Below are 285,000 nucleotides of genomic sequence, written 5' to 3'. Positions count from 1 at the left end.
GGTTCCACAGGGCTCTATTTTATCCCCCATGCTGTTTAACATCTACATGAAACCGCTGGGGGAGGTTATCCGGAGGTGTGGGCTGAGGTGCCATCAATATGCGGATGACACCCAGCTCTGCCTCTCTTTCTCATCAAAACCAGGTGAGGCAGTGGCTGTTCTGAATCAGTGCCTGGGCACGGTAATGGACTGGATGAGGGCTAATAAACTGAAACTCAATCCAGACAAGACGGAGGTACTGTTAGTGGGTGGTTCGTCTGCCCGGCTAGGTGATATTCAACCTGTTCTGGAGGGGGTTGCACTCCCCCTAAAGGATCAGGTTCGTAGTTTGGGGGTGCTCTTGGATCCAGAACTGTCACTTCAGGCACAGGTGAACTCAATGGCACAGAGCACTTTTTATCAGCTTAGGCTAGTATACCAGCTACGCCCTTATCTGGACAGAGAGAGCCTAGCTACAGTTATCCACACTCTGATAACTTCTCATCTGGATTACTGCAATGCATTATACGTGGGGCTGCCTTTGAAAATGGTCCAGAAACTTCAACTGGTCCAAAATAGGGCAGCAAGATTGTTAACAGGGACTGGCCTGCGAGCTCATATTACACCAGTACTTTTCCAGCTGCACTGGCTGCCAGTCCATTTCCGGGCCCGATTCAAAGTGCTGGTGTCAACATTTAAAGCCCTTAACGGCTTGGGGCCAGGTTACCTGAAGGATCGCCTCCTCCCATATGTGCCTGCCCGGACCTTAAGATCATCATCAGCGGCCCTTCTCCGTGAGCCCCTGCCAAAGGAAGTGAGGCGGGTGGCTACTAGGAAGAGGGCTTTTTCTGTTGTGGCACCCTGGCTCTGGAATGAGCTCCCTAGTGAGGTTCGCCTGGCGGCTACATTGTACTCCTTTCGGCGTCAGGTGAAGACCTTTTTATTTTCCCACGCATTTTAGCATTTTAGCTTTCTAAATTTTTATCATTGTTGTTTTAAATCTGTATTTTAAACTCCTGTACTGCTGCTAGGTTTTATTGTGGTTGTATTGTTATATTGTGGTTTTAATGTTCTATATATTTTAAATTGTTTTATTGTGTGTTGTTTGGTTTTAATTTTTGTGAACCGCCCAGAGAGCTTCGGCTATTGGGTGGTATAGAAATGAAATAAATAAATAAATAAATAAATACTCAGTGACGCCATAAGCTATGCCGTGCAGGGCCACCCAAGACGGACAGGTTATGGCAGAGAGTTCTGACAAAATGTGGTCCACTGGAGAAGGAAATGGCAACCCACTCCAGGATTCTTGCCAAGAAAACCCCATGGAACATATCACAAGGCTAAAAGAGATGATGCCGGAAGATGAGCCCCTCAGGTCGGAAGGTGTCCAATATACAACTGGGGAAGAGCAGAGGGTATTTCCAAGTAGCGCCAGAAAGAGTGAAGTGGCTGGGCCAAAGCCGAAAGGACACTCAGCTGTGGATGTGTCTGGTGGTGAAAAGAAAATCCGATGCTGTAAAGAACAATATTGCTTAGGAACCTGGAGTGTCAGATCAATGAATCAAAGTAAGCTGGAGGTGGTCAATGAGATGGCAAGATTGAACATCGACATCTTGGGAATCAGCGAACTAAAATGGACAGGCATGGGCGAATTTAATTCAGATGACCATCATATCTACTACTGTGGGCAAGAATCCCTTAGAAGAAATGGAGTAGCACTCATAGTCAACAAAAGGGAGGGAAAAACAGTACTGGGGTACAATCTCAAAAACGATAGAATGATCTCAGTACGAATCCAAGGCAAACCATTCAACGTCACAGTAATTCAAGTCTATGCCCCAACCACTGATGCCGAAGAAGCCGAGGTTGATCGGTTCTATGAAGACCTACAACACCTTCTAGAACTAACACCAAAAAAAGATGTCCTCTTCATCATAGGGGATTGGAATGCTAAAGTAGGAAGTCAAGAAATCACTGGGTAACAGGCAGGCATGGCCTTGGTGTACAAAATGAAGCAGGACAAAAGCTAATAGAGTTTTGCCAAGAGAACATGCTGATCATAGCAAACACTCTTTTCCAACAGCACAAGAGGCGACTCTACACATGGACATCACCAGATGGTCAATATCGAAATCAGATTGATGATGTCCTTTGCAGCCAAAGATGGAGAAGCTCTATACAGTCAGTCAAAACAAGACCTGGAGCTGACTGTGGCTCAAATCATGAGCTTCTTGCTGCAAAATTTCGGCTTAAATTGAAGAATGTAGGGAAAACCACTAAACCATTCAGGTATGACCTAAATCATATCCCTTGTGAATATACAGTGGAGGTGAGGAATAGATTTCAGGGATTAGACCTGATAGACAGAGTGCCTGAGGAACTATGGACGCAGGTCCATAACATTGTTCAGGAGGCAGCAACTCAATCCATCCCAAAGAAAAAGAAATGCAAGAAAGCAAAGTGGTTGTCTGATGAGGCTTTACAAGTAGCTGAGGAAAGAAGGGAAGCGAAAAGCAAGGGAGAAAGGGGAAGATATATCCAACTGAATGCAGAGTTCCAGAGAATAGTAAGGAGAGACAAGAAGGCCTTCTTCAATGAACAATGCAAAGAAATGGAGGAAAACAACAGAATGGGAAAGACTAGAGATCTCTTCAAGAAAATCAGAGATCTCAAGGGAACGTTTTGTGCAAAGACAGGCATGATAAAGGACAAAGAAGGCAGGGACCTAACAGAAGCAGATGAGATTAAGAAGAGGTGGCAAGAATACACAGAAGAACTATACAGGAAAGATCTGAATGTCCCTGATAGCCATGATAGTGCGGTCACTGAACTTGAGCCGGACATCCTCGAGAGTGAAGTCGAATGGGCCTTAGGAAGCATTAGTAACAACAAAGCTAGCGGAGATGACAGTCTTCCAGCTGAGCTATTTAAAATCCTAAAAGGTGATGCTCTTAAAGTGCTGCATTCAATATGCCAACAAATTTGGAACACTCAACAATGGCCACAAGACTGGAAAAGGTCAGTTTACATTCCAATTCCAAAGAAGGGCAACGCCAAAGAGTGTTCAAACTACCGCACAATTGCGCTCATTTCACATGCCAGCAAGGTGATGCTTAAAAGTCTACAAGCTAGGCTTCAGCAGCATGTGAACCGAGAACTACTGGAAGTACAAGCTGGGTTTCAAAGAGGCAGAGGAACTAGAGATCAAATCGCCAACATTCGCTGCATCATGGAGAAAGCAAGAGAATTCCAGAAAAATGTCTATTTCTGCTTCATTGACTACACTAAAGCCTTTGATTGTGTGGATCACAACAAACTGTGGCAAATTCTTAAAGTGATGGGAGTACCAGACCACCTTACCTGTCTCCTGAGAAACCTGTACGAGGGTCAAGAAGCAACAGTAAGAACCACACATGGAACAACCGAGTGGTTCAAAATTGGGCAAGGAGTACGACAAGGCTGCATATTGTCACCCTGCTTATTTAACTTATATGCAGAGTACATCATGAGAAACGCTGGGTTGGATGAATCACAGGTCGGAATTAAGATTGCTGGGAGAATTATCAACAACCTCCGATATGCAGACGATACCACCCTAATGGCAGAAAGCGAAGAGGATCTCAAGAGCCTCTTGTTGAGGGTGAAAGAGGAGAGTGCAAAAGCTGGTTTGAAACTCAACATTAAAAAAATGAAGATCATGGCATCTGGCCCTATCACTTCCTGGCATATAGAAGGGGAAGAAATGGAAGCAGTGACAGATTTTACTTTCTTGGGCTCCAAGATCACCGCAGACGGTGACTGTAGCCATGAAATTAAAAGACGCTTGCTCCTTGGGAGGAAAGCTATGGCCAACCTAGACAGCATAGTAAGAAGCAGAGACATCACCTTGCCGACCAAGGTCCGTCTAATCAAAGCTATGGTTTTCCCAGTAGTAATGTATGGCTGTGAGAGCTGGACTATAAGGAAGGCTGAGCGCCGAAGAATCGATGCCTTTGAACTGTGGTGCTGGAGAAGACTCTTACGAGTCCCCTGGACTGCAAGGAGGTCAAATCAGTCAATCCTAAAGGAAATCAACCCTGACTGCTCACTGGAAGGACAGTGTCAAGGGCTCCTTGGAGGCCTCTCTCAGTCTAACCCAGTAGCCAAGTCCAGACACAGACAAAGGGATTCCTTTCAAAGCTTTATTCTTCTTTTACAACTTAACAACTATACCGATTGCAACTAGATCTGAGCAGCACAGTACCTATGCCCTAAGTTGGAACAGTTGGTCCCCGTTTGAAAGGGAATTACTGGAAGACCCCTGAACTTAAGGACTAGGGAGAGTCCCTCCCCTTTTCCCTTGGATCCTCTGGGCACAGCCGTTGTTTGCGCGCCAACCGGGCACTACGCCTCCTTTCCGCGCCCTCCATCTGGCGCCGCTCTTTTCGTCGGCGTCCCGCATCCACCAAGTCTGCTATCTGCGCTCGGTCACTCCCTGGACTGCTTTCTAACCTAGGCATGCTGGTGGGAGGAATCTCCGTCAGCTGTTGGCCCTGGGAAAGAGGAGCGCGCTCCTCTCCCAGGAGCGACTGCTCTTCCTCAGAATCAGAACTACTCTGGGATTCCATGGGCTCAGTGTCCACCCTGACAGACAGATACTGAAGCTGAAGCTCAAATATTTTGGCCACCTAATGCGAAGAGAAAACTCTCTGGAAAAGACCCTGATGCTGGGAAAGACTGAAGGCAAAAGGAGAAGGGGACGGCAGAGGATGAGATGGCTAGATAGCATCACTGATGCAATGTATATGAACTTGAGCACACTCCGGGAGAGAGCGCAGGACAGGAAGGCCTGGCGTGCTATGGTCCATGGGGTCACGAAGGGTGGGACACAACTGAACGACTGAACAACAACAACAACAAATATATATATATATATATATATATATATATATATATATATATATAAATAAAAACCACCCCTACAATGCCCTCCAGTAGGGAGCCTCAGTACACTACATCCTGATAAACAACACTACTGAATTGCCCCATTACATAATACCACCCTGACCTCCCCCCACCTTCAATTGCCACATAACCCAATTCCCCCCAGTGGGGACCCCACAAATGCCACATTTTCACCAGTCCAATTTCCTCCATGTAACACCCCTAAATGCACCCTACACAAACACCGAACTGCACCCCATCAGTCCTGCACATATAACCCTTCCCCAGTCCCCTCCCCCGTCCCCCCATAACACCCCAACAGTGCCCCCAGCTGGAATGACAGCAAATTATTCTACACTCCCCCCATAATACCCCCCTCCAGTGGGGTGCCAACTGCACCCATTTCCCATATATAACATGCCACACAGCTTTGCTCCATATGTTTTCTGACATCCACAAATTGTCCCCCACTACGCATCCAAATGACACCAAATCGCTCTACACTAGTCCTTTTTAACATCTCTCACCCACAACACCAAATTCTTCCCTACCACATAATCCCAGTTCCCCCCATGTAACATCCCCTGAACACACATCACTTCCCACAATCCCCCACACAGCCCCACAATTTTCTCCCAGCAGAGCTCCCCATATACCTTCTACCCCCTGCCCCTCATAAACCCCCACCCTGAAAAATTGCGCCAAATACCTCACATAGGCCCCCTAATCCCCACCATGGCACCCCTATTTCCTGCCAGCCCCAGCTCCCCGATTTACACCACTCCCCAAAAGCATCCCACTTAAGTGACACCAAAGTTTTCCCCAAGCAAGCCCCTCTAAGTATTACCTTCCCCCCTCACCACTTTCCACCAGCCCCAACTCCCCCATACAACACCCACCACATGCACCCCACTCGAGGAACACCAAACCGCTCTCCACAGCACCCCACATATACACTCGCCATTTCCCCCCAGCCCCACATAACGCCCCCCCAACTCTCATGACAACCAAATTTTCCATTCCCACTTGTGGGGTCCCCTGCATATGCCGTTCCTGATCACGCCCCCTTAAAAACATCCCCCAGAATTTTAACCCCGCAGTACCATGACACCTCATGCTGTCTCTCGGCCCTCTCCCAACACACACACTCACGTAGACGGGCAGGGGCCAGGGGTAGACGGCCGGCTCGGCTCCCACGGGCGACTTCAGCCGAAGCTCCAATCTCTCGCCCATGCTGGCGGCGGAAGAACGCGAGAGAGAGCGGAGAGGCGGCGGGAAGAGGGAGAGAGGTCAGGTCGGGGTAGCCGAGGGGGGGCAGCGGTGGCCGACCCGCACCATGCTAGACCGGTGAGCGGGGGAGCTGGCGGCGGCTGTGGAGAGCGAACGAGCGAGCGGCCGCTCCTTCCCCTCACTCTCCCTCGCGTCTCTATTGTCGCTCGCGCCGGGCCAGGCCTCTCGTCAGCGGCTGCAGCGCCGCCATTTTGGGCCGCCCCCGCCGGCGTCAAAAAAAGGAGGAACCGTTCGTGCCGCCGCTGGTGACAGCAAGGGAAAAAAATAATAGGCGTGCGGGAGCGCGCAGAAAGGAGATGAAGCGTGGGGCGGGGCTTGTCCTCTTTCTCGTTCGTCATCGTTGGAACACCCCACCTGAAGCTTTCCCTATTGCTAATGCTAAGGCCTCGAGGGATTGCGAGCGAGAGCGCGCGCGGTGGAAGGGACTGGGCAGTGGATGGAAGAAAGAGCGCGATTCTCCTAATGGGAGAGAGGGACAGCGAGAATGTGAGCGAGCCTCTCGGAAGAGTGCGCGCCGCCTTGTCCTCAGTTGCCCTCAGAGAAGGAGCGGGCTGTGGCGGCATCCCAACCTCTACCCCTTCTCTCTCTGTCGCGTTCGCTCGCTCGCCTATCTCTTCACGAGGCTTCTCTCACGGCAGACACGCTTTGCGGGGGCGTTCGCACGAGGGAGTCAGCAGCCGCCCTGATGAAAAAAAAATCCCGAAGGTTCGGTGTGTGTTAAAAAATATATATATCTCTGAGTGATAAATAAAAACGCGCTGAAGCGTTGCCCAATCAAGTCAGCAACCATATATAAGCCATGTGGATTATATAAATATATATAATGTACCTCAGGCAAAACAACTTCCAAATTATATATACAGACATAACTCAAGGGATGGGGGTATCATCATTCTCTGTATATATATATATATGTGTGTGTGTGTGTGTGTGCACGCACACGTGTGTAAAGAGCGAGAGAGAATTTTGTTTTCAGGTAAGTAGGTATAGGATTGCAGCCTAACAGTAAGACCCACTGTGTTCTATGGGGCTTGCTCCCGGGAAAGTAGGTATCGGATCGCAGCCTTCATCTATCAGCCTTTAAGGTGGCACAAGGCTCTTTTGCCTACCGCTTTCCAGTTGTTGTTGTTGTTGTTGTTCAGTCGTTCAGTCGTGTCCGACTCTTCGTGACCCCATGGACCATAGCACGCCAGGCCTTCCTGTCCTGCGCTCTCTCCCGGAGCGTGCTCAAGTCCATATTCATTGCATCCGTGATGCTATCCAGCCATCTCATCCTCTGCCATCCCCTTCTCCTTTTGCCTTCAGTCTTTCCCAGCATCAGGGTCTTTTCCAGAGAGTCTTCTCTTCGCATTAGGTGGCCAAAATATTGGAGCTTCAGCTTCATTATCTGTCCTTCCAATGAGCACTCAGGGTTGATTTCCTTTAGGATGGACTGATTTGACCTCCTTGCAGTCCAGGGGACTCGTAAGAGTCTTCTCCAGCACCACAGTTCGAAAGCATCAATTCTTCGGCGCTCAGCCTTCCTTAAAGTCCAGCTCTCACAGCCATACATTACTACTGGGAAAACCATAGCTTTGATTAGACGGACCTTTGTCGGCAAGGTGATGTCTCTGCTTCTTACCATGCTGTCTAGGTTGGCCATAGCTTTCCTCCGAAGGAGCAAGCGTCTTTTAATTTCATGGCTACAGTCACCGTCTGCGGTGATCTTGGAGCCCAAGAAAGTAAAATCTGTCACTGCTTCCATTTCTTCCCCTTCCATATGCCAGGAAGTGATGGGGCCAGATGCCATGATCTTAGTTTTCTTAATGTTGGGTTTCAAACCAGCTTTTGCACTCTCCTCTTTAGCAGATGACATTAAGAAGAGGTGGCAAGAATACACAGAAGAACTATACAGGAAAGATCTGAATGTCCCTGATAGCCATGATAGTGCGGTCACTGAACTTGAGCCGGACATCCTCGAGAGTGAAGTCAAGTGGGCCTTAGGAAGCATTAGTAACAACAAAGCCAGCAGAGATGACAGTATTCCAGCCGAGCTATTTAAAATCCTAAAAGATGATGCTGTTAAAGTGCTGCACTTAATATGCCAACAAATTTGGAACACTCAACAATGGCCGCAAGACTGGAAAAGGTCAGTTTACATTCCAATTCCAAAGAAGGGCAACGCCAAAGAGTGTAAAAACTACCGCACAATTGCGCTCATTTCACATGCCAGCATGGTGATGCTCAAAATCCTACAAGCTAGGCTTCAGCAGGATGCGAACCGAGAACTACCGGAAGTACAAGCTGGGTTTCAAAGAGGCAGAGGAACTAGAGATCAAATCGCCAACATTCGCTGCATCATGGAGAAAGCAAGAGAATTCCAGAAAAAGTCTATTTCTGCTTCATTGACTACGCTAAAGCCTTTGATTGTGTGGATCACAACAAACTGTGGCAAATTCTTAAAGTGATGGGAGTACCAGACCACCTTACCTGTCTCCTGAGAAACCTGTACGAGGGTCAAGAAGCAACAGTAAGAACCAGACATGGAACAACCAAGTGGTTCAAAATTGGGCAAGGAGTACGACAAGGCTGCATATTGTCACCCTGCTTATTTAACTTATATGCAGAGTACATCATGAGAAATGCCGGGTTGGATGAATCAGAGGTCGGAATTAAGATTGCTGGGAGAATTATCAACCTCCGATATGCAGACGATACCACCCTAATGGCAGAAAGCGAAGAGGATCTCAAGAGCCTCTTGTTGAGGGTGAAAGAGGAGAGTGCAAAAGCTGGTTTGAAACTCAACATTAAAAAAACGAAGATCATGGCATCTGGCCCCATCACTTCCTGGCATATGGAAGGGGAAGAAATGGAAGCAGTGACAGATTGTACTTTCTTGGGCTCCAAGATCACCGCAGACGGTGACTGTAGCCATGAAATTAAAAGACGCTTGCTCCTTGGGAGGAAAGCTATGGCCGACCTAGACAGCATAGTAAGAAGCAGAGACATCACCTTGCCGACAAAGGTCCGTCTAATCAAAGCTATGGTTTTCCCAGTAGTAATGTATGGCTTGATTCATTGAATCAAGGTAAGCTGGATGTGGTCAAACATGAGATGGCAAGATTGAACATCGACATCTTGGGAATCAGTGAACTAAAATGGACAGGCATGGGCGAATTTAATTCAGGTGACCATCATATCTACTATTGTGGGCAAGAATCCCTTAGAAGAAATGGAGTAGCACTCATAGTCAACAAAAGGGTGGGAAAAGCAGTACTGGGGTACAATCTACTGTAAAAGCAGTACTGAAATCTACTGAAAAGCAGTACTGGGGTACAATTAACAGAGGACAAAGAAAAGGCAGAGGTGCTCAATTCCTACTTTGGCTCAGTCTTCTCCCAAAAGAGGGTCTATGACCCCCCTGGCAAAGGCGAAGTACAGGCTGAAGGGGCAGGATTGCAGCTTGAGATCGACAGGCATATGGTCAAGGAACACCTCATTACTTTGAATGAGTTCAAATCTCCAGGGCCAGATGAACTGCATCCTAGAGTCATAAAGGAACTGGCAGAAGAGCTCTCAGAACCGCTGTCTATTCTCTTTGAGAAATCATGGAGGACCGGGGAAGTGCCAGATGACTGGAGGAGGGCTAACGTTGTCCCTATCTTCAAAAAGGGTAAAAAGGAGGAACCTGGGAACTACAGACCAGTCAGTCTGACATCAATCCCTGGGAAAATTCTGGAGCAGATCATAAAGCAATCCATCTGGAAGCACCTTGACAACAATGCAGTGATTACTCGAAGCCAACATGGATTTGTCAAAAACAAGTCCTGCCAGACAAATCTGATCTCATTTTTTGATCAAGTCACCTCCCTTGTAGACCGTGGGAATGCTGTAGACATCATATACCTCGACTTCAGCAAAGCTTTCGACAAAGTGCCCCATGATATCCTGATGAGCAAACTAGCTCGAAGTGGGCTAGATGAAACAACGATCATGTGGATCCACAGTTGGCTACAGAATCGGACCCAAAGAGTGCTTATCAATGGGACCTTCTCAAGCTGGGGAGAGGTAACGAGTGGGGTACCGCAGGGCTCAGTCCTGGGCCCAGTGCTCTTCAATATTTTTATTAATGACTTGGAGGAGGAGGTGCAGGGAATGCTGATCAAATTTGCAGATGACACAAAATTGGGAGGGATAGCTAATACTTTGGAAGACAGAAACAAAATTCAAAGTGATCTGGATAGACTGGAGTGCTGGGCAGAAAACAACAGAATGGCATTTAATAGGGACAAATGCCAAGTTCTGCACCTAGGAAAAAGAAACCAAATGCACAGTTACAAGATGGGGGATACGTGGCTCAACCACACTACGAGCGAGAAGGATCTTGGAATTGTCGTCGATCACAAGCTGAATATGAGCCAACAATGTGATGTGGCTGCAAAAAAGGCAAATGCTATTTTGGGCTGCATTCATAGAAGCATCGCTTCCAAATCCCGGGAAGTACTAGTTCCCCTCTACTCAGCACTGGTTAGGCCTCATCTGGAGTACTGTGTCCAGTTCTGGGCACCACACTTTAAGAAGGATGCAGACAAGCTGGAGAGGGTTCAAAGGAGGGCAACAAAGATGATCAGGGGACTGGAAACAAAGCCCTATGAAGAGAGACTGAAAGAACTGGGCATGTTTAGCCTTGAGAAGAGAAGACTGAGGGGAGATATGATAGCGCTCTTCAAGTACTTGAAAGGTTGTCACAGAGAAGAAGGCCAGGATCTCTTCTCGATCATCCCAGAGTGCAGGACACGGAATAATGGGCTCAAGTTACAGGAAGCCAGATTCCGACTGAACATCAGGAAAAACTTCCTGAGTGTCAGAGCAATACGGCAATGGAACCAATTACCTGGGGAGGTGGTGGGCTCTCCCACACTGGAGGCCTTCAAGACGAGGCTGGACAGCCATTTGTCAGGGATGCTCTGACTTGGATTCCTGCATTGAGCAGGGGGTTGGACTCGATGGCCTTGTAGGCCCCTTCCAACCCTACTATTCTATGATTCTATGATTCTATGATTCTATCTCAAAAACGATAGAATGATCTCAGTACGAATCCAAGGCAAACCATTCAACATCACAGTAATTCAAGTCTATGCCCCAACCCCTGAGGCCGAAGAAGCTGAGGTTGATCGGTTCTATGAAGACCTACAACACCTTCTAGAACTAACACCAAAAAAAGATGTCCTCTTCATCATAGGGGATTGGAATGCTAAAGTAGGAAGTCAAGAAATCACCGGGATAACAGGCAGGCATGGCCTTGGTGTACAAAATGAAGCAGGACAAAAGCTAATAGAGTTTTGCCAAGAGAACATGCTGATCATAGCAAACACTCTTTTCCAACAACACAAGAGGCGACTCTACACATGGACGTCACCAGATGGTCAATATCGAAATCAGATTGATTATGTCCTTTGCAGCCAAAGATGGAGAAGCTCCATACAGTCAGTCAAAACAAGACCTGGAGCTGACTGTGGCTCAGATCATGAGCTGCTTCTTGCAAAATTTCGGCTGAAATTGAAGAACGTCGGGAAAACCACTAAACCTTTCAGGTATGACCTAAATCATATCCCTGATGAATATACAGTGGAGGTGAGGAATAGATTTCAGGGATTAGACCTGATAGACAGAGTGCCTGAGGAACTATGGACGGAGGTCCGTAACATTGTTCAGGAGGCAACAACGAAATCCGTCCCAAAGAAAAAGAAATGCAAGAAAGCAAAGTGGCTGTCTGATGAGGCTTTACAAGTAGCTCACGAAAGAAGGGAATCGAAAAGCAAGGGAGAAAGGGGAAGGTATACCCAACTGAATGCAGAGTTCCAGAGAATAGCAAGGAGAGACAAGAAGGCCTTCTTCAATGAACAATGCAAAGAAATCGAGGAAAACAATAGAATGGGAAAGACTAGAGATCTCTTCAAGAAAATCAGAGATCTCAAGGGAACGTTTTGTGCAAAGACGGGCATGATAAAGGACAAAGAAGGCAGGGACCTAACAGAAGCAGATGAGATTAAGAAGAGGTGGCAAGAATACACAGAAGACCTATACAGGAAAGATTTGAATGTCCCTGATAGCCATGATAGTGCGGTCACTGAACTTGAGCCGGACATCCTCGAGAGTGAAGTCAAGTGGGCCTTAGGAAGCATTAGTAACAACAAAGCTAGCGGAGATGACAGTATTCCAGCCGAGCTATTTAAAATCCTAAAAGATGATGCTGTTAAAGTGCTGCATTCAATATGCCAACAAATCTGGAACACTCAAGAGGATCTCAAGAGCCTCTTGTTGAGGGTGAAAGTGGAGAGTGCAAAAGCTGGTTTGAAACTCAACATTAAAAAAAACTAAGATCATGGCATCTGGCCCTATCACTTCCTGGCATATAGAAGGGGAAGAAATGGAAGCAGTGACAGATTTTACTTTCTTGGGCTCCAAGATCACCGCAGATGGTGACTGTAGCCATGAAATTAAAAGACGCTTGCTCCTTGGGAGGAAAGCTATGGCCAGCCTAGACAGCATAGTAAGAAGCAGAGACATCACCTTGCCGACAAAGGTCCGTCTAATCAAAGCTGTGGTTTTCCCAGTAGCAACGTATGGCTGTGAGAGCTGGACTATAAGGAAGGCTGAGCGCCGAAGAATTGATGCTTTCGAACTGTGGTGCTGGAGAAGACTCTTACGAGTCCCCTGGACTGCAAGGAGGTCAAATCAGTCCATCCTAAAGGAAATCAACCCTGAGTGCTCATTGGAAGGACAGATAATGAAGCTGAAGCTCCAATATTTTGGCCACCTAATGCGAAGAGAAAACTCCCTGGAAAAGACCCTGATGCTGGGAAAGACTGAAGGCAAAAGGAGAAGGGGACGGCAGAGGATGAGATGGCTAGATAGCATCACGGATGCAATGAATATGAACTTGAGCACGCTCCGGGAGAGAGCGCAGGACAGGAAGGCCTGGCGTGCTATGGTCCATGGGGTCACGAAGAGTCGGACACGACTGAACGACTGAACAACAACTTTCACCCTCAACAAGAGGCTCTTGAGATCCTCTTTGCTTTCTGCCATTAGGGTGGTATCGTCTGCATATCGGAGGTTGTTGATAATTCTCCCAGCAGTCTTAATTCCGACCTCTGATTCATCCAACCCGGCATTTCTCATGATGTACTCTGCATATAAGTTAAATAAGCAGGGTGACAATATGCAGCCTTGTCGTACTCCTTGCCCAATTTTGAACCACTCAGTTGTTCCATGTCTGGTTCTTACTGTTCCTTCTTGACCCTCGTATAGGTTTCTCAGGAGACAGGTAAGGTGGTCTGGTACTCCCATCACTTTAAGAATTTGCCACAGTTTGTTGTGATCCACACAATCAAAGGCTTTAGCGTAGTCAATGAAGCAGAAATAGACGTTTTTCTGGAATTCTCTTGCTTTCTCCGTGATCCAGCGAATGTTGGCGATTTGATCTCTAGTTCCTCTGCCTCTTCGAAACCCAGCTTGTACTTCCGGTAGTTCTCGGTTCGCATCCTGCTGAAGCCTAGCTTGTAGGATTTTGAGCATCATCTTGCTGGCATGTGAAATGAGCGCAATTGTGCGGTAGTTTGAACACTCTTTGGCGTTGCCCTTCTTTGGAATTGGAATGTAAACTGACCTTTTCCAGTCTTGCAGCCATTGTTGAGTGTTCCAAATTTGTTGGCATATTGAATGCAGCACTTTAACAGCATCATCTTTTAGGATTTTAAATAGCTCAGCTGGAAGACTGTCATCTCCGCTAGCTTTGTTGTTACTAATGCTTCCTAAGGCCCACTTGACTTCACTCTCGAGGATGTCTGGCTCAAGTTCAGTGACCGCACTATCATGGCTATCAGGGACTTTAAGATCTTTCCTGTATAGTTCTTCTGTGTATTCTTGCCACCCTTCTTCATCTCATCTGCTTCTGTTAGGTCCCTGCCTTCTTTGTCCTTTATCATGCCCGTCTTTGCACAAAACGTTCCCTTGAGATCTCCAATTTTCTTGAAGAGATCTCTAGTCTTTCCCATTCTGTTGTTTTCCTCGATTTCTTTGCATTGTTCATTGAAGAAGGCCTTCTTGTCTCTCCTTGCTATTCTCTGGAACTCTGCGTTCAGTTGGGTATATCTTCCCCTTTCTCCCTTGCTTTTCGCTTCCCTTCTTTCGTGAGCTACTTGTAAAGCCTCATCAGACAGCCACTTGGCTTTCTTGCATTTCTTTTTCTTTGGGATGGATTTCGTTGCTGCCTCCTGAACAATGTTACGGACCTCCGTCCATAGTTCCTCAGGCACTCTGTCTATCAGGTCTAATCCCTGAAATCTATTCCTCACCTCCACTGTATATTCATAAGGGATATGATTGAGGTCATACCTGAATGGTTTAGTGGTTTTCCCTACATTCTTCAATTTAAGCCGAAATTTTGCAAGAAGCAGCTCATGATCTGAGCCACAGTCAGCTCCAGGTCTTGTTTTGACTGACTGTATGGAGCTTCTCCATCTTTGGCTGCGAAGTACATAATCAATCTGATTTCGATATTGACGATCTGGTGATGTCCATGTGTAGAGTCGCCTCTTGTGCTGTTGGAAAAGAGTGTTTGCTATGATCAGCGTGTTCTCTTGGCAAAACTCTATTAGCTTTTGTCCTGCTTCATTTTGTACACCAAGGCCATGCCTGCCTGTTATCCCGGTGATTTCTTGATTTCCTACTTTAGCATTCCAATCCCCTATGATGAAGAGGACATCTTTTTTTGGTGTTAGTTCTAGAAGGTGTTGTAGGTCTTCATAGAACCGATCAACCTCAGCTTCTTCGGCCTCAGTGGTTGGGGCATAGACTTGAATTACTGTGATGTTGAATGGTTTGCCTTGGATTCGTACTGAGATCATTCTATCATTTTTAAGATTGTACCCCAGTACTGCTTTTCCCACCCTTTTGTTGACTATGAGTGCTACTCCATTTCTTCTAAGGGATTCTTGCCCACAATAGTAGATATGATGGTCACCTGAATTAAATTCGCCCATGCCTGTCCATTTGAGTTCGCTGATTCCCAAGATGTCGATGTTCAATCTTGCCATCTCATGTTTGACCACCTCCAGCTTACCTTGATTCATTGATCTGACATTCCAGGTTCCTAAACAATATTGTTCTTTACAGCATCGGATTTTCTTTTCACCACCAGACACATCCACAGCTGAGTGTCCTTTCGGGTTTGGCCCAGCCGCTTCACTCTTTCTGGCGCTACTTGGAAATACCCTCTGCTCTTCCCCAGTAGCATATTGGACACCTTCCGACCTGAGGGGCTCATCTTCCGGCGTCCTCTCTTTTAGCCTTGTGATACGTTCCATGGGGTTTTCTTGGCAAGAATCCTGGGGTGGGTTGCCATTTCCTTCTCCAGTGGACCACATTTTGTCAGAACTCTCTGCCATGACCTGTCCATCTTAGGTGGCCCTGCACGGCATAGCTTATGGCTTCACTGAGTTACGCAAGCCCCTTCGCCACAACAAGGCAGTGATCCATAAAGGGGGCTTTCCAGTTAGCAAATGTGAAATGTCATGGCACAGCCTCACAATCCGGAGTGCATATTGCAGGGGAGGAGAGAAAGGATGCTTGGAACGTGCAGACAGATGCTACTACAGAACATTGCAAGGGAGGCGTCACGGAGAAGCAGTTGAGATTGTGTTGTTGTTTCTATTCAAGAAGGGTGGAAAAATCTGGCAGGTGTCTTCTGTGAAAAGGCAGTTAAAAAAAAGTCCTTCCAGGGCATAATTTCAGATCAAGAAAGGAGCCATTTGTACATATGGAAAAAGTTATATATTAAAAAGACAATTGTTGTACATTTGTATTGGCCCCAGGAGCGTAGCCAAGTCATTTGTAGTGTTAGAGGGGCCTAGAGATCCATAGTGCTTGCTTAAGTTCATTATTGGTGCAATTCCCATGCTAGTAAGCCTCTGAGCATGTGCAGATGAGTCAAAGGGCCGATAACAGCCTTCTCAGTGCATTCCTTACTAATGAGTAGAAAGCCTTACCAAGCACTCTGCCTGGGAAGCAAAGTTTGTTTACAGGTGGCTGAGCTTGAGAACCAGGCCCTGCTGGCCTATTCTGGGAATAGATGCTAGGGGGAGCTTGCTGCTGTTATGCTGCTTCACTGCTTACATGTATGGTATAAAACCCATTTTACCCCATGGCTCGGGGTTCAGAGAAGCTGTCTGGTCCAACCATTGGGTAAGCCAGTAGTAAAGGAGGGGGGTTTGCATCAAACTAAACCATGCCCCATTTTCGAAGGTGACAGTTGCGCTGCCCCCCGTTGAGACGAGAAGCCCCGCCCTAGCCGGAAGCCCCACATATGTGATCAGCTGACCTGGTCATATGACCTTCAGGGTCACCTGATGGGGGTCATGTGACCCCTCTACGAACTCGCCATGCCGCCGTGGACCCATAGGAATTGGTTTTATTTATTTTTTATTTATTTATTTATTTAATTTCTATACCGCCCAATAGCCGAAGCTCTCTGGGCGGTTCACAAAAATTAAAACCAAACACACAATAAAACAATTTAAAATATATAGAATATTAAAACAACAATATAACAATACAACCACAATAAAATCTAGCAGCAGTGCAGGAGTTTAAAATACAGATTTAAAACAGCAAAGATAAACATTTAGAAAGCTAAAATGCCTGGGAAAATAAAAAGTTCTTCACCTGGCGCCGAAAGGAATACAATGTAGGCGCCAAGCGAAGCTCACTAGGGAGCTCATTCCAGAGCTGGGGTGCCACAGCAGAAAAAGCCCTCCTCCTAGTAGCCACCCGCCTAACTTCCTTTGGCAGGGGCTCACGGAGAAGGGCCGCTGATGATGATCTTAAGGTCCGGGCAGGCACATATGGGAGGAGGCGATCCTTCAGGTAACCTGGCCCCAAGCCATTAAGGGCTTTGAATGTTAACACCAGCACTTTGAATCGGGCCCGGAAATGGACTGGCAGCCAGTGCAGCTGGAAAAGTACTGGCGTAATATGAGCTCGCAGGCCAGTCCTTGTTAACAATCTTGCTGCCCTATTTTGGACCAGCTGAAGTTTCCGGACCATTTTCAAAGGCAGCCCCACGTATAACGCATTGCAGTAATCCAGACGAGAAGTTATCAGAGCATGGATAACTGTAGCTAGGCTATCTCTGTCCAGAGAAGGGCGTAGTTGGTATACCAGCCTAAGCTGATAAAAAGTGCTCCGTGCCACTGAGTTCACCTGTGCCTGAAGTGACAGTTCTGGATCCAAGAGCACCCCCAAACTACGAACCTGATCCTTTAGGGGGAGTGCAACCCCCTCCAGAACAGGTTGAATATCACCTAGCCGGGCAGACGAACCACCCACTAACAGTACCTCCGTCTTGTCTGGATTGAGTTTCAGTTTATTAGCCCTCATCCAGTCCGTTACCGTGCCCAGGCACTGATTCAGAACAGCCACTGCCTCCCCTGATTTTGATGAGAAAGAGAGGTAGAGCTGGGTGTCATCCGCATATTGATGGCACCTCAGCCCACACCTCCAGATAACCTCCCCCAGTGGTTTCATGTAGATGTTAAACAGCATGGGGGATAAAATAGAGCCCTGTGGAACCCCATGGCACAATTGCCATGGCACAGAGCAATAATCCCCCAGCACCACCTTCTGGAATCGGCCATCCAAGTAGGAGCGGAACCACTGTAGTGCAGTGCCTCCAAGTCCTAACCCAGACAACCTATCCAGAAGGATACCATGGTCGATGGTATTGAAAGCTGCTGAGAGGTCCAGGAGAATCAACAGGGTCGCACTCCCCCTGTCCCTCTCCCGGCAGAGGTCATCCCACAGGGCGACCAAGGCAGTTTCCTTTCCAAAACCAGGCCTGAAGCCCGATTGAAATGGATCTAGATAATCCGTTTCATTCAAGAGTGCCTGGAGCTGTCCTACAACCACCCGCTCAAGCACCTTGCCCAGGAAGGGGATGTTGGCCACTGGCCTATAATTGTTAACATCCTCTGGGTCCAGGTTAGGCTTTTTCAGGAGTGGTCTACTTACCACCTCTTTTAAAGCGGCAGGCACCACTCCCTCTCTCAAGGAGGAATTTACAACCTCCTGGACCCAGCCGGACAACCCCTCCTTGTTTGACTGTAGGCTTGTGTTTTTCCGGCCGCATGGATGGACTACATCCTCCATCCTGGGCTTTTCAGCCTAATCTGCTGTACAATATGCCCCTATTTAGTTAGTATTGGATGGCTGGATTGGTGGGGAACTACTTCTGCACTGCACTATATCTGCGATTGTAGGCTGTTCACATGATTTCAGCTTTGCCACATGCATTTATGTCTCCTTCTGCCCAGAGACATGAGCATGGAGAAAAGAGGAACCCGTGGTCAATCCAGCACTCAACAGAGGCGTGGACGCCTGGCGAGAACATACACCGCTGAGGTTGCATTTCAGTGGTATTTTAAGAATGAGATGGAAGCGGAGGAAGCCCAAGGTGTGACCAGCAGCGACAGCAGCCCCAGCCCCAGTCCACCCGCACCCGTAAGCAGCGCACACCACCAATTACTGCCACAGAAAGTGGCACAGGCACAGCTGGCCACAACTCCAGAGGAAGAGGAAGAAAGTTCATGGATGGTGAGCGGAAGGGCAGTGTCTCCAAAGCAGATGAAAATGTTCCCGAGGAGACTCTACAGCGGCGGAATGAAAGTCAAGAAGTCTACGTCATTCCAGAGGATGATTCTGGTAAGACTCTGTCATCACAGGTGCTTGTAAATATCTGGATACAAATAAATATCTTCGAATATTTGAATAGTCCCTACGTTAGCCTTCTGCAACCTGCAGCCTTCCAGATGTTTTGGGCTACAACTCCCAGCATTCTTGACCATTGGTCATGCCGGCTGGGCCTGATGGGAGCTGAAGTCCAAAACCTTTGGAGGGAACCATTTGGGGAAGGGATCTTCTTCTTCAACACGACAAAACATACACAACTGTTTTACATTCATTCATATTCATTGCTGTGAACATATTTCATATTATTTAAATGTTATATGGTACTCCAGTACTAAAGAAAACCCCACCTCTTTAAAAGAACTGCAATACTTTCTCAAACGATACACCTTTTCAGTGGGAAAACACTTCAGTGTTTTGTTCTTGCTTTGTTTCCAAAGCCATTCATCATAGTTTGCTGTCTTGTTTGGCCTTGATCTCTTTTAACTAGAGCTGCAATGTGAATTGATTAAGCAATTACATTTCTGATGATGGTTTTTAAAACAGGGCCTGACTAATCAGGCACTGCTCCTGGGGGACCACAAATGCACCCTGGAAAAAGGCGGTGGGAAGTATGTGCTCAGGACCAGCCCTATCATTAGGTAGCAGCGAGGTGTTGGGGCACAGAACTGTGGGCGCTCCTCGGACTGCCTTGTAGCTCCTCAGCCAGCTTGCTGTCCTCTGGTGTGGTGGAAGAGGCTCTCCCATTGTCACTGTTCAAGTAAGATTCAGCTATCACTCTATGTGGGATGGAGGGGCGCCATTTTATCCTTTGCCTCAGGAAGCAAAACGCTTTGGGCCAGCCCTGTAGGTGCTGAGTCTCACACGGTGGTATAATAGAGCTGATGCAAAGGAGTGGACCTTGCAAGGGAGCCAGATATCTCCTCCCCCATGCTGTTCAGACTTTCACCAGTGAGGACACGTTTAGATAACTCTGGTTGAGTTTCGAAGTCTGTACAGTACATTTTTTTTTGCACCTTGTGTCATGTGTTGTTTTCGCAGCACTAGCTAGTGCAGTAGTAGCTTACATCTGCACCTTGTGTCATGTTGATTGATCGCAATTCCAAGCTATGTTTCATAGATTTCTACAACTACACAGTTTTATTCTCTTGGCTATTACTCATGTGTAAAAGGTGCATTTCTCATGATACTCTGCTTCTATCTATTTTGAATCTTTACAGAGACGCCCACAACCGTCCTCCCTGCATCAGACAGCGGAAGTGGGACAGGTGAACCAGGTCCAGAGCTGCCTGCTGATAATCACCTCGTGGGCGGCGGCTCATGTGATTTGGAAAAAAAGGCCGGAGGACTTAGTGGTGTCATCAGTGATCCGGACAGTGAAGATGATGAGGAGCCCTTCTATATCAATGTCCCTGCTGAGACTGGGCCTGACTCTGTCTTCCACTTCCAGCCTTCTGGGTTCTTTGGGAGCAATCCCAAACCTCAGGAACAAACATCCCCTGCTAAGCACTGGTCAGCGCCGTCAGCAACACCAACAACAACACCATCCACAGATGAGCGGAAACGTGCAGCTCCCGATGCCACCTCATCTGGAACCGATACCCCCATTCCCCAAAGAAGAAATGGTGGTGGCAGGGTGAGATCCTGTGTGTGGCGCTTCTTCAAATATGCAGAGAACGGCCGCTATGTCGTGCTTTGCGATATTTGTAGAAGCCGTGTGCGGCTAGGAAAAGAAAGGGGCTGTGGACGAGTGGGCACGTCTGCCATGAGGCGACACATGGAGGTGCATCATGCGCTTCTTGTGACCAAAGATAGCAATGGGAAGCCACAACCATCCAAAAAGAACATTACCGCCTTCTTTGCCTCATCTTCCAAAGACCTCACGCAAAGTGGTCCGGTGAGAAGGGCACAGAAGGCAGCTTCGCTAAGAGGCAGGCGTCGATGGAGAAATGCCTCACGCTGACACAGAAATTCCCCTCTGACAGCGTCCAGGCACGAAGGTTGAATCAGGACCTGACAGTGGTCATTGCAGAACGTATGCTTCCCTTCTCCCTGGTGGAAGATGATGTCTTTGTGCGCTTCATGAAGAGTTTGTGCCCTCGGTGGGATGTCCCCTCTCGTCACTACATTAGTGGCGTTGCCATTCCAGCCCTGGCTTCTGAAATCAGAAGAGTACTCCAACAGGATTTGAAATGTGCAGTTGGAGGAAGTGTACATTTAACGAGTGACACATGGACAAGCGATCAAACAAAGTCTTATCTGTGTGTCACCGCGCAATGGGTATCCGTCAGTGCGAGCAGCCGACTGACTCGGAGAACAGCGACATTGTCCCTCACAATGCTCTCAGGGACACACACAGCAGAAAACATCAGCAGTAGCATCAGTGGTGTTGTTCAGTCCTGGTTGGCCCCCTTAAACCTAACAGTGGGCTGTGTAGCAACAGACAATGCCTCCAACTACCTAAAAGCAGCCCGCATCGCACAGCTAAACCACATTCAGTGCGTTGCGCACTGTTTGAACCTTGTGGTGCGTTCCGGATTGAGCAACGCATCTCCTGAAATAGGCAAGCTACTTAAGGTGGCCCGATCCATTTGCACCCACTTCAGGCAGTCCTGCTCAGCAACGGAGGCAATCGGCGCCATCCAACGTAGCCGTGGCCTTCCAGAACACAAATTCATTTTGGATGTGTGCACACGCTGGAACAGCACATTGCATATGCTGCAGAGACTCTGTGAGCAGAGATCAGCTATAAACGACTACATCACTGAGAAACAACACCACTCCAAATTTTTTGTCACACCACATCAGTGGCTCTGGATGCAAGAGCTGGTGGACATTTTAAACATATTCGATGAATGCACAACGCTACTGAGTGCAGACTATGCCACACTGGGCCAAGTTCTACCTGTGCTGAAGATCATAGAGGGGGTGCTGAGAAAACGCCATGCTGGGCTTTGTCAGCGCACCAGTGCTGTAGGCAGTCAAGTCCCCAGTCCTGCAGTTAGGCTTGCTGAATTCCTTCTGCAGGAGCTGGGCACCAACAAACACATCACTTCGATGAGGGGGGACCTGAAATATGTTGCTGCCGCATTCCTTCAACCACGGTTCCGGGATAGCACAACAAGGGCGGTGCTGCCAAACCAGAACCCTGACTTCCAAAGTGTAAAAACATATTTGACAGAGAAAGTCATGGAGTGCTGCCAGAGAGATGTGCTGGATGAGAAGGAGCTGGGGAAGAGTGAGGCTAGTAGGACTACTACCTCCCCTGAAGATAATATCTGCAGCAGTAGCACCATCACCAGCAGGAGGGGCGATGATGACGCCACAGCAGCTGCACCACCAACACGACATACAGACACAGGGGCATCTTCTCGAAAGTTCTACCTGTACTCCTCAATGGCAGTGGAGCTCAGTGTAAGCGGGAGCGGGCAGGGGGAATGTGCCAAAGCAGCCAGGAAAGGGTCAGCTTATGATGTGGCTATCCAGGAACTGGAAGCTTATGCCAGAGAGAGTTTCTCGGGGATGCAGAGCAGCCCAGAGAGTGATCCTCTCCTATACTGGGAGACAAAACTTGGCATTCGGCCAAATCTGAGCAAAGTCGCCATTTGGCATCTATCTTGCCCTCCCTCGAGTGTGTCCTCTGAAAGGCTTTTCGCCACCACCGGCAACATTGTTACCACCCGCCGAAGCAGACTCACACCGGAACATGTCTCCACCCTTGCCTTCATACGCTCCAACAGGGAATGGATTCCCAAGCAGCACCTCCCTCCACCACCACCAGCTGTCAGCAGAGTAGAGCAGTCATCAAGTGATGAGGAGGACCCCTGGGATGATGACACTGCTGCTAATGTGAGCCAGAGTTCTGAGGGACAATGAGGCAGAATGATATAATTGTGAGTGTGGTCACACTGAGGTGTCCCTCAGAACTTTGTCCAAACAAGCAGTCCCTGTCTGGCCTGGGCAGAGCCCAAAGCACTGGCAATATGTGGCGGAGCTTTATAATAACTCACATGCAGAGTCCAGTTGCGCTGCCTGACTGTGTGTGGCAGACTATGCAACAGCGTACACCCCTACTACACACACACAGAGTTTTCTATGCATCCCAGTGTACTTCGCTAGGGGTGGACGAAAGTCACCTGTCGTCGAAGCTTGTTTGCGGTGGGGGGGAGGCGCTTCGCTGCTCCCCCCGCGAAGTTCAGGCCGGGGGGGGAGGCTTCCCGCCTCGCCCCGGCCGAAATTCAGGCCGGGGAGGAGGCTTCCCGCCTCGCCTGGCCGCGAACTCGAAAGTTAAAAAAAAAAAACAACAACCCCGTGATAGGCTACGTGACGATTAACGTAGCCTATCACGGCTAGATCTGCAAAGTCAGCCGTGATAGGCTACGTAAATCGTCACGTAGCCTATCACGGGTGACTTAAAAAAAAAAAGCACGTACGCAAATGGCGGCCCCCATAGGGAGCCGCCATTCGTGTTCCTTATTTGGTCGCTGTAGTCTACGTAAATCTTTACGTAGACTACAGCGACCAAATAAGGAATGGGAATGGCGGCTCCCTATGGGGGCTGCCATTATCCGTACACGCTTTTTTTTTTTTTTAAGTCACCTGTGATAGGCTACGTGATGATTTACGTAGCCTATCACGGCTGACTTTGCAAATCTAGCCGTGATAGGCTACGTTAATCGTCACGTAGCCTATCACGGGGGCGTTTTTTTTTCTTCTTTTATTGCAACGGCGGCGGCGGCAGCCAGTCAAAAGACCGGCTGCCGCTCCCGCCCCGCACGAACACCCACCGAACCGCCGGCCGGACCCGCCGCCGGGAGGGACATTCAGCAGAGGTAAGTCCCATCCCGGGGGGGGTGCGGGGGGGGCGGAGGATTTCTCCCCGAAACTTGTTCGGGGAGAAATTCTATGCCATCCCTATACTTCGCTATCGACTGTATATGCGTATCTTTACCCCTCTGAATGTTAGTATGATTCTGATTCCCCAAATGTATGTATAGTGTCAAGGGCTCCTTGGAGGCCTCTCTCAGTCTAATCCAGTAGCCAAGTCCAGACACAGACAAAGGGATTCCTTTCAAAGCTTTATTCCTCTTTTACAACTTAACAACTCTACTGTTAGAAACTAGTTATGAGCAGCAGAGTACCTGTGCCCTAAGTTGGAACAGTTGGTCCCCGTTTGAAAGGGAATCACTGGCAGACCCTGAACTTATGGGCTAGGGAGAGTCCCTCCCCTTTTCCCTTGGATCCTCTGGGCGCAACCGTTGTTTGTGCGCCAACCGGGCACTACGCCTCCTTTCCGCGCCCTCCATTTGGCGCCGCTCTCTGCGTCGGCGTCGCGCATCCATCAAGTCTGCTTCCCGCGCTCTGTCACTCCCAGGACTGCTATCTAAGCTAGGAATGCTGGTGGGAGGAATCTCCGTCAGCTGTTGGCCCTGGGAAAGAGGAGCGCGCTCCTCTCCCAGGAGCAACTGCTCTTCCTCAGAATCAGAACTACTCTGGGATTCTATGGGCTCAGTGTCCACCCTGACATATAGTTCTAATTCTCTTGATGTGTGCTTTTAATTCATTTTAAATTCTTCTTTCATAAATCAAGGAATTGCTTTCAAAGACCTTGTTGTGGTCTCTCTCTGGACTCCCTCAGCTTTTGGGTTTTCCTAAGCACCAGGAGTTCTATGTGAAAAGAGCCCTCTGGTATGCGTCCAGTTTACATGTATGTGATATGCACCTCCACGTAAAACAAAGCATACTTCATAGAATCATAGGGTTGGAAGGGGCCTACAAGGCCATCGAGTCCAACCCCTTGCTCAATTTAGGAATCCAAGTCAGAGCATCCCCGACAGGTGGCTGTCCAGCCTCGTCTTGAATGCATTCATTCATAACATCAGGGATGCTGACTGACCATCTCCCTACGAGGGAAGCTTACAGCAGCTGGGCTTGTTTGGCTGGGAAAGCATTCTTGTTGCGGTTAACAGTAAGCAAACACAGAGATCACTGTGTACAATGATCTAGATTTAAAAAATTCTACCTGTGGACTTGAAGCAAGGAATTGTTAACTTTTTTTTAGAACTTTATATACACACAGAACAGATCAAAACAAAACACAGAAACAATTGCAACGTTGGGCTGGCTGGCTGCAGGCCTCAGTTCGGAGGAGGATGCAGTTCCCGCTCGATGGCCTCCACCCTTCTTTGAAGGTCGTCACCTGTGTGTAGAAAGAGAAGAATAAAGCACAATGGTAATATGCATCTTGCAGGCAGAGTTGTTAGCTCAGGTCAGGTGCCATTCTGTAGCACTACTTACAGGTCCTGCTGAGCCTCCGGACATCTGTCAAGAGACGCCTCAGGAGCACAAGAGGAGGGGCTTCATCTGTGGAAGAAGGGTGGCCTTCCTCCACAGATGCTGCTCCTCTTGCTGCTGGCTCTTCGATCTCCTCCTCCTCCTCCTCTTCCTCCTCCTCTTCTTCCTCTTCCTCCTCCTCCTCTCTGCGGCCCTCAGTGCCTCCTCCTCCAGCAAGGCACGATGCGCAGCTGTGGGATGTCACAGCAACAGAATGAATGCGTTCATATGTGTGGTGAGTGAACAAAACCACAGTCAGTGATTGATCTGTCTGTCACCATCCCCACTACCATAAGGACCACTGATTCTGTCCTCCCACCACAAGGTCTAATGATGAGGGGATAATTAGGGAGGCAGATCATACAGTACTGACAGTTTTGGTGTGATGGGGACTGTTGGACTTCTGTAAACATGCACAGGATTGCACTTCTAGTCACCCCACTTCTACATTTGCAATGCCATGGTATTTATTTATTCTGTTGCTGCGTTGCATAAATGCCACCTTTTTTCCTAGCGCAAGGAACCCAAGGCGGCCCACATTAGCCTCTTCCTCTCCATTTAACCCTCACAACAACAACACTCAGGTAGGCTGGGGCTTTCTGACTGGGCCAAAGTCACCCAGCGAGCTTCCATGGCTGAGCGGACTATACCCAGATCTCCAAGCTCCCAGTTCAACGCTTGCTCATCAGTTGACTTGAGTGCCAATGTCTTGGTAGAAAGGTGGGGTGCAAAAATCCAGCAATCACTACACGAAGAAGGATGACGTGCACACACCGAGAGGCTGGCCCTGTTGCTGCTGGGCTGGTGCCAGTCCCCCTGTGTGCACTGCAGAGACCAGCAGCAGCAGCATTTCCCTGGAAATGGACAGCGTGTCAGTGTGTAATATGAGTTGAAGTAGCCAGGCCCGCATAATCCTATGCATGTGGTTGTACAGGAAAAAGCCATGCAGTTCCCAGCATCCCTTCTTCAACCAGCCAAAGTGGCTGGAAGATGATGGGACCTTTTTCTGTCCAAGTTCAGCAAGCATAGGATTGCAGGCTAAATGTCAGGATTTGTTTGTTTCCGCATGAGACCACAAAGAGATAGCTTCATTTTTGGTACACATCCTTGTCTTCATATTTAGTTAAGCTTGATGATGGGATGGGATAACTATAACTTACCAGGCATATACCTCTGCGAAAATGGGGGCTGGCCTGCCTTGACCCACACTCTGTGGATGCGCCAGTAGTAGGCGGGGGGGGGTTGGACCGCGGTGCCCTCCTCTCGGCAGCAGCAATCCCCTCTCTGATGAAGGACTGCTTTAGTGCCTTCCATTTGGACCGCAATTGTCCCATCGTGCCATGGTGGCCCGCTCGCTCCATCCTCCTCTTTATCTGGACCCAATAAAGTTCATTGCGGCAGGAGGAGCTGCCAAACAGCACTGCCACCGCCTCGCTGCTCTTAATGTTGATGAGGAGGGCCTTGGTCTCCTCATGGTCCCACCTCCTGCCACGCACTGGTGCAGCCATTTTAGAGCAGCCACACTACTACACCCCCCCCAAGACAGCCACGCACAACCACCACTTAACTACACACACACAGACCAAACCAGACAAAAACACCACAATGCACAAACAACACTGATACAAGGAAATCCACTAAGCACCACCACTAACACACCACCACCACCACACAACAGAACTCCACCCACAAATCACCACGCAAACGCAGATGCAGACGACATTCAGGAAGTTAGCAGGAAGTTGACGACAGATTTTGCGGAAGCGGAGCTGCAGCCCCGTTTTTTTTTTATTTGTGAGGCGGTTTACAAGACCAGTAAACGTGAGGATCATCAAGCACAAATACACAGAAATTAATAAAATCACAGTCCCTGTCCGAGAAAACAAGACAGCGGGGGAGCGCACAGAGGGCGGGAAACATTTCAGGCAACATCGAAAAAAATATGTAAATAATTATGAAAATAGTGGGAAAGTTCGGGCCAAGGCAATCCCAACAATGGCGAGAGTGCGGCGGAAGCTACGGGGGGATTCCCCCCAAGGGAGAAAATACAAATACGTCAGCAATCCGGCCGACGGAAACTACGTTAATATTTGCGACGAATAGTCTTTTGTGGAATGGTGGAACGGGACGGGCGGCTGTTGGGCGTGGGGGATTTTTCAACGTTTGCTACGGATTTATTTACGTAACTTCCGAGGTGGAAAAAAACAACAACAGAGTATTTTGGGGGTTTGCGGACAGTGGAATGGGACAGAGGACACAAACTGCGGAAGTCAAGCGGGACGGTATGACCACAATTCCTACATCCCTAGTTAGGTCCAGTGGCTTTTGTGCTAGCCACAGGTACAATTTGCTTTTCCCAAGAAAAGCTGTCAAAGTAAAGAGCTATAATTTTTTTGTGCTCCCACATAAATCCATGGAATTTGGGGACCTAGCAGGCCCTATGGAGCTGACTGAGCCTGCCAAATTTCAGACAGTTAGGTCCCGTGGCTTTTGCGCTAGCCATGCGTAAAATGTCCTTTTCTCAAAGTCTAAAACAAAAAGTAAAAACTGTCAAGCCACCCAGGGGATTAGGGATCCTAATCAGAAGGTGTTTAAGGTGACCATTAGGAGGTCACTATCCCTAATCTCTGGTGTAGGGTTTTTTTGAGGTGCAAAAACCTCTCTCCCCCTGCTTTTCTTTTCTGCTCTTACATGCCCACTGTTGGGAGCTTGCCTGCAATGACATTCTGAAGAGGGAGAAGGAAGGGAAGAAAGAGCTCCATGTGAAATACTGGTATTTCACACAGCATCTGATTTTACTGCCCCAAGCTGGAACCTTTGGATTCTGCAGAGGTGTAGTCGCTTCAGTACAGCAAAGGATCCAGTCAGCCTCCATGAACTTCTTTCTCCCCCTCCACTTTAATTTCTGCTAATAGCTGTAGGACTCAAATAATCCCAAAGGGAGGGTTAGGACTATGTGGCGTCATGATCGAGAAACTGCTGGGGCTTTTAAATGGGTTCCACAGTGTTAAAAAGCTAGACAAGGCCTCAGCCACCTCACCTCACCTCATAAAGTTCATTTAAGTACGTGCAATCCTTGCAAACCCTGCACAGCCTCCTAAATTCCTCTGAAGTACCACCTCTCTGAAAGGAGCCACTTGGCTTAGGGAACGCTCTCTACCTCCCCCCCCCCGCTGCATTTCCAATCGCCATTCTTCTTTTCTTCTTCCTCCCCTATCCTGTTCTTTCTTTCCCTTCTTTATTCCACCCAGAGCCTATCTTGGGGAATTCTGAAAGCGAATTCTCTTTGGTGGGCAAGAGAGGCTCTGAACTGTACTTGACTTCATGCAAACAGCCAAGAGGGTTGGTTTGTCTCCTCCGCCTCACTCAAGCCTTTGAGAAGAGTGGGTTCACATGGTTGCAGAGAAACACATCTGGGGCGGTTTTGTTTGTCAGTCGCCATTATCCAGCAATGGAAGGGCTGTAGCTCAGCGGCAGAGCACACGCTTGGCATGCAGAAGGCCCCAGGTTCAACCCCCCGCAGCTCCAGGCAGGGCTAGGGAAGCATCCTGCCTGAAACCCTGGAGAGCCGCTGCTGCCAGTCAGAGTCCACAATACCGGGCTAGATGGACCCAGGGCCTGACTCGGTACAAGGCAGCTTCCTGTGTTCCTCTGAACAGAACGCTTTAATAACAAGAGGAGTTTGGGGTTTGTTTTTTAAGTGGAGGGGAGATAAATACTGCTCATTTATGCAATCCTATGTATGCCTACTCAGAAGCCCCATCACGTTTATAATGAGGCTTACCCTCAGGAAAGCGTGCATAGGATTCCAGCACGAGTTACTTCTGCAGGGAGGGTTGCACCCTGATGTTCTGCATGTTCACTCAGAAATAAGTCCTGAGTTGTGAGCATGGTACTGCAGGCTTACCACAGCTCTTTTTGCAGCTTGTGATGGGCAAAATGATAGAGCAGGAACCAGTGTTGATAATCACTTTCCAGGCTCAGTTGGTGATCGTGATGAAAAACCAGAAAGGGGAGGTGGTAGAAGGAGACCCCGTAAGTAAAAAATCCCAGTTGCAGAACCAGCGAGATACCAGGTGGGGCTCTGTTGCACGTAAGTGCGGGAACCTCCCCCTCTTTAAATGTTTCCTCCTTTATCTCTGTTCTATCATCTCCCCCCCACCCACCAACCTGAAATGAAGAATTGTAATTATGCCTGTCAGCTGTTGAAGAGTTTCTGATCCATTATATGGCATTAAATCCGTTAATTAAATTGGTTGACAGCCAGGCTGTTGCTTGATTTTTATTTTTGGTGGGCGTGGGGGGAGCTTTCTTTAATCCCTTAATTTATTTTATCTGTCTTTTCAAAAAACAGATTGAGGGACACAGCCCCACTCTTTCTGCATCTTCCTGTGGCAGGGAGTTCCACTGCCTGATGACATGCTTAACGTCCTGTTCTTTGTTTGCCTTCAATTTGCTACCTGTTCATTTCCTCCCTCACCCCTGTGCATGATGCTTAACTTTTCCCTCTTCCAAGAAAGAGCAAATCACTTTCCCCCACCTGCTTACCAGTCCTTGAAATCTTAAATCCTTCTGCCATATCCCCTCTCCCCTGAAACTGTCTTAAGCCAGAAATCCATGACTCTGTTATTAAACTTTCCTTTGTGATGATCCATGCTCTTTGTTTTGCAATCATTTTTTTTTACAGTTTTGCTGGATTCTTTCTGAAAGGGAAGTAATTCAGCACAGACATCCCATAAAGCATGCCCAAGATGCAGAGATGAAGTGAATACACCTGTCTGTGGGGGGTGGGGAGACTCTTGTGTTGTGTCTCTGTCTGAATCTGTGCTCTGGCTTTACCACCCTCCAAGAAGGAGAAGAGGAGCTGCTGAAGTCACTATTGACCAAATGCACCAGGGCTGGGTAATTCTTACACTTTGATGCTCCAAATTTGGTTCCTTAAAAACATTTGGTTAGCAAGAGTGAACTGCGCAGCGTCTCCCAGTTTTAAATTCAGTTCCTCAGTTTGACTGCATGTGCATCTAGCTCAGACACAAAGTTTGACACAAAGCTGATGACACAAAGTTTTGACCAACCAACGCGGCACTCTGTAGATGTGTTGACCGCGACTCCCATCAAAGCTTTGTTGAGGCAAAGCTGCCCTACAGTTAACCTGAATGACATAAACCCTTGTAAGCCTAGCTCCAAATTGGGTCAGAGTAGACCCATTGGAATTGATGAGTCATATGTCTAGAGCTAACCCACAATTTTTAATTCAGGGAAGGGTGTGCTGTACCACTGACTGGGGATGCGCTTGTTCCCGCCTCCGTCCCGCAAGCTGCTTAACCTTCTATAACACTTTACCAGTTTGAATTTCATTTAAGCTTCCTCTCCGGATGAGAGACTTTTGTGGCTGGCTTGCTGGAGTGCACTGGCACTCCAGCCCAGTGCCTCGCCACTTCCAGCAACCATGATCTGTTAAGCAAGAGCTCGTTAGCTCCAAATGAATTGTTAATTTGTCATCACGGAGACTGCCCCACGGCTAGAGCTGCAGCAGCTAATTGAGTCGCCCGTGCTGCGGGGCTGGACTGTTTAATGTGCTCTGCAAGGTGCCCTCTCGGGAGGGGGGATTAATCAGGCCAAGAGCTGCAACCCGACAGGAGGCGGGGCAGCTTCTCTGGCAAGCGTCCTGCTGCATCAGACCCAAGACCTTGCTAGTCCAGCATTCTGTTCCCACAGTGGCCAACCAGATGCCCCAATGGGAAGCCTGCAAGCAGGACATGAGCACAACAGCACCCCTCCTGCTCAGATTTCCCCAGTATACTGCCTCTGATACTGGAGGTAACGCATCACGGTCCTGACTAGAAGCCGTTGATAGCCTGCTCTTCCATCAATTGGTCCGATCTCTTTTTAAAGCCGTCCCAAGTTGGCTGCTGCTGCTGCTGCTGCTGCTGCATCTTTGTGGCAGAGAGTTCCATAGTTTGAATGATGCACGGTGTGAAGAAGTCCTTCTGCTTGTGGAGTCGTTAGGGTGTTTGTGAGCATTCCATATCATCACAGGAGCGCAACCAATGGGGTGGTGGGGAGGAAGTCTCCTTTAAGACCATCAGAAGAGCTGTACTGGAACAGACCAAAAGCGATGTATAGTCTAGCATTCTGTTCCCACAGTGGCCAACCAGATGCCTCTGGGAAGCCCATAAGCAAGACTTGAGTGCGAGTTTGTTTTTTAGATGCAGACAATTGCTTATTCATTTGTTTGTTTTTTAACCCAGAGCATGTGCAGAGGTGCTATTAAGTGAGTATTGCAGCCAGGTTGTTCTTTTCCTGGAGACAGCTCCTACAGGGTCATTGTCTCTGATCCTGCACCCTGTGAGTTTCTTTATAATGGGGGTAGAGAACCTCTGTCAGCTGGAGGGCCAATTTCCATTTCAGAGAAGCTCTCAGGGACTATACCTTCCAGTGGTGGGTGGGGCCAAAGGCAAAAGGGGAGGGGCCAAAATTACCAAAAAATGCTAGCATATTGTAGCTTAAAGCTCTTCCTGCTGTTTTGTTTTTTTGTATTTTTGGCCCTGCCCACCAGCGGAATGTGGCCCCCAAGATCAAATTCAGCCCTCAGTCTGAAAGGGTTGGTCCAGAGGGGTCATATGACCCCTCTACGAACTCATCATGCCACCATGGACCAATAGGCTGAGGTTTTAGAGCCCTAACAGGTACAGGTGTGGAAATGGCCCAAAGGGCCTTTCCCAAACCCTCCCTGGATACTACAAGCTTACCTGCAATCTGCCCCATCCCTCTGGACATATTTAGAAAGCTGTAAAGGTTTCCCTATTCAATATGAATATGAATATGAACTTGAGCACGCTCCGGGAGAGAGCGCAGGACAGGAAGGCCTGGCGTGCTATGGTCCATGGGGTCACAAAGAGTCGGACACGACTGAACGACTGAACAACAACAAAGGTTTCCCAAAACCTATGCTCACCCCTGTAAAGTGACTTTTGAGATGCAGAAGACACAGATAAGCAAAGGAATCCACAGAATATCAGGATCCAACCACAATGTTCCCCTCTGTTGTTAGACAGTTTTATGTTAGCCAGACACTCTAGACACATCTAAAATGCTGCTAGGGCTCTCCAAAAAAAGTATGCTCACCCTGTAAAGTGACTTTGTATCATTAATCCCCACATTGAGATGTAGAAGCCATCCCCACAGAGCATCAGGGTTATATTATTCAAAGTGTAGCAGACTTTTATTTTCCCTGTTGGGGAAATAAAAAGCAGAAAAACAAAAGTTGCAACATTTCAGATCTGAAGCAAAAGGATCCTTTTACAACAACTCAGTAAGGAAGACAAAATTAAGCATTTTGTAAAATCCATAAAAATAAAAGTCACAGGAGCTACAACCACCCCTCGAAAGTAGACATGCTGTAAACACCACTAAGGTTTAGGGGGCGCAGAATCAAGAGGTGCTGTTTAGCAAGAGTTGGGATAGGGAGACTATACTTTAAAATGGAAATAAATTCTCATTTTAAATGTGCTTTGCCTGTTTTCCTTGTAAACTAGCTGTTAGCAGTATGGTAAACTTAGTAATCCAAGCATCTGATCCTAGAGATTGTGGAGTTCCCTAATTCCTGAGAGAGAGAAGATTTTGCAATAGCTGTTATGTACATAGGAAACAAAAGTGAAATTTTAATTAAAAAATAGACACCGTGCAGCACATCTATTGCTACGTAGGAGAAAATTGTACTGTGTAGAACAATGCAACCAGTGCTTGGAGACTCTGATTAGCAAGTCAGGGATGGGTGGGGTTTGCAGGCATATGCTATATTCAGTAAACAAAGGTATCTCCAGTAGCTATGCCTTAAGCCTATCAACTGTATTCATGGGTGCCTGGGAGGTGGATATGGTGGTAAAGTTGAAGTGGGGAAGTAAGCATTTTTGTAAGAATCACGAGGGTTGCAACAACTCTGTAAGGTAAACAAAATTAAGCATTTTGTAAAAATCAGAAAATAAAGGTTACAAGGGTTACAACAACCCTCAAGGTAGACATGCTGTAAGTTTGCTGGGACCGACCTCACTCTCTGTATTCCAAAAGGAGGGCAATAAGCATAGAAATCACAAAGGTTGCCAAGTAAAGCCTATTACAAACATCCTGTGCTGTAATCCAATCACCACCCCCTGTGTATTCCAAAAGGTGGGGGTATATGCTGGTAGAGTTGAAGGGGGAAAACTAAACTTTTTCTTTCTTTCTTTTTTAAGAATCATTTTGAAAGAATCAACTTTTATCACTAATTCCCAAAATGGAACTAGATCCCAAAGGGTGATAGAGGTGAAGGGGAAAAGTAAGCTTTGTAAGGATAATTTTGAAAGAATCATCAAACATAGAAAACACAGGGGTTGCAAGTAAAACCTTCAAGGGTCTTTAAAAAGTAAATTATTCTTTAAGTGCCACTTAGATTTTATAAAAATCCTACATGCGGAGTCAGAAAACAGGGGCTGCCCTTTAGAAAAGAGTAGGGGTCAATGGTCTAGACTTCTAAATAGAAATAAAGTCTCACTTTTGCTACTGGCAGCTGCATAAAATGTATTAATCTAAGCACCTGAACTTGGAGAATGTGGGGTTCCCTAATTCTTGAGAGACAGAAGATTTTGCAGTAGCAGCCTTTTAAGCTGCTATGTACATAGGAAACAAAAGTGAAATTTTAGTTAAAAAATTAGACTGTTTGCAACCCATCTATTTATATGTAGGGGGAAATTGTACTGCTAGTTGTAGCTGTTAACAGCAGCCTTGTAAAGTAGGCCTGCAGTCTCCATCGGTACTTAAAGTGGGGCACCTTCTGTTTTTAACTCTAGAAGTAACCCCACAGATCACCAGGGTTATATTATTCAAAGTGTAGCAGCCTTTTATTTTCCCCACTGAGAAAAGAAGTAAGCATTTTGTAAAAAGCAGAAAAACAAAGGTTATGATGTTTCAGTTCTGAAGCAAAAGGAACCTTTTACAACAACTCTGTAAGGAAGGCAAAATTACACATTTTGTAAAAATCAGAAAGTAAAAGTTGCAAGGGTTACACCAGCCCCTCAGGGTAAACATGTTTTTAAACACCACTAAGATTTTGTAAAAATCCTTTGTCTGTTTTTCTTTGTAAACTAGCTGTTAGCAGTTGGTAAATGTATTGATCCAAACTCCCATTATTGGAGAGTGTGGGATTCCCTAATTCCTGAAAGACAGAAAATGTCACAGTAACAGCCTTTAAGTTGCTATGTACAGAAGTAACCATTACAGATATATGTAGAATATAGCTGTGAGCTCACCAGGTGCTTCTGAGAGCTCCAACTGAATTGGAGGGGTGCGGCCTGAGTCCTCCCAGCAGCTGACTGGGCGGGAAGCTTCAGTCTGTTTCCCGCCTCCCAGATGAGCAGAGCAGAGCAGAGCAGAGCAGAGCAGAGCAAGCTGCTCCAGCTGGTCCAGGGACTACAGAAGCAGGCAAGCTCCCAGAGAGCGAGCGGACAGAGCGAGCGGACAGGGGGAGCAAACAGGAGTTGGCCAGGGGAGTTCGGCAGGGGAGGTCAAGGGGGAGGCCCCTAACATTTTTTTAATTATTTTTATTTTTTATTTTAACTAACTTTTTTCCATTTATTTGTCTTGTAACACACACTTCCACACCAGTGGGACTCTGCTTTTAACTTCTACTGAGTAGAGGAGCAGGCACAGGCTAGTCTAGAACAATCACAAAGCTAGACACAAAAAGGGAAAAGAGGCTATGGAAGGACAAGACTCTCCAGTGGTGGTGACCTGCAAGGCCTGTGCCATGTTTGTTTTCTTGCCTGAGAACAACATGGCCTACACCTGCAACAAGTGCAAGTTGATCACGCTGCTGGAGGAAAAAGTAAGTGGACTGGAGCGGCGACTGTCGACCCTCCGGGGAATAAGAGAACACGAAGAGTTCTTGGACAGAATGGGGGAACTACAGCAGCAAAGGGCAGACCAGAAGCTTGAAGAGCAACAGCAAGCTGAGGCAGTGGGAAATGCTGAGGTGAAGAAAAATGGAGTAGAGGATACTCCTTGGAAAAGGGTGACAGTTAGGAGAAGAAGAACTAGACGCCACTCTGCACCAGTGGAAGCAGTGGAGCTGTGGAACCGATTCCAGGTACTTGCGGATGAGACTGGAGGACAGCCTGCAGAGGAAGAATCACAGGGGAACCTGCATGAGAGTGAGCAAGAGGCTGAAGGTCAGTCAAACAGAGGCGATGAAACCCAGGCCTACAAGAAGAAGAAGAGAAGAGTGGTAGTAGTGGGAGACTCCTTGCTGCGTGGGATCGAGACCCAAGTATGTCGTGAAGACCCATGGACTCGACAGGTATGTTGTCTCCCGGGAGGACAGATTAGAGACGTGACTGAAGGGTTGCCTGCACTCATAAAGCCCACTGACAGGTATCCCTTTCTTCTCATCCATGTGGGAACAAATGATACCGCCAAGCGGAGCTACGAAGAGATCACGTCAGACTTTGAAGCTTTGGGAAGGAAACTCAAGAACTTTGGGGCCCAGATAGTTTTCTCATCCATCCTTCCAGTAGTTAGAAGAGGGATAGAAAGGGAACGAAAAATACTCCGGGTGAATGACTGGCTACGAAGGTGGTGCCGACGAGAGAGATTTGGATTCTGGGACCACGGGCTATACTTCCTGGAAGATGGGCTGTTGGCTAGGGATGGGTTGCACCTCACAAAGGCTGGGAAGAATGTGTTTGGCCACAGCATGAAGAACTTCATCAGGAGGGCTTTGAACTGAATCCTACGGGGAAGGGAGATGTAATGTTGGGGGTAACAATGGACATAGGCGCATGCACTGCAATGGAGAGAACAGCTCTGATAGTGCCCAATAACAGTCTTCAGACACGTGTAGGAAGAAAGCCAGACTATGAAGCACATGGTCTTCGATGTCTATATACTAATGCCCAGAGTATGGGAAACAAACAGAACGAACTTGAACTCTTAATACAAGAGGGAAATTATGACCTGATAGGTATAACTGAGACTTGGTGGGATGACTCTCATGACTGGAATACAGCAATGGAAGGATATCACTTGTTCAAAAAGAACAGGAGGAACAGAAAGGGAGGTGGGGTTGCACTGTATGTGCAAAATACATATCTCTGCACAGAAATACAGGAGGAGGAGCTTGGTAGCCCCATCGAGAGCATCTGGGTTGAAATAAATGGAGCAAAGAATAAAAGGAACCTGGTGGTCGGAGTCTACTACCAGCCACCCAACCAAGGAGAAGATGAGGATGAAACTTTTGAAAAGCAAATAGCCAATGTTTTAAGGAAGCATGATGTAGTAGTAATGGGGGACTTCAATTTCCCCGATATTTGTTGGGAGACAAATCCTGCAAAACATGGCCCCTCCAGGAAATTCCTGACTTGTGTGACGGATAACTTCCTCCTACAGAAAGTAGAGGAAGGAACTAGAGGATCGGCTATCCTTGACTTGATCCTAACCAACAGAGATGACTTAGTGGATAAAGTAGCAGTTACAGGAACTCTGGGGGAAAGCGACCATGTTGTACTTGAGTTCTTGGTTCTAAGGGAAGCAAAAGCCGAGTGTACTCAAACGCGTACCCTGGATTTTAGGAAAGCTGATTTTCATAAACTCAGAACAATGATCAGTAAGGTCCCATGGCAAGCAATGCTAGCGAGAAAAGGAGTCCAAGATGGGTGGGAGCTTTTAAAAAAGGAAATTCTCAAGGCACAATCACAAGCAATTCCAACAAGAAGAAAAGGTGGAAGACAACAGAAGAAGCCAATGTGGCTTCACAAAAAGCTTAGGGATGACCTGAAAACAAAAAAGGACACATCTAGGAAGTGGAAAGAAGGCCAAGTAACAAAGGAAGAGTACAGGCAGGTAGCACAGAATTGCAGGGGTGGCGTCAGGAAGGCTAAAGCTGAGAACAAGCTGAGGTTAGCAAGAGATGCTAAAAACAACAAAAAGGCTTCCGTCAGCTACGTGCATAGTAAAAGACAGAGGAAAGAAATGGTGGTTCAGCTATTAAATAAGGATGGCAAAACGATAACAGATGACAAAGAAAAGGCAGAGGTGCTCAATTCCTACTTTGGCTCAGTCTTCTCCCAAAAGAGGGTCTATGACCCCCCTGGCAAAGGCGAAGTACAGGCTGGAGGGGCAGGATTGCAGCTTGAGATGGACAGGCATATGGTCAAGGAACACCTCATTACTTGGAATGAGTTCAAATCTCCAGGGCCAGATGAACTGCATCCTAGAGTCATAAAGGAACTGGCAGAAGAACTCTCAGAACCGCTGTCTATTCTCTTTGAGAAATCATGGAGGACGGGGGAAGTGCCAGATGACTGGAGGAGGGCTAACGTTGTCCCTCTCTTCAAAAAGGGTAAAAAGGAGGAACCTGGGAACTACAGACCACTCAGTCTGACATCAATCCCTGGGAAAATTCTGGAGCAGATCATAAAGCAATCCATCTGTAAGCACCTTGACAACAATGCCGTGATTACTCGAAGCCAACATGGATTTGTCAAAAACAAGTCCTGCCAGACAAATCTGATCTCATTTTTTGATCAAGTAGCCTCCCTTGTAGACCATGGGAATGCTGTAGACATCATATACCTCAACTTCAGCAAAGCTTTCGACAAAGTGCCCCATGATATCCTGATGAGCAAACTAGCTCAAAGTGGGCTAGATGAAACAACGATCCGGTGGATCCACAGCTGGCTACAGAATCGGACTCAAAGAGTGCTTCTCAATGGGACCTTCTCCAAGTGGGGAGAGGTAAAGAGTGGGGTACCGCAGGGCTCAGTCCTGGGCCCAGTGCTCTCCCACATTTTTATTAAGGACTTGGAGGAGGAGGTGCAGGGAATGCTGATCAGATTTGCAAATGACACAAAATTGGGAGGGATAGCTAATACTTTGGAAGACAGAAACAAAATTCAAAGTGATCTGGATAGACTGGAGCACTGGGCAGAAAACAACAGAATGACATTGAATAGGGATAAATGCCAAGTTCTGCACCTAGGAAAAAGAAACCAAATGCACAGTTACAAGATGGGGGATACGTGGCTCAACCACGCTACAAGCGAGAAGGATCTTGGAATTGTCATCGATCACAAGCTGAATATGAGCCAACAATGTGATGTGGCTGCAAAAAAGGCAAATGCTATTTTGGGCTGCATTCATAGAAGCATCGCTTCCAAATCCTGGGAAGAACTAGTTCCCCTCTACTCAGCACTGGTTAGGCCTCATCTGGAGTACTGTGTCCAGTTCTGGGCACCACACTTTAAGAAGGATGCAGACAAGCTGGAGAGGGTTCAGAGGAGGGCAACAAAGATGATCCGGGGACTGGAAACACAGCCCTATGAAGAGAGACTGAAAGAACTGGGCCTGTTTAGCCTTGAGAAGAGAAGACTGAGGGGAGACAGGATAGCGCTCTTCAAGGACTTGAAAGGTTGTCACAGAGAAGAAGGCCAGGATCTCTTCTCGATCATCCCAGAGTGCAGGACACGGAATCATGGGCCCCAGTGACAGGAAGCCAGATTCCGGCTGAACATCAGGAAAAACTTCCTGACTGTAAGAGCAATACGACAACGGAACCCATTACCTGGGGAGGTGGGGGGCTCTCCCACACTGGAGGCCTTCAAGGCGAGGCTGGACAGCCATCTGTCAGGGATGCTCTGACTTGGATTCCTGCACTGAGCAGGGGGTTGGACTCGATGGCCTTGTAGGCCCCTTCCAACCCTACTATTCTATGATTCTATGATTCTAGAAAGTGCTTCCAGCCCCCAACCTCCGGTATACGTAGGGGAAATATACTGTGAAAGAAAACTTTTCTTCTGTTTATTTCCAAGTGTTCACTCTTATCATTCAGCTGAACACAAGACAGACAGACATGTATGGAAGAGGATCTGTGGATCCACTTAATAAATATATAATTCTCAGGGTATTTATACCTGGATACAGACAAAGGCATGTTTGGCAACAGTGGACTGGATACAAAATCCAACATAAGGGCCGAGAAAATCATTCATTGGCTACACATCAGATTCAAGCTTGTCTCACACAATCTACATAATCACGTTGTAGTAAAAATGTAACCTAAAAGCCATTGTATGTGTCTTAAGCAGCACATAGTACTATAAGAGCTGCGCATGCCTGGAATGAGTGGACAGTAACCCTAAGATAAGGTTGCCAAGCAAACCGCTGGCAACCAATCAAAAGTGACACGCTGGCTGAGGAATGCAAGCTAAGTGATAAAACTGTAGCGCGGAGGTTGCCGGGGGTCGACTCTGCTTTGAGCATGAGCTCCTCTGTCGAACTGTTTGCAAACAGTAAAATCGAGTTGGACCCAGCCTGAAGTTGACTCTCCTCTTTGGGGCAGATTGGACTAGCCTCCAGGGGGCGAAACTAGCATTTTGTGCAACAAACTGGCGAGCTGGCAGGAGTCCCTTGGACCACCCTGGGGTCAAACGACAGAACCGGCAAAGGTGCCTGTGGGGCGCGCCGGACCGCCTTTGAGGTCTGCCACGGCACCAGAGAACGGGGGTCGGGACACCCAGGAGGTTAAAGGCGTGGACTCCATTGATTGAGCCAACCAGGCTGAACGGGTCTGAAGAGACGGCACTAGGGTGCTGGGCGGAGTAAGTACTTGATTTCCCTTCTGTCTTTCTGTTTGAGTTGCCTTCGGAGCGTCTGAGGTTTGTCAGACTCCGTGTACTAAGATGTCGAAAGGCAAGCTGGTTACACTCTGTCAATTGGAATGGCCAGCATTTGGAATTAGTTGGCCAGACATAGGATCCTTTGGTGTAAATCTTGTAAATGCTGTATATAAAAATGTGGTGAATAATGGGCAATGGGATCAATTCGCCTATATTGAAGGTTGGTTGAATTGGTGCGGAAAGAATCCCCCTTAGTTACAGAAGTGTAAATGTGCAAATGTGTTACTGGCAAAGGACCGCAGGGGCAAGAGACCCCGGGTGGTGTCTGAATCAAGTAGTGAGAGATAAATTTGCCTCAGGGAAGGTGAGGTTATCAGCATTTGGATGAGTGCCGACCAAAATCCACTGAAGGCGAGAAAAGGTTGAATATAAAGTTCAATATTGTAACGTCATGATGGTACGCTCCGAGGTGAAGCCCAAAGCCCCTGTTCCCCCCGATTCAAGCCCCACGGAAGGAGCTTGAAGACTGGGAGACCCTGCCCCAGGTGCCCTGAGCTCCCCCCGGTCTGATTCGGTCTGTTAGGTTGGGAGGAGAGGTTGTTGGGGGAGGGAGGGGGCCCTCCAGAGACAGTTTGTCTGCTACCGTATCCACGTTTGTTAGAAGAAGCAAAAGCAGTTAAAAAAGTTGCAACTTCTGAAGAAAGATATTTGTTTGATGACTTAAAGACTGTGGCAAAATCAAGAAACAAAGACAGAGCAAGTTCTTAAAATATCAGGGTCTGTGTGAGCTTATCTCTGTCAGCCTGCTCAGAGCAGAGCCAAGGGGGACTTGCCTAACCCCCCTTCGCCGCGGCTGGTTTAGCCTTAGCAAGCAGAGAGGCTGGAGGTGTCTGTGAGGACCTGACAAAAGAGTGAGATTTGCAAAAAAACAAACAAACAAGAAAAGCATCACAGCTGGAAAGCTGAGCAGCACTGCTCTGTTCTTACCTGTGGAGGAATCTAGAAGAGGTGTAAGGTTACACCTTCCCCATTCGAACTGATGAAGAGACACAGAGCTTTTGTTAAGAACATCCCTTCTTTATGGCCCAAAGCCTTCTTTGTTAGAGGCACTCTGCACATGGACTGGAACTTTGGACAGTTAAAGACTTGCCATAAAAAGTACTGTGGGGCTTGTCATAGCCTTAAACTCCCGTTGTTGTAGATTGTGTGTTTGTTTGTGATCAGCTCAGTGTACAGTTTGATTTGTGATTTCAACACTCAGATAAAAAGCTGCATTTGACTGAAAGAACTGGGTATATTTAGCCTTGAGAAGAGAAGACTGGGGGGAGATCTGATAGCACTCCTCAAGTACTTAAAAGGTTGTCCCAGAGAGGAAGGCCAGGATCTCTTCTCGATCATCCCAGAGTGCAGGACACGGAATAATGGGCTCAAGTGACAGGAAGCTGGATTCCAGCTGAACATCAGGAGAAACGTCCTAACTGTTAGAGCAATACGACAATGGAACCAATTACCTGGGGAGGTGGTGGGCTCTCCCACCCTGGAGGCATTCAAGACGAGGCTGGACAGCCATCTGTCAGGGATGCTCTGATTTAGATTCCTGCACTGGGCAAGGGGTTGGACTCGATGGCCTTGTAAGCCCCTTTGTTGTTGTTGTTGTTCAGTCGTTCAGTCATGTCCGACTCTTCGTGACCCCATGGACCATAGCACGCCAGGCCTTCCTGTCCTGCGCTCTCTCCCGGAGCGTGCTCAAGTTCATATTCATTGCATCCGTGATGCTATCTAGCCATCTCATCCTCTGCCGTCCCCTTCTCCTTTTGCCTTCAGTCTTTCCCAGCATCAGGGTCTTTTCCAGGGAGTTTTCTCTTCGCATTAGGTGGCCAAAATATTGGAGCTTCAGCTTCAGGATCTGTCCTTCCAATGAGCACTCAGGGTTGATTTCCTTTAGGATTGACTGATTTGACCTCCTTGCAGTCCAGGGGACTCGTAAGAGTCTTCTCCAGCACCACAGTTCGAAAGCATCAATTCTTCGGCGCTCAGCCTTCCTTATAGTCCAGCTCTCACAGCCATACATTACTACTGGGAAAACCATAGCTTTGATTAGACGGACCTTTGTCGGCAAGGTGATGTCTCTGCTTCTTACTATGCTGTCTAGGTTGGCCATAGCTTTCCTCCCCAGGAGCAAGCGTCTTTTAATTTCATGGCTACAGTCACCGTCTGCGGTGATCTTGGAGCCCAAGAAAGTAAAATCTGTCACTGCTTCCATTTCTTCCCCTTCTATATGCCAGGAAGTGATGGGGCCAGATGCCATGATCTTCGTTTTTTCAATGCCGAGTTTCAAACCAGCTTTTGCACTCTCCTCTTTCACCCTCAACAAGAGGCTCTTGAGATCCTCTTCGCTTTCTGCCATTAGGGTGGTATCGTCCACATATCGGAGGTTGTTGATAATTCTCCCAGCAATCTTAATTCCGACCTCCCAGCAATCTTAATTCCGACCTCTGATTCATCCAACCCGGCATTTCTCATGATGTACTCTGCATATAAGTTAAATAAGCAGGGTGACAATATGCAGCCTTGTCGTACTCCTTGCCCAATTTTGAACCAATCGGTTGTTCCATGTCTGGTTCTTACTGTTGCTTCTTGACCCTCGTACAGGTTTCTCAGGAGACAGGTAAGGTGGTCTGGTACTCCCATCTCTTTAAGAATTTGCCACAGTTTGTTGTGATCCACACAATCAAAGGCTTTAGTGTAGTCAATGAAGCAGAAATAGACGTTTTTCTGGAATTCTCTTGCTTTCTCCATGATGCAGCGAATGTTGGCGATTTGATCTCTAGTTCCTCTGCCTCTTCGAAACCCAGCTTTTACTTCCGGTAGTTCTCGGTTCACATACTGCTGAAGCCTAGCTTGTAGGATTTTGAGCATCACCTTGCTGGCATGTGAAATGAGCGCAATTGTGCGGTAGTTTGAACACTCTTTGGCGTTGCCCTTCTTTGGAATTGGAATGTAAACTGACCTTTTCCAGTCTTGTGGCCACTGTTGAGTGTTCCAGATTTGTTGACATATTGAATGCAGCACTTTAACAGCATCATCTTTTAGGATTTTAAATAGTTCGGCTGGAATACTGTCATCTCCGCTAGCTTTGTTGTTACTAATGCTTCCTAAGGCCCACTTGACTTCACTCTCGAGGATGTCCGGCTCAAGTTCAGTGACCGCACTATCATGGCTATCAGGGACATTCAAATCTTTCCTGTATAGTTCTTTTGTGTATTCTTGCCACCTCTTCTTAATCTCATCTGCTTCTGTTAGGTCCCTGCCTTCTTTGTCTTTTATCATGCCCGTCTTTGCACAAAACGTTCCCTTGAGATCTCCAATTTTCTTGAAGAGATCTCTAGTCTTTCCCATTCTGTTGTTTTCCTCGATTTCTTTGCATTGTTCATTGAAGAAGGCCTTCTTGTCTCTCCTTGCTATTCTCTGGAACTCTGCGTTCAGTTGGGTATATCTTCTCCTTTCTCCCTTGCTTTTCGCTTCCCTTCTTTCGTGAGCTACTTGTAAAGCCTCATCAGACAGCCACTTGGCTTTCTTGCATTTCTTTTTCTTGGGGATGGATTGAGTTGCTGCCTCCTGAACAATGTTACGGACCTCCGTCCATAGTTCCTCAGGCACTCTGTCTATCAGGTCTAATCCCTGAAATCTATTCCTCACCTCCACTGTATATTCATCAGGGATATGATTTAGGTCATACCTGAACGGTTTAGTGGTTTTCCCGACGTTCTTCAATTTAAGACGAAATTTTGCAAGAAGCAGCTCATGATCTGAGCCACAGTCAGCTCCAGGTCTTGTTTTTACTGACTGTATGGAGCTTCTCCATCTTTGGCTGCAAAGGACATAATCAATCTGATTTCGATATTGACCATCTGGTGACGTCCATGTGTAGAGTCGCCTCTTGTGCTGTTGGAAAAGAGTGTTTCCTATGATCAGCATGTTCTCTTGGCAAAACTCTATTAGCTTTTGTCCTGCTTCATTTTGTACACCAAGGCCATGCCTGCCTGTTATCCCGGTGATTTCTTGATTTCCTACTTTAGCATTCCAATCCCCTATGATGAAGAGGACGTCTTTTTTTGGTGTTAGTTCTAGAAGGTGTTGTAGGTCTTCATAGAACCGATCAACCTCAGCTTCTTCGGCCTCAGTGGTTGGGGCATAGACTTGAATTACTGTGATGTTGAATGGTTTGCCTTGGATTCGTACTGAGATCATTCTATCATTTTTAAGATTGTACCCCAGTACTGCTTTTCCCACCCTTTTGTTGACTATGAGTACTACTCCATTTCTTCTAAGGGATTCTTGCCCACAATAGTAGATATGATGGTCACCTGAATTAAATTCGCCCATGCCTGTCCATTTTAGTTCGCTGATTCCCAAGATGTCGATGTTCAATCTTGCCATCTCATGTTTGACCACCTCCAGCTTACCTTGATTCATTGATCTGACATTCCAGGTTCCTAAACAATATTGTTCTTTACAGCATCGGATTTTCTTTTCACCACCAGACACATCCACATCTGAGTGTCCTTTCGGGTTTGGCCCAGCCGCTTCACTCTTTCTGGCGCTACTTGGAAATACCCTCTGCTCTTCCCCAGTAGCATATTGGACACCTTCCGACCTGAGGGTCTCATCTTCCGGCGTCATATCTTTTAGCCTTGTGATACGTTCCATGGGGTTTTCTTGGCAAGAATACTGGAGTGGGTTGCCATTTCCTTCTCCAGTGGACCACATTTTGTCAGAACTCTCTGCCATGACCTGTCCGTCTTGGGTGGCCCTGCACGGCATAGCTTATGGCTTCACTGAGTTACGCAAGCCCCTTCGCCACAACAAGGCAGTGATCCATGAAGGGGTGTAAGCCCCTTCCAACCCTACTATTCTATGATTCTATGATTTCCAAGGCTTTGATTTCATTTACCCTAATGAAGCATACAGATACAAATTTCTAGAGATTCACAGACTACAAAGGAAACAGCCTTCAAAAAGTTCAAAGAGAAACTACGAAAGTTAGTTTCCCTTTAAAAAGGGGGGCAGCAAATTCTCTTAACTTAAGAGGTGAGAGAGAGAGAGTCCCCCACTCTCCTGTGATACTTCTAAGCCCAGCTGTGTTTCTGAAGCCTAAGAAAGTTCCTGCCCCATGTGTTCCAGCTCTTTCTCAAAATCTGAACTGTTGTGATGTTCCATTTGCTCAGAGGCAAACCTGACACTCTGCCAAAACTCATGCAGTGTGGAGTTGCCGATGCAAAAATGGTGGCTTGAAACTCTTTCCACATATGAGAACGCCCTTCCCTTGATTTTGATGGGCCCTGACCATGCAGTCAGAGGAGCAGTATAATGGTTAGATCTGCTCCACCATGCCCTACTAAAGAAAACAAATGTTTTCCAGTCATGGTGTTAGATTTTAATGATATGAAAAAGGTATAAAAGAAGGCAGAAGAAAGTAGCAGACAAAAAGGCTTAAAAAAGAAAGAAAGCTTATCCCAAATGTGTGTCGTTGAGATTAGTAAGAAGATCTAAGCAAGCGAGTCTCTGTCGAAGCAATGGCAAACAGCCTAACTTGCAGAGAAGACAAAGAGTTAAAACTGGTGCATGGCACAGAGAATTTGAAACATGATCTGCAGAACAGGCAAGCCAAAAGATAAGTGTGCCTGTTACAAGAGGGAGGCTATAGTAGCCATAAAAAGGGGTGAAGCCCCCGTATGAAGCTTTACCAAAATATTACCCACTAGAAGTGGACAATGAAAATAAAAAAGGCTTTTCTTAAATTGAAGCAAGCCTTAATATCACCGCCTGCTTTAGCCGTATCAGACCCCAGATCATGAAATTTTTAGAGCTATGGTGCACATGAGAGCACATAAAAAAGTGCCATTCCTGGAAAAAGGAAAAGGCAATGCTGGCAGCCACCATGGGCGGAGATATATACAGCAGCTTGAGAGCACAGAAGCGACCAGGGGGGGGGGGGGGCAGAAAAGGAAAGGGCCAACCGGGGCTCAATAAATGTGCGTATTGCCGAGAGAAGAGACATTGGAAGAAAGATTGTCCAGAGCTGAAAGAAAAGAGACTCACCCTGAAGGCTGCCAAATGCTGGCAGGGTCCTCCAGTGGGGGGGAGTCTAGCTGAAGGGCCACCACCCTACGAACAAACGCTCAGGAGAATCCCAAGATAAAAGTAAGGGTTGGTGGCGAGGACTGTAAAGCCCTAGTAGATACTGGAGCCACATTTTCTATGATTCCTGTGAAGCCCCCCAGCCAGAGAAAGTGGAAAACATGTAACTATAAAAGAAATTAAAGGGAAAAAAAACAAACTAAATTGCCCATGTGTAAGCCCCTCCTCACGAAGACTGGAAATAACATACTGGAACATGGCTTTGCTCACAGGGTTCATTGGAACACATATGTCCACTTACCACAACAAGGTGACGATCCAGCAAGTGAGATGTCCCTCCACCACCCCTACCCCTGGAGCTCACCTGTAATATTCCTGAACACAGTTAACCTTGTGGTGAATAAATTTTTAAAAATAATTTAAACAAAAACTATAAAGGTGAGATCAGTTACAATAAATATCATTCTATATTCCTGGCTTGAGAAACATCTTCTTTGTTTGCATCAGTATAGAAAACAAAAGGTAACCATTAGCCTTTCTAGACGAGGCTTTTATTATGGACATGAGTGTCCAATATGTGATTGGAACATACAGCGGAATTTAGTTGCAGTCTTATGGTGTGCGCTGTATGTAGGGTGGGATCCTGTCAACTCATAACCTTACAAGCATTTTCCTTAACGGGGGGCCACTGATAGAGAGAATGGGATATCTGCCTGACTTAAGTTGGTGGGAGACAGGTGTTTGTGGAATAAAGTCACAGAATATTAGAGTTGGAAGGTACCTTGGAGGTCATGTAGTCCTGCTCAGTGCAGACATCTTGCAACTAAAAACAAGTGAATATGACATGCAGAAGATGGTTTAGTAGTACATGGAGAATGTAGCAAGTGAATTAGAAGGTTTTTAAGTTTCCTCTAAGATTAGTATACAGAAAGTCAGAGAATAAGGAAAATAATTTATGTATTTATTTATTTATTTACAACATTTATCTACCACTCCACATCTAAACAGATTCCAGAGCGGTGAACAACAAGAGATAAAACGAACAAAAGATAAAAAGAAGAAACATTATATTAAGATCATCCTTTGCACAACAAAGTGCCAATAAAATTGAGGCTGGTTGACCAAGGAAGGTTTCCTGGAAAAGAGCTGTTTTCAGGAGGTGTTGAAAACAACCCAGTGTTGGCGCCTGCCTGACCTCCAGAGGCAGGGAGTTCCAGAGGACGGGAGCCACCACACAGAAGACTCTTCTCCGGGTGGATTCCAGTCGGGCCATAGGTCCATGTGGGACCACCAGGAGCATGCCCTCTGAAGACCTCAGTGACGGGTCAGGTTGGTAAGGGAGAAGGCACTCTCTCATGTTTCCTGGTCCCACGTTGTTTAGGGGCTGTCTGATGAGGCTTTACAAGTAGCTGAAGAAAGAAGGGAAGCGAAAGGCAAGGGAGAAAGGGGAAGATCTATCCAACTGAATGCAGAGTTCCAGAGAATAGCAAGGAGAGACAAGTAGGCCTTCTTCAATGAACAATGCAAAGAAATCGAGGAAAACAACAGAATGGGAAAGACTAGAGATCTCTTCAAGAAAATCGGAGATCTCAAGGGAACATTTTGTGCAACGACGGGCATGATAAAGGACGAAGAAGGCAGGGACCTAACAGAAGCAGATGAGATTAAGAAGAGGTGGCAAGAATACACAGAAGAACTATACAGGAAAGATCTGAATGTCCCTGATAGCCATGATAGTGCGGTCACTGAACTTGAGCCGGACATCCTCGAGAGTGAAGTCAAGTGGGCCTTAGGAAGCATTACTAACAACAAAGCCAGCAGAGATGACAGTCTTCCAGCTGAGCTATTTAAAATGCTAAAAGATGATGCTGTTAAAGTGCTGCATTCAATATGCCAACAAATTTGGAACACTCAACAATGGCCGCAAGACTGGAAAAGATCAGTTTACATTCCAATTCCAAAGAAGGGCAACGCCAAAGGGTGTTCAAATTACCGTACAATTGCGCTCACTTCACATGCCAGCAAGGTGATGCTCAAAATCCTACAAGCTAGGCTTCAGCAGGATGCGAACCGAGAACTACCGGAAGTACAAGCTGGGTTTTGAAGAGGGAGAGGAACTAGAGATCAAATCGCCAACTTTCGCTGCATCATGGAGAAAGCAAGAGAATTCCAGAAAAATGTCTATTTCTGCTTCATTGACTACGCTAAAGCCTTTGATTGTGTGGATCACAACAAACTGTGGCAAATTCTTAAAGTGATGGGAGTACCAGACCACCTTACCCATCTCCTGAGAAACCTGTACGAGGGTCAAGAAGGAACAGTAAGAACCAGACATGGAACAACCGATTGGTTCAAAATTGGGCAAGGAGTACGACAAGGCTGCATATTGTCACCCTGCTTATTTAACTTATATGCAGAGTACATCATGACAAATGCTGGGTTGGATGAATCAGAGGTCGGAATTAAGATTGCTGGGAGAATTATCAACAACCTCCGAGATGCAGACGATACCACCCTAATGGCAGAAAGCAAAGAGGATCTCAAGAGCCTCTTGTTGAGGGTGAAAGAGGAGAGTGCAAAAGCTGGTTTGAAACTCAACATTAAAAAAATGAAGATCATGGCATCTGGCCCTATCACTTCCTGGCATATAGAAGGGGAAGAAATGGAAGCAGTGGCAGATTTTACTTTCTTGGGCTCCAAGATCACCGCAGACGGTGACTGCAGCCATGAAATTAAGAGACGCTTGCTCCTTGGGAGGAAAGCTATGGCAAACCTAGACAGCACAGTCAGAAGCAGAGACATCACCTTGCTAACAAAGGTCCGTCTAATCAAAGCTATGGTTTTCCCAGTAGCAACGTATGGCTGTGAGAGCTGGACTATAAGGAAGGCTGAGCGCCCAAGAATTGATTCTTTCGAACTGTGGTGCTGGAGAAGACTCTTACGAGTCCCCTGGACTGCAAGGAGGTCAAATCAGTCCATCCTAAAGGAAATCAACCCCGACTGCTCATTGGAAGGACAGATACTGAAGCTGAAGCTCAACTATTTTGGCCACCTAATGTGAAGAGAAAACTCTCTGGAAAAGACCCTGATGCTGGGAAAGACTGAAGGCAAAAGGAGAAGGGGACGGCAGAGGATGAGATGGCTAGATAGCATCACGGATGCAATGAATATGAACTTGAGCATGCTCCGGAGAGAGCGCAGGACAGGAAGGCCTGGCGTGCTATGGTCCATGGGGTCACCAAGAGTCGGACACGACTAAATGACTGAACAACAACAACAACATACTAGAAGGGTAATTAAGCAGAGGCTTGAATTTCTTTTCTATGCTGGGGGCCCCAGTTCACGCTGGCAATTTAAATTATAACCCTTCTTTGTAAAGTTTGCTTGCATTTCCGATTAAATGCTAAAGGTTGCCTTTCAGATGGCTGAAGCACTTTGGCTTTACAAGTGGAACTGATGCAGTTCCGTGATGCGCCACGGAGTTCAAGGAACTTACTCCCAGAGTCCCAGGTCATCAAGCATAGAATTGCGATTGTGCCCCATGTGACAGAAATCTCTTAGCCTCTGTGCCTCCATTTTGTCTGTCATTTCATCTGATTGTGTCTTAATAATGAACTAAAAGCTGCTTAACCTTTTACACTTTCTTTAACTGTTGGAATGACTATAGGGAACTGGAACCAGGTAACCGCAATCGCAAGGTGTCTAAAATAAATCTTTGGCTAAGCATGTCTCTTCTAGCTGGAAAAACAAGTTCCCTATAAGTTCTATAAGTTCCCTTTTCATTGCAAGGTGAACGTAAGTTGACGGTTAGCACCCCCAAGGGGAAAGGCTAGCTGATGCTTCTGCGCACGCTTGACATGTTTTAAGCTTGAAGACCAATCATATTGAAGAGGAATGTCCTGTCCATGTATTTTTTTCATGTGTATAAAACTTTGTGTAAGCGATTGTTCAGGGTCCAGTCTTGAGCCATTCTTGACTGTACCACACCTTGGTGTTTGCTTTGAATAAAACATCCGCTCAAACTACTGTCTCTGGTCAGTGACTGAGAGGGAAGGAGCAGGTGGCTTAAAAATTCTCCAACACCTATAAATGTAATTGTGAGATTTTATTACTGGTTTTCTTGTTTGTTTTGGATGCCTGAGTTTTATGATGGAGATTTAGACCAGATGGGAGCTGTTAACTCAGCAAAGGTCTGGGGAACGACTGAGGATTTATATACTGGCTGCCCCACATTCACCAGTTGCAGAAGGGCCTGCTTCCTCAGTGGTTACAACTACATCAAGGGTAGGCAGGGTTGGGCACCTGCCAAGGGCCCACCCCCCAGCGGGGGCCCACTGACAAGAAGCCCCTGGAGTTGCTCCTCCTCTTCCCCATTGCAGCCTGCTTGTTCCTCTGCCTTGGGTAGTGGTGGTGAGGAGGAGTGGGAGAGGCCACAGCCAACTTACTCTCTGCCTGTCCATCAAGCAAGATGTAGCAATGATGAGAAAGAGGATGAGGAGCATCGCAGCTGGTGACAATGGCGGTGAGAAGGGAGACTCAGTGAGGGAGGGGGGCTATTCAGGGTGTTTTGCCCAAGGACCCTCCAAAACCTGGAGCTAGCACTGTACAGCTAGGTCTTCCTCCTCTCGTGTAGACCCTTGCTCCCAAGTAGACCCTTCTTCCTGCATAAATCTTGGCCAAAAGGGTCTACTGTCAGCTAGGCTGGTGCTCTGATGATGTCTCCGAGTGACCCACCCTCAGGGCCAGCCTTAGGGGTGGGCGAGCTGGGTGGTCACCTGGGGCGCTGAGCTGAGCTCAGTAGCTGTGTTTTTTAATGCACTGTGTGCAGTGAGCTCAGGTGGCAAAAAACAAGTGTCTTCCTTCAAGGTTCTACAGGTTGCTAACTACAAAAACGATCTCCCTTCAGTTCACTTTGACGTCTGTTTCTTTTTCAGTTTCCACTTTGATGTCATTTGCCGTACACAAGCCATACAACGTGGTAGCTCTGCAAAGGTGCGGTGCTGCCCAGAGGGGTGTGTGTGTGTGTGGGAGGGGGGAGGGACTGGGAAGGGAGGGGGGCTGCTTATTATAAGGGAGTCTAGACCCATCCCGGTCAGGGAAAGATCTTGCTTTGCGTCTGGGCAGCGAGGGAGATGAGGTTGGTCAGGCAGGCCAAGCAGCCCCGGTTGCAAAGTCTGTTGCGAGGAGAGAAGGGTCGGGGAAGGCTTCCAGGAGGGATTCTGTGGCAGAGCAGGAGGCCTGTTCTGGTCACAGGAAGAACTCCGAGGAAGAGTTCAAGGAACGAGTGACTGAATGAATGCTACCCAGGATTTCAAGGCAAGGAGCCACCAGAGAGTCATTTTTGGTGGCCGCTGCCACAGGGAAAGGCATAGGGGTGGCGTGAGGCCAGGCCGCGAGGGAGGAATCCTTCCTGAGGAGCGGAGCTCGCCGGCGGCAGGCCACAGCCAGCAGCCCCGCGAGACGCAGCCCCAGCAAGCCAAAAAGAGCTCTGCCAGAATTTGGAGGAGGAACTCAGGAGAAGCACAGCCCGATCCCAACCTCCTCGTCCCCATGGGGGGAAAAGGAAGCACGCCTCTCCTGCTGCTCGAGCCCAGGGCAAGGAGGAGCTGCAGGCGAGAAGGCTCCAACGTAGCCCGTGCGTACGAGAATTCTTGCATGCAGCCCTCAGCTTTGTGCACATATGCATGGGTCTATGTAGGGGGCTGCAGCATGGCCCCCAACATCACACCTGCACCAGGCCCCGTAAACCCTCAGGACGGCCCTGCAAAGCTGACCATGGGGGACCAAAGGCACTCCTTGCCCAGGGCGCCAGTTCTCCTAGGGCCTGTCCGTCACTGACAGTGCTCTGGTGAGCAGGAGAATCCGAAACTCCAGCTGGGCTTGGGATAGGGTCAGAGGGGGTCTTTGGGACCTCAGGCGAGGTGTTCCTGCAACAGGACTGCTTAGATCGCCTCATGTCTTCTGTGAGGCTGGACATTGCTGGGGAATCTCAGTCTTTCTCCTCTGAAGAGGCTTGAATGGGCCGGGGCCTCACAGGTTGCAGCTATGGTGGCTGTCGCAATGAGCTGCACTGCAACGTTTACCACAGCATCACTCTGGGAGCATGAAGTGCTCAGCTGTCCCCCACTGGAGGCTGGTGGCTCTGGTGTCAGTGGGGTGCTGAATCCACTCCAGGTTTCAGTCAGAACTCTGTAGGAGCTATCCAACATGCAGAGCACCTTGGATAGCTCCTGTAGAGTTCTGACTGGTTCTGACTGAAACCCGGAGCAGATTCACTGCCCCACCAACATCAGAGCCACCAGCCTCCACTGCTGTCCCCCGTACGGACTGGTGAATCCACCCTTCTATTTACACTCAGCCATTGTCACTCACAGCTTTTTTTTCATAATAGATTTACCAAGAGAAGAAAAGAAAAAGACAAAACAAGACACAGAGCTCATTATGGTTTTTTTCCATCCTGTAAAAACACTTTATTTCGCTTGACCCATACGTTCTTGTGCAGTATAAAGCTATCTATCTATAGAATATATTTTATCCCGAAGTCTTTGTTTTAAATACATTATATTACTTTTAAATTTTATGGGGGGAAATTCTCTCTCCCTCTTCCCACCCTATTTAAATAAACATTTGCCCATTTACTTCTTGTATGTTTTTAAGCAGATAGGTCCCTAATAGGAAGTTTAGGGCTTCTTCATTTTTGTTCTTTTTCTTTAAAAAAATAGAAATTTCAATTTTACACAACAGAAGCAGTTCATTATTCTAAGTCTAAAAATGCATTTCTTTCTGAGAATACCTGTCCATACCCTAATGTACGTGTGTGTGTGTGTGTGTGTGTGTGTGTGTGTGTAGTGTTTAACAAAAGTAGTGAAGGAGGGGGGTTCGCATCAAACTCTAAACCATGCCTTATTTTCAAAGGTGACAGTTACGCCACCCCCTGTTGAGACGGGAAGTCCCACCCTAGCCGGAAGTCCCACGTATGCGATCAGCTGACCCAGTCATATGTCCTTCAGGGTCACCTGATGGGGGTCATGTAACCCCTCTACGAACTCGTCATGCCGCCGTGGACCAATAGGAATTGGTTTTAGAGCCCTAGTGGGTACAGGTGTAGAAATGGCCCACAGGGGCATTTCCAAGCCGCACCCGGATTGGCCCAGTGGGGGTCGTGTGACCCCTCTACGAACTTGTCATGCCGCCGTGGACCAATAGGGATTGGTTTTAGAGCCCTAGCAGGTACGGGTGTGGAAATGACCCGCAGGGCCATTTCCAAGCTGCGCCCGGATTGGCCCGGCGGGGTCATGTGACCCCTCTACGAACTCATCATGCCACCGTGGACCAATAGGAAGATGTCTTAGAGCCTGATACTGTAAGGTCACGCCCCCCAACTCCACTGACCAATAGGGACAGCCTCACCCCCAGAAAAACAGCCTTTCCTACCAACCAGTCCAAAGCAGGGTCGGTCAGATTCCGCCCAGGCAGCCTTTTTTCTTGCCCAGACACGTTTTCTGCACAGAGAACATGGAATGGCTAAAGAACGTGCAGTGGCCAAGAGTGACTGAGCGACCTTCGGGTTTTACTCATCCCCCGGTACCCTTGAGCATTCAGCCCAGAAAGATGGAAACTGCACATATGACACCTGGATGCATAAACATTAAACCGGGGAAGGGAGCTGGTGTCACAGCGACTGTAACAGAGAGCTTACCTTTAGCTGTATTTCCCATGGGGCAAAGAACTTTTCCTGAAACCGAGTTACATGTCGATTGGAGTATGGATAGCACTGAGGTGAAGCCTGTTGAAGACATGGATGGCAGGGTGCTTATGAAAATAGCCACATCACCTTTAGAGAAAATGGAGCTGGGGGATCCTGACACAGCCTGGTCTACTTACCGCACAGCCCTTGAGGATCTGGAAGAGGAGATGGAAGTTGTGGCAGAGAAAGGAGGCACACCGGTAGGTGTTTATTTCTGAGATTTGTTCTTAATAGTATTTAGAGAGTAATTGCGGGGGCGGTACATGCTGCTGACTCTAAGCTTTTCATCGTGTTACACAGGAACATGGAATGTGTGGTGATATTGAGAACCTGAACATCAAGAGTTCACCGACAGTCAACATTTCCTGCCTGTCATGTATTTCCGCAGACACATGCATAGAAAGATAATGCTTTCTGTAGTGGTTAGAATCATAGAATCATAGAATAGTAGGGTTGGAAGGGGCCTACAAGGCCATCGAGTCCAACCCCCTGCTCAATGCAGGAATCCATGGTTGTTTCTTTTGCACCAATAAAAATGCTTTGTAGTAACCCTACGTGTCCATTCTTGTGTTAACCTACAAAATGTCAGAGCACAAAGAAAGCCTAAAGAAGATTTATTATACCCCCGGTGATGTTGGGAGTTTGGGTGGAGTGAACCCCTTATTTCAGGAGGCAAAGAAACAGAGCAAAATGCTGGTCAGAAGAGAGGTTACCAAGTGGCTCTCAGATCAGGAGGCTTACACACTGCATAAACCAGCCAGGATCCATTTTAAATGAAATAGGACCATTGTGTCTGAAGTGGATGCACAGTGGCAAGCCGATTTAGCCGACATGAAGCAATTTTCTCAATACAACAACGGTTACAAGTATATTTTAACGGTGATAGACATTCTGTCTAAATATGCCTGGGCTTGCTCTCTGAAAGGCAAAACAGGCAGGGAGGTGTCTGGAGCTTTTAAAGCGGTTTTCACACAAGATGGAAAACAGCCTATCAAAATACAGACGGACAAAGGAACGGAGTTCCTAAACAAGGATGTGGGTCGTCTATTCAAAAAACATGGGGTACACCATTTCGTTTCCAATAGTGAGGTCAAAGCTGGGGTTGTTGAGAGGTTCAACAGAACTTTAAAAACAAAAATGTGGATGTATTTCACAGCCAACAACACCTTCACTTATATAGACGTGCTACCACAATTCCTAAAAAGTTATAACCATAGCTTTCACAGAACCATCAAAGCTAGACCTGTGGATGTTAATCAGTCCAACTCCCTGGCCATTTGGAAAGTAGTCTATGGGAGCTCTGTAAAAAGGAAACAGGAGGCACCCCTGCTCAGAAAAGGGGATCATGTGCGGATTTCTAAAAGTAAGGGTGTCTTTGCCAAGGGTTACGAACAGAATTTCATCACAGACTTATTTATAGTGGATCAAGTCATCCAAAGAGCAAAGAGACCTGTCTACCAGTTAAAAGATTATGGAGACACCATAGTGGGGACCTTCTATCCTGAAGAATTGCAGGAGGTTAATGCCACAGAGGATAGGGTGTACAAGATCGAAGAAGTCCTGGCTACAAAAGGTAGGGGTAGGAGAAAGTATCACCTAGTGAAATGGTTAGGCTGGCCTAGCAAGTTCAACAGTTGGGTGCACGCTTCTGATCTTTGTGAACCTGTATAGAAGGGGAGAGAGCGCAGGACAGGAAGGCCTGGCATGCTATGGTCCATGGGGTCACGAAGAGTTGGACACGACTGAACAACAACAACAACAACATAGAAAGGCAGAACAGGATGGGTAACAGTGGGTTTTACATCACGCTGCCTAGCAATGCCTGTGCAGAGGTTTTCCCACAGAACACCAGCTTGGGATTTACTATACGCCTAGCAAGATCTCTGGACCTTCCAGGATCATGGGAAGTGGGTCTGGTTGAGATACAATACCTACGCAGCTGGTACACTCTAACGATGTAAAATTTGAAATTCATCAAGGGAAAAGTAAGTGGACCTTTTTTCTGCCCAGTGGCTATTATGCGAGCATTCCTGATTTGGTCGAAAACATAAACAGCCGTATACTAGATAACAAGGGTGCCCTAGAAGTGATTATGCTGTGCACTACGATACAGTGTCTGGAAAAGTTGTTGTTAAAGCCACAGAACTGTATAACTTACTAGCCAGTACAGAGTTGATCCACATATTGGGACCGTTAACTGGACATCCTGACATTACAGGAGGCTTTAACACCTTATACATCTACACAGACATTGTGGAGCACCAGATCGTTGGGGACTTTTATGTACCTTTACTGCGCTGTGTGCTGGTGTGTGGTCAGAACAAGGAATGTGTCAACATTGGTTATGACAAGCCTCACTACATCCCTGTGAGTAAGCATCACATTGACACCATCACTTTTGAAATAAAGACGGATCAGAACAAAAGGGTACAATTTCGTTTTGGTAAGGTGGTTGTGAAGCAGCACTTTCGCCCCCGGAGATCCCAGGTATTTTAAAGTTAAAATGGTCATCCTAAAAACATATGGGGACCCTACCCTGTATAGGGGATATTATAGGGCCCAGGCCAGAAATGCGCTGCCAGGATTCCACGGAGCCCCTGTTATGTATGGAGCAGGGATTGGTGGGATTTTCAGGACCCTTTTGCGAAAAACAGTTCCCCTTTTGAGAAGAGGCTTGGACATCATCAAACCCCACGCGAAGACTGCTGCGCGTAATATTGCTAAAGATGTGGCTGGCCACGTTACTCAAGCAGTTCTGAATAGAGTGAACAATCCACTTTCTCAAGAGGGGTCAGGCCTAATGTATAATCAAAGGAAAAGGAGCCGAAAAAGAAAAGCATCACGGGTGAGATTGATTGGACCACCCCACCCCTTAAAAGAAAAGCTGTGAGAGGAAAGAGATGTCAGAAGCGCCGTGTTGTAAGAAAGAAGAGATGTCCAGCTGCGTCAAAAAGAGATATATTTTAGACTCAACCATGGCTTTTATCCACTGCGGCTCTGAAGAATGCACTAAATCTGAATTGGATCTATTCAGCATTGGACCTACGCAGACCAGTATTGAGAGAAGTTTGTTTGTCCAAGTGCCCCCTTGTCAGCCCTGACAGAATCTGCACCCCTAGACTTCTTTCGCAGGAAATGGTGAAGATTATATGGATCTAAATAACACCTTGCTCTATGTGTGCTGCAAAATTGTCAATGAAGATGGAAGCAACATTGCTGCAAATGCGGCAGTAGGCCTGGTGACTTACCCCATAGCCTCCATCTTTAGTCAACTGGATGTAACAGTGGGGGATCGACTTATAAGTCAGAGTAATAATTCTTACCCTTATCGTGCTTTCATTGAATCTGTGCTGAACTATGGTGAGGATACTCTAGCAACACAATTCTCAGCAGGGCAATTTCACAAAGATACAGCCGGGAAACACGAATCTGCGGGTCTGGAAGGAAACAATCAAGTAGGGATGGCGGAGAATTTCTCCCCGAATCTTCAGGGGGCCGAGCACCAACGCATTCGGCCCCCCGAAATTGGCGGTGAAATTCTCTGCCCCCCGCCCCCCCCCCGCCCCCCCCAGGATGGGACTTACCTTTGGCGAATGTCCCTCCCGGCAGCGGGTCCCGGCGGCGGTTCGGCGGTGGTTCGGCGCGGTCGGGGGCGGCGGCCGGTCTCCCGACCGGCTGCCACCGCTGCCATTGCAAAAAAAAAAACTAAAGTAAAAAAAAACAACACACCCGTGATAGGCTACGTAACGATTTACGTAGGCTATCACGGCTAGATTTCCAAAGACAGCCGTGATAGGCTACGTAAATCGTCACGTAGCCTATCACGGGCGACTTTGGGAAAAAAAAAGCGCATATGCAAATGGCGGCGCCCATGGGCCGCCGCCATTTGCGTACACGTTTTTTTTTTCAAAGTCACCCGTGATAGGCTACGTGACGATTTACGTAGCCTATCACGGCTGACTTTGGAAATCTAGCCATGATAGGCTACGTAAATCGTCACGTAGCCTATCACGGGGTCTTTTTTTTTTTTTTACTTTTTGTTTCGTGGCCAGGGAGACGGGGCGCTTCTCCCCGGCCTGAATTTCGTCCGGGCGAGGCGGGAAGCCTCCCCTCCTTCGCCTGAACTTCGGGGGGGAAAGCGAAGCGCCTCCCCCCAACCGCGAAGCCAAGCTGCGAAAAGGTAAGTGACTTTTGTACATCCCTACAATCAAGGCTTCATTAAAAGAGCAAACCTAGCAGCTCAAAGCTGAAAAATAGAGCTGTTGGGACATCTTCAGGCCGATCTGTTTTTTCAGGAAAAACTGCTGTTAAATGGAGTTGATGTGAAAATTAAACTTACACACAGCAAAGATGCTTTCTGCTTAATGACAGAAAGCGCAGCAAGACATTACAGACTGCAAGTTTTGTCAGCCTCCCTTTTTGTGAAGAAGGTGAGGGTGGCCCCTGGCGTTCGCTTAGGCCATGCAGAGGCTCTGTTGACTGCCAACGCCAAATACCCCGTGGATCATGTGAGTATGAAAGTGTTTAGCATTCCAAGAGGAAGCTGCATTGCCCATCAGGAAAGCCTGTTTTGGGGGCAACTGCCTAAACAGGTCGTTATAGGCCTAGTGGATAATGATTCCTTCAGCGGAGCTTTCAATAAAAATCCATTTCATTTTCAGCATTATTATATTAATTTCGCAGCTCTTTACCTGGATGGAGAGCAAATCCCCACGAAGCCACTCCAACCCAATTTTGAAGATGGAAACTGTGTAAGGGAATACATGAGTCTGGTACAAACAGCTGGCAAACATATGAAAGATAGGGCCCTTTTAATGAACCATGAGGAGTATGCGAACAGTTACACACTTTTTGCATTCGACCTGACGCCAGACCAAGAATGCGGAGATCACTATTCTTTGATTAAAACTGGGAACCTGAGAGCAGAATTCCATTTTGCTAAAGCCCTGGACGCCACGGTCAACATGATTGTGTATGGTGTTTTTGACAATGTGATAGAAATAAATCACAGGAGAAATATCCTGTTTGACTATATGTAACATGGACAGCGTGCAGCTAACTCATGTGCTATCTTCAAGCCCCTACACCAGAAAGACTTTCTACAGCGTGTTTCCTTGCGACATGCTTCCCAGTGGGAGGTTACAACAAAGGCCTGTGGGGTTAGTAGTCAATACCCATCCCCACAACCTCCCTGGAGAGCACTGGTTGGCCATCTACTTGACAGAGGATAAAAGTGGAGAGTTTTTTTATTCCTATGGACACCCTCCTAACCAACGTCTCTTCCCTAAAACCATCATGAATTTTTAAAGAAAAAATGCCAGCAAGACTGTGTTTCAACCCAGGCAACTCCAAGCCGATGAGTCCGTGATTTGTGGCTACCATTGTGTATTTTTCCTGCAGCAGCGTTGTAACGGCCTAACATTTAAACAGATTCAAGAACTGTATTCTCACAATTTAGAAAGAAATTATCAAATGGTGGAACATTTTGTAGAAAACAAGAAGAACATGTCCAGGCATGACTTAGACATGTTCCAACCTTCCCAACGCTGTAGATCAAGCCGTGATTTTCATAGCCATATTCCCCAATAAAACAACCACTATTGGGTTTTGGGTTTTTTTTTAAAGAATTTCATGTCTGTGTATTTTCTATCCATTTACCCTTAAAGTAGACAGTCACAGTACAGATTACTTTAAGTAAGTTTTTTAAAAATAATAATTTATTTTTAGTCCTGATAAAACAAAAACCACAAAAGGTAACTTTATAAGCTGAGCCAGGTAGGAGCATCAGACCGCTTTTGTTTTTTAGCACTCGTAGCTGTGTGCACCCCTTCATGGATCACTGCCTTGTTGTGGCGAAGGGGCTTGCATAACTCAGTGAAGCCATAAGCTATGCCGTGCAGGGCCACGCAAGACGGACAGGTCATGGCGGAGAGTTCTGAAAAAAATGTGATCCACTGGAGAAGGAAATGGCAACCCACTCCAGTATTCTTGCCAAGAAAACCCCATGGAACGTATCCCAAGGCTAAAAGAGATGACACTGGAAGATGAGCCCCTCAGGTCAGAAGGTGTCCAATATACTACTGGAGAAGAGCAGAGGGAATTTCCAAATAGCGCCAGAAAGAGTGAAGCGGCTGGGCCAAAGCCGAAAGGACACTCAGCTGTGGATGTGTCTGGTGGTGAAAAGAAAGTCCGATGCTGTAAAGAACAATATTGTTTAGGAACCTGGAATGTCAGATCAATGAATCAAGGTAAGCTGGAGGTGGTCAAACATGAGATGGCAAGATTGAACATCGACATCTTGGGAATCAGCGAACTAAAATGGACAAGCATGGGCGAATTTAATTCAGGTGTCCATCATATCTACTACTGTGGGCAAGAATCCCTTAGAAGAAATGGAGTAGCACTCATAGTCAACAAAAGGGTGGGAAAAGCAGTACTGAGGTACAATCTCAAAAACAATAGAATGATCTCACTACGAATCCAAGGCAAACCATTCAACATCACAGTAATTCAAGTTTATGCCCCAACCACTGATGCTGAAGAAGCTGAGGTTGATCGGTTCTATGAAGACCTACAACACCTTCTAGAAGAATTAACACCAAAAAAAGATGTCCTCTTCATCATAGGGGATTGGAATGCTAAAGTAGGAAGTCAAGAAATCACCGGGATAACAGGCAGGCATGGCCTTGGTGTACAAAATGAAGCAGGACAAAGGCTAATAGAGTTTTGCCAAGAGAACACACGGATCATAGCAAACACTCTTTTCCAACAGCACAAGAGGTGACTCTGCACATGGACATCACCAGATGGTCAATATCAAAATCAGATTGATTATGTCCTTTGCAGCCAAAGATGGAGAAGCTCTATACAGTCAGTAAAAACAAGACCCAGAGCTGACTGTGGCTCAGATCATGAGCTGCTTCTTGCAAAATTTTGGCTTAAATTGAAGAACGTCGAGAAAACCACCAAACCATTCAGATATGACCTAAATCATATCCCTTATGAATATACAGTGGAGGTGAGGAATAGATTTCAGGGATTAGACCTGATAGACAGAGTGCCTGAGGAACTGTGGACACAGGTCCGTAACATTGTTCAGGAGGCAGCAACTCAATCCATCCTAAAGAAAAAGAAATGCAAGAAAGCAAAGTGGCTGTCTGATGAGGCTTTACAAGTAGCTGAGGAAAGAAGGGAAGCGAAAAGCAAGGGAGAAAGGGGAAGATATACCCAACTGAATGCAGAGATCCAGAGAATAGCAAGGAGAGACAAGAAGGTCTTCTTAAATGAACAGTGCAAAGAAATCGAAGAAAACAATAGAATGGGAAAGACTAGAGATCTCTTCAAGAAAATCGGAGACCTCAAGGGAATGTTTTGTGCAAAGAGGGGCATGATAAAGGACAAAGAAGGCAGGGACCTAACAGAAGCAGATGAGATTAAGAAGAGGTGGAAAAAATACACAGAATCACTATACAGGTAAGATCTTAATGTCCCTGATAGCCATGAGAGTGCGGTCACTGAACTTGAGCCGGACATCCTCGAGAGTGAAGTCAAGTGGGCCTTAGGAAGCATTACTAACAACAAAGCTAGCGGAGATGACAGCATTCCAGCTGAGCTATTTAAGATCCTAAAAGATGATGCTGTTAAAGTGCTGCATTCAATATGCCAACAAATTTGGAACACTCAACAATGGCCACAAGACTGGAAAAGGTCAGTTTACATTCCAATTCCAAAGAAGGGCAACGCCAAAGAGTGTTCAACCTACCGTACAATTGCGCTCATTTCACATGTCAGCAAGGTTATGCTCAAAATCCTACAAGCTAGGCTTCAGCAGTATGTGAACCGAGAACTACAGGAAGTACAAGCTGGGTTTCGAAGAGGAAAAGGAACTGGAGATCAAATCGCCAACATTCGCTGGATCATGGAGAAAGCAAGAGAATTCCAGAAAAACGTCTGTTTCTGCTTCATTGACTACACTAAAGCCTTTGATTGTGTGGATCACAACAAACTGTGGCAAATTCTTAAAGTGATGGGATTAACAGACCACCTTACCTGTCTCCTGAGAAACCTGTACGAGGGCCAAGAAGCAACAGTAAGAACCAGACATGGAACAACCGATTGGTTCAAAATTGGGAAAGGAGTACGACAAGGCTGCATATTGTCGCCCTGCTTATTTAATTTATATGCAGAGTACATCATGAGAAACGCCGGGTTGGATGAATCACAGGTCGGAATTAAGATTGCTGGGAGAATTATCAACAACCTCCGATATGCAGACGATACCACCCTAATGGCAGAAAGCGAAGAGGATCTAAAGAGCCTCTTGTTAAGGGTGAAAGAGGAGAGTGCAAAAGCTGGTTTGAAACTCAACATTAAAAAAACTAAGATAAGGCACCTGGCCCCATCACTTCCTAGCATATAGAAGGGGAAGAAATGGAAGCAGTGACAGATTTTATTTTCTTGGGCTCCAAGATCACCACAGACGGTGACTGTAGCCATGAAATTAAAAGACGCTTGGTCCTTGGGAGGAAAGCCATGGCACACCTAGACAGCATGGTAAGAAGCGGAGACATCACCTTGCCGACAAAGGTCCGTATAATCAAAGCTATGGTTTTCCCAGTAGCAAAATATGGCTGTGAGAGCTGGACTATAAGGACGGCTGAGCGCCGAAGAATGGATTCCTTCGAACTGTGGTGCTGGAGAAGACTCTTACGAGTCCCCTGGACTGCAAGGAGGTCAAATCAGTCAATCCTAAAGGAAATCAACCCTGAGTGCTCATTGGAAGGACAGATACTGAAGCTGAAGCTCAACTATTTTGGCCACCAAATGCGAAGAGAAAACTCCCTGGAAAAGACCCTGATGCTGGGAAAGATTGAAGGCAAAAGGAGAAGGGGACAGCAGAGGATGAGATGGCTGGATAGCATCACCGATGCAATGAATATGGACCTGAGCACGCTCCAGGAGAGAGCGCAGGACAGGAAGGCCTGGCGTGCTATGGTCCACGGAGTCACGAAGAGTCGGACACGACTGAACAACAACAACAACAACAACAGCTGTGTGCAACAACATTGGCGTCGTGCCTTTGGGGGTCTTTAGTTAGTCCAGGGCTTCTCTATTGGAAGGATTACCCACTACAGATGCTGGGACATTTAGTTCAGCCAGAGCACTCAGAAAAACATCCCAACTTTTAGGGGTACGCTTGTGTGACCCCCTTCACCAAATCCAGTATATTGGAACCAGGTATAGCCTCCCCCTTGTACACAAAGGCTCTTTTCTCATTCCACGAAGAAACATCTCTGTTTTGCTGCATTTTGTTCAATAGGAATGTTGCCTGGTTCTTGTATCTAGCAGGAAGACTGTCCAGCACTTCTTGGAAGATAATGTCAGAGATTACTGATGCTTCCACGGAGGCCTGTTGTGGCTGAGGTAGAAACAGGTTTTTGAAAGAATCATTAAACATAGAGACCACAAGGGCTGTAAGTAAAACCTTCAAGGGTCTTTAAAAAGGAAAACATTCTTTAAGTGCCACTTAGATTTTGTAAAAATCCTACATGGCCTGTCCTTTAGAAGAGAGCGGGGTGGGGTGGGCAATGGTCTAGGCTTCTCACATTTGCTGTTAACAGCATGGTAAAATGCATTAATATTTTCCCATCACTGAAATTTAGAAACGCCCTACTCAAAAAACACACAATGCGGTTTCAGGGCCCATGTAATCTACCCCCATCTGGAAACATGCAGCATTAGGCATTCCGGACCCAGCCCTCTGCCCTGTAATGGCAACTAGTGATAAAAAGTTGATTCCTAAAATTTGGCACCACCCTACTCAAAACACGTAATGGGGTTTCAGGACCCATCTCAAAAATGGGAATTAATGATACAAAGTCATTTACAGGGGTGAGCATAGTTTTTGAGAACCCCTAGCAGCATTTTAAATGTGTCTAGGGTGATGGGGCAGATTGCAGGTAAGCTTATAGTAGATTTTAAACATAAGACACAAGTGCTCTGCAGAAAGAACATAAAACTTTCTAACAACAGAGGGGAACGTTGTGGTTGGATCCTGATATTCTGTGGACTCCTTTGCTTGACCTGTGTCTCGTTCATCTCAAAAGTCACTTTACAGGGGTGCGCATAGTTTTTGGGAACCCCTAGCTAGGGCTTTTTTTACAAAATCTAAGTGGTGCTTAAAGAACTATTTACTTTTAAAGACCCTTGAAGGTTTTACTTGCAGCTACTGTGATTTCTATGTTTAATGATTCTTTCAAAATGATCCTTAAAAAAAAAAAAAAAAAGCTTACTTTTCCCCCTTCAACTCTACACCCTTTTTTGTATCTAGTTCCATTTTGGGAATTAGTGATAAAAGATGATTCTTTCAAAAATGTTTCTGACAAAACAAAACAAAAATGTAACAGTTTTCAAATGAGCCATTGTATTCAGAGTTTTGCTTTACAGAGGTAAGAAAATATTTATAGGACCTGTTTCTAATCACTTTCATTACATGATTTAAAAATACATGATCAGTATTTTTCAGGGTTTTATCCAGTAGTTTCAGGGCCTTGTGTGAACGACCAATTTTAGTAACCAATATCAACTCCTCATTAACAGACCCTTGCGTTAGAACAAGGCAGTTTAAACTATACCCAATTAGAGTAATAATATACAGTATACTTTCAAAACATATTTTCCCACATACAATTCTCAGCTTTCTAGAGATGACACTCTTCAGCCAAGATAAGCATTCATGTGAGGATTGTCCTGGCACCTGGATTATACACCCAATACATGTATCATGTAGATATTCAATTAAGCGGCGCTTCAGAATTCCAAAAACAGTGGTTCTGACAATGCATTGCATCACTCTGCGGCGCTTTCTGGGTGAGCTGAAGCTTGTTTCATCCACTTCCAGGCCTAGAATACTTTTCAGGATGACATGGCCTGGCTGCTCCATTGACAGATCAGCACAACCCTAAAAAGAAATTAAGAAAATACTTTCGTGTCTCCTAAACACACACAGCATGTCTTTCATACGTAGCTGTATTTGAAAGTTCCCTATTGAAGCCATCTTCCATAATGCCACCGGCGATGGCACCTCTGCTTTAATTTCAACAGTTTTTCCAGGGCCTTCTGTACCAACATGATTCACACAGGGGTCCTGGAAAATGGAACCATCTATTATGAAGCTGTATCCTGCCTGTAACCCTTTTGGTCTACGGTGGCATGACGAGTTCATAGAGGGGTCACATGACCCCTGTCAGGTGACCCTGAAAGTCATATTGTTTCTACTTACAAACAAGCACTTCCCATATCTTTTTTCATTCATCCAAAACATAAAGCATAAAACAGGCTGCAATTGTATAGATTTCTCTTTTGCACCAACATTCACAAAAATAAATATATTAACCAACTTTTCTTCTTTTTGTACACAGTGTGAGGATTCTAGAGGTGATAAATACACATCTAAGCTTCCTTTAAAAAATAGATATATAAGACTGTGTTTATATAGAACATCCCTTGGGAAAGAATGATCCCTCTTGCTTAGCCACCCACTCTGTTTTCTTTCTTTGCAGCATATTTTCAATCTATTCTTGTGAGCCATGGGGACTAGAAGCTTATGTTGTTTTTGTTTTCTAAAAACCCAGAGTCAGGACACGAAGTTCTGTAAAGCTACCAGTTTCCACATTTGTGGGCTGTGAATATATGGATGTGCTGAGTATTCTTCCCTTCCTCCCTCACTGTTTTATTGCTCAGAATTGGACTCCAGTTTTTCAATTATTGAAAACTCAAAGAGCATATCATAGAATCATAGAATAGTAGGGTTGGAAGGGGCCTACAAGGCCATCGAGTCCAACCCCCTGCTCAGTGCAGGAATATCCCTGAAAATGGCTGTCCAGCCTCATCTTGAAGGCCTCCAGTGTGGGAGAGCCCACCACCTCCCCAGGTAATTGGTTCCATTGTCGTATTGCTCTTACAGTCAGGAAGTTTTCCTGATGTTCAGCCGGAATCTGGCTTCCTGTCACTGGGGCCCATTATTCCGTGTCCTGCACTCTGGGATGATCGAGAAGAGATCCTGGCCTTCCTCTCTGCGACAACCTTTCAAGGACTTGAAGAGTGCTATCCTATCTCCCCTCAGTCTTCTCTTCTCAAGGCTCGACATGCCCAGTTCTTTCAGTCTCTCTTCACAGGGCTTTGTTTCCAGTCCCCTGATCATCTTTGTTGCCCTCCTCTGAACCCTCTCCAGCTTGTCTGCATCCTTCTTCAAGTGCGGTGCCCAGAACTGGACACAGGACTCCAGATGAGGCCTAACCAGTGCTGAGTAGAGGGGGCCTAGTACTTCCCGGGATTTGGAAGCTATGCTTCTATGAATGCAGCCCAAAAGAGCATTGGCCTTTTTGCAGCCACATCACATTGTTGGCTCATATTCAGCTTCTGATCGACAACAATTCCAAGATCCTTCTCGCTTGTAGTGTTGTTGAGCCACGTATCCCCCATCTTGTAACTGTGCATTTGGTTTCTTTTTCCTAGGTGCAGAACTTGGCATTTGTCCCTATTAAATGTCATTCTGTTGTTTTCTGCCCAGCGCTCCAGTCTATCCAGATCACTTTGAATTTTGTTTCTGTCTTCCAAAGTATTAGCTATCCCGCCCCATTTTGTGTCATCTGTAAATTTGATCAGCATTCCCTGCACCTTCTCCTCCAAGTCATTAATAAAGATGTTGAAGAGCACTGGGCACAGGACTGAGCCCTGCGGTACCCCACTCGTTCCCTCTCCCCAGTTTGAGAAGGTCCCATTGATAAGCACTCCTTGAGTCCGATCTTGTAGCCAACTGTGGATCCACCGGATCGTTGTTTCATCTAGCCCACTTTGAGCTAGTTTGCTCATCAGGACATCATGGGGCACTTTGTCGAAAGCTTTGCTGAAGTCGAGGTATATGATGTCTACAGCATTCCCACGGTCTACAAGGGAGGCTACTTGATCAAAAAATGAGATCAGATTTGTCTGGCAAGACTTGTTTTTGACAAATCCATGTTGGCTTTGAGTAATCACGGCATTGTTGACAAGGTGCTTCCAGTTGGATTGCTTTATGATCTGCTCCAGAATTTTCCCAGGGATTGATGTCAGACTGAGTGGTCTGTAGTTCCCAGGTTCCTCCTTTTTACCCTTTTGGAAGAGAGGGACAACGTTAGCCCTCCTCCAGTCATCTGGCACTTCCCCCGTCCTCCATGATTTCTCAAAGAGAATAGACAGCGGTTCTGAGAGTTCTTCTGCCAATTCCTTCATTACTCTAGGATGCAGTTCATCTGGCCCTGGAGACTAGAACTCATTCAAAGTAATTAGGTGTTCCTTGACCATATGCCTGTCCATCTCAAGCTGCAATCCTGCTCCTTCAGCCTGCACTTCGCCTTTGCCAGGGGGGTCATAGACATTCTCTCTTTTGGGAGAAGACTGAGCCAAAGTAGGAATTGAGCACCTCTGCCTTTTCTTTGACATCTGTTATCGTTTTGCCATCCTTATTTAATAGCTGAACCACCATTTCTTTCCTCTGCCTTTTACTATGCACGTAGCAGAAGAAAGCCTTTTTGTTGTTTTTAGCATCCCTCGCTAACCTCAGCCCGTTCTCAGCTTTAGCCTTCCTGACGCCATCCCTGCAATTCTGTGCTACCTGCCTGTACTCTTCCTTTGTTACTTGGCCTTCTTTCCACTTCCTATATGTGTCCTTCTTTGTTTTCAGGTCATCCCTAAGCTTTTTGTGAAGCCACATTGGCTTCTTCTGTTGTCTTCCACCTTTTCTTCTTGTTGGAATTGTTTGTGATTGTGCCTTGAGAATTTCCTTTTTTAGAAGCTCCCACCCATCTTGGAGTCCTTTTCTCGTTAGCGTCGCTTGCCATGGGACCTTACTGATCATTGTTCTGAGTTTATGAAAATCAGCTTTCCTAAAATCCAGGGTACGTGTTTGAGTACACTCGGCTTTTGCTTCCCTTAGAACCAAGAACTCAAGTACAACATGGTCGCTTTCCCCCAGAGTTCCTGTAACTGCTACTTTATCCACTAAGTCATCTCTGTTGGTTAGGATCAAGTCAAGGATAGCCGATCCTCTAGTTCCTTCCTCTACTTTCTGTAGGAGGAAGTTATCCGCCACACAAGTCAGGAATTTCCTGGAGGGGCCATGTTTTGCAGGATTTGTCTCCCAACAAATATCGGGGAAATTGAAGTCCCCCATTACTACTACATCATGCTTCCTTAAAACACTGGCTATTTGCTTTTCAAAAGTTTCATCCTTGTCTTCTCCTTGATTGGGTGGCCAGTAGTAGACTCCGACCACCAGGTTCCTTTTATTCTTTGCTCCATTTATTTCAACCCAGATGCTCTCGATGGGGCTACCAAGCTCCTCCTCCTGTATTTCTGTGCAGAGATATGTATTTTGCACATACAGTGCAACCCCACCTCCCTTTCTGTTCCTCCTGTTCTTTTTGAACAAGTGATATCCTTCAACTGCTGTATTCCAGTCATGAGAGTCATCCCACCAAGTCTCAGTTATACCTATCAGGTCATAATTTCCCTCTTGTATTAAGAGTTCAAGTTCGTTCTGTTGTTTCCCATACTCTGGGCATTAGTATATAGACATCGAAGACCATGTGCTTCATAGTCTGGCTTTCTTCCTACATGTGTCTGAAGACTGTTATTGGGCACTATCAGAGCTGTTCTCTCCGTTGCAGTGCATGCGCCTACGTCCATTGTTACCCCCAACATTACATCTCCCTCCCCCGTAGGATTCAGTTTAAAGCCCTCCTGATGAAGTTCTTCATGCAGTGGCCAAACACATTCTTCCCAGCCTTTGTGAGGTGCAACCCGTCCCTAGCCAACCGCCCATCTTCCAGGAAGTATAGCCCGTGGTCCCAGAATCCAAATCTCTCTCGTCGGCACCACCTTCGTAGCCAGTCATTCACCCGGAGTATTTTTCGTTCCCTTTCATATCCCTTTCTATACGTCTCTAATCTGTCCTCCCGGGAGACAACATACCTGGCAAGTCCACGGGTCTTCGCGACATACTTGGGTCTCGATTAGGGATGGCGGAGAATTTCTCCCCGAAACTTCGGGGGGTCGAGCGCCAACGTGTTCAGCCCCCCGAACAAGTTTCAGGGAGAAATCCTCCACACACACACGCCCCCCGCACCCCCCCCGGGACGGGACTTACCTTAGCCGAATGTCCCTCCCGGCGGCAGGTCCGGCCGGTGGTTCAGCGGGTGTTCGTGCGGGGCGGAAGCGGCAGCCGGTCTTTTGACTGGCTACTGCCGCCGCCATTCCAATAAAAGAAAAAAAAAAACGCCCCCGTGATAGGCTACGTGACGATTAACGTAGCCTATCACGGCTAGATTTGCAAAGTCAGCCATGATAGGCTACGTCAATCGTCACGTAGCCTATCACGGGTGACTTAAAAAAAAAATAAAAAAAGTGCGTACGCTAATGCCTGTATATGTGTATATACACATATACACATATATGTATATGTACATATATATGTACATGTATGTACATAATGTATGTATATGTATACATACATATGTATGTATATATGTATACATATATACATACATGTATATGTATGTATATATGTATACATATATACATACATATGTATATGTATACATACATATATGTATATGGCGGCCCCCTATGGGGGCCGCCATTCCCGTTCCTTATTTGGTCGCTGTAGTCTACGTAAATATTTACGTAGACTACAGCGACCAAATAAGGAACGCGAATGGTGGCTCCCTATGGGGGCCGCCATTAGCGTACGCGCTTTTTTTTTTTAAGTCACCCGTGATAGGCTACGTGACGATTAACGTAGGCTATCACGGCTGACTTTGCAGATCTAGCCGTGATAGGCTACGTTAATCATCACGTAGCCTATCACGGGGGCGTTTTTGTTTTGTTTTTTTAAACTTTCGAGTTCGCGGCCGGGCGAGGCGGGAAGCCTCCTCCCCAGCCTGAATTTCGGCCGGGACGAGGCGGGAAGCCTCCCCCCGGCCTGAATTTTGGCCAGGGTGAGGCGGGAAGCCTCCCCCCCCAGCCTGAACTTCGCGGGGGGAGCAGCGAAGGGCCTCCCCCCCACCGCGAACAAGCTTCGACGAAAGGTAAGTGACTTTCGTCCACCCCTAGTCTCGATCCCACGCAGCAAGGAGTCTCCCACTACTACCACTCTTCTCTTCTTCTTCTTGTAGGCCTGGGTTTCATCGCCTCTGTTTGACTGACCTTTAGCCTCTTGCTCACTCTCATGCAGGTTCCCCTGTGATTCTTCCTCTGCAGGCTGCCCTCCAGTCTCATCCGCAAGTACCTGGAATCGGTTCCACAGCTCCACTGCTTCCACTGGTGCACAGTGGCATCATGAACATAACTGTGCTGGCTAGGGGATTCTGGGAGTTGTAGTCCAACACATCTGGAGGGTGCCAGGGGTGGGGAAGGCTGAATGGTAGTGTTTGGCGAGGCTGCTGAGAACTGTCAAGTGGAGATCCATCCCTGAACCACAGTTCCTAGGACTGGCAGGGGTGAGGGCATGACTTAAGTCTGTTTAACCATCCTACGCCATTGGGGTCACCTGTAAAAACATGTCCCCAATAATCTGTTCCTTCTGCTTGTATTCTCTGACAAGAATTGGTATTTAGAGCCCACAGTCATCAGGCCATTGGGGTCAGTTGGACCAAATTATTGGGGGTCTGAAGGACCCCAACATAGTGGAACCTGGGGTGTGGAACCTCTTTCTGCCTGAGGGCTGAATTCATTTTCAGAGAAGCTCTCAAGGTTTGCCTTCTGGTGCTAGGTGGGGCTGAAGGCAAAACAGGGTGGGGCCAAAGGCAAAGGGGACAGCAAAGGGGAAAGAACCAACATACCAAAAATACCAGCCCATTTTAGCTTTTAGCTCTTACTGCCAGTAACTAGGGAGAGGCATTTCAACCTTTCTGAATGGGGGAAAACACACAAAAGCCAGGAAACAACAGAAGTATTGGCAGTTGGGGGGAGGGGTGTGGCCAGGAGAAAGGGGTGTGGCCATCTAGAGAACCCTGGAGGGGCAGAATGGAACCCCAGATGGGCCAGATTTCTGCACCCTTGGTGAAACGTCCCACTTACCACCACAACAGTAATGATAAACTAAGGAAGTATCAACTAGTCAATATTCTTTTTTTTTAATTCATACCTCTGGGAGGTTTTGAATACAAGAAAAAAGTGCACAAGTGAGGGTATCAGGGGTGTGGGGTCCCCATGGGAATTAACATGGGGGTCATTAGAGACCCCCAAATACCTTCCCTGTAAAGTTTGTGGCCTGTGTAAAATAAGCTATCCTTCTTAATACAAAATTCTGATTATTACTATTTTCTAGATTATTTTTTTTACATGAAGCTGGATTGTCAAATACAGCTCATGGGCGCTGTTTTGTTTTTTTAGATTTTTTAAAAATTAAAGCTAGGACTAAACTGGGGTCTCTTTGACCCCAAGAGCAGATTAGCAAAGTGCATTTTACAAGCATAGGAGAATTACGTCTGTAGTGTAGACAGGGCATAACTCAACAGGAAAGGAATCAGTTTCTGTGGTGACAGAAGGCGCTTCCCTGGCCCTCAAGGTGGATGGAATTGCAGGGGGCGGGGGGACATACAAACTCATCCACATTGTGTCTTGTTCAGGCGATAGCATTGGCCAGTTAACTTCATGGGGGGTAGGGAAGGGGGTGGGTGTATTATTTCTCCCCCCACCATGAACACTGCAGTGCACCCATCCCTATAGTGTTCAAGAATTAAATAATACACACCCGTTCTCGGACAGAGAGTCAACAAATTTCTCTTCAAGCAACCGTCGCTCCTCTACTTTGCGTCACCCCACATCCCCTCACCCTGGCGCATCAGGAAATAAAAGGGCTGGAAAAATTATGACAGGTCTTTTTAAAAGGCACAACCCTGCATCAATGAAAAAACGGCAATACTGACTGCTGAAAATGTCAGAGATTTGCGGTCAGGGAGGTTAGACATGGGCGGGGAACCTGTGGCTGTCCTGATGATGTTGGACTCCAATTCCCACCATGCCTGACTATTGGCAATGCTGACTGAAGCTGACAGCATCCATCAACAAATAGAGGACCAACAGTTCCCCATCCCTTGGTCAGGAGGAAGAGAATTGAAAAGCAAAAAAGAAAAGAGAAAGACTGTGATCCCCCCCGACCCCACGGCTAAAAATGAGCAACAAGAGGGATGGTGCAAATGAATGACCAATTGTCGATATTGGTAAACAAAAATAAAAAAATAAAGTAAATGCTAGCAAATTTGAAAATAACAAAGTTAGGAGTGTTTTTTGGAACAAGCAACAGGCCGCTTAACAAGATCAGCCTCGGATGGCCTTCTCTCTGTCCCATCAGCCAGGACAGCTAGACTGGTGGGGACGAGGGAGAGGGCCTTTTCTGTGGTGGCCCCCACTCTGTGGAACTCCCTCCCTAGGGAACTCCGTCATGCCCCCTCTTTAATGAGCTTCCGCCGTGCATTAAAAACGTGGTTGTTCAGGCAGGCATTTGGGGTGGGTTAGGGTATTTTAGAAAATGTTTTTATTGTAGAATTTTATTGTTTTAAACTGTTTTATTGTATGTTGTACATCGCCCAGAGTGGCTGGGTGACCAGCCAGATGGGCGATTAATAAATTTAATAATAATAATAATAATCTGGAAATGTCTCAGATGGCACCGCTTCTGTTTGTTTAATCCGAGAGCACAACATTTCAGAACCTTCTGGAACCTGGTAGGAGGTGTCGAGATCCACACACACACACTCTGATTGTGCAGTTATGCTCTTCCCTACCCATGTCAATTTAAGAGGGTTTGGGGGATAGCAGTTACATTCTGCTCCCCCGCAACTCTCGGGGCAGGGAGACATTGCCTACCATGATGGACTAGGTGTGCGGTTGAAGCCAGGATTTCCAAACTACTGATACCTGAGGTGTCTTTGAAACATGAAGGGAGGGGGCTTCCCTGTGTATTAATCCTGTGCTTAAAGGCCCACAGACACTTCAGGGGAGGAGGCCACTGTGCAGGTCTTTATTGCAGAAATGGTATTTCTTAATGATTCTATGGGGAATGCCCAGACAATGGGCCTGCAGGTATTTTGATGTTACCAAAGCACCCACAGGGCAAAACCACAGAAAGCAGCCTCCCACCCTTGGTGTTCCCTGAACATCTAATGGTCCTGCTTCCACTCCTGAATTAAAAATTGAAAGCATGGTCCCCTCTTCATACCCAAAAGGGCAGCCTTCCCCCAAACTGGTGTCTCCCAGATGTGTTGGACTACAACTCCCAGCATCCCTAGCCAGCGATGGCCACAAAAAGTTTTCCTCATAGAGTGCGTGAGAGCAAGTACAATCCACCCTGCCAGGTCACAATGCTAAATCTTTGCCTTGTAAGTGTTTGAATCATTCAGTTAGTGACCCAGACCAGGAGTGGAGAAGCTGTGACCCTCCAGGTGTTGTTGGACTACAACTCCCATCTGGCCCAGCCAGAGGATGGTGGGAGTTGTAGTCTGGCAACATCTGGAAGGCCATGGGTCCCCCCCACACACACTTTGAGTTACCTTGTTAGCAGCAGACCTTCTCTGAAACGAACCAATTGCAGATCCCGCTTTGCTTTCCACTCCTTCATTTCTGCTGGAGGGTTCAGCCCTCCTGGTGCGGATTGTCAGCTGCCCTATATACTTGTAAGAAGTTAAAGCGAAAGGCTACCCCCTGCCCCGGCCCCAAAGAAAATGCACTTGTCCGCTGCTCTGGTCTCTCTCCTACAGCCTGCATCGGATTCTCTCCCAAGTCTGTATTGCCCAGTTTTCATTCCATACGTCCAGCATTGTGTTGTTTAAACCAGGAAAAGGCAAAAACACACAGTGAAAGTCTGCAAACATGCTGAACGAGATGGGCATACATTGTGGTCCATGGGCAGGTGACAGTCAGCGGTAGGTCCTGTGAGTTTCTGTGGGCATGCTCATGTGGCGGTGGGCGGGGGGGGGAGAAAGAGCATGCTCCACTAGAACGTGCTTGTGACCAAAGGACAGGAGATGCGACGACAACACTACCTACCGGAGTATCTTCTCCACTGAATGGCATTTCACATTCATTTTGCCAGCACGGCAAAAGTCAGGGTTTCTGTGGATCCTTCAAAGGTGCGTTTACATTCAATAGCAATTGCAGTCCACAGCGAGGGAAAAGAATCCCAACCCTGCAAGTTCTTGCAGTTGGTCACTTGGGGGGAAGGGGTGGTATCTTTTTATCCCCCCCCCCCCTGCTAGTCTCAAAAGTTTTGGTCTGTCTCCAGATCTGTGCCGCAGTCCAAGCCTTAACTCTCCCGGGGGCCATCGTAGTGGAACTCAGAGCTGAAGACCTCTTTGTAAAGGGACGGGAAGTTTGTGGCAGTCTCCGGGTGGACAAGGTGGAAAAATTCCAACATATCCAAGTGAAGGCTGCAGATTGTCTTCATCAAGGGAAATTTGGAGATGATCTATGGGGAAAGAGGAGGCCAGTTTAGAGATCAGGGCAGAAGGCAGCCCCCAACCACTCAGAAGCCAAAATGAGGCTGAATTTATGCCATCACTGATGATAAGAAGAAACAAACAAACAAACAAACGAAAAGTCATCAAGTGGCAACTTTCCCTTCATTTTCCTATACTGACGCTTTCTTACGAATGTAGTGTCAAGGGCTCCTTGGAGGCCTCTCTCAGTCAAATCCAGTAGCCAAGTCCAGACACAGACAAAGGGATTCTTTTCAAAGCTTTATTCCTCTTTTGCAACTTAACAACTCTACTGTTAGCAACTAGATATGAGCAGCAGAGTACCTATGCCCCAAGTTGGAACAGTTGGTCCCCGTTTGAAGGAGAATCACTGGCAGACCCTGAACTTATGGGCTAGGGAGAGTCCCTCCCCTTTTCCCTTGGATCCTCTGGGCGCAACCGTTGTTTGCGCGCCAACCGGGCACTACGCTTCCTTTCCGCGCCCTCCATTTGGTGCTGCTCCCTGCGTTGGCGTCACGAATCCAGCAAGTCTGCTTCCCACACTCTCTCAGTCCCAGGACTGCTATCTGTGCTAGGAATGCCGGTGGGAGGAATCCCTGCCAGCTGTTGGCCCTGGGAAGGATGAGCGCGCTCCTCTCCCAGGAGCAGCTGCTCTTCCTCAGAATCAGAACTACTCTAGGATTCTATGGGCTCAGTGTCCACCCTGACATGTAGCCTCTTATAGTAAGGTGTGCATTTAACCATTTAACCTGAAGAACAATCTGAATTTGAATTTAACCTGAAGAACAAGAACATTTAACCTGAAGAACAATCAAAGAAAACCCTCCTTCCATATGTACCTGCCTGGACCCTAAGATCATCTTCAGGGTCATAGAATCATAGAAGAGTAGGGTTGGGAGGGACCTACAAGGCCATCGAGTCCAACCCCCTGCTCAGTGCAGGAATCCAAGTCAGAGCATCCCCAATAGGTGGCTGTCCAACCTCGTCTTGAACGCCTCCAGTGTGGGAGAGCCCACTGCCTCCCTAGGGAATGGGTTCCATTGTCGTATTGCTCTTACAGTCAGGACGTTTTTCCTGATGTTCAGCCGGAATCTGGCTTCCTGGAACTTGAGCCCATTGTTCCGTGTCCTGCACTCTGGGGTGATCGAGAAGAGATCCTGGCCTTCCTCTCTGGGACAACCTTTCAAGTCCTTGAAGAGCGCTATCCTGTCTCCCCTCAGTCTTCTCTTCTCAAGACTAAACATGCCCAGTTCTTGCAGTCTCTCCTCATAGGGCTTTGTTTCCAGTCCCCTGATCATCTTTGTTGCCCTCTCCTGAACCCTCTCCAGTTTGTCTGCATCCTTCTTAAAGTGCAGTGCCCAGAACTGGACACAGTACTCCAGATGAGGCCGCCTAACCAGTGCTGAGTAGAGGAGAACTAGTACTTCCTGGGATTTGGAAGCTATGCCAAATTAATGCAGCCCAAAAGAGCATTTGCCTTTTTTGCAGCCACATCACATTGTTGGCTCATATTCAGCTTGTGATCGACAACAATTCCAAGATCCTTCTCGCTTGTCGTGTTGTTGAGCCATGTATCCCCCATCTTGTAACTGTGCATTTGGTTTCTTCTTACTAGGTGCAGAACTTGGCATTTCTCCCTATTAAATTACATGCTGTTGTTTTCTGCCCAGCACTCCAGTCTATCAAGATCCCTTTGAATTCTGTTTCTGTCTTCCAGGGTATTAGCTATCCCACCCAATTTTGTGTCATCTGCAAATCTGACCAGCATTCCCTGCACATCCTCCTCCAAGTCATTAATAAAAACATCAAAGAGCACTGGGCCCAGGACTGAGCCCTGAGGTACCCCGCTCATTACCTCCCCAGTTTGAGAAGATCCCATCGATAAGCACTCTTTGAGTCCGATTCTGTAGCCAACTGTGGATCCACCGGATTGTTGTTTCATCTAGCCCACTTTGCACTAGTTTGCTCATCAGGCTTGTCTCACGTAATCTACATAATCATGCTTACTTGTCCGGAACTCTTGGCTACATGCAGTTTCACTCTTAGCTAATGGTGTTTCTTTCACACCAGAGACAAGGGCCTTGCTAGGCATTGTGACTCATGCGCAGTAAGTTAATGAGCCCCTGTCCATTGAATCACTACATCCTTTTGCCTACATGACTCTCAGCAACACATTCCCATGATAACTATGCAAGTGGTATTTTTCTACTTCATTCATAATCAGCATTGATTCCAATGTATTGTTTTTGTTTAAAGTGGAGCCTAGTCCACAACAGTTTATACCACTGTTACAAAAATTGTGTTCTTTTCCCTGGTAGACTTTCCAATTTGTTTACCAAGAACGAGAGGAGGCAGAGATCTGGTCCAACACGATTTTATTCTGCAGAATAAGGCAACCCTTGGGGCTAACGCTCCAACAAAGGTCACACTCAAGTATTGTGATCCAAAAGTTTATATAGGCAAGACCTTTGGGGGCTGTCTTATGCTTGCGCTGTACTAATCTCTTTGTCTAGCTGAGAGGGAAACAAGAAAACAGGCAGCACCTTTGACATATCTAGGCATGCGCAGAGAGGTAGCCTTGTAAACACATTCTTGGCATTCCTGAGTCTCTGATAAGGCGCTGTGTCTTTGTTTAGCATGGCAGTCTCACACTGAGGTAAAACAGACATAGCCTAGCTTATAAAATCATGGGATAACAGACATACTACAACTGAAATTTCTATAACACTCCCCACCAAGGCAAACCATTCAACATCACAGTAATTCAAGTCTATGCCCCAACCACTGAGGCCGAAGAAGCTGAGGTTGATCGGTTCTATGAAGACCTACAACTCCTTCTAGAACTAACACCAAAAAAAGATGTCCTCTTCATCATAGGGGATTGGAATGCTAAAGTAGGAAATCAAGAAATCACCGGGATAACAGGCAGGCATGGCCTTGGTGTACAAAATGAAGCAGGACAAAAGCTAATAGAGTTTTGCCAAGAGAACATGCTGATCATAGCAAACACTCTTTTCCAACAGCACAAGAGGCGACTGTACACATGGACGTCACCAGATGGTCAATATCGAAATCAGATTGATTATGTCCTTTGCAGCCAAAGATGGAGAAGCTCCATACAGTCAGTAAAAACAAGACCTGGAGCTGACTGTGGCTCAGATCATGAGCTGCTTCTTGCAAAATTTCGTCTTAAATTGAAGAACGTCGGGAAAACCACTAAACCGTTCAGGTATGACCTAAATCATATCCCTGATGAATATACAGTGGAGGTGAGGAATAGATTTCAGGGATTAGACCTGATAGACAGAGTGCCTGAGGAACTATGGACGGAGGTCCGTAACATTGTTCAGGAGGCAGCAACTCAATCCATCCCAAAGAAAAAGAAATGCAAGAAAGCCAAGTGGCTGTCTGATGAGGCTTTACAAGTAGCTCACGAAAGAAGGGAAGCGAAAAGCAAGGGAGAAAGGGGAAGATATACCCAACTGAACGCAGAGTTCCAGAGAATAGCAAGGAGAGACAAGAAGGCCTTCTTCAATGAACAATGCAAAGAAATCGAGGAAAACAACAGAATGGGAAAGACTAGAGATCTCTTCAAGAAAATTGGAGATCTCAAGGGAACGTTTTGTGCAAAGACGGGCATGATAAAGGACAAAGAAGGCAGGGACCTAACAGAAGCAGATGAGATTAAGAAGAGGTGGCAAGAATACACAGAAGAACTATACAGGAAAGATCTGAATGTCCCTGATAGCCATGATAGTGCGGTCACTGAACGTGAGCCGGACATCCTAGAGAGTGAAGTCAAGTGGGCCTTAGGAAGCATTAGTAACAACAAAGCTAGCGGAGATGACAGTATTCCAGCCGAACTATTTAAAATCCTAAAAGATGATGCTGTTAAAGTGCTGCATTCAATATGCCAACAAATCTGGAACACTCAACAGTGGCCACAAGACTGGAAAAGGTCAGTTTACATTCCAATTCCAAAGAAGGGCAACGCCAAAGAGTGTTCAAACCACCGCACAATTGCGCTCATTTCACATGCCAGCAAGGTGATGCTCAAAAACCTACAAGCTAGGCTTCAGCAGTATGCGAACCGAGAACTACCGGAAGTACAAGCTGGGTTTAGAAGAGGCAGAGGAACTAGAGATCAAATCGCCAACATTCGCTGCATCATGGAGAAAGCAAGAGAATTCCAGAAAAATGTCTATTTCTGCTTCATTGACTACGCTAAAGCCTTTGATTGTGTGGATCACAACAAACTGTGGCAAATTCTGAAAGTGATGGGAGTACCAGACCACCTTACCTGTCTCCTGAGAAACCTGTACGAGGGTCAAGAAGCAACAGTAAGAACCAGACATGGAACAACCGATTGGTTCAAAATTGGGAAAGGAGTACGACAAGGCTGCATATTGTCACCCTGCTTATTTAACTTATATGCAGAGTACATCATGAGAAATGCCGGGTTGGATGAATCAGAGGTCGGAATTAAGATTGCTGGGAGAATTATCAACAACCTCCGATATGCAGACGATACCACCCTAATGGCAGAAAGCGAAGAGGATCTCAAGAGCCTCTTGTTGAGGGTGAAAGAGGAGAGTGCAAAAGCTGGTTTGAAACTCAACATTAAAAAAACGAAGATCATGGCATCTGGCCCCATCACTTCCTGGCATATAGAAGGGGAAGAAATGGAAGCAGTGACAGATTTTACTTTCTTGGGCTCCAAGATCACCGCAGACGGTGACTGTAGCCATGAAATTAAAAGACGCTTGCTCCTTGGGAGGAAAGCTATGGCCAACCTAGACAGCATAGTAAGAAGCAGAGACATCACCTTGCCGACCAAGGTCCGTCTAATCAAAGCTATGGTTTTCCCAGTAGTAATGTATGGCTGTGAGAGCTGGACTATAAGGAAGGCTGAGCGCCACAGAATTGATGCTTTCGAACTGTGGTGCTGGAGAAGACTCTTACGAGTCCCCTGGACTGCAAGGAGGTCAAATCAGTCCATCCTAAAGGAAATCAACCCTGAGTGCTCATTGGAAGGACAGATACTGAAGCTGAAGCTGAAATATTTTGGCCACCTAATGCGAAGAGAAAACTCTCTGGAAAAGACCCTGATGCTGGGAAAGACTGAAGGCCAAAGGAGAAGGGGACGGCAGAGGATGAGATGGCTAGATAGCATCACGGATGCAATGAATATGAACTTGAGCACGCTCCGGGAGAGAGTGCAGGAAAGGAAGGCCTGGCGTGCTATGGTCCATGGGGTCACGAAGAGTCGGACACGACTGAACGACTGAACAACAACAATCATCTTAAAAAATTATATACCATTGAAGAAATGTAGGTGGGTGGTGGTGGGTTTGAACTGCAGCAGGCCTGGTGGGGTGTGTGTGTGGTTTGGGGTGGCCTAAAGCTTAGCTTGAATTGTGCTTGCATACCCTTAGTTGTGTATTTGCTCAAATGCACACTAGCTATTATTAGCGTGGGTTCAGCATGCTTGATGGTATCTGGAGCAAAAGCTAAGCCCTGGGTCAGATATGGTGCAAGGGTGTCTTGTAGGGGGCAGCCTGCTAATGGTGTGGTTGCATTGGTTGCCTCAAAGCTGTTTTTTGAGTGAAAAATCCTGTAGCATCTTATTTGTAGGTGCAGCATGGGGTCTTTGCATGATAAGAGTGTGTCATGCGAATGTAACTCCTTTCATTTGTGTGAATGCTGCTGCATTTGGAAGACTCCAATCTCCCTGTTGTGGAGCTATATGATAAGTTTATGTTGCTGTTCTGCCATGCATTGTGGTTTTCTGTGAAATATTTGGAGGTGTTATTGCCACATCCTGTTTGGGCACAAAGTATGGAAGAGCAACTGAGGGTGCAATCCTATAGTGGCTAGACGGCCATAGGATTGTTCAGTTTTCTCTCTCTGACCTCGGCGCCTGCCTTGTAGGTGTGGATCATCCCCAAGCTCCACACTCGGAAGAGCAGAGCAAGACAACAGCGAGCATTCCCGGGGCGACGAGTGTGGAAGTGCCAGTATAATACTTCCTATGTGTTGTCCGCCCCTGCCCCCCTCCAAAGTCCCATGGCTAGACACCCTAAATCAGCCATCTAGATGCGAATGCAGGGCGGCCAAAGCATTGAGGAGCGGAGGGATTATGTAGGAGGTGGCAGTCCCCTCAATGTTCTGGTCTCAAAAAGTTGGTTAAAGTTATTAAATACTTCCATTGTCATAACGACTAGAAACATATTTACTTCAATGTTTTTCTCCTGCTTCTGTATGACAAAGCATGATATTTTGTGAACTTCCTGGAGAGCTTTGCCTATTGGATGGTATAGAAATGCCTGGTGTGGAAGCCGCTTGGTGGGAGATTCAGGACAGATAAAAGGAATACTTCACACAGCACATAGTTAAACTATGGAACTCGCTGCCACAGGATGTAGTAATGGCTGCCCATTTGGATGGCTTTAAAAGGGGGTTGGACAAATTCCTGGAGGAGAAGGCTATCCATGGCTATCAGTCTTGATGGCTATGCGCTACCTCCAGTACCAGAGGCAGTGAGTCTGTGTACACCAGTTGCTGGAGAACATGGGCGGGAGGGTGCTGTTGTCCTGCTCGTAGTTTCCTGGTCAACAGCTGATCGTCCACTGTGTGAACAGAATGCTGGACTGGATGGACCCTTAGTCTGATCCAGCAGGGCTCTTCTGTTATGTTCTTAATCAATGAAACCATACCTAAGAGGTGGCTTACAAAATTGAAAAATATACCTTTAGTGTTGTCCTACCTATCTTAAATAAAACTGTAGCTGGCTTTCTTAAAAATGCTGGGTTCTGTGCTCTGGAAGGCCAAAACTCCCACACTTTCATGGAAGCGTGGAATTCCTTCCCTTCTGATTCTCTTCTTGTTTGTGATGCAAGGCTGTGGCCCTTGACCCTATTCTAACCACTGTCTGTTGCTACTCCTGCTTCTTGGCAAACTTGGGTGCTGCTGAGAGCAGACACCTCTTTTTGTTCCCTTGATCATCTTTTTTTTAACTTATTTCCTTGAACTGGCACAAGGGGGTCTTCTGTCCATGTGCTGAAAGGGAGGGGAGGTGGTGGCTGTTTTTGGGGTGCAAGGCTTAAAATATGCAGATTATGTGACCTAATTGGGAGGATGGACTGTCTAAAGCGAGGGCTGGGTAACTGAAGCCAAATGTTCAAACTGACCCCAGCATAGCTCTACTTATTAAGCATCCCCCTACAAAAAAATCCTTGCTCCTTTATTATACAGCTCATCTGCCTTCTCCTGCACAAGCTTAGACACAGGCAAAAAGTCTTTTATTTTCGCATCCTTTTTCACAGCATTGTCATTCTATCACCCTCGATACCTAAGTCTGGAAAGACAGTTCTCTGCCCTAAAGAGGCTACCATCTATACATCAGTGAGGGTTAGGGGAATGACAGAGGCAAAGAGCATTGTGGGAATAGGTGCAAACTTGCAGTTCATCTGTTATTTAGTGTGTTTGTATCTCTCCTTTCCTCCGAGGAGCTTAGGAAGGGGACATGCATCTTTCTCGCTGCTCCAGTGTTTATCTTCACATCAACCCTGTGAGGTAGATTACGCTGAAAGAATTTGACTTGCCCAAGGCCTCTTAGTGAGTTTCATGGACCTGAACCGAGGTCTCCTCAGTCCTAGTCCAGCATGCTAAATTGGGGGGGGGGGGGAATACATGACTCACAGGCTATGTTAGGCCCCCATCATTTTTGTGACCCCTACCATCCCGAAATTGGCAAAAGGGCACATTTTCCATGCGGAGTGTACTGCTGTTGTGTGCCCCATGGTGGGTTCTGGAGGCAGGCTAGTAGTATCTGCCCTCAGACTTTCAGAAGTTGCCCATCCCTGCTCTGCCCCATCCCTCTCAGGCCTGGTGCTCTCCAGATGTTTTGGGCAAACCAGTTTTGTGGGATCAGTTCCAGCTTCTTCCTTCTGATGAAGTGGGCAAGGTGTTTTCATCTGTAAGGCCGACCACCTGCTTACTTGATCCTTGCCCATCTTGGCTCATTATGGGCTGCAGAGAGAGGCTGGGCGAGGGGATCAGGGCGGTGGCGAACGCCTCCCTTGAGGAGGGAGTGATGCCACCAGCCCTCAAGGAGGCAGTGATAAGACCACTCTTAAAGAAGCCCTCCTTGGATCCCCAAATTCTGAACAACTTTTGCCCATTTCTTGAATCTGCCATCTTTGGGCAAGGTGATTGAGCAGGTGGTGGCGATGCAGTTGAGGGCACACTTGGAAGAAGCTGATTATCTAGATCCTGGGCATGGGACAGAATATCTGGGCATATCTGGGCATGGGACAGAAACGGCCTTGGTCGCCTTAGTGGATGATATGAGGAGGGCTCTGGATAGGGGCGGATGCTCCTTCCTTGTTCTCCTTGACCTCTCAGCGGCTTTTGATACGGTTAACCACGGTATCCTCCTGGACTGCCTGGAGGGGCTGGGCATTGGAGACACTGTATTGCGGTGGGTCCAGTCCTTCCTCTCTGGCAGGTACCAGAGGGTAGCACTGGGACAGGAGGTGTCAGACCCGTGGCCGCTCACATATGGGGTGCCACAGGGTTCCATCCTCTCCCCAATGCTATATAACATCTATGTGAAGCTGCTGGGGGCTATCATCAGGAGGTCTGGGGTGCGGTGTCTTCCGTAAGCAGATGAGACGCAGCTCTGCCTCTCGTTCAAATCTTCACCAGGGTTGGCCGTGGAATCCCTGTCCAAATGTCTGGAGACAGTGAGTGGCTGGATGGGGAGGAATAAGCTGAACCCTGACAAGACCAAGGTACTTCTGGTGGGAGACAAGAGGAGGTTGGGGGATGCTGACCTGGTGTTGAATGGGGTACGGCTACCCTTGAAAGGCCAGGTCGGCAGCCTGGGTGCCATTTTAGACTCCCAGCTGTCCGTGGAGGCTCAGGTGTCAGCCGTGAGCTGGACAGCGCTGTACCAACTCCATCTGATACGGCGGCTGCACCCCTTCCTTCCCGACCATCTGCTCCCATCAGTAGTACATGCCCTGGTCTCCTCTCGTCTAGACTACTGCAATGCGCTCTATGTGGAGTTACCCTTGAAGAGGGTTCAGAAGCTGCAGCTGGTACAGAACGCGGTGGCTTGCCTGATTACAGGCAGCCACCACTAGCATGATCACATCACTCTGGTGCTGAAGGAGTTGCACTGGCTACCAGTTGTTTTCCGGGCCCAATTCATGGTGTTGGCATTGACCTTTAAAACCCTATATGGTTCTGGCCCAGCCTATCTCAAGGAGCGCCTCCAGCAATACCAGACAGGTCGCTCAACGAGATCAGCCTCGGATGGCCTTCTCTCTGTCCCATCAGCCAGGACAGCTAGACTAGTGGGGACGAGGGAGAGGGCCTTCTCTGTGGTGGACCCCACTCTGTGGAACTCTCTCCCTAGGGAACTCCGCCATGCCCCCTCTTTGATGAGCTTCCGCCATGCCCTGAAAACGTGGTTATTCAGGCAGGCATTTGGGGTGGGTTAGGGTATTTTAAAATGTTTTAATGTATAATTTTACTGTTTTAAATTGTACCATTGTTCATCGCCCAGAGTGTCCAGGTGACTGGCCCGATGGGTGTTTAAGAAATTAATTAAATACATACATACATACTTACATACATTGGGCTACAACTCCCAGCATTCCTGGCCATTCTGGTTGGAGCTGATGGGAGTTGAATTCCAAAACATTTAGAGGGCGCCCGCTTGGGGAAGTCTTCTCTAATCACTACGCTGCATTATGGTGATTCAGTGTGTGTGGGGTGGGGGAGAGGTTGAGCCCAGAGGGCTTATGGAAGGAGCAGGGGGGAGGCCTCTTGTGGGAGGCAGTACAGTTTGCAAGTAAGTTTTAATGCTAGTGCTTTCTGTATCTTATTTTATTGCCTCTGTCCCAGATTTTTTGCACATGGGTTGGCCGGTGAGGAGGTGAGTTTTTCCTAGTGACATCTAGTTGGTGACTCACCCTAAGAGGCCATGAGTTTGTTGAGTTTATTGAGTAAGAGTTTGTTGTCTCATCTAAGCTGCACTGAAGAGACAGCTTGGGAAAAATTGGCCTAACCTCTACTGGGTCTTAGAATTTCTCATTGTCTCTTGTAGGCCCAGCTCTGTGTGACTTAAAATTCCCCTGAGGGACACTTGAGGAAGGAATGGCAGGTAACAAAGAAAACAGAACAGCTTGAGTTAAAACTGGCTTGCATGGACATCTTCTGCCATCCTGTTTCCTTTCTATGGCTACTCATGGCACCCGTTGAACTCTGTCTCTAATGCATGGAAATCATGCAAATAGCAAGATAAATGTTGCCTGCAGAACCGTATGTGCTGACCCAGCATACAAAATTGACAGAAATTTGTCCAGACAACTGCAATTTCCTGTGCTCAGGACCTTCTGACCTGTGTTGCTTTCATCTTCCTGCTTCTTTCATTTCTAAGCCCAAATGACATGCATAAAAAACATCTGCATGTTTATGCGCTTTTGCATATTTTTATTTGCATTTTGTAATTTCTGTCTGTTGTGGTGACCGGTGGTCCTAAATGCTAAACTTGACTTGTGAAATTGCCACTTCTCTCCCTAAGCTCCCTAAGTGGGTTTTTTTTTTAAATTCTCTTTTTGTAGAGAGAGTGAACAACTTCCCACCACTTCCTAAGTTTATCCCACTGAAACCATGCTTTTACCAGAACTTTGCTGATGAGATTCCTGTTGATCGCCAGATGCTGGTGAGGAGGATCTATCACTTGTGGATACGTAAGTTCAAGGCGGCAGTACTTGGTGGGAGTGGAGGGAAGAGGAGGATTTACACTTGGGATTTGTGTATTTAACACAGTGTCTTTGGAGTTTAACCAGACCTGCATGCTTGTTGGTGTAGGTTTCAGCTTCCTAAAAAAAACCCCTCAGCTTTTGTGTTATTTTAAAAATGCCAAGCTGCTAGTCCTTATGAGACTAGCAGAGAGATGCTCGAAAGTGTGAGCAAGGCTGCTAAAACCTCACAAGCCAAAGGGGTGGCAGGATAAGGGTTCTAGGAGTTGTGGGGCAAGGCTTCACTACAAAGGTCCTCCCCTGCCCAGCAAAACCAGACTATCTTATGCAAAATATCAGCCATTGTGCTCCCGCTTGCAAAAGAAAAAGAAGTATACAGATGGTAGAATATTGGATTGTTTGGGTACTGAATTGTATTCAGTGCTGTGAGAGTACACATGAAAAAGGACCCTGTTTTATCTCTCGATTTCTCATGTCAGCACTCTGCAAAGAACCCAGGGTCTCCATGGACTCTGTACATTGCATGATTTATCTTAATAGAGTTCACTTCCCCCAAGAGGCAGCAGTGGCCTCAAAGGGTTAGACCAGCCACCCCCAACCTGGTGCCCTCCAGATGTGTGGGACTACAACTCCCACTGTCCCTAGCCAACATCTGGAGGACACTAGGTTGGAGAAGGCCACTTTAAAACATCCTCTTTTTATCCATAGTATATGGCAGCCTCTTTGTATCTATAACTTACTGTGTCCTCATCCACAGTTTACTCGATCACTTTGGCCATCAATGTCATTGCTTGCATGGCCTGGTGGATTGGTGGCAGTAGTGGCGTCAATTTCGGCTTTGCCATCCCCTGGCTCGTTCTCTTCAGCCCTTGCAGTTATGTCTGCTGGTTCCGGTCTACAAAGCCTTTAGGTAATTGCACACTGGTGTGTCCTTATTCCCCCTTCTCGAAAATCCCACACATTGGAGGCTGACATGGTAGAGTCCTCATGAGGGAGAATGAGCTGAAGCACAGCTGAAGGATGACTTTTTGACTGCATTCCTGTGTTTTTGTTTTAAAAAGAAGCTCTCAGCAAATAGAAATCTAGCTTTTCAAAAAGGAAGGTTCTAGCCAAGCCTTGCCCTTGATGTGCTAGTAATGTTTACTTTACACTTCTGTGCACGCCACGCCACCCCCCCTCCCCCCGCACACACACAGTTACACACTTGACCACCTCATTCCACTGCCTGTGTAGACCAGGGGTAATTCGGAATGGATCCCAAGTAAGTCTGTTTAAGGCTGAAGAATCTGGGCATGCTAGAGAATTTTTCCAATACATCCTTTTTTAAAACAACATTGAAATGAGTTATTTCCTGTTCTGGTTGGTTTGTCTTTTTTGGGTAGCTGAGCAGCTTGGATCTGGCCCCCATGGCATATTTCTCTGAACCCCCTGCAGCTAGGGATGTACGAAAACCCCTTACCTGGAGTCCATGGGGGGTGGGGTGATCCGTCCCTCCCACCCGGAATCCTCACTGGCCAGCTCCACTCCACGGCGAGTCTGTGGAGCTGCCAGGCAGCTCCAGCGGCTGGTGGACTTCCAGCCGCTGGGATGCAAATGGCGTCCGGTGTAGCGGATGCCATTTGCGTCCCTGGTCTTTGCCATGATTGGCTACATAAATATTTACGTAGCCTATCATGGCAAAGAGAAGGGATGTAAATGGCATCCGCTATGCTGGATGCCATTTTCTTCCGCCGGACTGCAGCGGATGGACCAGACTGGCTGGTGGCAGGTAGGATCTGTTCTGGGGCAACTTCATGGGGTGGTGGAGGTGGGTGGTCTGTTCTGCCATGGACTCCAAGGGGCTGGATTCTTTAGAATCTGGCCTCATTGGCATCCGTGGCGGAATTTTCTAACATCCCTACCTGCAGCCCTTCTGAATCTTAATTGTGGCATGAGACTAAAAATATTTGCTCAGTACACTTAGGAGGAAAAGTTTCTGTGACTCGAGGCTCGCCTCTAGGGAGTCTGCAGGAGCTTCCCCAATAAATGCAGGATTCATTTCCATGTTTTGTTTTGGAAACAGTGAACTGGAGAAGGGCCAGTCTCACCTTCTACCCAAGGCTGGGAATCTTGCTTTCTCTTGCCTCCAGAAGGTACTCTGTGCGCCTCCAGGGGCAGCCAAGAATCTCTGTTCTGCCCAGTTTTTCTTATGTGTCGGCAGGCACACTGGCTCTTCTGATGTGCCTTTGGAGAGCTATTTTCCCCTGCTAATCCAGCTCCTAGAGCTAGTTTATTGCGGGCTCATCCCTTTTAGCCAAAGGGCGGGTGGGATGACTACAGTAAGCTAGCAGCAGTGGAGGATTTGCAGCCCTGGAAAGGATCGTGTTTTAGCATGTGTGAGTATGGGCCAAGTCAGCCTGGCTGTGATCCTAACGGAGGCAAGGGTTGGCTTTGCAAACCAGCTCTTTCCCAACCTCTCAATAGATTAACCTCCTTCTCTCCCCCCACCCCCCTTTAAAGTCAGAGGCATCTTTGCTTTTATACTCAAGTGTGTAAAGAGTAAGAATTATCCTTCTCTCTCAGCCTGACTTACTTCACAGGGTTGTCATGAAGACAAAAAAAAATGAAATGTATGGAGGGTGAGAACTATGTAAACCAGGGATGTGTAAGAGGGAGATCAAGATCATTGATCAATTGTATGTACCGCTCAACTGCCAAATGGCCTCGGGGCAATTTACAGTCATAAAACCCCCAAACAAACAATAAAACAACAGCAAATACAACCAACACAACTAATGAAGATATCACAATATTGCACATAGTAAAGCAGCCTTCCCCATCCTGGTGTTCTCCAGATGTTGCAGTCTTCAACTCCCATACTCCCCATCCAACATGCTGGGAACTGTAGTCCAAAACACCCAGAGGATACCAGGTTGGGGAAGGCTGCATTAAAGAGCCAGCAGTAAAGTTAATAACCAGAGCAACAGATGAAAGATGAAATGGCTGCTAGAAGAGGAAGGTCTTAACCTGGTGTCTAAATGTGTACAGTGAAGACGCCAGGCGGATCTCCCGGGGGGGACATTCCACAGAGGGGGAGCCACCACAGAGAAGGCTCTTTCTTGGGTAGCTGCCCACTGAGCCATTGTTGGTGGTGGCGCCCGTAGAAGACCCTCCAAAGATGAACGTAATGGTCAAGCAGCCACATAGAGTAGCTCTCTGGGTGATCTGCAGTAGCTCAACAAGGGTCTTCAGCTTCCAACTGTGTTAGCAAAAGCTGGGTTTAGATCTAAATTAGACAGTTACAACCCCTGTTCTGTAGTAACAAAGGTGTAGATTCATGTCTGCAGGTTGTTCTTGTGCTTGGCTCCTGGGGTGCAATAGGTAAATGGCTCTCCCCTGCAGCCACCATTTTTGCATCTGTCTCCAGTTGGTGGATTTGGGGGTTCTAATTAAGAAAGTAGATGGTGCAAGACTGAAGTCTGCCCACCCACCCCTGATGTAAACCACCCTGAGCTCTGTGGAGGAGGGGGCGGGGGCTAACAGAATAGGAAGTAACCTCAAAGGTCATCTAGTCCAGCCCCCTGCCAATGCAGGAAATGTAATCAAGACGAGGCTGGACAGCCATCCGTCGGGGACGCTCTGACTTGGATTCCTGCATTGAGCAGGGGGTTGGACTCAATGGTCTTGCAGGCCCCTTCCAACCCTACTATTCTGTGATTCTAATCAATTTAAATTTTAAAAGATTAAAGGGGAAAAAACAGAATGAGCACATTTTCCTTCCCTGATCTTGCTCTGGGCCCCCCAGATGGCTTATGATGACTGGACTGTATACAGTTTAGCTTTGACCCCCCCCCCCCATAACAGCTGCTTATTGTCACCTGTTGCTCATATAACTTCCTGCATGGGCTAACCAGATTTCTCTCCTCACCCGCCTGCTGCCCAGGTCAGACAGCTCCTTCAACTTCATGACATTTTTCTTCATTTTCAGAGTGCAATTCATCCTGGTTGTCATCCAAGCAATCGGCATCAGTGGATGGGGAGCTTGGTAAGTGCAGGAACTCCTGGCCCCTTGGTCCTTTGGGGGGGGGGTGTTAAGTAAAAAAAAAATGATTTAGAAGATTTTTTTTTAAAGAGGCTGAGGGTGTCTACAATTTTAACTGGAAAATATTGAGGGCTGCAGCATCTAGTTGATTAGTTGTTTGCTTAGACAACACATGGTGTGAGCAACACATGGTCTGCAGGCTGCATGCTGTCCCCCCAGCTGACTTTGTGCCCCCAGCTGAATTTGTGCCCCCCACTGCCATACCACTGAATTTTCCACAAACCCCCAGGGGCGGACCCCGATTTTCCTTTAAAAGCAAAATTGAACTCCTGGAAGTGTCTTGGGAGCACAATTTTTCTTTAAAACCAGCCTTGATTTAAAAGAAAATTGGCACGTTTCCACAAGACCTCTAATTTTGGTGGCCAATTTGGTGGGGAGGGTGTGGCCCCTGCTGGGATCCAAAGGGCCCCTGGACCAGCAGATGTTGCCCATGCTTGGGTTATATTACTCTATCCAAACTCCTTTTTTTATTAACCTAAAAATTACCCCCTCCCCCATTTTTTTTCTTTAAATGATTGCATTTCTTGTAAATGTAGGTACTAACAGAAATGGCAGCATCTCCTCAGGGCAATTCCCCTTTGTTGTTTCTCACGAAAGCCACAATGTCTCCTGGAAGATGGTGCCTGCCACAATATAGGCCAGTATTTCTTTATTTGGAAACAGGGACCTAGGAAGCTGCCTTAGACTGAGTCTGACCATGAGTCCATCTATTGAAACATTTCCTACATTGACAGGCAGTAGCTCTCTAGGTTTTCTGACAGGGGTCTCTTCCCAAGGCCTAGGATTGAACCTGGGACCTTCTGCGTTCAAAGAGGTGCTCTGCCACTGAGCTATGTTCCTTTCCCATAAAATATACTTACCTTTCCTCCTTTGGAATGGTGGTTTATCTATGGGTGAACTTGTTCAGATTGAATAAATCGATTGCTTCATCAGCAATTTAATCAATGCCCCCAAAATAGCATGGGTGCAGTTCTTAATTTCTAACATGCTATTTTTCTAATTTTGTACATGGCGTAGAAGGTTTCTTTTTCGTAACTAAAAAAAATGACCGTCTAAGTACACCTAATTAATATTCATACAAAGGACCAACCAAACGTATCTGTAATGCTATGGGAACATGAAATGCTGGGCATAGAACTCAGCTTGTACATGAGTATTAATGAACTAGAAAAGCTTCTGATGACTAGTCCATGTGGCTGCAAAAGTGGATGGGTGGAATCTGGTGAGCTTAGAGAGAGGGCAGATTGTGTGGCAGCTAGCAAAGCCAGAAAAAATCATTTAAAAAAGCATAAAAACTGCAGAATAAATTCTGGCAATCCATTGGCCAGACAATCATATTTCTTCTTATGAAGACTTTTGCTTGTGCACGCAGCCCCTACTGGGAAACTCTGGTTACCTCCTTTGGAACAAGCCAGGATATTAAAGTGACTTCAAACTGTGGTTTAATATCCTGGCTTGTTCCAACACTGTGAATTAAAGATACCTGGTTCCGGTGAGAGGGCAAGCGGTGGTTAATTAGAGGCTTCCTGGTTTCAGGGTGGCAGAGGGAAGAGTGAAGGGGCTGTGTGCATGAGCAACCAGCTTATGCCTATCTTAATGAAAATGTTTGCTGAAACATGAGAGATCTTTTCAGAAACTCTTGTCCTCCTCCCCTTGACTTCTCTTTCAGCGGCTGGCTAGCTGCTGTGATGTTCTTCAGCACAAATGTTGGGGCTGCTGTAATAATGGTTTTCTCAGCCATCATGTTTACGTTATTGGCCATCTTGATGTTTGCCTGCCTCATCCAGGTAAGTGGGGTTTCTTTGGGGCCTGGTCTTGTGTCGGCTGCCTCTGATGTGATCAGGGGTGTAGTGGAGGAGGAATTGTTGTTCAGTCGTGTCCGACTCTTCGTGACCCCATGGACCATAGCACGCCAGGCCTTCCTGTCCTCCGCTCTCACCCAAAGCGTGCTCAAGTCCATATTCATTGCATCAGTGGTGCTATCCAGCCATCTCATCCTCTGCCGTCCCCTTCTCCTTTTGCCTTCAGTCTTTCCCAGCATCAGGGTCTTTTCCAGAGATTTCTCTTCGCATTTGGTGGCCAAAATAGTTGAGCTTCAGCTTCAGTATCTGTCCTTCCAATGAGCAGTCAGGGTTGATTTCCTTTAGGATTGACTGATTTGACTTCCTTGCAGTCCAAGGGACTCGTAAGAGTCTTCTCCAGCACCACAGTTCGAAAGCATCAATTCTTCGGCGCTCAGCCTTCCTTATAGTCCAGCTCTCACAGACATACGTTGCTACTGGGAAAACCATAGCTTTGATTAGATGGACCTTTGTTGGCAAGGTGATGTCTCTGCTTCTTACTATGCTGTCTAGGTTTGCCATAGCTTTCATCCCAAGGAGCAAGCGTCTTTTAATTTCATGGCTGCAGTCACCGTCTGTGGTGAGCTTGGAGCCCAAGAAAATAAAATCTGTCACTGCTTCCATTTCTTCCCCTTCTATATGCCAGGAAGTGATGGGGCCAGATGCCATGATCTTAGTTTTTTTGATGTTGAGTTTCAAACCAGCTTTTGCACTCTCCACTTTCACCCTCAACAAGAGGCTCTTTAGATCCTCTTAGCTTTCTGCCATTAGGGTGGTATCGTCTGCATATCTGAGATTGCCGGGAGAATTATCAACAATCTAAATTCCGACCTGTGATTCATCCAACCCGGCGTTTCTCATTATGTACTCTGCATATAAGTTAAATAAGCAGGGTGACAATATACAGCCTTGTCGTACTCCTTTCCCAATTTTGAACCAATCGGTTGTTCCATGTCCGGTTCTTACTGTTGCTTCTTGGCCCTCATACAGGTTTCTCAGGAGACAGGTAAGGTGGTCTGGTACTCCCATCACTTTAAGAATTTGCCACAGTTTGTTGTGATCCACACAATCAAAGGCTTTAGCATAGTCAATGAAGCAGAAATAGACGTTTTTGTGGAATTCTCTTGCTTTCTCCATGATCCAGCGAAAGTTGGCGATTTGATCTCTAGTTCCTCTGCCTCTTCGAAACCCAGCTTGTACTTCTGTTAGTTCTCAGTTCACATACTGCTGAAGCCTAGCTTGTAGGATTTTGAGCATAACCTTGCTGCCATGTGAAATGAGCACAATTGTGCGGTAGTTTGAACACTCTTTGGCATTGCCCTTCTTTGGAACTGGAATGTAAACTGACCTTTTCCAGTCTTGCGGCCACTGTTGAGTGTTCCAAATGTGTTGGCATATTGAATGAGCACTATAACAGCATCATCTTTTAGGATTTTAAATAGCTCAGCTGGGATGCTGTCATCTCCGCTAGCTTTGTTGTTAGTAATGCTTCCTAAGGCCCACTTGACTTCACTCTCTAGGATGTCCGGCTCAAGTTCAGTGACCGCGCTATCATGGCTGTCAGGGACATTCAGATCTTTCCTGTATAGTTCTTCTGTGTACTCTTTCCACCTCTTCTTAATCTCATCTGCTTCTGTTAGGTCCCTGCCTTCTTTGTCCTTTATCATGCCCGTCTTTGCACAAAACGTTCCCTTGAGATCTCCAATTTTCTTGAAGAGATCTCTAGTCTTTCCCATTCTGTTGTTTTCCTCGATTTCTTTGCATTGTTCATTGAAGAAGGCCTTCTTGTCTCTCCTTGCTGTTCTCTGGAACTCTGCATTCAGTTGGATATATCTTCCCCTTTCTCCCTTGCTTCTCGCTTCCCTTCTTTCCTCAGCTCCTTGTAAAGCCTCATCAGACAGCCACTTGGCTTTCTTGCATTTCTTTTTCTTTGGGATGGATTGAGTTGCTGCCTCCTGAACAATGTTACGGACCTCTGTCCATAGCTCCTCAGGCACTCTGTCTATCAGGTCTAATCCCTGAAATCTATTCCTCACCTCCACTGTATATTCATAAGGGATATGATTTAGGTCATACCTAAATGGTTTAGTGGTTTTCCCTACGTTCTTCAATTTAAGCCGAAATTTTGCAACAAGAAGCTCATGATCTGAGCCCCAGGCAGCTCCAGGTCATTTTTTTACTGACTGTATGGAGCTTCTCCATCTTTGGCTGCAAAGTACATAATCAGTCTGATTTCGATATTGACCATCTGGTGATGTCCATGTGTAGAGTCGCCTCTTGTGCTGTTGGAAAAGAGTGTTTGCTATGATCCGCGTGTTCTCTTGGCAAAACTCTATTAGCCTTTGTCCTGCTTCATTTTGTGCACCAAGGCCATGCCTGCCTGTTATCCTGGTGATTCCTTGACTTCCTACTTTAGCATTCCAATCCCCTATGATAAAGAGGACATCTTTTTTTGGTGTTAGTTCTAGAAGGAGTTGTAGGTCTTCATAGAACCGATCAACCTCAGCTTCTTCGGCCTCAGTGGTTGGGGCATAGACTTGAATTACTGTGATGTTGAATGGTTTGCCTTGGATTCGTACTGAGATCATTCTATCGTTTTTGAGATTGTACCCCAGTACTGCTTTTCCCACCCTTTTATTGACTATGAGTGCTACTCCATTTCTTCCAAGGGATTCTTGCCCACAGTAGTAGATATGATGGTCACCTGAATTAAATTCGCCCATGCTTGTCCATTTTAGTTTGCTGACTCCCAAGATGTCGATGTTCAATCTTGCCATCTCATGCTTGACCACCTCCACCTTACCTTGTTTCATTGATCTGACATTCCAGGTTCGTAAACAATATTGTACTTTACAGCGTCAGACTTTCTTTTCACCACCAGACACATCTGCAGCTGAGTGTCCTTTCGACTTTGGCCCAGCCGCTTCACTCTTTCTGGCGCTACTTGGAAATTCCCTCTGCTCTTCCCCAGTAGGATATTGGACACCTTCCGACCTGAGGGGCTCATCTTCCGGCGCCATATCTTTTAGCCTTGTGATACGTTCCATGGGGTTTTCTTGGCAGGAGTACTGGAGTGGGTTGCCATTTCCTTCTCCAGTGGACCACATTTTGTCAGAACTCTCCGCCATGACCTGTCCGTCTTGGGTGGCCCTGCACGGCATAGCTTACGGCTTCACTGAGTTACGCAAGCCCCTTCGCCACAACAAGGCAGTGATCCATGAAGGAGGAGGAATGCAGAGCCTCTTTTCAGAGCAGGAGCAATGAGGCTATTTGGAAGGGTAATGAACACTCACGTGCTCTAGCAAGGAGGTGATAACAAGGCTTTCAAGTTCTCCTGTTTGTTACAGATTAGCATAGAAGAAGTTGGAGAGTCAGGAAAATGATCAAGCAGAGGCAGGGTGCTTCTTTCCTTTCCTTTTGTCTGCATCTCTAATTAAGATCTAAAGGTTGCATTTCAGCTGGACAAATATTTTTGGTTAAGACTCAGTGTGCTTTACAAGTTGAACCTATGTACTCAGACATAAGCATCACTGAGTTCAGTAATGTTTACTCCCAGGTAGCTGCATAGGATTACAGGCAACTTAATTATGAGATGTTATTAGTGATTGTTTGGGGGTGGGGGGAGGTTTGGCTGTCTCGGTTTTATGGTAGAGGTTTTTACCCAGAGTGTGGCCCTGAATTCTAGGATATTGATGGAGGAAAAACTTTAACTGAGCATTAACTGGAGATGGTTAGGTTAAAGGTAGGGAAGGATTAGTGCTGCAGAACAACTGTGCAAAGCAGATGTCCAACAGATAGTTGAGTGAGAGAAATGGCATTAGGTTTCTCTTTCTGTTCTGTTCCCCCTTCAGGTCCACCGCATCTACCACAGCAGGGATGGTAGCTTTTGGAAAGCTCAGGATGAGTGGCACAGCGGTTTGTGGAGGGACCCCCTGAGCCAAGAAGCTCAGTTCAACAACTTCTTGGGGAACAACCTTCCCACATACCCATGGTCCCCAGTTACCCAGCTGGCAGCCAATGGCCCTGATTTCGCCTGTTGGACTGGGTGGGTGGTTTTATTTTGGGCCATTGCAAAAAAATATATTGCAGGTGTGGGGTTTATTTGTTTTTGTGGGGTGGGGAAGAATGATTTTGTGTACTCCTGTACACCCCACCCTTCCCCACCCTGGTTTTTAGTTAACATTATCTCTTTTGGATGACTGCAGAAGATCTGAATCCGTGCGTGCGGCCTCTTCCATTGTCTCTTGGAAAATGGTGGAGAAGTGGTTGTTGCCAATATTTTGACTAGTTCTGTGTCGAGGGACAGAGTATGTCATCTTTATTCTTGGGAATTCCCCCACCCTTCCTTGCTTTTGCCAATGGAGGTATGAGGAGGGTGAGAGGCACACCTGCTCCTTGCCAGAACTGTTAGGTTTGCCTGGAGCAGCAGTTCAGTGCCACAATTGTCCATGGATTAGGGGCAGGCGACTCAACTTTCTCCAGCCCCCTCTTTGCTCGTGTTTGTTCTTAAAGCATTTGAGATCCTGCAGTCATGCAGATTGTTGTGAGAGGCAGCAGGCAATCAATACACAAACAGCAGGTCATGTGGGGTTCTAACAGTTCCTGATCTCTCCTGCCTTAGGCCTCAGGGATGGGGGTGGTAGCTGAATCTCACAGCTTAATGCTTCTCCCGTAGTAACATTTTGGTAAGTAGGAAACTTGCATATTGAGAAGAAGGGTTCTACCCTAGCCTTCTTTCAGTGATGCTGGCTTTCTATATTTGAGAACTTGTTGCAGGGGGGAAACATTCAAATGCTGTCTGGGTGCCCATCTTCCCTAGAACTTGCTTGGTGTGCTGGGGTTCCTGGCTTGGAAATACTCTTTGGAAGGCGCTTACCTTGTAGTCTAACCTTCCCCCAAACTTCTGTCCTTCCAATGGGAATTATAGGAGTTGGAGTACAACACAGTTGGGCACCAGTTTGAGGGAAGCTGTTGTAGCCTCAGAGCCTTCCTGTTTGGTGGGAAATGGTAGCAGTCTGGATGACTTCCAAACCTGTTTCATTTTTGTGTGTGTTCTACAATAGCATAGTATGGAAATGCTCCCAAAAGAGCCGGATTAGTCAGTCTCTCCCCCCGCCCCCCCGGGGGGGGGGGCAAGAAACATATTTGTGGATTTCTTAGACTTGGGAGAAAAATAGCAATGTGAAAAGCCTTCTCTGGGGCAGGGAGAACAGTCTATGGAGTGGAAGAGATTGCGTGGAATAGTCAGTCATTGTGACGTGTGCCTTATCAGCTTGTAAAACTCTTCCATCATACTCCCATCACTTTTCCCCCTCCCCATATTTTGTTGACATAACAGTTGAGCCAAAGGGAGAAAAAGCTGTTAACGCAGGAGGACAAAAAACTCTTTAAACTGTATTTTGGAATAGAAGGGGGTGGGGGGCTGTGTGTGTGTGGCGCTCTCTCTCTCACTCTCTCTCTCCTATATGCCACAGATCCAATCAGTTTACAGGCCTCCTGAGATCTCTTAACACATTCCCAAAAATGGTGGTGGGTTTTTAGAATTTAATATGTGCAGTTTCTTGTTGATCTTGCTCCTACGTATGAGAAGGCTGCCATTTTGAAACTGCCTTGTGAATGCAATGCTGTTGTGTTGCCGCTGTGTACTTTGGTGCCATAGTCGTTGCCTTAACTGTACCTTTCTTCTGAACTTTTTAATTAAAAGCCACAGGCAGACTTTCAGGGATGCATGTTCAACTTCCTCAGACAAACGCCACCTGCTGGCGTAGGGTACATAGCATGGCTCCCTTCTTTGCCTTCTGTAACCTTTTTCCTGTGCTGTGTGGCTCTGCCCATCCCACCCTGGGACCCCTGGAACTGGCAGTGTTCTTCAGTTCTTGTTTTGATACCTGGGGACCCCCACATCCACCACCTGCTTCAAAGCCATCAGCAACTAGATTTCCTACCAATGCACTGTCTCCACTATTGTTGTAATAAAATGTACTGTTGACTCTGTGAAATTTTTTAATGGCATGTTTACACACTGGATGCCTAAAGGGACTAACTGTATTTTGCAGCTGGGAGGGAGGCTAAAAGAACTACTTGGCCAGCTAGTTATTCTGCATCATGTTGTGTAGATTTATCTGTTTGCACTGCACTATGGTTTGGTAATGCTTTTTTTCTCTTTAAGAATAAATCTAGTTCGCCTATTGGAAGGCCAGACTCACTCTCTCAGTGTGTCAATCCTTGTGTCTGTCTGCAGTTTTGAGAGAGACACGCGCGTGCACACGCACACAGATGCGCGCACAGAGACGCACAGACGCGCACACTGTGTGTGTGTGTGTGTCTCTGCGCCTGTGCGTCTCTCTCTGTGCGTGTGTGTGTGTGCGTGTGTGTGTATGCGCGCGCGCGTGTGTGTGTGTCTGCATGTGTCTCTGTCTCTCTCACTATTTATTAAGTTACTTAATCACCCATCTCGCTGGTCACCCAGCCACTCTGGACGATGTACAATAATACAAACAGCACAAAAACAATAAAATTACACATCAAAACATAATTTTCTAAAAATACCCTAACCCACCCCAAATGCCTGCCTGAACAACCACATTTTTTATGTGCAGCGGAAGCTCATTAAAGAGGGGGCATGGCAGAGTACCCTAGGGAGGGAGTTCCACAGAGTGGGGTCCACCACAGAGAAGGCCCTCTCCCTTGTCCCCACCAGTCTAGCTGTCCTGTCTGATGGGACAGAGAGAAGGCCATCCGAGGCTGATCTTGTTGAGCGGCCTGTCTGGTGTTGCTGGAGGTGCTCCTTAAGATAGGCTGGGCCGGAACCGTATAGGGTTTTAAAGGTCAAAACCAGCACCTTGAATTTGGCCTGGAAAACAACTGGTAGCCAGTACAACTCCTTCAGCACCAGAGTGATGTGATCACACCAGCGGCTGCCTTTAATCAGGCAAGCCGCCGCGTTCTGTACCAGCTGCAGCTTCCGAACCACCTTCAAGGGTAACCCCATGTAGAGCACATTACAGTAGTCTAGACGAGAGGAGACCAGGGCATATACTACCGATGGGAGCAGATGGTCGGGAAGGTAGGGGTACAGCTGCTGTATCAGATGGAATTGATACAGTGCTGTCCGGCTCACGGCTGACACCTGAGCCTCCATGGACAGCTGGGAGTCTAAAATGGCCCCCAGGCTGTGGACCTGGTCTTTCAAGGGTAACCGTACCCCATTCAACACCAGGTCAGCATCCCCCAACCTCCCCTTGTCTCCCACCAGAAGTACATTGGTATTTTCAGGGTTCAGCTTATTCCTCCCCATCCAGCCACTCACCATCTCCAGACATTTGGACAGGGATTCTACGGCCAACCCTGGTGAAGATTTGAACGAGAGGCAGAGCTGCGTGTCATCCGCATGTTGATGACACCGCACCCCAAAGCTCCTGATGATAGCCCCCAGCGGCTTCACATAGATGTTAAATTGGGGAGGGGATGGAGTGGCCGCGGGTCCGACACCTCCACTCTCAGTGCTACCCTCTGGTACCTGCTGGAGAGGAAGGACCGGAGCCACCGCAATACGGTGTCTCCAATGCCCAACCCCTCCAGGCAGTCCAGGAGGATACTGTGGTCAACGGTATCAAAAGCCGCTGAGAGGTTGAAGAGAACAAGGAAGAAGCATTCGCCCCTTTCCAGAGCCCTCCTCATATCATCCACCCAGGCGACCAAGGCCATTTCTGTCCCATGCCCAGGCCTGAAGCCCGACTGAAATGGGTCTAAATAATCGGCTTCTTCCAAGTGTGCTTTCAGCTGCATTGCCACCACCCGCTCAATCACCTTGCCCCAAAATGGCAGATTCGAGACTGGGCAAAAGTTGTTCAAGTCTTGGGGATCCAAGGAGGGCTTCTTTAAGAGCGGTCTCATCACTTCCTCCTTGAGGGCTGATGGCATCACTCCCTCCTCAAGGGAGGCATTCACCACCGCCCTGATCCCCTCACCCAGCCTCTCCCTGCAGCCCATAATGAGCCAAGATGGGCAAGGATCAAGTAAGCATGTGGTCGGCCTTACAGATGAAAGCACCTTGTCCACTTCATCAGAAGGAAGAAGCTGGAACCGATCCCACAAAACCGGTTTTCCACAGGCCGCCTCTCGCTCACTAACTGTATCCACGGCGCATGGAATAGCACTCCTAATCCGATCAATTTTATCCACAAAGTGCCTTGCCAAGGCCTCACAGGAGGCCTTAGAATGCTCCAGCAGTTCTGGAGCCACTGGACCGACCAGGCTGCAGACCACTTGGCACAGCCTCCTGGGACAGCACGCGGTGGCCATGATAGAGGCAGCATAATATTCCCTTTTTGTTGCCTTCACCACCCCATGATAGGCTGAAGATACAGCTCTAGCCCTTGTCCGATGGTCTTCGGAGCGAGACTTCCGCCCCCGGCGCTCCAGCCGTCTCACCTCCTGCTTCAGGGCTCGCAACCACGGATTGAACCATGGTGCAGTCCGAGCCCTGTTCAGGGGGAGAGGGCGTTCCGGAGCCACCCGATCTAATGCCCCAGTGATTGCGGCATTCCAGCCACCCGCCAGGGTCTCGACCGAGTGGCCGTTGGCATGCCCCAGAGAATCCCCAAACGCGTTCAGGAATCCATTCGGATCCATAAGACGCCTGGGGAGGACCATTTTAATGGGTCCTCCACTCCTGCAGAGGGGTTGTGGGACCGAGAAGTCCGACGTCACCAGAGAGTGCTCTGACCATGACAAGGGGGTGGTGGATATACCCCCGATTTCCAGTTCACTCCCTGCTTCTCCAGAAACAAACACAAGGTCTAGTGCATGACCGGCTACATGGGTGGGCCCACTTGGAATAGGGTGCAGCTCCCGGGAAGCCATGGTCTCCATGAAGTCCCGAGTTGCCCCCGTGAGGACGGCCTCTGAGTGTACGTTGAAGCCCCCCAACACCAGTAAGTTAGGGGACTGCACACGCACGTCAGAGACCACCTCAAGCGCCTCGGCCAGGGAGTTGGTCATGCAGTGGGGTGGGCGGTACACGAGCAGAATCCCCAGACTGCCCTTCTGGCCCAACCTCCAGTACATGCACTCCGCAACCTTGGTCTCCTGGAGAGGGGGTCTGGTGAAGACCAAGGGTTCCCAGTAGATATCAGCCACTCCCCCTCCCCGATCCACAGCCCTCGGCTGCTGTGTGTACGAAAACCCGGCTGGACACATGGCCGCCAAAGCTGGAGCAGCGGCCTCAGCCAGCCAGGTCTCCGTACTACATGCCAGGTCCGCACACTCATCGTGGATCATGTCATGGATGAGGGATGTTTTCTGGGTAACAGACCTGGCATTGCAGAGCAGCAGACGAAGGCTAGAGGATGGAGTCACGCCTCCCCCAACCATCCTTTGGCTCTGGGCAGGCCCGGAACAGGGCACAGGCATTACGCATCTCTCCCCTGTTCCTCTTACCTGGCATGGCCTGCCCCTAGCGCCCCGCCAGCGCCTGCCGCCCAGCCTTGGTATAGCATAGACCAGTAGGGTTGGAAGGGGCCTATAAGACCATCGAGTCCAACCCCCTGCTCAATGCAGGAATCTAAGGTATATTCCGGCCCCCAGCACTCCCCCCACCGCCTCCGTCAGGTGGACGCATGCCCCCTTGCTCCCGCCTATCAGGCAGGCTACCCACCCCTAAAAGCACAACAGAATCCCCCCCCCAAAAAACCCACCACACACCAACAATTAAACATAAAACAACAACAACAAAACCATCCCCTTTAAAAATATTGCCAGGCAGGAGTCCGCAGCAGCAGCAGGCACGCCTCTTCCCGATGGTGGCAGCTTCTCCTGCAGGCCCTGGCTCTCCCAGGCCACCTCAGCCAGCCAGCTTATGTGGCCCCTCCAGGGAGGGGCAGGTGGAACAGTAGGCACAGCTGGCTCAGTACCTGGGGGCCTGGTCCTGCAGGGACTGGCAGTCTGCCGGGCAGAAGTCCACAGGGAGAGCGGCGGCGGCACTCTGTGTGTGTCTCTCTCTTTCCCTCTGTGTGTGTGTGTGTGTGTCTCTCTCTGTGTGTAAGTCTCTCTCTGTCTGCCTCTCGCTGCCCGTGTCTCTCTCTCTCTGTGCTCGTGCGTGCGCGTGTGTCTCTCTCTGTGTGCGCATCTCTCTGTTTGTGTCTCTGTGTGTGTGTAAGTCTCTCTCTGTCTCTCTCCCTTTGTAAGTCTCTCTCTGTCTCTGTGTGTGTGTGTCTGCCTGTCTGTCTGTCTCTCACTGCCTGTCTCTCTCTCTCTGCGCCCGTGTGTGTGCGTCTCTCTCTCTGTGCGCATCTCTCTCTGCGCGCGTGTGTGTCTATGTGTGTGTCTGTGTCTGTGTGTGCATCTCTCTCTGTCTCTCTCTCTCTCTCTCTGCGTGTGTGTGTCTCTCTCTCTGTCTCTCTGTGTGTGTCTCTCTCTGTCCCCGTGTGTACATGTCTCTCTGCGTGCGTGTGTCTATGTTTGTGCGCGTCTGTGTGTGTGCCTCTCGCTCTCTCTGCGCGCGCCTGTGTGTGTGTGTCTCTCTGTGCACGTCTGTCTCGCTTTCTCTGTGACACATGCACACAGAGAGAGTGACAGAGACGTGCACGCACACAGAGAGACAGACGCGCATGCACAGTGAGAGACAGGCACACACGCATGCACACACAGAGAGAGACAGACAGAGAGAGAGAGACAGACACAGAGAGAGACGTACACACACGGAGAGATGCACAGAGACACACACACAGAGACGCACAAAGACACACACACACAGAGACAGACAGAAACAGAGAGACACGTGCGCGTGCACAGGCCCAGAGAAAGAGACAGACACACACAGACACAGCAAGAGAGAGAGACGCACACACGCACAGTGAGAGACACGCACAGAGACACACATACACGCACAGAAAGTCACATACACACACGCACAGAGAGCCAGACAGAGCAAGACAGGTTGCCTGCACTCATAAAGCCCACTGACAATACCGCCAAACGGAGCTACGAAGAAATCACGTCAGACTTTGAAGCTGTGAGCAGGAAACTCCAGAACTTTGGGGCCCAGATAGTTTTCTCATCCATCCTTCCAGTAGTCAGAAGAGGGATAGAAAGGGAAAGGAAAATACCCCGGCTGAATGACTGGCTACAAAGGTGGTGCCGGCACAAGAGATTTGGATTCTGGGAATACGGGCTATATTTCCTGGAAGATGGGCTGTTGGAAGGGACGGGTTGCACCTCACAAAGGCTGGGAAGAATGTGTTTGGCCACAGCATGAATAACTTCATCAGGAGGGCTTTAAACTGAATGCTATGGGAAAGGGAAACATAAAGTTGGGGGTAACAATGGACGAAGGCTCATGCACCGCAATGGAGACCAATAATAGTCTTCAGACACATGTAGGAAGAAAGCCAGACTATGAAGCACATGGTCTTCGATGTCTATATACTAATGCCCAGAGTATGGGAAACAAACAGAACGAACTCGAACTCTTAATACAGGAGGGAAATTACGACTTGATAGGTGGAACTGAGACTTGGTGGGATGACTCCCATGACTGGAATACAGCAATTGAAGGATACAACTTGTTCAAAAGGAACAGGAGGAACAGAAAGGGAGGTGGGGTTGCACTGTATGTGAAAAATACATATCTCTGCACAGAAATACAGGAGGAGGAGCTTGGTAGCCCCATCGAGAGCATCTGGGTTGAAATAAATGGAGCAAAGAATAAAAGGAACCTGGTGGTCGGAGTCTACTACTGGCCACCCAATCAAGGAGAAGACAAGGATGAAACTTTTGAAAAGCAAATAGCCAATGTTTTAAGGAAGCATGATGTAGTAGCAATGGGGGACTTCAATGTCCCTGATATTTGTTGGGAGACAATTTCTGCAAACCATGGCCCCTCCGAGAAATTCCTGACTTGTGTTGCTGATAGCTTCCTCCTACAGAAAGTGGAGGAAGGAACTAGAGGATCGGCTATCCTTGACTTGATCCTAACCAACAGAGATAAGTTAGTGGATAAAGTAGCAGTTACAGGAACTCTGGGGGAAAGCGACCATGTTGCACTTGAGTTCTTGGTTCTAAAGGAAGCAAAAGCTGAGTGTAGCCAAAAGCGTACTCTGGAATTTAGGAAAGCCAATTTGAATAAACTCAGAACAATGATAAGTAAGGTCCCATGGCAAGTGACTCTAATGAGCAAAGGAGTCCAAGATGGGTGGGAGTTTTAAAAAAACGGAATTCTAAAGGCACAATTACAATCAATTCCAACAAGAAAAAAAGGCAGAAGACAACAGAAGAAGCCAATGTGGCTTCACAAAAAGCTCAGATATGACCTGAAAACAAAAAAGAGCACATATATGTATTGGCCCCAGGAGCGTAGCCAAGTCATCTGTAGTGTTAGAGGGGCCTAGAGATCCATAATGCTTGCTTAAGTTCATTATTGGTACAATTCCCATGCTAGCTAGTAAGCCTCTGAGCATGAGCAGATGAGTCAAAGGGCCGATAACAGCCTTCTCAGTGCATTCCTTACTAATGAGTAGAAAGCCTTACCAAGCACTCTGCCTGGGAAGCGAAGTTTGTTTACAGGTGGCTGAGCTTGAGAACCAGGCCCTGCTGGCCTATTCTGGGAATGGATGCTAGGGGAGCTTGCTGCTGTTATGCTGCCTCACTGCTTACATGTATGGTAGAAAACCCATTTTACCCCAAGGCTCGGGGTTCAGAGAAGCTGTCTGATCCAACCACTGGGTATGCCTGTGTGCTGGAAGTTACCCAATGAAGTCTCCTTGTAAGCAAACCTCTGAGTCTGACATATCACTATCTTGGCGCTTCTAACCTAAGAGTTCAACGCCCACTGCGGGGCGACACATTTGGTGCAGTGAGCAGGGTGCCAAAGATACTGCCATGTTCAGGTTCAGAGGGAAGGAGGATTGGGGGGTCGGCGTGTTAAACCGCCTCCCAGGCTGGCCACAGGAGGGGCTGTGGGGTCCAGCCGCAAAGCAGTTGGCGGTCCTGCGTGGCCCAACTGCATGGCCAGAGGTCGAAGAGGACTGCACCCCAGTGGGCCTGGAAGCTGCGTCAGAATCTCTGCAGCTTGAGTGGTCAGCTAAAGAGAAGCGGCGTGCAGAACCTCTAGCATGGTTACTGCTGACAGCTTTAGGAGCTGTCGGGCAGAAGGATTCAGAATGGAGGGAGGAAACAGCAGAACAGCCCAAGGCCGAGCTGAGAAAAGAGCAAGATCTGAGGCTGTTACCTAGAGAAACGTTGCAGGACAGCCTGGCCTCTGACGAGGCGGGGGAGCGTGAAGCCGAAGGAGTAGCCGTTCGCCTGGTACGCCGAGCACGGAAGAAGAGTTGCCCACGGCGTCCCGAAGGGTGCAACCTCATCACCTCGTCTGATTGGGATGAAATCCCTAAGTGGAAACTGAAAATGAAGACCCAGAAGATGAAGACACGGAACCGAGTAAAGGTGAAGAATCAGCCCCCAGGGCACGGGCCAGACCCCTCTTAGAGTGGGAAGCGCGCCAGAGGACGGTCCCAAGGCAGAATGAAGTGGAGAGGCCACGTTGAAGTCCTCTGTCAAGGTAACCGTGTTTAGCTTCGAACTGCTCTAGAATTGCACAGAGCCTGTAGCTACTGACCATCAGCTATATGATTTCTGAAGAATGTAACCGTTAAGCTTTTGCTGTGGGATTCCCTGCAATGACGAAATCTCACTGATTCGAGTGTCCAGTGTTGGACTGCCTGAGCGTGTGTGCTGAAGAGATCGAGAAAATGCTACTACCATGCTCCTGCAAGCTGCAACAAACGGTGTAAGCTGGGAGACCCAACCTGATTGAGAAGAAAAGAAGATATTGGAGTAGCTGTCTCCAAAGACACAGAGACCTGTGTAACCAGCTGGCTGATGCTGTAAGTCATGTTACAAGAGGAAACTAAGACTGTTTTCCTGTTTGAGACCCAAGCAAAAAACGCTGACCTGAGTCATTTGTCACCCCTGACAAGGCAAAGATTTGACTGCCCTGTATCTCATCGTGTCTTGTTTCGAACTTGGGATTTACAAATACAAATTGTGAAGCTTTACTTTCAAGCCCTGCAAATCACCCCGCCGTTACGTCCCAAAGAAGATTGACGGCTGCATTAAGAATGCAAGTATTTATTTATTTATTTATTAAATTTATTAATCACCCATCTGGCTGGTCACCCAGCCACTCTGGGCGATGTACAAAGCATATAATAAAACAGTTTAAAACAATAAAATTCTACAATAAAAACATTTTCTAAAATACCCTAACCCACCTCAAATGCCTGCCTGAACAACCACGTTTTTAATGCACAGCGGAAGAGGGGGCATGGCGGAGTTCCCTAGGGAGGGAGTTCCACAGAGTGGGAGCCACCACAGAAAAGGCCCTCTCCCTCGTCCCCACCAGTCTAGCTGTCCTGGCTGATGGGACAGAGAGAAGGCCATCCGAGGTTGATCTTGTTGAGCGGCCTGTCTGGTGTTGCTGGAGGCGCTCCTTAAGATAGGCTGGGCCAGAACCGTATAGGGTTTTAAAGGTCAAAACCAACACCTTGAATTTGGCCTGGAAAACAACTGGTAACCAGTGCAACTCCTTCAGCACTGGAGTGATGTGATCTCGCTGGCGGCTGCCTTTAATCAGGTGAGCCGCCGCGTTCTGTACCAGCTGCAGCTTCCGAACCGTCTTCAAGGGTAACCCCACGTAAAGCGCATTATAGTAGTCTAAACGAGAGGAGACCAGGGCATGTACTACCGATGGGAGCAGATGGTCGGGAAGGAAGGGGTGCAGCTGCCGTATCAGATGGAGTTGATCAAGCACTGTCTGGCTCACAGCTGACACCTGAGCCTCCATGGACAGCTGGGAGTCCAAAATGACCCCCAGGCTGCGGACCTGGTCTTTCAAGGGTAGCTGTACCCCATTCAACACCAGGTCAGCATCCCCCAGCCTCCTCTTGTCTCCCACCTGAAGTACCTCGGTCTTGTTAGGGTTCAGCTTCAGCTTATTCCTCCCCATCCAGCCACTTACCGTCTCCAGACATTTGGACAGGGATTCTACGGCCAACCCTGGTGAAGATTTGAACGAGAGGTAGAGCTGCGTGTCATCCGCATATTGATGACACTGCACCCCAAACCTCCTGATGATCGCCCCCAGCGGCTTCACATAGATGTTAAATAGCATCGGGGAGAGGATGGAACCCTGTGGCACCCCACAAGTGAGTGGCCACGGTTAGGGATGTACGAAAGGTACTTACCTTTTGGGGATTATGCTGATGGTGCGGGGGGAGGCGTTCCGTCCCTCCCCCCGGAATCCTCGCGGGGGGGGGAGGTTCTCCATTCCTCCCCCCCCCCCCCGGAATCCTGGCCAGCCGGCTGTGCTCCGCAGCAATTCTGTGGAGCTGCCGGCTGGCTCCGCCAGCCGCCGAACCTCCAGCCGTTGGCTAGCAGGGACGCAAATGGCGGCGGCCATAGCCGCCGCCGTTTGTGTCCCTGCAGTCAGCTGTGATAGGCTACGTAAATCTTTACGTAGCCTATCACGGCTGATTAAAACAAAAAACAAAAAAACGTGCGTATGCAAATGGCGGCGGCCATGGCTGCCGCCATTTGCGTATGCGCGTGTTATGTTTTGTTTTTTTAAGTCAGCCGTGATAGGCTACGTAAATCTTTACGTAGCCTATCATGTTTTTTTGTGTTTTTTTTTAAAATCTGGAAATGGCGGCGGCAGCCGGTCAGAAGACCGGCCGCCGCTGCCGCCGCTGCCGAACCGCCACCGGAGCCGCCGCCGCTGCCGCCACTGCCAGGAAGATCCACCCCAGGTAAGTTGGGGGGCGGGGGGGGGGCGGGCCGTTCCGCCACCGATTTCGGGGGGCCGAATGCGCTGGCATTCGGCCTCCCCGAGATCCGTGGCGGAACTTTCGTACATCCCTAGCCACGGGTCCAAAACCTCCTCTCCCAGTGCTACCCTCTGGTACCTGCCGGAGAGGAAGGACTGGAACCACCGCAATACGGTGTCTCCAATGCCCAACCCCTCCAGGCAGTCCAGGAGGATACCGTGGTCAACGGTAACAAAAGCCGCTGAGAGGTTGAAGAGAACAAGGAAGGAGCATTCGCCCCTATCCAGAGCCCTCCTCATATCATCCACCCAGGCGACCAAGGCTGTTTCTGTCCCATGCCCAGGCCTGAAGCGCGACTGAGATGGATCTAGATAATCAGCTTCTTCCAAGTGTGCCTTCAACTGCATCGCCGCAACCCGCTCAGTCGCCTTGCCCCAAAATGGCAGCTTTGAGACTGGGCAAAAGTTGTTCAGAACTTGGGGATCCAGGGAGGGCTTCTTTAAGAGTGGTCTTATCACTGCCTCCTTGAGGCCTGATGGCATCACTCCCTCCTCAAGGGAGGCGTTCGCCACCGCCCTGATCCCCTCGCCCAGCCTCTCCCTGCAGCCCATAATGAGCCAAGATGGGCAAGGATCAAGTAAGCATGTGGTCGGCCTTACAAATGAAAGCACCTTGTCCACTCCATCAGAAGGAAGAAGCTGGAACCAATCCCACAAAACCGGTTTTCCACAGGCCGCCTCTTGCTCACTAACTGTATCCACAGCGCACGGAGTAACACTCCTAATCCGATCAGTTTTATCTGCAAAGTGCCTTGCCAAGGCCTCACAGGAGGCCTTGGAATGTTCCGGCGGTTCTGGAGCCACTGGCACGACCTGGGACAGCACTCTGCGGACGCGACAGAGGTGGCGTAATACTCCCTTTTGCTGCCTTCACCGCCCCGTGATAGGCTGAAGATACAGCTCTAGCCCGTGTCTGATTGTCTTCAGAGCGATACTTCCGCCCCCGGCGCTCCAGCCGTCTCACCTCCTGCTTCAGGGCTCGCAACCACAGATTGAACCATGGTGCAGTCCGAGCCCTGTTCATGGGGAGAGGGCGTTCCGGAGCCACCCGATCTAATGCCCCAGTGATTGCGGCATTCCAGCCACCCGCCAGGGCCTCGACCGAGTGGCTCTTGGCGTGCTCCAGAGAATCCCCAAGCGCGTTCAGGAATCCATTCGGATCCATAAGGTGCCTGGGGCGGACCATTTTAATGGGTCCTCCACCCCTGCAGAGGGGTTGTGGGACCGAGAAGTCCGACGTCACCAGAAAGTGCTCTGACCATGACAAGGGGGTGGTGGATATACGCCCGACTTCCAGTTAACTCCCTGCTTCTCCAGAAACAAACACAAGGTCTAGCGCATGTCTGGCTACATGGGTGGGCCCACTTGGAATAGGGTGCAGCTCCTGGGAAGCCATGATCTCCATGAAGTCCTGAGGTGCCCCCGTGAGGATGGCCTCTGAATGTACGTTGAAGCCCCCCAACACCAATAAGTTAGGGGACTGCACACGCACGTCAGAGACCACCTCAAGCGCTTCGGCCAGGGAGTCGGTCATGCAACGGGGCGGGTGGTACACGAGCAGAATCCCCAGACTGCCCTTCTGGCCCAACCTCCAGCACATGCACTCCGCAACCTTGGTCTCCTGGAGTGGGGGTCTGGTGAAGACCAAGGGCTCCCGGTAGATATCAGCCACTCCCCCTCCCCGATCCCCAGCCCTTGGCTGCTGTGCGTACGAAAACCTGGCTGGGCACATGGCTGCCAGAGCTGGAGCAGCGGCCTCGGCCAGCCAGGCCTCCATACCACATGCCAGGTCCGCACGCTCATTGCGGATCATGTCATGGATGAGGGAGGTTTTCTGGGTAACAGACCTGGCATTGCAGCGCAGCAAATGAAGGCCAGAAGATGGGGTCACGCCTCCCCCAGCCATCCTTTGGCTCTGGACAGGCCCGGAGCAGGGGACAGATAGTACACATCTCTCCCTCGTTCCCCTTACCTGGCATGGCCTGCCCCTCGCGCTCCGCCAGCGCCTGCCGCCCAGCCTCGGTATGTTCTGGCCCCCGACAGTCCCCCCACTGCCTCCATCAGGTGGACACATGCCCCCTCGCTCCCGCCTATCAGGCAGGCTACCCACCCCTAAAAACACAACAAAATCCCCCAGAAATAAAAAAAAACAATTAAAAAATCTCCTTTAAAAATACTGCCAGGCAGGAGTCCACGGTAGTGATGGTGGCGGCGGCACAGCAGGCCCAGCAGCAGCAGGCACGCTTCTTCCCTGGTGGTGGCAGCTTCTCCTGCAGGCCTTGGCTCAAGTAAAAGGCGACCCCCATCTCCCTGCAGCTTCCTGAGTTCTGGCACTTTGTTTCTGTGTGCCAGGTTGAAGGAGAAGAGGAGAAAAGAGGGGGGGGTGTCATGTTGTGAATCCCTGGCTAGCCTGTCCAGTGATAGACAGCCCCCAAAGCTTACTCCTTGTTTAAGAAGTGCCTAAAAGCACAATTGTTGTTCTGTTATTGTTAAGAGCTGTGCAGTTTAAAACTGCCCTGTAATTGTAAGTGTACTTTTGCAGAAGGGTGGGGGAGCATAGCCAATCTCTCATTTTCCCCTTGCAAAAGAAATAGTTTTGCTGTTTTTAATGTGTTTGAAATAGCTTAGATTTAGATTTTCAGGTAGACCCATTGCAAGCTCAGAAGCACTGGCAATGTCTTTGCGAGCTCCTTAGTTGAGACAGTCGCTTCCCCTCACCAATCTCCAAGCAACCGAGATGAGACAGTGTGGGGGGAGGGGAGTAAATTTTTTGAATAAAAACATGTTATAAGAGCAAAAGAAATGTCAAGGCCCAGTTTTAGTAATGTAGTAAGGCCTTGTAAGTTATAGCCATGTATAGAAGTAGCCTAAAAGAAGTTTAATGATTAGAAGTAGCCTAGAAGAGTTTAGGCCTATTCGGTTTTTAGAATGTCAGCGTCTGTGTGAGCTTCTCTCTGTCGGTGCTCTCAGAGCGGAGCCAGGGGGAGTCACCCAACTCCCTGTCCGCCTGCTGGTCTGGCCTTGGCAGGCAGGGAGGCTGGAAGCTGTCGGTGAGAACCTGACAGAGGCAGAGTGGGATTCGCAGGAAGGTTGCCCAGGTCGAAGCATCCCTGCTAGAGAGCTGAGCGGTGCTGCTCTGGTTAGACAGGGGCCTTGCTGAAAGGCTAAAGGCCCTTGTCTGTCAAGGGATCTGCAAGGGGTGTACGGTCACACCTTCCCCTTTGAATAGGGATGTACGAATTGTGTACCTTTGGTGCCGCTTGACTTCCGCAGTTTGCGGCTAGTGCTCCATTCTGCCATTCACAAGCCCCCAGAATTCTCTTCTTTTTTTTCCGCTCTGAAAATTACAAAGATAAATCCGTACCAACAACCATAATTCCGGTGCCCAGCCATCTCTGTGAGTCTGCATAACTTCCATAAGGATCGCTATTTTTCGTAAATATTTACGTATTTTTTTCCCCTGCCCTGACATGCAGTAATTACTTTCAGCCAAAACACTTCCTCTTCCTTGTAGGGGCTTCCCAAAAGAAGGCTTTCCTAGGTGTGCCTGAGCGATAAACTATTTGTTTAAACCACACAGAGGATTCCATGGCACGGACTGAAGGGAATTCGATCCCATTTCAGTCCATGGCGGAATTCTCTGACATTCCTACCTTTGAACTGATGCAGAGGCAAGGAGCCTTTGCTGGAAACATCCCGTCTTCATTGCCCAAAGCCTCCTCTGTTTGAATCCATCATCATTTGGATTTTTTAGAGACACTCTGCATATGGACTGGAACTTTGGATTGTTATAGATTTGCCATGGAAAGTACAGCGAGGCTTTTCATGAACTTGAACTCTTGTTGCTGTGGATTGTGTGTCTGTGTGTTTGTAGTCAGCTCAGTGTACGGCAGGCTGAGTTTGATCCACGACTTCTGGACTTCCCCCTGCCAGAATTCATGCAGCGTGGAGTTGCCAATGCAAAAGTGGTGGCCTAGGACTCCTTGCATGTGTGAGCATGCTCTTCCTTTGATCTTGATAGGCCCTGACCGTGCGGCCTGGAGGAGCAGTATGATTGTTAGAACTGCTCCATCATGCCTCACCATGCAAGAAATGTTGTCTGGTCATGGTGTCAGATTTCAATGAAAGTTGTGTGTATTTTATGATTTGTTAAATACTATGTGATATTTGCAAACGTCTTTACTGTCAGTTGCAACTCCAAATGATACTGAATGTGGTTCCCAATGGTTTACAAGGACAAAGACAAGTAGAAAAAGACAGAGAGAAGGAGAAAGTGGCAGATGGACAGAGAAGGGGAAAAAAGAAGAAGAGGGAGGAGGAAGGAGGCACAGAGGAAGAACATTTGTAGAGAAAAAGTGTGGCTGTGGTTGCCCCCAGAGTGAATTACCTGGGGGTGGAGTAGCCACAATAATGTAAGAGTTATTTAAAAGACAATGTGACTAGAAGACGAAAAGGAGCCTATCCCAAATGTGCCTCGTTGAGACTAGGGTAAAGTGGAAAAGTTTAAGTAAGTGAGTATCTGTTGAGACAAAGGCAAACAGCCTAACTTGCAGAGAAGACAAGTGAAGGGTTAAGACTGGTGCATGGCACTGGGAGTTTTATGTAGACAGTTTGAAACATGATCTGCACAACAGGCAGGTCAGAAAGAGAAAGATTTCTCTTTCCCAGATGGGGGCCGGGGGGGAGGTAATAGCCCACCTCTGAGTTGTTACATACAAGCAAAGGGAGAAAATACATCACCTAGAAGAGGAGTCCCTCTTTGAACCGATTTCAGGCTGGTTTCACGGGATCGGGGTGGTGGTGGCAGTGAGTGGTTGCAATAACTCTGACCGTTATTGGCAGCTTTATAGCTTTGTGTGCCTGCTCATATGGCTGTCGCATTTTAAAGTATACAGTTAAGTAGATGTCAGCCCCCTGGTGATTGAGTGGCAAGGCAGACTGTTATCGGCCTTTGATCATCTGAGGGTGGAATGTATCGGCCCCAGGAGTGTAGCCAAGTCATTTGCAGTGTTAGAGGGGCCTAGAGATCCACAATGCGTGCTGAAGTTCATTATTGGTGCAGTTCCCATGCTAGTAAGCCTCTGAGCATGTGCAGATGAGTCAAAGGGCCGATAACAGCCTTCTTGGAGCATTCCTCACTAATGAGGAGGAAGCCTTATCTACTCATAAAAACCTTTGAGTCTGAATGTGTCAACCCTGCTGGACCCCACAGACCCTCCTATGGCCAGCCTGAGAGTCAGTTTAACATGCCGACCCCCCAATCCTCCTTCCCTTTGAATCTGAACGTAGCAGTATTTTTGGCTTCCTGCTCGCTTCACCAAATGTCTTGCCCCAGCCGTGGGTGTTGAACTCTTAGGTTAGAGGTGCCAAGATAGTGATACGTCAGACTCAAAGGTTTACTGATAAAGGAGTACTTCATTGGGTAACTTCCAGCACACAGGCGTACCCAGTGGTTGGATCAGACAGCTTCTCTGAACCCTGAGCCACTGGGCACAATGGGTCTTATACTCTACAGGTTAGCAATAAGCAGCGTTTCAGCAGCACGCGCCCCTAGCGCTCATTCCCCGCATAGGCTAGCAGCGCTTGGTCCTCAAGCACAGCCACCTGCAGCTTTAAGGTAAACAAACTCTGCTTCTCAGGCACATCAGTGATAAGACATTCTCCTCATTCGCAAGGAATGCACCGAGAAGGTTGTTATCGGCCTTCTGACTCATCTGCACGTGCTCAGAGGCTTACTAGCATGGGAATTGCACCAATAATGAACTTAAGCAAGCATTATGGATCTCTAGGCCCCTCTAACACTACAAATCACTTGGCTACGCTCCTGGGACCAATACACTGATTTATCACTATCTTGGCATTTCTAACCTAAGAGTTCAACACCCACTGCAGGGGCGACACAATATAGAAAGTGGAAGGAAGGCCGAGCTACAAAGGAAGAGTACAGGCAGGAAGCACAGAATTGCAGAGATGGCGTCAGGAAGGCTAAAGCTGAGAACGAGCTGAGGTTGGCGAGGGATGCTGAAAGCAACAAAAAGGCTTTCTTCAGATACGTGCATAGTGAAAGACAGAGGACAGAAATGGTGGTTCAGCTATTAAATAAGGTTGGCAAAATGATAACAGATGACAAAGAAAAGGCAGAGGTGCTCAGTTCCTACTTTGGCTCAGTCTTCTCCCAAAAGAGGGTCTATGACCCCCCTGGCAAAGGCGAAGTACAGGCTGAAGGGGCAGGATTGCAGCTTGAGATCAATAGGTATGTGGTCAAGGAACACCTAATTACTCTGAATGAGTTCAGATCTCCAGGGCCGGATGAACTGCATCCTAGAGTAATGAAGGAATTGGCAGAAGAACTCTCAGAACTCTCAGAACCACTGTCTATTATCTTTGAGAAATCATGGAGGACGGGGGAAGTGCCAGATGACTGGAGGGGAGCTAATGTGGTCCCTATCTTCATAAAGGGGGAACCTGGGAACTACAGACCAGTCAGTCTGACATCAATCCCTGGGAAAATTCTGGAGCAGATTATAAAACAATCCATCTGTAAGCACCTTGAAAACAATGCAGTGATGACTCGAAGCCAACATGGATTTGTCAAGAAGAAATCCTGCCAGACAAATCTGATCTCATTTTTGGATCAGGTAACCTCCCTTGTGGACTGTGGGAATGCTGTGGACATAATATACCTTGACTTCAGCTAAGCTTTCGACAAAGTGCCTCATGATATCCCGATGAGCAAACTAGCTCAAAGTGGGCTAGATGAAACAACGATCCAGTGGATCCACAGTTGGCTACAGAATCGGACTCAAAGAGTGCTTATCAGTGGGACCTTCTCAAACTGGGGAGAGGTCACGAGCGGGGTACCGCAGGGCTCAGTCCTGGGCCCAGTGCCCTTCAACATTTTTATTAATGAAACCGAATGCACAGTTACAAGATGGGGGATACTTGGCTCAACAATACCACAAATGAGAAGGATCTTGGAATTGTTGTAGATCACAAGCTGAATATGAGCCAACAATGTGATGTGGCTGCAAAAAAGGCCAATGCTCTTTTGGGTTGCATTAATAGAAGATATTGTCACCCTGCTTATTTAACTTATATGCAGAGTACATCATGAGAAATGCCGGGTTGGATGAATCAGAGGTCGGAATTCAGATTGCCGGGAGAATTATCAACAACCTCCGATATGCAGACGATACCACCCTAATGGCAGAAAGCGAAGAGGATCTCAAGAGCCTCTTGTTGAGGGTGAAAGAGGAGAGTGCAAAAGCTGGTTTGAAACTCAACATTAACAAAACTAAGATCATGGCATCTGGCCCCATCACTTCTTGGCATATAGAAGGGGAAGAAATGGAAGCAGTGACAGATTTTACTTTCTTGGGCTCCAAGATCACCGCAGACGGTGACTGTAGCCATGAAATTAAAAGACGCTTGCTCCTTGGGAGGAAAGCTATGGCCAACCTAGACAGCATAGTAAGAAGCAGAGACATCACCTTGCCGACCAAGGTCCGTCTAATCAAAGCTATGGTTTTCCCAGTAGTAAAGTATGGCTGTGAGAGCTGGACTATAAGGAAGGCTGAGCGCCGAAGAATTGATGCTTTCCAACTGTGGTGCTGGAGAAGACTCTTACGAGTCCCCTGGACTGCCAGGAGGTCAAATAAGTCAATCCTAAAGGAAATCAACCCTGAGTGCTCATTGGAAGGACAGATACTGAAGCTGAAGCTCAAATATTTTGGCCACCTAATGCGAAGAGAAATCTCTGGAAAAGACCCTGATGCTGGGAAAGACTGAAGGCAAAAGGAGAAGGGGACGGCAGAGGATGAGATGGCTAGATAGCATCACGGATGCAATGAATATGAACTTGAGCACGCTCCGGGAGAGAGCGCAGGACAGGAAGGCCTGGCGTGCTATGGTCCATGGGGTCACGAAGAGTCGGACATGACTGAACGACTGAACAACAACAACAACAAATAGAAGCATAGCTTCCAAATCCTGGGAAGTACTAGTTCTCCTCTACTCAGCACTGGTTAGGCCTCATCTGGAGTATTGTGTCCAGTTCTGGGCACCACATTTTAAGAAGGATGCAGACAAACTGGAGAGGGTTCAGAGGAGGGCAAGGAAGGTGATCACGGGACTGGAAACAAAGCCCTATGAAGAGAGACTGAAAGAACTGGGCATGTTTAGCCTTCAGAAGAGAAGACTGAGGGGAGATAGGATAGCGCTGTTCAAGTCCTTGAAAGGTTGTCACGGAGAGGAAGGCCAGGATCTCTTCTTGTTCATCCCAGAGTGCAGGACACGGAATCATGGGCTCAAGTGACAGGAAGCCAGATTCCGGCTGAACTTCAGGGAAAACCTCCTGACTGTTAGAGCAATACGACAGTGGAACCCATTCCCTAGGGAGGTGGTGGAGGCATTCCAGATGAGGCTGGACAGCCACCTGTCAGGGATGATTTGACTTTGGTACCTGCATTGAGCAGGGGTTGGGCTCAGTGGTCTTATAGGCCCCTTCTAACCCTACTATTCTATGATTTTATGAGAGACAGAGAGAGACTGACAGAAAGAGACAAAGAGAGACACAGAGGGAGAGACAGACACAGAGACACACAGACAGAGACTGACGGCGAGAGAGAGACAGAGACAAAGAGGCAAAGAAAGAGAGACAGAGTGAGGGAGACAGAGAGAAACTGTGACAGAGAGATGGAGAGGGAGAGGCGGACAGAGAGAGACAGAAACAGTGACAGAGAGACAGACAGACTGATGGAGAGGGAGATGGACAGAGACACAGAGAGACCAACCCACCTACCCAGAGGCAGTACTCCTATGTACCCCGGCGGGAGGGTGCTGTTGTGCTCATGCTCTGCTTGTGGGTGCCTGGTCGACAGCAGGATGGCCACTGTGTGAATAGAATGCTGGACTAGATGGACCCTTGGCCTGATCCAGCAGGGTTTTTCTCATGTTTTTCTTTTTATGATTATTGTCATAAGTATTATTTAGCATCTGCTGCTTTTAATTTAGTGTTGATTCTGTTGTTTTGATTTATATGGATTTTATTTGTTTTTATTGTATGTTGCCCTGAGAGCTATTAGCTGTAGGGCAATTTATTTCTAATAAACCATAGAAACAAATAAAATAGTATTTTATTATTTATTTATTTGTTTGTTTCATTTCTATACCGCCCAATAGCCGAAGCTCTCTGGGCGGTTCACAAAAATTAAAACCAAACAACACACAATAAAACAATATATAGAACATTAAAACCACAATATAACAATACAACCACAATAAAACCTAGCAGCAGTGCAGGAATTTAAAATACAGATTTAAAACAGCAAAGCTAAAAGTCTAAAAAGCTAAAATGCTAAAATGCCTGGGAGAATAAAAAGGTCTTCACCTGGCGCCGGAAGGAATACACTGTAGGTGCCAGGCGAACCTCACTAGGGAGCTCATTCCACAGCCAGGGTGCCAAGCAGAAAAGGCCCTCCTCCTAGTAGCCCCCTGCCTCACTTCCTTTGGCAGGGGCTCGCGGAGAAGGGCCACTGAGGATGATCTTAGGGTCTGGGCGGGCACATATGGGAGGAGGTCATCCTTCAGATAGCCTGGCCCCAAGCCGTTAAGGGCTTTGAACGTTAACACCAGCACTCTGAATCGGGCCCGGAAAAGTACCGGTGTAATGTGAGCTCGGTGGCCAGTCCCTGTGAACAGTCTTGCTGCCCTATTTTGGACCAGCTGAAGTTTCCGGACCGTTTCCAAAGGCAGCCCCACGTATAACGCATTGCAGTAATCCAGACGGGAAGTTCTCAGAGCGTGGATTACTGTAGCTAGGCTCTCTCTGTCCAGAGAAGGGCGTAGCCGGTATACCAGCCTAAGCTGATAAGAGGTGCTCCGTGCCACCGAGTTCACCTGTGCCTCAAGCGACAGTTCTGGGTCCGAGAGCACCCCCAAACTACGAACCTGATCCACTGGGGGAATGCAGCCCCCTCCCGAACGGATTGAACATCGCCTAGCCGGGCAGAGGAGCCACCCACTAACAGCACCTCCCTCTTGCCTGGATTGAGATTCAGTTTATTGGCCCTCATTACCGTGCCCAGGCCCTGATTCAGGACAGCCTCGCCCTCGCCTGGGTTTGATGAGAATGAGAGGCGGAGCGGGGGTCATCCGCATATTGATGGCACCCCAGCCCGCACCTCTGGATAGCCTCCGCCAGCGGTTTCATGTAGATGTTGAACAGCATGGGGGATAAAACAGAGCCCTGTGGAGCCCCATGGCGTAATTGCCATGGCACAGAGCAGTAATCCCACAGCACGACCTCCTGGAGTCGGCCATCCAAGTAGGAGCGGAGCCACTGCAGTGCCGTGCCTCCAACTCCCAGCCCAGACAGCCTACGCAGAAGGGTGCCGTGGCCGATGGCATCGAAAGCCGCTGAGAGGTCCAGGAGAATCAACAGGGTCGCGCTCCCCCTGTCCCTCTCCCGGCAGAGGTCATCCCACAGGGCGACCAGGCAGCTTCCGTTCCAAACCGGGCCTGCAGCCCGACTGAAATGGATCTAGATAATGCGTTTCGTTCAACAGTGCCTGGCGCTGTCCCGCAACCACCCGCTCCAGCACCTTGCCCAGGAAGGGGAGGTTGGCCACCGGCCTATAATTGCTAACGTCCTGCGGGTCCAGGTCAGGCTTTTTCAGGAGTGGCCTGATTACCGCCTCTTTTAAAGCGGCCGGCACCGCTCCCTCTCTCTCGAGGAGGAGTTTACAGCCTCCTGGACCCAGCCGGACATCCCCTCCTCGTTTGGTGTAATAAGCCATGAAGCACACGTAATAAGCCATGAAGCCATGTAATAAGCCATGTAATAAGCCATGAAGCCATGTAATAAGCCATGAAGCACACAAGCGGTTGACCGGACTTGGCCAAACACCTTGTCCGCATCCTCGGGCCTCAATAACCGAAACTTATCCAATAGAGCTGGACCAGACGGTGCTCTGGACGCCTCTACCAATGGAACTGCATTAATCGTGGTGTCCAATTCATGGCGAATCTGAGCGACTTTATCTTCAAAGGCCGCGCAAACTTGTTGCAGCATGCCACTGAGGGTTCCACTGTCTCTCTCCCTGGCCCAGAATGTAACAAGCCGTGAACCACTCGGAAAAGCTGTGCTGGACGACACCGAGAAGATGCAATGCTGGTGGAAAAGAACCACCTCTTTGCCACCCTCACCGCCACAGAGTAGGCTCGATAGTGGGCTCTAACCCGTGTTCGGTCAGACTCAGCACGAGTTTTCCTCCACCTGCGTTCTAGCCATCTCCCCTCTTGCTTCATTGCCCTCAGCTCAGGTGTATACCAAGGAGCTGGCCGGGCTCTGCGCAGAGGGAGAGGGCGCTTAGGCGCGATCGTGTCAACCGCCCAAGTCATCTCTGCATTCCACGGAGCGACCTGGCCTTCGACAGGAGCACCAGCCATACCAGCAGGAAAATCCCCCAGAGCCCTCTGGAATCCATCGGAATCCATTAATCTCCGGGGGCGGACCGTTTTAATAGGTCCCCCACCCTTGCAGAGGGGAAAGGCCGCCAGGAGTCTAAACCTCAGCAGGAAGTGATCTGACCACGACAAAGGGACAGATGTTAATTCCTCCACTTTCAGATCACCATCCTCCTGCCCAGTCGAGAAAACCAGATCAAGCGTGTGTCCTCTTACTTGTGTTGGGCTGACGACATGTTGGGACAGCCCCATGGTTGTCATGGCGGCCACGAAGTCCTGAGCTGCCCTGGCCCATACAGCGACCATCATCCTAGCGGCCCTCAACACCAAGTCCGAGACCACCTCCGTCAGCTCAGACAGGGAGTCTGATGGGCAGCAGGGTGGACGGTCCCCTTCATGGATCACTGCCTTGTTGTGGCGAAGGGGCTTGCGTAACTCAGTGAAGCCATAAGCTATGCCGTGCAGGGCCACCCAAGACGGACAGGTCATGGCAGAGAGTTCTGACAAAATGTGGTCCACTGGAGAAGGAAATGGCAACCCCCTCCAGTATTCTTGCCAAGAAAACCCCATGGAATGTATCACAAGGCTAAAAGATATGACGCCGGAAGATGAGCCCCTCAGGTCGGAAGGTGTCCAATATGCTACTGGGGAAGAGCAGAGGGTATTTCCAAGTAGCGCCAGAAAGAGTGAAGCGGCTGGGCCAAAGCCGAAAGGACACTCAGCTGTGGATGTGTCTGGTGGTGAAAAGAAAATCCGATGCTGTAAAGAACAATATTGTTTAGGAACCTGGAATGTCAGATCAATGAATCAAGGTAAGCTGGAGGTGGTCAAACATGAGATGGCAAGATTGAACATCGACATCTTGGGAATCAGCGAACTCAAATGGACAGGCATGGGCGAATTTAATTCAGGTGACCATCATATCTACTATTGTGGGCAAGAATCCCTTGGAAGAAATGGAGTAGCACTCATAGTCAACAAAAGGGTGGGAAAAGCAGTACTGGGGTACAATCTTTAAAATGATAGAATGATCTCAGTACGAATCCAAGGCAAACCATTCAACATCACAGTAATTCAAGTCTATGCCCCAACCACTGAGGCCGAAGAAGCTGAGGTTGATCGGTTCTATGAAGACCTACAACTCCTTCTAGAACTAACACCAAAAAAAGATGTCCTCTTCATCATAGGGGATTGGAATGCTAAAGTAGGAAATCAAGAAATCACCGGGATAACAGGCAGGCATGGCCTTGGTGTACAAAATGAAGCAGGACAAAAGCTAATAGAGTTTAGCCAAGAGAACATGCTGATCATAGCAAACACTCTTTTCCAACAGCACAAGAGGCGACTCTACACATGGACGTCACCAGATGGTCAATATCGAAATCAGATTGATTATGTCCTTTGCAGCCAAAGATGGAGAAGCTCCATACAGTCAGTAAAAACAAGACCTGGAGCTGACTGTGGCTCAGATCATGAGCTGCTTCTTGCAAAATTTCGTCTTAAATTGAAGAACGTCGGGAAAACCACTAAACCGTTCAGGTATGACCTAAATCATATCCCTGATGAATATACAGTGGAGGTGAGGAATAGATTTCAGGGATTAGACCTGATAGACAGAGTGCCTGAGGAACTATGGACGGAGGTCCGTAACATTGTTCAGGAGGCAGCAACTCAATCCATCCCAAAGAAAAAGAAATGCAAGAAAGCCAAGTGGCTGTCTGATGAGGCTTTACAAGTAGCTCACGAAAGAAGGGAAGCGAAAAGCAAGGGAGAAAGGGGAAGATATACCCAACTGAACGCAGAGTTCCAGAGAATAGCAAGGAGAGACAAGAAGGCCTTCTTCAATGAACAATGCAAAGAAATCGAGGAAAACAACAGAATGGGAAAGACTAGAGATCTCTTCAAGAAAATTGGAGATCTCAAGGGAACGTTTTGTGCAAAGACGGGCATGATAAAGGACAAAGAAGGCAGGGACCTAACAGAAGCAGATGAGATTAAGAAGAGGTGGCAAGAATACACAGAAGAACTATACAGGAAAGATCTGAATGTCCCTGATAGCCATGATAGTGCAGTCACTGAACTTGAGCCGGACATCCTAGAGAGTGAAGTCAAGTGGGCCTTAGGAAGCATTACTAACAACAAAGCTAGCGGAGATGACAGTATTCCAGCCGAGCTATTTAAAATCCTAAAAGATGATGCTGTTAAAGTGCTGCATTCAATATGCCAACAAATCTGGAACACTCAACAGTGGCCACAAGACTGGAAAAGGTCAGTTTACATTCCAATTCCAAAGAAGGGCAACGCCAAAGAGTGTTCAAACTACCGCACAATTGCGCTCATTTCACATGCCAGCAAGGTGATGCTCAAAATCCTACAAGCTAGGCTTCAGCAGGATGCGAACCGAGAACTACCGGAAGTACAAGCTGGGTTTCGAAGAGGCAGAGGAACTAGAGATCAAATCGCCAATATTCGCTGCATCATGGAGAAAGCAAGAGAATGCCAGAAAAACGTCTATTTCTGCTTCATTGACTACGCTAAAGCCTTTGATTGTGTGGATCACAACAAACTGTGGCAAATTCTTAAAGTGATGGGAGTACCAGACCACCTTACCTGTCTCCTGAGAAACCTTTAGGAGGGTCAAGAAGCAACAGTAAGAACCAGAGATGGAACAACCGATTGGTTCAAAATTGGGAAAGGAGTACGACAAGGCTGCATATTGTCACCCTGCTTATTTAACTTATATGCAGAGTACATCATGAGAAATGCCGGGTTGGATGAATCAGAGGTCGGAATTAAGATTGCCGGGAGAATTATCAACAACCTCCGGTATGCAGACGATACCACCCTAATGGCAGAAAGCGAAGAGGATCTCAAGAGCCTCTTGTTGAGGGTGAAAGAGGAGAGTGCAAAAGCTGGTTTGAAACTCAACATTAAAAAAACTAAGATCATGGCATCTGGCCCCATCACTTCCTGGCATATAGAAGGGGAAGAAATGGAAGCAGTGACAGATTTTACTTTCTTGGGCTCCAAGATCATCGCAGACGGTGACTGTAGCCATGAAATTAAAAGACGCTTGCTCCTTGGGAGGAAAGCTATGGCCAACCTAGACAGCATAGTAAGAAGCAGAGACATCACCTTGCCGACAAAGGTCTGTCTAATCAAAGCTATGGTTTTCCCAGTAGCAACGTATGGCTGTGAGAGCTGGACTATAAGGAAGGCTGAGCGCCACAGAATTGATGCTTTCGAACTGTGGTGCTGGAGAAGACTCTTACGAGTCCCCTGGACTGCAAGGAGGTCAAATCAGTCAATCCTAAAGGAAATCAACCCTGAGTGCTCATTGGAAGGACAGATAATGAAGCTGAAGCTCCAATATTTTGGCCACCTAATGCGAAGAGAAAACTCCCTGGAAAAGACCCTGATGCTGGGAAAGACTGAAGGCAAAAGGAGAAGGGGACGGCAGAGGATGAGATGGCTAGATAGCATCACGGATGCAATGAATATGAACTTGAGCACGCTCCGGGAGAGAGCGCAGGACAGGAAGGCCTGGCGTGCACGAAGAGTTGGACACGACTGAACGACTGAACAACAACAACAAGGGTGGGCGGTACACCAGCAGAATCCCTAATCTGTCCTGGGTACCCAACACAAGGTACAAGCACTCAAGATCTGCACTCGAATGAGCAGGAAGCCTGGAGAGGGGGATTGAATTCCTATAGACCACGGCAACCCCCCCTCCTCGACCCTCAAGTCGGTGTTGGTGCTGCACCGAATACCCAGGAGGGCACAGCTGGGAAAGAGAGACCCCTCCCAATTTCCCCACCCAGGTCTCAGTAACACATACCCGGTCAGCCCCCTCATCCACAATCAAATCACAGATGAGGGAGATTTTATTTTGGGCCGACCTGGCATTCAGCAGCAGCACCACCAGACCCGAAGGCAACCGGGTAAGGCTGCCAGGAACCATCAGGTTGGGGGAAGAACCAGAAGAAGGGACAGCTGTAAGGTGTCCAGCCCTTCTTCTCCTCAGCTGGCCTGTTAATCCCCCAGCGCCATACCTCCCCATGCCCATGCCCACAGTTATGGTGGCACCTCCCTGACCCCCTAAGTTGCTCAATGGTCCTCCCAGGCACATATTAAAATGTTAAGTGTAGTGGCAAGAGTGTTGGACTAGGAGCTGGGAGATCCGGGTTCTAGTCCCCACTTGGCCATGGAAGCTCACTGGGTGACTTTGGGCCAGTCACAGACTCTCAGCCCAACTCACCTCACAGGGTTGTTGTTGTGAGAATAAAATGGAGAGGAGGAGGATAATGTAAGCTGCCTTGGGTTCCTTGCAAGAGGAAAAAAGGCAGGGTATAAATGCAATAAATAAATGCAATAAATAAATTAAGATATAAAATATACAAGCATATAAAAAAAGATAAAAGAGAGCAGCAGCTAAGAAGGAGCAAATAAAATCTACATTTGCCCCTCTCTCCCTGGACTTCAAAGCTGCTGCCCTCTGCTGCTGCTATTTGCTGCTGGTATCTGTGGCTGCTGATGTCTCCGGAGAGGCGGTGGGTGGGTCTTCCTGTGTGCCTCCATGCATCTCCAAGTGCACACTACTTGGCACAACACCGCCGAGGCACATGCTGAGGCCTGCCTCTGGCAGCCCCGCCTTAAGTACCTGTTTAGCAGGGGCAGAAACAGGCTCAGGGTCCACCTGGTGCAGCTGGTCCTCCTTCTCACATGCTCCTTCCCAAGCAGCCTCTGGCAGCCCCGCCTTAAGTACCTGTTTATTATCATATTGTATAATTATTTATTACACATTTTATTTTCATTTTTTTACATCCACGCCCACGTGCTTTCTACTGCTCTTGCCCCGCACATGGACGATCCCGCTGGCTCCTAGGGAGAACCGGAAGTCATTATAAGAGAGCCACCACGTCTTCAACTCTTTGCCTGGCTCCCTCTTTCCTTCCCGCCCGGGCTCTGACCCCCTTCCTTTCTCCCTCTTCCTGTCCCTTCTGCGCGTGCGCTAAAAATCCATTATTCGAGGGCCCCCTGGAGGGCTAGACATAGGGAGAAGGCGAGAGTTGGTTAAGCTTCTGGAGCGGAACCCTCTATTCACCAATGGGGGTTGCGCCGGCGCCGTGACGTCAGCGCCATAGGGCGCCGCTGGGCTTTACGCCGCTGGCGCAAAGGCATTGCTCTCTACCTGGTTTTTAAGATAGAGACAAATAAGAGGTTTAACGAGGAAGCAGCTGGAGGAACTGGCGGGGACAGGCCCGTGGGCCCCCACCCCTGAAGAGCCAAGGGCAGGGGCAGGGGCAGCCCACCGAGGTGAGCCATCTGTGGGGAGAAGGGGTGGGTCAATGGGGAGGGTCTTCCTAATTGTGCTTGTGCCCAGATTGGGGGTGGGGGGAGATACCTTTGCATTATTTCATGGGAGGGGAAGATGGGCACTAATGCAAGCAATTGAGGAGGGTAAGAAGTTTCACTTTGCAGGGATCGGTGCTTAAATTGGCTTTTTGCAAACCCCAACCCACCCCCAAGTGCACACAGAGGTTTTTGATTCACATTTTATGGGGTAGAATTGGGGGGGAGGGGTAGCTTAATGGGGAATGGGCTGAACTTGGAAGGGGGGAGGTCTTGCCCTTGCCCTGTTGCTTCGTCTCCCCGCCCCCCGTTTTGTGTATTAGCAAGGGGGTGCCCTATAGTTCTTCCTTCCTCATATTCTTCGGCTCTTTTCCTCCCCACCCCGTTGCAACCTTTCCTATTTATGCATTTGTGTGCAGTTTAGGTATATATTTGCCCTTCTCCCTCGTTCCTTCCCGCCCTTGTTGTTTTAAGCTTTTGTATTTTATATTGTTTTATGTTGCACTCTGTGCTTTTAATTTTTGTGAACCGCCCAGAGAGCTTTGTCTATTGAGCTGTTTGTGTGTGTGTGTGTGTGTGTATATATATATAAAAATAAAAATAAATGCACCCCTTCCAAACAGTGCCCAGTTCTAAAAGGCCTTAAAAAAAAACCCAGTAAAAGGCAAATTTTGTGTGTGTGGCGGGGAGGGGGACTGTGCGAATGGAAGGTTTGGCTTTGATTTTGTTTTATTTTACTGTTTGGAGAAGAAAGGGAAGTCACTGTGTACTATGGGCATATTTAAATTGATCATATTTTTAGTGCTGAGGTTTTTTGAAAAAAAAACCCTTTATTTTTCAATAAAAAGCCAGCAAGTGAGGCGAGTGGATTGTGCACAGTGGTAGTGGTTGTCGTTGGAAAGTCTACATTTTAATATTAGTATTTGCAAAAGGAAGGAAACAATTCCACGCAAACAGTTGAACTCTAGTTACTTTATGATGGGTGTGTTTCTTTTTTCCTTTTATTTTCCAGAGGGAGCTGGCTCCCCCATTCCTTTTTCAAAGCAAAAGGTTAGCAGTCTCAATAATAAGGGTGTATTTCTGCAAAGGGAAAAGGGGTGGGGGGAGAGAAAGAAAAGGGGACAGAATGGTTTTTTAAAAAAATATCCTAGCAAGGCTTTTTTTTGAGTGGGGGTTCTCCACACAACTGTAGATGGTGCATCTTAAAAGACAGGTGGTAAAAAAGAGAAAGGACTATTTTTCCTCTGCCTTATTGTATGAGGTACATACATTGGACCCAACTGGATCAGGCCTTCCGTTTTTCTTCCCCCTCCCATATGAGATATATATATATATACACACACACACACACACACACACACACACAAATTTAGGACTTTCTGTTTTGTTCCTTCCCCACCCCCTGCTGACCAACTGTTGCAACGGTGTTTGGGGGGTTCCCCTCCCCCAGTTCTTTCTCACTGTGATCCTGTCTTTTCCTAGTCTGTCTTTGTTTTTTTTTTAAATACAGGGGCAATCCATGCGGCTTGGTGGTCCATTGCCTCCTCCCCGCCCCGCCTGCTTTCTTCACCCTACGTTGCAAACTAGGGAATGATTTTGTGAGATGCAAATGGTGGTAGATGAAGAACTGAGTTTTGCATGCCACTTTGGAATTATTTTATTATGTGTAAGCGGAGTGAACACATTCTCCTTTTTGCGTTTATAAACCTAAATCACCTGTTGCTTTGGGGGCTGTTGGAAACCCAAATGTCTTATGGGGTGGGATACAATGAGCCTTACTATTAGCTTTCCCCGCCTGCCCCTGCCTCTTTTGGCAGGTCCTCCAGGGAATGGGGCCCACCCACTATAGCCTTTTTGGGTGCTTTGGTCTCTATATATTTTTAATTTCCAAGAACGCACTTGTTACATGTTTTTGGTTGTTAAGTGAGCTTGTGGCAGATTTTAAAGCAGGTAGGGTAATTATATATAACCCCACCCCCCAAAAATACCCATAAATGTATTCATGAAGGTGGTTTCTTGGTTTAATTTTTATTGTTTTCTTGATTAGTTTCCTTTCTGAAGTTGATAGCTAAAGCATGTGAATCCATCTGCCAGCAGACGGTTGACCAGGAAGTGCATAAGATTTTTTTCTTCTCTCCTTGCAGAGAACTCTGAAGAATAGCTTTAAAAAGAAAATAGGTAGAAGAGGATGTTCTGAAACCCGGGAATAAAGATGTATGGGAGCAGCCCTGTTCAGTTAGGAAGTTTTGAGCTGAGGAAGCGCAAAGCATTGTGCCAAACCTGAAGAAAAAGACATTCAGACAAGTTATTGCATGTATTGCCACTTCCTTCCCTTCTCTCCCTTCAGGGCTGCCCTTGTCTCCCACACTATCAAAATTTAGATTGTAAGGTCCCTGAGGCAGAAATTTGCTTCTGCTTTTATCCTTCTGAGAATTCTGTGAGATAGCTTTAGGCTGAGAGATCATGACTTTGTCTGAGCATTGCAGCTTAGCGAGATTGACTCTGTCTTCCTTGATCATGCTGGGTTTGACTATTGCTGAATCTATGGTTTACCTTAAAAGCACTTAAGCATGTAAGGCGGTTACTTCTTTCTAACGCCATGGAGGCATTTGAAACTGCATTAGGAGTTGTTCCTGAGGCAGGGTTGCTCTGTGTCTGCATGGGAGATGTATGTGTGAGAGGATTCTACCCCTACCCCCGGCATGTGCACAGTGTGAGAAAAACTCAGAAATATGACATGAATGCTAGCATCATCTCTGATGCAACTCTTGTGGTTGTCACATGTCTGTGCATATGACATTTCTCAATAATAACCTTACAAAAGTGTATTTTTCAAGCTGTGTTCCGGGGGGGGGGGGGTGTTCTTCAAGGAGAAGCAGGGTCATGAAACATGAGCTTCCTCCTGCCCCCCCAAACAGGTTTGACCCATGCTGTGGAATTTCCACTGTGATGTGCAGGCATAGGGCAACATTGGATATGTTCTGGTGCACTCTCCATTCTAGTGCAGCACCTGTCTCTGTCCTCTGCATCATTATGGTGTTCCATGGCAGACGTAAACCAATTCTCCAGTGGACCGGTCAATGTGGGAGGCAAAAAGCTTGAAAAATGGAGCAATAGAGTCTCTCTGTGTGGACTTCACTGCTAGAAATGCACAAGAGAGGTACGTCCCAAACAGAGGCTGTACCTCAATGCCGTTGCTGCCTCTCCAGATAGAACAAGGGCCTACCCATTCACTTCTTGCTTGTTCCTGTGAGTTGGCTGAGGCAGAAAACTTACTTTTTGAGAGGAAAAGGGAGACAGCAGGAAACATGTGGGTGGTACAATCATTTCTATTTCTGGCTGATTCCCTTCTCTCCTGAAGCTGGCTGGAAAAAGATCTGTCTGGCGTGGGAAACAGCCAATGTTAAATAGGTGATTTCCCCTCCCCCCCACTCCCCAAGTCACCAGTGCCACAGTGCTACTCTTGTTGTTCAGTCGTTCAGTCGTGTCCGACTCTTCGTGACCCCACGGACCATAGCACGCCAGGCTTTCCTGTCCTGCGCTGTCTCCCGGAGAGCGGGAGGAGTGCTCTGTCCTTCCAATGAGCACTCAGGGTTGATTCCCTTTAGGATGGACTGATTTGACCTCCTTGCAGTCCAGGGGACTCGTAAGAGTCTTCTCCAGCACCACAGTTCGAAAGCATCGATTCTTCGGCGCTCAGCCTTCCTTCTAGTCCAGCTCTCACAGCCATACGTTGCTACTGGGAAAACCATAGCTTTGATTAGACGGACCTTTGTTGGCAAGGTGATGTCTCTGCTTCTTACTATGCTGTCCAGGTGTGCCATGGCTTTCCTCCCCAGGAGCAAGCGTCTTTTAATTTCATGGCTACAGTCACCGTCTGTGGTGATCTTGGAGCCCAAGAAAATAAAATCTGACACTGCTTCCATTTCTTCCCCTTCTCTATGCCAGGAAGTGATGGGGCCAGGTGCCTTATCTTCGTTTTTTTAATGTTGAGTTTCAAGCCAGCTTTTGCACTCTCCTCTTTCACCCTCAACAAAAGGCTCTTTAGATCCTCTTCACTTTCTGCCATTAGGGTGGTATTGTCTGCGTATCTGAGGTTGTTGATAATTCTCCCGGCAATCTGAATTCCGACCTGTGGTTCATCCAACCCGGCGTGTCTCATGATGTACTCTGCATATAAGTTAAATAAGCAGGGCGACAATATGCAGCCTTGTCGTACTCCTTTCCCAATTTTGAACCAATCGGTTGTTCCATCTCTGGTTCTTCCTGTTGCTTCTTGGCCCTCGTACAGGTTTCTCAGGAGACAGGTAAGGTGGTCTGGTACTCCCATCACTTTAAGAATTTGCCACAGTTTGTTGTGATCCATACAAAGGCTTTAGCATAGTCAATGAAGCAGAAATAGACGTTTTTCTAGAATTCTCTTGCTTTCTCCATGATCCAGCGAACGTTGGCGATTTGATCTCTAGTTCCTCTGCCTCTTCGAAACCCAGCTTGTACTTCCGGTAGTTCTCGGTTCGCATACTGCTGAAGCCTAGCTTGTAGGATTTTGAGCATCACCTTGCTGGCATGTGAAATGAGTGCAATTGTATGGTAGTTTGAACACTCTTTGGTTTGAACAGTGCTACTCTAGGTGACTATTAATCCTGAACATAGTTACTTAGACTGGTGGCTTTCATGTTTGTGTTCTGGGACTGCAGAAGAAACTTATTGGCTGTTCCTCAGGGAAAAAGCAGGTGGTGGGGTGTGTGTGTGTGTGTGTGTGTGTGTGTGTGTGTGTGTTTTTAAAGATGGCTTGTCCACCTTGCAGTGCGCAGATGTGGGTGGGTCTTTGAGGCACTTTCGCTTCACGTGGGACAATGCTGAGGCACAATACGGTGACAGGCACCCCATGTACTCTGAACTGATACCTTCTGGATCCATCCTGAAATCCTCAACAAAATGTTTGAAAACTGTTGTTCAAGAGTTGAACAGCTCCTGCTTTTGTTAGAAAGATCTGTGCGGGTATCATAGGGGGGCTGAATTTGGTTCATGGCCACCAGCTGCCTCCCCAGAGAGGCCTGGTTGGCCACTTCTCTTGAGGCCCTCAGGCGAATGAGAGTTGCAGTCCAACAAAATCTGGAAGCCCACAAGTTGCCCACCCCTGCTCTAGTCCCCCCCCCAATCTCTATGGTTCTCCAGTGTTTGGTTTCCTTTGGTTTGGTCCCTCCCTTCAGGCAGGAGGCAGGGCCAATATTCAACAGTGAATTGTTTGCTTTTCCTTTTCAAGGCGGTTGGGGTCCCGTCTTTCTCCCAGACCTGCCTGGGAAGCAGGATTTTCTGCTGAGCTGATAGAGCAACCTTCCTCAACCTGGTGCCCTCCAGATGCTTTGGACTTCAACTCCCATCAGCCCCAGCCAGCATAACCAGTGGTCAGGAAGCCTGGGAGTTGTAGTCCAGAACATCTGGAGGGCACCAGGATGGGGGAGGCTGGTATACAGAGATATCTTGGGGTCCCCCACATTGGCTTCTCTAGTATTTACCCCCCTTTTTCACCCCTTTCTTTAGTTGACCCGCTCTTGACATATCCTGGCCAACATGCAGGGCTAGTGGCAGCATGAGGAAAAAAATGGGGGATGGTCACTCTTGGGGCAGAAACAGGGAGGTGCAGGCAATGCAACACAGCACCATAGCAGTAGGAGAAATGGTACCAACGTACACATCCTCATAAGGGAGCTGCATAGGTATCTCTTCACCTAGAACCATGGACCCCTCCATGCCCTTCTGCTCACCTGAACAAGAATTTATAGTGAGAAAATTCCCTTTTTCTCTTCGTCCTGATAGCTGTCAAGAGATGTGTATGAGCAGGGCTTGCTGAGTTTCTTAAAGGTTAGAGAAGTTGCTGAATAAGACTTTTGTGGGGGTGTGGTGGCGAGAATTTCAGTGCTCCTTGCCACTCCTCCATTCCTAGTTCTCTGAGTAACTTTGCTCAAGTCTTTTTCTCCATCAGCCTAACCTACCTCTCAGCATTGTTATGAGGGTAAATAGCAGGGGGTGGACTATGTATTTCACTTTCAGCACCTCTTTATTTTACTTTGAGCTGGTTCGCATGTTACACCAATTTGTGGGTTATTTAACCCATGAATTGGCAGAGGTGTTCGGGAGCAAGCGGACATGCTGCCTCCTGCTTGCCTGCCACTTCCACTTCGAATCAACAACCTATGATCGACTCGTTTGCAGGTTGCTGAGTGTGATGTGTGAACCTAGTCCAATAGGTTGTTTAGGGGCTAAACAACCCAGCCGTTAGCCTATGGTTTGTTGTTGGATTAACTGCTCGGTTGTTTAGCCCCTAAACAGCCCATAGATCTGGATTTGGACATCATGCTCAACAACCCATGAACGAGCCCATCGTAGGTTGCTGATTAAAAGCGGAAGTGATGAGTGTGTGGGAAGCGTGGGTTAATTAACCAGTGATTTGGCATTACATGTGAACTGGGTCTTTGTGTATAAGGGCAGGATAAAAATGTCATCTTTTGATAGAATAAGACTGTCATCTTATGCCTACTTATGAGGGAGTAAGCCCCGTTGAACAATGAGACTTTGGAGGCAACATGCTTAGGGTTGCTTTGTATTCTATTTCAGGGCTGGGCAAACTTCAGGCTTGCAGGATCTGCTTTAGTTTTTTTAGTAGAACCCTGAGATCCACCAACCAGAGCCAGAAACAAAAGGCCATACATTTCGCATTAAAGAATTCTGAGCCCAGGAATTTGATCCTAGTACCAGAACAGAATGGAGCTCACCAGCCTTTCACACAGAAAGTTACTCTTGGCTAGCCTCAAACTTTCATCATTTCAGCAGCATAATTTGGGGGCGGGTCAATTTGTTGTTGCTCTTAAACTCACAGAACTCAGTCATCCTTGCTGAACTACTGCAAATCATCACCCAAAGATCTGCCACTACATCTAGATCTGCCTTTTATCCACCCTTCTTCACTATTATCCAGAATAGTGCAAATGGCTGGCTAGTTTATGCCAAGCAAGAGAAGTTTTACCACCATGCCCAATCCTGTCTGCTCTAGCTGAGCCACAGAATCCAGCTATTCTTGACATATATTCATCTTAGCCGGGAATAGACAAGAGTAGACACAGAACTGCTTGTAAGCCACTTGTCTGGGCAATGTGGTTATTATTGTATAAATTGCCTCATTCATGGCCGCTCTTTCCACCTTGCCAGATTGTGAGCATCGTATTTCTCCGCAGGCCACGTGTCTTGCAGAAACAGTGGAGGCGCACGCGAGCCGTAATGGTAGACAGTGCTGCTGGCTGGCTGACCGTAAATGAACTTTCTTTCTGTCTTGATGTGGCATTACTTGCAAAAACAAAACTGCAAAATGTTTTTACACCTCTGCAGTGTGTGAGAATAAACACAGTGGGTTCCATCTAAATAGTTGAGTGTGCAGAGGAGTGCTTAGCCATGAAGACCTGCCCACGTGGTGTATTTTGTATTTGGGGCAATCTTCTTGCAGCCCTTCCTGTCCGGGCAATGGGACAGAAATGCTTTCTTATGCAGCTTTGTCAGTTCAGGGAGCAGCCATAGCTCAGTGGTAGAATCCCTGTTTTGCATGCAGAAGGTCCCAGGTTCAATCGCCATCATCTCCAGGTAGGGCTGGGAAAAACTGCTGCTGCTAATCAGCGTAGACACCACTGAACTATTTATTTATGTAAAACATTTATTGTTAATTTGTTCAGTTGCTTCCGACTCCTTGTGACTTCATGGACCAGCCCACGCCAGAGCTTTCTGTCGGCCGTGGCCACCCCCAGCTCCCCCAAGGTCGAGTCCGTCACCTCCAGAATATCATCCGTCCATCTTGCCCTTGGTTGGCCCCTCTTCCTTTTGCCTTCCACTGTCCCTGGCATCAGCACCTTCTCCAGGGTGTCCTGTCTTCTCATGATGTGGCCAAAATACTTCAGTTTTGCCTTTCATATCCTTCCCTCCAGTGAGCAGTCTGGCTTTATTTCCTGGAGTATGGACAGGTTTGATCTTCTTGCAGTCCAAGGCACTCTCAGAATTTTCCTCCAGCACCACAGTTCAAAAGCATCTATCTTCCTTCGCTCAGCCTTCCTTATGGTCCAGCTCTCGCAGCCGTAGGTTACTACGGGGAATACCATTGCTTTCACTATGCGGACCTTTGTTGTCAGTGTGATGTCTCTGCTCTTCACTATTTTATCAAGATTTGTCATCACTCTCCTCCCAAGTAAATGTCTTCTGATTTCCTGGCTGCAGTTGGCATCTGCAGTAATCTTTGTGCCTGGAAAGACAAAGCCTGTCACTGCCTCCACGTTTTCTCCCTCTATTTGCCAGTTATCAATCAAGCTGGCTGCCATAATCTTGGTTTTTGGTCCACACAGTCAAAGGCTTTAGAATAGTCAATAAAACAGAAATAGATGTTTTTCTGAAACTCTCTGGCTTTCTCCATTATCCAGCAGATATTGGGAATTTGGTCCCTAGTTCCTCTGCCTTTTCTAAACCCAGCTTGTACATCTGGCAATTCTCGTTCCATGAATTGCTGGAGTCTACCTTGCAAGATCTGGAGCATTACCTTACTGGCATATGAAATAAGTGCCACTGTTCGATAGTTTGAACATTCTTTGGTGCTTCCCTTTTTTGGTATGGGGATATAGGTTGATTTTTTCCAATCTGTTGGCCATTCTTGTGTTTTCCAAATTTGCTGGCATATGGCATGCATCACCTTGACAGCATCATCTTGCAAGATTTTAAACAGTCCAGCTGGGGTACTGTCATCTCCTGCTGCCTTGTTATTAGCAACGCTTCTTAAGGCCCATTCAACCTCACTCTTCAGTATGTCTGGCTCTAGCTCACTGACCACACCGTCAAATCTATCCCCGATATTATTATCCTTCCTATACAGAGCTTCCGTATATTCTTGCCACCTTGTCTTGCTCTCTTCTGCTTCTGTTAGGTCCTTGCCATCTTTGTTTTTGATCATACCCATTTTTGCCCGGAATTTACCTGCGATGTTTCTAATTTTCTGGAAGAGGTCTCTTGTCCTTCCAATTCTGTTATCTTCTCCCGCTTCCGCGCATTGCTTGTTTAAAAATAATTCCTTATCTCTTCTGGCTAACCTCTGGAATTTTGCATTTAATTGGGCATATCTCCCCCTATCACTGTTGCCTTTTGCTTTCCTTCTTTCTTGGGCTGCTTCCAGGGTCTCAGCAGCAGACAGCCATCTTGCCTTCTTGGTTTTCTTTTTCTTTGGGACGTTTTTTGTTGCCGCCTCCTGCTGAACAATGTTGCGAACTTCCGTCCATAGTTCTTCCGGGACCCTATCTACTAAATCCAGTCTCTTAAATCTATTCTTCACCTCCACTGCATATTCATTAGGAATATTAGTGAGCTCATACCTAACTGATCTGTGGGCCTTCCCTATTCTCTTTAGTCTGATTCTAAATTGTGCAATAAGAAGTTCGTGATCTGAACTACAATCAGCTCCAGGTCTTGTTTTTACTGACTGCATAGATGTCCGCCACCTTTGGCTACGAAGGATGTAGTCAATCTGATCTCGGTGTCGACCGTCTGGTGAAGTCCATGTATAAAGTCGTCTCTTAGGTTGTTGGAAGAGAGTGTTTGTCATGCGCAGTGAGTCGTCTTGGCAAAATTCTATCAGCCTATGCACTGCTTCATTTTGTTCTCCCAGACCATGCTTGCCTATAACTCCAGGTGTCGTTTGACTACCCACCTTAGCATTCCAGTCTCCTGTAATGAAAATAACATCTCTTTTTGGCATATTATCCACTAGGTGGCAAGGGGTCTCAGAGTCTTTGCACTCCTCTTCTCCCCCTTCCAGTCCCAGGGTCCTCACAGCATAGCAGAAGGCCTGTTGCAATGGCATCCATTTTCCGAGTTGGCCATAACTTTATAATTTATATAATCCCTCTGTGGAGGTGACTCTTGACAAAGAATTGCAGGACAAGTCCCTGCCCCAGTGGGGCTTTTACAGCCTGGCTGGAAAACACACGAGGGAAGACATCGGAGAAAGGAAAAGGATGTTGAACCATGGTTAAATGGCAGGAGGATATGTGATTATTTGAGTTGCCTGTGGTTGAGTAACATATGGTTTGTTTGCTTTGAGGCAAAATCTGACCTTCTTGTTCTGATGAGACCCTCCCCTCACATCCATTCTTCGTTGTTTAGTTAGATCAATCAGTTAACGGTAGCAGCCCTAAAAAATAAGTAACATTAAAAAAAAACAAACCAGGTTGTCCGGTGAATCGGGGTGATGCTCTTTTTAGATTGATCAAAACGTTTTCAGTTGATTTAGTTGACTACACATTGCAGCGCTGCTTGGACCTGACCATCTGAACTTACCTTGCCCCACCCCCGCTGCCCATTTTCCTTTTCTTTTTTGTTTCACGCACTAACCTGTGCTGTTTTCTCCCCTTGGCCTTTCCCCAGCTTGGACGTGAAGGATCACCGTGGGATGTTCTCTCTTCCACCATGTCGCCTTCTCCAGCGAGCAGCCAGTCGGAGGTGCCAATGGGTGTCCTAGCGAGGCCAGCAAGAGGACTTCCGTTCCACTAGCCTGGCACATGCGCGTGGAATTCACTCCCTCCCCCCCCTCCACCTCCACTTTCACCACCTGTGGTGGCTTATTAACCCAGAAGCGTCCTGCTTTTTGATCTGCTCCTTCTTTTCTCCCTTCCCCCTTCACCTCCCTCCCCTGCCCCCTCCCCACACACCTCAAGTTTCGGCCGTGCTGGGATTTGTATGGCAGCGGCGTAACCGTGGAGAGGCCGGGGTATCACAAACTTATGGATTTTGATAAGAAAGGTGGGAAAGGGGAAAACGAAGAAGGCAGAAAGATGTCTAAAACGGGTGGAATCAAGAACATGCACGGGGGCCGACCGGGAGGGACCAACTCTGGAGTCTTAATGGTGGGCCCGAATTTTCGAGTCGGGAAGAAGATTGGGTGTGGTAACTTCGGGGAACTTCGACTAGGTGAGTCTTTATACTCTGTCCTTGATTCCGAGGGCTTTGGCTTTGCATGCAGGTTTTACATCCCCCTGCCTGTTCCCAAACGCATTGGTTAGAAATAAGGCCGTCCCAGCAGAAGTTTTCCTCCAAGTGAAAACGTTGCTGGAACAGCAGATCTAGGAGCTGCTGCCTCCGTTCTGTCTTTTTCTGGCAGAGTTTGGGGAAAGTGTTCCCAAACACAAATTGCCCACAATCCAAATTGCCAGTGCTTTGCAGGGGGGCATGAGTTCATCTGTTTTTCATGCTTCACGCAGACTCCGCAGTTGTTTCAGTACTATACTCTATGTCTGCCTTTCCCAACCCTGGTGCCTTCCAGATGATTTGGACTCTAATGCCTATCAGCCTCAGCCAGGATAGCCAATGTCAGGAATGCTGGGAGTTGTAGTTCAAAACATTTGGAAGGTATCAGAGTGGGGAGGCTGGTGTATGCAGTATGAATTTTGTGTTTTTTGGTAGTGGTGGCAAGGGGAGGAGGTGTTCTTTGCAGACTTTATAACTGTGCCTGCTAAACTGAATTTTAGAGTTTTGTAAAGTTGTACTGTTGGAGGCTGCTTTTTGGCTCAAACCCTTTATCCGTCCACACAGTGCACAGAACATAACACCTGAACAACCTTACCATGCTGGATCTCAGTGTAAAATGTAATAGGACTGTTGGGACTGAGGCCAGCGGTGTACCCGTGGGCCATCTGCATTCTAGGTCATGACCCACATTCCCCACTGTTCACAGAAGCATATGCAAAGCTGTTACAAATGCTGTGGACCAGTGACTTCTCTCCCTGCCCCCCACTCCCTCCCCAACTGTGTTCAGGTTCGTAAAGGCTGACAAGTTTCCCTGAAATAACAGACTGCCTTTTCACTGCTACTGATTCCCCCTGTTGGATGTATTATAGGACAGGTAGGTTATAGGGCAGAAGGTAACTTGCAGTAGATCTCCAAGGGTTTCTGACTCCCAATACTTTAACATGAGCAAGAGAAAAACAAAACCCTGCCCTGGTTGGCTTTGCGCTAATTGCTTATCTCTCAGCCTCAGTGTTGCTCATCTGTAAAATGGGAATATTGGTTGGAAGTAAAATGGGAGTAGTAATTATGTTCAGCTTTGCTAGTCAAGTTGAGGCAGATGTATTAGAATGCCCGATCAATGCTAACTCACATGTGGAACCACTGTATGGTTTAAGAGGTGACCTGCCCCCTGGTCACCTCTTAAACCATACAGTGGTTCCACATGTGAGTTAGCATTGATCGGGCATTCTAATACATCTTGTGTCTGGCTCTGGTTAATAGATCTCTAGTAAATCAGCCTACCCTAACCTGTTTTGGACTTTAAACCCCCATCAGCCCCAGCCAGTATGGCCAGTGGTCAAGAATGTCAGGATTTGTAGTCCAAAAAAACGGGAGGGCCCCATGTTGGAGAAGGCTGTAGTAAAAACAGCCATCACTAGAATAGATCCTGCAGGCCTGAATGTGACCCATTCCTGTTATTGGACATATTTATATGCCAATAATGTATAAATTGGGGCTGTACTGAGTCATGACAGGTGTGAACTGAGTACACCCTAGAACACTAGCATCCTGTTGCAGCTTGGGCTTTTGAAGAGGAGAAAGATATGTGGGGTTGAACACATACGTGAAGCAATCTTCTCCCAAGTCAGACCAGTGGTCCATCTAAACCAGTTCAGCTCTCGGGCTTGGGGTCTTTTGGAGAAGCTGCTACCTGACCCCTTTAACTGGAGATTAAAGGTGCCCTGCTGCTGAGCTATGGGTCCTTCACCACGGTGGCAAAATGCAGACCCAGAAGGAGAAGATGAGATGCAGAGAAGGGGGCAGTGGAGAGCTGCATACGGTTGAAATTTAGAAGTGGCTTCCATGTTCCACGATGAGGTTAAAGATGCATCCGTGGTCTCAGGAGGCTGAAGGCCTCTGCCCTAATACCCTTCCCAGAAGACTTAGTAGTGTGAAAGGGTCCTGTGCCAGATGATACGTGGTACGCATATGAGGCCAGCTGGGAAGCAGCCTCTCTCAATTGTGCCAGATTAAGATGATACTTTTCCCCACATCTTCATGAACGCCAGGGATTATCTCTTCCCTTCCTCGTCCCACCAATTTCTTTCACCCTCCCTCGGGCACAAATGCTGGACAGCCAATCAGATCCCCATTTAGCTGAGGCACGGTGCAGCGCACTGCTGCGCTCTGTTGACCCCAGATCAATTTTTTTTCTGGGGCTTGTTTCTCAAAACAGGCACAGTGTGAGGAATCATTATGTGTTTGTTTGTTTTTATTTACATCCCACCTTTCCACCAAAAAAGTGGCGCTCAAGGCAGCTAATGATACAGTCCAGAATAAAAACAAAATCTTTATTAAAAAAATAAGAGAAAAACGAATTAATTGGAAATGCAATTTTAAAAACCCACAACAATAAAAAAATGAACAGCACCAACCAATTAAACCCCCTTTCAGCATCACGCCAATTTATATGCCAAAGGCCTGTGCGAATAAAAAGGGTTTTCCCTGCTGGCAGAAGGACAGTAGAGCAGGGGGCAACCTATTCTCCCTTGGCAGGGGGTTCTAGAGCCTGGGAGCAACCACCGAGAAAGCCCTGTCTCATGTCCCCAGACATGCCTCTGATGGTGGTGCTACCAACACCCCCAAATCCTAGCTATTTGAACCAAGTTTCTGGACCTTAAGGCTAAAAACATATGGGTAATGCCCAGTGAAACATCTGTTATTGAACAGGGTCTCCAGGAAGGCAGGAGGGGGAGCTTTGCCTTCCCCATGCAAAATAGATTATGCAGATGGAAGAAATGCATGCATGCTTGAATTATGTACTTTTTCTTGACGCAATCTACATGCTACCTCTGTGTTCTGTGCCTTTTGCTTTAGGGAAAGAGAGTGCATGCAGATGCTCTGTCTTATCTTGATGTTGTTATCTATGGGTGGGTTTCAGCTGCAAATGGGGCCCACCCAACCCCAGAAGTTTTATTAGGTGTTTCTCAGGGGAGGGATCAGGAACGGTGGACAAAGAGGGAATTTAAAATTTGATCAGGATGCTAGGAACCAAGACCCTGTGAGCTGCTGCTCGATTCTCCTCCTTTCCCAACTTGGTGCTCTCCAGATGTTTTGGACTATAACTCCCATAAGCTCCAGCTGGCATGCCCAATGGATGTGGATTATGGGAGTTGTATTCCAAATCACCCAGAGGGCACCAGGTTGGGGAAGGCTGACCTAGGTTATGCAAGGCCATAAGACGGATCTCTGCCCTCATGTTCCATTGCACCCTTGTCTGTGGCCTTCACTACTCAAGCAGCTCTGTCTGAAAGTCTCCTGCTCCCATAAACAGCCTCACCCTTCCTCCTAGGCTGCCACTTATGCCTGGAGACCCCTTCTGAAGCACCCCCCAATGTACATCTCCCCTTTCTTTCAGATCCCTCCTCAAAACCCCACATGTTTCCATAAAACAGGAGTGCAGAACCTCTTTCAGCTGGAGGGCAGCATTCCATTTTGGATAAGCTCTCGGGGAGGGGGGACACATTCCAGTGGTGGGTGGGCCAAGGACAAAAGGGGCATGGCTGAAGGCAAAATGGGGTGGGGTCAAAAATACCAAAAGTAACAGCCTATTTTAGTTTAAAGTTCTTTGTACCAGGAACCGGCATTTCAACCTTTAAAAATGGGTGGAAAACGGCACATAGAATCAGAATAGTAGGGTTGGAAGGAGCCTATAAGACCATCAAGTCCAACCCCCTGCTCAATGCAGGTATCCAAGTCCCCGACAGGTGGCTGTCCAGCCTCGCCTCGAATGCCTCCAGTGTGGGAGAGCCACCCACCTCCCTAGGTAATTGGTTCCGTTCTCGTATTGCTCTAACAGTCAGGACATTTGTCCTGATGTTCAGCCGGAATCTGGCTTCCTGTCACTTGAGCCCATTATTCCACATCCTGCACTCTGGGATGATTGAGAAGAGAACCTGGCACGAAACCAAGGAAACCACCAAATTATTGGTGATTGTGGAAAAGGGGTGGGGCCTGGGGCAGGCTGGATTGGTACCCTGCCCTGAGGTTCTGCAGCCTTGCCATAAAGTCCTTGGCCCCACTCTCTTAGACCAGAAAAGAGGGGAAAGCAGCACAAACTGTTGAAGGAAAATGGACAGTCTCTTTTTATCATTATTATAGATGATTTGTTGTTCAGTCGTTAAGTCGTGTCCAACTCTTTGTGACCCCACACCAGGCCTTCCTGTCCTCTGCTCTCTCCCGGAGTGTGCTCAAGTTTCTATTCATTGCATCGGTGATGCTATCTAGCTATCTCATCCTCTGCCGTCCACTTCTCCTTTTGCCTTCAGTCTTTTCCAGCATCAGGGTCTTTTCCAGGGAGTTTTCTTTTCGCATTAGGTGGCCAAAATATTTGAGCTTCAGCCTCTGTCCTTCCAATGAGCAGTCAGGGTTGATTTCCTTTAAGACTGACTGATTTGACCTCCTTGCAGTCCACGGCACTTGTAAGAGTCTTCTCCAGCACCACAGTTCGAAAGCATTGATTCTTCGGCGCTCAGCCTTCCTTATAGTCCAGCTCTCACAGCCATACGTTGCTACTGGGAAAACCATAGCTTTGATTATAGTAACCATTGTCGGCAAGGTGATGTCTCTGCTTCTTACCATGCTGTCTAGGTTTGCCATAGCTTTCCTCCCCAGGAGCAAGTGTCTTTTAATTTCATGGCTACAGTCACCGTCTGCGGTGTTCTTGGAGCCCAAGAAAGTAAAATCTGTCACTGCTTCCATTTCTTCCCCTTCTCTATGCCAGGAAGTGATGGGGCCAGATGCCATGATGTTCGTTTTTTTGATGTTAAGTTTCAAACCAGCTTTTGCACTCTCCACTTTCACCCTCAACAAGAGGCTCTTGAGATCCTCTTCACTTTCTGCCATTAGGGTGGTATCGTCTGCGTATCTGAGGTTGTTGATAATTCTCCCGGCAATCTGAATTCCGACCTGTGGTTCATCCAACCCGGCGTTTCTCATGATGTACTCTGCATATAAGTTAAATAAGCAGGGCGACAATATGCAGCCTTGTCGTACTCCTTTCCCAATGTGGAACCAATCGGTTGTTCCATGTCCGGTTCTTCCTGTTGCTTCTTGACCCTCGTACAGGTTTCTCAGGAGACAGGTAAGGTGGTCTGGTACTCCCATCACTTTAAGAATTTGCCACAGTTTGTTGTGATCCACACAATCAAAGGCTTTAGCGTAGTCAATGAAGCAGAAACAGACGTTTTTCTGGAATTCTCTTGCTTTCTCCATGAACCAGCGAACGTTGGCGATTTGATCTCTAGTTCCTCTGCCTCTTCGGAACCCAGCTTGTACTTCCGGTAGTTCTCGGTTCACATGCTGCTGAAGCCTAGCTGGTAGGATTTTGAGCATCACCTTGCTGGCATGTGAAATGAGCGCAGTTGTGCGGTAGTTTGAACACTCTTTGGCGTTGCCCTTCTTTGGAACTGGGATGTAAACTGACTGGCCACTGTTAAGTGTTCCAAATTTGTTGGCATATTGAGTGCAGCACTTTAACAGCATCATCTTTTAGGTTCTTAAATAGCTCAGCTGGAATACTGTCATCTACTCTAGCTTTGTTGTTAGTAATGCTTCCTAAGGCCTGCTTGACTTCACTCTCTAGGATGTCCGGCTCAAGTTCAGTGAGCGCAGTATCATGGCTATCAGGGACATTCAGATCTTTCCTGTATAGTTCTTCTGTGTATTCTTTCCACCTCTTCTTAATCTCATCTGCTTCTATTAGGTCCCTGCCTTCTTTGTCCTTTATCATGCCCGTCTTTGCCCAAAACGTTCCCTTGAGATCTCCGATTTTCTTGAAGAGATCTCTAGTCTTTCCCATTCTGTTGTTTTCCTCGATTTCTTTGCATTGTTCATTGAAGAAGGCCTTCTTGTCTCTCCTTGCTATTCTCTGGAACTCTGCATTCAGTTGGCTATATCTTCCCCTTTCTCCCTTGCTTTTAGCTTCCCTTCTTTCCTCAGCTCCTTGTAAAGCCTCATCAGACAGCCACTTGGCTTTCTTGCATTTCTTTTTCTTTGGGATGGATTTCGTTGCTGCCTCTTGAACAATGTTACGGACCTGCGTCCATAGTTCCTCAGGCACTCTATCAGGTCTAATCCCTTAAATCTATTCCTCACCTCCACTGTATATTCATAGGGGATATGATTTAGGTCATATCTGAATGGTTTAGTGGTTTTCCCTACGTTCTTCAATTTAAGCTGAAATGTTGCAAGAAGCAGCTCATGATCTGAGCCACAGTCAATGGTTTGCCTTGAATGGTTTGCCTTGAATTCGTACTGAGATCATTCTGTCGGTTTTGAGATTGTACCCCAGTACTGCTTTTCCCACCCTTTTATTGACTATGAGTGCTACTCCATTTCTTCCAAGGGATTCTTGCCCACAATAGTAGATATGATGGTCACCTGAATTAAATTCGCCCATGCCTGTCCATTTTAGTTCGCTGATTCCCAAGATGTCGATGTTCAATCTTGCCATCTCATGTTTGACCACCTCCAGCTTACCTTGATTCATTGATCTGACATTCCAGGTTCCTAAACAATATTGTTCTTTACAGCATTGGACTTTCTTTTCACCACCAGACACATCCACAGCTGAGTGTCCTTTCGGCTTTGGCCCAGCTGCTTCACTCTTTCTGGCTCTACTTGGAAATACCCTCTGCTCTTCCCCAGTAGTATATTGGACACCTTCTGACCTGAGGGGCTCATCTTCCGGCGTCATCTCTTTTAGCCTTGTGATACGTTCCATGGGGTTTTCTTGGCAAGAATACTGGAGTGGGTTGCCATTTCCTTCTCCAGTGGACCACATTTTGTCAGAACTCTCTGCCATGACCTGTCCGTCTTGGGTGGCCCTGCACGGCATAGCTTATGGCTTCACTGAGTTACGCAAGCCCCTTCGCCACAACAAGGCAGTGATCCATGAAGGGGATTATAGATGATAAACATAAATAAAAATTGTTGTCCAATGGCATGTGTTTGCAGTGCGTTAGGGTATTTTTGAACATTTTTGTTTTAGCTGCCTCTGATGAAGAGTTGTCCCTAATGGATTTTGCATAGAACAGCACCAGAGAACTGGAGTGGGTGTTTTGTTTGGTAAAATCATGCTGTTTCCTTGTGCTTTTCAGCCCTCTTCTTGTCTGGATTTGTGCTGCTTTCCTGATTTCCTGCCAAACCATAGCCCTCCCACCCCACGGTAACTAAGGTTCTGTACCTGTAACTGAACTTAGGGCACAATCTGATGCATGTTTAGACAGAAAAAAAACCCCTAATTTCTTAACCATAGTTAAGAAAACAAAGTAGATCCTAAAAGCCTAATGCAGCCTTCCTCAACCTGGGGCCCTCCAGATGTGTTGGATGGCAACTCTCATAATTCCCAGCCAGTCCCAGGTCTAGGAAGTCTGAACAGAAGTCTGCCCACATTTGTTGCAGATTATGCTCTCAGTAGGTATGGGGCAGTAGGAAAAGTCTGTCTGGGGCCAATTTTGCCTGAGGGTGGTCAATTGTGTCTGGACTGTACCACTTCAGACTGCAGTGAAAGCTCATACAATACAACACTCCATCATGGAGAGGCGGCAGGAAAAAGAGAGATTCTTACATGTAGAAAAGTGGCTTTTCAGGGCGAAAACTAGCATAGGCCTCTTTTTCCTGACCTGCTGTTTATAGAATCTGAGCAGAGGAGCATTCCGTCATGAAGGGGGCTGCCTGGGTTTTAAGACCTGGGGCGACCCTTGTCTTGATAGTGCCACCATCAAAGGGCCTTCTCAGTGCCTGGGCTCTGGAACTTTTTAAAGTTGCATTTTTAATTTATTTGTATTTATGTTCTGTCTTAATGTTTTGTTTGTAATCTGGATTGTATTGTTAGCTGTCTTGAATGCCATGTTTTGGTGGAAAGGGGAGAAGGGGACAGAAGCAATCTAAAACCATCTCTCTGGAGAAGGCTCCAATTTTAAACATGCCTGTCAGTCGCATAGTGCAATCCAATGTATCTTACTCAGAAATAATCCCCCCTGTGTTCATTGGGGCTTAACTCCCAGGTAAATGTGAACAGGATTGCAGCCTGTATAAAAGCAGGTGAAGAGCCTCTTTTGAGAGGCTGTTCCAGGGGCAGGAAATGTTTTGGGCTACAACACTCCTAATCCATTGATCTTGCTGCCTGGGTCTTGTGGGAATTGTAGTCCACAACATCTAGAGGTCCCGTAGCTGAAAGCTCCCCCCACCTTCTCCGATCCCCACATGTTGCACTTCTGTTGGTGAAGGGGTGGAAAGAAGAGCTTCAGAAACTGAGCCCACATCTCAGTTTCCCTTAGCATACATGTCACAGTCCTGGCACTATATATACGCCTCCTCTTTTATTATAATACAAGATAACCAGCAGCTTGAATTGAGCCTGGGGGCGTGCTGGCATTCAGTGCAAATGAAACAGAACTGGAGTCATGCACCCTGAGCATCGAGCCCTGGCCCCCCGCCCTGGCTGCTGTCACCTTGCAATGCGGTCTCCAGATGCATCTCAAAGGGCAGCCCCATGTAGAGCACGTGACAGTAATCTAACCTGGGTGATGGCTTTAGGTTGCATCTTGGGTAGAACTGTCTGCAGAAGAGAAATTGGCCGAGTCTGGTTTCTCTGGTCATGTGGTTTGTGAGTTCCAGTTTTTAGGAGCCACTCTCTTCTTTGGCAGGCTGGCTTGTGCTTCAGGACACAAATTGTCCACCCCTTAGGTGGTGGCGGGAATGGTGATGTGCAGCAGCAACTCATCCATTCCCACCTTGCAAGGCTGTCGCTCCTCTGGTCTGTTATGTGATGGTGGCTGCCAATTTGGATGGTGCTACAAGGGGAATTGGATGAGGTCATGGAGACTGAGGGGAGGTCTAAGAGGAACTTCCCTGTTTGGGCTACCTATAAATACCAGTCACTCTGAGGGGCAAATAGTGGGAGAGGGTTCTTGCCTTCCAGCCCAGCTTTGGGTCCCCAGAGGTATCTGGTTGGTGACTGGCTAGTCCAGTCCAACATGGCTGTTCTTACTCAAGCTAGGATTATTCCTAGGGCCTGCATAGTTTAGAGCAACTGTCCCCAAGCTGCTGCTCTCCAGATGTGTTCGACTGCACCTCCCATCATACCCAGCCACCATAGTCAAAGTTCTACATGGGAGGCAGCAATTCCTGAGAACTTTGTTCTGGCCATTGAGGGCTAGTACCTTGACTTGAGCCCAGAAACAAAATTGGAAGCCCAGGAAGCTGGGACAGAATTGGCCTGGTATGGTCTGCTGCCCTACCAACTGTCAACATAAACTGGGCTTCAGCACTCTGCACCCATGGACGTTTCCGGACTCTTTTCAAGGGCAGCTCCACGTAGAGTGCCTTACAGTAGTCCAATCCAGAAGTGACTCTCTAAGGCGTGAAAGGCCAAAGCTAGGTCTGCTTTCTCTAGGAGGGAGCACAGGTGGCAAACATCTCCCAGAATCCTTTGCAAGACGCAGAGGTTCTGTAGCCATTTTGCCAGGGTGGTGCTCTCAGCAGGTGAGCTAACGTCGCAAAGGTTTTGTTTGTAAAACTGTTGCTGTGTGCACATAACTCCTTCTGGAGGGAGGCACGTGCATTGTTTTCCTCAGCCTAGCAGAAAGCCGTCTCTCTCACTCTGAAGGGCACCCAAACTTTGTGTCCATCAGAGCTGAAAATAGAACCCTTGAAGTCCAGCTCTGCTTCCATACTCCAATCACTTTCCTTCCTTTCTTCCTTTAATTAAATATTTGAGAGTCTTCAGAATAAAAGGTCAGGGGAGAAGCTTGCCTGATGCACGGGAGCAGGTGTCAGAGGGAGCGTTGCACATACAGAGTTGCAAGAACAAATTATTTTAAGGGGGAGGGGTACAGGAAGAGGGCAGCGAAGGGTTGTGGGCTTTTTAACAGTGACCTAATGCATTTGTGTGTTTTTAGTTTGTGCTGTAAATCACAGGGGCTTGCCTGGAACCACCATCACATTATGAGGAATTTGAAAAATGTACATGGTGAGAGGCTTCAATGAACCCAAAGCCATCTGCTCTCTCAGAGGAAGCTAACTGAAAGATCTCTGTATGAGTTGCCATTCTAGGCTTACCTCTTTCAATTCAGTTCAGAACAGTGGAGTTTGTTCAAATGAAGCAGTGCATGTGATAAGGATCTAGGTGTCTTAACAGATCACAAGCAGGATATGAGCCAGGAGTATGATGCAGCTGCTAAAAAGTCTAATGCAATCCCAGGGTGCACAAACAGAAGCACAGTGTCTGGATCACAGGATGTAGAGTTGTAATGGCCCCAGGAGTGTAACCAAGTCACCTGTAGTTTTAGAGGGGCCGAGAGATCCATAGTGCTCTCTTTAGGTTTGTTATTGGTGCAATTTCCTCACTAGTGGGCCTCTGAGCATGTGAGATGAGTCAAAGGTCGATAGCGCAGCCTCAGCACATTCTATGCTAAGAAAGGCTAGTATCTTATCAGGGCCTAGGATGTGCCTGAGAAGCGAGGCTTTGTTTATGCCGAGTTACAGGTGTCTGTGCTGGGGAAGTTCTGATTGTTTTCCCGCTGCACAAGGGCTGTTAGGCTATGCTGGGAAAGTTGCAGATGAATGCGAATTAACGCTTGCGGCTGCCATGCTGCCTCACTGCTGACATGTATGGTATAAGACCCATTGTACCCCTTGGCTCTGGGTTCAGAGAAGCTGTCTGATCCAACCATTGGGTACGCCTGTGCGCTGTAAGTACTCAATAAAGTCTCCTTGTAAGCAAGCCTGGATCTGGCTTATCACTATCTCGGCACCTCCAAACCTTAGCAGCCCACAGTCGGGGCATACAAGAGTCAAATTAGAGTTCTGCTTGATTCTGAGCCAGTCAGCTGCTCATGGAGTACCGTGTCCAGTTCTGGGTGCCGCATTTTAAGAAGGACTTTATCAAATTGGCACATGTCCAGAGGAGAGCAACCAGGATGGTGAGGGGTCTGGAAGCCAAGTCCTATGACAAATGGGTGGAAAAGTTGGATATGTTTAGTATAGAGAAGAGAAAGTTAAGGGAGGACATGATAGCTATCTTTAAGTATCTGAAGGGCTGTTACACAGAAGTTAGAGGATTGTTCTCTGTGGCTCCAGAGGGCAGGCCTAGAACCAAGGGGTGGAAGTTGCGAAGAAGCAGATTTTGGCTAAACATTAGGAGAAATGTGCTAATGGTACAAGCCACTCAATAGTCGAACAGGCCACTTCAGGAGGTGGTGGGCTCTCTTTCGCTGGAGTTATTTAAGTAGATGCTGGGCAGCCATCTCTCAGGGATGCTGTAATTGTATCCTGCACTGCATTAAGTAGGGGGTTAATCCTGCATTAAGTAGGGGGTTGGACTGGATGACCTTTAGGGCCCCTTTCAATTCTATGATCCAGGTGGGTTCCTCTGCAGGCACGTAATTCTTCCTCTTGCGCAGTCTAAACTTCAGTGACTAACATGTGCCTCCAGTTTTTAATTCAGAAAAAGCAAAAGTGGAATTCAACTATCAAAAGTTTGGGAGGCACTAGAACCTTAATGATGAAAGCTGACACTCTTGGGTCAGATGACTTTCAGGTGGTCAGCATTAAATATTTCTGATCTGGATGTACTGGTAGAGCTCTGGGTGATTTGCAGCAAGGGTTTCTGACTCAATTGTTCAGTAGTAGTAGCAGCTAAAAGCAACCCTCCCCTCCTGCTGGCTGCTGAAATGAAGAAAGCTTAGAGGGAAGCCCATGAGTAGATTTTTCTGTGAAGGGATTGTGAGCTCATTTCTGGGAATGAAAATGTATGTCTGGGCAGAGTATATGCTCAGAAGCAGCCTGGTTATTATTTCTAAGGGTATGTCTGCCTTGTGGGACATTATATGGCTCTGGTTGGTGGACTTTGAGGTTCTGGTAAAAAAAACAAAGCGAAAATAGATTCGGCAAAGTAGATACCCACCCGTGGTATAGCTCCTCAGCATGTGTGTGAAATCCTGAAGAACTACTGAGCTGGGTAAATATTTGGAGAGAAGAAAGCTTATTTTATGTATGTATTTATTTCATTTCTATACCGCCCAATAGCTGAAGCTCTCTGGGCAGTTCACAAAAATTAAAACCAAACAGCACACAATAAAACAATATAAAATATGTAGAACGTTAAAACCACAATATAACAATACAACCACAATAAACCCTAGCAGCAGTTTAAAATACAGATTTAAAACAGCAAAGCTAACAGTCTAAACAGCTAAAATGCCTGCGAGAATAAAAAGGGCTTCACCTGGTGCCGGGAGGAATACAACATAGGTGCCAGGCGAACCTCACTAGGGAGCTCATTCCACAGCCGGGGTGCCGCAGCAGAGAAAGCCCTCCTCCTAGTAGCCCCCTGCCTCACTTCCTTTGGCAGGGGCTCGCGGAGGAGGGCCGCTGAGGATGACCTTAGGGTCCGGGCAGGCACATATGGGAGGAGGCCATCCTTCAGATAGCCTGGCCCCAAGCCGTTAAGGGCTTTGAACGTTAACACCAGCACTCTGAATCGGGCCTGGAAATGGACCGGCAGCCGGTGCAGCTGGAAAAGTACCGGCGTAATGTGAGCTCGCTGGCCAGTCCCTGTGAACAGTCTTGCTGCCCTATTTTGGACCAGCTGAAGTTTCCGGACCGTTTCCAAAGGCAGCCCCACCTATAACGCATTGCAGTAATCCAGACGGGAAGTTCTCAGAGCGTGGATCACTGTAGCTAGGCTCTCTCTGTCCAGAGAAGGGCGTAGCCGGTATACCAGCCTAAGCTGATAAGAGGTGCTCCGTGCCACCGAGTTCACCTGTGCCTCAAGCGACAGTTCTGGGTCCGAGAGCACCCCCAAACTACGAACCTGATCCGTTGGGGGAATGCAGCCCCCTCCCGAACAGGTTGAACATCGCCTAGCCAGGCAGAGGAGCCACCCACTAACAGCACCTCCCTCTTGCCTGGATTGAGATTCAGTTTATTGGCCCTCATCCAGTCCATTACCTTGCCCAGGCAGTGATTCAGGACAGCCACTGCCTCGCCTTATGTTTCAGGGAAGCGGGTTTGGCACGCTTTCTTTGGTCACTTGACTGCCTATTATTTGGTGGAAGTCAAGTATTCCACGCAGTCAAGAATGTCACTGAGTGGGTGACAGCTTACATGTATTTATAATTGTTTAAAAACTGTTTTTTTTATGCTGCTGTTCCTTTTATTCATTTCTGTTTTTAATTGCTTTTTTAAAAAAATTGTGACTAAATCACAAGCTGAACATGAGCCAAGAGTGTGATGAAGCTGCTAAAAGGGCTAATGCAATCCTAGACTGCATAAACGGAACCACAGTGTTCCAGAGCACAAGCCAGCAGGAATAGAAAACGTACTTAACATGCTGGAGGGAGCAATCCTATGGCTACTAGACACTGTCTAGAGGGCCATAGGATATGCTCTTTTCTGGGAACTGACCTCCCCCCACGTCTACGCTGCCTTGGAGGCAGTGTGGAGAAGGCCTGTTCTCCGCACTCGCAAGAGGAGTGCGGAGCGACTGAAAAGGGCAGGGCTGGGGGTGTTCCGGGGTGGGGAGCGCGGAGCTGTGTGTATGACACAGGCTGTGTGTCGTACACACAGCCTCCTTTCCCGGTCGGGCCCCCCGTCACTAGACAGCCAAAAACAGCTGTCTAGGGGAAAATAGCAGTGCAGGAGAGGCACGGAGGGAATGATCCCCCCCCCCCCCCCGTGCCTCTCCTGCCTTACCTAGGATAGGTGGTTGCCTCCAAGTTCGGAGGAAGCCGCCTATCTTGATAGGATTGTGCCCTAAATGTTGTAATTAATCTCTAGTATGTTTTAAATGACTAATCGTTTTTAAATTAGAACAGTAATTGTAGTAGTTCAGAAAGTTAAGCAGCATTCCTGCATTGGGTGCCCTCCAAGTGTGTTGAATTACAACTCCCAGCGTCCCCAGTGGCCATGCTGGCTGAGGATGGTGGAAGTTGTATTTATTTATATATTACATTTCTGTACTGTCCAATAGCCAAAGCTCTCTAGGTGGATCACAACAATTAAAGCCATAAAATACAACATGCCAAAATACAATATAAAAGTTTAAAACTACAGTATAAAATAAAAACCAAAATAAAACTGATGCGCAGTGCAAAGATTTAAAATACAGTAACAGATTTAAAACAACAGAAACTGAAAGACTACAATGCCTGGGAAAATCAGAAGGTGTTACCTGGTGCCGAAAAGAGCCAGTAGTTATACACATCTGGAGGGTGTCCAGTTGGGGAAGGCTGCTTTAAAGAAATATATGACATTACTTGGCCAATTATTTGACTGGTCAATTGGCCAGTTTGCTTTTTTTTACCTGTCAAATGTCTAGCCCTTATGGCATATCAAAGAATCCAGGGCTTGTAGTTAGGTGAGGGCTGCCATGACATCTGTGATGGAGATCCAATGCTTGCACAGAATCTTCTTGCATAACTTTGTTCCTTAGGTTCCCTGGAGCAAACATTTTAAAGTTTGAACTGTAGATATTACTTATATTCCGCCTTTTGTCCTCCAAAAGGGACCCTAAAGCAGCTTGCATCCATAAACATATATACCCCAAAAAGCATGTGAAACAACAATGACCTTTAAAAGCAGAGTCATTGAAAACTTTCCTGCCTCAGAAAGAGATGTTTTTAAAAAACCTAATAGAATGCTTGGCCAGACAAACAAATGTTTCCTCCATTTGCCTGAGAACCTCAAGAAAAGGGGCCAACTGGGCCTCTGGGGAGGGAGTTCCACAACCTGGGTGCCACCACCAAAAAAGCTCTGTTTTGGAATCTACCTCCCCCTCTATCCCCCTTCTCCCACCGCTGTTTAATTCTTCCCTAATAATTGGAGCAATCTTTTCCATAATTTGTTTAAGGAGGTGAGCTTTATTGCAAAAGAAAGAAAAATGTAAAGACCTACAGAAAAATGCAAGAACCCCCCCCCCCCCCCAATCCCGGTGCCCTACATTCTGTCTGGGTGTTGGATGATTGATGTTGTAGTCTAGCACATCTGAATGGCCCCAGCTTGGGGAAGGTTGCCCTATAGGCTAGAGGACAAAAAGGTGGAAGTAGTTGGCTCCCCCACCCTTGCTATTTTAGGGTTGCTTTTCTATTCTCATGCGCGCATGCAGACTTTCCACCCTTTGCCCTTAAAAAATGAGGTCTTGGATGCTGTGGTTTTGAGCTTTAAAAATGCTTCGATCACTCAGATTTGCTTCTCTCTCTTAAACTGGAAAGGAAGTTCACCCAGTGATTTACACTGTCTTTTTCAGTTCCTATAAAAACCAGACATTTCTATACAGTGGTAGACATGGCTTGCCACAAGGTGTGGCTTAGATGGCTGTTCGAATGGGATTTATTCATTTACTTCTTTAAAGCATTTTTGCCCCATTTTTCAACCAAAAAAGACTCCCAGAGCAGCTTACAAAAATCAGTCATTAGAGTCCCAGCTCTCAGGCTTACAATCTAAGAGACAGAAGACACAAGGGAAGGAATTGGGAAGGAAGAGGGAAAAAACATGGCAGTGATACCCAGATGAGTATGATTGTACTCAGGTTTGGACTGTACTCATTTTCATTCTAGGCTGGCCTGATCTTTTCTTTCTGAGATTTGGATACAAATTCATGGAGAAGGATTAGCCATGATGCTAAAATGAAACCTACAGGTTTAGATGCAGTATACCTCTGATGAATACCAGTTGCTGGTGGGCAAGAGCTTTCCAGTTCATACAATTCATAATTGAGTTTTACAAAACCCATCACTGCAAGGTGTGGTGATGGCCACTGGCGGAGGTAGTATTAAAAGGGGGATGAAGTGCCTTCATGGCTGAGAGGTCTGTGAAGCTCCATCCTCAGACATTCTATTTCTGAATACTGGTCGCCACTGGTGGGACATTGTGGAGGCATGTGATCATCCAGAGCTGGAAACAGGATGTGGAATTAGACTGCTTCTAGACATAAACCTACCTGTACACTACACTCAACACCTATGGCCCTCCTCTGGGTGCCTCCTCCGGGTGCCTCCTCCAAGGGAGGCTCAGAAAGCAGCAACAAGGGAGAGGGCCTTCTCTGTGGTGGCCCCCTAATTCTGGAATGATCTCTCTGATGAGGCCTGCCTGGCGCCAACATGGTTATCTTTTTGGTACCAGGTCAAGTCCTTTCTCTTTTCTCAGACATTTGGCAGCATGTGATGAGTTTGATCAGGTGCTGGATTTGTTTTATGGTTATGCTTGATGGCTTAAAGTTGTTTTTAGATATACTGCATGTTGTCTCCGTGTGTACTGTCTGTGTGTTTTTATGTAAATGGTTTTTAAAGTTTGTATACTGCATTTTAATGGCTTTTAATCTTTATAAACTGCCCAGAGAGCTTTGGCTATGGGGTGGTATGGAAATGTAATAAATAATAAAAATAATCAGGGTTGATTTGATTTAAATCAAATGGATTTAAATTACTTCTCTGAGGGACTCAATTTCAATGATTTAAATCACAGTTTAAATCGCTAGTGAGGAAGATTCTATTTAATCATCAGTTTTAGTAGAAGTACATTATTGTTTAATATAACCTGTTACCTTCAGGTCACGCTTGCGGGGGGGCGTCCCGAAGGCATCTGTGGGGATCTGGAGGCCAGGTGAGATATGCCCATTTTGATATGGTCCAACCAGTCTCCTCATTTTGTTCTACTGCAAAGGGTGGAGTGCCACCACAAACCCCTTAAAACAGGAGAGTTGAACCTTTTTCAGCCAGAGGGACAGATTCAATTTCAGAGAAGTTCTTGCAGGGGGGGGGACGGGACATTCCAGTGGTGGGCAGAGCTGAATGCAAAACACATGGGGCCAAAATAACCACTTATTTTACTTTAAATCTGTTACTGCCTGTAACTAAGCTTTAAGAGAGGCATTTCAACCTTTTAGTAGGGTTGCTGGAAAAATTTGAGACAGACGAAAATGAGCTCGGCTTCCTAAGAATCCAACCTGCGGAATCCGCTGCAGAGTGACCCCCTCAGGCTGTGCGGAGGCCGTGGACTTTTGGGCGATTTTTTTTTTTTTTTTTACTTTTCTGAAATTTACGCATATTTATTCATAGGAAAATATGCAAGTTTCTGCTGAGGGAAAAGTTGGATGGAATAGGGGACAATACACTAAATGTTACCTACTAAGGTAAATTATGCAAATTGTTATGAAACCTGTTACGTAATTATTTGCGTATTTTTCTGCATAACAGGGGGGAAAATCGCCTCCATCTGTGAGGGGATGACAGAACAAAAGGTGCCCAACAATCCGCAAAGCAAAGATGGAGCCAATTTTACACAGTCCGTACATCCCCTACCTTTTAGACCTGGGAGAAAACTACACGAAGGTGCGGAAACCACCAAATGATTGTTGGTCAGGGGATGGGGTGTGGTCATCTAGGGAAAGCTGGAGTGCCAGATTTGGCTTGCCTGAGGTTCGACACCCCAGCTTTAAAAGCTGCCTTTTTAGTTTGTTTGCTGTGTTCTCAGAATGCCATTGAAGGCAGTGAGGACCAGGGTGAGAATTGTGCATCCACACTACTTAGTTGTTATCTTGGGGTCTCATTATTTACCCTTTTTACTTGTGTTAGGTTAACAGCAACAAAACCTCAATAGAAATACTTAGAAAATAATTTTCACTAGCAGACTCTGTCTGTAGAATGGGTAGATTTTCTTAATAGCTGATCTTTTAAAGACGGGCTAGAAGAATTTACCCATTTCACAAACACTCAATTCCTTGAACATATGCTATATCTGTATACACACACACTATTTTATTAATTCTTATATTCCACCATTCCTACAGAAGGAGCACAAAGCAGATTATAACAGTAATAAAACAAATACAACTGTAAAATACTATTGCACAAAAACAATTAGAATACATCTATAATTAATCTAATAACACCCAAACCCAACAAGTTGGGAGCCTAATGCTTGTGTAAATAAAAAGGTCTTTAATTTACTTATAAAAATAATCCCAGTGGGGACTAATCGCACCTCTCCTGGGCAGGAGTTCCACAAACGGGGGGCCACCACTGAGAAAGCCCTCCCTCAAGTCCATACCCTCCTTACCTCATTTATGGCTCAGTACATAATTCCGGTTCTTGTTTTGTGCTTGTGGCACATTGTACTAGTCTGGATAACAGTAGATAGCAACGGTCTTGAATTATCTATGGGAGCGTAACTTGGTCTTTAATTAGAACTCTGTCCCTGGTGAGGGCAGTGCTTAATGTCTTAAAAAAAAAACTACTGGGGCAGAGGCCTGTGTGAGCATCTTGCCATCTGCACTAGAAGGAACCCTTTTTAAGTGGTGTGGAGGCAGTCTGCAATTGCTCAGTGGTGAGGGGAGAAGGCACTCTATGCATGCTCAGAGGTACCTTTCTTGCACAATAGGCTCTAGGAGGGGTTAATACTCAATGAGTATTGTTGGACTGGGGAAAGTTTGGGAGCTATAAGGCCAACAGTACTGACAAGCAGGATTCTTTTGTTTGCTTCTTTTTCCTCTTTTTTATCTTTCTTTGTTTCGTACTTAAAACAATCTTAAGCTATCTGCTATGAAAAAGGGGGTGTGAACATCACGGACACAAGAGGAAGTTATGCTTAGATGACTTTTGACAACAACCAAAAGGATCTGCATATTAAGCAGCTTTGTACCAACATTGGGCCATATACCCCAGTATCACCTGCTTTTGACAGAGAGTATCTCTCCAGGCAGAGAAAGATCTCTTCCAGCACCTGTGTTACCTGACATTTAATCAGAGGTTGAAGCTGAGATGTTCTGCATCCAACCTCTCTCCCCATATTCACATATGAAATGGTGATTTAAATGCTGTCTTACCAAGGTTTGAAAATAACCTGGTCCTTTGTGGATCTCCTTCCATAAGGAAACTGTTCTAAAACGAGAAAAGAGTGTGTGCGTGTGTGTGTGTGTGTGTGTGTATTCCCCTTGCTCTCCTTTCAAGCCACTGAATGGTCCCAAGATCTGACAAATCAGGCTAGCAAGACAAAATACTGAGGGTTAGCATCTCTTGTGCACTGTCATGGGATCTCCCAGTAAGACGAACCTGACATGAGAAATGTTTCTGTTCTGTTTTTGCCCAATTCTCCTGTTTATTTTTTGCAGGGAAGAACCTTTATACGAACGAATACGTAGCAATCAAGTTGGTAAGCTCACTTCTAATACGCTTGGTTCCCTGGTTTTAAAACTGCCCCCTTTCCCTTCTCTTCTCCCCGCCTCTCCCCACCCTGGCCCAATCCGCCTGTGCCTCCATCCAATTATCTCCAGGTGGGGGGCATTTCTGGTTTTTAAAAAAGCCAAGCACACACAACTGATTTAACATATTTCCAGGTTCTTTGTGGAAAAGAGGGATATTATTTTTCTCCTGCAAACTGATTGAAATAATCCAAAGTGTGTTTATGTGTGTTGGGGGTGGGTGGGATCCTATTTTATTTATTTCATGTTTATATTCTGACATCCAGATGGGCTATAGTGTGGTGTAGTGGTTAGAGTGCTGGACTGGGAGCCGGGAGATCCGTGTTCTAGTCCCCACTCAGCCATGGAAGCTCATTGGGTGACTTTGGGCGAGTCACAGACTCTCAGCCCAACCTACCTCACAGGGTTGTTGTTGTGAGAATAAAATGGAGAGGAGGAGGATTATGTATGCTGCCTTGAGATCCTTAAGGAGGAAAAAACGGTGGGATATAAATTAAATAAATAAATATAATGCCTTTAACCTCACAGCAATGTCCCAGTTTCTGGCCCCTTTACCTGGATCAGGTTACCAACCCCTCTTCTCCTATCCATTCTTCTTCAAATCCCACCTCAGCCTTTTCTTGGTTATGAATTTGGATTACTTCCATGCAGAATTTTTATTTTCATTCATTGCTTTATACTAAGTCAGACCATTGAATCCGTCTAGGCCAGAATTGTCTGCTCAGATAGGCAGATGTTCCCTGGTGTCTCAAGCAGAGTGAGAGAGAGGATTTCATGACATCAATTTATCTGGAGACTTAGTGCTGAGTATTCAGTGGCTCGTGATTTTTTTGCATTTTAAAAAATGTCCAATAAAATGCACAACGTAAGACAGTGAGCCAGTGTGATGTAGTGGTTAGAGTGTTGGACTGAGACTCCAGAGAGCTGGGTTCTAGTCCCCACTCCATCATGAAGTTCACTGAGTGACTTTGGGCTGGTCTCTGACTCTCAGCCTAACCTACCCCATGGGGTTGTTATGAGGATAAAATGGAGAGGAGGAGATTATGTAAGCCGCCTTGGGTTCCTTGCAGGAGAAAAGGTAAGCTATAAATATAATAAATAAATTAAATAAGTGTTTGATTTTTATGAACATGTATATACATGACACTTAACAAAATAATGTCACTTCAATTGTTATAGGCCTCAATCTGTGTTGAATGGAGCGTTTGCTCTTGCTCTTCTTTAACCCCAACAGTAGTTTAGTGACACCTTAAAGACTGACAGATTATAAACATAGGAAGCTGCTTCATACCATTATCCCCACCTTGGATTTTTTTTGGTTTTGAATTTGGATTACCTTCAGCTGGTTCACCAGCTACGGCCTCTCCTGGACAGGGATAGTCTGGCCACGGTGGTACCGGCATTGGTAACCTCAGGACTGGACTACTGCAATGCGCTCTGTGTGGGGCTGTCCTTGAGGCTGCTCCGGAAGCTGGAGCTAGTGCAGAACACAGCAGCTCGGCTGTGGTCGGGAGCTGCCCCCTCTCAGCATGTAGCTCCTTTGCTGAGGGAACTGCACTGGCTTCCTGTCTGCTACCGGGCCAGGTTTAAGGTTCTAGTACTAGTGTACAAAGCCCTAAACATCTTGGGACCAGGATCCCTGAGAGAGCGCCTTCTCCCTTACCAACCTGCCTGGTCACTGAGGTCATCGGAGGGCTCGCTCCTGGTGGCTCCACATGGACCTATGGCCAAGCTGGCATCCACACTGAGAAGAGCCTTCAGTGTGGTGGCCCCCTCCATATGGAATTCCCTGCCTCTGGAGCTCAGGCAGGCACCAACACTGGGTTGTTTTCAGTGCCTCCTGAAAACAGCTCTTTTCCAGGAAGCCTTCCTTGGTTAAGCAGCCTCAGTTTTATTGGCACTCTGTTTTTTAAAGAATAATCTTAATATCGCAATTCATTCTTCTTATCTTTTGTTTGTTTTATCTCTTGTTGTTCAATGCTCCAGAATCTGTTTACATGTGGAGTGGTATAGAAATGCTGTAAATAAATAATGCAGAATTTTTATTTTCATTCGCTCACTTATTTATTTATGCCAAGTCAGACCCTTGCTCCATCTAGCCCTGTATTGTCAGCATTGACTGGCAGCAATGGTTCTCCAGGGCTTCAGGCAGGTGCTTTTCCAGCCCTACCTGCAGATGCTCAGCATTGAACCTTGAACCTTCTGCATGCAAAGCATGTGATCTGCTCACTGAGCTACAGCCCTCCCCTGACTTACTGTGTTTAGAAGCTTTTGTAGACCAATGCCTGGTTTGGTTTGACAAAAATCCCACACCAGTCTATGCCACAATAAATCTGTTAGTCTTTGAGGCTCCTTTCTATTCTTGCTGGAATGGAGCTACCCCTCTGGAATTGCGGTGTGTTTTTAACTGCAACTACTGAAAGGAAATCCAGAGTTAGAGGTCAGATATGTCTTTGTTTCTTCTTGTTTTTGCCCTTATTTCGTTTAACTTAAAGTGATTGCGGCCTACTCTTAACAATTCGTTTCCCCGTTCTTTTAATGGATGGGATTCTAATTCTTCTCCAGCAGTGGTGTTGCTAGGTATGTTAAAGATTTCAGGCCCAGGCCCATAAGACACAAATCTGAATAAAGTTTGCATGTGGTAATTTATATTGATATATGCACATTTAGAAATAATTACTAGGATTCATTTAAATTTCACAGGAGGCAAAGCCAGCCAATTCATTTCTCATCCAAATCCTCTCACATAAAATAAGTACTTCAGTTAATTTGCATCCTGCCTAAAATCATTTCAGACCAGTGAAATTTTTTTCTAAGCTTAATTGTCATGGAGGGAAAGGGGTTTTTTAGGGGTGTTGCAGCATGTGGGAAGGGGAGAGACCCTTCTCTCTCCGGCTGCAATCCTCCTTGGAAATTGCCCACTGCATGGCAATTAAGCTGAGGAAAAAAACCCTCCATTGGCACCGGTGTTTACTCAGAAGTAAGTCCCATTGTATTCAGTGAAGCGTACTCCCTGGTAAGTGTGCATAGGAGTTTCCTCACCTCCATTTACACTGGGTCACAATCCCGGTTTTGTTTCTTAAAAGTCTTGTCACATTAGCAAGAACAAAGCAATGGGGTTTTGTAACACATTCTTTTTCTCTACCTCTCCCCCAGGAGCCTATCAAATCCAGAGCTCCTCAACTCCACCTGGAGTATCGATTCTACAAACAGCTTGGCAACACAGGTGAGTGGCAACAGCTGCCTTGTAGAGAGTATCTGGTGGATTGTCTGCTGGGGACTTCAAAAGGAAACATTTTAAAGTCCTCCAGTCCTCATGATGGCAGAGGAATGGCTTGGAAGAACTGCTTTGCAACAGAATCAATGGAAACTAAAGATTGGGTGTGTTTTAAGGGTATGCCTGAAGAAGTTACTAATTCAAAACGTGTTGTGTGGAATAAAGTACCATTCTCTGCACTTAGAGGTTGGCGTTGGTGCATTCCTACTCCCCCCACCCCTGCCTCCAAGGGAAGCCATGCTCACAGGGGAGGGGCTGTAGCTCAGTGGTGGAGCCCCTGCTTTGCATGCAGAGGGTCCCAGGTTCGATCCACGCATCTCCAAGGAAAAACCCTTGCTGGGAACCTGGGAGAGCCGCTGCTGCCAGTCAGTGTCAACAATACTGGGCTAGATGGACCAAGGGCCTGACTTGGTGTAGGGCAGCTTCCAATGTTCCTATGTTCCATTTCCCTTCACCCTCAATCGTCCCCATCTGTAATATGGGGATAATAATACTGACCTACCTTCTAGGGATGTTTGTAAGGAGATAACCACTTTTTAACATGCTCTATTAATAATACCATTCAGCATTGATAATAATATTATTACCAACCTCTCCTCTGCCCCAGCCATCCTCCATATTCTGATTTGCAAAGACCTTTGAATTTTTCCAGGCTTTTACTGTCTGAATGTGTGTGTGGGTTTTTTTAATGATGGGTTTTTGTATTGTTGCTTTTATCATGCTGCATGTGTGCACGTGCACAAGGAATTATTTTGCTGATGTTTTGTTGTGTTTTTATTTTATTTTTAACTTTTGTAAACCGGCCTGATAACTGTGAATCAATTTTTTTATTCTGTATAATATTATCATTTACAAATTTGCAATTCTCTATCACAAGAAAGATAATATACAGTCAGGGCCAGAAATATTGGAGTGAGGTTAACTGTTTTGGTAGTTGGCCTCTGCACACCACCACATTGAGGTTGAAAGGAAACACACCCAGGTGGGAGCGAAGTCAGGACTTCCAGCTGTAATGCAAGGAGTGTGACAAAAGTGGGGCACTGACCATTCAGGAAGGACAGCCAGTGGCACGCACACACCCCCATCGTTGGGGGCTCATAAGTAATGGAGCAAGCCAACATCATTTCAAACTGAAGGATCGCTTTCAATGCCTGGGTGAAAATCCTTTGCAGTCAATGACTGCCTGAAGCCTGGAACCCATGGACATGACCCAATGCTGAGTTTCCTCCCTTGAGACGCTTTGCCAGGCCTTCACTGCATCTGCCTTCAGCTGCTGCTTGTTTGTGGGTCTTTCTGCCTTCAGTCTTGTCTTCAGTAGGTGAAAAGCATGCTCTACTGGGTGGAGATCAGGTGACTGACTTGGCCATGGAAACCCTTGGGCAGCTTTTGCTGTATGTTTTGGGTCATTATCCATCTGCAATATGAAGCGGCATCCTATCCGTTTGGCAGCATTCGGCTGAATCTGAGCAGAAAGTATAGCCCTATACACTTCAGAATTCGTCCTGCTGCTTTTATCAGCAGTCAGGTCCTCAATAAACACCAGTGACCTGGTTCCATTGGCAGCCATACATGCCCAGGCCATAACAGTGCCTCCACCACGTTTGACAGATGATGTGGTATGCTTTGGATCATGAGCTGTTCCTTTCCTTCTCCATACTTTTCTCTTCCCATCATTCTGGTACAAGTTAATCTTGGTCTCATCAGTCCAAAGAATCTTATTTCAGAATTGGGCAGGCTTTTTTAGGTGTTTGCTGGCAAAGGCTAATCTGGCCTGTCTGTTCTTGAGCGTGACCAGTGGTTTGCACCTTGTTGTGAAGCCTCTGTTTTCACATTCATAAGGCCGTCTCTTGACTGCAGATGTTGACCGTGACATGCCTACCTCCGCAAGAGCATTCTTGACCTGGCTAAGTGTTGTGAAAGGGCTCCTCTTCACCATGAGCAGCGTTCTGGGGTCATCCGCTTTAGTTGTCTTCCGTGGTCTGCCAGGCCTTTTGCTGTTGCTGAGCTTGCCAGTTAAGTCCCTCTTTTCCAGGATGCTCCACACTGCTGTGTTGGCCACTCCCACTGCTTTTGCTCTCTCTCTGATGGGTTTATGTTGTTTCCTCGGCCTCATGATGGCCCCCTTCACTCGCATGGACACCTCTTTGGGCCTCGTGTTGGGGTTCCAGTGAACAGCTACCAGATGCAAATGTAACCCTCAGAACCACCTCCAGGCCTTTTGTCCGCTTGCTTGGTCATGGGGCACCCAGGAAACAGGCCGCCCCTGGCCATGCAGCTGCTTGCCAGCCATTCGTTCCATTACTTATGAGCCCCCAACGACGGGGGTGTGTGCGTGCCACTGGCTGTCCTTCCTGAATGGTCAGTGCCCCACTTTTGCCAAACCCCTTGCATTACAGCTGGAAGTCCTGACTTCGCTCCCATCTGGGTGTGCTTCCTTTCAACTTCGAAGTGGTGGTGGACAGAGGCCAACTGCCAAAACAGTTATCCTTGCTCCAGTATTGCTGGCCCTGACTGTATATTAAGACATTGATATGCCCTGGTAATTGTATATTGAAGGGTGGCATACAAATCAGATCAATGAATAGGTTAGGCTGCAGTCCTATGGATGTTTAGACAGAAAAAAGTCCTACAACTCCCAGCATTCCCTAGCCGGCTGGCTGGGGAATGCTGGGAGTTGTAGGACTTCTTTCTGTCTAAACATAGGATTGTAAGACTTTTTCTGTCTAAACACGCATAGTGTTGTGCTCTTAGTCATGGTGTTAGGAACTCTGTGGCCTTCTCCAACCTGGCATCCTCTAGATGTACAACTGGACTACAACTCCCAGCATTCCCAGCCAGTGTGACAAATAGCCATCCTGGGTGGGGGTGATGGGGTTGTAGTCCAACACGGGACTACAGTTCCCACAGAACCTTGGTTTGGGTTTCCTGGTGGGCCTTGTGAGAGTGAGTGGCAGTGTTGTGTAGGATTAACATTTGGATCCACATTTAGGGGAGGCTTTGAGGCTTTCCCTAACCCAGGGATTATAAGGACTATGAGTTGGACCTGCAACAAAAAGCAGTGTGGACTTTCTCCTGTTCAGGGTGCTTGCCAGCCTGGTATACCCCTTACCAAGTTACTCCATTCTGTTCTATGTTAAATTTTGATTAAGATTTTTCTTTTTAATCTGTTTCTGTATTGTTGTCCACCTTGAGCACCCTTTTGGGGGGAAAGGTGGGATATAAATAAAAGAAGATAAAAACAGTCTTCTGGCACTGTGTGGCCACTGAGTGTGTCCAGTCCTCATTGGGCTGTTTTGGGGCTCCCCATCCTTTGCGGGTTTTGGTTCTGCAAAACATGCAATTCCTCCAAGCCTGCTGATACCTCCCTCTTGTGTTTCAGTGGTGTAGTTTGGGATAGGCACTGTGATGAGTTTGCTACTAGTACATACTTCCTAGTGTCAGCCAAGTACCCTGCTGCCTGCTGCCATGGGAGGGAGAGCAGAACACAGGGAAATCCTGGCTGTTATCTCCAATCTCAGTTTGGAGATAATGCTGGAGATTCCTCTGGGGTGGGGGAATTCCTTCACTTGGAGGCCAAGCCCTACCCCCTGGGGGAACCCATGCTGGACTGCGAAGCCCGGCAGGCCAGGATTTCTGCAACTACAGTATCTAGAATAATACTGTCATATACATGGTGCCTCGCAAATCTACATGTGCTGCCGGGCTCACCTCTTCTTTATCTCTCTCCCTCTTCTCCACCCCTTCCAGAAGGGATCCCTCAGGTCTACTACTTTGGCCCATGCGGGAAGTACAACGCCATGGTCTTGGAACTGCTGGGCCCCAGCCTGGAAGACCTCTTTGACCTGTGCGACCGGACATTCACTCTCAAGACAGTCCTCATGATTGCCATCCAGCTGGTGAGCCACCCGTCTTAGAGACCAGCACTACCCTAGAGAAACTGGAGACACCCTCCACGGATGGGCAGTTGTTGCCTCCATACCTCCTGATTCTTTACAGCAGGCATCTCCAACTTGGCTTTCTCCGGAAGTGTTGGACTACAACTCCCATCACCCCAGGCTGATGGGAGTTGCAGTCCAATGCATCTGGAGAGCCCCAGGGAAGATCCATCTTGTCTCGCATTATCCATCTTCTGCCATCGTATTTTTATTCTAGCAAGAGCCTTTGGCCTGGCTTCTCCATGATTTTTGTCTCCCTTATTTATTTATTTCATTTCTATACCACCCAATAGCCAAAGCTCTCTGATTATATCACTCTTTTTTCCTGCACTTGTCTTAAAATATTTTTGGATGATGGTTTAAAAACCTGGATCTGTTCTAATTCTATTCATCAGCTGCCTTGAGTGTTTCATTGGCTGGTGGAGGAGGATTGGAGGGTTCCATCCCTCCTCTGCTGGTCCACTTGGTAAAAGGTGCTTTTTTGTTTAACTAGCCTGCTAAGAGGCTAGAAGCTTGTGTTCTTCCACGCTGGCCCTGGAGGAAGAGGCAGTTTCCCCTCCTCTGCAGACAGAATGGAAACACACAGTGACCCGGTTCATAAAATTAAACAACCCATGGCTTGTTCAACACATGGTTTGTTCTTGGGTTAGAACGCTAGGTTGTTTCTCCCTCAACAACCCAGAATTCTGGGTTTGTATGTCATGGAGAACAGCCCAGGGACTGGGCATCCTCAGGTGATTTAGTGCATCAGAAGTGCACTCCCACAAACTCCCAAACAGCCCATGGTTAACAGACCATGAGTTGTTTAATCGTGCATACTAGGTCACTGCTAGCTTTTTGGTAGGCTAGTTAAAAGAAATAAAAATCAGGCCAGTAGCTTTTATGAGGTTATTTACAAGGCTGGAATACTGCAGAAACTTTCCAGAATCCAGCTTTTCCAGGCCCAAAATTTTAAATGCTGTTTTTTACTTTTTAAGCATGCGTGCAATCCTGATGGTTGCCCCCCCCCTTCCTCCCCCAGATCACGCGGATGGAGTATGTTCACACCAAAAGTCTGATCTACAGAGACGTCAAGCCAGAGAACTTCCTGGTGGGGCGGCCCGGAAGCAAGTGCCAGCACACCATCCACATCATTGACTTCGGCCTGGCCAAAGAGTATATTGATCCAGAGACCAAAAAACACATCCCATACCGAGAGCACAAAAGCCTGACGGGGACAGCGCGTTACATGAGCATCAACACACACCTGGGGAAAGGTGAACCAGAGGCACTAGTTGAAATGTTATCTGGTGGGGAATTGAAAGGTGTATCTTGGGGGGGGGGGGGGGGGGATTCCCGTGAACCTGTTTTGACCCAAGGCAATACCTTAAAAAGGCTCATAAATAATATTGCGGCAGACAGAAGTCCTTCCATGTTAAACCTTCGCTTCTAAAATTGCTCTTCTGGAGAAACTAATCCCCCAGTTAGGGCAGTCTTTGCTAAACCTGATCCTTCCTGAGCAAAAATGGATGATTCCTTTACAACGCTTGTAAATGGAGACTCTTATGGACACAACCTCCTTTTGATCTGTTGATCTCTTTGGACTGATCGTGCATGACTTCTCTGAAGTAAATTCCACTGTGTTCAATGGGATTTAGTCCCAGATAAATATTTGTATAGCATGGGATGGGGAACCTTTTTCACCAGGATGCTGCATGCCAGCAGTGGCAGACGCAAAGCAAAACCTGGGTGGAGTCACCCCATCCTCTTACTGCAGCCCCCCCGCCATATCCCCCCCCAACGCACACATGCGCACACACTCAGTCTCTCCCTCCCTCCCCCCCTTCCTGGCCCTCTTGTTGGCCTGCCTGTCTGTACAGCAGCCAGTACATAATGTAAAATGCTAAATTAAAGTGATTCATCTTCATGGCCTTTCTGAAAGCCAAGAGAGTGGGGGCCAATCATAGTTTGGGGGGGGGGAATCCCAGAGTTTAGGAGCAGCGCACGTGCCCCTTTCACACGTGCCCCACAAATGGGCCTCTGGGGGCAATGGTGCTCTCTACAAGCTATAGAACCCCCACAGGCCAAGGCAATCTCTTGTTCTCTCTGAATTCCATATGCTAGAGACAGGGAAAGGCTGTTGGCCCCATGCCCAGACTATGGGATTCCCAGAGGTGTTTCGTTGTCCATGATGGGAAGCAGGATTCTTCACTGGATGGGCTGCTGATTTTTGACCCAGTAGGGCTCGCCGTCATGGTGTTACACAATTTTGTGGGCTGATAGTAGCAGTTACAGGAACTCTAGGGAAAAGCGACCATGTTGTACTTCAGTTCTTGGTTCTAAGGGAAGCAAAATCTGAGCGTAGTCAGACGCGTACCCTGGATTTTAGGAAAGCTGATTTTAATAAACTCAGAACAATGATCAGTAAGGTCCCATGGCAAGCGATGCTAGCGAGAAAAGGAGTCCAAGATGGGTGGGAGCTTCTAAAAAAGGAAATTCTCAAGGCACAATCACAAGCAATTCCAACAAGAAGAAAAGGTGGAAGACAACAGAAGAAGCCAATGTGGCTTCACAAAAAGCTTAGGGATGACCTGAAAACAAAAAAGGACACATATAGGAAGTGGAAAGAAGGCCAAGTAACAAAGGAAGAGTCCAGGCAGGAAGCACAGAATTGCAGGGATGGCGTCAGGAAGGCTAAAGCTGAGAACGAGCTGAGGTTAGCGAGGGATGCTAAAAACAACAAAAAGGCTTTCTTCAGCTACGTGCATAGTAAAAGACAGAGGAAAGAAATGGTGGTTCAGCTATTAAATAAGGACGGCAAAACGATAACAGATGACAAAGAAAAGGCAGAGGTGCTCAATTCCTACTTTGGCTCAGTCTTCTCCCAAAAGAGGTTGTATATCCCCCCTGGCAAAGGCGAAGTACAGGCTGAAGGGGCAGGATTGCAGCTTGAGATCGATAGGCATATGGTCAAGGAACACCTAATTACTTTGAATGAGCTCGAATCTCCAGGGCCAGATGAACTGCAACCCAGAGTAATAAAGGAACTGGCAGAAGAACTCTCAGAACCGCTGTCTATTCTCTTTGAGCAATCATGGAGGACGGGGGAAGTGCCAGATGACTGGAGGAGGGCTAACGTTGTCCCTCTCTTCAAAAAGGGTAAAAAGGAGGAACCTGGGAACTACAGACCACTCAGTCTGACATCAATCCCTGGGAAAATTCTGGAGCAGATCATAAAGCAATCCAACTGGAAGCACCTTGTCAACAATGCCGTGATTACTCAAAGCCAACATGGATTTGTCAAAAACAAGTCCTGCCAGACAAATCTGGTCTCATTTTTTTGATCAAGTCACCTCCCTTGTGGACCGTGGGAATGCTGTAGACATCATATACCTCGACTTCAGCAAAGCTTTCGACAAAGTGCCCCATGATGTCCTGATGAGCAAACTAGCTCAAAGTGGGCTAGCTGAAACAACGATCCGGTGGATCCACAGTTGGCTACAGAATCGGACTCAAAGAGTGCTTATCGATGGGATCTTCTCAAACTGGGGAGAGGGAACGAGCGGGGTACCGCAGGGCTCAGTCCTGGGCCCAGTGCTCTTCAACATTTTTATTAATGACTTGGAGGAGGAGGTGCAGGGAATGCTGATCAGATTTGCAGATGACACAAAATGGGGCGGGATAGCTAATACTTTGGAAGACAGAAACAAAATTCAAAGTGATGGATAGACTGGAGCAGTGGGCAGAAAACAACAGAATGACATTGAATAGGGATAAATGCCAAGTTCTGCACCTAGGAAAAAGAAACCAAATGCACAGTTACAAGATGGGGGATACGTGGCTCAACAACACAACAAGCGAGAAGGATCTTGGAATTGTTGTCGATCACAAGCTGAATATGAGCCAACAATGTGATGTGGCTGCAAAAAAGGCCAATGCTCTTTTGGGCTGCATTCATAGAAGCATAGCTTCCAAATCCCGGGAAGTACTAGTTCCCCTCTACTCAGCACTGGTTAGGCCTCATCTGGAGTCCTGTGTCCAGTTCTGGGCACCACACTTTATGAAGGATGCAGACAAGCTGGAGAGGGTTCAGAGGAGGGCAACAAAGATGATCAGGGGCCTGGAAACAAAGCCCTATGAAGAGAGACTGAAAGAACTGGGCCTGTTTAGCCTTGAGAAGAGAAGACTGAGGGGAGATAAGATAGCAGTCTTCAAGTCTTTGAAAGGTTGTCCCAGAGAGGAAGGCCAGGATCTCTTCTTGTTCATCCCAGAGTGCAGGACACGGAAGAATGGGCCCCAGTGACAGAAAGCCAGATTCCAGCTGAACATCAGGGAAAACGTCCTGACTGTTAGAGCAATACGACAATGGAACCTATGACTTAGGGAGGCGGTGGGCTCTCCCACACTGGAGGCCTTCAAGACGAGGCTGGACAGCCACCTGTCGGGGATGCTCTGACTTGGATTCCTGCATTGAGCAGGGGGTTGGACTCGATGGCCTTGTAGGCCCCTTCCAACCCTACCATTCTATAGTTCTATGACAAAGTGAGTCAGTTTATATACCTTGAGTACAGAGAGGAGAAGCAGGGTGGGGGCGGCCAGAAGCAAGTGTTGCTGTTTGAAGGTGAGTGAATGGGTGTGTGTGTGTGTGTTAGTATCAACCACCTTAAAATATTTTTTTAAAGCTTGTTTAAATATTTCTGGCCTGCTTTCAGACGCAGATCAGGCCCTCGAAGTGGCTTACACATGCAGCAGTAAAAACCAACTCATAAAAATAGCAGGAGTTAGAGCAGGCTTAAAATGGGTTGTGTGTGTTGAATTCAGGTCTGCAACACAGCAGCTGAAAGACCAGGAGTTCTGCTGGTTAAAAAAAAGCAAATGGGGCTGCCAACACTGTCTGACATCGTTAAGGTACCCGCAGAGCAAGCTCCCAAGGTACCTGCAGAGAAATATCAGGAGCACATCCTCTATTTTTTTAATGTATTTATTTTTTGTCCTTGATGATTATTCCACTAAATCCTGCACAGAGGAGGGGTGTGGAATAGCTCTGGACAGCTAAGAGTGGAACTGCCAAAACTTTTTTTTTTTTTTTTTTACAAAAGTGTGCAATTACAATTTGTCCATCAAGCTATGTCTGAATTACTGCCACCACACTGGACACACAAGCAGTTATTTAAGCGGAACAACAACACCAGTGAATAATTTTATTTATTAAAGAAATGGGCAGTAATAGAAGGAATTTTGTCATATTTAATTAGGCAAATAATGAAGCTGTATATTGTGATATTTTGTTGAAGTATTCATGTATTTTTTAAAAATGTTTTTTAAGCCTTTGTAGTATGCTGTCCAATGTTAAAAGGGTGCTAATAACTCAATGCTGCAGAATAGCCCCTGACTCAACACAACTGTCTCTTTCTGTCTCCTCTGCAGAACAAAGCCGCAGAGATGACCTGGAAGCACTTGGTCACATGTTCATGTACTTCCTCCGGGGGAGTCTGCCCTGGCAGGGCCTCAAGGTGAGTTCTGTCTCTGTGGAAACCATTCAAATTTAAGCAAATGAACGTGTGTGTGTGTGTGTGTGTGTGTATCGTATATAGCCATATTCTACTTTTGTCAATAGTGGGAAGGGGCTCTAGAAATCCTGCTCAGCACTAACTTTTGGGATTCTGTTAATCACTACCTGTGTGCTTTCAAGTGTCAGCTTCTTGAGGGCTAGAAACTTAGATGTATTCTTTTGGGTTTAATTGTAAAACAAAATGCTGAGGTCCTTGGCCTCCTGAACTCTGCACCCCCCGGTGATTTCCTCCATGTAGTGCTGTTGTGGAACACGTACAAGCCCTGCTCACATGTTGGATCCAGTCCCCATCCCACAAGCTGGGACCATTTCCACACATTGGCTGCCCAAAGATTCAGCTGTGTCATCCTGGCTTTGACACTGCCCCACAAGCCAGCAAGGTGTATTTCACCAAGGCACCTGCAGAGCAGAGAACTGTCAGGGCTGTACCTTCACCCTCCCCATGCAGCAAATAAAATGTTGATGAACATTCTGTGAGGTCACAGCAACTCAGCCAGAGGCTGTAGGGGGCAGACCGATTTTTGGCTGGGTGATTGTCTTTTGCTTAGCAATCTTTTCCCACTGGGCCTGTTGAAGGCTCAGTTGTCCCCTCATTCCCTCAGACTGATCTGCTGCTTTTTTCTCCCCTCCCGTCCTCTCTCTAGGCAGACACACTGAAGGAGCGGTATCAGAAGATCGGTGACACCAAGAGAGCAACCCCAGTCGAAGTGCTCTGTGAAAACTTCCCTGGTAAGCATTGCCACATGACACAGTGACAGTCACTGGCTCAGATGCCTTTAAGAGAGGAGTTGTTGGATGGGTCCTCTACCACAACATACCATTCCATTCCCCCCCTCCCCCCGGTTTTCTTTTTTTACCCCATTTTCCAATAGTCATACAGCTCTCTTTGGCCACTGAGCTCTGCCTCTCTGTGTCTCGCTCTGTGTCTCTGGCTCACGCTCTGGCTTGGGCTCCCTCTCTCTCTCTCTGAGCCCTTCTGGAGAGGGCTATTGCTACCAAAAAGCCTGCAAGCAGGGCTGGAAGGCATCAGAGAGATGCTTCTGTTGGAAAGAGGATGCTGGGCGAGTTGGGGCTTTTTTGTCTGATCCAACAGGGCTCCTTTTCTGTTCTGAAGGATACCTTCCCCCAGTCAGTTGGTTATGTAACGGGGACCAGCTTGATCCATGAAACCCAAATACTCTTCTCCCATTTGGCTTTCACAACTGTCAGGATGCTGGTACCAAATCAACTATGCAAAACAAAAAGGACAAAAGTAACAGCTCGAAAAAAACAAACAAGGTGCAAGAGGCCCTAAAACACTGCACTGAAACAGTAAGATAGTTTTATACAATGTTTATAAATAAAGTTGTTGTTGTTGTTGTTGTTGTTGTTCAGTCTCTCAGTCGTGTCCGAGGCTTCGTGACCCCATGGACCACAGCACGCCAGGCCTTCCTGTCCTGCGCTCTCTCCTGGAGCGTGCTCAAGTCCATATTCATTGCATCAGTGATGCTATCTAGCCATCTCATCCTCCGCCGTCCCCTTCTCCTTTTGCCTTGATGGTAAACATCAAATTGTAAAGGGAGTGAATCTTTCCAGTGCCTGTATACCATTTATAACAGTTCTATCAATGTCATAACAACCATATCAGTCAAAATCACATAATATATATCACAAATACATCATAATTGATGGTACACATCAAAATATAGGAACAGAAGAGGAGCTCTGCTGGATCAGACCAAGGGTCCATCTAGTCCAGCATTCTGTTCACACCGTGGCCAACCACGGTGCCAGGTCTGTTACCCAGAAAATATCCCTCATCCATGACATGATCCGTGATGAGCGTGCGGACCTGGCATGTGGTATGGAGGCCTGGCTGGCTGAGGCCGCTGCTCCAGCTCTGGCGGCCATGTGCCCAGCCAGGTTTTCGTATGCACAGCAGCCGAGGGCTGGGGATCGGGGAGGGGGAGTGGCTGATATCTACCGGGAGCTCTTGGTCTTCACCAGACCCCCTCTCCAGGAGACCAAGGTTGCGGAGTGCATGTACTGGAGGTTGGGCCAGAAGGGCAGTCTGGGGATTCTGCTCGTGCACCATCCACCCCGCTGCACGACCGACTCCCTGGCTGAGGCACTTGAGGTGGTCTCCGACGTGCGTGTGCAGTCCCCTAACTTACTGGTGTTGGGGGGCTTCAACGTACATTCAGAGGCCGTCCTCACGGGGGCACCTCGGGACTTCATGGAGACCATGGCTTCCCAGGAGCTGCACCCTATTCCAAGTGGGCCCACCCATGTAGCCGGTCATGCGCTAGACCTTGTGTTTGCTTCTGGAGAAGCGGGGAGTGAACTGGAAGTCGAGGGTATATCCACCACCCCCTTGTCATGGTCAGAGCACTCTCTGGTGACGTCGGACTTCTCGGTCCCACAACCCCTCTGCAGGGGTGGAGGACCCATTAAAATGGTCCTCCCCAGGCGTCTTATGGATCCGAATGGATTCCTGAACGCGTTTGGGGATTCTCTGGGGCATGCCAACGGCCACTCGGTCGAGACCCTGGCGGGTGGCTGGAATGCCGCAATCACTGGGGCATTAGATCGGGTGGCTCCGGAACGCCCTCTCCCCCTGAACAGGGCTCGGACTGCACCATGGTTCAATCCGTGGTTGCGAGCCCTGAAGCAGGAGGTGAGACGGCTGGAGCGCCGGGGGCGGAAGTCTCGCTCCAAAGACAATCAGACACGGGCTAGAGCTGTATCTTCAGCCTATCGCGGGGCGGTGAAGGCAGCAAAAGGGAATATTATGCTGCCTCCATCGCGTCTGCAGAGTGCTGTCCCAGGAGGCTGTTCCAGGTGGTCCGGAGCCTGGTTGGCCCAGTGGCTCCGGAACCGTCGGAGCATTCCAAGGCCTCCTGTGAGGCCTTGGCAAGGCACTTTGCAGATAGAACTGATCGGATTAGGAGTGTTACTCCGTGCGCCGTGGATACAGTTAGCGAGCGAGAGGCGGCCTGTGGCAAACTGGTTTTGTGGGATCAGTTCCAGCTTCTTCCTTTTGATGAAGCCGACGGTGCTGTCATCTGTAAGGCCGACCGCCAGCTTCCTTGATACCTGCCCATCTTGGTTCATTATGAGCTGCAGGGAGAGGCTGGGCGAGGGGATCAGGGCGGTGGCGAACGCCTCCCTTGAGCGGGGACTGACGCCATCAGCCCTCAAGCAGGCAGTGCTTAGACCGCTCTTAAAGAAGCCCTCCCTGGATCCCCAAGTTCTGAACAACTTTTGCCCAGTCTCGAATCTGCCATTTTTGGGCAAGGCGATTGAGCGGGTGGTGGCGATGCAGCTGAAGGCACACTTGGAGGAAGCCGATTATCTAGATCCATCTCAGTCGGGCTTCAGGCCTGGGCATGGGACAGAAACGGCCTTGGTCGCCTGGGTGGATGATATGAGGAGGGCTCTGGATAGGGGCGAATGCTCCTTCCTTTTTCTCCTTGACCTCTCAGCAGCTTTTGATACCGTTGACCACAGTATCCTCCTGGACTGCCTGGAGGGGTTGGGCATTGGAGACACCGTATTGCGGTGGTTCCAGTCCTTCCTCTCCGGCAGGTACCAGAGGGTAGCACTGGGAGAGGAGGTGTCAGATCCATGGCCGCTCACATCTGGGGTGCCACAGGGTTCCATCCTCTCCCCGATGCTATTTAACATCTATGTGAAGCCGCTGGGGGCAATCATCAGGAGGTTTGGGGTGTGGTGTCATCAATATGCGGATGACACGCAGCTCTACCTCTCATTCAAATCTTCACCAAGGTTGGCCGTGGAAACCCTGTCCAAATGTCTGGTGACGGTGAGTGGCTGGATGGGGAGGAATAAGCTGAACCGTGACAAGACCGAGGTACTTCAGGTGGGAGACAAGAGGAGGCTGGGGGATGTTGACCTGGTGTTGAATGGGGTACGGCTACCCTTGAAAGACCAGGCCCACAGCCTGGGGGTCACTTTAGACTCCCAGCTGTTTGTGGAGGCTCAGGTGTCAGCCGTGAGCCGGACAGCGCTGTACCAACTCCATCTGATACGGCAGCTGCACTCCTTCCTTCCTGACCATCTGCTCCCATCAGTAGTACATGCCCTGGTCTCCTCTCGTCTAGACTACTGTAATGTGCTCTACGTGGGGTTACCCTTGAAGACGGTTCAGAAGCTGCAGCTGATGCAGAACGCGGCGGCCCACCTGACTAAAGGCAGCTGCTGGCGAGATCACATCACTCCAGCGCTGAAGGAGTTGCACTGGTTACCAGTTGTTTTCCAGGCCAAATTCAAGGTGTTGGTTTTGACCTTTAAAACCCTATATGGTTCCGGCCCAGCCTACCTCAAGGAGCTCCTCCAGCAACACCAGACAGGCCGCTTAACGAGATCAGCCTCGGATGGCCTTCTCTCTGTCCCATCAGCCAGGACAGCTAGACTGGTGGGGACGAGGGAGAGGGCCTTCTCTGTGGTGGCCCCCACTCTGTGGAACTCCCTCCCTAGGGAACTCCACCATGCCCCCTCTTTAATGAGCTTCCGCCGTGCATTAAAAACGTGGTTGTTCAGGCAGGCATTTAGGGTGTATTAGGGTATTTTTAGAAAAATGATGTTTTTACTGTGGAATTTTATTGTTTTAAACTGTTTTATTATATATGCTGTACATCGCCCAGAGTGGCTGGGTAACCAGCCAGATGGGCGATTAATAACTAAACAAATAAATAAACCAGCTGCCCACGGGAAACCCACAAGCAGGACACAAGAGCAACAGCACCTTCCCGCCCATGTTCCCCAGCAGCTGGTGCACATAGGCATACCACCTCTGGTACTGGCATTAGCACATAGCCATCAAGACTAGTAGATAGACTTCTCCTCCTCCAGGACTTTGTCCACCCCCCTTTCCCAGCCATCCAAATGGGTGGCCATCACTACATCCTGTGGTAGTGAGTTCAATAGTTTGACTCTGCCCTGTGGGACGAAGGCTTTCCTTCTATCTGTCCCGAACCTCCCACCACTGAGCTTCATGGGAGGACCCTGTTGGGTTCTAGGTTTATGAGGGAGGGAGACAAATCATAAAATCATAGAAACAGAATAGTAGGGTTGGAAGGGGCCCACAAGGCCATCACGTCCAACCCCCTGCTCAATGCAGGAATCCAAGTCAGAGCATCCCCAGCAGGTGGCTGTCCAGCCTCATCTTGAACGCCTCCAGTGTGGGAGAGCCCCCCACCTCCCTAGGTCATGGGTTCCATTGTTGTATTGCTCTTACAGTCAGGACGTTTTCCCTGATGTTCTGCTGGATCTGGGATGATGGAGAAGAGATCCTGGCCTTCCTCTCTGTGACAACCTTTCAAGGACTTGAAGAGCACTATCGTATCTCCCCTCAGTCTTCTCTTCTCAAGGCTAAACAGGCCCACTTCTTTCAGTCTCTCCTCATAGGGCTTTGTTTCCAGTCCCGTGATCACCTTCGTTGCCCTCCTCTGAACCCTCTCCAGTTTGTCTGCATCCTTCTTCAAGTGTGGTGCCCAGAATTGGACACAGTACTCCAGATGAGGCCTAGCCAGTGCTGAGTAGAGGGGGACTAGTACTTCCCGGGATTTGGAAGCTATGCTTCTATTAGGGATGGGGGAGAATTTCTCCCCGAAACTTCGGGGGGCTGAGTGCCAACGCATTCGGCCCCCCGAAATCGGCGGTGAAATTCTCCGCCCCCCCCCCCCCCGATGGGACGTACCTTTCACGAATGTCCCTCCCAGCGGCGGGTCCCGGCGGCGGTTCGTCGGGTCTTCGTCAGGTCTTCGTCAGGGGCGGCAGCCGGTCTTTTGCGTTGCCCTTATTTTCGCCGTAGTCTACCTAAATCTTTACGTAGACTACAGGGACCAAATAAGGAACGCAAATGGCGGCTCCCTATGGGGGCTGCCATTTGCATACGCGTTTTTTTTTTTTTTTCCAAAGTCACCCGTGATAGGCTATGTAATGATTTACCTAGCCTATCACGGCTGACTTTGGAAATCTAGCCGTGATAGGCTACGTTAATCGTTACGTAGCCTATCACGGGGGTGGTGTTTTGTTTTGTTTTTTTTTTTTCCGCGGCTGGGTAGACGGGGCGCTTCTACCCGGCCTGAATTTCGCCGGCGAGGGATGGGGCGCCTCCCGCCCGGCCTGAATTTTGGCCGGGCGAGGTGGGGCGCCTCCCCCCCTCGCATGAACTTCGGGGGAAGAAGCGAAGCGCCTCCCCCCCACCACAAAGCAAGGTTCAAGGACAGGTAAGGGACTTTCGTCCATCCCTAGCTTCTATTAATGCAGCCCAAAAGAGTATTTGCCTTTTTTGCAGCCACAACACATTGTTGGCTCTTATTCAGCTTGTGATTGACAACAATTCCAAGATCCTTCTCGCTTGTAGTGTTGTTGACCCAAATGTCTCCCTCTCCACATTCTCCACCCCAGGCATAATTTTGTAGACCTCTCTCACGTCTCCCCTCACCCTCCTTTTTTCCAAGCTAAACAATCCCAGCTGTTGTGATCTTCATAGGGGAGAAGCTCCAGCCCCTGGATCATTTTAGTTGCCCGTTTCTAAGAGAATATAAGAGAAATGAATATCTGCATTAATCAAACAACAATATGGTTGTTTTTAAACAATCATATTAGTGTCATAAGAACCATTTCAGTCATAATTATATCAGTCATATCAGTCTATGGAATCCTGGTATGTTCTGTTTTGACTGTACATAGTTTTAATCAGGAACTCCTATAGACAATTAAGGTACATAACACATTCTAATAACAAACTCTAGTAACTGATAGCATTGAAAGATTATTTCAGTTCCTGAATCAATACATTTTTCAGTGGTCAGCAAGGCAAAGTAGCCAATTATGTTGGTAATTGGCAAGGGTGTAAGTCTTGGCAGGATTGGGGCAGAGGGAGGAGGGTGGATGAGGATGTGCGACGTGCCAAGCCAGCACTGCAACCCTATGCAGTATTTACTCGAAAGTACGGCCCTCTGAATTCAATGAGACCTACTCCCCAAAGAAGTGTGCGTAGCATTGCGGCCAAAGAGTCTTGAGGGACTAGAGTTGGGTTTGGAGTAGGAGTGGCACGCAGAGCCAAGGCCTTTTGCGAATTGAGGCAGAGATCCGAAGTCTGGCCCCAGGCGATCCAGATTGTGTGCCTGAAATCCTGGCTTAAGTGGCCAGTTTACCAGTGTACAAATTTGCAAACAAGTTTGCATGACTTTATACTAGTTTTTATCGTAGAAGGGCCAGAATCCATGAGCTCCCCACTGAAGCTCCACCCCACAACCACTGGAAACCCCATTGGCTTTTCCTGTTCTGCCAACAGACCAGGCATGTGTTTATTGCACAATTATGCAGAGAAGACAGGTAGGCAGAGTGCTGGCTCAGAATTCAGCTTCCAGTGCATTTTAGCATTATATATATATATATGCATTCATACATACACACACACACACACAGCTAAAATGCACTGGAAGCTGAATTCTGAGCCAGCACTCTGCCTACCTGTCTTCTCTGCATAATTGTGCAATAAACACATGCCTGGTCTGTTGGCAGAACAGGAAAAGCCAATGGGGGTTCCACCCCCCCTCCCACCCTCTCTGCAGCTCCAGCCACTTGACTTGCTGCTCCAGGCCATTGTTTCTGGCCGCAGGCTGTGTTTTGATCTGCGAGGGGTGCCTTTGTCTCTTGCAGAGGAGATGGCCACATACCTCCGCTATGTGCGGCGTCTGGATTTCTTTGAGAAGCCGGACTACGACTACCTGCGGAAGCTCTTCACCGACCTGTTTGACCGGAACGGCTATGTCTTCGATTATGAATACGACTGGGCTGGGAAGCCCTTAGTAAGTAATCATCGTCGGTGGCCAGGATGCTGTCTTCAGGGGACTTTTTTTGGTATGCATTATACACGCATGCACACACAGTGCCTTTTTGCCCAGTGGGAAAAATGAGTGGAGATACTTTGGCACAGCCTTCACCAACCTGGCAATGTGTGGTGCTACAACTCCCATCATCTCCAGGCAGCATGTCCAATGGTTGGTGATTGTGGGAGTTGTAGTCCAGCCGATCTGGAGGGCACCAGGTTGGGGAAGGCTGCTGTGGCATAAGCTTTTTCTTCATTGAGGGAAGTACCACCATATGTTGCAAGCTTTAGAAAACAATTACCAGAATATTACCAAGGGATAATGCTAATTTTTTTTGGCAGTGCTGTGGAGACACCTTATCCACCTTGGAAGGAAAATAAGAAGGGCCCTTCTGGATTGGACAAAGGTCCAGCTAGTCCAGGGTCCTGGTTCCACACTGGTCCACCAGATGCATCTGGGAGGCCCAGAAGCCAGGCTGTGAAGGCAGTAGCCCCCTCCCTGTTATAAATCCTCCAATAACTGGTATTCAGAGGTAGACTCTCTCTGAACATGGGTTCTCCATTTAGCAATCATAACCTGTAGCCAAGGAAGCTCTCCTCCTTAATTATCAGTGCCACCATGCTTGTTTCCACTGCTCAGAGGTGACAGAAAGGGCATTCTGTCCATGCTCAGATCTGTCTGTCTGTACCCCGTTGAGCATGGAGCCCCTTTGCTTGACCTGTAATCCACCAGGAAGCCTCTAAATAGCCATAAGTTTGTCCAAACCAGGAAACTATGGTTACTAGCTTTGGAGCAAGCCAGGATATTAAACCATGGTTTGAAGTCAGTTCAATATCCTGGCTTGTTCCGAAGCTGGTAACCATAGTTTCCTATTTCTGACAAGGTGGGAAAGTTTGGTCAACTAGAGACTCCCTGGTTTAATCAGGGGTCATGGTGAAGGGGCTGGATACTCAAGAGATTTATGCATATCTCAATAAGCCAAGACATGACCATCTGAACATGGCCTCCGTGTGCAGGGAATAGATCCTGAACATAGCTATATTACAAGGGAGCAAAGTTGCTTGAAAATGTCCTAATTTATATCCTGCCTTTCCAGTACAAGTAGTGCGCAAGATGGCTAACAACAGTAAAATACAGAACAAAATACAAAACTGTTATTAAAACATAAAAGCGAATAAATTAAATGCACATCTATACCAGAGAAATAAACAGCCCTACCAGATAAAGCCTACTTCGGCAAAGAAGCTCAGTTAAAAGCCAAACACTTGTCTGAATAAAAATGCCTGCCAGTAATGAAGCTAGCCTGGCTTCCCTTAGCAGGGAGTTCCAGAGTCTGGGGACAACCACCGAGAAAGTCCTGTCTTGCAGTCTTGCTACTGGTATTTTGTTACAGCTGGAAACAGAGAAGATTTTGGAGTGGTGTCATTTAAAGTCAACATTGGCAGCTCCACAGTGGCCCTATTTTAAGGCCCACCTGCCTGAATTGGAGGCAGGTCATGGTTGTTTGTTTATTTATAATAGTTCTGTATTGCATAATACTCAGAAGGAACACATTAAAATGTATGTATAATGGTTTTTATACCTATATACATCCAATATAACATAATAAATAATTAAAAACTTTACAGCAAGAATAAAACAGGACAAAAGCAAGAACCGGTCACTGTGAACAAGCATGTTTTCAAGAGATTATTAAAAGTCACCACAGTTTCTGCCTCTCAAACCACGTGTGGGAGGCTGTTCCAAAGGGCAGGTACCACGGCCAAAAAGGCCCACTTACGTGCTGTTACCCGGCCTCTTTCTGTTGGTCAAGAAACCACCAGTAAGGTCTCCTCAGATGGTCTTGGGGGCAACTGAGCATACATAAGGGAAGGCGGTCAGCTAGGTACCCTGGTCCCGAGTTATTTAGGGCTTTGTATGTTCACAGAAACATGGCTCAGTAGCTAATAGGCAGCCAGTGCCTCTCTCTTATCACAGGTGTGATGCGCGTGTAGCTGGGTGCTCTGCTGAGCCTTCTAGCAGCCGCCTTCTGCGCTAGCCGCGGCCTCCAAAGCAGGCGCCCAGGCAGTCCCTTCTGTAGCGCATCACGGGAGTCTCGTTCCGATCGCGCTGTTGTGTAGCCGCCACCGAGACCTTTACGCCTCTTCTCTTTGCAGCCAACCCCCATCGGCACAATTCAGAGCGATGCACAGGCCCAGCCTCCGAACAGGGAGAAAGCGCAGCAGTACATCAAACAGCAGGTGAGTGTTGTTTGGGGGGTGGGGGGTGGAGAGGAGGTGGACCAGGCGGGGTGGGGCAGGAGCGGCGGCGTGGTGCCACCTGGTGGAAAGAGCGTAGCATAACTCGGCAGCCAGGACATGCCACCAGGTAGGTGAGCGTGTGGGGATGTGTGGCTGGATGAGACGGCGCCTGATGCTGAGCCAGAGCAGGGATCCGTTGAGCCTGGTGCTCTCCATGCCGACTGGCAGCAGCTCTCCAAAACGGCAGGAAGAGGCCTCTCCCCGCCTTGCTTCCAGGGATCCTCTGAACCGGACACACCAGGGTTGAACCTTGGAGGTCTGGCATGCAAAACCAGGGCCCATTCCTTTTGGCCTTGTCCGAAGGGTCGCAAGGATCTCCTTTTCAACCTTTTGGGCTTCTGATTTGGAGCATCGTTCAGAACATCTCTTTAGGAACCAAAATGTGTGTTTGTGAGGAGAGAGAGAATATGAGAATTCACCCGTGGTGCATTTTGAAATTGCATGTCTGCTGGGAAATCATCTGGATGTGGGATCTAGTGCAGTGTAGTGGTGAGAGTGCTGGACTAGGAGCTGGGAGATCCGGGTTCTAGTCCCCACTCGGCCATGGAAGCTCACTGGGTGACTTTGGGCCCGTCACAGACTCTCAGCCCAACCCACCTCACAGGGTTGATGTGAGGATAAAATGGACAGGAGGAGGAGGACAACGTAAGCCACCTTGGGTTCCTTGCAAGAAGAAAAAAGGTGGGATATAAATGCAATCAATCAATCAATAAAATGTGAGCACAGAGTTGAGAACCAGTGACAGCGTGTGCGCGTGCTTGCAAACTCGGAAGCGATTGCAAATCCAGTGGGGAATGGAGCCAATGCTCCAGCATGGATCCTCTCCCTTTCCCGTCCTGACAGTGCCAGTTACTTTCTAGGGATGCTACTTCTACTACTTCTACTACAACTTCTTTTCCTCCCCCCACCCCTTTTACCTGTCATTTCCTTTGCCCCTGGAACTCCCATCCCTGTCTCTCTCCTCTTCTCATTTTATCTCATGTTTTATTCCTCCACCCCTTGTTTCCTGCCTCTATCATTAGCAGTCACCCGAGGGGACGGAGTTTTGGGATCCCCAGCCAGGCCAGCAGCCTGCTGAGGAACCACTAGGAACCCATCTGGCAACCAGCAGGCTTGGGGGTTCTGTGCAGGTACATGAGAGGGGGGGCGGGGGACTCACGAGCTGCTGTCTGCACCCAGGCCGTTCCATGCTTCCCCCTTAATCTAGAGTGTGTCCAGCCATGTCTGCACCAACTCGCTTTTAGGTCCAGTTCCACTCCCACTGGAGCCATGACGGTTGGGGCACTGTTAAAGTCACATCTTTCTCCTTCTGGATTGGGGTCACCGCTTGTCTCCCAAAGATACACCGGAAGAGACAAGAAATATCCTTCCCTTGAATAAGGATAACCTTATCCTTGCTCTTGAATAACCCTCATAGCAAATGAGGTTGGAGACAAGATGGCATCAGATGAGGAGGTTCTGATTGGTTTTAAGTGGTGTCCTGAGGGTGGACACTGAGGACCGGCTTGCATGGTCCAAATCTCCTGCAGCCACAGCACAGTTTGGTGATCACGCCTGCTGCACCATTTTAAGCCAGTGTGTTTGACAGAATCATTGCTGTGTTGTGGATGGTCTGCATCGTGTGCTGCATTCTCCCTGAAGTGGGAGACTTTGGCCTCATGAAGCAGCCCGAAGATAATCAGTTTTAAAAGGAGAGTTTCTAATTCTATTTTTATTTTTTAATTTAATGTGGGTTCCTGTTCTCCTTCACGCTCTTTGTATTGGACCGACTTCCATTCTCAGTTGTTCCCACAAAACAAGAGCTCTGAGCTATCCCCCCCCCAAAAAAATCCAGCCTCTCCTAACTCAAAAGGCCAAGGAGATGGTTGTTCTCTGAGCACTGGGGTTTTGGATAAGACCCAGTCCCAATGCCTATCTCCTCTCTCCCCCGGCAGCCTCTGGAGAGAAGGGAGCACGTGGCACTTCCCTGGTGGGCATTTCTGCTACTTCTTGGGCATAGATGCGCTCCAGTGTTCCTGCTGTGTGTGTACGTGTTTGTGTGTGTGATGTTGGTGCCACTAAAATGCTGGGGAGGCTGCTCACTCCGTCAGGAAGCAGGTCGTCATTGTCACTGTAGTCAGAGTTTTCTTCGCCTTAAGGCTCGGTGTCTGTCCTTGCATGCCCCCCCCCCCCCCCCCGTCATTACAGTGAAGCCTGCATGTGGAGCCTGTCTCTGTGCCTTTCGTGCTCTTGAGACGTTTTAAATTCTGTACCTGGGCAGCCAGGAAACCTGAAATTGCTGGGCTCTCCAGCTTTCATTATTTTCTGTTTAGCTTCATTCTGGTTTTGCTAATTTCGAGGAAGGACACAGGGCAGTGCCAGGGAGAGCACAGCTTTCCCCACCTGGAAATCTTTTTCTTTCTTTTTTTGAGACGAAAGCAGAAATACCTGTGGAAACTGTATTCTATGCTTTTCTGTTCCCTGTAAAATCCTACCACATGCAGGGACTGGAAAGGAGCTCTGGAATTCTACAGGCTGAAAATCTAGATTGCATTAGCTGAGCCTACTGCATGTTTTAATCATATTTGCATACCAGTGTATGAGATTTACTTGTTGCAAAGTTTGGGGTCTTCTTCATTTGTGCAAACCAAAAAAGTGCTCTTTGCTCCTTTTTGTCTTTATGATGGAGTGGGGAACAAACCTTTGGACTCATAATTAAGCATTTGGGGATGGGAGCAGGGAGCACTAAGCAATATGCCAGGTGCACATCCTAGAAAGCGCTGTCCAGCCTCTTCTGGTTCATACACTTGTTTTCAGGGGTGTCTCCCACTCGCCGGAGGACTGGAAACTTGGACCTTTGTTTGTTTTTATTTAATAAATTTGTATGCCACCCTGCAATATAAATATCCTCAGGGCAATGTATGTCAGTACAAAAAAATAACACAGTAGGCATCACAAAATTAAAATAGCAGATAGAACTAGCAGCAAAATCCCATCACACATTAAATTTAAAAGGCTCAGATCCTCAATGTTATCTATTGGCAGGGTTCATATTATTCCCCCAAAAGCAGAGTAGTACATTTGGGTAGTCTCAGCTGTGCTGGATTTCTAGATCTCATGACTAAATATGTTCACTGTAGAGCTCCCACCCTGTGGTACTATCTGGAAAGGCCTTTGGCCGGTTTTTTAGTACATGCCACCACCCTTGCCTCCCCCCGGGCTCAAATGTTTGCTGCTTTCAAATTTCACATATACACACTGACCAACATCAGGCATGGTTAAGGCAAAGCAGCCAATCTTCATATGCCAACAATTGAAACCATGGTTTGAAGTGGGTTTGCAAACTATGGTTATGAGGGTACCTGGTTTGTGCTGGCACAGATGTAAGGTGAAACCTTGGTTAGCGGGGAGGAAAGAGAGGGGGAAATTTGCTCAGGAAGGGGGCACTTCTTTCTGAAGTTGATTGTAAGTTTTCAAAATTTTATGGGGTGGGGTTTTCAGAAAAGACATCAGATTCATGCATCTGATGAAATGGACTGTATCCACAAAAGCTTATGCTGTAATAAATTTGTTAGTCTTTAAGATGCCTCAAGACACCTTAATTCTGGCCCAAACCAAAATGTATTCCATCTTTTTAGATATTTTTTTCTTACATGCCCTGATCCAGTTGCTGCTAATCTCTGAGCCAAAGAACGCCTGACAATCATGTGTGGGTATATTAGAACTTGTTAGATCCCTTTTGCTTTTGTGGGGGCAGGTCTATGTCTGATGAAATTTCACGTCATGTCTGAAAGCTTGCCACATCTTCCTGGCAAGCCTGTCCAGACCACACAGTCTCTTCATTTCTGCATTTATTTTGGTGCTTTCTGTGTGAAACCACTAGACGTGCAAGAAGTGGTGCAGAGCAGGGACCCTAAACTTGTGAGTTGGTGGTAAGAGGTCAGTTGTGTCAGGCCTGAATTGCTGCTCCACCGCCCCCCCACCGCCCCCCTGGTGTTGTGTAGGCAAGGATTGCTGAGGGACCACCTTTGACCACCCGCTGCTTGTCTTCCCCCAGAGTTGCTTGCCTGCTCACCTGCCCGGCTTTTGTTCCTCCTTAGGTCATGAGTTCTACCAACGGAGAACTGAACACAGATGACCCCACTGCTGGCCACTCGAACGCCCCCATCACCGCCCCTGCGGAGGTAGAGGTGACAGATGACACAAAGTGAGTTGCGGCCCCCCCCCGTGGCCCCCTGCTCGCGCGTGGCTGTGCTGGGAGGCTTTTTAAGAGAGACCCTGTTTTCGCTGGGCTCTTAGAAAAAGAGAGAGAGTTAAATGGAAGAAAATGGTGCATGGTGCAATCCCAAAAATCCTTGGCCAGTTTGGCAGCCCGCTGAGATTTGTTGACGAGAGTTGGCCATCAGTAAAGGCGGAAGAGATTCTGTTGCTTCAAACATGGCCGGAGACACAACCCCACGCATGTCCATGTCATTAACACCTGTAGATTTGGGAGCATAGCGAAGATGTGGAACTGAAACCTTGGAGGCAGAGGCAGGCCTCTGGTCCATCCAGAGCATCGTCTCTGGACGGACCAGGAGACGGGCCAAGGGCCTGACTCTGTATAAGGCAGTTTCCTGCGTGCTGCTTGGCTTTCGAGTAAGGAATCCATTTTAAGGCATGGTTTTTGTTCTTGGGTTTTTTTTAGATTGACTCCTCTATTTTAAAAAAAAACACAAATCCATTTCCCTTTGTATTTGATAGAGTACTTATGCAGCGTTAATGGTGTCCACTGTTTTGAGGGCAGGAAAGAGGTGTACAGTTTTTAAAAAAAATAAAAGTGTGTGTGTGTGTGTGTGTGTGTGTGTGTTTGAAGCCAAAGGGTTTGAATTCTGTAATTCTGGAGTGGTTTCTATGAGACAGAGTTGTCATACAGGCAAGAAGAGTCTTGGTCAATCAGATCACTTACAGGACAGGTGGAAGGAAGTATTATTTTCTGCAGCAGCAATTTTTGGCATTTAAATTGTGCTTTTTAACACCTTTCTGTAATAATAATGTAATAATAGTTTATTACAGTCACAAGACCAGCGAAGTGAGGTAGCACTACAAATGCAATAATATTAAAGCAATAGGAATTAGTTAAAATACAAATAAATAAGAATTACACCTAACCCACTCATAATAGTAAAATATTTAACAAATTAAAACATTATCAAACAATTGTCGTCATCCCATGCCAACAAACAATTGCAGCAGCGCAGAATCTGGCCACCTTAGAGGTTTCCTGAGTATTCTGGTCGGCCAACAGATAATCTGTATAGAACACATCAGATCTCCCAGGTATTCCTTGTAAAATAGGAGTAATAAAAATATGCAGAAAATCATAATAGAAGGAATAATGCAGCAGTATATGGCCCACAGTCTCCACCATGCCAGCTTCACAGGGGCATAAGCACTCAGAGTATAAGGTACCATTATATCTACCCTGCAAAAGTGCAGAAGGGAACACGTTGAACTTGGCCAGCATGAATGCTCTCCTGTATGTTGGAATGGTTAGAGTAGTTTTAAGAGAGATTTTAATAGTACAGTCTACGACCAGCTCATATGTATAAACAATCTAAAAATGTCACATTAAACTAGAATGTTCCCAAACAATAAATAAGTGAACAATATAAACAATAAATGAACAATAAAACATTATTTAAGATTACCTATTACAGATTAAAATTAATATTATTAGGATTTTAAAGCATTATATGCAATATCCCCACGGATCTTACAGGCGGCTGCAAAAAACCTTGCACAAGGATCTGTTCACTGCATTTGTTGTTGTTCAGTCGTTCAGTCGTGTCCGACTCTTCGTGACCCCATGGACCATAGCACGCCAGGCCTTCCTGTCCTGCGCTCTCTCCCGGAGCGTGCTCAAGTTCATATTCATTGCATCCGTGATGCTATCTAGCCATCTCATCCTCTGCCGTCCCCTTCTCCTTTTGCCTCTTTTGTCTTTCCCAGCATCAGGGTCTTTTCCAGGGAATTTTCTCTTCGCATTAGGTGGCCAAAATATTGGAGCTTCAGCTTCAGTATCTGTCCTTCCAATGAGCACTCAGGGTTGATTTCCTTTAGGATGGACTGATTTGACCTCCTTGCAGTCCAGGGGACTCGTAAGAGTCTTCTCCAGCACCACAGTTCGAAAGCATCGATTCTTCGGCGCTCAGCCTTCCTTATAGTCCAGCTCTCACAGCCATACATTACTACTGGGAAAACCATAGCTTTGATTAGACGGACCTTTGTCGGCAAGGTGATGTCTCTGCTTCTTACTATGCTGTCTAGGTTGGCCATAGCTTTCCTCCCAAGGAGCAAGCGTCTTTTAATTTCATGGCTACAGTCACCGTCTGCGGTGATCTTGGAGCCCAAGAAAGTAAAATCTGTCACTGCTTCCATTTCTTCCCCTTCTATATGCCAGGAAGTGATAGGGCCAGATGACATGTTCTTCGTTTTTTTAATGTTGAGTTTCAAACCAGCTTTTGCACTCTCCTCTTTCACCCTCAACAAGAGGCTCTTGAGATCCTCTTCGCTTTCTGCCATTAGGGTGGTATCGTCTGCATATCGGAGGTTGTTGATAATTCTCCCAGCAATCTTAATTCCGACCTCTGATTCATCCAACCCGGCATTTCTCATGATGTACTCTGCATATAAGTTAAATAAGCAGGGTGACAATATGCAGCCTTGTCGTACTCCTTTCCCAATTTTGAACCAATCGGTTGTTCCATGTCTGGTTCTTACTGTTGCTTCTTGACCCTCGTACAGGTTTCTCAGGAGACAGGTAAGGTGGTCTGGTACTCCCATCACTTTCAGAATTTGCCACAGTTTGTTGTGATCCACACAATCAAAGGCTTTAGCGTAGTCAATGAAGCAGAAATAGACATTTTTCTGGAATTCTCTTGCTTTCTCCATGATGCAGCGAATGTTGGCGATTTGATCTCTAGTTCCTCTGCCTCTTCTAAACCCAGCTTGTACTTCCGGTAGTTCTCGGTTCGCATACTGCTGAAGCCTAGCTTGTAGGATTTTGAGCATCACCTTGCTGGCATGTGAAATGAGCGCAATTGTGCGGTAGTTTGAACACTCTTTGGCGTTGCCCTTCTTTGGAATTGGAATGTAAACTGACCTTTTCCAGTCTTGTGGCCACTGTTGAGTGTTCCAGATTTGTTGGCATATTGAATGCAGCACTTTAACAGCATCATCTTTTAGGATTTTAAATAGTTCGGCTGGAATACTGTCATTTCCGCTAGCTTTGTTGTTACTAATGCTTCCTAAGGCCCACTTGACTTCACTCTCTAGGATGTCCGGCTCACGTTCAGTGACCGCACTATCATGGCTATCAGGGACATTCAGATCTTTCCTGTATAGTTCTTCTGTGTATTCTTGCCACCTCTTCTTAATTTCATCTGCTTCTGTTAGGTCCCTGCCTTCTTTGTCCTTTATCATGCCCGTCTTTGCACAAAACGTTCCCTTGAGATCTCCAATTTTCTTGAAGAGATCTCTAGTCTTTCCCATTCTGTTGTTTTCCTCGATTTCTTTGCATTGTTCATTGAAGAAGGCCTTCTTGTCTCTCCTTGCTATTCTCTGGAACTCTGCGTTCAGTTGGGTATATCTTCCCCTTTCTCCCTTGCTTTTCGCTTCCCTTCTTTCGTGAGCTACTTGTAAAGCCTCATCAGACAGCCACTTGGCTTTCTTGCATTTCTTTTTCTTTGGGATGGATTTCGTTGCTGCCTCCTGAACAATGTTACGGACCTCCGTCCATAGTTCCTCAGGCACTCTGTCTATCAGGTCTAATCCCTGAAATCTATTCCTCACCTCCACTGTATATTCATCAGGGATATGATTTAGGTCATACCTGAACGGTTTAGTGGTTTTCCCGACGTTCTTCAATTTAAGACGAAATTTTGCAAGAAGCAGCTCATGATCTGAGCCACAGTCAGCTCCAGGTCTTGTTTTTACTGACTGTATGGAGCTTCTCCATCTTTGGCTGCAAAGGACATAATCAATCTGATTTCGATATTGACCATCTGGTGACGTCCATGTGTAGAGTCGCCTCTTGTGCTGTTGGAAAAGAGTGTTTGCTATGATCAGCATGTTCTCTTGGCAAAACTCTATTAGCTTTTGTCCTGCTTCATTTTGTACACCAAGGCCATGCCTGCCTGTTATCCCGGTGATTTCTTGATTTCCTACTTTAGCATTCCAATCCCCTATGATGAAGAGGACATCTTTTTTTGGTGTTAGTTCTAGAAGGTGTTGTAGGTCTTCATAGAACCGATCAACCTCAGCTTCTTCGGCCTCAGTGGTTGGGGCATAGACTTGAATTACTGTGATGTTGAATGGTTTGCCTTGGATTCGTACTGAGATCATTCTATCATTTTTAAGATTGTACCCCAGTACTGCTTTTCCCACCCTTTTGTTGACTATGAGTGCTACTCCATTTCTTCTAAGGGATTCTTGCCCACAATAGTAGATATGATGGTCACCTGAATTAAATTCGCCCATGCCTGTCCATTTGAGTTCGCTGATTCCCAAGATGTCGATGTTCAATCTTGCCATCTCATGTTTGACCACCTCCAGCTTACCTTGATTCATTGATCTGACATTCCAGGTTCCTAAACAATATTGTTCTTTACAGCATCGGATTTTCTTTTCACCACCAGACACATCCACAGCTGAGTGTCCTTTCGGGTTTGGCCCAGCCGCTTCACTCTTTCTGGCGCTACTTGGAAATACCCTCTGCTCTTCCCCAGTAGCATATTGGACACCTTCCGACCTGAGGGGCTCATCTTCCGGCGTCCTCTCTTTTAGCCTTGTGATACGTTCCATGGGGTTTTCTTGGCAAGAATACTGGAGTGGGTTGCCATTTCCTTCTCCAGTGGACCACATTTTGTCAGAACTCTCTGCCATGACCTGTCCGTCTTGGGTGGCCCTGCACGGCATAGCTTATGGCTTCACTGAGTTACGCAAGCCCCTTCGCCACAACAAGGCAGTGATCCATGAAGGGGGTTCACTGCATATTAGCACCTAAAAGAAGCTTCCGGGCAACCTCGACATCAGATCTGCCCAGAAACCTTCTAAGCAGAGGAGAAATAAACTTTACACAGATTTCTTGATAAAACCGACAAGAAAAGATAACATGTTCGGTTGTTTCAACCACTCCAACACCGCAAGGGCAAAACCTCTCTGCCACTGGAGTCTTACTCCACCTCCCCTCCAGCACCGCTGAGGGGAGTACTCGCCATCTGGCTAAAGAGAAAGCCCTGCGAAGAGTAGGAGACTCCAAGAACAATACATAGCCTGACATTTTTACAGTGTATCTGATGTCCTCTGGTGCCAGAGAGTCTGGTACTCTGCTAATATCACACTGCCATTCAGTATCTAACACACTCTGTTTGGTAGTTACCATCGCCTTACCCAATCCCATCGTTAGGAGAGTCTGTGGCGAGAATCCCAACAATGTACTCTTTTGATGGACTGCAGTTGGCCAAGAAGAACGAAAGCTGTCCCAAAGGATTAAAGAAGTTAATCCTTGCGGGCAATAATTTAATTTGAGCCAAAAGTTAATAGAGGCAAGGCTTACCCTAGCCTCTATTTTAATCAGGCCAGATTCTAAACACATACTAGCGTTAGAAACACAACTGGGCATACGGAAAATTGCCCTTATAAATTTGGAATGAACTCTTTCTAATAGGCCAAAACAAGAGTATGTTGGGCCTAGAGTTGTCCCATAGAGAAGTTGAGATAGTGTTTTGGGCTGATATAATTTGAGGACAGCAGGTATATATTGCCCTCCATCAGTGTGAAATTTTTTTAATATAGCCTGAGCAGATCTTTGGCCAATCCTGGCCACATACTCATGATGGACATTCCTTGCCCCTGAAGATTGTAACATCACCCCCAGATACTTAAAGCACATCACCTGCTCCACTTTGTATCCATTAATGCTCCATATCCTAATTTTAGGACGCTTCCCAAAAGACATAATCTTTGTTTTTTGGTAGTTAACCTTCAACTGATTCTCATTACAATAGAGACTAAATGCCCGTAGGGCTCCTCTGAGACCCACAGGAGTTCTGGAGAGTAATACCGTGTCATCTGCATATAAGAGTGCAGGAATCTTTCTATCGGCTAAAGTGGGGGGGAATATGTCAGGGGTATTTAGACTGCTGATCATGTCGTTAATGTAAGAAGTGAATAATAAGGGTGCCAAAACACATCCTTGTTTCACTCCCTTTGATGTTATAATGGAGTTGGTAAGATGTCCAATCCTATTGTATCTGACTTTCAAAGATGTGTTGGAATATATTTATTTATTTATTTATTTATTATTAAGTTTATTAATCACCCATCTGGCTGGTCACCCAGCCACTCTGGGCGATGTACAACATACAATAAAACAGTTTAAAACAATAAAATTCTACAATAAAAACATTTTCTAAAATACCCTAACCCACCCCAAATGCCCGCCTGAACAACCACGTTTTTAATGCATGATGAAAGCTCATTAAAGAGGGGGCATGATGGAGTTCCCTAGGGAGGGAGTTCCACAGAGTGGGGGCCACCACAGAAAAGGTCCTCTCCCTCGTCCCCACCAGTCTAGCTGTCCTGGCTGATGGGACAGGGAGAAGGCCATCCGAGGCTGATCTTGTTAAGCGGCCTGTCTGGTGGTGCTGGAGGCGCTCCTTAAGATAGGCTGGGCCGGAACCATATAGGGTTTTAAAGGTCAAAACCAACACCTTGAATTTGGCCCGGAAAACAACTGGTAACCAGTGCAACTCCTTCAGCGCTGGAGTGATGTGATCTCGTTGGCGGCTGCCTTTAATCAGGCGAGCTGCCGCGTTCTGTGCCAGCTGCAGTTTCCGAACCGTCTTCAAGGGTAACCCCACGTAGAGCGCTTTACAGTAGTCTAAACGAGAGGAGCCCAGGGCATGTACTACCGATGGGAGCAGATGGTCGGGAAGGAAGGGGCGCAGCTGCCGTATCAGATGGAGTTGATACAGCGCTGTCCAGCTCACAGCTGACACCTGAGCCTCCATGGACAGCTGGGAGTCCAAAATGACCCCCAGGCTGCGGACCTGGTCTTTCAAGGGTAGCCATACCCCATTCAACACCAGGTCAACATCCCCCAGCCTCCTCTTGTCTCCCACCAAAAGTACCTCGGTCTTGTCAGGGTTCAGCTTCAGCCTATTCCTCCCCATCCAGCCACTCACTGTCTCCAGACATTTGGACAGGGTTTCCACGGCCAACCTTGGTGAAGATTTAAACGAGAGGTAGAGCTGCATGTCATCCGCATATTGATGACACTGCACCCCAAACCTCCTGATGATCGCCCCCAGCGGCTTCACCTAGACGTTAAATAGCATCGGGGAGAGGATGGAACCCTGTGGCACCCCACAAGTAAGTGGCCACGGGTCCGAAACCTCCTCTCCCAGTGCTACCCTCTGGTACCTGCCGGAGAGGAAGGACCGGAACCACCGCAATATGGTGTCTCCAGTGCCCAACCCCTCCAGGCGGTCCAGGAGGATACCGTGGTCAATGGTATCAAAAGCCGCTGAGTGGTCGAGGAGAACAAGGAAGGAGCATTTGCGCCTATCCAGAGCCCTCCTCATATCATCTACCAAGGCGACCAAGGCCGTTTCTGTCCCATGCCCAGGCCTGAAGCCCGACTTAAATGGGTCTAGATAATCAGTTTCTTCCAAGTGTGCCTTCAACTGCACTGCCACCACCCGCTCAATCACCTTGCCCCAAAATGGCAGATTTGAGACTGGGCGAAAGTTGTTCAGAACTTGAGGATCCAAGGAGGGCTTCTTTAAGAGCAGTCTTATCACTGCCTCCTTGAGGGCTGATGGCATCACCCCCTCCTCAAGGGAGGCGTTCACCACCGCCCTGATCCCCTCACCCAGTCTCTCTCTGCAGCCCATAATGAGCCAAGATGGGCAAGGATCAAGTAAGCAGGTGGTCGGCCGTACCGATGAAAGCACCTTGTCCACTTCATCAGGAGGAAGAAGCTGGAACCGATCCCACAAAACCGGTTTGCCACAGGCTGCCTCTTGCTCACTAACTGTATCCACAGCATGCAGAGTAACACACCTAATCCGATCAATTTTATCTGCAAAGTGCCTTGCCAAGGCCTCACAGGAGGCCTTAGAATGCTCCAGTGGTTCCGGAGCCACAGGACCGACCAGGCTCCGGACCACTTGGAACAGCCTCCTGGGACAGCACTCTGCAGACGCGATGGAGGCAGCATAATATTCCTTTTTTGCTGCCTTCACCGCCACGTGATAGGCTGAAGATACAGCTCTAGCCTGTGTCTGATCGTCTTTGGAGCGAGACTTCCGCCACCGGCGCTCTAGCCGTCTCACCTCCTGTTTCAGAGCTCGTAACCGGGGATTGAACCATGGTGCAGTCCGAGCCCTGTTCAGGGGGAGAGGGTGTTTCGGAGCCACCTGATCTAATGCCCCAGTGATGGCAGCATTCCAGCCACCCACCAGGGCCTCGACCGAGTGGCCGTTGGCATGCCCCAGAGAATCCCCAAGCGCATTCAGGAATCCATTTGGATCCATAAGACGCCTGGGGCGGACCATTTTAATGGGTCCTCCACCCCTGCGGAGGGGTTGTGGAACCAAGAAGTCCAACGTCATCAGATAGTGATCTGACCATGACAAGGGGGTGGTGGATATACCCCCGACTTCCAGATCACTTCCCGCTTCTCCAGAAGCAAACACAAGGTCTAGTGCATGACCGGCTACATGGGTGGGCCCAGTTAGAATATGGTGCAGCTCCCAGGAGGCCATGGTCTCCATGAAGTCCCGAGGTGCTCCTGTGAGGATGGCCTCCGAATGTACGTTGAAGTCCCCCAACACCAGTAAGTTAGGGGACTGCACACGCACATCAGAGACCACCTCAAGCGCCTCGGCCAGGGAGTCAGTCGTGCAGCGGGGTGGACGGTACACGAGCAGAATCCCCAGACCGCCCTTCGGGCCCAACCTCCTGTACATGCACTCAGCAACCTTGGTCTCCCGGAGAGGGGGTCTGGTGAAGACCAAGGACTCTTGGTAGATATCAGCCACTCCCCCTCCCTGATCCCCAGCCCTCGGCTGCTGTGCATACGAAAATCCAGCTGGACACATGGCTGCAAGGGTTGGAGCAGCAGCCTCGGCCAGCCAGGTCTCCGTAATACATGTCAGGTCCGCACGCTCATTGCGGATCATGTCATGGATGAGGGAGGTTTTCTGGGTAACAGACCCGGCATTGCAGAAAAGCAAACGAAGGCCATGAGATGGGGTCACGCCTCCCCCAACCATCCTTTGGCTCTGGACAGGCCTGGAGCAGGGGACAGATACTACACATCTTTCCCTTGTTCCCCTTACCTGGCATGGCCTGCCCCTCGCGCTCCGCCAGCGCCTGCCGCCCAGCCTCGGTATGTTCTGGCCCCCAACACTCCCCCCACTGCCTCCATCAGGTGGACACATGCCCCCTCGCTCCCGCCTATCAGGGCTCGTATTAAATATAAAAGCCTTCGATCGATGGATGTGACTTCAAGTTTTTCCCATAATCTTTCTCTAGATATAGAGTCAAATGCAGTCTTAAGATCGATGAATGCTGCATATAATGAAACTGTGGTTTTAGCCCCATACTTCTCTATTAAATGTTGCAGAATTAAGCTGTGACCCTGAATTGAACTACCCTCCCTAAATCCAGCCTGCTCCTCTGCCAATGGATTTTCCTGTTCAATCCATAATTTAAGTTTATCTAACAAGTGGCTTGCATAAAGTTTGCCAATTATGCTGAGCAGGCTAATTGGTCTATAATTGGCTGGATCATTCCTCCTCCCTCTCTTAAAAATTGGAATTATTATCGCCTGTCTCCATTCCTTTGGGATTTGTTGTTTATTCGGTCAGTCGCTTCCGACTCTTCGTGACTTCATGGACCAGCCAGAGCTTCCTGTCGGCCGTCGCCACCCCCAGCTCCCCCAAGGTCGAGTCTGTCACCTCCAGAATATAATCCATCCACCTTGCCCTTGGTCGGCCCCTCTTCCTTTTGCCTTCCCCTTTCCCTAGCATCAGCACCTTCCCCAGGGTGTCCTGTCTTCTCATGATGTGGCCAAAGTACTTCAGTTTTCCCTTTAATATCATTCCCTCAAGTGAGCAGTCTGGCTTCATTTCCTGGAGGATGGGCTGGTTTGATCTTCTTGCAGTCCAAGGCACTCTCAGAATTTCCCTCCAGCACCACAGTTCAAAAGCATCTATCTTCCTTCGCTCAGCCTTCCTTATGGTCCAGCTCTCGCAGCCGTAGGTTACTACGGGGAATGCCATTGCTTTTACTATGCGGACCTTTGTTGTCAGTGTGATGTCTCTGCTCTTCACTATTTTATCAAGATTTGTCATTGCTCTCCTCCCAAGGAGTAAACGTCTTCTGATTTCCTGGCTGCAGTCAGCGTCTGCAGTAATCTTTGGGCCTAGAAAGACAAAGCCTGTCACTGCCTCCACGTTTTCTCCCTCTATTTGCCAGTTATCAATCAAACTGGTTGCCATAATCTTGGTTTTTTTGAGGTTGCAGTTTTTTCGAACTGCAACCCAGCTTTTGCACTTTCTTCTTTCACCTTTGTCATGAGGTTCCTCAGCTCCTCCTCGCTTTCAGCCATCCAAGTGGTATCATCTGCATATCTGAGATTGTTAATGTTTCTTCCAGCAATTTTAACTCCAGCCTTGGCTTCATCAAGCCCAGCACGTCGCATGATGTGTTCTGCGTACAGGTTGAATAGGTAGGGTGAGAGTATACAACCCTGCCGTACTCCTTTCCCAGTCTTAAACCAGTCCGTTGTTCCGTGGTCTGTTCTTACCGTTGCTACTTGGTCGTTATACAGATTCCTCAGGAGGCAGACAAGACGACTTGGTATCCCCATCCCACCAAGTACTTGCCGCAATTTGTTATGATCCACACAGTCAAAGGCTTTAGAATAGTCAATAAAACAGAAATACATGTTTTTCTGAAACTCCCTGGCTTTCTCCATTATCCGGCGGATAGTGGCAATTTGGTTCCTAGTTCCTCTGCCTTTTCTAAACCCAGCTTGTACATCTGGCAATTCTCGTTCCATGAATTGCTGGAGTCTACCTTGCAAGATCTGGAGCATTACCTTACTGGCATGTGAAATAAGTGCCACTGTTCGATAGTTTGAACATTCTTTGGTGCTTCCCTTTTTTGGTATGGGGATATAGGTTGATTTTTTCCAATCTATTGGCCATTCTTGTGTTTTCCAAATTTGCTGGCATATGGCATGCATCACCTTGACAGCATCATCTTGCAAGATTTTAAACAGTCCAGCTGGGGTACTGTCATCTCCTGCTGCCTTGTTATTAGCAACGCTTCTTAAGGCCCATTCAATCTCACTATTCAGGATGTCTGGCTCTAGCTCACTGACCACACCGTCGAATCTATCCCCGATATTATTATCCTTCCTATACAGATCTTCCGTATATTCTTGCCACCTTGTCTTGCTCTCTTCTGCTTCTGTTAGGTCCTTGCCATCTTTGTTTTTGATCATACCCACTTTTGCCTGGAATTTACCTGCGATGTTTCTAACTTTCTGGAAGAGGTCTCTTGTCCTTCCTATTCTGTTATCTTCTTCCGCTTCCACGCATTGCTTGTTTAAAAATAATTCCTTATCTCTTCTGGCTAACCTCTGGAATTTTGCATTTAATTGGGCATATCTCCCCCTATCACTGTTGCCTTTTGCTTTCCTTCTTTCTTGGGCTGCTTCCAGGGTCTCAGCAGCAGACAGCCATCTTGCCTTCTTGGTTTTCTTTTTCTTTGGGACGTTTTTTGTTGCCGCCTCCTGCTGAACAATGTTGCGAACTTCCGTCCATAGTTCTTCCGGGACCCTATCTACTAAATCCAGTCCCTTAAATCTATTCTTCACCTCCACTGCATATTCATTAGGAATATTAGTGAGCTCATACCTAACTGATCTGTGGGCCTTCCCTATTCTCTTTAGTCTGATTCTAAATTGTGCAATAAGAAGTTCGTGATCTGAACTACAATCAGCTCCAGGTCTTGTTTTTACTGACTGCATAGATGTCCGCCACCTTTGGCTACGAAGGATGTAGTCAATCTGATTTCGGTGTCGACCGCCTGGTGAAGTCCATGTATAGTCGTCTCTTAGGTTGTTGGAAGAGAGTGTTTCTCATGCGCAGTGAGTTGTCTTGGCAAAATTCTATCAGCCTATGCCCTGCTTCATTTTGTTCTCCCAGACCATGCTTGCCTGTAACTCCAGGTGTTGTTTGACTGCCCACCTTAGCATTCCAGTCTCATGTAATGAAAATAACATCTTTGTTTGGCATACTATCCAGTAGGTGCTGCAGATCCTCATAGAACTGATCTACTTCTGCTTCTTCAGCATCTGTGGTTGGGCCGTATATTTGGATCACTGTGATGTTAAATGGCTTACCCTGAATTCGAATTGAGATCATTCTGTCATTTTTTGGATTGTATCCAAGCACTGCTTTAGCCACTTCATTATTAATTATGAAGGCTACTCCATTTCTTCTGTGGTCCTCTTGTCCACAGTAGTAGATCTGGTGGTCATTTGATGTGAAGTGGCCCATTCCAGTCCATTTCAGTTCACTGACACCCAAAATGTCTATGTTTAATCTTGACATCTCCCCAATAACCACATCCAATTTGCCCTGGCTCATAGATCGTACATTCCAGGTTCCTATGGTGTGTTGATCTTTAGAACATTGGAGTCGTCGTTCACCACCAGCACCGTTGGCCGCTAGCCATCCTTTCGGCTTTGAGCTAGCCGCATCATCACATCTGGGGCTAGTTGAACTTATCCTCTGTTCCTCCCCAGTAGCATTTTGACCATCTTCCGACCTGGGAGTCCCATCCTCCGATGGTATACCAACGTATCTCTGGTTGTACTGATCCATTTAGTTTCCACGGCAAGAATACTGGGGTGGGTTTCCGTTTCCTTCCCCAGGGATTGTATTTAGTCTGACCTCTCTGCCATGACCTTCCCGTCTTGGGTGCCCCTTCACGGTTTAGCTCATGACGTCACTGAGGTGCTCAAGCTCCAGCACCACGACAAGGTAACTATCTCCTTTGCTGAAGTCCTTTGGGATATGCCCTGAATAATCAATATAAGTAAATAACGACGCCAAGGAGGGAGCCCACCAATCAATGTTGGTTTTCAAAAGTTCAGGAGGAATATTATCGATACCAGGGGCTTTCCCTCTCTTAAGTTGATTAATCAGTGACTTAATTTCTTTATCAGAAACTGGAGACCATTCAGGGAGTTCAACCACCTTCTCTCTACGAAATTCACAAGCGGCCTCAACATGTATCTTCTGGAAGTATGCTTCCCAAACATTGGGTGTGATTAAGGAATCTAAAGGGGAGGCATCCTTAGGTGAAAATGTTGATGTCAGTTTCCAGAAGACTGAAGAGTTCTTGTCTCTGGCTGCCTGTATAAGCTGTATCCATGTTGCTTTGGTGTCATCTTTCTTCTTCTGGGCCACTATCTGTTTATAAGCTCTCTTTTTCTCTAGTAGTTGATTAAGAAGGCTTGAGACATCTGACCTTGCTGCAGCCTTATAAGAGTAATATGCAGAATTGAGCGCCTTTTTTGCTTCCCAGCATTCCATATCAACCCACTGCTTTGAATGCCTACTTACTCTTTTCATCTGTAAATCAGCATCGTGTGTCAGTACTGGATTCAATAACCGCAATAAGTTATTGTAGGCGGTTATTGGCTCCTGCCCCACTGGCCTTTCCACTATAGCTGTGCGGCACTCTAACATGCCTTCATCCTCTAAAGCTGCCTTCAGCTTCTGCTTGAGTAGGGGTGACCATTTAGCATGACACCCCAATTGCTGGGTAGGTGTTATATAAGCCCCAGACTGGATCTTAAGATACAACTGGTGTTCTAAAGGAGCCATATGGAGCAGCAGTGGTAAGTGGTCTCCCACAAATCTGGGTAGCACCTGAAAGTTCTTAACAAAAGGGAGTAAACTTTCATTTGTTAACATGTAGTCGATAGTACTATGTCTTGTTCCAGCCATGAATGTAAAATCCCCTGGATAATCTCCTAAGGTAGATCCATTCAAAATAGTAAAATTCAGTCTTTCAGCCATTCTAGCAAGGCATATACCAGCATAGTTTGCTGTGCCACCTTTAGAGAAGCGAGGATAATGGGAATAGAGATGTTCTTCCTCCTTGTCAGCAATAGGCACCTTACATTTAGCATAAAGAAAATGATCATTTGGGCCCAGTCTGGCGTTAAAATCTCCCCCTAAAAGGACCTTATCTACAACACTGTCTGCTATTAGATCTTTGAGGTAATGTTCTGAATCAGCCCAGATCATTGTGGTGGTCATCTTTCTTTGTTGTGGGGGGAGATACATATTTACCACCAGTATAGCAACAGAGCGTAATTTAATAAGTATTGCCATAGCCTGTTGATTCAGTGGCTGTAATAAGGTGCACTTAGCCCTCAATGCAGTAAATACTAAAATTCCTAACCCCCCTTTAAGCCTCCCTGGGCCCACTCCTAGTTTAACACCTTTCTCTTATGCTAGTCTCAGCCCATTCTCACAGCACGTAGAGAGATGTGATGGCTGGCGACTGGGGAGAAAGAGCGCCTTCTCAGTGTAGCAGATCTTTTTATTTTCCCAGGCTTTACTGGGGTGAGCAACTTGTGGCCCTCTAGAAGTTTTGGCCTAAAACTCCCATCAGCCTTACCCAGCATAGCCAATGGTGAAGGATTATGGGAGTTGGTTGCCAAAACATCTGGAGGGCTACAAGTTGCCCACCCCTGCTTCAAACAGACACACATGTACATTCTAGCTTTGCATTTGATCTGCTTTTCTGCACTTGTTATTGCCCTTTTTGTAATGTTGTATTTTATGATGATTTGGAGGTTTATAAGCCACCCTGATAAATTCTGTTGAAGGGCAGGAGACATTAAATGAAATTTCTGCTGAGGCACAATATGGAGGGTTTTCACCATAGCAATGCCAAGTTGGAGAGTGACGCCACTCCACATTCAGAATTGAGGCTTGGCTTTTAGTGTAAAACTAAAAGTGCAGGCTTGATCTGACTCGGTCTTTTCTTATCTGAGGAGCATGGGGCTTTACAGTCAAAGCCCCCTCCCCCCCCGCCCCCCATTCTTCACGGCTGCATGTTTGGCAACATAGCCTGTGAATTAGGGGTGGGGAACTATTTTTGGGTGGAGGACTGGATGACATCCCAACCCTCCACGGGCCAAATGACACCAGTGAGCTCTGCCCCCTGAATGTCATTTGGTCCCTGATTGAAGCACTGGCTGCATCTCCTCAACTGGCCCTTTCACTGTGCATGGGCTTTGCCTGGCTGGTGAAGCTGCCCTAACCGAGGCCCAGGGTGGAACAGTGCTGCACCTGGGAGGGGAACAGCACACAGCGGAATCCCCGCGGTCATCTGCCATGATTGATGGGAGGTAACTGTGGAGATTCCTTTCCTTCCTACCCTACAGGGAGCAGGGTTAGGAGGAGGTTCTCCATCCCTGCTGTAAATGGTTTTGGGTTTTCTGCAGATTAAAAAGGGAGGCTCTTAAAAATGATGATGATGGTGGTGGCGGTCTTTCTTCTTAGGTGCTGCTGTTTCTTCAAGAGGAAGAAGAGGAAAACCATCCAGCGCCACAAGTGAAATACTCCCATTGGCCAAGGCCAGGATCCGTTCAGGACTGCATCTTCTTTCCTTCCTCGCTGTGGATAATGGATCTTGATTCCTTAATTGTATGGGGAACAGGCTTCTGTCTTCCCCTGCCCCAGTTTGCTAGCAGGTGGGGGCACGAGCTGCTTTGGCTCCGCTGACGGGCTTGCCCAGGGGTTTTCCCCAGCCCCGCACACCGGACTGCGTGTTTCGTTTGCCCTTCCTCCCAAGAGACACGAATGGAGTTGGGGACCCACTGGCAGGAAAACGAAAAGCACGTTGGACTTCCTTGCTGATGGCGCTCACATCCTCCTTGCCGTCCTGTCCGCAGAAAAAGCATTAACTATTTATGCAACAGCCCTCCCACTTGTCAGTTTTCTCCCCCTCTTTTCCCCACTTTGGTTTTTTTATTAGTTTTTGGAAGAAAACAAAAAATGGGAATCAGTTACATGCGTTTACCTTTAGAAGAAGCAAAGCGATGATCCTGAGAAAAGCAGCTGCAAGCATTCCCCCCACACCTCCCTGCCGTTGCATCCATGTCTCTTAATTTAAAAATTGCATCTTAGCCCTTGTGCCTGAACCGTGGGGCAAACTTTGTTCTCCTTTTTGTAGCGATGCAAAAATCTTACTTTTTCTTTCCTTAAAAGGATCTCCTGTTTGCTTTCTTTGCCCTTTCCTGGGTTCCATTCCCCCCGGCCATGCCAACAGTGTCATTGCTGATGTTCTGGTGTGTTGTGTGTGTGTGTGGGGGGGGGGCTTGAGCATGGTGGGGGGCAAAATGGGGTGTGTGCATGTATGTGTACAGGGGAGGGAGTGGGGTAGCTTGTTTACACTCTCCCCCCCCCCCATTTCTCAATGCACTTTTTGTAGCAATACAAGCGAAATGTGTCTTGAAATGATCAGATTTTAGATGTTTGTTTGCAAAAGAAAATAGTAAAATAAGACCTAACCACTCATCAGGTTGGGGGGAGGACAAGGGCATGAAAGTCTTGGATCTCAGGAACGGTTGCCAACCAAACATAACCCAACAGCCACTGTTAAGACAACTGTGGGAAAGGGAGAGCAGCTGCTACAACCAAAGTGAAACTGAAATGGATAGTGCTGCTGGGTCAGGCTATGCTAGAGAGCAATCCACGTCCCACAATGTATGGGGCAGCATGCTAACCCTCTTCCCTTGGCAGGATCTACAATGGTGGCTTTGGGGGTACAACCCTCGTTGCTCCCTTTCCACCTTTCATGGAAACAAATCATCATCAGGAACTGTATAAGCTTCCATTCGCGGGAAGGGAGTGGGACAGCTTTCAAATGCATTGTGTGAGGACAATCCACCCGCCTGCTTTTTTTTTTTTTTTAAACACACTTTCTCAAAAATCCACTCACACACCCAGCTCTCCAGCCAGGTTGGCAGTTGAATGTGGATCAGCCCTGGGATTGGGACAGCCCTCTGTGGAAATGGGCCCTTTGAGACCATTGTTGGAATGGAATCACCTGCAAGACTTAGCACTCTGTTTTGGCCAAACAACAACAGAAGTTTTAAAGTCCTCAAACCATAATGTATTTTGCTGAGGAAGCAGGAATGGGTAGCATGAGGTCTGTTCCTCGCTTTTGCATGGTGGGGTGGAGAAGCACGGTTTCTCCCTCTGGTGCTTCACTTTGAGTGTGGGCAAGCATTTCTGTTGCAGGTGTTTTTGTCCCAAAAGAACTGACAGGGGTTTGATGGCCTGACACACTGTTCTGTTTGATAGGAGAGGATGCACCTGGTTCAGCCACAGCTTATCTATGGGCGCTGAGCCCCTCACCAGCGACTGAACTTATGTACATCTCTGCCCCTCTGCAGCCAGGCAGGCTCAAAGCAGAGCACGGCTCCATCTCTGACTGACAACTGCAACACTACAGGTGCCAGCTGCTTCCCTGGGAAGGCAGGCGTGCCATTCTTTCTTCATCGATACACGTATTTTCATTAAAAAAAAGTGATGGGGGCCCTACACTGTTCCAGAATAGCATGCTCATCCCTCTCCCCACTTTATATTATCATGGCATTTGTGAAATGATCTGCTCAGGGAAGGGTTGTGTGGGGGCTGTACTTGGGGGTGGGAGGGGAGCACCTCTGTCTGCTGAACAAAACAGTAACTTTTTGGGTTGAAAAAAGGATAGCTGTGTCAAACAAAAGTCAGGGAGTCTTAAGCATTGGTCACACACCCTACTAGTGCTAAATTGTGTCTGCTTGGCTTCATTCACCCCTCATGCTTATGTGATGAGTGCCTCCCACCACCCCAGTTACCCACCAGACTGCTACCTGCCCCTCATCCCATTCACTTAATAGAGCTAGATTTGAACTTGTCTCTCTATTACTCCATAAACAAGCTGGGTTTAGAAAAGGCAGAGGAACTAGAGACCAAATTGCCAACATCTGCTGGATAATGGAGAAAGCCAGGGAGTTTCAGAAAAACATCTATTTCTGTTTTATTGACTATTCTAAAGCCTTTGACTGTGTGGATCATAACAAGTTGTGGCAAGTTCTTGGTGGGATGGGGATACCAAGTCATCTTATCTGCCTCCTGAGGAATCTGTATAACGACCAAGTAGCAACGGTAAGAGCAGACCACGGAACAACAGACTGGTTTAAGATTGGGAAAGGAGTACGGCAGGGTTGTATACTCTCACCCTACCTATTCAACCTGTACGCAGAACACATCATGCGATGTGCTGGGCTTGATGAAGCCAAGGCTGGAGTTAAAATCGCTGGAACAATCTCAGATATGCAGACGATACCACTTTGATGGCTGAAAGAGAGGAGGAGCTGAGGAACCTCATGACGAAGGCGAAAGAAGAAAGTGCAAAAGCTGGGTTGCAGTTAAACCTCAAAAAAACCAAGATTATGGCAACCAGCTTGATTGATAACTGGCAAATAGAGGGAGAAAACGTGGAGGCAGTGACAGACTTTGTCTTTCTAGGCCCAAAGATTACTGCAGACGCTGACTGCAGCCAGGAAATCAGAAGACGTTTCCTTCTTGGGAGGAGAGCAATGACAAATCTTGATAAAATAGTGAAGAGCAGAGACATCACGCTGACAACAAAGGTCCGCATAGTGAAAGCAATGGTATTCCCCGTAGTAACCTACGGCTGCGAGAGCTGGACCATAAGGAAGGCTGAGCGAAGGAAGATAGATGCGTTTGAACTGTGGTGCTTGGGGGAAATTCTGAGAGTGCCTTGGACTGCGAGAAGATCAAACCAGCCCATCCTCCAGGAAATAAAGCCAGACTGCTCACTGGAGGGAAGGATCTTAAAGGCAAAACTGAAGTACTTTGGCCACATCATGAGAATACAGGACACCCTGGGGAAGGTGCTGATGCTAGGGAAAGGGGAAGGCAAAAGGAAGAGGGGCCGACCAAGGGCAAGGTGGATGGATGATATTCTGGAGGTGACGGACTCGACCTTGGGGGAGCTGGGGGTGGCCACGGCCGACAGAAAGCTCTGGCGTGGGCTGGTCCATGAAGTCACAAGGAGTCGGAAGCAACTGACCGAAACAACAACTCCATTACTGTGAGGCTTAGATTCCGGTCCTCTCATTTTGGAGTTGTATGGCGGACAGCAGCCCTATGGCAATGTTTGACTGAAGGGCAATTGAAAAGGATACAAATCTCCCCCCACCCCACACTCAACCTACTGACAAGGCCGGTACTTAATTCCAAATATTTTGTGACATTAAGGACAGGTCAGAGCTATTTTCCAAGTCCTTGCCTTCTTTGACTGAATGTTTTTGTGGCCATTTGAAGCAGGAAGAAGAAAAGGGACTTAAAACCAGATCGTCTCGCTCTACTGGTCTTAGTTTATAAACTTTATAACAGCAGTGCCTCTGCCATGGTAAAGAGAACCAAGAGGATGGGAGAGGGCACCCAGAAAAATCCTTGATTCTGGAGACTTCCACTAAAATAGGATTGCTTAGATACATGCAGTGTTTGAGCTTATTTCCAAAACGGTGCAAAGATTTTTTAAAAATACAGCCTTAAATGGTGTGCTGGGAAAAATGTAGTTCCAGTCCCAGGAAGGTGTAAAAAATGTTGATGTAAAGTGCATGAGCGTGCTTGGACTACCAGTTACACTGTGGATTTTTTTTAATGAGGCACACAGGCTTGGAAGGCTCTAAGGGACAACAGAAATGACAACATGCAAGTACATCAATTGGGGCCATATTAACCCCCCCATTTTCTGGTCTTAGCAAGTGTAAGTTTTGACTGGTGTTGTCTGGCTTGCATCAAAATGAATCTTGCAGCCTTAATTGTTTTTGTTTTATTTTTTAACTGTGTAACAAAAAACAAAGGGTAATTTTGAGTCTGAATAGAAATGAGATTTGTACTGGTGTAGACCCAGAGCAGAAGAGAGACTGTTGCAGTGCAAGTTATTGCCTTTTTTTTTTTTTTAAGTGTAAACAGGTAATGGCATATGAGTTTCGCTGAAGCTTCCTTGAAGCCGTAGAAGTTAGGGGCTTCTTTTAAAAAAAATCAAAATGGAGAAAAAAATGGAAAACCAACCGTTAACAAACACTTTAAAAAGTTCTACAAGGATGTTTCTTTGGTGTCTGGTTGAAAGTATGGGGTGGGGGGAGAGCAGAGGGATATGTCTGGGCAAAAAGAGTTGAGGAAGCAACAGCTGCTCTACAGCTCCAGTGTAGAGGCTCATGTAGGGCAGCGTCTTCTCTCCCATAGTGGCCATCCTGTTGCTTCCAGGAAGCCTACATATGCAGCATGAAGGCAGTGTCCCTCCTTATTTGCCTCATGCATCTGGCACTCAGAGGTAAACTACCCCTGAATATAAAGGTTCCCTTTAGCTGTCCCTCCCATTAATTTGTGAAGGACTCTGTTTTTCTAAACCCATGTAAGCTCCAAGAGCTTATGCCAATTACTCTGCAGGAGAGAATTTCTTTTGCAGTCCATCCTGAACCCAGTTCCAGTATCAACGTATGAATAGCTATACTTTTAGAAATACCCAGTGGGGGCAGTACAGTCCAAACCGAACAATAGAGCTGCAGGCAGCCACAAACCAGTTGTGTACATGTGTTTAAGTGCCATTATTTTGCTTACAGAATGGGTACCATGTGGGCTGAAGCCATTGTCATTGGGGTTTTTTTTATAGTAGTCTAGCTTCTGTATGTACAAGTGCATGTGGTCCATGCTTCTGAATCAGTGTCTGTGACTTCCAACTTTTCTGCACTGACATATGAAATGGGTACACCTCTCCTTACCCCCTGTTCCTTGCTGAGAGATGCCACCTTTTTAAAACCTGAATTGCGGAGAGGCTGTCTATGGGACTGCCTGCTACCAGAACCTCCTCTCCCCCCAATCCTTGTCTTTAAGAGTGGGGTTCTACATACCAAGGTTATCTAAAAACGTACCTGCAGAGGGAGTCTGTGGAGAAAAATGCCCCCCCCCCTCAAAATCAATAGAACCACATCTGGGCACGCCACTGCAGTCTCTTCTCCTTGGTGCCCAGCAAAGTGCTTTGGAAACTGAGGGAAGTTTCAAAAATGTATGACAGTGCCTTATTTTGAGCCAGGCTTTTGGTTCATCAAGGCCAGAACTGTCTACTCTGACAAGCAGAAGCTCCCCTAAGGCCTCTAACAGAGAAAGCGCTTTCCCGTTGCCTGCCAGCTTGGCCCTTTGGCTATGCCACAGCTTCAAATGGGGCTCCTCCTGCATGCAAAGCTAGTTCCACACCCTCTGCAGTTTGAACTGTCACCTGTTTGCTGCTGTGTGAACCTACTCCTCAAATCACAAGGGAACACTTGCTTAAAGACAATCTAGCTGCCTTTATTAATTTCGTATTTACAAATCAAAAAGAGGGAGAATGCACGAACACCAAATAGCACATCAAGACACATTCATCATCCTAGGGCATGACATGAGATGCCTGCAACTACCTACCCACATCCTGGAAGTTTTTCCCAGTTAGGAGAGGGTCCTCTCAAGGTGGGGGCCAGTTCTGGCCTACAGTAAATTGCAAGCGCCAAAATTTTCACTTCACTTGGGCAGAGGTCTTACTTCAGTTGGTGATACTTTACTAAATCATCCCCATGCACACACACACCATCACACACGTGATCACAATTACAAAGATTTTCCCACAAAGGTAGTAGCCTTGGTTTGGAATCTGTTCAGTGATTATCTTTCATTGATATATGGAAGATGTGGGTATGTACACAGCTCAGAAAACATTCATCTCTGATTAAATGGAAGGGGTGAGGGTTGAGAAAGGAAGAGAGGAAATTGAGAGTCCATTCATCCTGGGAAGTGCAAAGCAAGCTACAAGCTGGCACTGTGTCGTCTTGGTAAACATCACTGGCACACAGGCTTTTGCCTTGCATCAATGGGGAGTTGGTGACTGAGTAATGGAACCATTATTCAAACTGGCCATATCAAGGCACACAAGTGCATAGCGAGACAACGTACACAGACACCCCTGAAGTGCTTTTGTGGACAGTGTTATCACAAAGATACATTAATGTTGCTCTAAGGCCCAGAGACCCTGCTGCATTTAAACAAGGATTTCAAGGAGGAACATATTTTCCAACAGCAGCCCAGATTCAAAGAAGTGGCAAATACTCTTTCCTGCTCAAAGAAATCCCACACCATCCACAGAACTTTCTCAGCGAGATGCTACACTAGTTGAACAAGTTTGAAGCTGGATTCAATTCTGGAGCATAGACATAGCCTCAGAATGGCAAAGATGTTGTTGGGAGCAATTAAGACAACACACATGCTGAGGCAAGGATGACTCCTGCAGAACCAAGTCCCTGTCTGGGTATCTGAGAAAAACAGCACACATCAACAGGTTCAACCTTGTGAACGTGTCACAGATTGATATAATTTCTACACGTGTCAAGCATAGGGAACTATTCCTGGAAAATGAAACCCCTTCTTTGTTCCTCAGCGTGGGATTCAGTCTTCGGTTTTGAACAGGAGCCTGGGGGCAAATGACCACACACTCCTATCCATAAGCAATTTCACAGTAAGAAAGTGGAAATGCAAATTGATGTATCGGCACTGGCAGGGATGAGTTTTGCTTCCCAACTGGCTGTGGAGAGGCACCAATCCACCCTCCCACTCCCATAAACAGGAGAGCATATTGCCATGTTAACGGCTTTGGACAAAACCATCAAACCTTAGCTGGGTTTCACAGCTTCCTGTTGGATCACAGCAGTTCCCCCAAGAGACAGAAGTAGGGAAGTAGTCTCTTAACAGCATGTTTTGACAGTTCAGACGTGACCTATTAGTGGGAAGGGGATGTTCTTGAGCAAAGCTTCACATGGTTGGCACATTCCATCAGGCAGTGCAACCAATCAGCTGAAGCAGGGCTGCCTAGTGACGGTGAAGACAGCAACCAGCTTCAGAGAGGAGGGCCTTCCCCAGGGTGAACAGTATCTCAGGGAGCTGCTGCAGTGACAAGAGGAAGTATACTTCTGCCTACTCCAAAAGAGTCCCATTATTTATGGTTTGGGAAGCTATGAACAAGAAGGTGCAAGTTTTGAACACAGACAAGGAAAGTTCTCAAAACAACCTCTGTTTGGGAGTTAGATTTCTGCAAAGGTGGCTCAAAGCTCAGCCAATTCATTGTTTAAAAAACAAAAACAAACAACAGCCATGGCAGCAGCATGTTAATAAGAAAGACACCAGGAACACAGCTGAAGAGTAAAATGCACCGTTAAGTTGCACTATATTAGCAGCAGCAGCAGCAAACACACTGAGGATCAGAGTCCAGGGACTTTGCACAGTTGCGAATCACCTTGTGGTAAAGGCTGCTCCGAGGGAAATCCTCGCCCCATTCAGAGCACTTGGCTAAGCCACCCATGCAGGAAAAGCAGACCTGCAGGGCAAACGGACTAGCTCTTGAGGGCCTCCCCTTCACTCCGCCTCCGTCAGTTCAAAGTCAAGGGCTGTCTTGAAACACTGCTTATCCCATGCAAAGAACTCATTCTCCACGTAACGTAGTGTACAGAATTGCCTCCAAGAGTATGCACAACCCTTCCCCAACCAATGCCATGCTGGCTGGGAATGATGGGAGTTGCAGTCCAACCCATCTGGGGAGCACCAGGCTGTGAAGGCTGGTATAAGTCCTCTGTCCTAGCCAGGACCTCTGCTGGGCACATGGAAGGGGGCAAGTGCTTTGTGCATACATATATTGTTCTTGGCAATATTAGCTAAATGACAGCCATCTAAACCCTCTTCCCCCCCCCCCCCGCCCCCCACACCATCCCGACAGCAGTGCACAGGAGTTCTTTTTGGTGAGCACAGACTCCTCTTGGGAACAAGTTTGCCCCCCACCCCACCCCAGGAATGGCTGGGTGTAAAAGCGGCTACATTCAGTGCAATGAAAGGATCACCGAACCGGACTGCTAACAGGAATGGAAGAGACTGCCAGCAAAACCAGCCAACATGCCATCTGTGAACTCCCGTGTCAGCCGCAGGAGCGCCATCTCGGACTGCCTGCCCAATCTGGGTCCTCTGTCTAGCATCCCTCCCGCTGGTACAGCAGTACGCAAGTCAGCGATTTCAGCTTGAAAGGGCACATGAAGGGGGGCAGGAGGAGAAGCAGCCACACCCGTCAGGCAGCAAATTCCCAGCGGTATCCCACTATGTGTAGAAGATGATCTCTGGGATCTGTCCATCCTCCACGGAGGTGCCGTTGTTGTTGCCCGCAGCGTAACAGAAAGTGAAGCAGGTCTTGGCGCCTGTGGTCGGTGTCTCATGGATCACTTTACGCAGCCCTTTGGTGCCATAGTGGGAATCGGGGCCCTGCACGAACCGTCGGAGAGAAAAGGGAGGTTGCTGTGACTGAAGCAATCACAGAGGCCAGCCACCACCCTTACACCGGGCCCCACCTGAGCCCGGGCTCTTCAACTCAGTCCCGAACCAGCAGGACAGGCCCAAGCTCTGAGGTAGGCTTGGAACACTGGGTGACTCACCAAAGCAGATGCAGTCTGCTAGACATAAGGGGGGGGGGGGGCAGCTCAGAAGTCACTTGCCCGGGACTACAGATACAGGGGTGTGGCCAAGCACCGAGCAAGCCACAGAACTGGCCTGGTGGACTGTTTTGGTTCCTCGCTTTCTCCCCACCAGAACAGTGCAAAACTGAAAGTGGCTCGACCAGAGTCGCTTTTCTCAGAGCTCCCCCTCCACCCCGTTTCTGAAGGGCAAAGGAGTCCTCCCTCCCCCAGCTCAGAGCACCTTCAATGTTGTGCAGGCTGTGTAGCTGACAGCGGGCAGGATCTCAACAGGCTCCTTAAACATGACCCGGAAAGTGTTGGAGGATCCATCGCAGCTGAATCCAGTGTCATTCTGGCCCAGGACTGTGTTGCTGTCGGTGTGAATGATCTGAAAAGGGAGGGAGGGAGGGCGGGCGGGGAGACAAAGGGAAACTTTCAGCTTACCATACTTTCTGTAAATGAGGACGCGGCTCTTCTAGGCATGTTTCCTCTGCACATTAACAGCAGAGGTCACAGATTTGCTTATGAATAAGCTTGTGATAGTGAGAATTTTGCAAAAGCGGCACCTGTCTGTTCAGTGCTGGATGCCGTTCCTTGCCCCCATGCAAGCAAGCCAAAGCCTAGAGAGTTTTCTACCTGTATATTTACTTGGTAATCTGTCGGGCCATGGATCGATCCATACAACCCAAATCCAACTATAAATATCCTCTTGTTGACGGAGAACCTGCAGGGTTTGAGAAAAGGACAGATTTTAAAAGGTACAGTCAACTCCAAAGGCAAGCTAGTAACAAAAGCCTACATCCCTCCATCCTCTTTTATCTGACTGCAACATTTTGAATAGCTGACATGCACCAAAGCTGAGCTGAGTTTGGTAGATGGTTGCTAACTTGAAAATCTGCCATTCATCTAGATTTGCACACGACTGTTTCAAAATGAAAACACTCATAGGATGTGACCAGAAAATAGGGTGGCATGCGCATCTTAGCCAAGGAAAGCAAGCTTTGGTGTCCTTCTGCAGGTGGCAGCAAAAGAGCCGTTACCACTTGCAGCGAATTATTCTTTGTTTCAAGAAGAAGGAAAGGGATCGAGCAGCTCAAGCAGCAAAAGGACTGAATTGACTGTACTGAGGGGTCAAGATTTTGACTGGTGGGGCTGCTAGATAAGGGCAGAGCAGTTCATGCTTTGCCCCAACTGCAATTCTGTCCCTAAGTACAAATAGGAATGAATGGTAGCCATTCGTTTATATGGAAGAAAGCAAAGGTAACTCCCACCGAGGCTAAACCTGACCCTTTGGACCTGGTGAGGCCAGCATTTGGCCCCTCCCCAACCATGTCCCAGATTCTAGTCCATTTCAATTCAGCAGGAGTCATCCAGAACAAATCTGCACAGGCCCACCCCAAGTTCCATTTCACAGGATCAAACTAGCATTAATTATGTGGCATGCAGCTGCCTCTCCATCTTTCATTTACTCTGTAGTATGCATGCGGGGTAGCAACCTGGTTTTGGACAACCACACATGGGGAGGAGAAATTTAATCCTTCCCTCCTGAAATCCCAACTCCTCCTGCCCCAGTTTAAAGGGGGGGGGGGAGCCTCTGTTCATAACAATGGAGGCTTTAAAAAAAAACTTGCCATGGGGGGGGTGCAAATTTCAGGAGGAAAAGGGCTGGGGGTGGTTCAGACTAAATTTCCCCTCTGTATGCTTAGCAGTTCCAACCCAGAACAGAGCCCTGCACACTTATTTTGGTGTAAGTAAAAAGTAAAGGGGCAGTTGCACGCTACAGAATTAGCAGAACGTGTAATTTGCTAAGGCATGAAACTAGAGCAGCCGTCAGCAACCTGGTGCTCTTCAGATGTGTTGGAGTTCAACCCCCATCAGCCCCAGCCAATGGTCAGGCATGCTGGGAGTCATAGTCAAAAACATCTGGAGGGCATCAAGCTGGGATAGAGTGACAAAGAGGATTGGGGACTGGCTGACATGAGATGTCGCTGCATAATTCATCTGCTTCAGGCAGGTGGTTGGACCAAACATCCCACAATGCTTCTACTTATTATTAATGTTGCCATTTATACCTGGTCTTTCCTCAGAAGAGCTCAAGACAGCACACATGGCTGTGCCAACTCCCATGTTATCCTCACAACAATCCAGTGCAGTAGGCTGGTCTGAGAGAAAAAGTGAACATCTGGCCATGTGGAGATTTTAACCAGGGTCTCCCCAGTTCTAATGTGACACTCTACTACAGCCTTTCAAAGTTCAGTGCCCCACCAGAGGTGCTGAACTACACTCCCATCATCTCCAGCCAGCATGGCCATTAGCCATGGGATTTGTAATGCAACACACTGGAAGGGTACCAGGTACTCCAACAACTATGCCACACTGGGTTATCCTGCCATCCCCAAACGACTCCCAACCCAAATGAATAAACCAGAGAGAACACAGTCGCTCCTCAATTGGCTCAGTCAGTGGAGCGGCATCAGAAAGCCCACCTGATCCGGTCGCTGGTCCCGCTGTACCCCCAGCGGCTCTCCACCTGCTGGAAACGGTTGATACTGCACTCTTTGCCCCTCAGGCAGCAGCGGGGCCGGTCAATGAACTCCACCCGTGGCTTGGGGTTGACGGTGAAGTGGAGGAACAGGCTGACCACTTCGCGGTCAGTGAGGATGCCCGACTGAGCTGGCCCTGGGGAAGGCAGAAGGCAATAGCTCAGGGTGCCCCCCCGCAACTTTGTCCTCACAATCACACTTTGAAGTAAGGTCAGGTTGAGAAAAGGTGGCTCGCTGGATCAACTGAGGATCTGAACCCAGGTCTCCCTGGTCTTAGTCCAATACTAATCGCTACACTGCACTGCCACAATAGTTTTAGTTTAGGAAAAAGCAGCTTATAAAATGATGTGTGGAGTGATGCAAATAGAAAAGATGTTCTCCCCCTCTCTCAGAAGGTTATCCAATGAAATTAATGGGTGTCTAATTCAGCACAGGCAAAAGAAAGTTGTCCTCTATAGAAGGCAGAGTTTATGGAATTTGTTGCCCCAAGGTGCAGTGAGGGCCACCAGCTTGGATCACTTTAAAATACTAACAGCATTAGTATAGGAGGCATATCTGACCAGAACAACACGTATCTCTCAGCTTAACCAATGGCTCATTATTTACAAACAAGACAAATGGATCCCAATTGTCCATAAAGGAGTCCAAACCATCTTGCTTATTACAGGCATGTATTTGTTTCTTCCCCTTCATGGATCACTGCCTTGTTGTGGCGAAGGGGCTTGCGTAACTCAGTGGAGCCATAAGCTATGCTGTGCAGGGCCACCCAAGACGGACAGGTCATGGCAGAGAGTACTGACAAAATGTGGTCCACTGGAGAAGGAAATGGCAACCCACTCCAGTATTCTTGCCAAGAAAACCCCATGGAACGTATCACAAGGCTAAAAGAGATGACGCCGGAAGATGAGCCCCTCAGGTCAGAAGGTGTCCAATATACTACTGGGGAACAGCAGAGGGTATTTCCAAGTAGCGCCAGAAAGAGTGAAGCGGCTGGGCCAAAGCCAAAAGGACACTCAGATGTGGATGTGTCTGGTGGTGAAAAGAAAGTCCGATGCTGTAAAGAACAATATTGTTTAGGAACCTGGGATGTAAGATCAATGAATCAAGGTAAGCCGGAGGTGGTCAAACATGAGATGGCAAGATTGAACATCGACATCTTGGGAATCAGCGAACTAAAATGGACAGGCACGGGCGAATTTAATTCAGGTGACCATTATATCTACTACTGTGGGCAAGAATCCCTTAGAAGAAATGGAGTAGCACTCATAGTCAACAAAAGGGTGGGAAAAGCAGTACTGGGGTACAATCTCGAAAACGACAGAATGATCTCAGTACGAATCCAAGGCAAACCATTCAACATCACAGTAATTCAAGTCTATGCCCCAACCACTGATGCCGAAGAAGCTGAGGTTGATGGGTTCTATGAAGACCTACAACACCTTCTAGAACTAACACCAAAAAAAGATGTCCTCTTCATCATAGGGGATTGGAATGCCAAAGTAGGAAGTCAAGAAATCACCGGGATAACAGGCAAGCATGGCCTTGGTGTACACAACGAAGCAGGACAAAGGCTAATAGAGTTCTGCCAAGAGAACACGCTGATCATAGCAAACACTCTTTTCCAACAGCACAAGAGGCGACTCTGCACATGGACATCACCAGATGGTCAATATCGAAATCAGATTATGTCCTTTGCAGCCAAAGATGGAGAAGCTCTATACAGTCAGTCAAAACAAGACCTGGAGTTGACTGTGGCTCAGATCATGAGCTGCTTCTTGCAAAATTTCAGCTTAAATTGAAGAATGTAGGGAAAACCACTAAACCATTCAGGTATGACCTCAATCATATCCCTTATGAATATACAGTGGAGGTGAGGAATAGATTTCAGGGATTAGACCTGATAGACAGAGTGCCTGAGGAACTATGGACGCAGGTCCGTAACATTGTTCAGGAGGCAGCAATGAAATCCATCCCCCCAAAAAAAGAAATGCAAGAAAGCAAAGTGGCTGTCTGATGAGGCTTTACAAGTAGCTGAGGAAAGAAGGGAAGCGAAAAGCAAGGGAGAAAGGGGAAGATATAGCCAACTGAATGCAGAGTTCCAGAGAATAGCAAGGAGAGACAAGAAGGCCTTCTTCAATGAACAATGCAAAGAAATCGAGGAAAACAACAGAATGGGAAAGACTAGAGATCTTTTCAAGAAAAGATGGAAAAGAAAAGAAGAGGTGGAAAGATGAGAAAAGAAGAGGTGGAAAGAATACACAGAAGAACTATACAGGAAAGATCTGAATGTCCCTGATAGCCATGATAGTGCAGTCACTGAACTTGAGCCGGACATCCTAGAGGGTGAAGTCAAGTGGGCCTTAGGAAGCATTACTAAGCTAGCGGAGATGACAATCTTCCAGCTGAGCTATTTAAAATCCTAAAAGATGATGCTGTTAGTGCTGCACTCAATATGCCAACAAATCTGGAACACTCAACAGTGGCCACAAGACTGGAAAAGGTCAGTTTACATTCCAATTCCAAAGAAGGGCAACGCCAAGGAGTGTTCCAAGTACCGTACAATTGCACTCATTTCACATGCCAGCAAGGTGATGCTCAAAATCCTACAAGCTAGGCTTCAGCAGTATGTGAACCGAGAACTACCGGAAGTAAAAGCTGGGTTTCGAAGAGGCAGAGGAACTAGAGATCAAATCGCCAACGTTCGCTGCATCATGGAGAAAGCAAGAGAATTCCAGAAAAATGTCTATTTCTGCTTCATTGACTACACTAAAGCCTTTGATTGTGTGGATCACAACAAACTGTGGCCAATTCTTAAAGAGATGGGAGTAGCAGACCACCTTGCTTGTCTCCTGAGAAACCTGTATGAGGGTCAAGAAGCAACAGTAAGAAACAGACATGGAACAACCGATTGGTTCAAAATTGGGAAAGGAGTACGACAAGGCTGCATATCGTCGCCCTGCTTATTTAACTTATATGCAGAGTACATCATGAGAAACGCCGGGTTGGATGAATCACAGGTTGGAATTAAGATTGCCGGGATAATTATCAACAACCTCAGATACGCAGACGATACCACCCTAATGGCAGAAAGCGAAGAGGATCTAAAGTGCCTCTTGTTGAGAGATAGGGGAGAGTGCAAAAGCTGGTTTGAAACTCAACATTAAAAGAACTAAGATCATGGCATCTGGCCCCATCACTTCCCGGCATATAGAAGGGGAAGAAATGGAAGCAGTGACAGATTTTATTTTCTTGGGCTCCAAGCTCACCGCAGATGGTGACTGTAGCCATGAAATTAAAAGACGCTTGCTCCTGGGGAGGAAAGCTATGGCAAACCTAGACAGCATAGTAAGAAGCAGAGACATCACCTTGCCGACAAAGGTCCGTCTAATTAAAGCTGTGGTTTTCCCAGTAGCAATGTATGGCTGTGAGAGCTGGACTATAAGGAAGGCTGAGTGCCGAAGAATTGATGCTTTCGAACTGTGGTGCTGGAGAAGACTCTTACGAGTCCCCTGGACTGCAAGGAGGTCAAATCAGTCCATCCTAAAGGAAATCAACCCTGAGTGCTCATTGGAAGGACAGATACTGAAGCTGAAGCTGAAATATTTTGGCCATCTAATGCGAAGAGAAAACTCCCTGGAAAAGACCCTGATGCTGGGAAAGACTGAAGGCAAAAGGAGAAGGGGACGGCAGAGGATGAGATGGCTAGATAGCATCACCGATGCAATGAATATGCACTTGAGCACACTCCGGGAGAGAGCGCAGGACAGAAAGGCCTGGCGTGCTATGGTCCATGGGGTCACGAAGAGTCGGACATGACTTAACATTTGTTTCTTAAGGGATGTCTACACTTATTTAAACTAGTTTCACACCTGCTTAAGTAGCCCTGTAAAGAAGCCCCGAAATCCTACTTGCCTGCCCCTGCCATGTCTACCTCATCTGTCCACATCAATGGTCAGAAAAAGACAGAATTGAACCTTTGTCCAGAAAGAAAGAAAAATAAGGGGATGCGCTGGCCCATTTTTGACTCTGGTTCTGCCCACCATTCTCCCCATAAATTACCGCTGAGAGAATGCAACCCTCGACAGAAAAAAAAATCCCCCTCTAGAGGTAATAGAAAATGTGGACTCATTGCTTTTGAAGTGTGCTAACAAGGGAAGGGAAATACATTTCTTTGAAATCCATGGGCTTATTTTCAAGTAAACGTACACAGGATTAAAAGCATTGGTTGTCTTTAGCGTTATGTGATAGCTGTGTTTAGAGCAGTGCGTATGCACATGGAGTGGCAAGGGTAACCTTCACCTTTAGCACTTTTGGAAAACCTGCATGAAACCCCACTCTCCTACAACTGAAGTCAAACAGCCAAAGGAAGACAGCAGAGATCAATATGCACAAACAGGCACTAATACAGCAGAAAATCAACATGGCGCCCCACTTCCTGTCCATTTCGGAAGGGCTTGCGCAGGAGCCCTTCCTGATGGATTAATACCCCATGGCTCAGGTCTCACCATACTCCATGCTCTCACCCTTTATTAGTGCCCAAAATCCACCCTTGAGGCAACTGCCTCACAACAAAGCAGGCTTCAAGTGCTGGTAACTGTTCCTGGCTGCAGAATGCTTCAAAATATTTGCTCTGGAGGAAGGGGTGTGGCACAGTTGCCAATCTGAGATGCATCATGATTACAAAGAACAAATTTTTCAGTACTATGCTGGAACGTTCACATAGAAAATGACTGCCAACAGAGACAAAATCCAACACTGTATTGGCAAAAGATGTAGTTAGTACCAAGACTAACTAGTGTGGTTTTAACTTCAACAAAGGGCTCTTTCACCCCAATGCTATTCATGTTGCTCTTAAGAAAGGGGTCCCCCCAAACTATATTTAAAAAGAAAACGCAGAGTTGCATTTGGTATCACATTCCTGCACATAATTGAGCTCAAAACCCCAGAAAAATAGGGGGGAAATCTGAAGAGAGAGCTGTTTAATTTTAATCCATCTCCTCCACCCAAATGAACCTACCCTCACATTCAGATCAACAGAGGCCCTATACTCACTGCCTCCACTCAGCCCCCTGCACTGCCCAACCATCAGAAGTGTGGTGGATGAGTACAAAAAATAGGACATTCTTTCCTGGCACCTCAACTGTAGAATGCCCTGAGGAGTTGGGCCTGCTTGGCCCATGATGTGGGTTTTCCAGAAAATGCTGAACTGGAAAAAAAATCCAGTGCCCTCAACAGGTATCTAATTCAACATATTTGACTTATCTTTGTCAAAAAAACTAGAAGTAGTACGTCATATTAATTCTACATGCTATGTAAGTATCTGAAAAGTTTATATTTGATTAGGAAAAAAGCTCAACTTACAGCACAGTCCTACATATGTTTACTCAGAGGTTAAGTCTAACTGAGTACAAATGGCTTACTCTGTACCATGTTTAGGACAGTAATCTTAGCATGGCTTAAATATGTTACAGTCGAACAAATTCAAAGCTTTGAAATTATTTTCACTGCAATACTTGTTAATTCTCTAAGACATGACAACTGAACAACTTATACTTCCCCTCATGTTATTTTAAATGTTAAGGAAATGTAAAGAGGAAAAAGTGAAGGCACTGAAAACTGTTAACATACTAGTTTTAGCAAGCCCAAACAGCTGCGCAGGATATATATATAGATATTTCTTGAGCCATAGACAGCTTTAAAAAGAATAATAATTGAAACTATCCAATCTGACTAGCATTGTATCCATTATGTTACTAATTCATGTAACAGAACAATGCCCTTTTTTCTTTTTGTAAAGGAACAATTTTTTTCAGGGAAAAGTATAGCAGTGGAAGATTTTCTGCCTCACTTCACTGTGTGACTCTCTCACTATTTGCCTTCCAGAGCAAGCTACAAACACATCTCTTTGTTTCCAGCAGTTATTTGTGGTGCTGTGTAAGCTGGTAGCATACTTAGTCTGCGAATTGCACTGTTACCTTAATGACTGGTTTTATTTATCTGTAAGCTGCCTGGAAGGAGGGAGAGAACGGCAAAACCAAGAGGGGGCAGAAATGTCTTTAAAAACATTTTATAAATAAATACATTCTATAAATATATACATAAGCTCAGTCGGATTTAAAACTGTGTTTTAAAAGGAAAGGGTCCCAATAACCTGCAGCAAACTCCTCAATCGTCATCAAAGGGAAGCGGATGAGCGAGAGCACTTTGCCCAGGGTTTTCTGCTTGTTCTCCGGAACCACCTGCAGCTGCTGTCGCTGGCACTCAGCTTCCGACCACCGGACCACTGCGTTGAAGAGGCGCACCTCACGGATGCCAAGGGTGTCCCGCTCCAGCACGGCCACCAGCGTGGCTGCCAGGAAAAGACAGACCACAGTTAGCTGTGGCCTCTGACGTTTATTACATTAACCGTTTCGGTACAAACACTCCAGGTGTAAGAGACCTACACAACTGCACCAGACCAGTTCCAAAATGTATAGTGCTCGGGGGTACAATTATGCTAATAGATTTTACAAAACAACAATTATCAACAGTCAGTCAAAGCTGCAAAACAACTTATCAATTGGACCTGTATCCAAGATGGCGACGGAGTAGTAGCTTGTTTTGGCATTCCTCCCTATCTGCGGTATTTGCAGTATTTTATCCTTTTTGTAGCTCGGAAATCCCCATAAATTTATTGCCGTTTATGTGGGACTTTATGTGCAATCCTTGGATGATGAATGTTTAGCTCTTTGAGGAGTGAAAACATAGATACAAGTCTGCTCCGTCCTTGGAGCCGCAGCAGCTGGGCTGGTGCGTGTGGAACGTTAAATAAAAATAAAGATAAGACACCTGTAAAGCTCAGCAGAAGGTGCATGAAATCAGCACCTGGCATTGGGATTAAGTCTTGGTGGATGGGAACTGGAGTCTTTTTTGCTACTCCTACCAGCCCTGGAGATTTTGCAGGACTTGGCCAAGGAGAGGCTCGGACTTGCTTTGGAATTGTTGTGGAATTAAGACAGTCTGGGTTTATTGGCTAAGGTGAGTTCGCTTTTTGACTGGCCTTCTCGTCCTTCCCTGTCATCCCTGCTCCATGCCTAGGCCTGGGCCACTGCCTGCGTCTTTCTTTGTGTGATCGCCTGCTGCACAGAATTATTGGGGAGTCGCTTGTGGCCTGCCTATGGATTAAGGACCCTTGCCCATGGTCTCCTCCCTGTGGCAAACCAGAGCTTCTGGCAGGATCTGGCCCTTGAGTTGTGAATTTACAGCTGCTGACAAGTTTTACCTGCTCCGTTTCCTCTGCAATTGTTTTCTTTGAATATTGTCTGTGTCCATTTAAGTTAGTGCTTATGTGTCAGTGTTCGTGGGGTTGAAACTTTTGAATGAAATGAACTGGTGAACCCCACAGCACTGGCAACTAAGGTTGTATTTTATTTTAATGTGCTTGCTGGCCTAGCTCAAGCTATTTTAATTTATTTCATGGTGAATTTTTTGCTTTGTCTTAATTTTTACTTATTTTAATTAAATTGATTTTAATTATCAAGTATGGTTCTCATGACACAAGGGTGTAAGGCCTTGGGGATCTTCTCTCCCCCAGTGCTTGACCTTCCCCACCCCAAAAAGAAAACAAATAAACAAAAATTCCATCCTTTTTTGCTTTAAAAGAGAAAGACAGCAATAAGTCTTCCTGTTTTCATTCCACCTCATCAGTCTGCCCTAATATCTTGGATTGGTCTGTAAATTACCTCCCTTGTAACAATTCTACCACACAGGATAGGGAAGGGGAAATTGATCTTGCAACAGAAATTGCCCAAGCCAACATCACATATGCTGCAAGTACAAAAGAGTCCCCTTCTGCATGGCTGGGAGGGAACCATAGGACCTCTGTGTTTACTCTTGAATCTTCCGCTGTCTTAATGGTGGAAATTCCTCCATTGGTGAAGAGTGAGCTTATAGTGGGAATGGATCCCACTGAGAGTTTAAACCCTATCGCTCACTTTAAGAACCAGATAGATTTCATTACTGAAGACCTGGACTTAACAAAGAAATTTTTGGCAGAATGCTACAGTTCGTTAACTACCATGGTTGCACTAACGATATAAGAACTTCGAGGCCTCAGTGGACACCCTCTCAAAAAGTGAAGTTATAAATAATGGACTCCCTTCTAAAATAGGTAAAAAAAAAAAAAAGGGCGCAGTTAACAAACAGCTTATTAAAGAAAAATCGTCAAACTAGGAAGATAGATAAAAGAAAGTCTAAATATGTTAAAATCTCTAGGAAAGGTAAAAAAAAAAAAATCCCAACACTTTGCAAATTATTAGATGACCTCATCCCAAAGTCACCAAAGCAGCAGCAGCAGCAAAGAAAGAAGCTTAAGACATCAGTATCTAAAAGAACATCTGCTGCCACTAAGGGATTATTGAAACAACCTTTAACTGAGACCCCTGAGAGCAGGATTCCTAGTGTCTCTCCTTCTGCACAAGATATAATACAAGATCCATGGCAGCACGTACTTGTCCTTGGGACAGACTTAAAGATCAAAAACCCAAATAGAATGCATCAAAGAATTAAGCCAAAGATAAATGAAAAATGGTGTTTAGTTCTGGTGTTTAGTCCATTTACTGACTCCAACTATACTACATGCTGCTCAGAATTGTACAGTTGAAGACCATACCATAGAAGTGGACCCTCTATGTGAGTATCACCAACCTGTACCTAATAAAAGTCCATCAAAGGGCAGAAACTATAGAAAAGAAGCCACAGACGTTCAGCGTAATAGAGAGATACCTGGTAAACCTGCCCCTAGCATGTCTGCAGAGGTAGAGAAATGCTGACTACCCAACCCATCCTCGCTCTAAACACCTGGTGTTGATGAAGATTCTCTCCTGGAACGTTGCAGGTTGGACCTCTAAACTAGCAGATGAGAACTTTAAAGAATTCTGTGCCCAATTTCAGATCACTCTTATTCAAGAATCCTGGGTCACATTAACAACTTTTCCCTCTCTACCTGGGTATGTTTCTTATTCTTCGCCTGCAATTAAAGTAGAAAATAAAGGATGTCCAAGAGGTGGTCTTGCCACACTGGTCTCAGTTGACTTTAACCCAATTATATCACCTGTTGATATAGGCTTTACTAACAATATCATAACCCTCCAAGTTGCCTGGACCTCTTGGTTTAAAAAATTTCTTGATCAATATTTTGATATCCTGAGGCGCAAACTAGCTCAAAGTGGGCTAGATGAAACAACGATCCGGTGGATCCACAGTTGGCTACAGAATCGGACCCAAAGAGTGCTTATCAGTGGGACCTTCTCAAGCTGGGGAGAGGTCACGAGTGGGGTACCGCAGGGCTCAGTCCTGGGCCCAGTGCTCTTCAACATTTTTATGAATGACTTGGAGGAGGAGGTGCAGGGAATGCTGATCCTATTGGCAGATGACAAAAAATTGGGCGGGATAGCTAATACTTTGGAAGACAGAAACAAAATTCAAAGGGATCTGGATAGACTGGAGCGCTGGGCAGAAAACAACAGACTGACATTTAATAGGGAGAAATGCCAAGTTCTGCACCTAGGAACTTGAGCGAGGCAAGTCAGTGATGAAGTCAAGGGAGAGCAGTTTCCAAGGTCCTGAGGGCGTAGGCAGGGGGTGAAGCAAGCCTGTGGGCTTGCGTGAGGGGGCCTTCGCCCGCTGGCAGGTTGGGCAGGAGGTGACATAGGACTTGACGTCCCAACACACACGAGGCCACCAAAAATCCCTTGTCACTCCATGCAGGGTCTTGGTGACGCCAAAATGCCCAGCTGTGGGGGAGTTGTGGCACTGATGGAGGACCTTCTTGCGGAGGGGTCTAGAAGGCACATAGACCTGGCCGGAATGGTAAAGCAGGCCACCTCGCAAAGAAAAGGGGGTAGAGTGGGGGGGTAGAGTGGGGGGGCAGAGGCTAGCCCCAATTCCTCCACCTTTGTGCGAACAAAAGCATCCTGAGCCTGTGCAGAGAGAAGGAGCTCCTCCCAAGAATGAGGCACCGCAGCTGCCGCCAGGCCTTGGGGGGGAAGAATCAGAGGGGGTGGGATTTTCCTCACTCTCTGGCTGGAGGTCAGGCTTATGAGAAAGAGCATCTGCTTGTAGGTTGTCGGAGGCTTTCACATGGCAAATCTTAAGGTGGAACTGAGAAAAAAAAAAGCGACCACCTAATCTGCCGCTGGTTTAAGGCACAGGCTGTCTGAAGATGTTCGAGGTTGCGATGGTCGGTTCTAACTTCGGCTGGGTGCTGCGCCCCCTCCAGAAGATGACGCCAGGTCTCCAAAGCGGACTTGATGGCCAACAGTTCCTTCTCCCAAATGGTATAATTCCTCTCAGACATGGTCAGTTTCCTGGAGTGGTAGGCGCAGGGTTGCAGCCCGCCACCCTCCCGATTTGGCTGAAAGAGCACCGCCCCCACCGCAAAGTCAGAGGCATCGATCTGCACTACAAAAGGCTTCCTCGGGTCGGGATGTAACAGGATCGGCTCAGAACTGAAAAGCTTCTTAAGTTCCTCGAAAGCCTGTTGGGCAGATGCCGTCCAATGAAAAGGAGATTTCTTGCCCTTAAGGAGGTCCGTGAGAGGACATGTCATCTGAGCAAAACTGGGCAGGAACTTTCTGTAGAAATTAGCAAAACCCAGAAAACGTTGCAAGACCTTCTTGGTGGCTGGAGCCTGCCAGGAAAGGACAGCCTGGACCTTTGCAGGATCCATCCTGATACCGTCAGCTGAGAGAATGTAGCCGAGATAGTCCAAAGAGGTTGGGTCAAACGCACATTTCTCCAGCTTGGCATAAAGATGGTTCTCGCGGAGGCGCTGGAGGATGGCGGAGACATGACCCTGATGGGCGTGGGGGTCCTCAGAAAATATAAGTAAATCATCGAGATAAACAATGAGGAAAGTGTCCAAATAGTCCCGGAAGATGGCATTCGTAAAACGCGAACGGGGGGGGGGGGGGTGCGCAGGCGAGCCCAAAAGGCATCACTAGGTATTCATATGCTCTGTACCGGGTCCCGAAAGAGGTCTTCCACTCATCCCTCTCCCAGATGCGAATGAGATTGTAGGCGCCACGCAGGTCCAACTTTGTGAAAATCTTGGCTCACCCCAGGCGCTCCAGCATCTCAGGCATGAGGGGGAGGGGGTACTTGTCAGGGATGGAGACCGAATTTAGATTTCTGAAATCGTGCACCAGGCGGAGCTCTCCAGATCATTTGGCCACAAAGAAGGTAGGAGCGCAGGCGGGGGAGGAAGACAGGCGAATGAAGCGGCGTTTGAGATTCTTGTCCAAAAACTCCCGCAGAGCTTGAAGTTCCGGCTCCGACATTGAATACAGCCGACCAGTAGGGATGGTCGCCCCCGGAATGCGGTTAATGGCACAGTCAAAAGGGCAGTGGGGGGGAAGCCGGTCAGCCTCCTTCTTGTCAAACACATCCTGAAAAGCTGCATACTTCTCTGGGAGGATGACGGTAGCTGAAGGACTGCCAGAAGCAGACAAGGAAGGGGAAGAAAGGGTTAAGGCCTGGGCTGGGACTGGCACCTCCTCCAGGAGGCAATGCTCCCGGCAGTAGGGAGACGCAAACTCCACTTGCTGAAGCCCCCAAGAAATCTGAGGATTGTGCTTAGAGAGCCAGGAAACAGCCAGCACAAGTGGGTATAAGGGAACCTTGGCTAAGTGAAACTGAATATGCTCAACGTGGGACTGGGTGTGCAGAGTGAGCGGAACTGTAATATGGGTCACCGTGCCTGAAGAGAGAGGACGCCCATCAATGGTCTCCACTGCCAAGGGGGCAGGAAGGGGCAGGGTAGGAATCTTGTGGAAGAGGGCGAAGTCTCATCCATGAAACTGGTCGTAGCCCCCGAGTCCACTAAAGCTAGGGCCTCCACCCCACCCCACTGGGAGGAGCGGAGGTGAACATGCAACAGCAGATGGGAGGGTGGGGGGGTTGGGGAAGGCACCCACCCGGTGGGGAACTGACCCCCACACTGGAGGCCCCCAACCAGCATGGGGGGCAGTCTAGTCAGGCCTGGGGACGAGGAGGGGGAAGGAGAGGAGGGGGAGGCAGCGGAACTGTGGATTTAACTCGGCAGGTCTTGGCGAAATGCCCCAGCTTTCCACCTCGGAAACATCGGCGCTCAGCTTGCCGGCGCTCAAGTTCCTCTGGCAGCAGTGAGGCTCGGGTAGCTCCCAGCTGCATCGGGGTCTCCTCCACCCCCACCGTTGGAGCGGGGGGTGGGGGAGGGGGCAGGAAACGTGGGGGAATGGGAGGAGGGAAATCCCGGCCCCCGGCGCCCCTCCAGCCGACTATCTATCTGAAGGCAGGTCTGGATGAGGTCCTCCAAAATAGGCAGGCTGGGCGTGCACACCAACTCATCTAAGATCTCGTCGTTCAAACCATCCAAAAACTGAGCCACTAGCGTGGCATCATTCCACTGTAAATCCTGCATCAGCAAGCGAAAGGTTGTAGCGTAGCTGGAAACTGAGTCCTTGCCCTGCCAGAGGTGGCGAATCTCCTGAGAAGCCGTCTGCGTACCCAGGGGGTCACCGAAAAAATGGGCCATCGCTGTCATGAAACCTTGATAGCCCCCGAGCAGGGGGTCATTAGCGATCAGGAGCCCCGAAGCCCATCTAGCTGCCATGCCTGACAGTAGGTTAATGATGAAACCCACACGAACCTGTTCCGTCTGGAAATCCTCAGGCCTAAGACGCATGTACAGCTCTGATTGGGCCCTGAAAATCTGAAAAAGTCCTTTCTCATCAGAAAACTTCTCTGGCAAAGCCACCGGGCACTTGCGGCGAGGGGGAATCGGAGGTGGAGGGGGTTGAACCGCAGACTGTAGATTCTGCACGGCAGCCGTCAGTTGAGCCATCTGATCACGGAGAATCTGGTTCTCTTGCACTAGAGCTTGCACTGCCGGGTCCCCGGCACCCTCCATAAGGATATAGAAGAGAGAAAAAAAAAAGAGGAATGGGGACCAAGCTGTCAAGGGCTCCTCAGTCTAATCCAGTAGCCAAGTCCAGACACAGACAAAGGGATTCTTTTCAAAGCTTTATTCCTCTTTTACAACTTAACAACTCTACTGTTAGAAACTAGATATGAGCAGCAGAGTACCTATGCCCTAAGTTGGAACAGTTGGTCCCCGTTTGAAAGGGAATCACTGGCAGACCCTGAACTTATGGGCTAGGGAGAGTCCCTCCCCTTTTCCCTTGGATCCTCTGGGTGCAACCGTTGTTTGCGCGCCAACCGGGCACTACGCCTCCTTTCCGCGCCCTCCATTTGGCACCGCTCCCTGCGTTGGTGTCGCGCATCCAGCAAGTCTGCTTTCCATGCTCTGTCACTCCCAGGACTGCTATCTAAGCTAGGAATGCTGGTGGGAGGAATTTCTGTCAGCTGTTGGCCCTGGGAAAGATGAGCACGCTCCTCTCCCAGGAGCGGCTCCTCTTCCTCAGAATCAGAACTACTCTGGTATTTTATGGGCTCAGTGTCCACCCTGACACCTACTATTCTATGATTCTACTGTCCCCCATATAATTTAAAGCCTGAGGGATACCAAATTTGGTCAGATGTAGATCATGTACTTACTTTTTTATTTGACACTAATGTCGACCCTCTAATTATATTAGCAGTTGACATGAATGCCAGAATTGGGCAAAATAACAACAAGATAGGAGAAAATATAGGATTAAGCCCTGAAGAGCTTGCCCATCGCCCCATCAGGAACTCGAAAGATTCTGGGATTAATAAAGCCAGACAGTTACTATTTGCCCTTGTCCTTAAATTCCATCTACATATTTGTAACGGGAAGGACAGAGATTATGATACTGATTCATATACATATATTGGACTGAGGGGCAAAGTGTGCTGGATTTTATGATCCTCTCTCAACCAGTTGCAGGCCACTTTCTGAACTTCAAGGTTGCTTGCCATCAGGCCAGAGAGTGATCATATGCCAATCCAACTCTCTCTCTCTTTGACCATGGGATCAATTCCCTTATCTACAATACCATCAGAAATCTGACTGTTCAAGGCGAAAGACATATACAGTGGAATGGAAAGATCCAGGAAGAGTTATCTCAATTCCTGGTGTCCCCTGGAATGCTGTTACTAAGAGATAAACTTCTGACTGCCGGAGATCCCCTGGTAATCTTCGAGGAAAATGGTTCAAATGATTAGTCCTTTGTTAGTCACCTCTAAAGCTATCCATTCACTGAAATCTCCTAATAGAGGTTGGCTCAGTGCATATCCCAGAAACATACTCTAGCAAAGGCCATAAGAAAACTGAGGTGCGAGGGCTCTGCAGAAAATTTTGTTTTATATTTCTCCGAAGAAAATATAAAAATTTGTTGTGCTCAAAAAAGAATGAATACATGCACAAATCATGGGTGGAATTGGGTCTGGAGGCTATGGAAAGGGACTCATCCTGATTTTGGGCTTTAGTAACCCTATCCACAATCAGTGGCACACCTATTTTTCTGCACTCTACAGTCACTCCTCACCTTGGACTGCTACAGCCCTGCTATATAATACGAAACTCACGTTGTCCCCTCATTGTCTTGAACGGGATCCAGTTACTCCAGATGAGATAAAAGGCTTAAGCAACTCCCTCCGTACAAAAAACGTGCCTGGTGAGGATATGCTCCCCAGAGAATTGCTCAGAGCAAATTCTGAGTGGTGGTGTCCAGTCCTTGCCACCATATTCACTTCTATAAATTCTCATGGGAGAGCTCCTGAAGGCTGGGGTGGGGTGAGTATTGTAGTCCCAATTCATAAGAAAGGTTCTAAGTCCGATCCAAAGAACTTTAGACCAATTAGTCTGCTAAGTATCATCTCTAAATTATACGCCAAATATCTACTACACAGACTAGAGTCTTGGGCTGCTGAAAACGCAATCATTGCTGAACAACAGGCAGGATTTAGAAAGGGAAAGTCCACAATAGACCAATGTTTTGTTCTTCACCATCTCATTCAAAAATACTCTCAACATAGTAGAAAAAAACTATTCACCGCTTTTGTGGACTCCAGCTCAGCTTTTGATCTTATCGACAGAAGTCGCCTATGGGAAAAGTTATCTACCACAAATATTGACAGAAGGTTGCTCTATTTAATTAAAATGCTCCACTCCAATACCTCTCTCAGGGTCAGACTTGGGGCAAATGGCCTGCTTTCAGAAAACGTCTTGACCAAAAGAGGTGTACATCAGGGCTGCCTTTTGGCTCCCTTCCTGTTCAATTTTTATATAAACAATATCGTTCAAGAACTGAGCGGCTTGGAATTCTTTCCTGCCACAATTCTGGATGTAAAACTCTCAATCCTTCTCTATGCTGATGACATTGTCATATTTTCAACTACACTGATTGGAATGTGGAGGCTACTGACTGAACTGAACAAGTTCTGTACAAATGAACATCTAATAATCATTCCAAAACTAAAGTGGTAGTTTTTGGAAATAAGAAAAAAAAATACATACATGGAAACTGGATAATAAACCCATTGACCAACAGCACAGTTTTAAATATCTAGGACTTGGGTTTAATGTTCTTTCATGGAAATGCCACTTGGAGGCTGCTAAGTGGAAGACCTCCCACTCCATATATTCTCTGATGCGTTTCTTTAAATCTCAAGGGGGGAGCCTGGTTACACCAGCAATTGAGATATTTCTGAGGAAGATATTGCCCCAGTTGCTGTATGGTGCAGAGATCTGGGGATATACAAATGTTTATATCCTAGAGGTGGTGCAGAACTCCTTCATGAGATCCCTTCTAGCTGTCCCCCAAGCTACACCAGCCCCCATAGCGCGGGCAGAGACAGAGACACTTTCTATTGAAGCACAGGGGCATTCTGCACTTGCGCTGTACTGGCTGAAGGTGTCGTGCATGCATGACTCCCGCTTACCTAAAAAGTGTCTTTTAGAACAACTGCAAACATCAACACAAAATTCTTGGGTAAAATCTGCAAGACACATTTTATATAACTATGGGATTAGTACAGATGTTTTACCCTCTTCTAACACTGACAGAGTAAAACAGCTCTACAAGGAAAGAATTTCCCTATATGCACAACATCGAGATCTATATTCCATCTCAAATATGCCATACTCGACCTGGTATTGCTTGTATAAAACATATGGCTTGGAGCGCTACTTCACTTTGCTCACTGTTGCTCCCCTAAAATCATTTACAGCCCTGAGAGTAGAGAGCATGCCCTCCGCTTTCCTGGATGGAAGATTTTAAAAACTCGTATTCCATCTACGACTTTGTATATGTGAGTCCGGTGAGGTTGAGGATATTGATCACTATCTCCTCTGTTGCCCCCTCTGTGAGTCCCCAAGAGCCAAATTCCTCCAGTATACTCTTAATTCTTTGGAAAATAGATCCCCTATGGAACAGGTTTGCTCTTTGCTGGCAGGTAATGATGATTATCCCCTTCATGGATCACTGCCTTGTTGTGGCGAAGGGGCATGCATGACTCAGTGAAGCCATAAGTTATGCCGTCCAGGGCCACCCAAGACGGACAGGGCATGGCGGAGAGTTCTGACAAAATGTGGTCCACTGGAGAAGGGAATGGCAACCCACTCCAGATTCTTGCCAAGAAAACCCCATGGAACGTATCCCAAGGCTAAAAGAGAGGACGCCGGGAGATGAGCCCCTCAGGTCGGAAGGTGTCCAATATACTACTGGGGAAGAGCAAAGGGAATTCCCAAGTAGCGCCAGAAAGAGTGAAGCGGCTGGGTCAAAGCTGAAAGGACACTCAGCTGTGGATGTGTATGGTGGTGAAAAGAAAGTCCGATGCTGTAAAGAACAATATTGTTTAGGAACCTGGAATGTAAGGTCAATGAATCAAGGTAAGCTGGATGTGGTCAAACATGAGATGGCAAGATTGAACATCGACATCTTGGGAATCAGCGAACTAAAATGGACAAGCATGGGAGAATTTAATTCAGGTGACCATTATATCTACTACTGTGGGCAAGAATTGCTCAGAAAAGATGGAGTAGCACTCATAGTAGACAAAAGGGTGGGAAAAGCAGTACTGGGGTACAATCTCAAAAACGAGAGAACGATTTCAGTATTCAATCCAAGGCAAACCATTCAACATCACAGTAATTCAAGTCTATGCCCCAACCACTGAGGCCGAAGAAGCTGAGGTTGATCGGTTCTATGAAGACCTACAACACCTTGTAGAACTAACACCAAAAAAAGATGTCCTCTTTATCATAGGGGATTGGAATGCTAAAGTAGGAAGTCAAGAAATCACCGGGATAACAGGCAGGCATGGCCTTGGTGTACAAAATGAAGCAGGACAAAGGCTAATAGAGTTTTGCCAAGAGAACACGCGGATCATAGCAAACACGCTTTTCCAACAGCACAAGAGGCGACTCTGCACATGGACATCACCAGATGGTCAATATCAAAATCAGATTGATTATGTCCTTTGCAGCCAAAGATGGAGAAGCTCTATACAGTCAGTAAAAACAAGACCTGGAGCTGACTGTGGCTCAGATCATGAGCTTCTTGTTGCAAAATTTCAGCTTAAATTGAAGAACGCAGGGAAAACCACCAAACCATTCAGGTATGACCTAAATCATATCCCTTATGAATATACAGTGGAGATGAGGAATAGATTTCAGGGATTAGACCTGATAGACAGAGTGCCTGAGGAACTATGGACGGAGGTCTGTAACGTTGTTCAGGAGGCAGCAACTCAATCCATACCAAAGAAAAAGAAATGCAAGAAAGCCTGTCTGATGCGGCTTTACAAGTATCTGAGGAAAGAAGGGAAGCGAAAAGCAAGGGAGAAAGGGGAAGATATATCCAGCAGAATGCAGAGTTCCAGAGAATAGGCTTCAGCAGCATGTGAACCGAGAACTACTGGAAGTACAAGCAGGGTTTTGAAGAGGCAGAGGAACTAGAGATCAAATCACCAACATTCGTTGGATAATGGAGAAAGCAAGAGAATTCCAGAAAAACGTATATTTCTGCTTCATTGACTACACTAAAGCCTTTGATTGTGTGAATCACAACAAACTCTGGCAAATTCTTAAGGAGAAGGGAGTACCAGACCACCTTACCTGTCTCCTGAGAAACCTGTCAAGAAGTAACAGGAAGAACCGGACATGGAACAACCGACTGGTTCAAAATTGGGAAAGGAGTACGACAAGGCTGCATGTTGTCGCCCTGCTTATTTAATTTATATGCAGAGTACATCATGAGAAACGCCAGGTTGGATGAATCACAGGTCGGAATTAAGATTGCCGGGAGAATTATCAACAATCTCCGATACGCAGACGATACCACCCTAATGGCAGAAAGTGAAGAGGATCTCAAGTGCCTCTTGTTGAGGGATAGGGGAGAGTGCAAAAGCTGGTTTGAAACTCAACATTAAAAAAACCTAAGATCATGGCATCTGGCCCCATCACTTCCTGGCATAGAGAAGGGGAAGAAATGGAAGCAGTGACAGAGTTTATTTTCTTGGGCTCCAAGATCACCGCAGACGGTGACTGTAGCCATGAAATTAAAAGACGCTTGCTCCTTGGGAGGAAAGCTATGGCACACCTAGACAGCATAGTAAGAAGCAGAGACATCACCTTGCCGACAAAGGTCCGTCTAATCAAAGCTATGGTTTTCCCAGTAGTAACGTATTGAGAGCCAGTGTAGTGTAGTGGTGAGAGTGACGGACTGGGAGCCGGGAGATCCGGGTTCTAGTCCCCACTTGGCCATGGAAGCTCACTGGGTGACTTTGGGCCAGTCACAGACTCTCAGCCCAACCTACCTCACAGGGTTGTTGTTGTGAGGATACAACGGTGAGGAGGAGGATAATGTAAGCCGCCTTGAGTTCCTTGCGAGAGGGAGAAAGGCGGGGTATAAATGCAATAAATAAATAAATAAATAAATAACGTATGGCTGTGAGAGCTGGACTATAAGGAAGGCTGAGTGCCGAAGAATTGATGCTTTCGAACTGTGGTGCTGGAGAAGACTCTTACAAGTCCCCTGGACTGCAAGGAGGTCAAATCAGTCAATCCTAAAGGAAATCAACCCTGAGTGCTCATTGGAAGGACAGATACTGAAGCTCAAATATTTTGGCCACCTAACGCAACGAGCAAACTCACTGGAAAAGACCCTGACACTGGGAAAGACTGAAGGCAAAAGGAGAAGGGGACGGCAGAGGATGAGATGGCTAGATAGCATCACCGATGCAATGAATATGAACTTGAGCATGCTCCAGGAGAGAGCAGAGGACAGGAAGGCCTGGCGTGCTATGGTCCATGGGGTCACAAAGAGTCGGCCACGACTTAACGACTGAACAACAACAACAACAACAAATGATGATTATATTATGCTACAGGTTGCCAAATTTGCTTGTGCTGCCAGGAAGCTGAGGGGAAGGCATTTAACTGCTCCTGCCAGCCAGTCTTAGGGGAAGGCTTGTGCCTACAGTATTGTTCTGGGGGGAAGTGTCACTTTCTTGTTTTATTATAAATATTTTTGTAGCAGCCATGTCGGGGGTCAGACTAAGTGGTCTCATGTTCTTGCTGAGCTAGCATAGTTTGGCAGGAACAGCAATGTAGAGACTTCCCCTGTCAGCAAGCCGAATTGCACAACACAGTCATGATTTTGCCTTTTTGCTTACTGCAAGACTGTATCCTTGTTCTCAAGATAGAATGTCCTATGGCCCATTTCCTGTACTATAAACAACTGTACCAACTGTAAAACCACAGGAGAGGGAGTGGGAGAAAGGGTCGCTTGTGTGTCATAATCTCTATAAAAGTAATGTGTGGCTATGCTTCTGGGCTTTTGGCTCTTTGGAAAAGATTCCAGCCTTAAGCCCGCGCTTTAAATAAAGAATACTCATTTTTCTTCACTCCGTGGTCTCTCTGACTCTGATTTCTGCTACATAAATGGTGCCGTGATTCGGATGTGGCAGGCTCTGAGACAGAGAGGTGGCAGTTGCCTGCTCTTTATCGCCGCACCGGGAGGGAGAGCTCGGCGCACGCCTCCCTTTCTTGGCGCCACCAACCTTTTTGTCAGGTAAACGGGAGGGAGCCTGCGCCGGGATCGCCCAAATGGCAGCGAGCAGCAAGAGAACCTTGGGAAGCGGAGGAAGGAACTTGAGCCCTGCCTGTATCGCAGCTGCAATTGAGTTGAAACCCACATTGGAAGCCTTCAGAAGTAAGGCAAGTATGGAGTAAAAGTGGGCCCCGCCTTTAGGGAGAAAGGCCACTGGGCAGAAAAAAAGAGGGCCCCGCCTTATAAAGAAGGTCAGTGTTAGTATACGTATACGAAAAGAACCTACTCCTTGCGAGTAGAAGGGGGGCCTGATCACACCCCCGAGCGGGCGCCAGTACCCAGCACGCCAGTACTCAGTAGGAAGCTGAGGAAGCTGGGGAAGCCGCTTTCCGCTCTGGTGAAAAGTGGGAACAAGTGAGTGGCAGGGACATGTGGATGCAGTGGAGAGATTGATGATTGTGTGAGTGGCTACTGCGGTTTCTGATGCATACGGTTGACCGTCCGGGTGCCCAGGCCAGTAGCAAAGTGCGTGGTGTGAAATCCCTTTTGTGTCGGCCAGTGAGACCCCTTACTCACTGACCAATCCCCTTTCCCTCCTTGTGTCTGTCTTTATCTTAGGAGAGAGGCTAGGGGAGGTGGGGGAAGCAAGACATGCTCCCCCTTGAGATGTATGTTAAAAAAAAAAGGAAAAAGATTTTTTTAAAAGGATTCAGAATAGAGAGAGGAAATAGCAAAAAAGCTCAAGGTCGAGCTGAGAGAAAAAAAAAAAGAACAAGATCTGAGGCTGTTAATCAGAGAAATGTTGCAAGACAGCTTGGCTTTTGACGAAGCGTGGGAGTGTGAGGCTGAAGAAGTAACCATTAGCCTAGTGCGCCGGGAGGGCAGCAGGAGAATTGCCCGCAACGTTCTGAGTTGTGCAACATCATCACCTCGCCTAATTGAGATGAAATCCCTAAGAAATGGGAACTGAAAATGAAGACCCAGAAGATGAAGGCGCAAAATAAAATAAAGGTGAAGAATCAGCCCCCAGGGCACAGGCTAGACCCCTCTTCGAGTGGAAAGTGTGCCATGCCCATAAGACGGTCCCAAGGCAAAATGAAGCGGAGAGACCATGATGAAGATCTCTGTCAAGGTAGCCGTGTTTAGCTTTGAACTGTCCTAGAATTTCATAGAGCCTGTAGACCATCAGCTATATGATTTCTGAAGAGCGTAACCATTAAGCTTTTGCCGTGGGATTCCCTGCAATGAAGAAATCTCACTGATTTGAGAGTCCAGTGTTACACTGCCTGAGTGTGTGTGCTGAAGAGACCGAGAAACCAGACAGCATGTTCCTGGCCAAGCCAAAATCACGCTACTACCATGCTCCTGAAAGCTGCAATAAACTGTGTAAGCTGGGAGACCCAACCTGATTGAGAAGAAAAGAAGATATTGGAGTAACTGTCTTGAAAAACAGTGAAATCTGTGTAGCTGGCTGGCTGACGCTGTCAGTGATGTTACAACTTTAAATTAAGACTGTTTTCCTGTTTGAGACCCCAGCGAAGAAAGCTAACCTGAGTTATTTGTTGCCCGTGGCAAAGCAAAGTAAAAAATTACATTTTAATTCTCCTCCTTTGTATTCTTACTGTAATGTATTTTATCCTGTTTTTTTCTTCTTTTTTCTGGTCTCTTACTCATGTATTTTAATTGTTATTTAAACTTGAAATTGTGATGGCCTTTGGCTTTAAACAATAAAGATTTATACTATACTTATCAATTGTCCCTTCTGTTTTATAGTTTATTGCATTAAAGCACTGGGGGGGAGGGGGGCTCCTTCTGCTCCTGTTTGCTGTTTATCCAGGAAACAAAAGAACCTCAAAGATTAGCAGGCTTCCAAAACTGTCTAGCTTCGAAGAACCCTTTGCACATCAAACCAGTTGCTCAGGAAAACCTGCATGCCTCCTTTACAGAGGATTCTGAGGGACAGGCAGTTTATGTGGGTCATGGGCCAGGCTTGCTGGGCTTCAGCATTGCCCCATTTGAACTGAATGTGTGCTCTACAAAACACAAGCGCAGCCATGCTGGGTCAGATGGAAGATCCAGCTAGCGCACCATCCTGTTACACACAGCGGCCAGTTGCATCAGGGTAAGCAGACTTCAAGCTTGAGGGACCTACTTTGATTTTTACTAGAACCCTGAGATCCACACCTGGTGCCAAGTGCAAAATGGCAGGCTTCAGCTATTGGGTGGTACAGAAATGTAATAAATAAATAAAACACTGGCTCAGGCAGGCAGACATACGCTAAGTATTAAGGAACAGGGTGTCTCTGAGCATATACTCAGCCCTACCAGAACAAAGCTCACAAGTCCTTTGACACAAAAATCCACTCCTGGTCCTGCCCATCTCTTTCTCTCTCCCCTCCCCCTTCTTTTTCAGCAACCTAATTCAGACGGGGAAGGCATTTTAGTTTTTGCTATTATCAGACAACTGGGAGTCAGAAGGCCTTGGAGATCTACTACAAATTACCCAGAGGTCTACCAGAAGACCCCGGTCCACCTTCTGACCACCTGAACTCGATGTTTTGGGGAAGCTCAGAAGCAGAGCAAGGAAGGCCATTCTCCCCTCTAACTGGGCATTCGGGGGGGGGGGGCAGGGATGACTGGTAGTCATGGGCTGGCTCTCTCTCAGGGTGATCTTCCCATTGGGAAGCAGTGCATAAGCCAAGGAGGAGCAGAGCTCCCCAGCAACTGTTTAACTATCACTGATTGCAACTGAGGTCAATTCACAGCGCTCCATCTGGCAGACTACCATGGGGAGAAAAGACCATGCACATGGCAAGCCAGGGGCTGCCACCATGACCACAGCCTCCTTTCCAGAAGCTGCTGGCTCCTCTATATGTTCACTGTTCACACTCACCTTCGTTCTGCATGGCTTGGAGTAATTTAGCAGCACAAAGTGGCCCTTTGTTGGCAACTGCCCATCTGCGCAAGACAATGGATTTGTGGTGTTCCACTGGAGAAAAGCAAGGATGAATCATCCTCTCCACTGCTTGACGCAAAAGCCCAGGCAGGGACGTAGAGACCAACTCAGCCAGGGCACAAACATGGCCAATGAGGTGGGCAACCCTTTTTTGGGCATTTACTGGACCAAGGGCTTGTGTGCTTAAATGCACCTGCGCACAAAGCTGAATAAAAATTTCTGCATGTACAGAACTAGTATATTTTATACAGAGGAGTGGTCAGTCATGGGGGCTCCCACCAACAGCCTGACATGGCACTACAACCTGCCTTGTCTGTTCTTTCTGAGAACTAGGCCCGAGTCTCCAACTCACGCTCTCCTAGGGTACATCCAAAGGAAGGATTTGCTGAATTCCAGGGCTTTTATATACACTGTGCTTAAAAAACAGCAGCAAAACTCCCTCCCTCAACTGCCACCTGTCAGCAGCCATTCAGGCTGTAGCAGAGGGAGAGATGGGAACCAGGCTAAAAGACTGCTAAAAGACTGCTAGTACAATATTGGAAAGATAAAAGCTCACCGCCTGTAATGCAATTGACTGAAGACTTAGCAACACTAGTAACATTTGAAAGAGAGGTATATAGGCATCACTTGCGAATGGACTTATATGCAGATATTTGGTCTGCTTTTACTGAAGTTTATGTGTAACCTTTTTTTTCCTTCCCTTTTTTTTCTCAAATATTGTAATGTTAGAAACTGAGGATTTTGAATATGTTGTATTTTTATTTCTTTTTTTTTAGGTTTTGTAATGTTTTCAGTTTGTTTTGTTTTGTAAAAATTCACAATAAAAGATTAATAAATACACACACACACACACAGCGCTTAAAAAACAGCAGCAAAACACCCTCCCTCAACTGACACCTGTCAGCAGTCATTCAGGCTGTTGCAGAGGGAGAGATGGGAACCAGGGCTGCTCCATCAGCTCTGCTGACAGAGAAGCTCCGCTGGGTTCCCTCTCTCCCTCTGAACTGTTTCCTTTCCAGTTAGACATCTTAAGAACGTTGAGTACTGGTGTCTGAGTTTGCTTTTTTCCTCTACTCTCCCCATCCCTTTTTTCTTTTGTGTCATGTCTTTTAGACTGAAAGCCTGGAAGCAGGGGCTATCTTGCTTATTGAGCCATTCTGAGCGCCTTTTTGGCTGAAGAGCCGGGCAAAAATAAACATTGTGCCAAGAATTCTGCAACCTGAACAAATTAGGCATATTGAATAGGTGTGCATAATTGATCTTATTTTGAAAAGATTTATTCTGGTTTTGCTAGTTATGGGAGAGGGGCAAGGGGCTAAGTAGGGCTTTCGAGTTTTTAACACCTGGTGCACACATCTTGCTAGTAGTTATGGCTGCAAAGTAAGTCTTTTGTCATGAAAATCAAAATGCTCAGGGAGCATTCTATATTCCTGTGAGAAACACACAGACAAAACCTTGCTCAATTATCTGCAAGCAATGCAGATAAATGTCCAAGCAAAGGAAAACTGACAGGCACCGCCACAACTCCCATAGAGTCTGAAAGGAGAAAACTTACCCAGGTCAATATCTGTGAACCCTTCTGCGTTGATGGCGTCAGACGTGTTCTTATCTATGTTTTCCAGGCAAAGGCTCGCCAGCTGGGGCTCATCGAAGAGTCTTGCCTAGGAAACAGACATCAACCAGCAAGGAAAATGAAAAGGAGGGAAGACTTTTGGAGGGGGTTCCTCATTTCTGTGCTGTTCACCTGCATTTTGCATACAGGAGCACATCTACCCCTCTCACCACCACCTTGGCAGGGGAGTGAGAATGACTTCAGTAGTCACATGAAGATATTCAAGTATTTTCTTCTGCTTTGTAAGAAATCATCATAGCTCTCTTTCTCTCTTTCCACAGCAGGGAGAGACATTGGAGAAGGACTGAGATGAGCCAAGCTCTTCCACATGAACTTGGTGGCCACAAATGAGTTACGTATTCAGGCAGATCAGATTTTACAGTACTGCAGCATCTAAGCCAGGTGAGCTAGAGAACAAAACTTCCTTAAGGCCAGAAAGGCAGGGAGGGAGCCTCAACAGCAGCACTATGTTATCCTGCCTGCTAAGCCAGATGGTAGCTGGCAGCATCAAGAGGATGCCCACTGTAGCTCTACGGGTGGCGTGACAGCACTGTTTCCGCTGTGCAGAGCTATGGTAACCGCCCACCCCAGCAGCCAAGCTACTAGCTTTAAGAGCGTGCCATGAGAGCTGCCAGCATGGCACCACAACACGGAAGCTTGGGGAGTCCACCCCAGGAGAAGGTGGGTGCTGGCAGACCACAGAGTGTATTGGCCCCAGGCCTGGAACCAAGGCACCTGTAGTGTTAGAGGGGCCTAGAGATCCATAATGCTCTGCTTAGGTTCATTATGAGTGCAATTCCCTTGCTAGTAGGCCTCTGAGCATGTGAGATGAGTCAAAGGTCGATAGCGGCCTCAGCACATTCCATACTAACAAGTTAGAGTGTCTTATCAAGATGTGCCTGGGAAGTGAAGCTATGTTTATGCTGAGCTGCAGGTGTCTGTACTGGGAAAGCTCTCCCTTCTGACCAAGCACTGTTATGCTGAGAAAGTGGTAGACGGATGCTAATTAATGCTTGCTGTTGTCATGCTGCCTCACTGCTGACACGTATGGTATAAAACCCATTTTACCCCATGGCTCTGGATTCAGAGAAGCTGTCTGATCCAACCATTGGGTACGCCTGTGTGCTGATTGTACTCAATAAAGTATCTCCTTGTAAGTAAACCTGGATCTGATTTATCACTATCTTGGCACCTCTACATTAAGAGTTTGACACCTACTGCAGGGGCAATACACAGAGGTGGCAGGGAAGAAGAGAGCAAGCAGCTGGTGACTGCCCCCCAACAACAGGCTGAAAGATACCACAGACAACCTGCACAAAAGGGTAGCCCTTTAACATACCTGCGTTAAAAGCATGAAGGCGTTATCCGCTCTAAGGTTTTTCTTCAGGAACTCCACACAGTGAGCTTCAAGGGCTGGGACTGCATACTTTTTTGCAGTGTAAAGGGTTGTCATCACGGTCTCTGGCCCAATCTGAACTTCATCTGAATAAAGAAACCTAGAAACAAGAATGCCAAAGGAGCAGGGAGAGGAAGAAAAATACTGCTGCAATTAAAACAGCAGTTTAACTCGAGAAGATGCAGCATTGGCATGGAACAAATTATGTATAAAGACTTTTCTATACCCATAAACAGGAGGTGCATTTTCCATTTTGTGCCTTACTCAGCATGTTTCATTTAAAGCAGGACCACCAGAAGCTCTGATAGTCTAGGACTTCTCAGCCACCATGAGGACTAGTAAACTATTTTTTAAAATAAAAAATGTAACTCTTTGGGTGGAGTATACTACGCTGGGCAACTGAGCCACATGGGAAACCTATCTATTTTTATTTACTACATTTATATTCCATCATTCCTCCAAGGAGCTCAAGGCGACATGTACATTTTAGCTTTCTAAATTTTTATCTTTGCTGTTTTAAATCTGTATTTTAAACTCCTGTACTGCTGCTAGGTTTTATTGTGGTTGTATTGTTATATTGTGGTTTTAATGTTCTATATATTTTAAATTGTTTTATTGTGTGTTGTTTGGTTTTAATTTTTGTGAACCGCCCAGAGAGCTTCGGCTATTGGGCGGTATAGAAATGAAATAAATAATAATAAATAATAATAATAATACAATTTCCCTCCCACTTCCTGTGAAGTAAGTTAGATTGAAAGGTAGTGACTGGCTCAAAGTCATCCAGTTAGCTCTGTAGCTGAGCAGGAGTTTGAACCTGGGTATTCCTTAGCCCTAGTCCAACACTTTAACCACTATATCACACTGGCTCCCATACAAACTTGGCAACCCACACCCTTCAGTTCTTTTCAAAGGGAAATATACATTTGATTTGGTCTGACATTTTATTGAATATTATTTGAAAATGTTGAATAATGCCTTTCTGAAAAAAACACTCTGTGGCTCACATATTAAAGCATCATGAAATATAATTTAAAAAAATTAATGAAAGATCAAGCACAAACTTTTCACCACTGTAATTAAAAAAATAATAATGGGTTGGATCCAGATTTAAGTTGGATCAATGCGTGCGGGTGGAATTGGACTTGCCTGCCATCTCCTTCCTGTGGCAGCCCCTCCAGCTCCCTGAAAATGCTACACAGAGAGTCAGGAGACCCTGTTCTGTTGTATGGGGGGGAAGAGGGATCCTCCAAAATCAGGTGGAGGGACCTTGGTCTTGCGGAAGCTAGATTCTGAATCTAAGGGCACAATCCTATCCAGATAGGTAGCCACCTCCGAACTCAAAGGCGACTGCCTATCCAAAGCAGGGCAGGAGAAGCACAGAGGGGATTGTTCCCTCTGCACTTCTTCTGCCCTGCATTTTCGGCTAGACAGCCCATTGTGGCTGTCTAGCCGCAGGAGGACGGAGGGGGGAGGAGGCTGCTGTACAACATGTTGGATGTGTCGTACAGGCATTTCTGCCCTCCCCACCCTGGAATTTCCCCAGCCATACCCCTTTTTGGCCACTCCGCGCTCCTCTTGCAAGCATGGAGGACTGGGCTGTTCCACGCTGCCTTGGAGGCAGCGTGGAAGTAGGGGGAGGTCGGTTCACCAGGAACCAACCTCGGAGTGTGGGCTCTGAAGTCGGTTCCCAAATAACACAATATGCTATGGCTGTCTAGCAGCCATAGGATTGCTCCCTAAGCCAATGTAATTTAAGCAAGTTAGTCAGGGACCAGGCCTACACAATTTTGGAAAGTGGCTTGCTAGCCTTCCTTCACAACTGAGGGATGCTGGCTAGGGGATGCTGGGATTTGTAGTCCAACAGATCTGGAGGGCATCAGATTGGGGAAGCCTGGCCTAGCAGTAAAAGGGCAACCTTAAGTACAACTTTCCTCAATGGATTAGAGACAGGGGGAAGGGGAATGCTTGAGAGAAGCGAAGGTGCGGTGAAGGGAGCAAGGCAGTTAAGGAATTACACAGAGCTCTGAAGATACAGAGCTTGGTGTCTGAGAATCGAAACAGTTTTTTTACACAACCATGAGGTTACACAAAATCTACTTAAGATGGAAGGGGTGCAAATGCTCCACTGTTAATTGGCTGCAATTTATTTGAGGGTTGCATTCCTTCAACAGAATTGGGGCTTACTTACCTCAGTAAAGCTAGGAATGCAGCCGGCTCCACGTCAGGTAGCTCTATCTCCGTAGATGATGTAGCCATCCCGCCATTGAACATGGCATCAAAGACCGCGCTGCCCACAGCCAGCACAAACCTGACATTTGGAAAAGGGCAAAACAAAAGAAATCCTGCATTGACTGGACTCCACTTCAAATCTCTTTCATACATTTTTTATTCTACTCCACCCCCCAAAAGAAAGGTTATCTACAACCATATTATACAGTGGGATGCCCCGGGTTTCCTCCTCCTAGTTTCTCACAGACAGCTCATAACAGGGTGGATAAAAACAGATTCTTTTAAAACTGCAGTTACATTGAGTACCCCATAAATAATGTAGTTTAAAATTTTACCTAACATTACACAAATATATTAATATAAATATAGTAAAATATATTTAACATATTAAATATTAAATACTGAATTAAAACTTAATCAAATTAAATAATTAAAACTGAATCCATGACCCTCTATCAAAAGATGTTTTTCTATGTGAAGGAACAAAGCAAGAACAAAAATGCAGCTTTTCAGGTTAGCCATTATAAGTATGACAGAGTAAGCCATTATTGTTCTTATTGTGCAAATTATTAATATTTACACAGTCGTAAGTACTTAAGAGGAGCCCTGCTGGATCAGCCTGCCAGCCCAACAGTACAGATTTAAACTTTTCACATCACGGAGAAACTTCAGTCTGCCATGTAGCTACCAGTTTTTGCTTCTGTAAAGTTCTTCAAGGAAGTGATCCTGCTTAGTGTCCTTACATAGGTAAAGAGAGGGTGCCAAACAGAAATCCTTCACTTTGAACTTGCTCTCCTGACTCTAAGCAGATATCAATTCTGAAGTGCAAGAGTCATACAAGCTGCATGTAAGGCCAGAGGTTTCTGGATTCCATTCCTGGGTAGTACAAAGGCTCTATTTAGTAGTAGCAAACAGATGCATTTTAACTGTTATAGCAACCAGTTAGCATGCATGCATGTTCAGGAAATACATGACGCTCGAAACGTATTGAAATTAATCCACACCGCTGGAAGGTTTGACACAGATGTCTGTTTGCAAACATTTTCTAGCCCCAAAGGTAGGAACATCCACACATTTGGCAGCCCTGTACAGATCAAATGACGCAGTCAGAAACCAACAATGAATTCAACATAGCAAAAAGCTCCACATCTCAAACAAGCCCCGCATGGACTGGCCACAACTCTCCCCGGGGACCTTCTGCATGCAAAGCAGTTGCTTGACCAGGGAGCTACCAGCCCTCTTACAATTAAACAGGGCCGACAGGGCGTAAGGCACTCAGAATGGCTGTGGGCCACGTTTTCCCTTAGTTGTGGCTCACAGGATAGCCAGCCAAATATCACAGAACCTCTGACATGGAGCACACTCCCAGCTTCCAGCTCTGCCTACAAGCAAATAAGAAAACTAGTCCCAAACAGGATCTCTACATAAGCTCTTCCTTCGCTTCAGTCTAATTTTACAAACTCAGCCCAAACAATCCATCTGTAAGCACCTTGAAAACTATGCAGTGATTACTTGAAGCCAACATGGATTTGTCAAGAACAAATCCTGCCAGACGAATCTGATTTCATTCTTTCATCAAGTAACCTCCCTTGTGGACAGTGGGAATGCTGTAGACATCATATACCTCGACTTCAGCAAAGCTTTCGACAAAGTGCCCCATGATCTCCTGATGAGCAAACTACCTCAAAGTGGGCTAGATGAAACAACGATCCGGTGGATCCCCAGTTGGCTACAAGATCGGACTCAAGGAGTGCTTATCAATGGGATCTTCTCAAACTGGGGAGAGGGAACAAGCGGGGTACCTCAGGGCTCAGTCCAGGGCCCAGCGCTCTTCAACAATTTTATTAATGACTTGGAGGAGGAGGTGCAGGGAATGCTGATCACATTTGCAGATGACACAAAATGGGGCGGGATAGCTAATACCCTGGAAGACAGAAACAAAATTCAAAGGAATCTTGATAGACTGGAGCGCTGGGCAGAAAACACAGCATGACATTTAATAGGGAGAAATGCCAAGTTCTGCACCTAGGAAAAAGAAACCAAATGCACAGTTAAAAGATGGGGGCTACGTGGCTGAACAACACGACAAGCAAGAAGGATCTTAGAACTGTTGTCGATCACAAGCTGAATATGAGCCAATAATGTGATGTGGCTGCAAAAAAGGCAAATGCTCACTTGGGCTGCATTCATAGAAGCATCGCTTCCAAATCCCGGGAAGTACTAGGCCCCCTCTACTCAGCACTGGTTAGGCCTCATCTGGAGTACTGTGTCCAGTTCTGGGCACCACACTTGAAGAAGGATGCAGACAAACTGGAGAGGGTTCAGAGGAGGGCAACAAAGATGATCAGGGGACTGGAAACAAAGCCCTATGAAGAGAGACTGAAAGAACTGGGCCTGTTTAGCCTTGAGAAGAGAAGACTGAGGGGAGACAGGATAGCGCTCTTCAAGTACTTGAAAGGTAGTCACAGAGAGGAAGGCCAGGATCTCTTCTCGATCATCCCAGAGTGCAGGACACGGAAGAATGGGCTCAAGTGACAGGAAGCCAGATTCCAGCTGAACATCAGGAAAAACTTCCTGACTGTTAGAGCAATACGACAATGGAACCAATTACCTAGGAAGGTGGTGGGCTCTCCTACATTGGAGGCATTCAAGACAAGGCTGGACAGCCACCTGTCGGGGATGCTCTGACTTGGATTCCTGCATTGAGCAGGGGGTTGGACTCGATGGCCTTGTAGGCCCCTTCCAACCCTACTATTCTAGGATTCTATGAAACCTCCCCCTATCCCCAGCATCCCCCATGTACAGGGGATCCACATTCGAGGATGGGAAACTGCCCCATCTGTGACTGCCAGACCATGCTTAGCTGAGCCATTGCTGGCATTGGAGCAAATGATCTCACGACACATGGTGCAAAGGCTGAAAGCACTCCTGGACACCACAGCCACCTGGGCTCCCCCAGTTAGTTCAGAGTCCAGGAGGACTCCCAAACTGCGCACTTGGTCTTTCAAGGGGAGTGTAACCCCATCTAAAATCAGTTGTAAACCTCCATCCGAAGTAGTTGGTTTCCCAACCCACGGTACCTCCGTCTTGTCTGGATTAAGTGTCAGCTTGTTCACCCTCATCCATCCCAAAACAGCCTCCAGACACTGGTTCAGGAGTTCCACAGCTTGTGCAACCTGAGGATGTGGACAAACTGCTTGAAGGACTGAGGCCTACTACTTGCTGTTTAGATCCTTGCCCATCCTGGCTCGTGAAATCCGCCAGAGCTGGGCTGGATATCTGGACCTCTGCGGTGGTAAACGCCTCCTTGAGGGACAGCAAGGTCCCCGCAGGTTTGAAAGAAGCTGTGGTGAGGCCCTTGCTGAAGAAACCAAATTTAGATCCTATGGTTCCAGATAATTACTGCCCTGTGTCAAATTTGCCATTCCTGGGCAAGGTGCTGGAGCATGTGATAGCCTCACAACTCCAAGGACAAGACAGAACCTTGCAGCACCCCACAGGCTAATGGCCATGGGGTGGAACCAAAGTTCCCCAGCACCACCTTCTGAGACCATTCCTCCAGAAAGGACCAGAACCACATTAAAACTGTGCCTCCCAAGCCCAATCCAGATAAATGATCCAGAAGGTTACCATGGTCGACGGTATCAAAAGCCACTGAGAGGTCCAGAAGAACCAACAGGGTTGCACTCCCCCCATCCATTCCCTGGCGTAAGTCATCAACCAGGGGGACCAAGGCTGTTTCCATCCCATAACCAGGCCTGAAACCTGATTGGAATGGATCTAAAGAATCAGTTTCATCCAAAATGGCTTGGAGTTGTGAGGCCACCACATGCTCCAGCCCCTTGCCCAAGAACAGCAAATTTGGCACAGGGCGGTAATTATCTGGAACCATTGGATCTAAATTTGGTTTCTTCAGCAAGGGCCTCACCACAGCTTCTTTCAAAGCTGTGGGGACCTCCCGTTTACCACCTCGGAGGTCCAGATATCCAGCCCAGCTCTGGCAGATTTCACGAGCCAGGATGGGCAAGGATCTAAAGGGCAAGTAGTAGGCCTCAGTCCTCCAATCAGTTTGCCCACATCCTCAGGTTGCACAAGCCGAAAGGTATCCATAACATGACTACATAGTGCACCAACCCGTAACCATGAGTCCCCTCCTCCCAATTCCAAAAGGCCCCCTTCTCTCAATCAAAAGCAGCCCCCTCTCCTCACAACTAAGCCCCTTTTTAAGCACTCACAGCCCCATCCTTTGCTTCCAACATAGCACATATATGATAACACCACCCACCCACCCTTCGCTAAGCGCCCCTGTGCTCCCGACCTGTGGGCAGGGATGCGCTGGGCTTCGGCGCGGCCTTTGCCCACCAAGAAGCGGACGTCGCTCAGCACCTCGTTGTTGAAGAGGAAGGCGAAGCGCTGCTGCACCGTCGGCTTCGTCGCCTGCCAGTTGTAGGCCGGCTCTCGCTGGCCCGGCGGCGGCGCGGCAGCACTTGCAGGCGGAGAAGCCGCCGCCACTATCGGCAGCCCGTTTCCCTCTCCGCCGCCGCAGGCGGCTCCGTGGTTGTGCATGGGCCCGGAGGCGGCGGCCTGAGGAGAAGCAGGCGGCAGCGGTGCTGGGGGCGCCTGACGCGAGAGGAGCAGTAGCAGAGGCCCACCGTTGAGGGAGAAGGAAGCAGGCGGCGGCGCGGTTGAAGGAGGGAGCGAAGACGGGGAATGCGGCGGCCTGTTGTTCCCCTGAAGGAGCGACGGCGCTGAGGAGAACGTGGAGAGGCCGCCGCCCCCTCCTCCGGCGGGCCCGGCTCCGGCCGCCATTTTGCACGGTGGATGGCGAGGAGGGGCCGGGTGCCGCAGCAGGAGGGGGCCACCGCTGAGGACAACGGCCGCGGCGAGAAGACCCGGCGGCGGGCGGCGGCGTGTGAGGGGCTGAGGGGCAGAAGGAAAGAGGGACTGCCCTTAGCAGAATCACGTTAATTATGAGGAATGGGAGGGTGAGGGAGAAATGCGGATGGGGTTGAAGAATTACTATCATTGGCTTTTAGAAACTGAGAGCAGGGGCTGTTATTAGACGTGTAGTAAAAATGCAACCTCAACGCCATTGCATGTGTCTTAAGCAGCACGTAGTACTGTAAGAGCTGCGCATGCCTGGAATGAGCAGACAGTAACCCTCAGATGAGGTTGCCAAGCAAACCGCTGGCAACCAATCAAAAGTGACACGCTGGCTGAGGAATGCAAGCTGAGTGATAAAACTGCAGCGCGGGGGTCGCCCAGGGTCGACTCTGCTTTGAGCGTGAGCTCCCTTGTCGAACCGTTTGCAAACAGTAAAATCGAGTTGGACCCAGCCTGAAGTTGACTCTCCTCTTTGGGGCAGATTGGACCAGCCTCCAGGGGGCGAAACTAGCATTTTGGGCAACAGAAGTGCACAATTTAATTTTTTTTAAAATGCTGCTTTTTAAATGGTGGCTGTGTGGGTTTTCTTAAACGTTTTAATTATGAGGAAACTTTTTGTTAAAATGGCTTTTTAAATGGTGGCTGTGAGCGGGGGTGGGGTCTTACACTTTTTTTTTTGTGTGTGTACTTATGAATTTTGTTTCCTCAAATTTAAAAAAAACGGGGGGGCGGAAACCACCTTGGTGGGTTGGTTCCAGAAATGCAGTATGGAAATGTAATGACTAAAATGTAACAAATAAATAAAGGTAACAAATAAATCAAATGAAATAAATGAAATGTAACAAATCACTAAATCAAATGTAATACATCGAATACATAAAATGCAATAAATCAAATAAATGAGGGCCCAATCTTATGCATGTTTAGGCAGAAAAAAGGTCCTACAACTCCCAGCATGCCCAGGGCACAGTGGGAGTTGTAGGACTTTTTTTCTGTCTAAACATGCATAGGATTGCACCATGTTGTTCAGTCGTTCAGTCGTGTCCGACTCTTGGTGACCCCATGGACCATAGCACGCCAGGCCTTCCTGTCCTGCGCTCTCTCCCGGAGCGTGCTCAAGTCCATATTCATTGCATCCGTGATGCTATCCAGCCATCTCATCCTCTGCCATCCCCTTCTCCTTTTGCCTTCAGTCTTTCCCAGCATCAGGGTCTTTTCCAGGGAGTTTTCTCTTCGCATTAGATGGCCAAAATATTTGAGCTTCAGCTTCAGTATCTGTCCTTCCAATGAGCACTCAGGGCTGATTTCCTTTAGGATGGACTGATTTGACCTCCTTGCAGTCCAGGGGACTCGTAAGAGTCTTCCCCAGCACCACAGTCCGAAAGCAGGATTGCACCTTAGGTTCTGGAATTGAGGACTGTAAGTCATTTTTTGTATAACTGAGGAGAAATGTTTTTTTGTGATGAAGGGGCTTTTGAAATTGAGAGGGGTTCAAAAGCCCCTTTATCACACAAAAAAACATTTCCCCTCAATTATACCAAAGAATGACTTAGGGAGCAATCTTATGGCCACTAGACACTGTCTAGAGCAGAGCTTTCCAAACTGTGTGCCGCGACACATTAGTGTGTCAGCGGCAGTATGTAGGTGTGTTGCGCGAAATGCAGAAAATTGTGCGGAAGGGCACCGCAGCGCTCCCTTACTCGTGTTTGCTTCCTTTGGCCCCTCCCCTGGAACTTCCTAAAGCAGCTAATGTTAAAGCAGCTTAGCTGCTAAGGCTTAGGTGCTTTAACATTAGCTGCTTTAGGATCACGTGGCGTCTTGACGTAGGACGCATGTGATTGGCAGTGTTGGAGCGGTACGACAAGGAGTGTGGTAACGCTGGCTGCACGAGGAGTGTGAAGAATTCAAAGTTAGTGGAGCAATTAGTCGAGCAATTTGCTTCCCCACGTCCTCGCATATCTTGCTGACATATCTTGCTGACATATTTGAACATTTGAATAAAATAAACACCAGTATGCAAGGAAAAGGAGAAAATATCTTAACAGCGGTAGATAAAATTTGTGCTATGAGAGACAAAATAGCAATTTGGAAAAGGAAAGTGAAAGAAGGAAATTTTGAAATGTTTTCCAAAACTGCTGAGTGCCAGCTAAAATGTGATATCAGCTTCCTAATTGTTGACCATTTAACATTGCTTGGAGAGAAAGTTCATAATTACTTCCCAAATGTTGAAATCCAAGACTATGATTGGATCAGAAATCCATTTCTTTCAACTGCAATGAGGAACTTTTCACTTATTGAAGAAGAAGAATTAGCTGACATAAAAAATGATCAAAATCTGTTAATGATGCATGAACAGGGTGACTTAGACAACTTTTGGATTCGCATTTCAAAAATGCATCCAAACATAGCTAAATAAGTGTTAAAAATTCTTCTGCAGTTTTGTACTACATACATTTGTGAAGTATCCTTTTCAACGATGGCAAACTTAAAGACACTGAAACGTGGAAGCTTAAAAATGCTTGATAACGAAATGCGAGTGTCTTTAATATTCCACCAAATATTGAAAAGTTGTGTTCATCCCATCAACCTCATACATCCCATTAAAATGGTAAGTAGTTATTGGTGTTATTCAACTTTTTTAAATTCTTGCACATATTTACATACTGTTACTCATAAATGACAACAATGTATGTTATTATCTTACAAATCATATATTTTTAAAAATATAAATGAAAGGTTTTCATGAGATATGTTGTATCCCCATACATTTCGTTATTACAATTTATGTATGTGTCCATATCTCTTATAACGGGTTAGTTTAACCTCTGGTTTGCTAGTAAAACTGAATTACTGTGTCACGAAATGATGCATGTCTAAAACATGTGTCACCAACATGAAAAGTTTGGAAAGCTCTGGTCTAGAGGGCCATAGCATATGCTCTTTTCCAGGAACCGACCTTGGAGCCCATGCTCCAAGGTCGGTTCCTGGAAACTGACCTCTGCCCACGTCTGCGCTGCCTCCAAGGCAGCATGGAGAAGCCCCGTCTTCTGTGCTAGGAAGAGGAGCATGGAGGGATGGAAAAGGGGTGGGGCTGGGGGTGTTCCGGGGCGGGGAGTGTGGAGCTGATGTGTCGTACATGCAGCCTCCTCTCCCGGTCGGGCCCCCCACTGCTAGACAGCCAAAAACAGCTGTCTAGCAGAAAATAGCAGGGCAGGAGAGGCGCGGAGGGAATGATCCCCCCCAGTGCCTCTCCTGCCTTGCTGCCGAGTTCGGAGGTGGCTGCCTATATTGATAGGCGTGCGCCCTTGAAGTCTTCAATTTCAAAACCTACAGCGCAATCCTATGCATGCTTAGACAGAAAAAAAGTCCTACAACTGTCCTATGATGAAGTAAGGGCATTTTTCCCATTGAGAACAAGGGTTTTTCTTAGGAAGAGGAGCTTCTATTATAAATTGGACTTTTATAATTAGGAAGATGGAATTTCATTATGAAGAAGGACTTTTTTGAAATTGAGAAAAGACCTAGTTGGGTGGGGGAAGAAGGGGCTTTTAAATTATTGTTATTGAGAGGGGGCTTCTATTAGGGGGCTATTGGGAGAATGTTTGATACAAAGATTTTTTTTAGTTGAGGGAAAGGGGTCGTTTCAGTTCAAGAAAAGGGGGCTTTAAGGGCACAACCCTATGCATTTTTAGATAGAAAATGCCCTACAATTCCCAGTATGCTCCAGGCAGCATGGCTGGCGGGGGCATGCTGGGATTTGTAGGCTTTTTTCCTGTCTAAACATGCACAGGATTGTGCCTTAAATATATTGAGGAAAAGGGGCCTTTTAAATTGAAGGATATTTGTTGAAAAAATATGTGGTCTAAATTTAATTTTGAAAGCACACCTCTATATAATACAGTTCAAGAAAAGATTGCTGCTTGATATCTTGCTCTCCTTTATTTTGTGCATAGTGTTACCGCAACAACTAATTAACCTTTGTTGTGGAGCAGTATAAAAGGTAAACTGCCTAGGGAGTTGGAGGCACTGCATTACAGTGGTTCCGCTCCTACTTGGATGGCCGACTCCAGAAGGTGGTGCTGGGGGATTATTGCTCTGTGCCATGGCAATTGTGCCATGGGGTTCCACAGGGCTCTATTTTATCCCCCATGCTGTTCAACATCTACATGAAACCGCTGGGGGAGGTTATCCGGAGGTGTGGGCTGCGGTGCCATCAATATGCGGATGACACCCAGCTCTACCTCTCCTCATCAAAACCAGGGGAGGCAGTGGCTGTTCTGAACCAGTGCCTGGGCACGGTAATGGACTGGGTGAGGGCCAATAAACTGAAACTCAATCCAGACAAGACGGAGGTACTGTTAGTGGGTGGTTCGTCTGCCCGGCTAGGTGATATTCAACCTGTTCTGGAGGGGGTTGCACTCCCCCTAAAGGATCAGGTTCGTAGTTTGGGGGTGCTCTCGGACCCAGAACTGTCGCTTGAGGCACCGGTGAACTCAGTGGCACGGAGCACTTTTTATCAGCTTAGGCTGGTATACCAGCTACGCCCTTATCTGGACAGACAGAGCCTAGCTACAGTTATCCCTGCCCTGATAACTTCTCGTCTGGATTACTGCAATGCGTTATACGTGGGGCTGCCTTTGAAAACGGTCCGGAAACTTCAGCTGGTCCAAAATAGGGCAGCAAGATTGTTAACAGGGACTGGCCTGCGAGCTCATATTACGCCAGTACTTTTCCAGCTGCACCGGCTGCCAGTCCATTTCCAGGCCCGATTCAAAGTGCTGGTGTTAATGTTCAAAGCCCTTAACGGCTTGGGGCCAGGTTACCTGAAGGATCGCCCCCTCCCAGATGTGCCTGCCCGGACCTTAAGATCATCAGCAGCAGCCCTTCTCCGTGAGCCCCTGCCAAAGGAAGTGAGGCGGGTGGCTACTAGGAGGAGGGCTTTTTCTGCTGTGGCACCCCGGCTCTGGAATGAGCTCCCTAGTGAGGTTCGCCTGGCGCATACATTGTATTCCTTTCGGCGCCAGGTGAAGACCTTTTTATTCTCCCAGGCATTTTAGCATTTTAGCTTTCTGAACTTTTAGCTTTGCTGTTTTAAATCTGTATTTTAAACTCCTGCACTGCTGCTAGGTTTTATTGTGGTTGCATTGTTATATTGTGGCTTTAATGTTCTATATATTTTAAATAGTTTTATTGTGTGCTGTTTGGTTTTAATTTTTGTGAACCACCCAGAGAGCTTTGGCTATTGGGTGGTATAGAAATGAAGTAAACAAACAAACAAACAAAGATTATGAAATAAGGGTGGACTTATTTTTATTATTAGAGTGTCCTTGGGAGGGAGAGTGCAAATCTGCAATCCCATCCCACTCCACACCCACTGCTTGTCACAGGCAGAGCAAAGAGCAGGGCTGGGCTGGATCCAGAACACAGCGCCTTTAACTTTATCCCAGAGAATTCAACAAGAATTAGATAACTTACTGTTGGTATTAGTAGTTAATTATTAAAAAGCATTTTTAATAAACTCCCATTGCTATTTTTCTGTTATAAATAATTAACTCTCCTCACTCAGATAATAGCATAAATAAGAGAAATGAGTGAGCAACATTATAAAAATGTATAGGAATACCCCTCCCCACCATGTATTTTAGATATTAACAGTATTTATTGGCAGCCCCATGAAAAAATTCTCAGGGTGGCTTAAATCAGGGAATAAAAACAAATTTAAATTCAGATAGGAACACCACAAAATAACACTAATATATAATTAATGATATCACAGAAAAGGCCCGTTCCCACACTGATACCCCTGAGCTTCTCTCCAAGGGGGCACACAGTGAAGGGCCTCTGAAGCTGATCTCAGGGCTTGGGTAGCCTCACACAGGGGGAGGCGGCCCTTGAGGAATTGGAGTCCTGAGCCATGTAGGGCTTTATAGGTAAAAACAACACTTTGAATTTGGGCTGGAAATAAATTGGCAACTAGTGCACGTGAGCCAGGACTGAGCTGATATGTTCGTATCACTTAGTCCCAGTCAACATCCTGAACACCAAATTCTGTACTACCTGGTTTCCAAATCTGTATGTATAGATGGTGCTGCCAAAGGTATCTTTCCCTCACTTTCTTATACAGGTGGTAGAGTGACATACAAAACCAAAACATCCATTGTGAGTTGTTTTGTTATTAGTAAGGCAAGGTTGTGTTTTTTTAATGCAAATTGTACTGGAAGAGGGTGGCAGCTGGTTGAGGGTGGGGGTTAGAAGAGGGTGTAACAAAATTCTGGTCAGATCCAAGGAAGGAGGGATCTTTGGTTGGGTACATTTTTGGAAACAAGAAGGGTGTTTTTCCCCAATTAGTGGGGAGGGAAGAGAACTTCCGTATTGCAGGCAGCCACAGGGTAAATAACCAGAATGCCAGATGTTTTAAGCAGGAACATCTTGCCTGCCATCACAGAATACACTAACCGAACATTAGAGGTTGCTAGGGACCACAGTATGAATGCAGCTGGGAAGTAAGGATGGGTGGATTCCCTACCAGTTGTTCCAGATGGGAATCCGCCCTTGGGGGGAGAGCCAGTGTAGTGTAGTGGTGAGAGTGACAGGCTGGGAGCCGGGAGATCCGGGTTCTAGTCCCCACTTGGCCATGGAAGCTCACTGGGTGACTTTGGGCCAGTCACAGACTCTCAGCCCAACCTACCTCACAGGGTTGTTGTTGTGAGGATACAACGGTGAGGAGGAGGATAATGTAAGCCGCCTTGAGTTCCTTGCGAGAGGGAGAAAGGCGGGGTATGAATGCAATAAATAAATAAATAAATAAAATTCCTCCCCCCGCAATCCACTTCGGCCGGCTCCGCTCCGCAGTGATTCCGCGGAGCCACCAGCCGGCTCCGAAGCGCCAGCAGTATGGCCACCCTTGCCTTATCGCTAGCTGAGGGAGATTGACTGTGGATGCAAATGGCGTCCGGTACACCATTTGCGGCCATAAAGGTCTTGGTTTAAGGTAAATGCAGCCGTAAATGGTGCATTTAGCTTATACTAAGACCTTTACGGCCACAAATGGCGTACTGGACACCATTTGCGTCCCTGCTTTTTTTTGCATCCGGAGACAGTCCCCCTCAGCCAGAGATACAGCAATGGTGGCCGTATCGCTGGCGCTCTGGATCCGGCTGGCGGCTCCGCAGGATCGCCTCAAGCAGAATCTGGCTGAAGAGGATTCCAGAGGGAGGCAGAGGTAAGTGCTCCGTTCTGCCACAGACTCCAGGGGGGCGGATTCTTTAGAATCCGGCGTCATTGGGATCCATGGCGAAATTCTCCACCATCCCTAGCTGGAAGTCAGAGCTAGGTAGCTCCCAGTTGCACAACTGCAGAAGTAAAAGAAATCAGGACCCACCTGTTGAATGCAGCATAGCTTCTGAGTTTAGTCTATTGGTTGTACATATAGGAATGTACAAGACTTTCATTTCAGTTTGCAAATCATCTGAACTTCCCCCATTTGCAACCCTGAATGAGAACAGAAGTGCCTTTTTGGAAAAACATTAACACATTCCCAAACTTGTGATCACATTCAAAAAATTCATTTTTGAAAAATGCACATTTTCACACTATAGTCAATGGCGGAGATGTGCGCTTCTGAAAAATGTGTACAGAAATGTGCACTTTTCCTGTTCAAATTAAATGAAAAACAGGTCACAAACAAAAATGGGAATGAGCCGAACCAAGCTTTGAAATGAAATTCAGAGAATTTCAGTGAGCTCTAACATCCCTGGTTTTTCCATCCCTCATTGGTGAGAATGCACAGGATGTCAAGATGATTACAAATTGTCTTTGAATTGCATTTTAGGTTTACAGTGTATGTGTATTGTTGTTGTTGTTCAGTCGTTAAGTCGTGTCCGACTCTTTGTGACCCCACGGACCATAGCATGCCAGGCCTTCCTGTCCTCTGCTCTCTCCTGGAGTGTGTATAGTTCTCTACTTTTTTTAATTAATGTTCACTTACCTAATTTATTTAGGGATTTGTATTCTGTTTTCCCCCCTCCAAGATGGAGATGCTCCATTTTTCTGAATTAAAAGTTGCTCTTAACTTGTAAAGAATTACCTGCACTCTTGTGTTCCTCTGTCACTGTTCTGGGCATGCCACTTCTGAGGGAAGGTAAACTAGTGGGGTAGTCAGCCATGCCCAATGCAGATCCAGTGTCCCCTTCCATCGGTCTGATCAAAGGAAGGGAAGGCTAGACCAGCAAATCATTCAGGGACACAGTGGGCCTCTTCTTTTCAATGCTGGAACCGATGACCTAGGGGGCCCTCCCACACTGGAGGCATTCAAGACGAGGCTGGACAGCCATCTGCCAGGGATGCTCTGACTTGGATTCCTGCACTGAGCAGGGGGTTGGACTCGATGGCCTTGTAGGCCCCTTCTAGCCCTACTATTCTATGATTCTAACTCACCGAATGTCTTGGGGCTGGAACAAGCCAAATACAAACAAATCAGACATAAGCATTGGGAAGACAGCTGACTCTATAAAGATGCAAATGAATTTCTAAGCAACCACACAGATTTTTATTTTTGGCAGATTCCTTGTCATTACTCAGGTCTGGAGTGTGAAGGTTCTATACCCTAGAGCCACTTGTTACTGTTTTGAGAGGTGTGAAGTCACCCATCGTGACACCTGATCTTTCTGCCATGCCCATGACGGTTCACCTTAGGACAGCTGCCTTTTCGCTTCATAAATGATCCAGTGACGTAGGTGAATAGGCTGGTGGCCCAAAGTACATGTATAAGAAATTGAAGGGGCAGGCAGGCTACCAAGGATGAGCATGAACGAGTAGCCTAGACTTGTGGAGATGGTGTCAGGAAAGCTACAGCTGAGAATAAACTGAGGTTGACAACGAATACTCAAAAACAGGACTATATCCAATGGGCTTGTTAGAGGAGGGCAGATTTTGGTTAGACATTAGGAGAAATGTTTTGATGGCAATGTGGGTTTTCTGTAAAATTTTGAATTGAAAAGTTTTCCAATGCAAATGAGGTTACTTTGCATAGGATCATTTGCACAGAAAAAAACATCTGAAAATGTTCTGATGCCTTAGAGCAGGGGCAAGCAACTTGTGGCCCTCCAGATGTTTTGGCAAACATCCTCCACTGCCTCTGCTGGCTAGAGCTGATAGGAGCTATAGGCCAAACATCTGGAGGGACACAAGGTGCTCACCCCTGCCATGTAGAAATCTAATTTAGCATGTTTATTTTGTTGTTGTTCAGTCGTTCAGTCGTGTCCGACTCTTCGTGACCCCATGGACCATAGCACGCCAGGCCTTTCTGTCCTACGCTCTCTCCCGGAGTGTGCTCAAGTTCATATTCATTGCATCGGTGATGCTATCTAGCCATCTCATCCTCTGTCGTCCCCTTCTCCTTTTGCCTTCAGTCTTTCCCAGCATCAGGGTCTTTTCCAGAGCGTTTTCTCTTCGCATTAGATGGCCAAAATATTTCAGCTTCAGCTTCAGTATCTGTCCTTCCAATGAGCACTCAGGGTTGATTTCCTTTAGGATGGACTGATTTGACCTCCTTGCAGTCCAGGGGACTCGTAAGAGTCTTCTCTAGCACCACAGTTCGAAGGCATCAATTCTTCGGCACTCAGCCTTCCTTATAGTCCAGCTCTCACAGCCATACGTTGCTACTGGGAAAACCATAGCTTTGATTAGACGGACCTTGGTCGGCAAGGTGATGTCTCTGCTTCTTACTATGCTGTCTAGGTTTGCCATGGCTTTCCTCCCAAGGAGCAAGCGTCTTTTAATTTCATGGCTACAGTCACCGTCTGCGGTGATCTTGGAGCCCAAGAAAGTAAAATCTGTCACTGCTTCCATTTCTTCCCCTTCTATATGCCAGGAAGTGATGGGGCCAGATGCCATGATCTTCGTTTTTTTAATGTTGAGTTTCAAACCAGCTTTTGCACTCTCCTCTTTCACCCTCCACAAGAGGCTCTTGAGATCCTCTTCGCTTTCTGCCATTAGGGTGGTATCGTCTGCATATCGGAGGTTGTTGATAATTCTCCCGGCAATCTTAATTCCGACCTGTGATTCATCCAACCCGGCGTTTCTCATGATGTACTCTGCATATAAGTTAAATAAGCAGGGTGACAATATGCAGCCTTGTCGTACTCCTTTCCGAATTTTGAACCACTCGGTTGTTCCATGTCTGGTTCTTCCTGTTGCTTCTTGACCCTTGTACAGGTTTCTCAGGAGACAGGTAAGGTGGTCTGGTACTCCCATCACTTTAAGAATTTGCCACAGTTTGTTGTGATCCACACAATCAAAGGCTTTAGCGTAGTCAATGAAACAGAAATAGACGTTTTTCTGGCATTCTCTTGCTTTCTCCATGATGCAGCGAACGTTGGCGAGTTCATCTCTAGTTCCTCTGCCTCTTCGAAACCCAGCTTGTACTTCCGGTAGTTCTCGGTTCGCATACTGCTGAAGCCTAGCTTGTAGGAGTTTGAGCATCACCTTGCTGGCATGTGAAATGAGCGCAATTGTGCGGTAGTTTGAACACTCTTTGGCGTTGCCCTTCTTTGGAATTGGAATGGAAACTGACCTTTTCCAGTCTTGCGGCCATTGTTGAGTGTTCCAAATTTGTTGGCATATTGAATGCAGCACTTTAACAGCATCATCTTTTAGGATTTTAAATAGCTCGGCTGGAATACTGTCATCTCCGCTAGATTTGTTGTTAGTAATGCTTCCTAAGGCCCACTTGACTTCTCTCTCGAGGATGTCCATCTCAAGTTCAGTGGCCGCACTATCATGGCTATCAGGGACATTAAGATCTTTCGTGTATAGTTCTTCTGTGTATTCTTTCCACCTCTTCTTAATCTCATCTGCTTCTGTTAGGTCCCTGCCTTCTTTGTCCTTTATCATGCCCGTCTTTGCACAAAACGTTCCCTTGAGATCTCCAGTTTTCTTGAAGAGATCTCTAGTCTTTCCCATTCTGTTGTTTTCCTCGATTTCTTTGCATTGTTCATTTAAGAAGGCCTTCTTGTCTCTCCTTGCTATTCTCTGGAGCTCTGCATTCAGCTGGATAGATCTTCCCCTTTCTCCCTTGCTTTTCGCTTCCCTTCTTTCGTGAGCTACTTGTAAAGCCTCATCAGACAGCCACTTTGCTTTCTTGCATTTCTTTTTTTGGGGGGATGGATTTCATTGCTGCCTCCTGAACAATGTTACGGACCTGCGTCCATAGTTCCTCAGGCACTCTGTCTATCAGGTCTAATCCCTGAAATCTATTCCTCACCTCCACTGTATGTTCATAAGGGATATGATTTAGGTCATACCTGAACGGTTTAGTGGTTTTCCCGACGTTCTTCAATTTAAGCTGAAATTTTGCAACAAGAAGCTCATGATCTGAGCCACAGTCAGCTCCAGGTCTTGTTTTTACTGACTGTATGGAGCTTCTCCATCTTTGGCTGCAAAGGACATAATCAATCTGATTTCGATATTGACCATCTGGTGACGTCCATGTGTAGAGTCGCCTCTTGTGCTGTTGGAAAAGAGTGTTTGCTATGATCAGCGTGTTCTCCTGGCAAAACTGTATTAGCTTTTGTCCTGCTTCATTTTGTGCACCAAGGCCATGCCTGCCTGTTATCCCGGTGATTTCTTGACTTCCTACTTTAGCATTCCAATCCCCTATGATGAAGAGGACATCTTTTTTTGGTGTTAGTTCTAGAAGGAGTTGTAGGTCTTCATAGAACCGATCAACCTCAGCTTCTTCGGCATCAGTGCTTGGGGCATAGACTTGAATTACTGTGATGTTGAATGGTTTGCCTTGGATTCGTACTGAGATCATTCTATCGTTTTCGAGATTGTACCCCAGTACTGCTTTTCCCACCCTTTTGTTGACTATGAGTGCTACTCCATTTCTTCTAAGGGATTCTTGCCCACAATAGTAGATATGATGGTCACCTGAATTAAATTCGCCCATGCCTGTCCATTTTAGTTCGCTGATTCCCAAGATGTCGATGTTCAATCTTGCCATCTCATGTTTGACCACCTCTAGCTTACCTTGATTCATTGATCTGACATTCCAGGTTCCTAAACAATATTGTTCTTTACAGCATCAGATTTTCTTTTCACCACCAGACACATCCACAGCTGAGTGTCCTTTTGGCTTTGGCCCAGCCGCTTCACTCTTTCTGGCGCTACTTGGGAATTCCCTTTGCTCTTCCCCGGTAGTATATTGGACACCTTCCGACCTGAGGGGCTCATCTTCCGGCGTCATCTCTTTTAGCCTTGTGATACGTTCCATGGGGTTTTCTTGGCAGGAATCCTGGAGTGAGTTGCCATTTCCTTCTCCAGTGGACCACATTTTGTCAGAACTCTCTGCCATGACCTGTCCGTCTTGGGTGGCCCTGCACGGCATAGCTTATGGCTTCACTGAGTTATGCAAGCCCCTTCGCCACAACAAGGCAGTGATCCATGAAGGGGATGTTTATTTTACTTATATATAATAAACAAAACTAAGAGGAAGTACCCATGTTAGTTTTCTTGCCCCAATACACCACAAGTATTTCACCTGAAATATTTGAGAGGAAAAATTAAAGCACACTTAATGTGATTTAAATGTTACATTATGTAGATTTTTTAATTGGAATACTTGTAAAAATGTAAAGAAAATATACTTCCCCTACTTCTTTTAAATTTAAGAAAAAAACCACAAAGGTACTAAACAATGTTGACATACTAATTAATTTTAGCAACCCAAGGAACTGTGCATGATATGCTGACAACCATTCCTCTATTTCAACAGAGTTCATCTCTCTTCTACTGTGGTTGTTGGCGCGCCTTCAGTTTCACTGTCACCATTTATTAGTTCCATTTCACACTGAGGCATATATGTATTTCAATGACATACATGTATGCTAGGGATAAGCACTGGAAAAACTTCCTCCCCACATCGCTGCTTGATGGTAAGAGCCAGTTCAACAGGCTAAATGGACTATAAGCCCCCCTCCAATTCTATTACGTTAAGCAAAAATGTTCTAACATTGTACAAAGAAAACCTGGATTAAAGATAAAAAATACCAAATGCATGGAAGGGAAAATAACCAAGTTGCAATTCTCTACCAAGTGCATCTGAACTAGCTGTGTGCTGCTTTATTCATACTGGTCATTGCTCCCCAGCTTGTATTACAGGCCACCTTTCCTCCACTGAGCTAAGGGAGGTGTACATGGTGTTTTCATCCAACCCCCGCCCATTTTATCCTCACAACTACCCTTTGAGGTAGGCTATGCTAAGAGATAGGAAGTGATCCAAGGGCACCCAGTGAGACTGATGGCCAACTGGGAATTTGACATGTGTTGCCCAAGTTTTAGCCTCACACTGCAATCCATATTGAGTGTATGGACATGTTCACTCATGACCCTTTTCACAGCTGGGTCTTCGATCATGACCAGTTGCTGCTCTTTCTCTTAACACAAGGTGTATTAGTTTCTAGGCATGCAAATAGGTCTGAGGGGATAATGGTGATGCGTTATCTGCTGACACTGGAGGCATAGAGAGCTCCCTAAAAGAGGGGAGGAGTTCTATTCCCTTTGCAATTTTTAGGAGGAACTTGAGTGACATCAATATGTAAAATGGAAACATTCAACACTCAGTCCTTGGTGTGTTTCAATGAATTTATTAAATTCTTACAAAACAATACAAAAAATGTGGTATAACAAGGTGTTACAAAGGAAAAAGTTCCATCAAGCTGTATCAGTTTGTAGTAAAAATGTAACCTAAAAGCCATTGTATGTGTCTTAAGCAGCACGTAGTACTGTAAGAGCTGCGCATGCCTGGAATGAGCAGACAGTAACCCTCAGATAAGGTTGCTAAGCAAACCGCTGACAACCAATCAAAAGTAACACGCTGGCTGAGGAATGCAAGCTAAGTGATAAAACTGCAGCGCGGAGGTTGCCCAGGGTCGACTCTGCTTTGAGCGTGAGCTCCCTTGTCGAACTGTTTGCAAACAATAAAATCGAGCTGGACCCAGCCTGAAGTTGACTCTCCTCTTTGGGGCAAATTGGACCAGCCTCCAGGGGGCGAAACTAGCACTTTGTGCAACAAGTTCACCTGGTACATAATAAAGTGCTCGGTGGTTTTTTGTTTTTTAATTTTATTTTACGTTTTTTTATTTCTCATTTTCAAACCAGTCCGTTGCTGGAGGAATCACACACATATAGTCCCCAGCAGCACATTAAGGTGACTTCATGTCAAAACAAAACCTTTGGCAGTCTTTTTACGGAAACCAGAGGAAAATATTTCTCCTGGACTGATTTTTCTCATAAAAAAAGAAAACAGAGTTCACAGTAAAATGTCACTGTTGTTGTTGTTCAGTCGTTCAGTCGTGTCCGACTCTTTGTGACCCCATGGACCATAGCACGCCAGGCCTTCCTGTCCTGCGCTCTCTCCGGAGCGTGCTCAAGTTCATATTCATTGCATCCGTGATGCTATCTAGCCATCTCATCCTCTGCCGTCCCCTTCTCCTTTTGCCTTCAGTCTTTCCCATCATCAGGGTCTTTTCCAGGGAGTTTTCTCTTCGCATTAGGTGGCCAAAATATTGGAGCTTCAGCTTCAGTATCTGTCCTTCCAATGAGCAGTCAGGGTTGATTTCCTTTAGGATGGACTGATTTGACCTCCTTGCAGTCCAGGGGACTCGTAAGAGTCTTCTCCAGCACCACAGTTCGAAAGCATCAATTCTTCGGCGCTCAGCCTTCCTTATAGTCCAGCTCTCACAGCCATACATTACTACTGGGAAAACCATAGCTTTGATTAGACGGACCTTTGTCGGCAAGGTGATGTCTCTGCTTCTTACTATGCTGTCTAGGTTTGCCATGGCTTTCCTCCCAAGGAGCAAGCGTCTTTTAATTTCATGGCTACAGTCACCGTCTGCGGTGATCTTGGAGCCCAAGAAAGTAAAATCTGTCACTGCTTCCATTTCTTCCCCTTCTATATGCCAGGAAGTGATAGGGCCAGATGACATGATCTTAGTTTTTTTAATGTTGAGTTTCAAACCAGCTTTTGCACTCTCCTCTTTCACCCTCAACAAGAGGCTCTTTAGATCCTCTTCGCTTTCTGCCATTAGGGTGGTATCGTCTGCATATCGGAGATTGTTGATAATTCTCCCGGCAATCTTAATTCCGACCTCTGATTCATCCAACCTGGCATTTCTCATGATGTACTCTGCATATAAGTTAAATAAGCAGGGTGACAATATGCAGCCTTGTCGTACTCCTTTCCCAATTTTGAACCAATCGGTTGTTCCATTTCTGGTTCTTACTGTTGCTTCTTGACCCTCGTACAGGTTTCTCAGGAGACAGGTAAGGTGGTCTGGTACTCCCATCACTTTAAGAATTTGCCACAGTTTGTTGTGATCCAATCAAAGGCTTTAGCGTAGTCAATGAAGCAGAAATAGACGTTTTTCTGGAATTCTCTTGCTTTCTCCATGATGCAGCGAATGTTGGCGATTTGATCTCTAGTTCCTCTGCCTCTTCGAAACCCAGCTTGTACTTCCGGTAGTTCTCGGTTCGCATACTGCTGAAGCCTAGCTTGTAGGATTTTGAGCATCACCTTGCTGGCATGTGAAATGAGCGCAATTGTGCGGTAGTTTGAACACTCTTTGGCGTTGCCCTTCTTTGGAATTGGAATGTAAACTGACCTTTTCCAGTCTTGTGGCCACTGTTGAGTGTTCCAGATTTGTTGGCATATTGAATGCAGCACTTTAACAGCATCATCTTTTAGGATTTTAAATAGCTCGGCTGGAATACTGTCATCTCCGCTAGCTTTGTTGTTACTAATGCTTCCTAAGGCCCACTTGACTTCACTCTCTAGGATGTCCGGCTCAAGTTCAGTGACCGCACTATCATGGCTATCAGGGACATTCAGATCTTTCCTGTATAGTTCTTCTGTGTATTCTTGCCACCTCTTCTTAATCTCATCTGCTTCTGTTAGGTCCCTGCCTTCTTTGTCCTTTATCATGCCCGTCTTTGCACAAAACGTTCCCTTGAGATCTCCAATTTTCTTGAAGAGATCTCTAGTCTTTCCCATTCTATTGTTTTCCTCGATTTCTTTGCATTGTTCATTTAAGAAGGCCTTCTTGTCACTCCTTGCTATTCTCTGGAACTCTGCATTCAGTTGGATATATCTTCCCCTTTCTCCCTTGCTTTTCGCTTCCCTTCTTTCGTGAGCTACTTGTAAAGCCTCATCAGACAGCCACTTGGCTTTCTTGTATTTCTTTTTCTTGGGGATGGATTGAGTTGCTGCCTCCTGAACAATGTTATGGACCTGCGTCCATAGTTCCTCAGGCACTCTGTCTATCAGGTCTAATCCCTGAAATCTATTCCTCACCTCCACTGTATATTCATCAGGGATATGATTTAGGTCATACCTGAACGGTTTAGTGGTTTTCCCGACGTTCTTCAATTTAAGCCGAAATTTTGCAAGAAGCAGCTCATGATCTGAGCCACAGTCAGCTCCAGGTCTTGTTTTTACTGACTGTATGGAGCTTCTCCATCTTTGGCTGCAAAGGACATAATCAATCTGATTTCGATATTGACCATCTGGTGACGTCCATGTGTAGAGTCGCCTCTTGTGCTGTTGGAAAAGAGTGTTTGCTATGATCAGCATGTTCTATTGGCAAAACTCTATTAGCTTTTGTCCTGCTTCATTTTGTACACCAAGGCCATGCCTGCCTGTTATCCCGGTGATTTCTTGACTTCCTACTTTAGCATTCCAATCCCCTATGATGAAGAGTACATCTTTTTTTGGTGTTAGTTCTAGAAGGTGTTGTAGGTCTTCATAGAACCGATCAACCTCAGCTTCTTCGGCCTCAGTGGTTGGGGCATAGACTTGAATTACTGTGATGTTGAATGGTTTGCCTTGGATTCGTAGTGAGATCATTCTATCATTTTTAAGATTGTACCCCAGTACTGCTTTTCCCACCCTTTTGTTGACTATGAGTGCTACTCCATTTCTTCTAAGGGATTCTTGCCCACAATAGTAGATATGATGGTCACCTGAATTAAATTCGCCCATGCCTGTCCATTTTAGTTCGCTGATTCCCAAGATGTCAATGTTCAATCTTGCCATCTCATGTTTGACCACATCCAGCTTACCTTGATTCATTGATCTGACATTCCAGGTTCCTAAACAATATTGTTCTTTACAGCATCGGATTTTCTTTTCACCGCCAGACACATCCACAGCTGAGTGTCCTTTCGGCTTTGGCCCAGCCGCTTCACTCTTTCTGGCGCTACTTGGAAATACCCTCTGCTCTTCCCCAGTAGCATATTGGACACCTTCCGACCTGAGGGGCTCATCTTCCAGCGTCATATCTTTTAGCCTTGTCATACGTTCCATGGGGTTTTCTTGGCAAGAATACTGGAGTGGGTTGCCATTTCCTTCTCCAGTGGACCACGTTTTGTCAGAACTCTCTGCCATGACCTGTCCGTCTTGGGTGGCCCTGCACGGCATAGCTTATGGCTTCACTGAGTTACGCAAGCACCTTCGCCACAACAAGGCAGTGATCCATGAAGGGGAAATGTCACTAACAAGTTCTAAATAGACTTAAAATTGAGGAGGGGAAGGACATTAAATCAAAAATGCATCAAGACATTTTCTCCCCCCACTCAAATACAAAACAATATGCTTTCCAAGAAAAAAAAAGTTTTTACAAAGAAAAATATGGGAGGATGAAGGTTTAAAGGAAAAACTTTGGCAAGTAAGGGTTGATCGGGGGGGGGGATGGGGGAAGAGAGGAGAAATAACACAAACCAAACCAGAGTATAAATATGCGGACAGCAATCTTGAGAGAGACTAACTGGTTCAGAGGATGTCAAAGGAGCATATTGAAGGAGTTCCCACCCCCATCCAGAGACTGAGGCCCATTTTTCTATGGGGACTAGTGTTGCACAAAATGCTAGTTTCGCCCCCTGGAGGCTAGTCCAATCTGCCCCAAAGAGGAGACTCAACTTCAGGCTGGGTCCAACTCGATTTTTTTGTTTGCAAACAGTTCGACAAAGGAGCTCACGCTCAAAGCAGAGTCGACCCTGGGCAACCTCCGCGCTACAGTTTTATCACTCAGCTTGCATTCCTCAGTCAGCCTGTCACTTTGATTGGTTGCCAGCGGTTTGCCTGGCTGCCTTATCTTAGGGTTACTGTCTGCTCATTCCAGGCATGCGCAGCTCTTACAATACTACGTGCTGCTTAAGACACATGCAATGGCTTTTAGGTTACATTTTTACTACAATTCCCCCGTCAAAAGGCTTTTCTCAAATTTATACTCTCTTTGGTCCATCGGTGGACTGCGCACTTAAAGGCGCAAACTATTATCGCTGTGGCATTGACGGTTTTCTCTAAACAGCAAGTGAGGCCTGGGACGCCTTTGTTCTAGCTACTAGAATGCTGACAACAAAAACACTTTTTTTTTGAACTTTTGGAACTCAGTTTTGTTCCGTTCATCAGGAACCCTTGAAACGAGAGCGCCCCCTTTCTGTAGAGCTACTTGTGTCCTTTCAGGGGTTCATTATTCCAACGGTGACCTTCAGGTGGGTCAGCTTCCGGTGTGACCCTCTCTGGTGCGGGTGATGCCTTTATTCAGTGTGATGAATCCACTTCTTTTCTTTGGCGACTTTCATAGCAATGGGAGTGGTAAGTAGGATCTGAAACAGACCCTTCTGCTTCTTGGTAGGTGGTTCATCTTTCTAGGACTGGATTAGCACCCAATCGCTGGGATTGAGATTATGCACTGGAGCATCTAAAGGCCAGGATTGGTGCGGTGTCGCAAACCTGTGAAAACAAAACAGACTGCAAAGCAGTAACATAACCTTGAATCTTAAAACTTTTACTTTTAAATTCACATTTAAGCTATCAGCCATAGGTAATATCCGAGGTGGGCACTTGTTGAACGTTTAAAAGGTGTCAATTTAATACTTCCCTTGGGGGCGCACCATACTCGAGTCAAGGTGATTGGCAAGGCCTGTGGCCTTTCAACTTAATCTTTAAACAAATTCTAATGAGCATTGTCTTTAAGGTGCGGTTCATCTTCTCAACTTGACTTGTAGATTGAGGTTTCCAAGGGGGGTGTAGCTTCTAGTTAGTTTGTTATGCCAGGGCCACTACTTACGTCACTTGTCCAACAAAATGGGGCCCCTGATTTGATTCACTCTCTTTAGGTAACAAGAGCTTAGGGATTACTTTTTAACAGGATCTTGGCTACTGTCTGAGCGGTGCAGTCAATTGCTTTTATCATTACTAGCAGGTACCGATAGCCATGAGTCTGGGGCAACTCTGAAAAGTCAATTTGAAATCTCTGAAAAGGATAGTAAGCGCATGGGCGACTTCTCATTTGAGCTGGGGGCTCAAGCATCTTTGAATCATTTTTGAGGCACAAAGGGCAGTCAGCCACTGTTCTCAGGTCTTGGTCCAACCTGAAGGAGGTGCTATCTGCCTCGGGCGCACTCAAAATCGGGGTGCTAAAGGGGGATGATCCCTTTATTAGCTAACCATAATTTTTGAACTTCTCAATGAGCGGCTTCAAGCCTGCACAGGTGGCTTTCTTCAGAGGATACTGCCTCACGCACACAGGGCTCTCCCTTTTTAAAGAAGATTTTAATTTGTGTTATGCATTTGGTCGGGCAGGGGTTCTGTCTGCCCACACACATGGATTAACATTCTCTAAAATCTCAGTCCCTTTGGCCTCTGACACAATCTTGATTGCTTGAAGGGCCATTCGATAATTTGAGCCCTGCATTGCTGGCAGCTGTACTACAATCTGATTATCACGGAAGAAGATTTTAGCTTGCAGTTTTGTTAACAAGTCCCGCCCCAAGAGGGCAACCAGGTATGCGGATGAAACTACAAAGGCATGTTCCAGTATGTTATTTCCAGTCTTCGTGAGGAGGGGCTTACACAGGGGCAATTTAGTTTTTTTTTTTTCCCCTTTAATTTCTTCTATAGTTACATGCTTTCCACTTTCTCTTGCCGGGGGGCTTCACAGGGATCATAGAAAATGTGGCTCCAGTATCTACTAGGGCTTTACAGTCCTCGCCACCAACCCTTACTTTTACCTTGGGATTCTCCCGAGCGTTTGTTCGTAGGGTGGTGGCCCTTCAGCTAGACTCCCCCCCACTGGAGGACCCTGCCAGCATTTGGCAGCCTTCAGGGTGAGTCTCTTTTCTCTTTTCTTTCAGCTCTGGACAATCTTTCTTCCAATGTCTCTTCTCTCGGCAATACGCACATTTATTGAGCCCCGGTTGGCCCTTTCCTTTTCTGCCCCCCCCCCCCCCCTGGTCACTTCTGTGCTCTCAAGCTGCGGTTTATATCTCCGCCCATGGTGGCTGCCAGCATTGCCTTTTCCTTTTTCAGAAATGGCACTCTTTTCATGTGCTCTCATGTGCACCATAGCTCTAAAAACTTCATGATCTGGGGTCTGATACGGCTAAAGCAGGCGGTGATATTAAGGCTTGCTTCAATTTAAGAAAAGCCTTTTTTATTTTAATTGTCCACTTCTAGTGGGTAATATTTTTGTTAAAGCTTCATACGGGGGCTTCACCCCTTTTTATGGCTACTATAGCCCCCCTCTTGTAACAGGCACACTTATCTTTTGGCTTGCCTGTTCTGCAGATCATGTTTGAAATTCTCTGTGCCATGCACCAGTTTTAACTCTTTGTTTTCTCTGCAAGTTAGGCTGTTTGCCATTGCTTCGACAGAGACTCGCTTGCTTAGATCTTCAACGACACACATTTGGGATAAGCTTTCTTTCTTTTTTAAGCCTTTTTGTCTGCTACTTTCTTCTGCCTTCTTTTATACCTTTTTCATATCATTAAAATCTAACACCATGACTGGAAAACATTTGTTTTGTATAGTAGGGCATGGTGGAGCAGATCTACCCATTATACTGCTCCTCTGACTGCATGGTCAGGGCCCATCAAAATCAAGGGAAGGGCGTTCTCATATGTGGAAAGAGTTCCAAGCCACCATTTTTGCATCGGCAACTCCACACTGCATGAGTTTTGGCAGAGTGTCAGGTTTGCCTCTGAGCAAATGGAACGTCACAACAGTTCAGATTTTGAGAAAGAGCTGGAACACATGGGGCAGGAACTTTCTTAGGCTTCAGAAACACAGCTGGGCTTAGAAGTATCACGGGAGAGTGGGGGACTCTCTCTCTCTCACCTCTTAAGTTAAGAGAATTTGCTGCCCCCCTTTTAAAGGGAAACTAACTTTCGTAGTTTCTCTTTGAACTTTTTGAAGGCTGTTTCCTTTGTAGTCTGTGAATCTCTAGAAATTTGTATCTGTATGCTTCATTAGGGTAAATGAAATCAAAGCCTTGGAAATCATAGAATCATAGAATAGTAGGGTTGGAAGGGGCTTACAAGGCCATCGAGTCCAACCCCCTGCTCATTGCAGGAATCCAAGTCAGAGCATCCCTGACAAATGGCTATCCAGCCTTGTCTTGAATGCCTCCAGGGTGGGAGAGCCCACTGCCTCCCCAGGTAATGGGTTCCATTGTCATATTGCTCTAACAGTTAGGACGTTTCTCCTGATGTTCAGCCGGAATCCAGCTTCCTGTCACTTGAGCCCATTATTCCGTGTCCTGCACTCTGGGATGATTGAGAAGAGATCCTGGCCTTCCTCTCTGGGACAACCTTTTAAGTACTTGAGGAGTGCTATCAGATCTCCCCCCAGTCTTCTCTTCTCAAGGCTAAATATACCCAGTTCTTTCAGTCAAATGCAGCTTTTTATCTGAGTGTTGAAATCACAAATCAAACTGTACACTGAGCTGATCACAAACAAACACACACTCTACAACAACGGGAGTTGAAGGCTATGACAAGCCTCACAGTACTTTTTACGGCAAGTCTTTAACTGTCCAAAGTTCCAGTCCATGTGCAGAGTGCCTCTAACAAAGAAGGCTTTGGGCCATAAAGAAGGGATGTTTTTAACAAAAGCTCTGTGTCTCTTCATCAGTTCGAATGGGGAAGGTGTAACCTTACACCTCTTCTAGATTCCTCCACAGGTAAGAACAGAGCAGTGCTGCTCAGCTTTCCAGCTGTGATGCTTTTCTTGTTTTTTTTTTTGCAAATCTCACTCTTTTGTCAGGTCCTCACAGACACCTTCCAGCCTCTCTGCTTGCTAAGGCTAAACCAGCCGCGGCGAAGGGGGGTTAGGCAAGTCCCCCTTGGCTCTGCTCTGAGCAGGCTGACAGAGAGAAGCTCACACAGACCCTGATATTTTAAGAACTTGCTCTGTCTTTGTTTCTTGATTTTGCCACAGTCTTTAAGTCATCAAACAAATATCTTTCTTCAGAAGTTGCAACTTTTTTAACTGCTTTTGCTTCTTCTAACAAACGTGGATACGGTGGCAGACAAACTGTCTCTGGAGGGCCCCCTCCCTCCCCCAACAACCTCTCCTCCCAACCTAACAGACCGAATCAGACCGGGGGGAGCTCAGGGCACCTTGGGCAGGGTCTCCCAGTCTTCAAGCTCCTTCCGTGGGGCTTGAATCGGGGGGAACAGGGGCTTTGGGCTTCACCTCGGAGCGTACCATCATGACGTTACAATATTGAACTTTATATTCAACCTTTTCTCGCCTTCAGTGGATTTTGGTTGGCACTCATCCAAATGCTGATAACCTCACCTTCCCTGAGGCAAATTTATCTCTCACTACTTGATTCAGACACCACCCGGGGTCTCTTGCCCCTGCGGTCCTTTGGCAGTAACGTATTTACACATTTACACTTCTGTAACTAAGGGGGATTCTTTCCGCACCAATTCAACCACCCATCAATATAGGCGAATTGATCCCATTGCCCATTATTCACCACATTTTTATATACAGCATTTACAAGATTTACACCAAAGGATCCTATGTCTGGCCAACTAATTCCAAATGCTGGCCATTCCAACTGACAGAGTGTAACCAGCTTGCCTTTCGACATCTTAGTACATGGAGCCTGACAAACCTCCGACGCTCCGAAGGCAACTCAAACAGAAAGACAGAAGGGAAATCAAGTACTTACTCCGCCCAGCACCCTAGTGCCGTCTCTTCAGACCCGTTCAGCCTGGTGGACTCAATCAATGGAGTCCACGCCTTTAACCTCCTGGGTGTCCCGACCCCCGTTCTCTGGTGCCGTGGCAGACCTCAAAGGCGGTCCGGCGCGCCCCACAGGCACCTTTGCCGGTTCTGTCGTTTGACCCCAGGGTGGTCCAAGGGACTCCTGACTGCTCGCCAGTTTGTTGCACAAAATGCTAGTTTCGCCCCCTGGAGGCTGGTCCAATTTGCCCCAAAGAGGAGAGTCAACTTCAGGCCGGGTCCAACTCGATTTTATTGTTTGCAAACAGTTCGACAAAGGAGCTCACGCTCAAAGCAGAGTCGGCCCTGGGCAACCTCCGCGCTGCAGTTTTATCACTTAGCTTGCATTCCTCAGCCAGCGTGTCACTTTGGTTGGTTGCCAGCGGTTTGCTTGGCAACCTTATCTTAGGGTGACTGTCTGCTCATTCCAGGCATGCGCAGCTCTTACAGTACTACGTGCTGCTTAAGACACATACAATGGCTTTTAGGTTACATTTTTACTACACTTGTAACTTTAAACTCAGCTTAACTCTTCTAGCTTCCAAACCAGAGGAATTGTGGGGACAATGGCACTGCTTGAAGTTCTCCAATAGAGAGGATGCTCTTAAGCCCCTATCCCAGCATTCCTTAGGGGTTAATGCAAGTTCAAGAATTAGTTTTAAGTGTGTAATCTAAATATGACTTGGTAGGAAGGCATTCTGTCTCTCCCCACCCCACCCCAAAATGCATGTTTTGTCTCTGAATTGAGAGGTGAGAAATCTAAGCACCACCAATTTTGCTCACACACACAAGAAGGTGCACAGGAGGGAAAACCAAGTAACTGGGACAGTCTAGGGCCACAAATAGAGTTTACTCGTGTCCTGGGAATAAACTTAAAAACACAAGTAACTGAGCCATAGAGATACATCCAAAAAGGCTAAATATGGCGGGGGAGGGAGTGGCAGTCCAGCTCATACACTAGTCAAAACCAAGTCCCATTGAAACAAAAGGAGACAAGTTAGTTCTGACTCACTTAAGTCCAATTGCTTTCAATGGGATTTATTAGCCAGGATTTTAGTCTCCCATAGTAATAAATTGGATCTCCCTCTTTCTCTCCCCGCCCCAACTTTAAAATATCAGAACAGACCATAAATCACCAACTTGAGTGCACCAATTTCTAGCTTAGCTGCATTGTGAGTCTGGGCTGCACGCAACGATCAAATCCTTGCCTTCATCACACTTTCCCTGTTCGGTTTAAGGAAGCCATGAAATGGCAAGGAATTAAGGAGAGAGGGATCTTGCTACCATGCTCCCAACACATCACTTGAGTAGCAGCCGCCACACTGAGAGCAAGAGGCCAACCCGCAGATCAGTAGGGCCAAACCATGGAGCAACCATCTCGGCTGCAGACATGCCCAACATACTTCACCCAAAATCTGAGCTGCCGATGAACCCTTCACATTACAAAGTCAGCCCCCCAGTCAAGACAGGAGGATCCTGAGCTACCCTTGCAATGCAAGAACATGGCAGCAAGATGTGCCATTTCAAAGCAGTCTTAAAAAAAAACACACACACCGCCAAGTGCCAAACAACACCATTGCCTTTTTTCTACAGACCACAAACCTACCATCCAGCCAAAAGTGGGGTAAGAACAGCCCATTTTTGGAGACACTTGAACCATTCCACACAATGATGCAAATCATTCACCTCCCTGGAAGTAAGAGGTGAACTTCACAGTGAGGTTGCTTCAATTATTTTGGTCCCCCCCCCCCCGCTTCCTTTAAACAACAACAAAAAGTGCTGGGTTGTTTTTTTTTTTAATTAGGGAACCCACTTACTTTCTTGGACCACAATCCTTCACACAATGTTCTTGCATACCCAAAGGGGGAAAAAACACTGTGCGCAACTTTGCGCACAGGAGATATGCATGCTAAGGTAAACAGCGCAAAGGGAAAGTATTGCAAGAGCAGTCCAGATTATTTTATTCTGCAGCCATGTGCAATTCTGTTGCGCAGTTATGCGCATTTCATGCAGTGTCTATGGCACCATTGCCCAATCTTGTTAGGCTTTCAACTCCCAACATTCCCAGATGGTATGACCAATGGCCGTACTGGGTGGAAAAGGTGGGAGTTGCAACCCAATGGGTAATGCTGGTTTATGGATTTTTTGTGTGTTTTTGTTTTTAAATATTGGGCACAAGTCAAAGAGATAACAGTAGAAGAGGGATCTCTGAGCAATCCTTCACAAGCTGAAATAATCCTGAGAAGCATCCATATTTGAAAAAGAGAGGGTGGGGAGGAGTTCTTGTGGAGAGTTTCGGTCTGGAAGCCGAACCGTACAAGCTACCACCCCTGACTCAACCTGGGCATGTCATAGGAGCTTCCAGCACCCCTGATTTTTGGCCCTCTAAGTAATGAACTGGGGAAGATGAGCAGGAGGCAGTCCTCCTCCTCCAAAGTAGAATCGCAAACACAAGGAGCGAGGAGGGGGAAAGATCCCATACAGACATCTGCTCCTAGAGTACAACTAAGCACTTGCTGGCCGCATAATCACTGTAGCCAGCTGTGCCAATGGACTGTGCTGATTATGACAGATGCACTTAAGGAAAACAGCGCATAGACCAGCAACTCTTGAAACTCCCTGTTTTTAAGAACAGGGGTGGCCGTGTGCTTTCCCTCCGCTCTTCTTTGTAAAGCACAGACATCCCAAGAAAAGCCAGGAATGAATCAGCAATTGTTTTCCTGTCTCCACCGCAACGTTTTAAGTTTCAGAACCTGTGTAACCATCGTGGGTCCCAATCCAGGAACTCCAGGGATTGTAGTTCTGTGCCAGCCCCTGTGTAGTTCTGTGCTTTGGGGCAGAAATAAGAAGCTGGGAGACAAGCTTTCTCTACAGATTTAAAATTTGTTCAGAGGTATGCCAGAGAGAGTCTCCCAGCTTTCCAGCAAGGCAACCCCCAAAGCGCTTGGTATCCTTCGCAAGCACCCTTGCTGTCAAAACTGGATGATGGACACTCTCTGTCCCAGATGACAACAAGAGAAGCTTTCACTTCTTGTCCTAAAAGAGTTAAACACACCACCCCAAAACAAGTTTAAAAGCTGTAACTTGCAGCGTTCAGATCACTTTCCTAACAGAAAGGCATTCACATACAACTGTATGTTCAAGTATTTCTTACCATAAGACTAAAATCTACAACAAATAACAAAATGCGTTATATATAATTTTGTTAACATACAATAAGAGTTCTTTTTTTAAAAAATGCTTTATCCGATGTTGCAGCCTGCTTGGATTTGAGGTGCCTCCTACCACCAGTATGTGCACCCCACATTTCAGCCTGCTCCCCCACCCCTCAGAGAAGATTGCATGGTCATAAAAAGCAAGCAACAATAGATATGGGGGACTGAGAATCCAAGTGTTGCATTTACTGTCAAGGGACAGGGGATTATACGAAGTAGAAAAGGAGGGGTAATTCAAGCTGAGCTATTTTACAATCCCCCTCACTTATCAAAAATCATTCACATCCAGTAGTTAGGGTACCTAAAAAAGTTATTCGCTATCACCTACCTCTCCCCACCTCAAACAAAACCAAACACCTATTGCATAGTATTGTCTTAAAAAAAAAAACTTTGATCAGAGAAAACCATAGTTCTTAAGACACACAAACACAACACTTCCAGACATGCACATCTGGACAGGAGTTGAGGTTAACAAAAGCTGCTGCTGCCAATTTCTCATTCTTGGGCCCGTTGGCAAATAATGATGTAAAAGCACTCGTGGCTGCTACCTCCAAAGGATTCTGAAAAGGGTAATCTTTGGAGAGTGCCCTCAGCTCATTACACAACGGAAATATCTCAGGGCTCAGGAAGGGAGAATGGTTAACAGAATCTGAAGCTGGTGTAGGTAGTACATTTTAGGAGCTCTCCCCGCAAAGCTGCATAACTTGAGACTTGAGTCTGTTTCCCACCTCCCAGCTGAGCAGAGCAGAGCACAGTAGAGGAAGCTGCTCCAGCTGGTCCAGGGACTACAGAAGCAGGCAAGCTCCCAGAGAGCGAACGACCAGAGCGAGCGGACAGGGGAAGCAAACAGGAGTTGGCCAGGGGAGTTGCAGTGGTTGAAGATGTTAGATAAAAATAGTCCTTGCTTTCGGTTTAGAAGGAAAGGATGCCAGGCAGGCAGCAGTGGATCCAACACTATTTTATTGAAACGTTTTGCAAAACGGGTGCAGAGCAGTCTGGACCTCGAAACACGTGTGCAAAAGCCTTTTATACTATATTGCTTCTATTGTTCTTACCAGTAACCAATGAAACAGTTAGTACATCGGCTCACCAAGTCAATAGCCAATAAACAGTCAGTATCAGCTTACTAAACTGTTAGTCATGGGCACGTCAGTATGATTTTCTTTTTGCTCTGCCTACATTTTTTCGCCACTCGGGCTTTTATGTAACTGGAGACGCCAACAGTTACGGAGTCTCTTTTTCTAACAATTCCCTCCTTTAAGTCTTTATTCATGTCTTAAAGTGTTTAAAACGGAGCCTCTTTATTGGTACAATAAAGCAAGAGCATCTGTTTTGACAGAGCGGTTTTTATCAATCGCTGGGATAAGCCTCTAACACAGGGGATAATGCAACAACCAAATAATACTAGAACTTTTACTACCACTACAAGTGAGATAAGGATTGAGGCTGCTAGGTGTTTCTATTTTCTAAACCACTTTTTTTTTAACCAGGCGGTCATGGGGTTGTTAATCCCCGAATTCTTGGCTAATTCTTCAGACAAGGCATTGAGACCTTGCAAAGCCCTTGTTACCGTGCCATTTGGGGCAGTGTTGTTAGGGATGAAGGTGCAACACCGTCCACTTAGCATGACACAAACCCCCCTTTTTCCGCTAACATCATATCAAGAACACGCCGATTTTCTTAGACCATTAGGCTAGTGGCATCTAGTTGCTCAGCCAATCCCTTTATAGCATCACGGGTATAGTTTATTGAGAGTCTGGCACTTTTTTCTCCCCATGCGTTAGGGTGCTGGAACAAACGGATCACACAGGTGAGGAGGGAAGGAGTGTCCCACCCCAGAGGAAAAGGCAGCACCTTTGCTACTGATCTTCCTGTGGCACAAACAAAACAGTCAGACTTATTTAAGGACTTGGCTGTATACTTTATCTACTCTAACCATACATTATCAGTTTCCTCTGTTATTGGGATTCCTAACCTGGTTTTCTAGGGACGCCTCTCTTTCTCGGGGATCTGTACCAGAAATGGTTTGAGGGCTATAGGTGTGACATTTCGGGGTTTTATCTTAAAGCTGTCAAGCCCAAGTCCTTCAGGTATCACCATCTATGTTAATATTTCTTTGACTAACATTACCAACACCACCCACAATACTTGCTTCATATTACAAGTTTTTTGTAATTCGATCTTGAGCTTTTCCCAGATGTTGTGACTTGTATATTACAGGTGATTGTGGCTCCTGGATGGCTTCTTCACCTGTGTCCCTGGCAGCTTCTGGAGGGGTGCCAGGGAGCAAAGGACCGTTGCCCGTGTCCTTCTGTTCTTTCCAGGTGACAGAAGGAAGCAAGGGTCGCTTAAATGGCTTTATCCAGCTGCAATGTGTCCATTTGCTAGAACCCACAAGCTTTACACACGAGTGGCTGGTTGGTCTCATCAAATAAGGCCCCTCCCACCCTTCCTTTAGGGCTTCTTTATTCCACTTTTTCAGCAACACCTCGTCTCCCGTCTGGAAGAGATGGATAGGTGCATCTAACGGCAATCTCTGGAACGGAACGGAATAAGCTCGTAGCTGTGAAAGAACAGACTGTAGAGAAGTCAACTGATCCCTTAGCATCTGATCACCCATCTCCCACTTGACTTCCTCCCTCCTTCTGCAGTGTACCCGAGGCGGGAACCTAAACATCAGTTCGAAGGAGGACAATTTTATGTCTTTTCTTGGCATCCTTCGAAGCTTCGTTAAAGCTATTGGCAGAGCCTCAACCCAAGTGAGCTTCACCCCTCATTGGAGTTTGGTTAAAGTCTCCTTGAGGCTCCGATTGATTCTTTCAACTTGTCTGCTTGCCTGGGGCCTCCAGGGGCAATGTAAATGCCACTCTACTCCTAGAGCTTGTGCCAGTCCCCGTGTAATAACTGAGGTGAAGTGTGAGCCCTGATCGGACTCTATAACTTCGGGCAGGGGGAACCGGGGCACCACCTCCTGTAACAATTTAGCAACAACAGTTTTAGCTTGGCAGTTCCTACATGGAAACGCCTCTACCCACCCTGTCATTTGACACACTATTACAAGCAAATACCTGTAACCCCTACATGGTGGCATCTCAGCAAAATCAATCTGCACCCTCTGGAAAGGATAGTAGGCCCATGGTCGCCCTCCTTTTGGAGGAGGGGGTGCCCTGGGAGGGTTGGTTTTCTGGCAGACTTTACAGGTTGCGGCCAGTCGGTGGGCACATACAGTTATGCTAGGGGAGACAAACAGCCTCTTGCAATAGTCAATCATGGCTGATGCTCCAGGGTGTCCAAGAGAATGGTGAACTTGTTTTAGAACAACCCTCTGCAGGGTCTGTGGAAGAAGCAGTCTTCCATCTGTCATCTGGATCCATCTGTCGTCGCAGGGACTTATTCCGTGTTCTTGTGCCATCTGTAACTCAGCAGGGGAGTATGTGGGGCGCTCTTTTCTTTTGGGTAGAATGAGGAATGTTCCTTGGATTCCCTCTCTGGCTGCTCTTTTTGCGGCCTCATCTGCCTTCTGGTTTCCCTGTCTTCATTTTTCCTCTTTTTCTTTTCTATGGGCTCAGACGTGGACAACAGCCACTTGTGAGGGTAGCTGGAGGGCATCTAGAAGATCCACTATTAGGCTGCCATTAGCCACTGGAGATCCGTTTGCTGTAAGGAATCCCCTCTCTTTCCACAGTTGCCCATGAGCATGCACAACGGCGAAGGCATTTTTGCTATCGGTATACTCGCTTCCTTTTGCTTGCCTGCAGGGCTCTTGTTAAGGCTACCAACTTAGCGGATTGGGCGGAGAAATGAGGAGGCAACCTTTCCTCGTGCACATTCTCGTCTAGAGTAACGAGGGCCGCTCCTGTGTAGCGCCTTCTATCTAGCATATAGCTAGACCCATCTACAAACAGGTCTTTGGCTCCCTCAATTGATTCATCCTCAAGGTCTGGTCGGCCTTTGGTGTCTAGGTCTAATACTTCAAGGCAGTCATGATCTGGGAGTCCCAATCCGTTTGTGCCCAGTAATGTTGGCAGTAGTGTGGCGATATTAAAACTAGAGCAAGCCTTAAAAGTGAGGTTTTCGTTCGTTAGTAAACCTATTTCATATTGGGAATGCTGGGCCGGGTTGAGAAATTTGCTTCCTCCTCTTGATCTCAAAATTTGTGGCACCCCATGCGTCACCCAAACTTTAATGGGTCCTCCCATTGTCATTTTCTCGGCCTCGGTACAGATCAGAGCTGCTGCCGCCACTGCTCTCAGGCAACTTGGCCATCCTCGTGCTACGACATCTAGGACCTTGGAGTAATATCCCACTGGTCTCCAAGAGGGCCCTTTTCGCTGGCAAAGCACTCCTCAAGCTATGCCCTTATTTTCATGCGCATAAAGTCTAAATGGCCGGCTGGGATTTGGTATGGCCAGTGCGGGTGGTGACACAAGAGCAGCTTTAAGACTGAGGAAAGACTTATTTATTCTTTCTGCAGCGCCTCATGCAGCGGCCGCGCTGTCTCCCCATAGTTTGCTATCCATAGTCGGCAGAATCCGGTCAACCCCAGGTAGGCCCTCAATTCGCGGGGGGACTTAGGGACAGGAGTGTCACGGATGACTCCGACTCTTTCTTGCCCTAGGCTCCGAGTCCCTTTAGTTAAGTGGTAGCCCAGGAATTTTACAGTTGGTTGGGCCAACTGTACTTTTTCTTTTGACACTTTATAACCCCCCCCCCCCCAGATGGTTGAGGAGGGAAACCGTCCCACTCAGGCACGCATTCTTGGCCTTGGCTGAAATCAAGAGGTCGTCACAGTACTGGAGGAGATGCACCTCTGAGTGCTGCTGGACCCAGGGTTTGAGAACTTTTTGGAGCTGCTGGCCAAAGACTACCGGTGAGAGATTCAGCCCCTGAGGGATTACTGTCTATGTTAATTGAACTTTTGACACACACACCCCCCCGCTAGATGGTTGACTCTGTTTTCTATTAGGCTCCAGTCCTCGGTGGCCTCTGGGGTGGATTTTTCTGCAACCTTTAAAAGGGCCACTTGGTAGTTACTACTCTGCTGTTTAGGGAGCCGTATCTCCATCCTTCCGTCAGGAGTAAAAGCAATCTCAATTTGGAGTTTAGTCAATAAGTCCCTTCTTAGCAATGCCACCGGACAGGAGGGGGTACAGACAAATGCATGTTCTAGGTGTGTTTTCCCAACTTTGGTGAACAGGGGACGAGAGAGGGGCACTTTTATTTTTATTATTTATTATTAAATTTATTAATCACCCATCTGGCTGGTCACCCAGCCACTCTGGGCAATGTACAACATACCATAAAACAATTTAAAACAATAAAATTCTACCATAAAAATTGTTTTTTTTTAAATACCCTAACCCACCCCAAATGCCTGCCTGAACAACCACGTTTTTAATGCACGACGGAAGCTCATTAAAGAGGGGGCATGGCGGAGTTCCCTAGGGAGGGAGTTCCACAGAGTGGGGTCCACCACAGAAAAGGCCCTCTCCCTCGTCCCCACCAGTCTAGCTGCCCTGGCTGATGGGACAGAGAGAAGGCCATCCGAGGCTGATCTTGTTAAGTGGCCTGTCTGGTGCTGCTGGAGGCGCTCCTTAAGATAGGCTGGGCCGGAACCATATAGGGTTTTAAAGGTCAAAACCAACACCTTGAATTTGGCCCGGAAAACAACTGGTAACCAGTGCAACTCCTTCAGTACTGGAGTGATGTGATCTCTCCGGCAGCTGCCTTTAATCAGGCGAGCTGCCGCGTTCTGTACCAGCTGCAGCTTCTAAATCGTCTTCAAGGGTAACCCCACGTAGAGCGCATTACAGTAGTCTAAACGAGAGGAGACCAGGGCATGTACTTGGGTTGCCCTTCCCTCGACCCCCATTATGGTGGTGAACCCCCCACCTCCCGTTGGGGGCTCACTGAGGGGGAGGACGGACAGGGTGGCCCCTGTGTCTACAAGGGCTTTGTAGGAGTGGCCCCCAACCTTTATTTTGACCATGGGGTCCCGTCTTGCCTCAGAGACGGCTAAGAGGGGGGGCCGGGCCCCGGTCTGTCTTAATCTCTTTCTTGTTTATACAGAACTCTCTCTGCTCCTCCCCTCTACTTTCTTTCTCTTTCTGTTTTAGGGCTTTACAATCTTACTTTCAGTGTCCAATCTTTTTATAGAAGGCACTGATCTTTTCCTAAGGGAGGCCCTTTTCTGTTTTTCTTTCCACCCTTCTTAACCCCTCCTTGCTCTGGCCTGAGAACTGCAGCAAGGAGTTTTGCTTGCCTCTTGTCTTTCATAAACTTTTGAACTACCTCTAGTAAAACACTTAGGTCAGCCACCAATCCTTTCTCAACTTTCTGCAACTTCTTTCTGATGTCTTGGCAACTATTTCCCACGAACTGAGTCGTGAGAATCTTTAAATTATTTGGGTCATTCAAGTCAACATCAGTATACTTGGTGAAGGCTTCCCTTAGCCTTCGGAGGAACACGGCAGGAGGCTCGTTTTTGTCTTGTTTTAAAGTCAGGACTTTTTGCAAATTGGGGGCCCTCCGCGCGGCTTGTCTCATGCCTGCTAAAATGAGCCGAAAATACGGCATGCCTCTGCCTTTGTGCAGCGGTGGCTAGTCTCCGATCAGGCTGTCTTAAAGGCAACACTGCTGCTATCTGATCTTCGGTCACGAGGGGGAGCTCCTCCCTAAGCTTGGCGCGCGCGCCGGCAAGAATAATCGGTTTCTGACTAAGGAAACAAGTGTTTAATAACATCTGTGTGTCGTCCCAGGTAGGATTGTGTGTGAGCCTCACATTTTCTATTAAGGACAACAATGGACTGGGGTTCTCCTCAAAGGAGGGGTTAAATTGTTTCCAATTATACAAGTCAGATGTCGTGAATGGGACATAAACAAACAACGTCCCTTGAGGATATTGGGCGGTAGAGTCGAGGACCTCTCTAATAGGGAAGATCAATTTATTTTTCTTAGTTATCACAGGGAGGGCCAAGGACATACATTTAATTACCCATGGGGCGGGCCTGCCGCCGAGGGGTACACAAGTTGCCCACGAATCAATATAAGGGAACTGGTCCCAACTTCCCCTCTGTGCTACTGTTGTTTGCACATCAGATACCAAAGTTGGGTCAAAAGATCCCTCAGGTGGCCATTTGGGTTCTAATATTGGCCATTCTCGGGTGCAAAAAAAGACAAGACGATCCTTTGTCATCTTAGTTCTATAATCTTGCTTAAAACGTGACCAATTGCGCAAACAACACTCCAAGGGCGTATGGGACTTCTTCACAGACTTAAATTGGGACCCGCCCATGACGGTGGGAATTTCAATCAGCAATTCTTGCGCTTTGCCCTCCTCTGACCCAGCCTGTCTCCAGGGTAAGGAAATGCAGATCGGGGCTCCCCACTCGCTTTGCCCGAAGGCGTCTCACACAATCACAAACACACCACCGTCCCACGTTTATCCCCTAATGTAAGCTGTTTCACTTACCACAAAAGCCTCTTCTGTCCCGCCCGCAGCTGCGTCCAGCTGCTTATTGATCCACTGCCGGTGCCTAAAAGGAGTGATCATGTCTCCCTCTTCCTCTGGCGTTGGTCCCTGAGCGCCTCTACCGCCGCCATCGTGAGGAGAAGGCAGTGTAAAACAACCGCCTGTGGCCACTTCTCCTCCGTGGCTCCTCGGCTCAGCGCGAAGGGGACACGCCCCGAAGCAGGATCCGAGTCACGGCACCAAATTGTTAGATAAAAATAGTCCTTGCCTTCGGTTTAGAAGGAAAGGATGCCAGGCAGGCAGCAGTGGATCCAACACTATTTTATTGAAACGTTTTGCAAAACGGGTGCAGAGCAGTCTGGACCTCGCGACACGTGTGCAAAAGCCTTTTATACTATATTGCTTCTATTGTTCTTACCAGTAACCAATGAAACAGTTAGTACATCGGCTCACCAAGTCAATAGCCAATAAACAGTCAGTATCAGCTTACTAAACTGTTAGTCATGAGCACGTCAGTATGATTTTCTTTTTGCTCTGCCTACATTTTTTCGCCACTCGGGCTTTTATGTAACTTGAGACGCCAACAGTTACAGAGTCTCTTTTTCTAACAAAGAGACAAAGGAGACAGAGGCTAAGAGGTAAGTGGGCTGCAGGAAGCCCAGGGGGCTGCCCTTTATCCTTCTGAGTGGCTGTGTCAGGGTGGACACTGAGCCCATAGAATCCCAGAGTAGTTCTGATTCTGAGGAAGAGCAGTCGCTCCTGGGAGAGGAGCGCGCTCCTCTTTCCCAGGGCCAACAGCTGACGGAGATTCCTCCCACCAGCGTTCCTAGATTAGAAAGCAGTCCAGGGAGTGACCGAGCAGAGATAGCAGACTTGGTGGATGCGCGACGCAGATGCAGAGAGCGGCGCCAGATGATGGAGGGCGCGGAAAGGAGGCGCAGTGCCCGGTTGGTGCGCAAACAACGGCTGCGCCCCAAGGATCCAAGGGAAAAGGGGAGGGACTCTCCCTAGTCCTTAAGTTCAGGGGTCTGCCAGTAATTCCCTTTCAAATGGGGACCAACTGTTCCAACTTAGGGCATAGGTACTGTGCTGCTCAGATCTAGTTGCAATCGGTATAGTTGTTAAGTTGTAAAAGAAGAAGAAAGCTTTGAAAAGAATCCCTTTGTCTGTGTCTGGACTTGGCTACTGGATTAGACTGAGAGAGGCCTCCAAGGAGCCCTTGACAGGCTGTGAGCTCACCAGGTGCTTCTGAGAGCTCCAACTGAATTGGAGGGGTGCGGCCTGAGTACTCCCAGCAGCTGACTGGGCGGGAAGCTTCAGTCTGTTTCCTGCCTCCCAGCTGAGCTGAGCTGAGCAGAGCAGAGCAAGCTGCTCCAGCTGGTCCAGGGACTACAGAAGCAGGCAAGCTCCCAGAGAGCGAGCGGACAGGGGGAGCGGACAGGGGGAGCAAACAGGAGTTGGCCAGGGGAGTTCAGCAGGGGAGGTCAAGGGGGAGGCCCCTAACATTTTTTTTATTTTTTATTTTTTTAACTAACTTTTTCCTATTTATTTGTCTTGTAACACACACTTCCACACCAGTGGGACTCTGCTTTTAACCTCTACTGAGTAGAGGAGCAGGCACAGGCTAGTCTAGAACAATCACAAAGCTAGACACAAAAAGGGAAAAGAGGCTATGGAAGGACAAGACTCTCCAGTGGGGGTGACCTGCAAGGTGTGTGCAATGTTTGTTTTCTTGCCTGAGAACAACATGGCCGACACCTGCAACAAGTGCAAGTTGATCATGCTGCTGGAAGAAAAAGTAAGTGGACTGGAGCGGCGACTGTCGACCCTCCGGGGAATAAGAGAACACGAAGAGTTCTTGGACAGAATGGGGGAACTACAGCAGCAAAGGGCAGACCAGAAGCTTGAAGAGCAACAGCAAGATGAGGCAGTGGGAAATGCTGAGGTGAAGAAAAATGGAGTAGAGGATACTCCTTGGAAAAGGGTGACAGTTAGGAGAAGAACTAGATGCCACTCTGCACCAGTGGAAGCAGTGGCGCTGTGGAACCAATTCCAGATACTTGCGGATGAGACTGGAGGGCAGCCTGCAGAGGAAGAATCACAGGGGAACCTGCATGAGAGTGAGCAAGAGGCTGAAGGTCAGTCAAACAGAGGCGATGAAACCCAGGCCTACAAGAAGAAGAAGAGAAGAGTGGTAGTAGTGGGAGACTCCTTGCTGCGTGGGATTGAGACCCAAGTATGCCGCGAAGACCCGTGGACTTGCCAGGTATGTTGTCTCCCGGGAGGACAGATTAGAGACGTGACTGAAGGGTTGCCTGCACTCATAAAGCCCACTGACAGGTATCCCTTTCTTCTCATCCATGTGGGAACAAATGATACCGCCAAGCGGAGCTACGAAGAGATCACGTCAGACTTTGAAGCTTTGGGAAGGAAACTCAAGAACTTTGGGGCCCAGATAGTTTTCTCATCCATCCTTCCAGTAGTTAGAAGAGGGATAGAAAGGGAACGAAAAATACTCCGGGTGAATGACTGGCTACGAAGGTGGTGCCGACGAGAGAGATTTGGATTCTGGGACCACGGGCTATACTTCCTGGAAGATGGGCGGTTGGCTAGGGACGGGTTGCACCTCACAAAGGCTGGGAAGAATGTGTTTGGCCACAGCATGAAGAACTTCATCAGGAGGGCTTTGAACTGAATCCTACGGGGAAGGGAAATGTAATGTTGGGGGTAACAATGGACGTAGGCGCATGCACTGCAACGGAGAGAACAGCTCTGATAGCGCCCAATAATAGTCTTCAGACACATGTAGGAAGAAAGCCAGACTATGAAGCACATGGTCTTCGATGTCTATATACTAATGCCCAGAGTATGGGAAACAAACAGAACGAACTTGAACTCTTAATACAAGAGGGAAATTATGACCTGATAGGTATAACTGAGACTTGGTGGGATGACTCTCATGACTGGAATACAGCAATGGAAGGATATCACTTGTTCAAAAAGAACAGGAGGAACAGAAAGGGAGGTGGGGTTGCACTGTAGGTGCAAAATACATATCTCTGCACAGAAATACAGGAGGAGGAGCTTGGTAGCCCCATCGAGAGCATCTGGGTTGAAATAAATGGAGCAAAGAATAAAAGGAACCTGGTGGTCGGAGTCTACTACCGGCCACCCAACCAAGGAGAAGATGAGGATGAAACTTTTGAAAAGCAAATAGCCAATGTTTTAAGGAAGCATGATGTAGTAGTAATGGGGGACTTCAATTTCCCCGATATTTGTTGGGAGTCAAATTCTGCAAAACATGGCCCCTCCAGGAAATTCCTGACTTGTGTGGCGGATAACTTCCGCCTACAGAAAGTAGAGGAAGGAACTAGAGGATCGGCTATCCTTGACTTGATCCTAACCAACACAGATGACTTAGTGGATAAAGTAGCAGTTACAGGAACTCTGGGGGAAGTGACCATGTTGTACTTGAGTTCTTGGTTCTAAGGGAAGCAAAAGCTGAGTGTAGTCAAACACGTACCCTGGATTTTAGGAAAGCTGATTTTCATAAACTCAGAACAATGATCAGTAAGGTCCCAAGGCAAGCGATGCTAGCGAGAAAAGGAGTCCAAGATGGGTGGGAGCTTCTAAAAAAGGAAATTCTCAAGGCACAATCACAAGCAATTCCAACAAGAAGAAAAGGCAGAAGACAACAGAAGAAGCCAATGTGGCTTCACAAAAAGCTTAGGGATGACCTGAAAACAAAAAAGGACACATATAGGAAGTGGAAAGAAGGCCAAGTAACAAAGGAAGAGTACAGGCAGATAGCACAGAATTGCAGGGATGGCGTCAGGAAGGCTAAAGCTGAGAACGAGCTGAGGTTAGTGAGGGATGCTAAAAACAACAAAAAGGCTTTCTTCAGCTACGTGCATAGTAAAAGGCAGAGGAAAGAAATGGTGGTTCAGCTATTAAATAAGGATGGCAAAACGATAACAGATGACAAAGAAAAGGCAGAGGTGCTCAATTCCTACTTTGGCTCAGTCTTCTCCCAAAAGAGGGTCTATGACCCCCCTGGCAAAGGCGAAGTACAGGCTGAAGGGGCAGGATTGCAGCTTGAGATCAATAGGTATGTGGTCAAGGAACACCTAATTACTCTGAATGAGTTCAGATCTCCAGGGCCGGAGGAACTGCATCCTAGAGTAATGAAGGAACTGGCAGAAGAACTCTCAGAACTCTCAGAACCACTGTCTATTATCTTTGAGAAATCATGGAGGACGGGGGAAGTGCCAGATGACTGGAGGGGAGCTAATGTGGTCCCTATCTTCATAAAGGGGGAACCTGGGAACTACAGACCAGTCAGTCTGACATCAATCCCTGGGAAAATTCTGGAGCAGATCATAAAGCAATCCATCTGGAAGCACCTTGACAACAATGCCGTGATTACTCGAAGCCAACATGGATTTGTCAAAAACAAGTCCTGCCAGACAAATCTGATCTCATTTTTGATCAAGTAACCTCCCTTGTAGACCATGGGAATGCTGTAGACATCATATACCTCGACTTCAGCAAAGCTTTCGACAAAGTGCCCCATGATATCCTGATGAGCAAACTAGCTCAAAGTGGGCTAGATGAAACAACGATCCGGTGGATCCACAGTTGGCTACAGAATCGGACTCAAGGAGTGCTTCCCAATGGGACCTTCTCAAACTGGGGAGAGGTAACAAGTGGGGTACCGCAGGGCCCAGTCCTGGGCCCAGTGCTCTTCCACATTTTTATTAATGACTTGGAGGAGGAGGTGCAGGGAATGCTGATCAAATTTGCAGATGACACAAAATGGGGCGGGATAGCTAATACCCTGGAAGACAGAAACAAATTTCAAAGTGATCTGGATAGACTGGAGCGCTGGGCAGAAAACAACAGAATGACATTTAATAGGGATAAATGCCAAGTTCTGCACCTAGCAAAAAGAAACCAAATGCACAGTTAAAAGATGGGGGATATGTGGCTCAACCACACTACAAGCGAGAAGGATCTTGGAATTGTTGTCGATCACAAGCTGAATATGAGCCAACAATGTGATGTGGCTGCAAAAAAGGCAATGCTCACTTGGGCTGCATTCATAGAAGCATCGCTTCCAAATCCCGGGAAGTACTAGTTCCCCTCTACTCAGCACTGGTTAGGCCTCATCTGGAGTACTGTGTCCAGTTCTGGGCACCACACTTTAAGAAGGATGCAGACAAGCTGGAGAGGGTTCAGAGGAGGGCAACAAAGATGATCAGAGGACTGGAAACAAAGCCTTATGAAGAGAGACTGAAAGAACTGGGCATGTTTAGCCTTGAGAAGACTGAGGGGAGATATGATAGCACTCTTCAAGTACTTGAAAGGTTGTCACAGAGAAGAAGGCCAGGATCTCTTCTTGACCATCCCAGAGTGCAGGACAAGGAATAATGGGCTCAAGCTGCAGGAAGCCAGATTCCAGCTGAACATCAGGAGAAATGTCCTGACTGTTTGGTAGAGCAATACAACAATGGAACCCATGACCTAGGGAGGTGGTGGGCTCCCCCACACTGGAGGCATTCAAGGCGAGGCTGGACAGCCACCTGCCAGGGATGCTCTGACTTGGATTCCTGCATTGAGCAGGGGGTTGGACTCGATGGCCTTGTAGGCCCCTTCCAACCCTACTATTCTATGATTCTATGAGACCAATCAAGTAAGTTCAACACCCCATGCACTACAAACTACCCTAGGTTTCAAAGTCACCTTCTTAATCCTTTGGGAGTACAGGAAGCTACTCTTCTCCTCTGAACCTAAAGTAGGAGCTCGATCCTCCCCATGTTCACTCAGAAGTAACCCCAACAGATTCAGCAAGACTTCCCACCCAATACAGTATTCCTAGGATGCAGCCCTTTGCCCATCAACCCACTCCAGGGACGATCCTATGCACTTTTTCTTGGATGCAAGACCAATGAAGAGTTCAATGGGACTTTATCCCAAGTTAATACGTGTAGGACTGTCCGTCTGAGTAGATTACGTGTGAAGAGAGACAGGGAGAGCTAGCATTGCATGAGGGTATAACAGGAATAGCACAGAGAATAGGACCAATTTGACAGTACGGGAACCCCGATCCAACTCTCCAGAAGAGACGAAAAGCTGCCATCTACCCATTTTTGAGTCCTTTGCAAGGGGCAACCAGAGAGCTAAATATGCTTGGAAGCGAACACTTTATCACCTACCACACCTTTTCCCAACCCGGCATCCGCCAGACGTATTGGACTACAACTCCCATTATCCCTGGCCAATGCTGGCAGGGAGTGATGGGAACTGTAGCCAGCACATCTGGAGCCCTGGGTTGGGGAAGGCTGGGCTGGTGTCCCCTAATCTGCATCTCTGCTGCCCCACCCTGGTGGTAGCTGGCATCCCCCACACATCATCACCACTGCCACCATCTCAAGGCACTGCACAAAGCCCAGAAAAGCTGTCAGCAGCCATATGTCAATAAATACCGTGATGCAGTAACAGTTTGTGTGCAACAGCCATTTTCTCCCTCTGCAAGGAACATAGTGGGAGTAGGATCTGGGCACCTGCAGCCCTCTGGGACCAGCAGAGGAAGAGCAGCAGTGGAGAGTCTCAGCATGCAACTTTGCCCCTCCACGACGTAGCCAGAGGCAGCCCTCGTGGGTGTGTGGCCATGCTGCAAAACACACAAATAAATCAGCATGTGCACCAGTCCCTATACAGACATGGAACCCATAACCATGCTTCCGCAATGATATTTTTTAAACAGTTCCAAGGCCACTGCAATTAGGCCAACATCCATGCTGCGTGTAGATCGGGCAGCCATCAGCTCTCACCATTATCAAGTTAAATTTACACCATTTACTGCACAACACATGCCAGGCTGAAGAAAACCTCTCCCAAATTCACCATCTGCCCCAACCTAACGGTGCAAAGCTATGCCACTCTCAGCTGCCACAGCAGGCCAACAGCAGAGGGGATGTTGGCACCGACTTGGAAGTTTGTCCACAGCACACCCAGAAGGGCCCAAAACCAGGGGCTTGAGGGGCACAGAGCCCTCTGGCTGGCCCCCTCCTATGTGGGTGAGCCCCAGCGACAGAACTGGACAGCAGCAACCCCGCTCCAATTAGCATAAGGAGGCAAAGAGCCACTGTTGCACAAAATGCTAGTTTCGCCCCCTGGAGGCGAGTCCAATTTGCCCCAAAGAGGAGAGTCAACTGCAGGCTGGGTCCAACTCGATTTTACTGTTTGCAAACAGTTCGACAAGGGAGCTCACGCTCAAAGCAGAGTCGACCCCGGGCAACCCCCGCGCTGCAGTTTTATCACTTAGCTTGCATTCCTCAGCCAGCCTGTCACTTTGATTGGTTGCCAGCGGTTTGCTTGGCAACCTCATCTTAGGGTTACTGTCTGCTCATTCCAGGCATGCGCAGCTCTTACAGTACTACGTGCTGCTTAAGACACATACAATGGCTTTTAGGTTGCATTTTTACTACACCACCATTTTAATCTCCCACAATGCTCCCAGGGCTTTGTGGGAAATTAAAATAGTAGTTCCCAGACCTAGCTGCCCAGCACTTATTAGAGCGGGGGGGGGGGGATTAGGGGAACCCAGGGAGCAGACATCAGCAATGGGTCCCCCTGTCATCCTGACAAGACCTGGCCTTAAATGGGAGAAGCAAGCCAAAGTAATCTTCAAACAACACAACTCTTAGCCAAATACCAGTTTAGAGTCTACCTTCCCTATCACTTGATAAGGTTTGGTGGGGCAGGGGAGGCATTAGAAAGTCAACGTAGGGCACAATCCTATGCATGTTTACAACTCCCAGCATTCCCCAGCCAACCATGACCAGGTATCATGCTGGCTGGGGAATGCTGGGAGTTGTAAGACTTTTTTCTGTCTAAACATGCATAGGATTGTACCCTTAATTATACTAAGTGCTTCTGTTTTATGGTTTGAAACCCATGGCAGGAGGGGGGCAGGGAGATCAGATCCAGAATTAGTTATGCTTAGATCAGATCCATTGAAATCAATGGGTCTTAAATGAGCCATTACTAATTTGTCGCATTGATTTCAACAGGCCTACTCTAAGCACATCTAAGTCTGGATCCAACCTTGGTTTTTGTTTTTTACACTTTTCCAGATACCAAACTTGGCTTTCAAAAGAAATTAGATCAGACCATTCCTGGATCAGCAAGGAATCCATGTGCTCATCACCCCAAGAATGCCAAATGCATCCAATATACTGATTGCTTCTCTTCTTTCCCAACCTCCAAAAAAAGAAAAAAAACACCCACCAGATTTCTGATCTCTTCATCTATAAGAGTAACTGCACCAGAAACTTCCACAAGCTTTCACAAACTTTCAGCACATTTAGCTAGCTTCAAACTAGCTCGCCTCACTCATGAACACACGCACAAAAAAATGCCCCAACTCTGGGAACTGTAGTTCTGCAAAGACTGAAGGAGAGTACACTTGAGATTCCCAACATTACTCAGCCCCCCACAGGAACCAACCATTTCAAGGGTTTCTGGGGAAGATGGAGCCATGCTGGTTGCATTTAAGAAGGTCCCAAGTGTAAAGGCCAAAAACGTCTGAAAGGTACTGCACCCCCAAGCCATATTTTGTCTTTTTTAGGGAACCTACCAAATTCATTTTTAAAACATAATTCTAGGAGGAAGTTAGGCCTTTTTTCCCCCTCCAACAGAGAAGGGTCACCAGAAGATTAGAAAGGTACCATAAAGTTTTTCTCCTCCTCTCACTTATTCTTCTTAAAGCACTCCTCCCACGCTCTAAATCTGCAATCTCAACACAAGAGTTACACAGGGTTGTAGAAGTCCCTTTGCCATTTATTGTAAGCCACATGCTTTGTTCACCTTGTGGTGATTTTTCCCATTTTTAAAGGAAAAGGAAAAGGAAAGAGTACACTTGTCCATTTTTGCAGGAGTTTACTCTAACAGGAGGAAACAAACCCTTCCTCTTGGCCAGCTTGACCTACACCCCTCCTTCATCTCCCCCAACTCCACCAAAGTTAGGGGGAACTAGATTGGATTATGACAGACCCTAAATCACCTATGTGCATGTTTTGTTCTTAAAAAAAAGAAAAGAAAAAAGGGCCCCCTCCCTAACCCACTTTTATCTGGGACAGATTTGGATGAGCCCTTGATAAGAATCTGAAGTACAGCTCCAAGAGATAAACTGCCAACAAAAATAAGTGCCCTGAAATTGGGGGGGAGAGATTCCATTTTATCCCACAGATACCCAAAACATGCCCCCCGTCACTTGCAGAATCCATACAGTGTTAGAGAAGACTCAGCACAGGGGAAGATGGGAATTTATGAGATCAGTGGACCCCCCACCCACCCCAATACCTTCTGGGACAAGGAACAGGTGAAACTCATCCCCATCCAGCCTGGAACCACACAACACAGTTGTTTTCAGTTTCAGAATCTGAATGTATAAAATAGTTCCTTAAAAAAAGAAAAAGAGGAAGAGAAACCAATAGCAAAACCACTATAAAAAAACAGAATATATCCAAACATTAGAATGCTACCTTTAAAAGTTGAGGACTTTTAAGGGGGTTTTCACTCCCCACTTTTCACAGTATGAAGAGGAGCTGACAGAAAGACAAAAACAATAACCAGCTATTTAAGCTGTCCTTCAGCAGAGAGATGGGGGGGTGCAACTTGGTATATTGGGGGGAGCAGAAGAAAGAGCAGATGTAATTTTTTTTTTCAAAAAGCAAAAATTATATATTACACATGTCAAAATGCAGCCGTGTGGGAGCAGGGGTTCTCACAGGAGATACAAGAAGGTTCAAATAACTGTTTTTGAACAGGGGAGGGGGGTGAGCAGTGGGAAAGAAAAGTCAGTGCTAAACAAGATCAGGGAGAAAAAAAAATCCTGGGAAACCTGCCAACTTGAGAAGGATCTGATGTTGTTTTTCTAACTACCCAAACAGCGTTTTATTTTGTCCAAAACAAGGGGTGGGGGGGCGAATGGAAGAAAGATGGGTGTACACGGAGAGGGAGTCACATGTGATCCCCCACCAGGACC

At 47.2% G+C, this 285,000-nt stretch overlaps 4 protein-coding genes and 1 pseudogene across 13 annotated transcripts in view; 3 read left to right on the top strand and 2 right to left on the bottom strand.

Annotated features, from left to right (window-relative positions):
* The window catches only part of LOC146334133 (histone-lysine N-methyltransferase, H3 lysine-79 specific-like), a 158,106-nt gene extending 151,670 nt beyond the window's left edge, over positions 1 to 6,436 (bottom strand). For all 4 annotated transcript variants that reach the window (XM_084825120.1, XM_084825122.1, XM_084825121.1 and 1 more), the window contains exon 1: positions 6,055 to 6,436. In XM_084825120.1, coding sequence (XP_084681246.1) covers positions 6,055 to 6,135 — 81 coding nt within the window. In that variant the 5' untranslated portion in view covers positions 6,136 to 6,436. The remainder of the gene's footprint in view (positions 1 to 6,054) is intronic.
* LOC146334132 (zinc finger BED domain-containing protein 4-like) lies at positions 6,358 to 23,217 on the top strand. The gene is made up of 3 exons (XM_084825126.1): positions 6,358 to 6,902; positions 18,546 to 18,933; positions 20,139 to 23,217. Exon 3 carries the CDS (start codon positions 20,860 to 20,862, stop codon positions 22,792 to 22,794), a length of 1,935 nt encoding a protein of 644 aa, XP_084681252.1. The 5' UTR covers positions 6,358 to 6,902; positions 18,546 to 18,933; positions 20,139 to 20,859; the 3' UTR covers positions 22,795 to 23,217.
* Positions 23,218 to 76,403: 53,186 nt separating this feature from the next.
* LOC146334131 (secretory carrier-associated membrane protein 4-like) lies at positions 76,404 to 95,027 on the top strand (annotated as a pseudogene).
* A 28,278-nt stretch (positions 95,028 to 123,305) lies between these two features.
* LOC146334130 (casein kinase I) lies at positions 123,306 to 197,339 on the top strand. Of its 5 annotated transcripts, none has more exons than XM_084825260.1 (13): positions 123,306 to 123,665; positions 134,151 to 134,693; positions 151,991 to 152,125; positions 153,904 to 153,944; positions 157,150 to 157,219; positions 161,018 to 161,166; positions 162,227 to 162,461; positions 166,612 to 166,697; positions 167,401 to 167,485; positions 174,431 to 174,579; positions 176,757 to 176,840; positions 180,980 to 181,086; positions 196,529 to 197,339. In XM_084825260.1, the coding sequence occupies exons 2-13, from the start codon at positions 134,507 to 134,509 to the stop codon at positions 196,581 to 196,583; spliced, it is 1,383 nt and encodes a 460-aa protein (XP_084681386.1). In that variant the 5' UTR covers positions 123,306 to 123,665; positions 134,151 to 134,506; the 3' UTR covers positions 196,584 to 197,339. The 5 variants fall into 5 exon arrangements, with proteins under 5 accessions (XP_084681386.1, XP_084681391.1, XP_084681388.1 ...); XM_084825263.1 differs by lacking the exon at positions 123,306 to 123,665 and adding an exon at positions 151,345 to 151,397 and having other exon boundaries at positions 134,639 to 134,693; XM_084825265.1 differs by lacking the exon at positions 134,151 to 134,693.
* A 6,931-nt stretch (positions 197,340 to 204,270) lies between these two features.
* Positions 204,271 to 241,269, bottom strand: LOC146334129 (BTB/POZ domain-containing protein 2-like). Of its 3 annotated transcripts, none has more exons than XM_084825130.1 (9): positions 240,621 to 241,269; positions 236,262 to 236,381; positions 234,017 to 234,173; positions 232,621 to 232,726; positions 214,264 to 214,461; positions 208,056 to 208,248; positions 206,218 to 206,293; positions 205,811 to 205,957; positions 204,271 to 205,378 (listed from the first exon to the last, which is right to left on the bottom strand). In XM_084825130.1, the coding sequence occupies exons 1-9, from the start codon at positions 241,109 to 241,111 to the stop codon at positions 205,217 to 205,219; spliced, it is 1,650 nt and encodes a 549-aa protein (XP_084681256.1). In that variant the 5' UTR covers positions 241,112 to 241,269; the 3' UTR covers positions 204,271 to 205,216. The 3 variants fall into 3 exon arrangements, with proteins under 3 accessions (XP_084681256.1, XP_084681255.1, XP_084681257.1); XM_084825129.1 differs by having other exon boundaries at positions 206,206 to 206,293; positions 240,621 to 241,268; XM_084825131.1 differs by having other exon boundaries at positions 206,206 to 206,293; positions 240,689 to 240,808.
* Between the last annotated feature and the right edge of the window lie 43,731 nt (positions 241,270 to 285,000).

The sequence above is a fragment of the Heloderma suspectum genome, chromosome W (genome assembly GCF_057233095.1).
Source record: "Heloderma suspectum isolate Gila_16-S chromosome W, 16-S_ref, whole genome shotgun sequence".
In the NCBI taxonomy this organism is placed as follows: Eukaryota; Metazoa; Chordata; class Lepidosauria; order Squamata; family Helodermatidae; genus Heloderma; species Heloderma suspectum.
The sequence above is the reverse complement of the archived record's forward strand: the minus strand, read 5'-3'. Positions and strand labels throughout refer to the sequence as shown.

Coding starts and splice junctions, on each gene's coding strand:
- LOC146334129 (XM_084825129.1), bottom strand. CDS start 241,111: ATGGCGGCCGGAGCCGGGCCCGCCGGAGGAGGGGGCGGCGGCCTCTCC. Junction 236,382..240,620: donor CAGCGCATCCCTGCCCACAG/GTCGGGAGCACA, acceptor TCCAAATGTCAG/GTTTGTGCTGGCTGTGGGCA. Junction 232,727..234,016: donor CCTTCATGCTTTTAACGCAG/GTATGTTAAAGG, acceptor TCTGTTTCCTAG/GCAAGACTCTTCGATGAGCC.
- LOC146334132 (XM_084825126.1), top strand. CDS start 20,860: ATGGAGAAATGCCTCACGCTGACACAGAAATTCCCCTCTGACAGCGTC.
- LOC146334130 (XM_084825260.1), top strand. CDS start 134,507: ATGGATTTTGATAAGAAAGGTGGGAAAGGGGAAAACGAAGAAGGCAGA. Junction 153,945..157,149: donor AATACGTAGCAATCAAGTTG/GTAAGCTCACTT, acceptor CCTCTCCCCCAG/GAGCCTATCAAATCCAGAGC. Junction 162,462..166,611: donor CAACACACACCTGGGGAAAG/GTGAACCAGAGG, acceptor TCTCCTCTGCAG/AACAAAGCCGCAGAGATGAC.